The sequence below is a fragment of the Trematomus bernacchii genome, unplaced genomic scaffold (genome assembly GCF_902827165.1).
Source record: "Trematomus bernacchii unplaced genomic scaffold, fTreBer1.1, whole genome shotgun sequence".
NCBI lineage: Eukaryota > Metazoa > Chordata > Actinopteri > Perciformes > Nototheniidae > Trematomus > Trematomus bernacchii.
This window is the reverse complement of record NW_022987689.1, coordinates 1136493-1393163: the sequence shown is the minus strand read 5'-3', so window position 1 is coordinate 1393163 and position 256671 is coordinate 1136493. Positions and strand designations below refer to the sequence as shown.

Below are 256671 nucleotides of genomic sequence, written 5' to 3'. Positions count from 1 at the left end.
ACAATGCACTGTTCGATTGGTCTACTCTAGAGGGTTGGAGGATGGAGGTAGATTACTATCATGGGAAATAAAGGGGGGATATTATTTTCTAAAAAGAAAAACAGGAATCCGTTATACTGTATCGCCATATGTGCAGATGGATTAAAAAATGTTTTCAAAGTGAAACACTTTTTTCTTTTTTGCAAAACAGTTTTCTTAAATAATGACATCTAAAAGAAACCTGTTTTTCATCTTTGTGATGCAAAACAGGTTAGTTACTTCCTTTTCTGCTGTAACTGAATCAGCTAGACCATATACCAACATACTGTTTAAACCACAGCAAAAATAAATTAAATAAAACATCACAGAATAACAGTTTTAACTCTGCACAGTTCTGTAATTCCTCACTACAAAATACAACACAGTAGAATCAGATACAAAAAAAAAGGTAAACTGTTGCAATAACCTGTTGCTAGATTTGGTGATTCTCTATTCAGCAGCTAAAGTCAAACCCCCGATCCTCCTCTTTGCACAGTCAGAGCACAGGTGCAGGTGTTGAGGTGTGACAACAGAGATCAGGGGAAACACGTGCAATGAAAGCTGTTAAAATAATATCTTATAACACCTGTAACTTCTGCCGTAGCCAATTCACATATCTGGACTCTGAGATAATCCCTTTGCTGAAAAATGATGCCTGAGGGCTGAACATCTCCTTAGACGAGTTGTCATTGTGCTTCAAGAAGATATATGAGGCAGAAATATTGCTCAGAAATCAACTGGATTGTGTCCAGATTAAAAAATATCTCCAATAGCAGCTGACCTATCTTTTATGAATAACGATTATAACTGGAATTAAAACAAAAAACTTTATTGGGTTGACATTGTCATAATATATATTTATAACGTACCGTGAGCCGAATGTACAGTACAGATCCTAGGGGTAGTGCTAAATCCACCTTTCCATGCTCCACAGGCAAACACAGCGGTAATATCCATTTGAATGGCTCTCCTCCTTCACGGTTTCTCCTTTTCGGCTTCATATCTCACTACCCACTGACAGTTGTGATGTGCGGACACAGGACTAGAAATAGGACAGTAGGGGGTGTATTTATTAGTCCCCCAAAGCACACACACAAACACACAAACAACTTCTTATGTCCTCAATTGTATAAAAGCTTTGACAACGTTTTTTCCGCACGTGTGCACTCATTCTCTCTCTCTCTCTTTCATTTTAAATCCCTTGTTTATTTGTTTCAAATGTGCTCCCAGAACACCTATCCCCACCTGGGGGGCGCGGCACAGCTACAGTAGGATTCAACATAGCTCCTTTATAACAGGACATTTTATTTTTGACATTTCTGGGCAATGTATACAAACTACTCTATTACCTGAGAGGCATTATCCAAGTAGCTGAGTTAGTCATGCCTAAATCAATGTACATTTATGGCTGATCCGGCAAAAAGTGGCTTGTCTGCAGTTTGTGAAAGGAAATGGGATGCCAAGGAGCTAACAGGCTTCCCAGTAGGAAGTGGGTAAGGATCTCAGTAGGGGCCGACTCCCCTCTGAGACAAGGCCTTGCAAGGATAAAAACGCTCAGTGAGGGGCTTGGGAACGCTGATCTTGTGTGTGTTGTGTGTGTGTGTGTGTGTGTTTGTGTGTGTGTGTGTGTGTGTGTGTGTGTGTGTGTGTGTGGTGTGTGTGTGTGTGTGTGTGTGTGTGTGTGTGTGTGTGTGTGTGTGTGTGACAGAGACAGAGGGAATGTGTGTGGAGGCATAAGGGAGAATTTGGCCTTGTTTTGGGCCTTCACAATCTTAAATGCAACATTATTCAAAGAAGTTGTTGAGTTTGTGTACAGTATATGGTGTGGCGTTTCAATAATCATAATAATCATGATAATAGAAGCACATTATTAAATGGCCCACAGGCAACCAATAGACTGCTGTGTGAATCATACAAAGGAGCTGGTTTGGGCTAAGCAGGGCTGGAACTCAGATGGACAGGCATGGGATGCCTCCCTCTGCGTCTCATGTCCTGGATTATAGGTCGGGCAAAATCCCAAAGGAGGTGTGAAGCAGGAAACAAACCAAACATTATTACAACGACCAGCATCGTTGCCATGAGAGGACCCATGCTGGCCTCATCCATTGGCAACAAGTGCCACTGGGCACCCTACCCCACGCCTCGCACAGTAGGGGGCGCTACAGAGAGAGACCGGCTGGGGCAAAAGGATAAATGTGCAGCAGTGTCGGCTGCCAATCACCTTTGTATGGTGATTGTACGCAGCCTGAAAAGGTCGTTAAGGGGATTTACATAACATTTTGCACTCCGCCCTGGGTAAATGCGGAAATATTCGATTGCATATTGAGTCATTGCCGCATAAAAATGGTTCTCATGTATTTTGACAGCACAGTTAATGGAAACAAAAGCAGTAATGCGATCCAGATTAATGGCAATGAAGAGTGTAAATGCAAATCAGACCATACATTTGGGTAACACCCTTTGAAGATGGTGGTAAACCATGGCTTGATTTAATCGAAATGTTGCTTGTGCTACTGCATTTGTGATGTAATACAAATATTAATGACCCCTGTTCTAGTATATGGGGAAGCCATAAGTATCAATGGGAGAAGTCCAGGGACATCCGTGACAGATGGTTGAGACAAGCTCTTCAAGGACGCACTTCCTCAGAAAGGACATGTGGGCCTCTAGTGTGGGAGTGGACTGCATTAAGAATGGGAATCGCTGGCTTGCAGGAAACGGGTGTACTGGCAAGGTGTAAGGGTACACGTTGAACACAACGTTCATGCCAGGGAGCTGGATTTCCTTCTAAAGGATGACTTGGTTAGACGTGAGGTTACCATGGTCCATGTCTTTGAAGGGTCTCAGCACCCTTTTAGTGACCTGCATTTAAGGTCACCACCATCTATGAAGTCAAAGGACATTTTGACTGGTGTAATGTTTGAGTCTACTTCTGCTCTTTGAAACTTGCTTCAAGCATCCACATGGTCTATGACGAGCCATTGCAAGATGAAACAACATTGAGGATAAAAGTATTTCTTTGAAAGAGTTTTTTGTTTCCCTCAGTGGGTTGGTTTGAAGTTGATTCATGTTTGCTATGTATACAGGTTTTTAAGGGTTGTCCCACCCCTGCTCCCTGTTTTAAATCCAGCTATATCCCATTGGAGGAGGCATCAAAGATTTAAGTGTGAACCTGTTGCACCCTGGGGTAGATAATTGTTTGGAATGTACAGCATGTTGAAGCAGGGCCTTAAGGACAAACCAGCACCAACCAAAACCTGTGGCATCAAAACCAGGTAGTGTCCAGATCTGGCACATAGGATTCTTCACTTATCATGTTAATGCCAAATGATTTGTAACACGGTCTCATCTTATTATTCAAAATTCAAGCATCCGTGACATTGACAGGTTGATTGTAAGTGGCCCTTTGGGCCCTTTAGAGGGGCCTCATGGTGACAGGCCTTACATGCTCCCAAGGTGGTCCAAGTATGGTGTTTTTTATTGCTACTGACAACTGATCTCTTTTGGTTATGTCAGCCCCTCAATGATAATCCTAAAGTGATTGAGTAATGAATTTAGATGCATTTTGAACATTGCATACACGTGTGCGTGCCAAGGGCCAAAAAACACAATGATCATTTCAACATCTTATAATTACGCATTATTTTGGTGAAGTTGGGTTTACTCTAACAATATTAAGGTTGATATATACTATCATTTTGTTGGTGATTGTTTTGATAGGGAGAGCTTATTTGTGTCCGGTGTGTGTCTGTGTTTGCGTGAGTATATGTGTGTGTGTGTGTGTGTGTGTGTGTGTGTGTGTGTGTGTGTGTGTGTGTGTGTGTGTGTGTGTGTGTGTGTGTGTGTGTGTGTGTGTGTGTGTGTGTGTGTGTGTGTGTGTGTGTGTGTGTGTGTGTGTGTGTGTGTGTGTGTGTGTGTGTGTGTGTGTGTGTGTTGCTCGACGGCGCACCTGTCTGCCTTGAGGCTGGAAAGGCTGCAGCCTCTCATTTCTGGCTGGAACTCGTGCGGTAATGCATTAGAGGGCTTGTCATTGTACTTTATTGAAGGCCTCTGACAAGCTATTTGACACCCGTGACAGGGTCAGAGGTGTCAACCTGCTCAGACTGACAGGGAGATGGACACATGAGGGCACAGGCGAATTAGGTTGCTACCCGAGTCAATTGCAGGTTGTACCCCTAGGGCACTTTGCTGCTCAGCCTGATAAAGCGAGGATGTGGTCACGTTTGATGCCTTGACAAAAAAAAAGGAGGAATGTGAATCTATTTCATCACATTAACCATACTTAACTTATCTTTGCATATGACATTTTCTTTCTTTTAGATATTTGGCCTATAATATCTTTGTATTTTGTTCCTTTTAAAGTTATAACAAACTTCTTGAGGGCTATTACAAATTGTTGTGGGTGATGAAAACCGGAAAAACCTACAAGGTGAATGGATTTTTCCAATTACATTTACAAATGGTGGGAAACAACCTGGAAATGTTTACACATCCGAAAAAAGGGATAACAGGCACATTGTGTTACAATAATTACAAATATTGTGCTCAGCTGCATGTAAACATGTTTAGATCTATGGGCTTGTACTGGGCCACAAAACGGCAAACAATTTAGCTGAAACTGCAAAGGATGGAAATAATGGCACAATGAATTCTAAAGTCTCAAATCCTTGTTAAGACCCTCCATCTTTCAAACTAAACTGGATCACACCAAGAATCTCCTATCCCTTTATCCTGTTTAGATCCTCTAATCCCTCGGCCATTTTCCATTCTTCCTATTTTTCTCATTTCAAATGGCAACTGTTTGGTTGTCCGGCATTGGAACGTTGAGAATTTGTCCTCTGAGTGAAAGGAAAGAAAATATATTGAAGAAAGGAAGAACAGCTTGACGGAGCCGAGAATGCTACGGATCTCTTTAAGTCCCATAATGAGATGTTTTCTCTGCTCCGAGCTTGTATTGACATGGAGACTAATGATTTCCACAAAGTAATACATTGAGAGAGTAATGCGCAGGGGTGGGAAAGACAACACAAAGTGATATAAGTCGTAGAGTAGCCAAGATGCTCAGTGCCTCTCTTTGTATGGGATGTGAAGAGCCTAAAATTACTTCACTTCTCTGGAGCAGACACACGCAGAAGCAGTTTTGTAGAGATTCATCTACCTTCATGACGAATGTGGAACGTATGACTTATAAAGAAAACACATCCATCTTGATCACTATACAAACTACATAAAATACCGAATCACCGGTATATTCAATCAAGGTCTGGATAAGATGAAACGATGACAGGACTTATATGAAACTTTCCTGCATGCCGAGACCTTCCAATTAGGTACTAATGCTATCTATATTAACCCTTCGCCCCTTCCCTGACTTAGCTTTATTGAGGGAAGGGCAAGGGGGTTGGGGTTGCCTCAATAAAAACAGCACTAAAAAGCAATTACAGTGTTGTGAAGAATGGGACTTGTCAGTAATTTGCTGTCTAAAACCGAGGAGATTGCAGGTCTGGGGCCGATTGGAATTCTGAGCCTGGAGTGCAGTGTGGGAAAAGCAGTGGGAAGGCAAGCACCACCCTTTGTGAGGTAATTACTGGAACTACCAGAGGCCAGCGCCAGTCCCTGCTAATGATAACCCCGCTCCTCTACCCTGCTAGTCACCTTGTAATTGATACACCCAATCTCACTCACTCAGTACATGTCCACATAATGCAGATCAATTTAGACATGCATGCATCTCTTTTATTCCCTTTTCATTTTGGCTTTTCTTTTCAATCAAGGAATTTTTTTCAATCAGCAACAATAGAACTTAAAAAACAATTACAAATAAGAAAATAGAATCAAGCCTGTGAATCGGTAATGTTTGATTAAAGCATTGACCATTGATCAGTATAACGTAAACCAAATTCTTTCTTTGCATTAGTTGTTTGCAAGTGGAGACATTGCATGAAAAGATGCATAGAACCCGAAAACTGAAGGATGTTCGTGGGTATTTTCTGTTTTTGTGCGTCGCTACATTTACATAGAGGTTACTTGAAGTGTTCATTGAAACAATACAAGTGTTTCACAAGTTAAATGTTTTCCATCTCTGCTAAGCTTTTCTGAAATAAACTTATTAAAACACTGAAATATAAATTACTTTGTTTTTTATGAATCTTTCACATATAGTCAACAGTTAACAACTGGTATTACATTTCAGGAACAGTTTCCCTATTCCCACATGCTTTGCGTTCAGGAACTTCTTTGACCTTGCCTTCTCATTGCCAGATCAGACGGGGCAAGACACAGCCCAGCAAGGCAGGTGGTGGTGCAAAACGTATGGATGCCAACCACAACAAAATCACACAGAAGACGAAGAAGTGTAAGAAGACTTTTACTCTGCAAAGAAAAAAACATGCTTTTTACTATTTATCTGGAGAGCTTTATGTGGCTTCAAGACATACTTTTCAAAGCCTCAGTTAAAAGGATATGTTTATTATTAAGTTGTACATTTGTATTTGTGTAAAAGACACACATAATAACTCAATGACAACTCCAACAATTAGGAATTACTTTTCATGGCAGTCCTTTAAATGTAAAATCTTAGACCACAACAAATGATGACTGCAGATGCTTCTGGAAATGCAAACATGCTCTTCCTACCTGCTGAACCGCTCTGAGCTACAGAGAGGTGAAAAGGTGACTAATGAGTGATCATGTCAGCCTCCTCCTCCCTACCACAACCCAGGCCTGCATTGATCTGCAGGATGGATGACCCCTTGTCAACCTCCAGGCTCTGCAGCCCACCACCACTAGCAGGCCACATCTTACAGCATCATACCTGAACACAGAGGGCTCCCTAACTCTTCCTAAAACGGAAGTCAGGCCAGTCAGTGGAGTAATCGAATGCACAAGCATGCATGTGCATTCAACACACACCTGCACACCGTATAGAGCCTTAAGTACGTCCCCCATATCATCCCCCTGGTTTTTTCCCCCCTAGTTTGACTAATGTTCTCTTCTAAGTACAGAGGTGGCAAAAAGTCCTTTGTTGGCTTCAACAATACAAACATGCACTTCAAACAGGGATAAGGCTGCTTTACAGGTGCCACATCTCTTCAGATGATGGTTGTCCTCTATAGAAATCTTACAGATCACCCATCATCCTCATTCATGGTAGGTGACACACTTCACACGTTCCCCTCCCTGGCTGTAAAAGAGAACATGTAATGCCATGACTGCTGCAGATGTTAAGATGTTTCCATCCGAGAACGGTTTGTGTCGACACAGTTATCTGTAGAACATTATTTTGTCTGACTGTAGTGTGTCTAATGTTACAAAAGAGGCAAGAAAAAGTGATTAGTATTGTGTGATAAACAACACATTCGTGGATCTTAAGTTAGAATTTAATGGAAGTGTTGGATAAAGGTGCGAGTGTTGCCAGGATCTATTTATTTAGAAAATAGAAGTGAGAAATATCACTTGCAGGCCATATGAAAACAGAACAAATGAGGCAAATTAAAGTGATTTACCGCGGGGTTAGTTTGCATTAGTATAATTTGAGTCAAATACAGTAATAACATGGGACAGTTTTTCAAATGAAAGCTGGCAATATGCTCTAATTTTTCTACGCAATATTTGTTTCTACAAATATTTTACTTTTAATAATCTTACGATCTGGCAGGTCTGATGTGTTAAATGTCTGAAATACATGTACTGAATCCATGGGAATGATCTAATTTCAGACAGAAAACGCATGGACATCAAAAGACAGGCTTCAAAGTCAGTAACATAATGAAATGCCCACACACTTCTCTGTAGTGCAGCTTTAGCTCATCACCTTTGCTGTGTTTGACCTAGAAACAAGAAGAGCTTTGAGAACGACATTCTTTAAAGCTGCAGTCAGCATTACAGCAGCTCTCTGATATATCAACTTTTAAACAACTCTGCTTTCGTCATGATAAAACCTCAATTCAAACATAATAGCTATCAATCCTAGTCTGCATGTTTGTTATAAGTCATTTTCATCTTCACAACATCAAAAGACCTCGGGAAGAGTGAAAGCTGGCTGAAGTGTTACTTCTGTGGGAGTATTTGAATCATGTCATCTGAGTGTGGGCCTTTGCACCACCCCACTGTATGTCGCTCTGCCCCACAACAACAACTCTGCATTATTTAAATGCATGCGGTGGTCTCCTGTGAATGTCAGGGCGAACCTCAGGACATAAAATAAAAAGAAGGACACTGATTGCAATTAGTTTCATTGTCTCCCATTTATATGGTTATTGGGTGGTGCCTCTCGTCGCGTCAAAGTTCTCACAGTCAGGATGCCATCTCTCTCACTGCAGCCACCTTAGCTTCTTCTGGCAAGTATCTGCTAACAAGGTTCATCTCACTTGGGTGACAAAGCTACTAGGTGGGTCTGGTCTGAAGGGAAGGGCCCATTTCCTTCAGCCAAAAGACACCGTTGCTGCAGGGCCGGAGTTTCTGTCCATCCTGTGATCTGTTTCATGTTTTGTACTTGTTTTCTCCCATTCAGATGGTGTGAAAAGTGTCAAAGGTCGAGGTGTGGAATGAGCTTCTGACAGCCTCCCAGTCACTAAACCAAACCTGAACCTGGCTGGCTCCCAGGGCTTTATACACCACAGAGTCTTCAACAAGTCTTTATTCATTTCCCATCATGTGGCAGGATTTAAATGCCATTCCATTTTTTTTATGAATGTCTGGAAAAATAAGTATTCCAAAGTAATGAGTTTCAGTCGTTGGACAAACTGTGAAAGACGGCTTAAAATATAGAATGATGTGGGGGTGGGCAGACTAATGAATCCACATGAATGAAAACGGAAGGGCATCACTTTTTGTGGTGCTTCCACTCTGGAGGGGGTGTGTATCAATCTTTCTTTGAGATAATGGGGTTAGATAGCAGTGAGACCTGGCCTCTGGTGGTGACATTGTTGCACGGCTCAAAGACTATCAGGGGTCCAGCGGCTGAGCTGGAGCACCGGTGGGCTCTATTCACACCCAACCCTTAATCTATCTTGAGATCAGGTCTTTCTCTTCTGCAAAGCTCCATCTATTTCTTAACTCTCATCGCATTTTTCTTCTCTGGTATTATTGTTTCTCCAAAAAGCACAGTTGGCTTCTGCAGTCTCTCAGGAATCACATTATAAGCCCAGCTTTATTTTATTCTTCTTCCGTCAAATGTGGATCCACAGCCCATGTTTGGGCATTATGGCCTAAATCTATTAGTCTTCACAACTGACAACTTGTCCATATTCTGAGTGCGTGACTGTGATTAGATTTCACATTCATTCAGCCATCAGCATTATCCGTGGCCGTCTGCAGACACAGTCTTGCAGGCGAGTAAGGTATTAAACATGGGAACTTCATGGCTGTGTCTTCTGTGCTCGCTATAGGCTGACCTACATAAATGCCATGAAAAGAGTTCAAAGCTTGTTGACCTGTCAGTATAGTGGTCTGATTGCTTCTGTTTATCTTGCCAAACATATTTTATTTTGATGATATTTTTGTTTTGTTTTTAGGATTGCCACCCGTTTGAGTCAGCTGAATCTGGATTCACCACTACATACTGTATCCCTAAAATTAGCATACTTTGAACCAGTAAAATGTAAAATACAGTATTCTGTTGTCTGAACTATAGATGCAATAAAAGCTGATTCTTAATCTCTCACAATTGAGATCTGCAACGCATTTATGAACTTGTTGAGTGCATACGAAGTCAAAAGACATTGCATGACTTCTAGCACTGTTGCCATTATTATTTACCATTAATTCAGTGAGGGTACTCCTAAACAATTAATTTTAGAAGTTTCAAACACAGACTTCAACCTTTTACTATTACTTTGCACCCTTCAGAAGTTGAGTTTGTAACAGAAATCCTAAAAGCAGCGAACACTGTGTCATTACGCTTGTTTTAATTGTCAAAGGCATCTAGTGACTGAATAATGTTACCTACTTATTTAACATTGACCTGTTGTCTTAAGGTTCATGTTATTTGTTTATGCACACATGTTATATGTATGATACTGGCCCCAGTGTTCAGGAGCCTTCTTTCAGGTCCCAGAGTTCAGTGATCCATCAGTGGCACATGTGTTTATTTTTTGGCACTCATGATTCGCTGAAATCCACATCATAATTGATCACACGTGCACTTCATTCATAGATAATAGAACAAGTTTGGTTGTTTATGTTGCTTTATTTTGGTGTTACAGAGTTAACTTTAGAAATCTACTACAGGCAGTAAGACAAACGCCTGTGTGCAGTCAGTGAAAAAACAGAGATGAGGTAAAAAGGCTACAGCGTTACAAGTCACAACACTGTTTAAAAAAAATGTATTTTGCAAATATATACTTTTACTTACTAATATGTACATAGCATAAAATAAATAATTATAAAAAAACATCAAATTTTAGAAATCCATAAAAACACAAAAAACTAGTTTGTACAAAACTTTGGATTTTAAGAAAAAATAAGCAAATTGTCCACACAAGCAATCAATCACAAATTAAGTTGACAGTAATAGAACCACTATAACAGGTCTTGTACTAATAATGGCTGCTGTGTACTTTATTAAGATGACTTAAAATGTGAAACTGATTATGGCTGCTCATGTATATTTTCAGTCCAGATGAAGAGTCATGGTGGGCAATGAAACTATACATGCCTGAGACGTAGCATTACATTGGCTGTAAACAATAACTTATCAGTAACTTTACACATTTATAGTTGAAGTTATCAGTGAAATGGCAGGCGGCGCTTTCATAAACATTCTGTTACTTGTCTCATCTTTCAGTCGTTTTTCACTTTCCAAATAAATAAATACTTTGTTGTATTTCTTTTCAAATGAAGGGAGGGCAACATAAATCATCTTTGCTCTGATGTTTAGCATGACTACAAAACCATATGCAACTAAAATAACATAAACTCTATTTTGGTCTATTTGGTTAAAATGGGAATTACTGTATGCAACAATTAGTCAGAACTTCACATTTTTTTCTCCAAACTACATATGATAGGTTTCTTTCACAGAAAGAATCAAATACATGCAAGAATACACAATGAACACAAAAAGACAATAACATACTGTATGTAAGGACATCAACACACACACATACACAATCACATACACACAAAATATTATCATTTTTTAGCAGCATTAAAATAAGGGAAGAATTGATCGTTTCAGTGATGCTGCTTGTTGTTTAAGTTGGAGAACCATAAGCCAATGCTGAGAATCATCTCATGCACAAGTTTTGGTGATCATTTTACCACGACTGCAAACTAAACTGCATTATACAGAGCTCTTATGATGCAGCCTATTTGGGGAGTTCAGAATTGACCTCTATTCCATCAAATACCAAATAAAAGAATGTTATATATGTGTAAACAAAAATATAGTGGGAGTATCCCTTTTATAAATAACAGCTTTCCCCACATCCAGTCCCATGAGACATTGCTAATACTGATAAAAACAAGGAGAACATGCTTCATATTTTTCAACAAGTGCTGACCTTTCAGATTTATTTACAGCCGTCTGACTACCGCAGACGCACAGGGTTTCACTTTCTTGTCTTTGGTCACAACTGTTGGTGTTTTTCAAAGCATTGTTACTCTTAAGAAAAAGCTTCCAGTGTTTTTAGGTGTTTCCGGAAATGTGTATATTCTTGTTTTGAAATTGTTCAGTTGATAAGGCTCATATTGTCATTGAAAGCAAATATTAACTGGTTAGCTTAACTAATTTGAGCATATGTAAACACATTGCAGCATAATAACTACATTCACTCAGGTGCAAGTGCATTCTTACCCAAACATCAGTAACATATTAACACTATTAAAAAAATCTCACTCACACAACGACAATGTTAGTTTTCAGATATACACATACATATAAAGTTGAGGAGGAGAATGCATGCTATTGAGTGTCATGTAAGTTGTCAACATGTTGGAAAAAACAACTTATGAATAAACATAAGAACATGTGACACTTTCATTGTTTGCCCCATTGACTTGAAAGTATTGGCAGTGCTGTACTATTCTTAACAAATTAACTACTTGGAATACAGGAAAGAAAATAAAATCACCAATATGGTGTTTGTCAATCAGCCCACAGTTCTCCTTTCCTACATCAGTACATCAGAAGTCTTTCGTCATCGCTAGAGATATCAATATTGTTGTCATCATCGCCATCATATCAGTTCACATGAATGGCGCTTTATGATGTCAACATCTAATCAACACTTTCAGTTGATCAAGGCAGGGACTGGCTCTTTTCAGCACAAAGCACAAGGCCGCCTGCCACTGGAGTCCATGGACAGGTCGCACAGCTTTACAGTCTCTTATGTCTTGTAGATAAGTTGCTGTATTTGTGAATCGGCCTACTGAAGTCTTTCAATTTTGGTGAGAAAAGACAGGAATCACATGTCCTTATTTGCAGGTGTGCACGTCGTAGACTCTCACACACTCCTGACAGCTGACGTAGCAGCACCAGTGGAAAATACAGTGACACTTCTCCTTTCTCTTTTCAGTCCTTGTGTTATGACCTCTGCCGCAGCACAGCAGGTCACACCCATCTATGCCATGGGACGTCAGGTTGCAGATGCGATCACGGGTGCCGAAGGAGCCGGTCTCAGGATTGGGGTCACAGAAATTGGGTGAGATTTCATAGTAAACCAGGTCGCGCTCTGTTGGGGGTTTGAAGTAGTTGTATTTTGGTCTCAGGGTCTCAACCCATCCACGGGACTCCTTATGTTTCTCCACCACCATCTCTGATGCGCTGTCATACTTATCCTTCATGTAGTCGCCAATAACTCTGAAGTCAGGCTGAGACCACCAGCACGTCTTGACCTCGCAGCTTCCTGACAGCCCATGGCACTTACACTTGAGAAACATGTTGTCGTTGAGGGACTAAGGATAAACAAAATGAGGTGTCAGTCAAATATCTGAAAGAAGAAAAAAATGCTACACACAATCAGCAAAAAGAGCATTTTAGGAAACTCACCATTCTCCCTGCCTCATTGTTATGGCGGTTCATGGCTGAGCGTGCATCAGGGCGATTCTCCCTCGCATCAGCAAACTCCCTGGACACCATGCTCCCAAAGTCCACATCCTCGCTGCATCCACCCCACTTCCATCCCTCACCAGGGGGGCCCTTGTGGCGTGTGTCACATCCGCAGATTGTGGCTGAACCATCAGCGCAGGCACGGGTCACTGCAAATGCCACTCCCGCCGAGGCAATGGCATGAACAAATGCTGACTCTCGAGTAGCTGAAAAGAGAAGTTCAAACATCTGTAAGTGAAAAGTTAACATCTTGCAAACGGATGTCACATACTGTAACTTGCCAATGATTGTTTTCAGGATTTAATTCAATTCAATTCAACTATCAATTTATAGAGAAGTTGTCCTGTAATTGCTAGAGAATGGTCACAACATGTTGATTTCTGCTTGTGTTTGGTCTTGTGTGATTCCATGAGAAAAATGTTTCAACGCAGGCCAACAAGACAATTCAAACGAACTAGACATGCTGCGATTTCCATTAATATCGTTGCCTTTAGGTAGTATCTACCGAGATAAACTGAGATTGTGGTCAGTCAGCCCAGACATCAATCACCCTGTCTCTGAATAAGGCTAGCATGGCCTCTATGCCTCAGTTTGAAATAGCTAACTGATGACTCAGAGGGATCAGGATCTTCCAGAGAGATGAGAGGAAGAGTCGGGGCTGACAGGCCTATAATTAAGAGACTCAATTAAGCTTTTGAGAGGTTAAGAAACTGCCTCACACTGTGGGGACAAATCATAGACACAACATGGAGATGGCAATGTAGTGTCCATATATGCGATATATCAAACAACATTTCCCAGAGCAAGGAGACATTGTTCGCTCCCAGCTTTAACATAATTCATTATGACAAGGATTTTGCCCTGGATATGTGTACTTGTATGGTCTTGCACTATCTCAAGAAAAAATACCTAGAAACATGATAAAGAATATAGTAACACCAGGTGTGAATACGAAATGTACAATCAGAAATTAAAGAAATGTAGAGAAAGGTTTAAGGATCAATAGTGAAATCTGGGGTTGTGTATCTGCATATGTGATTGTGTGTGTGACAAATACATAAATAGGCAGTACATGGTTCTGTCTAAAGAACAAAAACGACAGAGGGAAAGAACGAAAAGGAGTATAAAGCTAAATGTAGTAGGAGCTCCTCCCTTACAGCAGGTTCCAACCAGTTTGAGGACTAAAGGGCATTAGGAACAATGATGCAAGAGAAAGGTCTACTGGCATCCTCCACCACCCACTAGATACTGCTATTGTAAACCCACAAGGTAACTTATGTTCACAATACATTCAAACCTGCATCCACCACAGATCATTTCACTTGAATATTGAATTATTTTCTATTGGAATCAAGGGGGGCTCCGGGCTGAAATATTTCGACAGTGATTCATAACACATGAATCACAAAACAAACAAAGTATGAGTTGTTCATTTTGGGGCTTCAAGTTAGTGGTGTCTGAGGTTATTACATTCATTTTAAATGTCAAGGATAGGAAAAAGCCTCTTCCAAGCATACAGAACTACATCAGTTTAATTAGACTCTTATCTGTTACACAACAATGTATCATCATCATCATCATAGAAATAGAAATACATTTTCTGGAGTCACAAAATGTCAGTATTGATGAAAGGTGTGAAGAAATGTGGACCCAAAAGGAAACTCCTTTGGATTTGTAACCTTATGGATGACTGGCAATAATTCTGTGGAGCGTAAGGGGGTCGAGGAGTTCAATTGGGAGAGGAAAAGAGGATTATCTTGGGATAAATTGAGCAAAGGAGAATAATGGGGACAAATGTAATATGTCCTAGTGTCTCTGTAGGTCTTTAAGGTCGTAAACTTTCTTTTGACCCTCCCAAACCCTTCAATAAGTCCTTGATTTCCATAAAAAAAGACTGGTGATGATGTAACATGTCTAATCCCCTCAAACTTCATCGAAGTATATTTCTCTGCCAAGCAATGACGATACTGTCCATGCAAACCTATATTTTGAAGTTGCTGAAATCTATTGTTTAAAATATAACATATTATTAAAATATTTGTGCTAATAGATAACAAAGATCCAATGGTTTATAAAAAAGGGTATTACTCCACACACCTCAAAACCAAAGTGTGAACCTTGTTCCATTTAGTTTTTTGTTGGAAAAAGCCAACAAAAGTTTAAGAAACAATTACATTTTTCATACAGTATGTTTTTGTCAATCTACTACTTCTGTATGAAGCGTGGTGTTTCACATAACCTTTACAGCGGTTATCAACACCTGTAACAGCACTTACTTGACCTGGAAACAACAGCTCTTACGGTACATTAGTTTCCCGTCTTTACTTGATTTTACGACCAATTTATGGTATTTCAGGACACTCTTACTCCAACAATGCTCCTCCACCAAACTTTGCCAGACCCTGGCAGGCCAAGTGGTCCCTACAACCTGCTGGGGGGTTGAATCCCCTATTGTGCTGCCACTGTCACGCTGTGTTAGTCCCACAATGGCCCCAGATATTTTATATGAAATTTGCCCTGGCCGGTGATTAGTGGGGACCAAGTTAAGTCATAGCAACAGAGAACTATGCATTGGCTGGACCCCGCTTGTCGGCAGACGGGGAAATCCCTATTCAAATGGTTTAATAAAACAATCTAAAGGGCGTGTGAATGGGGAAAAGCACTTTTTCTCCTGCTTAATCTCATGGTTGCGAAGATATTGTGCTCAGAGCAGTGCCCAGCAGGGAGTGGGGCTAAGGTCCCCCCATCAACTCCATTTACCACACCCCTTCTTTCTTTCTTGCCCAGAGTTAATGATATACTGGTGTGCTAGTTTCCCTCCCCCAGAATGGAGAGACATACGTCTCATGAGAAGCATAGACCTCTTAGCTCATCCTAAATAGTTACACTTTCTCATCCTCAGGTCATAGGTCATAACCCACATCCCCTGACCTTTTCCTAGTTAGTTTAGTGGGGACTTAATAATTTAGGGTAATTTATCAGGTGAATTTCCTGGTGACTGCAGACAAGGCAGAGGTAACTAAGGAATTAGGTTCAGTCAGAGCTACAAAAGTATGAAACCTAGCAATCCATTCCACATGCTTTGTATATTATGTAATAGGAGTTTCCTGTAAACCTCATTTACATTTAATGGTTTCAAGTAGAATTGTGATGCTGCATGTCTATTCCTGTGTGGGTGGTAACACCTGTAAAATAGTGGCTGTCCACTTTTTGTAGCAAAGTTGCCTTCACTAATTCTATGACTCATAAACTGGAGCATGATTATACCCATATAGTAGGTAGGTGTTCTGTAAAGAATGCAGAAGCAGCTCTGGGATCGGCTCCACGGACTAAGAACACCTGCACAGCTTTCTATTACCTTTCATCACAGGCAGATTCCAGCAGTGCGTGTTTTGACACTTTAGTTAATGTAAATTAATGAGTGCTGACGCAGACATAGCCTGGAGCTAGGGCTCGTGATTCGGGGTGTGGAGTGAGAGAGAAACATAGAGAGAGGATCAGGCTATGTGGAAGGGAGAGAGAACATCCACATAGGAGAAGTATGTGTCCATTTTCAAGGCAGGAAAAACGTGCATGAATTTTGGTAAGAGTGTGCGTGACAGTGTGCTTTTAGATCGATGAGTGTTTGTGTGTTTTCAAGCCAATGTCTGATCACATTTGGCATTCACCCTTACGCATTTTTATTTTGAAGGAAGTTGTGTAAGTGATCCAAGCAGACACTAAAACATTTTTCAATTCTATTATTTTAAACTAGTCTCAACTCAATTTACAGAATGGCCTTCCGTAATAGTCCATGTTTTTATTCTTTAAGTACTTATCCAGTGCCTAATCCACCTCTGTAAAACAAACTTCTCATGTCCTCTGTGAAGATGAGGAGGGCATGGGCAGTGATGGGCTAACTGATAGGAACTAAGCCCCTGAAGCCAATAAAGGCGCCTACTCCTCCTTTCAGCTTTGGACCCTAAAAAGGCAGGAGGAAACCGACACACAACAGTCTGAATCGCAGACAAACAGACACCAGTGAGGACAATGGCCCTGTTGCACAGACAAACACCAGCATCAATCAAATCCAATGAAATGGAAGCCCTCTCCTACTATGCCCTATCAAAGGCCTGTGAGCCCCTGAGTCACTCTCATTGGCCTCTGACAAAGGCACTTAATCCAGCCACTTTGACCTCTCACATTATTAAGGGCCTCAGTGACCTTAATCCAATCAAAATGATTTACTAAAGCCCAGTAGCTGCCTCCTCTTTCCGCTCAGTACCCCTGCAATTTAGGCCTTGGAGGGGCGGCAACGGGAGCGATGTGGTGGCATTTTGCACCACAATAGGGCTCGGATTGAGAACCCCTATCGTTAGCCACCTACTTGAGCTCAAGCCTCTTCTATCAACTGGCTCAGGAGTTTATTAAAAGCAATTGCCCTAAGTAACCTCCAACCCCCTGTGTTTGCATCAATCTTCTGTAAACTAGGTGACAGGTTAAGATCTTCGACCCACAACCCTTATGTTTGACGCTCATTCTCAATTTTGGAGCCTGTAACTAATTTTAGACTTAGGCAGAGGAGACAAAAAACAAAAAGGAAAGACAAAAACCTAAATACCTTAGTAACAAATGTGTCTGCTGCACTCACATGAGGAATTAAATTAATACCTTTTGGAAATGCCCTCATTTACTTTCTTACAGAGAGTTGACTACAAGATTGATACATTCACTTGTGTCTGTTAAATACGAAGCTAAAGACAGCAGACATTTAGCTTAGCACAAAGACTGGAAACAGGGGGAAACCGCTAGGCAGGCTCTGTCGAAAGGTAACATAATATGCCTCCCAGCACAGTGGGAATTTCTGCTGCCTGAGCCCATAAGTAGACCAGACTTGACATACACTTAAAAGTCCTAATACATAATCACAGAATCTAATGGGGAAAATGTATTTTGAAAAACTCCGGTTCACAGTCTTGTGTAAGTCACTTCAGAGCAGCAGAACAATCACAGGGGATTCCCTCCTAAAGAAAACTCTAACAAGACAGAACTCACTCTTCTAATTGTGTACATTATTTCAGGCATACAGGCTGCTCAGAACTTGTTCAGTCCAAGCTCTATTTAAACAAGGATTTGAACGAGCATAATGAATGATGCACACAGGGAGTGCAGCTTTTGTAATGCAAATACAAGACGGAGAGAATATAGATTTGTTAATGGAAAAGTTCATCAACATATATAGAGATATATTAGGTGGCTTTCTATTTTTCAGTTCTAGTCTTCTAGCAGCTTTGAAGAACTAACTTGTAAGAAAGTACCATAAACATAATTTGGGGACAGTAGGGTCAGAGAGCTTCACCAAAGAGGTTTGGTAGGTATACACATGCCTTAACTAATAGCATTACCCTTCTCCACTATTACTTAAGTATTTACATATAAATAGGTCTTGCATGATTTAACTATTGGCCTATTAATTTGTTTGTTTAGGAAAGACATATGTTGCTCTCGTATTTTCATATGTTCTTGTGGTTATTGAGATTCTTTCTCAATTAAAAACTATTTATCGGCAAGTGGCACTTTTGCAAATGCTGCAGAAGACTGATTTTGTCTAATCTTTCAATCCTGGTATCGGAAAACCTGAATTTGGTTGATTACTTTAACGATTGTTAGTCATATGAGATATGAGTCAAGTAAACCACAGTTGATTGTTCCAAATTAAAATACCAGGGAATCGTTTGGGGGAGTTAAAACCTGTATATTGGCAGCCTGAATGATGTACACTGACAGGTTATTTGCATGCAAAAGAAAACAGCATCTTATGCTAATGTAAAAGAGAGCAAGCTGCAATGCACATGTCTTTGATGTGTTACATTACCTTTATCTAAAACTGGCCCAAAAATGGCCAGATTGTCATTGACTGTGGTGCAGTTCCAGCGTCGGCCTCTGAACTGGTGCTGGCACTCCTGGATTCCAATCTTCACCCCCTCGGCCACACTGGGCATGATTTCCACGTAGTTTCGGCAGAAGCGCAGCTGCTTGGGCACCAGACCCGGGATACTGCCACAGAGGATGGGTTGAGTGCCCAGTGAAGAGTACTGGTGGCCCACTGCTAGTGACCTACAATGAGAGGGGAAATCACATTGTTATGATTGCATTGTCTCTGTCTATCTTTATCCATTGATTTAACAGAACCCAAGAGGAAGACTAATTTCCCTCTCCAGGTGCAGTGTAATTGAGCGTCTGAGTTTGATTGTGTTTGTTTGCTGTATCAGATGCTACCATTAGGCGTCCATCCTTTATCCCTTCAACTACCCTCTCTGCAGACACCTGGCCTTTGTGTGAATTGAAATTGCAGCCCTGCTGCCACAGAAGCAAGCAGTGTTTCTGTCTAAGATGAAAGTCCACAATGCATCTAGAGGTCTTCATAGACCTTAAGCTGACAACTTGGGAAACTACACCTTGTTATTAACTGTCCGCACACTTAACAGGCCTTCGGCTTAGGGTAATAAGAGTGCAAACCCTACATTGAAACTTCAGAGAGTGTATTAAGTGTAACATAGAACCCAACCCCCCTCTTCCTTTGAGGAAGGTATTCTGGGATACAACAAGTGCAAACTTGGTTCACTGATTACATCTCTCCGTCTCGTTCCCTTTAGTGCTTTCTCTCTGTCTTTCTGTCTTTATTTTCTGTGTCCTCTCAATTAGGACTTTTAGTGACTAGTAATCATAGAAATGGGATATCCATTGTATCATTGAATAGTATGTAATATAGCTCAATTTTACAAAACATTTTGCTGTTCTGTGCTTGTACATGACCATCTGTTGGCTTTTCCACATCACAGAAAGCTTTATTGGCTCAAATTAAAGGTGAGTAATTGGTTTGACTTGCAAGCAAAGCCTTTTTAAAAGGAAACATTTAAATGTCAAGACATTATTGTAATTAAGACGAACAAAGACATTTTCTTTAAATGCATGACCCGCTGACCGGAGAGCTTGAGGTTCTTTTTAAATAAAATGTCAGTAAAATCAATATCCTGACAACTTGATTATTTAATAGCAGAGTGCCTATTATCCTTGGCAAGGGTAGCAACAAAGTAGCTTGTTGGCAATCGAGACAAGTCTACATTTCATCGCAACTGTCTATTAAGCAGTGAACACTGGCAGCAGTATGCTGATCCTCCCTGAGTGATATGGGCTTGATAATAGTTACTGTAGCTGTTGCACAAAGGCAGAGCCAGAGCAGGTGTGCAGTCTCTTGCCGCTCAGTTAGCTCGCTCTCCGTTGACCCGTTCACTGTTGTTCAAGGACTAATCGCTGATCACAACAAGATTACTGAAACTCCTGACACTGGCCTAAGGCTGCTTTCTTTAAAGGCTCACAGCCCAAGAAAAGATCTCCTCAGCCAACTGACCCCTGGCTGACCACTTCGGACGGCAGAACAACAGGATGACCTTGAAGACCTCCAATATATAGGGAAATGTAAAAGCTGAATGAATTTCATTTTCAATATAGCACGTTAATGCTTTCTGTGGTTAAGGTGTTTGTAAACCATTTGCTGAGAGTTAACCAGTTATTTCTCCCGGGCAAATATCAGAGTTGCCTGTCACACTGGTTTTCACAGAATATTTTGTCTAATTTCTACAGGCTAGACCGCTCTAGTTAATCATAAAAGAGCGGTTTAGTAAGCAAGAAAAGGAAAATGGGTCCATAGGAAGTCTGCAGTTTGTCTGCAACATACATCAGTAAACAAGCACTGGCCTCTCTTTGGCCCTCTCTTCAGTCCATACACCCTGAAGCGCATAATTTCCCAGCAGAAACCTGAGTCTACATCCCAAACTGGTACAGACTTTGGTTTGCCTAACACGCACAAATTCATCAGAGGATCATCCTTGTGAGATGTTTACTGTGACTCAAGGCAGGTGAAACAAGCGCTGCAGGCCAGCATTTTTTACAAGTAGTACTCCTACTGTCAGTCTGGTATTGAACCTCCTCTGCTTCCTTTTCCTCTATGGGGAAACATGTGACGCCCCTGAGGTTTAGATGCCATTTCCATCAACTCCATCATTAACAAAGGCTTTTGCACAAGTGAATGAGCTCCAGTGAATGCATTTCATCAGCAGAACATAGTGCAGAATAAAGGTCATGTGGGAGTTTCCTTTTGACCAGAGTCTGTAATGAGCCTTATTACTCATCAAGACTACACCTGTGAGGGTCTTTTTACATGATTTCTGCTAGGTCATCTACCTGTGTCACACAAACCCTCATGAGTCAATGGGCTTTGATTGCTCTACTCACGCAAGTCTGTCTCAGCGGGGCTGAGTAATCCATGCCACCTCTTCCTGTGTTAGGAAATGGCCTAAGAGAGGAGGCAGGGCATGTTCAACCGGGGGTGATTTATGTTTTTTTCAAAGGAGCTGTTGCAAAATGGTGAATACCAGCCCTGACAAATACTTCCACTTAAATGCTGGTTTTGGCATATATTGAGTGCTTTGATACACTTTTGTTCTAATTCATGAGAAAATCATTCTTCAAAGCAGCTGCCCTCCAAAGAATCAAACTGTTGGCATAAGTGGTCAAAAAAGAGGTTTATGATATCAAATAAACACTTTAGTTAAAATTGTTTTAAATAAATACTTAAGAAAAGCATACATCATATTCAATTTGTGTTATAGTATGACTTTCCCCCTCTCATCTAAGTGTATCCAGCGCAGGTTTAATGCATATTTCAGCAAGCCCAAGCAGGGTACCTTAGAATTACCACTTTACTCGTGGGCCCTGGGGCCTTGGAGCCGACTTTGACATCAAGAGAATATGTTTGGGAAAAGGAATGTGCGGCAAGCTTTCACCTCCAGGTATTTATCTTCTAAGGTGGGGTGGACTAGGGAAGGGGGCGGCGGGGTGGCGGGTGCAGCCAGGCTATGTCATGGCAGGTCGAGTAGAGACAGACATGAACCTGTCTTAGTACAAATCTAGATCTCCAGAGAATACTGTGGCACAGAGGTTGAGTCTGATGCAGCTCCGATGGCCACTTGAAGCAAAGTTTAGCATAGTCTGTCAGCAAAACATCACAGGTTGCTTTCCACACAAGGGAAAGCTCTTAGGTAGCTGACACGCCGTTTGGAAACGGAGAGACAATGAAGCTGTATTGAGCGCAATCCAAAGGGAACCACATTATTTGACTTGGGATGAGTTGCTATGTAACAAAAAACACATCAGTAGCCTCACAAGAAAAAAACAACAACTTTAGTATTACGTCAAGAATGTTCAACTCAAAGTGACTTCATGTGCTACTTCTGCTGTCAAAGATTGTTTGTACTGGTAGGAGTGATACAGCAAACGTACTCCTGTTGGGTTTATTTGCCGCTCTTTTGCTCCTGTAGTTACAGTCTTCAATAAAAGACCTGACCCACCCTCCAATATCAAATCATCAACATGTAAGTGAGTTCTTGACTTGCTGCAGTTTTGCAATGACAGAATGGAAACCTGCCGTCCATTGTGTCATTCAAAACTGGCTCCGCAAAAACAAAAAAGCTCTTTTGGAGATGAAATATAAAGTCCCTCTTTTCTCTGTTAAGCAGTGTGCACAAGTGTGTCAATCAGCAGGCCTAAAACATGGCAACGCACACACTGGCATCAACAGAAAAAAATTGCAAAAGATGCTTAACAGGTGATAAAACACAAAAAATAATATAGACAGCAAGCTGGAGGAGAACACAGTGTAACTGGATGCACTCACTTTTAAAACCAGGACTTTGGACTGGTTTGGGTTGGATTTTTTCCACCCACTGTTTTATCAGGATTTCCTTCCAGCTGTGCATGTAATTAGTTTCTCATCAGTATTACCACCAGGAGCCCCATTAAGGGAAGTAATACGGTACACCCAACATCGCAGAAAAGCAGACTATTTAAAGATAGAAAAAAATCAATAATAATATCTTTGAGTTTAGCTCAAGTAAGACATTTGTTATTAACGTGTAAAAGCTGATGAACCTTGTATAAGACCAAAAAAAGACAACTGAACTAAATAGTATAGTTTTTTTCTTAAATAAGGAATAGTTAGGCTGCTGCAACATTTATATTGCTCCAGTGCATTTTCTGCAGCAACTCTGTTCTTCTGTGTGATTAAAAACTGAAATAAAATGAAAGGACATCAGATGCTGATTTCTGAGGACATTTGGAACATAAGGAAACTGATGGGAAAATAATTAGTGATAGAGTGATAGCCCATACCCACAATGTCCATTACAGCAAAAGCTGCAATCACACTTAAAACTGTTGAATTTGTTTCTTTGACCTTTAGTTAAAAGTGCAAAAGGTGTCCTAAGTCTGATAAGAAAACATACAGTATTGTATTTCAAATGCTATGCTGGTTATCCTCATTAAATTACTTTAAATATTATAAATCACTCAAAGAATACTCCATATAACAGTGTGTTGGGTAACATTTCATATTTGTTCTGCCACTTTGACCCCATACACAGACGAGTGGACACGCACGCGCACACACACGCACACACACACACACACACACACACACACACACACACACACACACACACACACACACACACACACACACACACACACACACACACACACAAACACACACACTTGCATGCACACAAACTTTGCACCTGCTGCAATATGAATTAAAAAATTGATCTAAGTCAAATTGCATCGTTAATGTTGAAAATGTCATAGTGCATAGCATTAAAAAGTAAACATTGAATTAAGGAAGAAACTTGTTCTTTCGTAAGTTGTTTTGGTTTCTACAGGTCTGTTCTCTGCTATTGTGTTCAAATAAAATCACGTTTTTCGCTCTTTTATTGCACTTTTTATCTTTAGCACCTTAACGCTTTTGTTAAACGTCTCTAAACTTTACTATTGGTGCACATAAATGTTCCGCTGCTGTCAGAAACGAAATAAAAACCATAACCACACTGACACAAAAGCGGATCATCAAATTATTATCAACATTTTAAAATAACATGTCACCATTCGTTCGTTCAGGGATATAATGAATACAAAACTTACCACCAGATGGGATAACTTGCCATGACATGCGTAAGCCCACAGAGCAACAGGAAACATCCAAGGTATATCATCCTTAAAGTTTCTCTAAAACTTCTCCAGCAGAAAGCCTACATGCGCGCTCCTACGCGAACTGCGATTTTACCTGAAGATTGGACAAAAATGAAAAACGAATCTGCACTGGTGGATTTTTATTTCTCTCCTCCAAAAAACAGTGAGGGAGAATCTATCTTTCGCGACTACTCGTGGCAGAACTCGGGAGCCAAATATTAAAAGTTAAAAGCTGCTTGCGTTTTTAGGACCCAATCAGCAGGTATTGCCAAAGGGGAAATTCTGATGATATGTTCCCTCTGTTGCCTTGTCAGGCAGTTTGAACTCAGACAACAGAATGAGCTAATTTTAAGATGTGTTTTAGTGCTCATTGAGAATTGGTCGCATTAGCATGCAGTGTGTGTGATATATAATGTTGTTTAAAGGAGAGAGGGAGGGTCTGAGGGGTTTTAAATAGACATCGGAACCCCTGTGGATTGCGTAGCTATAACAACCTGTCCGGATTTCACTCCCTGGCTTGAAGCTTCTAAAATGCAGAAATAAATATGTGTGAATTGCTTGAGACCATTATTAAGGTCTGCAGTCCTTTATTTGTGCCTGCTTGCCATGAGTGTAACATTTGAAGTTGAGGATTTTTTCCTAAGGACTGAATACACACTGAATTCACTCAAACTAAACTACAGTGCTAAATAGATTTCCCACAAGAAATCCTTAATGGTTTTGCCATCTATTGCATTTATTTATTGTGTGAAATAAAAAGTATTTCGCTCTCTGCCACTACATTGTATGATCTATAAATTACACTGTAGAACTGTAGACTGTAAAATGGTAAAACAGTGTTCTTAAAGTGGCATATTTTGAGCATGAATGTAACGAATTTTCCTCACATGTTAAAACTTCCTGCACTGTTATAAATGATGTTATCAGATAGAAAAGTTTAAAGATAACTGTGCGATTAGCTGCCAGACTGTTTATTCCAACGAAATATTTGATAAAATTAGCTCACCACTGATTTCAAAAGGGAGACTGTCTGTTTCCCATTCTCAAAGTCAAGTGGCTGTTGATAGCTGATCTAATAGGAGGTGTCTCCATTTATAGGCACTGATGCTTTCTTGGAGATAAAAAAGCTGTCCTAGTTGAGCAACATCAGTGACTAATGGGCTGTGTTGAGGGAACAAATCAGTTGTTTCTCTTTCATGAAATATCTTCAATGTTATTTCACTTTTGTTAAGTCAACACGTGTTGTTGTTGTTGTTTAGTTTACCATATACTCATAATATTAATAACAATATTATTAGAGATTATTTAATTATGTAAAGTTGTGGCAAATCTGTTTCTTTGCAGGACTTGTGTTGGCTTGGAGGGACATATTATTTACCCAAAATGGTTGCATTTTACCAACAGCATCATAAGAATTTAATTTGTGCAGTTAATTTAAATGCGTTTACTAATTAAGATGCAGTGTTTTTTTTAAATCTTTTTTATATTCTTACCATTGACGACAGTCAGCAGAACCATTTGCATCGATTCGTTTAGTAATAACAGTCAGCTTGCTTAATCAGCCCCATGGTGGACTGTGTATTTGTATAATTTATGTGGCCAATTTCCTCTTGCTAATATTAAATCAGGAACGAAATACATATTACATTTTGAAATGCATGTAATATATTTCTTTATTTTGCTCGGATTCAACTTTGGGGTAGGCTTTTGAGTTTACCTGACCAGTTCGAGCTGGAAATAGATGTTAATAAAACATGTATTCAGTCAAACCTGTAATTGTTCTCTAATATTCAAAGTGTCCACATGCTAAACTTTGATGACTCGCATGGAGGAGGCAACACGTGATACGCTTAACCCTAAAGATGTTAGCTCCATCTGGTGGCAACTATTGTGCACTGCAACAGTGGCAAAGGCAACATACTTTCAGACTGACTTTCACAGCCAAATGGTAGAAAGTAACACTTGAAAACATGTATTCAAGTTTTGTACTTAGATGCTACTTTGAATTGTTTGTTCTTTAGTTGAGTATTTCAATTTGTTGCTACTTTTTATTTCAACTTCAGTAAATATCATAGGGCACATTTTACTTTAATGCATACCTTAAGTGACAAGTTACTTTGTATATTTTATGTAAAACCTATGATGACTTTAAAATATATGATGAATTGTTGCAGATAATCTAAATTACTACAAATTAGGCTTCCCAGATCAGTCACAATATCATAAGGCTGCTAAAGGTGTATGCATTATTAATTATAAAACTCTTAAAGGATAGTAGTTTTGCTTTTTATACTCTAAGTAGTAGTTGATACCACTTTAACTTAAGTGCAATTTAAAATCCAAGACTTTACTTACAATGTATATTAATATTGTAGGATTGCAAAAATGTAACACTTCTGTCACCAGAACTTACATCCACTACGATATCATCATGAATGTCTTTTAATGAATATGACTTTGGTAAGGATATTTTTCACCATAACAGAAATCAACTGTCCAGTGATTCAAATGAGTTTCAATTAAGTTATTGTTATAGTAAAGTTAATTGCAATAACAGATTAGTCTTACATCAACTGCTAATTTTACTACACCGGAAAATGCTTGTGTTTTATCTCTTTTTATTTTACCTACTAATAATCGTTATCATCATCAACTAAATATTTGTTTCTTTAATGTTGTTTTTTTCAGATGTTGTCATGAAATGGCTGAACTTCCTTATGCAAAGTTAATAACTGTGGAGCTGCTCAGAGGAGCCCGAGGGTTTGGGCAGCTGTTTGGGAGAAATCTGGAAGTTATAGTGCAGCTATGAACTTTTCCATTTTTTTCCTCCCAGTAGCTGTCAGCACTGGCAAAGAGGCCAAGGCAGCGAGGGTGTTAAATGCATGTGAAAAATGTGATGCCTGTTCAGCTTATGGCTACTGACTGTAGATCATGAAGGTCAACAAGAGATTTAATAAGTGCTAACACGTGTGTAAAGCATGTTCAACTTCTAAATACCATAAAAATCATTCAAGTCATACTTTTATATAAAGTGGTGACAAAGTGAATATGTTTTTCCAAAATCTGGTTTATGTTGGTTTTATCTCCATCAACACTTTTCACACCACGCTGTCTCTGCAGTCCATCCATTCAGTTCTCCCCACCGAGTAAACAGGAGGACATCATGGCACCTCTGTGTGCCCATGGTGACCTCACTGTAAAAATGATGTAATCTAGCAAAAGGCCTGTTAGCAAGGATTCATGTCCGACATGTGAGTCTTGTCATTGCTCTGCTTCACAGTCAGGCTGCCTCTCTTTGACAGAACACAGCTTCACTAACATCATGCATTACACAAATATTGATCTAATCACATTTTCATTACTTCACTTGCTTTCCATGAATATTTTCCTTAATATGCAATGAAGCTGTTAATGCTCATTGGTGCATTCAAGGGTTGTAATAGGATGCAACATACTGAACATAACAACTTAAGATCTTTGTTGTGTACAAAAGAGATGGCACCACTAGATGTCAGCATTGTAATGGAATTATTATTGTCCCTCTGAACTTTATAATGGAAAAAAAATGTATACATATTCACAACTCTTAAAGGCAAAAGCAAGTCTATTTATATGGCTCCTGTCAAGTTAAAATCCAATACAAATTAAATACATAATAATAGAATAAAAAAAATACAAACACAATCATCTCATATTAAGGCAGACTTTTGAGGTTCTGTTCTCGAATATATGGGACCTGCAGAAAAGTCAGTTTTACAGTTGTTGATGCTTTGTAGTTAAAGCAAAGATGAAAAAAACAGGTGAGTGAATATGTCTCAGAATGTACTATCCAATCCAATCTACTTTGTTGTTTGGTTAATGCAGTTTTAATTCTGTAGATCTTAAAAAACTGAGATGTTCAGAAGAGAAATATGACAAAAAGCAGACTACCAGGTCTCTGTTTGAGTTACAACCCTTCCAACGGAAAAGGGAGGAGAGCTGGGCCTCAATAAGTTGTGACACACCCCACGAGCTCACACCTGGAAACAACTTATCACTTTCCCTCGTAATCCTCCGTTAGTCTCCAGACATGGGAACAAAGCAAAGGGTCTGCCTCTGCTTCGACTTTATCTGCAGGATGGGCATTACCACAGGCGTTGACGTCCTCTCCCTTGCTCGCACCTCTTGGTAATACAGGGTGTAAAAAGGTTTCTGATAAGACAAATCATGGGACACAACTTCTAAATCTGAATGTAAACGGTCTTTGTTGTCACTGAGGTCGGATTAGTAGCTTTTGGGCACACCTACATACGTCATTTTGCCCTATATGTTTCTTTAACAGTCACTACTTCTCATCCCAATTGAGATTTTAGACGGACATGTTGGATAACACTCTTCTTCACCATTAAAAAAACAAGATAATTCATACTTATAGATATAGAGAGCTACACTCACATAGTTTGGATTTAACAAATGTTCAAAGTGCTTTGCAAAAAAAAGATTAATGATGATCAAAATTAGCTTAATTTCGATACCAAGTGCAGATTCTTCAGCGTTTAATTGAAATAAACAGAACCAAAAAAAAAAAATGAAATTTTAATGTATTTGACATACAGATGCACTATGTAGAAAGATAATGATAAAGGTCCGAGCACTGATCCTTGTGGTACTCCATGAGTGTAGTTGGGGATTTAAAGTTCTTATAGGTCAGGTTTGGTTTATATCCTTTAATTTAAAGTAGTCACAAACAATATCTGAGGCCAAGAGAAGCACATAGATGCACCTAAAGGCCTAAAATATGTCAACACATGTAGCCTGTTAAGTCTCATTTTGTCTGTAACTGAAGTCTTCAACTGTTGTGGGAGCCTTCGGTCAAAAGGTTTTTCCTCAGAGGGGACTAGAATAGTTGTGTTAGAGCTGAGGTCACAAATCAAGCAAGAGGGATGAAGCTTTCATAGGCCAGAAAACAAGAAGAGACAGCGCAGCTTTCATTACAGGAACAGCCCTGTATGTCACATCGGGATGCAGTGTTTTCTATCAACTGTTGAAAGAGAGAAAGAGTGAGAGTGTAAGGCCTTGAATCTCCACCTTTTTTCAGTCTCTTCTTCTCTGCTCTTTCTCCACAATGACACTTTCCTCAGGGTCAGCCGAGGTCGCAATCAGCTGAGAGGGAGGCTGTACAGAATGCAGCTGCTCTGCTGGACTCTGTCTTGTTTCATTAATGCTAAGTAAAGCAGATCATACCGTTCCATCAACACCACCTGCTGGTCAAGAGCACGACCCATTCACTGTACGTCTACCATATCGTCTGTCTTCGCACAGCCACCTGTACTTTCCTGGCTCCAACTCTTAACATGTCACTACTTTTACTGTTGAGACTGCGTTGTGTCATTGTAGATGCTTTCTCCAGCGAGTCGAGGTAAACCTGGATGAATGGTCTTGCTTGTTCAAGAGCAAATAGAAAAATTGCGATTCTGTAAACATCATTCAAGCAAAGTGTTTCACAGGTTGCTGGGAAACCAAAGAGTGGATTTTATCATGCGGCTTTGGCAATAAAAACCCAGCAGACTGTGGTTTGATATTAAAGGCAGATATTAATTTCATTGTTTGCAAGGGAGGAAATGTGATGCTTGAATGATCATAGCTTTAACTGCCAACAGGATGAAAATGGTAATAAAATAAACCAAAGATGTTTTTGGACAGACCATTTTCTTTAATGGCATGTCACACCAAACTAAAGGTAAGTGATTGATTTTGGAAGATCATCTTTAATACAACCAACCATTTCACCTTGTATTAAAGGTATTTCATAGTCCCTCCCACGGTAACACAACAGCAGCAGCAGCTTAGATGTGCCTACTTAAACACTTTCAAGAATGGACAAGCCGCCACATGCTCACATACAATTTGGCTCAAGTGTGTCATAACACGTCACTAGAAAATGTGCATGGACCATAGGTTACATGCCACAAATGAAGCACCAGGCTTACGTTTCACTAGGTGTTTTTTTGATAGCAAGGTGCTTCTTCTACGAAATCCAGCTTCTGTTTTGGACCTGCACAGAAGGTGAATCCTAGAGTTAGTTATTCAGTAATCTTAGTCGTTGAGGACACCTTTTAATGTTTTTTTTCCTAGTAATTTAATTTAATTTTTTGGTTGAGAATTGTGATTTGCTCCTGACTCTCAATACATGTGTTCATTAGCAATATCTGATCTGTTTTCTCTTAGGGATGCGATCAAACCAACACAGGAGGATGACAGCTCATTCACCAAGTTTTCAAAAAACAACAGCAACCTCTCCAGACCCTGAGGACGGACTTTTCCTGAATCCTGAGAACGGCTGCACATGGTGCGCCCGACGCCTGAAACAGCAGAGTGGCGCAGACGCACCGTCAGCCTCCAAACCTAAGCCACAAATTATGTCTGGTACATGGAAAAGATCATGTGGCCCTGCAGCGGAGTAGGGGTGGTGAGAACAAGGAGTTTGGTGGTAACTGGGTTGGGATTGGACGGATACGATTTACATTCCTCTCCAGGGATGTGATATCAAGACAAGGTCAGACCAAGGCTAATACATAAGACTCTGAGGAGAGGGAGGGGAATCTTTGCACTTTAATACAAATTATTTCTACAAAATACCATCTGCCTTGCATTATAATCTTTACCTACATCTTTCTGGATTTTTCTAAATCCTTTTAATATGGTCATGCAACATATGCCCTGCTGTGTGTTATAAGCATATTTACTGTAGGCTACATTGAAATGTTTTGAATGCATTTAAGGAGTTTTTCTTTTCTGAGATATTTGAAAGGAAATACCTCAAACTCCATCAACGTCCCAGCACATTCCATCTAATTTGAATAGCCGATGCAGAAACTAACCTCAATTCCCGGAGGAACCTCATTGTAATTGCAAAAGAAATGTAACACTGCAGGCTAACACTGAAATCTGAACTGAGTATTCTAGTCACACTTAGAGCTGAAACCAAGTTGACTTCTTCTACACCGTTACTTAAGGGTGACTTTCTCATGGACATCTGATACGACTATTTTCAGAAGGATCTGTAATATAGGCTATTATCTAAAATGCATTTTGCACATTTATATATGCATGTTAACTTGGAGATAGATTATGAGAGACAGGAAAAATGGTAGAGCAGGGTAACGGACTATATCTACCAGCGGGAGGAAAATATCCCGGCAGCCTAAAGAGATTAGTGTCCATTACCAAACAAATGTATGCTACCACCTACAACACTTATGACAGTCCTCAGTTCAACCCTCATAGGAGCCCAAGTTCTTTTTTTTTAAACACACGCTTTTGTCCTCATTGCCATGTTCCCTCGACACCAGAATGAAACAAGCTCTGTTTTCTCGGTTGCCGGGTCTGAGAAGAGGGGGTGAGTGTGTTTTAAGAAGGGTGTGGGAATCAATTATCCCACTCAAGAGACATGCAGGACCAGTGGGTATTGCTTAGGATTAGTGTCCATTCTTGTCATGTACTGACAAACCCTCCCGCTGATCTCCTTAAAACCAGGTGTTATTAAGAAGCACAGTCCTTACTGGGGGCCTATAGGCTTTTGAATTACTGCCCTTTAGGAATGACTGACAAGCTTATAATGTAAAAAAAAGTGCATTCCTGAGCTTTCATGTGCTCACCTGTGTGAATTGTGTGAATGATATTGAGCATGAGTTTAAAGTTAAATCATGCATCCAAATAGCAAAGACTTATAGCCTACAGCCTAACCATGTTATATAAGTACATATCTCGCAGCACCTTTAGAAATCAGCAGCTGGCTAGCTTAGCTTAGCATAAAGACTGGAAATAGGGTGAAACATTAAGTGTGGCTCTGTCCAACGGCAGAAATATTTGCTTTACTATAGTTACAAAAAAACTGTGACTCAAGACTTCAAAGTGGCAGTGCACACCGCCCATGAAAAAGTCCCATGTACAACCCCCAGACTAAATCCTAAATTAGAATTTTACATGTTGGATTTGTATGGATTAAAACAATTAGAAATTATGTGTCGATAAGTGATAAACGTTAGGGCTTGTAGGTGGATTTTGTTACAATTTGACAGAGCTAGCTGTTTTCAACACTTTCCAATCTCTTTGCTAAGCTAAGTGGCTGCTGTCTGAAGGTTTATACTCAATGGCGAATTTCGCATAATGTAGATTTTTTGCTTTAAAATCAACATTGCAGGTAGTCCGCATTTCCTGTTAACTCATACTCAGATAATAACACACCACGCAAAAACTGAATAATTGGTGATCTGTTCACGGTTCAGCGATCACAAGAGATCCAGTATCATGTGAAGAACGCAACTGTAAATGATCAAGCTTGCTCACTTTAATCTCTATTTTGAAGTGCCATTTTGTTTACCCACACAGTAAGTAGAAACTTGGCTCTGGGAAGCCACTTGGCCCATCTGTGGCTGTGTGTTTGCGATAAACGGGCAGTATATGGTTTGAGATTGGGAATGAATAGACTTCATCCTGAATCCTGGCAGCAGTGCTCCCCAGGTGTAGCTGTGAAAACCTGGACCCTTCCCAAGTTCAGATACCTCTCTCTCTATTTACGTGCCAAAAATCAAGGTGTGTGCGGACACAAAAGATGTCAGGTGATAGCTGAGCCACTGATAGGTGTTTATACAGGAGTTAAGTGTGGTTGTCCCTGACTAAAGATATTCTCAGCTGGCAAACAGTCAGTAGATATTATTCACAAATCAAGAGGTCAACTTAGTCAACACATCTGTAATACCGCTCCTCGCTTATTATGGCTGTCGTGCTTAAGAATAAACCTGTAACCTGCTGTCACTTTAAGTAAAATGTTACTGTGAATAACTGACATTCAACCACCTATGTCTATGTTTTGCAAACATACTCAATTGCATTTTACAACTATGCAACTTTTTTGACTGAGTAAAATGTTTGCATGTTAGAGAATATTTTCTGTGACAATAACTTCATGTTTTGGTAATCTCCAAATCTTATGCAATCAAATGCGTAGGAAGAGTAAATACTTTCAAGAGCAGACCTGCCAAAGGGTTCAGATTACTTTGCCTGAGTGATTGATTGTTTGCTAATTGATTTATGGTGCTCAATATGATATTTTTCAAAGTGATTAAAGGTTACTTCAACGGTTGCGAAATGGCCTACAGTTATAGTTGCGGATAAATTAGCTTTCTTCACCGTGAACTGCAGATGAACTCATGGTTTAGGAGAAGTGATCACTGTGCCTTCCAAAAGGCAAGACCAGACTGATATTTAACTTCAACAGACAATCTTTAACCAAAAATCGACTAAACATGGAGCCTTTTCTGCAATATACAATGCTTTTTTGACAGACAAAATCAACACAGGCATGATGATTTATAGGGCATATTTTACAATCATATGTGAAAATCTGTAAAGTAACTCCAGTTTTCAGAAACATGTAGTGGAACCAAAAGTACAATATTTGTCTCAGAAAGTTTGCAAATTCAAGAATAAAGTATAATGTTGAAATAGCTCACTCAGTATACTACTAAATATCTCATAACTCACATTTGAAACTAAATTCTCGACCTTGGGAACAACAGTTAACAATTTCGAAATAAGGTCCACATGTGTTAAACTTGTTCCAGTGTCTGATCTGTAGCTTAAGTACAATAATGGAGTAAATATAGTAAACTTAGTTACTTTACATTGCTGCACAAAATAAACTATTTAAAAAAAGTCCAGCTACAACATCTTATTTAGTGTTGGACTTCATACACTTCCATATGGGGCTGTTATCCTGCATCTGCTGGATTATACAAATTCAAGGTTTGCTATACTGGAAATAAACTGTCACTGATTGATGGTAAACAAGTATTTGATCATATACAGGCCAGCTCATACTGACCTCAGTCTGCACAAACACTGACGATATGGTGTTTAAAACGCCCACTGTAGTGCCAATCATAAATGAAGGCAACTGGGAAGATTTATCTCTCTGAAACCTGAGAGTGAATTGTGAATCAGCTCAACTCTGTATGTATTGCCATATTACTCTCTCTCTCCCCCTCTCTCTCTTTCCTCTGCTGATGGGAGGAGCGCAGCGCAGCTCCTCTCTGTATAAGAAGTGTTGAACGTTCAAGAAGGGATTTTACACAGCTACTCAGGAGAAACGAAATGATCTGCCCTGGAGCCGCAGCAAAATGCTGGATGGACACCTACTCCTGGGATGGTTATCGTTCACAGTCATAGTGTATCTTCTCAACTTGCCTGGACCAACCGCAGCTTATTTTGGGTAAGGACTAACAGACACTATAGTATGTCCATGATGCTGCTTTCATTGATTTGATTGGTTCCTAAAAGCAGGTAACAACTTTATATCTTTAACTTTAAACCCCGCTGAAACAGTTCATTGAGGTTTCTTGAGAGATTCTGCAACTAAAAACATGCCTAACCAACTTTGATTTGTTTTAAAAGTTGTTTTGATTGCATTAATATCAGCGGGTCAGCGAGGTGTCATTTGGCCGCGGTTGCGCAGCCCTCAGCGGCCTCGCAGCTGGTGGCTCCAGCAGGTTGTCAGCACATGATTTGGCCGCACTGGAGCTGCTGACAATTACATTTTTGTGTGACAAGCAGGGTCAGAGAGTATCTTAGAAAGCCCATTAACACAGCATCTATAACAGGTAGCTATACGCAGCCTCGGCGTAATGTTGGCCGAGGAGAGCTCACCCCATTCTCTCCGTGACAATTGAGCCAGCGCCCAGTGTAATGTAACCCCTGGCGCGTTGAATGGCAGGTAGTGGTCGAGTGATTATTTTTGCTGAAACACTTGTAAAATCATATCCTTAGTCGACTCTGAAAACAACCGCGGAGTGAAAGGTGAGTGTATATGCCTCAGACTCCACAGCTGGTAACAATAAAGCAATCTGACTGAACTGGTGGCCGAAACGTCTGCTCAGCTTGCACAGAAAAATTCCCCCATCCAGCATAAACATCACCCAATTCTGGCAGGCTTTTTTCTCTCTTCTGCTGCCTCCATCAGCTTTAAAACGCACTTGGAACACGTGTTAGGAAATGAAACCAACAAATTAAGGGTTTCATAAATCATGTCATATTCACAATAATGTTTAATTTAGGAAGAACACAGGGGTGTATATTTCAAAGTAAGTCATTCTCAGGAAACGCCTTGAATTTTAGGTGTAGCCCACTATGACCTCCACTTCAGAGTGCCTACTAATGCACTGAACTCCTGTTTGCCTGCTCCCATGAACTTGCACTTTTAGTTTTCTTTTTACTGTTTTAGTTAAATATGACCATTACCCTGCAGGGAAGCAAAGGTCGTTCAAATGAGGTCAGGATGTTGTCAGGTGTGAGAGCAGCCATGTTTCACCTGTCTTCATCCCACAATCCCCCAAAAGACACCAAATCTTTAAAAACTGACAGAACAAAATGTACTAAGGTGGCAGGTCAAACTAAAAACCCAGGCAAGATCTTGGTGCTTTTCCGTAGTATCTACAAATATCCGTGTTGATGGGTGTTGTTACTGCTACCCTTGGATGAAAACAGTGCAGACGTGCTCAGAGACAAATTGCTGGGACTGTGCAGTGATGACAATCGAAGCCTTTCCAGCAGAGTCAAATTTATGATAGGTATGGGTGTTGTGCTGGATCCAGGAGTGTTAGTTGATCTGGGAAATGTTGTGAATCTGCAAGAGAGCACAGGAAGTGTACCCTAAGGGCCCGTTAGACTTGTGTGTTAGACCTGTTGACCTTAACTCCTACGGGCTGTATAGGCTTTCCTGATTTCGGGTAAGACTCTGTAAAGTTAAAAAAATATGAAAAGAACAACAATGTTGGGAATTCTTGTTTTTTCTTCTAGATACCTGTCTGAATTAACCAGATTGTTGTGGTTGTGACACAGTTTCTAGCGCGTCTGAGTAAATGTTGTTCTCTTGGGTGTTGCACTGAGGTCTTGGCACATATCTGGGTGATGTAAACATGCTGTACAGCACCTGTAATAGCTCGTATGGTGGAAATATCACAGCCCTTCTCAGTAAAACGTCATCATCTGTAATGCTAACGCACATACCAAGTACTTTCTCTGTCTCTGTCTTCGGTTTCCGCTCCAAAGTTGCATTAGAAGGACAAATGTAACCCTCCTCTCTGTTTCTGTCTCCCTCCCTGTAGCAGTGTCACCCTTGGCAGGCAGTGTGTATTAAGGTCGACGTGCCAAATTGGCACTTACATCCGCCTTAATGGTCCTAATGGTAATGCATATTTACTTATTCAGTTAGCACTTGTTTTCAATTCTCTCTGTCAGTCTGTTCTCTTGCTGTGGCCTGTGTAGTGCAGCGAGACATGTGGTATTACGATACTCCAGATTTATTATTCCACGGCTCGCTGAGGAGGGAATATGAATGAGTGTCAGTGAATGATTTAGCCCTGCAGCTGAGGAACATGAAACATACTGAAAGAGCCTGCACAGGTGACACAGATACAAAATGTGACTGCCCACTGGCCAATTTCCCAGAAACCCGACACCAGTGACACTCCGGCAAAGTCCTGCTCGACTTTGGGACACACAAACACAAACCTGTTCAAATAAATATTCCATGAGCGTGAGGCATCCTAGGGCCTCTTGAGTACTGATTTACTCAAAATAGAGGGTCAATGTTGCATACCCAATTTCCAGAGTGCGGTGGAGCGTAAGTGTAACATAAACACAATCTCTCCTGCCCATAGTCTGCGCAGTCGAGGGTGGGGTGGGATTCCTGGCGTAGTCAAGCACCCGCTTAAATTGTCATCCTTTGCCACAAGAATGTGAGCACTCATTTTCTTTCCCTCAGCCTGTTGTGGCAGGTGCTGGTTCTGCTAAATCCGTTATCATTAGAGTTTGAATCAGAGATCCTGGCTTAACTTTCGTTACTTGACTTAATAGGTTACAGCACCTTGATGAGATATTGTGTAATCTGTCAGAGAAGGAAGTCATTTGTTTTCTCAGTTGACCCTTCTGGGCTCAAAGGGCTCTCTGAGACAACTGTGTTGGTTTACATTTGAGTTTTGGTAAAGGCATGTCATTCTGTGGTCTTGTAAACTGTGCTGAATGCGAGTCCTAACACTTAGTCAAGAGTTTGTTTTTATTTAGTTCATGTGCGACATATACAGGAAGGTTGCCCACAGTCATGCAACTGCCTCTCTGATTTACCAATATAAGAGGCACCGCAACCACCGGAAGAAGCAAATATAGTGTTGCTCCTACTTGCTGTTTAATAACTGTAATATTCTTAAACCCTCCTATCATCAGTTTGTTCCTGAAAGAGAGCTGATGCTCTTTCAGATGGTCTTATTGTTTTCAGCGCTCCATTAAGTCAGGCAGTATGCCAAAAACAACATGGTAACAAATGGGATGTGTGTACATTTACTGAGGAGTGATTTTGCAGTTTGCAGCTGTACAAGGTTTTTTATCACAGTGCTGAATTAATTCCTGATGTGTATCAAACAGAAGTGCGTTTTAAAGTTTAAAGGAGCCATATTTCTTCAAGTTGTTTGAAGTTGTTTTTTAAGGGACTCCATGTAAACATTTCATTCGGTTCCCTCCTCTCTCTCCCCTCCTGTCTTCTGGTTGCCTGCCTCATGTGCGTGCCGGCATCACTACAGTGGTTTGTGGGGAGCTGCTGGGTGATTACCACTCATTAGGAGCAGCAGAGTTAGTGTGGGCTCAGACTGGCGATGCCTGGCAGACAGTGGTGGCGGGCGTCTCATTACCAGGCCTTAAGGACTGATTAGCCCTGACGTGCAGCAAGGGCGGGGAGCCCCGTTGATAGAGGGATTTCCCAACTTCATAGGATATCCTGTGGCTACAGCCACACCTCAAAGGGTATCACTTTACTGTGAGCCAAGAAGATAGGATTCTCTCAGCTCTAGCGCTGTGACCATGTAGCGTGGTGAGATCACGCAAACCTGGAGGCTTAGATAACAGACCGCATGGCCTCTGAAAAGAGAGAGCTTTGTTTTCTTTATATTTTTGTTTGATACATCTGGATTTGAGCTAAGCCATGCTTTGCTTTCAGTGTTCTGCTCTATAACATCCCTCTTGAGAGGCCTGCTATGCCTGTGGATGCCACATGGTGGTGCAGCACCTTCTGAGAGTGCAGGATGGGCCTTAATCAGCACTTTGTAACCTTTTTGTGTAACAGTAGGAGAGTGGGAAATTAAATAAGAAAACATCAAATGTAAAGGCAGCCAAGTCTGTGTAAAAATAATTCAGGAAGAGAAAAAGTTGATGTACGCTTAGATGTGGTCAACCTGCATGACATGTGCAAAGTGTGTTTGAAATTCAGCTTAAGAAGCAGAAATTCCCCTCTCTATATTACTTCTTCTCCTAACTAATGCACAGCCTTACTGTTGATTCCAAAAATTGCAGTGGTACACATCTTGTTATGGAGGTTTCAGTGGGGCCTGTAGTGGGTTGTTATGGGGCTCATATTGTATAATACCATGGTTCTTCTGAATATTTTGAATATTTCTTGGTTTGGTAAGGCTTTTAAATTGTGCTTGGCTTGCTCACATCCTAAAAACAACAGTTTTGGTGTCATCAGCATGCATGAGAAAACCACAGCCGAGATATTTTTGATTTTAAAGGGCTTTCCCACCAGGCAGCTGCGCACGTCATTGGTGGATAGTCAGAAGATATGGTAGGGAAACTCCTGTTGAAGTGTTGTTGGTAACGCATGATGATTTTTACAGATGGAGCTGTAGACATGGGCAATTTGCAAAACAGGAAAACTAATATAGACTCAAGATACTTTTAGTGGTCAGGCATTGATGGGATGATGCTAGTTAGCGTAACCGCTATGTCCTGTGTTTTCCATCCTTGACCACAGGCGTTTTCTCTGCTTGGTTTGTGGGGATAGGAGAGACATGGCGCTTCACATGTGCCAAGATTAGTAGATTGACAACCCTTACTTAAGGCTTTAGCCTTATAAAATATCCGTGCATTTTTCTATGTCAACTTTCACAGTTTCAAACTTTCTACAGCCAACATTGAATCTTTGTTTTTAATCTCACATTCCAGTTTTCAAAGATTCATAATTTCATAAAGGATGAAAGGAAGTTGACCATACCTGTTCAAAACCGCATGTTTAGAATTTTACTGCACTTTTATCAGGACGTTCATCTTACATAAACACAATGATATAGAAGCCTGACCTGACGTGCACTCAGATACTCAGGTACTGCATTCAATGTTTGCCAAATGGGTGTAATTGAATAGACTAAGGTTTGTCCCAAAAGGCATATTTATTCATACAGCCTGAGAACTAGTTTGAGAATGGACGTAGTCAGATGAACACTGACTGTAATGTGCAGTACTTTTGCTACACGGTGAAAATGGCCCCATTTGCATGAAATGGTTGCTGCAGCTTAACTCATCAGTCAGTTGTAAAGATTAAAACTCTTTCACTCCAGGCGATAAATGAGCTGTGTGTACATGCACAGAAACGCATGCTACTGGGGAATATTTGTAAGATGAGTCAAATTAACATCAATTTCCGTCTTTGGCTTGCAAATTACTGTCAGTGTTTGAGCTTGAATAATTCAGATTCAAAACAATGACATGTTGCACTTTTGTTTTGCATTTGGGTTCTGTAGGTCTTGTAGGAAACAACTAATCTTTCAGTAGTAAGAGTAAATAACCGCTAATGAACTCAGCCACTGTATTTACTGAGGCATAAGTGATTCAAAACACCAAGTGTTTTGTTTTGGATTTTGCGGTTTGACTTTGCACGCTCGGTTTATTCAAGGAGTGCCTTTAGCCCAGTGCATAAGGAATTAACAAACCTGATATTTCCATTGAACACTTTCAATTGTCTGCTTAACAGTTCGTAGTCAAACTAACAGTCTCTCGCCAAATTACCATAGTCTGGGTCTTGTGTCTGCATGTGCGAACCGGTGAGAGCTAAGTACAGTATGTGTGCCTGAACGTGTTTGGTGCGTCGGTGCGCTGGTACAGGGCTGCTCTGTGCCATGGTGTAGGCTAGAACAGGGGAGTCATGCGGACACTGCTGCACGCCCAATCTGTGCCAGTCACACAGTGACTATAACTGAGCTGCTGACCTTAGAAGCCTTGAGTTCTCACATAGCAGTTAAACCTCTTACCATGCCCCACACTCCCATTCCCAAACCCAAGTCCCGTAGTCCTACTGCTCAGCTACCAGCGCTCGCATTAACAGCTGCGGATTAAAAATTAGGCTCAACAGTAACTTTTCCCCTTTTTTATGAATTGAAATAAAAATATTTTAGAGTGGTGCAACTTTTTGGGAGGAAAAGCTAACTGAGAATACATTGACTTAAAAGAAAATAAGCCCAATGCATCGTCATTCACATTTAAAATATCAAGAGAGTTGAGCAGGAACTCTACCCAATCAGTCAATTAGTGGGAGTAGTCTGACACAACTTATGTGGGTTGTAAATGACCAGAAGGGACAGCAGATGATATAACATTTGGTCATATCCTGTGAAGTCATTCAAGATAGTGGACTTTCCCCCCTCACACTGTGAATAGCTGTGCTTCTAGATGTTGCATCCCCACTACGCAGAAAGGCTCATTACTCAACTAATAATGACTTACTAAGTCCCAGGCCAGTACCACTTTGTTTTCAAAGTCGTTTTGTCATGTTACTGTACTGTGTCAGCCACAGCTTGTTAGGAGTAGTCACAACACCCAGTGCTTTCAACCAGTGACTAATCTTATCTTAGCCTCATACATAACCATTTACTCTTTCCCCTATTTCTGTTTTTAAAGACTTGGGCAACTAACGGTGTCACTTTAGCTGTTGGGGAGAAATTATATGAGTCCTGTGCAGGATTTTGTGTCTTATAAACGTCTTGGAGGTGGACAATAGCCTGGAAACTTCATGTACCGGAGAGTCATTTGACACTGATTCATGGTTTCTTCAATTATTCAAGTTTAAGCTGTGGAGCACATTGTCAGCTATAGTTAGAGTGGGCCAGAGGGAAAACACCACACACACTCACATTCCTACAACCTCTGGCATAGCCTGCGCTGTGATACACCAGATGGGACTTGGGCAGGGTGGTCTGAAGTTCATCCAACATTTCTGAGAAAAGCAGACACTTTTTTCTACCAAAAAAGAGCATTTTAAACACTGTGAAGGCAGGAGTAAATTGTAAAAGAGAAAAAAGGAGATCTGCACTGGCGGGTTTAATTTCCTACAAAAACAAAATGTTTGATTTTTAAAGATATGTACAGAGTAATCTCAGGTGAGCACGGTAGTTTGTCTTCATGACAGCTGAACTGTTCCAGGACACATGTTCATGTCTGTCATTGTCTTGTGCAGGTTACGTCCCAGACAGCGGTGGTTTTGTCTACAGGAGGCTTTGTTTTGAGCCAACAGCTGGACAGAATGATTGGCATTCGTTTAGAGTAATTGACCAGTGGGAAAAGGGAAAGTTTGGAGACGAGGGAAAAAGAAGGAGAAGGAGGAGGGGGGTAAGTTGTGATCTAGGAGACACCAGACCACACAACCTGCAAGTTCAGGCTGATGGAGAAGCTGTGGCTTTTGTGCTTTTCTGCCTGGGCGCGTTCAGCCACGACTGACTCCTGTGGGTGTTGACTTAAGGTAGTAAGTGCCTATATGCAAGTGCACATGCATGCATGCACACACATGTCTATATTGTAACTATATACACAAATGAAGCCAGCAACTGTAGAGTGAAGATAATAAACAGACACTGGTTGACAATCGCCAAAAACTCTTTTCTGTTTTCTTATTTCAAAATCTGAAAAATAGCAATCTGCCAGAAAAATGTTTGCTTTGGTAACTTGGCGTATTATTTTCAAAATGTTTGCTCTACACAGTATGTCAGTGATCGTACACTTGTAAAGTTAGTGCTGTGTGGATTGCTTTATCCTCCTGAGATTAATCTATACCACATGGACTGAGCTGCCTTTTATATTGTTTATGTTTGTGTGAGTAAATGGATAACAGCAGCGCACAAAGTCATGTGTGTTTGTACCCTGTACACATAGCAGACCAGCATTTAGGCCTTAACAAGCAAACGTAAGAGATAGTATGTTATAGGTACTATTACACCATCTTAACATACATAACATACATACATAACTTACATACCAAACCAGAGAAGAACGAGCAGATTTACTAGCTGGGGGTCACTGCAGGCCTGTAATGTAAAGCCGGAGAGGTAGTGCTGATGGCGAACTTTAGCGCTAGTCAATGATTTCCTCGAGGGATCGACTCTGAGGCTCCACGGTGTGAAACGAGCTGTTTTCCCTCAACCCACTGCATTGGAAAATGTATATAAAGTAAATGTCACGGGCAATGGGAGGTGCTGAAAGGGAGAGAGAAAGGAATAAACAAACGCCGGTGTTACTAAGTGAAAGACAGTGGAGGAGGCGCTACGTGAGAGTGGGTCAGTGTTGTCTGTGAGGAGTGTGTAGAGGCAAGTGTGTAAATGGGAAAAGGCAAAGCTGAGCAAACATCAGCAAGAATCCGACCTCACATAGGATAATAATGACTTTTATATGTTGGTGTTGTATTCCACGTGTAATTGGTGTTGCTGTGCCAACACCTTAAACAACACGTCAAACAAAAACACCTACAGAAAATGGTCCATGATGTGAAAACACAGAGTTACATGATTTTACTTTTTAATTCAGTGTGGCAGTGATAGCATGTAAGTCACTTATGGCTATGTTTGTGTTGCTTCTATTATTGCACGCTTCTTAAAAGGGTTTATAAGATGCAACCAATCCCTGCCTTAGATCTTGGTAGTAGATAATTTTTTATATATTAATTATCAGACAAATTTAGCATTGCCAGGCCGGGATAAATTACGTTTTCTATTTGGTATTTTATATTTTGAGCAATAACGCTCTGATTGTGCCTATATAAATCTTTTGAAATGGGTCAAATGTTTGGACAGAACCACCTTATTTAAGACGTTGCCAGGAGCTCCTTTACTGTTTTTCTGACATTTAATAACCCACAATGAGTCAATTCATGGAAATCTATAGTAAATAATTGATTAACCCTTATTGTAGCCATTTGTAACAATAAATTATCCATAATTAGAAAGCGGTACCCTATATTTAAAAGAGAGTTGTTAAAGATGACGTTTGTCTTTCCACTTTTTCTCTTAAAAGTACTCATCGTGATGGGAAAACTCACAAATTAATGTCGTAATCAAGGAAAATGTAGGCTTGTCTGGTGGAGTACGGAAATAATAAATCTCTAAAGTCTCTCATGACACAAATTATTTCCTTTTGACCGAAGATTTCAAGTTCAGATTTGTAATGATTTGAGATTCAGCCCCTGTGCTGTTTTCCAATTGTCTTTTCCTCTCAGTGAGTTGAATGAGTTCATTTTTCAGCAAACAGCAGAGAAGATATTTCATTTTTTTCTGCAGATCACCATATTGGAATGTGTGGCCTTTTGTGTGACAGCAGGGGACATGGAAAATATGATCTTTAATTTCCATTAATGTTGAATTCAAGAGGAATGATTGACGTGAACTCTGCTATTAATCTTCTGAACATCAAAACATGGCATCCAGAATAAGATATTATATAGACAGAAACAATGAAATCAGTGTACATCTGTGATACTATTTGATTGCACAAAAGCGAGTCATGGCCAGTAGTTTATTCTCTGGAGATACATATGTAGTGTTTCTCCGCTCTCAAATCTCTTCCCTCCATGCTTTGCCTCCAGGCTGTCTTTGCAACTAGCTAGAAATATGCAAGCCGCAAACACGGTAGCACTGAGATCGGTGTCATGTCTTCTTTGGCCTCCCTCCAGCTCCTCTCAGACCATCTTCTTGTCTTTAACAGGCGGACGTCACACAGAGAGTTAAGGCCTGTCACTCTAATGGTCTCTTGTTTTGGCAGGCGTTTGTGCTTTTGGAAGATCTGACGCTGATATGAGTTACTATGCATGCCTTACCAAGGAATGTGCACATCATGCTGGTGGTATTGAGTAAATAGGAACACCATTTGTTGGTTGGATCTATTTGCTAAGTTTAATACACGTGTCAATTGTTTTTTTCAAGTTGCAGACGTGTAATAGCACACTGGCTCCTGGTGTGAATTTACAATATTTCTAGAAATTCACATGGTTTTTAATTTCCCACTGGTGTTTGAAATGAACTTGGGCAGGTACTCCACGTGGCGCCATCATTCAATCCCTGACTGCTTGCTTGCCATAGAACGTGCTTGTTGTGGAACGGTTGTCAGTCATATGTAACATACCGGGTCAGCTGGAACTGTTTCTTTTGGCCCTTTGAATATGTTTTCTTGGCATTGTTGGCAACGTGGATTTTAACAAAGCATCAGACACATAAGAGGAAAATGATATTCACAGCGAGACAATTTCGTGCATTGGGTACGCTACGCTCTGTACGCCTCAAACCATACATTTTTTTAACTCTCTAAGTGTGTTGGGAGAGCAATCTCTGTCAAGACGCAGCTTGCCAGGTTTCCATTTGAAAATTCATAGCTGTCAGACAAGTAAAGGAAAGGCAAACACACTTTGTAAAAAGGAAACCATTTGACCCAATCTGAAAGCAAATCCTGATCCTTCTTGATTTGACTGCTTGGATTTTTAACCAGGCCGTGAGTGTATCTTAAAGACAATATCATATAACATATGTGAACTATTAAGTCCATTTGTATTGTCTCGAGGGGAAACATTTCAGTCAGTTGTTGGAGTTATTAAAACGTTCTCTTGTTGAAGATCTCCTGTGACCTTCTGCTAGAGGCTGAAGTGAATATGAGTGGTGTCAGAATCCTCTCAGAAAAACAATAATGAAGTCAAAAATGTAAGTAATGTAGATCACTTATCAACAGTTCTGCTCCATTAACTAAACTGGTGTGGACATCCAGCAGGTGCTCTGCACAAACACATTTTCTTTCACAATGGTTGCTCAATCCAACCATGAGGCAGATTTCCTGTTTACTGTTGCTTTTTATTTGGTTGTTTCACCCTTTTTACATGCACAAAAGGATTTAAACAATTTATTTTATTGGCTTTATCATTTCTTTCATCTGTGAAATGTATCTGTAGAGACACTTGTAAAATTGGGTGCTTCGATTATTATTTTTCTTTTTAAAAAGATAAAAATGGAACACTTTATTATACAGCAAAAGGAAAAAGTAGAAGTCCTTCATGTTGTATTAGTTCAGCATTAGATAATGTGTCCATCCATACACAAAAGTGTCCTTTTAGTGTCTGTCTGCAAAGGCACATTGGCTAGATGTCGTGTGCTTTTGTGAGTTCTGTAAATCCATTTATTCTTCAGTTTCACTTTAAGGGTGTTAAGGAGGCCAGAAATTCCACATAATGAACAACTACGGTGCCAATCCTGTCAGATGGTGTGACCAAAATGGTCACAGGCTGACAGTCATGTCCCCTGTGTGTGTTTATGAAAGTAATGCTCTGCTCTCCCCATCACAACCTCAGAACGTTGGTCGTCGGTTTTGCCAGCTATGTGGCAGTTCTCGCTTTGTGTGTTTTATATACGCTTCCCTTAAATAAACTGACGAAAGGAGTCTAGCAAGTCTACCACATGTTCTCCATACCGTGTTTAGAACTGAATCTCCTGCTTGTTATATTTCAAATGGATCGCAGCTTTAAGGTCCTGAATACTGCGCTTTTGTTATGGGGCTTCTATAATGAGAGTGTAAATCCTGCTGTGTGATCATGTTTAAATCTATACAACACTGCTGTGAGTGACATCCCCCCCCCTTAGGACACGATATAAATATTAAACCAAGTATTCGCTGGCTACTGTTTCACATGCTTGTGGTATGACTGTCACGTTCACCGCGTGCCATTGTTTAGAACATGTCCCCACATAAACTGAATGCTTTCTTACGTATAAAATGTATAATCTCAATCCTAAATTCTCAACACATTAGGTAGTGAGCTGCTAGTCTTTGACTTCATTACTGTGTGAGGTCTAAAACGGGGACAAAACAGTGTCAGGAACTTCTTATGAAAAGTAAGAACTCATCCACCTCTTTGGAGAATTTGCTCTATCCACAGACACGCCTGTGCTGGAGGTTGATCTCAATCTCGAGCAAATGCTGATTTCCCCTGAACATTAACCACTGAACAGCGGAAATCATTTGAACATTAACCAAACTTCTGAGTATTATATGCCCCAGCTGTTTATGTAGTAAATCTTTGCAACTCTTATTGTTTATCCAGGAAGGTCAGCATCCTTTTATCAAGATGAATCCACCCCCTCTCTGTGCAGTGTTAACTGAGTGCCTCTGTGATCTTTCCCTCCAGGTTGACAGGTAATGAACCGTTTTCTAACCTGCCACTGAACTCTCTACCAGAGGAGAACGTGGGCAGGGCCCACTACAAGCTGTGCGACCGGCTCAAACTGGAGAAGAAGCAGCGCAGGATGTGCAGACGAGACCCGGGCGTGGCAGAGACCCTGAGAGAGGCCATCACCATGAGCGCCCAAGAATGCCATTATCAATTTCGCTTTGAGAGGTGGAACTGCCCCTTAGAGGGACGCCACCGAGCCAACATACTGAAGAGAGGTATATATGCCCTTTCCTTCTCTTTTTGAACTTGTAAAACAAACTTTGTCTCTCACAAATATTGCACAACTAGAAAAACAACTGAAGTGTCTTTGTATTTTACACTCCTGTGCTTAAAATGTAAAAACAGAAGTTGCACTAGAATCTTTTCTTTTTTTCCTGCCTCTCATTTGTTAATGTGCAATGTGTCTTTTCCAGGATTTAAAGAGACAGCCTTCTTGTACGCCATCTCCTCGGCCGGACTAACCCATGCGATGGCTAAAGCTTGCAGCGCAGGACGCATGGAGCGCTGCACGTGTGACGAGGCCCCGGACCTGGAGAACCGCAAGGCTTGGCAATGGGGAGGCTGCGGAGACAACATAAAATATGCAAACAAGTTTGTTAGGGACTTCCTGGGCAAACGCTCCAATAAGGACCTGCGCGCACGTGTGGACATGCACAACACAAATGTGGGCATTAAGGTAAGCTGGTGATTTAGCAGTGGTATAATGTCTTATGTGGCTCTGGAGGAGGCTTACTTAAAAAGAGAAAATGATTTAAGTGACATCTCTTTAAGAGACAGTTTTTGTATCATCAATGAGTAAAATGTCTAAGTTTTATCTGAAAGTGGTCACTCATTGAACTCATGAAAGGTCCCAATATATCTTAGCTTCTGCTTCATTGATTTTGACTGTTCTTCCTATCTTTTGTGATTCCCAAAACTGTGTTTAAGGGAGTTAACATTCAAAGGAAACAATACAAAATTACACAATACGTTTTTTAACAGATGTTCACCAACAGTACTCCTTTTTTGCCTTTTATTAAAGTCATAATCTGAAATGTAATATACCATACCCATGAGGCAAACCAGGACACAAGGAAAACAGTTTGAATGGGATCAGAGTTTATTTGGAGTCACAGATAGTATTCAAACAAACTCACACAAATCAGTTTAATGGTGGGAAAACTGTGATAATGTAATACAGAAAAATCAGTCAAGTTAAATGTATCTCCTAGAAACTTGGAAAAAAGATAAACTGATTAGACTAATTGCCATTTTAATATTGGTGAATACTCAAAGTGCTAGTTGGTCAATATTTGGTTTCCCTCCTAGATTACAGAGTGTAAGTGACTCACATTTGTGCTTTGGCAAAATTCTTAAATTGTTGGTGATAAGCAAATATGCAAATATTTTCATCTTGGAAGTGTTTTTAATAGTAAAATAAAAAAGTCGTGAATGGTTTTAGTTTGTCATGCCAAAGCAAACTTAAGGTCTGGAATCTGTTGCTTTTTCTCATATTGTAGCCATTTTCATTTTGGTTTCAAAATGAGTTATAGCAGAGGCACACTTCCCAAATGTTAGCAGATACAAAACTCTCCTCAAAGCCAAAGCAGGCTCTTCCTTTTCTGCTCGGCACTCCAAAATCCCTCTCTGAGGAGATTTCATTTGTGATAAAAGATTTACAACGTTGTTTTTGCTCCTTTTTTTCGTGGTGATTTGCACATGTAGTGAGGTACACCACAGTCGTTCGGGATGAATTCCCAAACGGAGGACGGAGCTGGAATGTGCTAGCCTCTGCATCCCCCCCGACATTAAAAAGCTGACCTATCAAATTTTTCTTGACCTGCTGGTGTGATGAATATGCGCTTCCTGTTCCCAATCTCTTTCACAGTCTGAGAAAAAGAACTGTAGATGCTATCCAAACTGCTAAGACAATGTGTTATTGTCATTGATTTTCGCACACACACTGCTTTTACTCTGTGGTTGATGCTGAAGGGAACTTTGGCTGACCACAAAGAGGTCAAGTTGTGTTAAAGTAACGTGCTTGTGGTCACTTTTGCTCGAAATGCCCATGTTTCACTTGCAATTATGTACAATTTTATATTGAGAGGACTTTTTCTACTATTATTTTTATTTTTAACTGACCCTAGTTTATTATATAATTACAACACTAGAAGATTTGGTTTATCAACTCTTTTCCATGGCTGTCCGAATTGGTTCTCTACTTGAGAGTGTTTCTCATAAAATCCTCCCATCACTTATCCTGATTACTATTATTGACTTGGATCAAAATGTCAGTTATGTTAACAAAAATCCAGCTTCCCACAAGGTATTATTCTTTGGCTCTTTGATATGGAGGCTAAGACAAAGTGTAACATTGTTCTCCTTTTGAATTATAATAATAATTGTTCACATGCAATATGTGAAGCCTTTGCTTTCCCGTCTGAACATGATATCAAACAGAGCAGTGAATGTAATATTGATAGTAATCATTTTCCATGGTGTCTTGACATTACCCCCAAACCACGGCAGTCTAATTGTCAGCATCTTTGGGTAATTTGGCTCTTTTAAATTCTGCTTACCAAACAAAGGCTCATTAAATGACATAGCATGCTTTAATGTTTCATGCCCGTTAACAATATTTCATTGTTTCTGAACCAGATAACCAAGGGAAACATCACTTGCAAATGCCACGGTGTCTCCGGCTCCTGCACCGTCCGGACCTGCTGGAGGCAGCTGCTGCCCTTCCACGAGATTGGCGCGAACCTGAAGCTGCTCTACGAGAACACCAGTAAGGTCGGCAGCTCCACCAATGAGGCCACAGGGGAGGGAGAGATAGCCACAGGCCGGAGACAGCAACAGCAGCAGCAGCAGCAGCAGCAGCAGCAGCAGCAGCAGCAGCAGCAGCAGCAGCAGCAGCAGGAGCAGCCGCAGCAGCAACAACAGCCGCCGCCTCCACCTCCACCTCCACCTCTGCCTGGCCCGAACGATCAGATCCCTCGCACGATGACCTTGCTCCACATCGAGGACTCGCCCAGTTTTTGTAGACCCAGCAAGTACTCATCGGGCACAGCGGCCCGTACGTGCTACAAAGACAATAACTGCGACGCTATCTGCTGCGGTCGAGGCCATAACACTGAAAGTAAGGAGGTGACTCGGCCTTGCCAGTGCCAGGTGCGCTGGTGCTGCTATGTCGAATGCAAGCAGTGCACGCAGAGAGAAGAGGTCTATACCTGCAAAGGGTAAACCCGTGACCTGTCAGCCCCTATGATCAGCAAGTGAAGATGGTGGTGTTGAAAAGGAGTGGCTGATTTGTTCTCAAACAAGGTTTTGCTCACACTGTCGGAACAATGTCCTGCTAACAAAAAAGGAGCAAGCCGATGGAGAAGCAATTAGCACTTTGAGGGATTTCTGTGGGTTTGGTTACAGAGGTCCTTTAGCCCCATGTCGGGGCTTTGCAGATCAAAATTACCTTCTCAGACAACTGGGTCAACATCTCAAGCTTTTTTTTTTATATCACGGCTTGCCTTGAAGAGAAAAGCTTTTTATTTCCTAAAATCCAATTGCATCTTTTCACAAGAAAACAGAGATTAGCATCCAGTAAATGAGGATCCAACACAAGGACAGTAACCCCAACAGACTGGTTTCTGGGGTTTTGCCCAAAGATGAAATGTGTGTGTGTGTCTGTTTGTCAATCTTTACATGTGTGTGTTTGTACGTGAGCATGTGATAGATGTTGAGGTGGGAGGGGGGTTCGAATGACGACTTTTATGGCAATAGAAACCATATTCAGAGACTGCTAAAAAAAAAAAAAAGACAGGGTGTAAGATTTACTCTACACGCACATATTTACACTCACACACATTGTGTGTTTGCATATGTATGTACATAAATGCAGTTATATTGTAATGATATTATACAAGCCACTTATCTAACTATGTTAAAACAAACCACTAACCACACAAATGTTATGTTGTTTGTGTGTTCTCGCTCGTTCTTCTTCTTGATTCATGTTGACAAGGCCCTTTGGAAAGCAGCACACTTTGTCCTTCGCTGTGGATAATTTATAGATCCTTTTGGACTACTTCTTCACAGGAGAAAAAATAATTTTTGTCGTAATATAATATGAAGATGTCAGTAAATGCATTAACAGAAAATAACTAAACTAGTCAGTTTAGGCTATTCTCGGCCTTGAGCGAACCAATGTTCAGGGAATAACTTAGACCACTAAAACTATTGTGATAAAATAGGAAAGAATTATTCCAAAAACATATAATTTCCAAGTTGGAGATGACAGTGGCCTTATTATATTATTATAGCCAATGCAACAGGGGACCAGCAAACGGTCCGCGTGTGACTCACATCAGAAATTGTTGAGCTGTGCGGAGCTTAAATCCATTTGTTTTATTTAACGTTTTATTCTTTGAAGTTGTAAAGAAAACTGCGGAAAACTGGAGGATTGTAGCCCCCTACCATGTCACAACCTTCTGTCCTCTTGCCGTGATTTGATTGAGCCATATTCAACACGTAGATCTGCAGCACGTCCAGTGGGAGCTGCATCGGTCTAAACAATGAGGGGCAACTGAGACATAAATCTAACTTGACGTCTCTGCAGGGTTGCTCAAGTGAAGATAAATAAGTCTCATTGTTTATATAAATATATTTTCTATATGACTTATATTTGTGTAATGTTCAGCCAATTAATGCCTAAATGCAAACATTGGGGTTTTGCAAATCAGCAATCTTTTCTCTGAAGTGAGTAAAGTTCTTAATAAATACAACTTGATATGTTTTTTTATATTGTTGCTTGGCACAAAGTGACACGGTTGACACAATGCAGCATACTGAACCCTGCCATGCAACTACAGTGACAATTTAGGTCAATAGTTTGACAATTGGGAAATACTCCTATTTACTTTCTTGCTGAGAGTTAGTGATTGATACTGGTCTCATGCTTAAGGACACAGCTAGCTGGTTAGCTTAATTCAGCATTACATCTGGAAGCACAATACATAACATTGTAATCAGTGAACTTTAGAAATGCTGTTTGGTAGATTTTGTTACCTGCACACAGAGCCAGGCTAGCTTTTTCTCCCTGTTGTCAGTCTTTAAGCTAAAATTAGCTAACTGGCTGCTGGTGGTAGTTTCATATTGGCTTGACATATGTGACAGTAGTATTGATCTTCTCATCTAACTCTCAGCTAAAATGCAGAATAGCTTATTTTCCAAAATGTCAAAACTATTGCTTTACCATACTATCAAAGGTTTAATTACATGAGAAATGTTTCTGAACACACAAACAATGCAGACAATAACATTTCATTGTATTCTCAGCACTTCTGAGAACATTACGTTATATACTATAAGATATGCCTTGGTGTGAATTAACTACTGAGTGAGGGACCCAGCTTTGTATTATAGCGCCATTTACGCACTGAAGCCCCAAAGCCCTTTAAAGTATTTTAAGATCTGTATTTATGGATACAGCGCAGTGCAGATTTTTTTCTCTTTTCTTTAAATTGTAAATAGTAACGGTTTCTTCTCCTGTGGTATAATGACAAAAGTGAGGCACATGTTCAACTCTCACAAGCAACTGAAACTGAAATTGGTAGCATTAAGAAACGTTAGGGTGAGACTTTTGTGGAAAAACACACAGCTGCTCTAACAAGACGATTACAGATTGTAATCAACGATGCAGCACCACGACAAACACTTACAAGTAGCTTTTACCTTTAAGAGATGGTTAAGTCTTTAAAAATGATTACCAGAATTTTTAAGAAATTAAAGCACAGTCCTTGACATGCTTTATGAAGAAAGCCTTGCATGGAATATTTGTTCGGAGGAGATGAATTCCAAGCATTTTGATATGAGGAGGCATGCCAAATAAAGACTGGTCAAAACATATACATAGAACTTTGCACGCTACATGGAAACCATAATAGCTATGCTGAGACCTGAAGCACAAATGCCTGCTTCCCACAGCATTCGGTGTGTGCGTTGTCCACACTCCTTCGCCTAAACACACTGAGGTTCTCCACTATCGAGCGGATTCAAAACAGGCATGACAGGAATACCAAATGCACACTGAGTGCATTTTTGTTTGTTTATAGATTGTACATAGGCCCAAAACATTTCGCCCAAAAAAAAGGAGCATGATGCAGCAGCCAGTTGGGCAGTCATCCATATTCTCAAATCCAAAACTCTGCACTGTTGAGTCGTCAATGGATCATGTACAAAATTCTGTTTTGTAGAAAAAAAAAAAAAGATAAATTATTTTTAAATATATTATGAGCATGTGTTTAGTGTAAATAACGTCAAAGTCTAAATTGATTTTATATCTTGTATTTTTTACTCTGTTTTTCCTTTGGGTGTTTGTTCCTAATTTTGGGGTTGAGGCTTTGAGAAGCAGTGTATACTTTGAACATATTGCATTTCATATCTCATCATTCGCTGTTATCTAAGCACTAACAAATCCTAACAAACTTAGAAATAAACTCACTTTAGCCGTCTTTTATTCATGTGCACGATCATGACACAGTTTTGAGAGTATTCAAACACAATCACAGTCATCAACAATATCTTTTTTATAGGATTAAATCTGTTTGTATAATCAACTATTTTTGTGAAAGTACTTTGTAATGTCGGCCATCACCATACAATGCATTATAAACTCATGATTGTATCGTCGTGGACTAGTTCCTACAACCTTTGGATCACTTTGCATCTACACGTACTCTTTGTTAGGATTTGTACTGTGCTTGTAAAACACATCAACCATGTATTGCTCTTTGTGATGATACTACACCAGCAAAGCTTCATCCATGTTCACTTATTCATGTCTTATGGGAACCCTAAATTATTTTTCCTCTACCTCATGTGTATAGCTTGTAGGTATAAACAGATCACAAATGACTGGTAAGAATGTATTTAAGTTATTTAACATCTTTGTATAACAAAGGCGAAAAAAATCTGAAATAATAAATGAATTTTTAAATTATTTCATGTGTGGTTTCATTCATTTGTAGTGCTTTGGAGGCATTTCGTTTTCAGCCTGTCCTCCTACAAAAAACGACCAAATAGGTCGATTGTTCAGCAGCTTATTACGACCCATAGTCACGTTTTAAAGTGTAGCACCTCTAGTGGTCGTGTAAGAAACAACATGCTTTTTGATTAGATTTCTAGCGAGAAGTGTATATTGTACTTTTAGAATATACGTCCAGTGGATGTGTAGGATCTATAGTTTGATAGATATTACGAAGATGATTTGAGGTTTCGCCAGGAGAACGAACATGTACTACGTCTTTACGCAGCGTTCCATGTAAAGTTGGCGTCAACCCTCACGGGGTGAAAACAGTATTTCCGGTCTAGAAGTTTTCATAATAAAACCGGAAATATTCCCCTCACTGTCAAATGATTACACAGTGATATCTGCATTACTCATCCACTAAAAAACATCAGTTTATCCTTGTTAATTACACAATATTGATTGGTTTAAATTGTGTGCAATGCTTTTGTGTTTTTAACCTTCCATTCGGAGAAACAAATAGTTTTTTCGGAGTTTAGACACTACAGAGTTTCCGAAGACACTACACTACCCAGAATCCTCAGCTATCGTTTGGGACTACAACATCCGCTTTCCTTTACAAACCCTGTGATTAGGGTTTATTGTGTTTCGCAACATGTTCTATGGCACGTCTCTACTGGGAATTGTAGTTTTAAAAGACGTTTTCGTATTTCCCATAATTAGAAGTTGCCAGTGTTAAACTGTGTACAGGGGATACGAAACACATTGGTGTTATCAAATTTAAAACCATAATTAATAAATGGGTGAAAATTGCTTGTGTCCATAATGGGCAGCATTAATATACCCACATGACAGCTAAGGTCATAAGAGTTTTATTTAACAGCTGGTCTTCTGTCTGTGACCCCTCCTGTTGTTAATTGATAAGCCTGAAACATGCACTTGTCAAGGTTCAGAGGCAAATTTTGCAAATATGGCACATAGCCATCGATCATCTTAAGATAAGATAAGATTATATACTTTATTGATCCCAAGTTGGGAAATGTTTTTGTTACAGCAGCATGTACTACTTTGTTCTACTCCACTACAATTCAGAGGTTAACCTGGTATTTTTACTCCACTAAATGTATTTTAGTTACTTTGCAGATTCTGATTAATGATATGAAATATATACAACCCTTAAATCATATTATACACCACATTTCTGCAAACATAGACGGTATGCTGACAACAACTCACAGACTTTACTAAACAGATTTACATTATTACACTAGAAGATAACTGAAGGTCCACTTTCTGACTCATTATGGAGTTTTAGATTGTATCACAGGCTTAAGTTTGATAAGTTGTCATTCAAAATCCCCTATTCTTTCAATTGATATTGACCTTAAAGTGATGAAGTCGAAAGCTCCTGGAAAAGCAAGTTAGTTAAACTTGAGTTGAGGTTGTTTTGTCCAAAGCTTCAATTAAATTGAACAAATTAAAACACTTTGTGTACTTGATATTATTCATACATATTCTACAGGCAAAAACAGGCACAAAACCATAAAAGAAACACGGCCATTTAGGGGTTTTCCCCTTTGCTACAGCAGCAATTATGATGGGAAATGACCAGAAAGCCTCCTGTTTAAATCCGTGAACTGGCTGGGAAAAGATCTGCGGCTCATTTTTTGATAGTGACTGCAGCAAAAAACGCCTGCCTTCTATGTAATCAGACGTCATTGTTGAGGTTAAGTGTTTATGGGAACCTGATCCAGACGTTCTTGGATTTTCACAGTTTCATGCAGGATCAACCTAACTTTGCTATTACTTTTTATATTGATTTAGTGTAAACTGATTATCAAGGCCCCTGTCATATTACACTGCACAGTACCATGGCAGTGATGTTTTAGTTCAACGTCAAAGTAACTATGAAACTCATTAGTGCAACATTTCTGTTTTGGTTTTGCAGCGTAGGGACGTACGTATGTGCCGGAGAATTACCCTGCTGAACTGATATTATTTCAACAGGCTCTATTCCCTCAACAGATGACTGGAGATTTCAGGGAGTTTTCTCTCTCAACAATGTTGCAAATGTCTTGCGGCCTCATCATACAAACTCTGAAGCTCGACTAATCCAGGAAAAAGGGGCTTTGTGATCCGGTGCTGTGAATAGGAACTTCAAATCCTGTTGAGAAAACAACACACAATTATGGTGTATATCTGTTCTAATACCTAAAACATCAGTGGAAAAGCCCTCGATATCCCTTACGCGTGTACCTAAATAGCAGTGCAGGAGAAGCACCCTCTTGGTGTTAGCTATTCCTCCCATGGGTCCTAGCTGCTTTGCTCTGAGAACCTGAGAGGCTTTAATGTACCCCGCTGCTGGACCCCTCCTAACTTCCTGCCCTGTACCAGGCTCTAATATGAGCTGTAACTTTGTGGTGCGCTGTAATCCGACAACGTTTTGACAGCTGTTACCATGAAGGAAGTGGGTGCAACAAAAGCACATACTGAAAGAAAATCAAGCAAACTTTGCCCCTCGACCCTACTCCTGACTACCTCCCATTCCCACTCTCATCATCTGGTCTGCTCGGACATGCTCAGGGCTGCAAAGCAAGAGTGAATAGTGAGATAATTCTTGGACTGCTGAAAAAGGCAGATGATTTGTTGTTCCAGCATCACCCCGCTGCACAGGATGTAAGTGTGCTGCTTTAGGGAGTATGTTGGTCAAGTTGTGATAGATATGGAAAGGTTCATCAAAACCCTGTAACAATAATAGTTCAACATTTCAGCCTGCTTTCTTGCCCAGAGTTAGTTGAAAGATCCATACCACTTCCATGTCACTACAGTTAATATGAAGCTACCAACAACTTAGCACAAAGACCAGAAAGCCTGGCAACTTTAATTTGACGTAAGACATGAGGAAGTAACTGCGTGGGGCAAATAAATACTCTGGCACTACCTCACCCAAGAGAGCTGTTTATTGTTGTGCCCAAATTTGACTGACTAACTAATGCTTGTTGTGCCAGCAACTGTATACTTTATAGTGTATTTTATTACATTCAATTATTTCATGAAGAAGATAGTTTCCTTTTTTTCCCTTAAAGAGTTTCATGGTGTCACAATAACATTAATGAGAATCCAAGCATTAAATCCTCAAAGACAAACTCACTGGCTAACACATGTGTGCTGAGCACTATGAAAACACCTTAGCTCATGCTGCAAGTCTGTGGAAATCACAGATTTATGATTTTTTTCAGCATGTTGGGAAAAAGCTAGTTCCTCTCTGGAAAGTGTGATATGGGTCTGAAGGGTATGTACCTTCCTCGCCTCCTTCCTGTGCCCTGCCCAATAGCTTACCCTGTTTATAACTGTTTTTGATTGTTGTTAAGTACCTGTCAAAGCTCCTGCTTGTCCCTCTCCTTGGAAAAACATGTGAGCTCAGAATCTCTCAGTACAGGAGTGAATTAAGAAAATGCAGTGCATTGGGGAAAAATACTTAGTGTACCAAACACTTATATCTGGTGGTGAAAATCTGCTGTTAAAACAAGGATGACTTTGTTTAAATCAGCATGCTCACAGTCAGTCAAGTTGAGTGATAAACTTGATGGTGATTAACCAGAGACACATTTAATTGATGTACTTCTTGAGTATCAGCAATAAGAACTTAATAATGACTTCAGTTATTATAGGACAGGCTGCTCAAATGATTTAACACCAGGAAGAGCATTCAAGTGTAATACATATCTAACATATGTCATGTGTTCAAATGCACTGGGAAAACTATCAGTGTTTTTGGACTGCCTTGTACTGGAGGTCCCTGCTCTTTTTCTTTACTCGACTAGGGAGACAGCCTTTGCAAATGTCCGAGGCCGCCCCATAAGATGCGATAGATAATGATGATAACTGGCTCAGGAGCTTTTCAACACTTACTCACAATCATAAAAATGTCAGCTTCACATGACAAAGCTCATTTCTCAAATAGCCCTCCTTCTGTTATAATATGCTGCTCCTCTACTCTTGTCCAAATGAAGAATTCAATACAGCTCATAAATTGTAAAAAAAACCTGAGTCGACATTTTACTTCTGGAAAAATAGAATAATAAACAAACAAATTATTCTATAAATAATAATGGAGCATGTGTTTCTTTCATTGGTAAAACATGCTTGGACAGGGGGAAAGCCCTAGGGACCCCATAGCTAGGGGGATGGGATAAACATAGATCTGCTCAGACGCCTGGGTTTTTTGGCACGCCTGCTGCACTTGCAATAGCACCAGGAGAGTTGGAGCACTTGCCAGGAGAGGTGCAGGGTTAGAAACATTTTATTCTTGAGGAAATTCCTCCTATTACTCCATTATTCATCAGAATCTCTGAGGATATGGATGCTCTAACTGCTCTAGCAGAGGCCATTCGGAAGAAAACAGTTCATCATGGTAGATATCCGAGACAAGAGAGTGTTTTGATGTATCACCAGTAGGATGTATGTGATGGACTTATACTCCTCAGTCCATCAATTTACTTGGACAGTAAGTACTTTGGAGATTGCTCAATGGATATTCAATACCATAACTACACAACATTAAATGTCATAGCAGCCATTCAGAATTGTGAAGGAGAAATGTTCTACAACCAGGCCACCACCTGTTTTGTCTATCAGGAATTTCATGAAATATTAACTACTGGGACAAACTGTGGGTTTTGTTTTCTCCCAAAATGTTGATGTTATATAAGAACACAAGGGAAAGTTGTCCAGCAGTGAATCGAGGAGGACCTGGAAGTTTCTATCAGCAGCTGCGCTGACCTACGACCAGTCATTTGTGTCTGCGTGTGGGGTGGCGATGCGGAAATTAGTTGTAGTTGTGGTAACTGTGTGTGTGTGTGTTGGTGGGAGGGGGGTTACAATGGGAGGCTGATGAAAGCGAGGGGGTTTACAGAGATGGGCTCTGAAGCTGCTGTCCAGCTCATGCTTCAATTGTGCAGTAAAGATTCCCCAGCTGTCCTACGGATTAGCCCGTGTGCTTATGTGATTAGGATACATGGCACCGTGGCTAGACCCGGCGCCTCTGACCCGGAGAATGTAGAATGAGTTGAGATGGGAGGAAAAGGATGGACGGGTGATGTTGCGGAGTCCACAAACACTGACCACCCAACATAAGACCTGGGTTTGTTGAGTGCATGAGAGGTAAAACAAGTCTGTTGCTAACTGTAGTAAATGAAGGCAGGTTAATGTTTTTGACATAATATTAGAATGTATACTCAAAAACAGGATTTAACTGCTACTAACATTAATCAATGCCTAAAGTTTAGCATCAAGTGTTGCCCAAAGATACCATTGCTGAACATTAGATGAAAGTGTTGAACATCATCAACATGACTTATTTGATACACAGGTTCTAAAAAAAGCATTCTTTGAATCCCATTCGACTTATATTAAATCATCAACTTGGAGTGGCATTATATATGCTCATTGTAAAAGACATGCCTAAACTGTAAAGGGCTCTTACATGTTAACATTTGCCAACTGAAAAGCATGAAAAAGCTTCCAAATATGGGAAACTTTGATGCTAACACAGGAAGAGGCAATACTTTTCCTCCTGCATCCTCTTACTAACATGTTGGTCTGGGAGAGCTCAGAATGACTGACATGTGGTATGACAAACAGTGTGACAACATGGTGTGTGTGAGCTGCCCTGCACAGCTGCACATTGCCCGCTTGACTGTACCAGACGCTATGGCACGGGTTCAACAGTAACGCTGACTTCATGGGTCACAACCAGCACTGCTAACTGGAGGCAGTGAAACCATGGCGGTTGCCCATAAATTAAGTAACAGTGTAATACAAATAGGCTAAAATTGTAAGGTATACAAAAAGGCAACTCATTCATTCCCTCAAAACTTCTACCGTTACAACACCAACGACAAATTTGGTGTGGGAATATGAGTTTAGGAGATAGTAATCCCGTCTACAAATGCAAGATAGTTTGCTTTAGCTGGATTCCCACCCCTGCTGTTTTTGTTACAAGCATTTGCCAACTAAATGGAATCCCAAAGGATAGTTGGGTTTCGTTTAACATAGAGGTACTTGAGGATCTGTCGCCACGATCTCAACAAGTGTGGCTGGCTGCTTCAATAGGAGCCACTCACAAGGACAGAAGAAAGAAAAGACCACATTGTCGGTGGGGGCGGGTCTCCATTTTGTGTGAATTTGGTCATTTGTTGGCCGAGGTCAGCTCCTGCAGATTAGTCTTGATGGTGGTGTGTGTGTGCATGTGTGGTGGGGTTGGGCTAAATTGTTAATCCATTGATTTACTTGGAGTTAACACGCTGGCCAGGGTCCAACAGAGACTTAAGTCACAATTGGAGTGGAGCAAATATATTGAGAGGAGATGGTGGGAAAGTTGAAATGCTGCTTTTCTTTGACAAAAGGGGAATTTGAAGAGGAAATTGAAGCAAGAGTCTGCGGTAGGTTGGTAGAAAAGTCCTTAACTACTGTCTACGCCATTGTTTGTGATTTGCTTTGGCTAATATTTTGAAATTGTAAAACATAAAAAAATACAGCGTACATTTTGACATAGAAAAGCAGGCCGCATTGGCAGAATATACACATTTCAAAATGAATAATTGAAAAGACAACATCACAATCAAGCCCAGAAATCTTAAATAAATGTTTCCCTTTGTAGCCTACTGACAGAACAGTATTTCCTTGGCAATGTAAACATGAGAAACATAGTAATCGTGCAACAGCACAGTGATGAATTATTTCATTTTAAAGATAATGGAACAAGGGGTGCATTGTCAGACATGTTGACCTATAGACATATTCAGAGATTCTTGGAACATGTTAAAACAGGACAGTGAAAGCGTAACCGTCCTGGACAAAGAAACATTCCTTGTGTCAGTGATACTTGTGTTTTTTCACGTCCATGTTTTCAATTATGTTAGCAGGCTTGTTGAGAGAGACAAGCAAGATTACCATGGAAAAAAAACACTCATCATGCTCGACAGCTATTTACGGAGCTGCTGTAGACTCGCAGGAATGGTCCTCCACCTTGACTTATTGAATTATGGAGAAGCTGTCGACAGGTTGAGCAACTGTCTCCTTCTCTCTGTGTTTCCTTACATTCACTTTACTCAACACGGAGCTGCAGCTGTCAGTGTCTGCTCCATTCCTTGACTGCATCCAGGCAGGGTGGATGAGTGCACCTTGCAGGCTCATATCACGGTGACCTCAGGTTGTTTGTTACTTCTCAAAAAGCCAATCAAATTTTAGCATAGTAATCTTAGGAATTAGGTCTGGATTGGAAGAAAATGTGTCTATTGATTTACATCCAATGCCATCATTCAATGCAAGAAGTAGAGGGGTCCATTTGTTGGGAACCATAGGAAGTTTAGTGCGTTGTGCATGCTAACCCTAACCCTAACCCTAACCCTAACCCTAACCGTAGCCCTAAGCTCAACATTTTAGAATTGATTATTAGTATGTCACTCAAAACATGCAACTCACTCTGAAAAATGTGCCCCATCAAAAAAGGCCCTCCAGAACATTCTGGAGCTCAACGCGAAATCTTTTGACTAACTGGTAGGAAGTAAGTGAGGGAAAAGTATGTGTATACTGCAAGGCTGTTTAGGTAAATGGGAGGCAGGTGAGTTTAGTGGCGGGGAAGTCAAGGGCTGGGAATGTCGAGAAAGAAGATACTGCAAATAAGGAAGATATGGCTAGATCTGAAATGACAAAGAGAGTGATTTTTATAGATTAGATTCAACATTGGTGGGATTCTAAAACTTGGCATTTTAGCATGTTTTTTTTATCCCAATAGTCTTTGGTTTTAGGGGTTGCTTCCTTGTGAATTAGTTCATCCATATATCCATTAAATCTATCAAAAGATACAACAGAATTTCTTGGGAGTGGAAGAAATAATTTACTGTCTGTAGTCGGCCAGTTTTGTAAACTTCTCTTACATTGTGCTGATGCTGCAATCCATTACTGAACCACCTGCTGGTCCAGCCAAAGAATACAAATAATTATAAAACAGGTGTGTTTTCTGTAAAATGACCTTTGACATTCGTGTTAAATACACTAGTATTAGTAATGTGTTGACTCCTGTGAGAGTGCACAGCTGTCTTTGCTGAGCTTTCCTTTTTTGAACAGTTTGTTGTTCCAGGTTTGTTGTTCTACATGTCTTGAACTGTATTCCTGCCGAACCTACAGGGCTTTAAAGTAAAGCTGAAAAGAAAACCTGAATATAATTTTATTGGAAAAGCATGTTAGGTCAGTGTTTTTGAAAGACCCTTTTTTCATATTAAAGTACCTTTTATAACTGAGTATTACGTTCCAGTTGACTAACCAAAACGTTTGGGTGGTTAATATGTGGTATATGTGCAAAAGCAGAATGCATGCTGAGTTTAGTGGTATTTAGAAATTGGAGGTTATTAAAAAGTGAGCCCGCAGTTGCAGTTATGATTACTTCTAACTCATAGTGAGCTCTGAGCTGTGACTACAGGGAATTATGACGTCACTGTGGCTGGGGAAGAGGGTGGCTTGTGAGGACCAAGCCCATGGATCACATCCAGAAGCACTGTAACCTTCCAGTGAGGCAGCATAGGAGGTGTTCAATTTCTTCCAAGTTGACAATGCCTCTGCCAAAAAGGCAAATTCATGTGAAGCGGGTCTGCCACCTTCCTGGCTTTCCCTGCCTTGCCCAAAACCACACGCTCAGTGACAGGTTTCATTTGGTTATAAGTGAAGTAACGCATGGCGGCCTCTGCAGAGAACACCGAGGAGAGCGGAGGGAAAGGTGTGACAATCAGATGCTGTCTTGTTAACTGGGAATATCCGGCAGCGGAGGCCATTACAGATTAATGTGCAGCAGGTGTTGGGTGTCTAGACTAGCAGAGAGAAGTACACTCGCTGAGTAATTGAAAGTGCAGGTGCATCTTGGGCCGCTGCCAGCATGTGGGGCTGCTGTAATGTTTTAGCGGCATGACATCTCACTTTTAGGGCTCGAGGTATTACATAAAATGCCTCCAAGCTCTGATGAAAAACACGGTGCCTAAGGAATGCCAGATTTGCTTGTAAAACATCTCTCAGCTATTATGGGCTTTTGTTTCTCTTGCATTGACGGCTATTAATGTAATTTCATAAGTACGGTTTTTGGCTTGTTGAAGTAATGTAAAAGGACTTGGCAAGAAGTCTGGAATAAAACCTTGACTTTGTCCACTTAATCATAAAAACCTGGTGGGTTCGGCTTCCTATGTTGACATAGAACAGTCTTAGCCAAGAAATACAATCAAATGTTCTTGAAAAAGTTAGTCGTGGTGGATAACACAGACAGGATAATATCACCCGATATTGAGTGATATTGGGATAATGGTTTAAAGTTACTGTCTCATACAGTACTAATGGTGGCTGTATTGTTCGTGTAGCCTGGATAGGGTAGGGATAATTTATTCTAATATACTCAGGATTGCTTACTAAAAAAACAACAATTTGTAATGACAAATGATATATCTCTTTGCATTAGTCTCACTAAAGACCACACTCATTGATTCAAGTATTTGCTGCTGAAACAACAATCTAAAAGATAATAATAAGATTGATCTACTCAGTGTAAAGGGGATTCTTATATAACTGCAAGAAAAAACATTTCTCAAATCTGTTTTTTATAATAGATATTACAAAAGGGGAAAATGAAATGTGCAATTTGCATGCATTGCAACTGCTAAATAGATCAATAAGTGAGCAATATCTGATCTGATCTCTGTTAAATGTGCTGTTGCTGCAACTGTGACGGCGGTTTTATTCCCTGACCTGTATGGCTGCTCCTGGCTCGAGGCCCTCGCTGGCTATCAGTCTCCAGGGCTAAGAGGATAATGTGTTAGCTGATATCTTAGCTCAGTGTGGTGCTGAAATGGGAAAAGGGGGAGTTTGGAGGAGGTAATGATGGACCACTTTGGTTTCTCCTGAGAAATAGGAATAGGCTAGACTAAGACCTGCATATGGGCAGAAGCAAACACAAGGGTTTCCAGAACACTGACATTTTTAAGATTGTTTCTCTGCAAGTTTGCTTTTCAGATGCAACAGAGCATTTCCATTGGTTTGTTTTTTTCTGCTATCATATAAAGACATACAAAATACTCTAAAAAATATGTTTGAAATCTGTTGGAAATCTTTTCTTAGGGTTCAGATAGAAAATGTGAGAAGGAAGCCATATTGGCCGTGTTTTTATGGCCAAGATGAGACTTCAGCACACTGCCTGTGCGAGGTGAAACGAGTGTGGATGCGGTGCCAGGCAAGGGTCCTCTTTCTCTCCTCACACTGAGCCTCTCCAGTCATGGATCACAGAGCTGGAGAAGCAGCTAATAGCTCTCTCTAGCTGGGCCTGTGCTAAATACTCCCTCCACTAAAATTATTCCTCTGGGAATCAATGGGCCCATTCTTTTGTGAGCTGTAGTTTGCTTGATGGTCCCAACCTCAATGTGAAACATTAGACAGCAATGGGGAAAACATAAAACATAATACTTGTGTGACCAGCTTGTCATTGGGTCTTCGGTGGCTGTGTTAAGAATTTTGCCCAAGATAGTAGATTCAGTGAGGGAGAGGCTAGTGAGGGCAACAGGCTTTCCACACATCGAATCGCAGGCACTGGTACACAGAAAAAGGAGCTATTTGGCTGGATTTGACTGTAAATATCTTTGTTGCCTTTTTCGCAGAAATATTAACATATTTAATCCAACGTTATGTTTTAGCCAGCCTAGGGATGGTAATGTTGCTCGGTCAGCTCGTCGGTCCCCAACTTTGGCACAGACTGAGTTATCTCAACAACAATTGGATGGATTGCCATGACATTTGGTACAACCATTTAGGATTCTGAGAGGTTGAATCCTTATTAGTTTGGTAATCCCTTGACCTTTCTTCTAACATCAACAGCAGGTTAACATTTTCACTTATCCTGTGAAATATCTCAATATTTTCTCGAGGAATAACCTAACCCTAACCCTAACCCTGACCCTAACAATACATTCTAAAAAAAGTACAGATATTCTTGCCCCAATCAGAATTAGTTTTGTATCCCCTAATTTTCTGTATAGCATCAGTATCGTTATATGGCTGTAAAGTCTTGGTCTTGTGAAATATCTGAAATAGGGTTTTTTTACTTACAAATGATCCAGTAATTGATATGAAACACACCCATTGCAGTTAAATGTATAAGCAAATCATATTTCCTTTTTTGGGAGTGTGGTCAGAGCCAGCACCTTGAGATCAGGGATCAAAGATCAACCACAGTCTTTTAGTCTGCATCCCCTTTTTGGATTGAGCTCCACAAAAATGTCTGACATCTGAAATGGAACAAAGCATTTAGTGGGAAAACAAACATCTCTATTTCAGCTCTTTATAATGTCCATCATGTTTTCACTTGAAGTCCTTTTTAATCTTCCAGTAATTGTTTCTTTCAGTCAAAAGGCAGGAATCACTATCCTTCACCCAGAAAGTTTGGCCTAGCCCTTGACCACAACATCTCCGCTGTCTCGCCACAATGACCTGGTATTGGTTTCTTGTTCACCCATAACTCTCAACTGCCAGGATTTCTAGGCTCCCCAAATTAATTATCACAGATCTGCTCAGACCTTTCCAGCTGATGACGGGAGCCTTCTTTGTACTCAAAGCCTCAAAAAACACCAGATCAAATTCTAAGAAGCTGTCATCAGCGTCTAGGTAAAAAGCCAAAGATCATCCATGGATTGCATATTCAACATAAAGAAATGCATAGTGACGTAACAGCAAAATCAGGAATTTATATTATCTCAAGAGAATGCAAAACTCGCGCAGAGTGGCACAGTACAAATTAAGCAGATTTAGACTCAAGTGTTCACGGCAGACCAGCAGAGTAAAGTACCCAAATCAGCTTAATGTGGCTAAGCCTAAATATTTATAAAATCAGTTGTAATGGGCTTCTCCCCTGGCACTACCATCCTTTCCAGTGTCACTGTGGATATAAGCTAGAAAGTTGTGACTTTTGAGGTCAAATGTGAGCTTGAATTGATCAGATTCTATCCATATCATTTAGACAAAAAACTGTATTCAAAGACTGTTGCTGCAGACAAGTTGTCCACAAACACTGGGCATGGAAACCTTTACAATTGTTATTTATTGTTTTTGGTCATACTAAGTGTCTAAACGTAGTCTGGGTCTACCTCACGTTCATAATGTTCCTCGGCCTGTGCCAGACCTCTGCCCAGCTTGTCTATTTGGTTACTATTACTGAGCCTTTGTTTGTACTTCAATGGAAGCTGATATGAGTTGTAAGAAGAGCCTGTTGCTACAAGAGTCTCTGCAAAGGTCAAACATGGTGGTTTTTTTTTTTTAGGATTCCTTTGGGATGCAGAGTGAATAACTTAAAGGCTTTTTACCTATAGGCAATAATGAGAAACAGCACCCCTGCCAGTTGGTCAATTATGGCGCATTTCCACTGCAGCGCGTAGCATGGTTTAAGCGTGCCGTGCCAAACTCGGCCCGTTTTTATTTGCTTTTCCACTAGCGGTAGTTCCGGCTCAGGGCTACTTTTTCACCTTTTTTCTGGCCCTCCAAAATCGAGGTTCTTACCGGGCCAACAACCGGGCTGAATATGCTAAACTAGTGACGTAAACACTCGACTGCTGAATGGTCAGAGAGAATCGCTGGCAAGGGGGCTATAACTACAACAAAATGAACATATTTGACCGTGATTTAATTGTAATACACGTTTCAAAATGATGCCGAAGTAACAACATACTGATACCGGTTAGTAAAAACCATGAATTAATGCTTTGACAATTCTGCAGACAGACGGCAGGCGAAAAATCTTTTAAAATGCGTGTTTTCTGAATGGAGATTGGCTAAGCTAACGCAGTATATGCTCCGACCGTCCACACTCACAACAACGGCCTATACAGACTTAAATAAACCAGCGACTGTATTCGCCATGACACAGACAGTCTGTGGTTTGTACTTGTTTAACTTTTGTTTAGTTTCTGAACAGATATGAGGAGCTGTGAGCTCTGAGTGCTAACAGCTAACGGCTGATGTTGGTTTTGTGGTTCGCATTGAAGATGACGTCACGGCTCCGCCTACACTGCGTTACTATAGTTACTGCCCCAGCTACTAAACTGTAATGGAAACGCAGCATAAAGTGAGCCTGGCCTACCAAGGCCTAACTATACCGTACTAAGCCGTGCGAGGCCCTGCAGTGGAAATGCGCCATTAGAGACAAACATGTCTTTATGGACCTGCCAGATTGGGAAGTGTAAACATTTCATAACAATGGCTAAAATGGAGGAGGAGAAAGAAAGAAGATTATGGAAAACAGGGTTGATCTTTATCAAATACTTTTCATAGTCATGTTCCAATTGCAAACAGGTATTGGTACAATTGGGCTTTTAAGTCTAACTCCAATTATATTTTTTAGCAGTTATTTGATCAAAATTGTACTGGGTTTTCTTTCCGTTGCTGAGTCATTTATTCATTCAATATGTACCTTTTCAAGACCATATGGGTGCAAACTTTTCTTTATTTTTGATCTTATGGAAGGTGTTGGTTGTGCAATTGAGAAAAAAAATACTGTACTGTATGTTCCACGTTAACCACTGAACGAAGAAGGGTTTTGTGGTACCATAGAGCTGGACCTTTGTCAATTGGTCCATTATATTCTGCAGGTGTGGCTTCATGTATCAAGAGTACACTGACCCCGATATTGGCCTCATACCTCAAGAAAATCATCAAAAGGAGACCTTATCTCAGCGGTGTACTGTAGGATGGCAAAGAGCCAAGATCCCATGCCTTTTCCTTACTTTCCTCCTGTTAGATAAGTGTGTGTTGCATGGGACATAACTTATGTGTCAGTCACGACAGGACTGAGAGTGACGAGAAGTACATGAGGAATGTTAAGTGCAGCACATCAGACACATCAAAGAATGCAGCGAGCCCCAGGGAGCCTGTTAAATTAATGATCCAGATTGACTTCTGCACAAAACAAATAAAGAAGAGAATAGGCTCCTGTAGGCTGGAGGTCGCAGTTCAAGTTCTTGTGTGTTTTACAATCTGCTGAACCATAATGTTTCACCTATTTAAAAACGTGCATGCTTTACATCCTGGATGTGGCGTCAGCTTGGAAAGAAACTGGGCACCTGCTAAGTAAACGGAAACTGCTTGAGTTCATATTAGTTTAGCAAGAAGACAATTAAAAGACATGCTGCAAATCCATTTACAACTAATCTTAACTTTTTTTGCTTTTCTTATAACCCTTATTGTGGAATCAGATGTTCATAAAAAATGCTGCAATTAGAAGACACAAAAAGCTTGTTTTAGACTTTTCAGTCGCTGTGTTTGAACTTCATTTCATTTGACAAATATTCAAGTGTAGCTCCTCTCATTGTAAGTGTAACTTACACATGTCCATTTCCCTGAGAGGGAGAACTAATTTCTCTTACTGAATAGCTTTGTTGAGTCGAGGAACAAATGTTGAGACTGAAGCACTCAGAATCTGGAAAACATCCAAATCCAACCAGCTGGCCAGATGCTTCTGTGGTGCCTGAGCGCCGCTCATGTCCATGGTGACAATCCCTGCCCACCAAGCTAGAGAGAAAAGCCAGAAAAGCTACATCCTGGGGGAGCTGTAGCGCCAGTGGCGCCTGCATGAGTGTGATATAAATCCTGGCTGCTTTGAAAATAATTAGCGCAGGGATCAAGGCTACCAGGGCAGTCTCCCCGGCCTGGCGCTGAAGAGGAGACAGGTGCCACCAGCGGCCTAAGCCAGTGGAGCTGCACCCTTGTAGTACAGAGCAGGCCCAGGCTCGGAGAAAGAATGCCAACCTCGATTAAACAAAAGAAAGAGCCCCACAGGCAGCCCTTTTTCCTTTTTTGTGCTCCTGCAGCACGTATTTCAGGCCGGTGGGAAGCTGCTGGGTGTGGGATTTGTATGGGTCTTGGAAGAGAAAGCTGCCAGAGAATTAGGTTTGAGGGGTGGGATGTTTGTGTCCACCCCTGTGACCTGAGCATTGAACTGACCCCCTGGTATGATGAAAGCTATGTTTTTATTAGGCCAATATCTACAGACAGCAGTGGAGTCCAATGCAAATAGATGATGAGGATATTGGAGGGATGGAAGACTTTCCAAATAACAAAGCAAAATCCTGACTACAGGGCTCAAATGGAGATTAGTCAGATAGGTCACCAGGAAACACAAAGAACACACCACTAAAGGCTTTAGTACGCTGAAACCAGTGTGAGGGGCTGTCCACTGCCTGCAGCAATAGCCCAGGTCGTAAAATAAGTTTGATTTATCAGATAAATACTTCTGTCCCTTTTCTGCATAAAACTAAGTACATCACCATTATGTCTACGAGGAAAGACTGTCCATTATTTCTATTTATGATATTCATCTTATCAAGATTAAAAAGAGACCTAAGAGACAGGGGTTTGGAGCGGGATCAGGAAGACGGTGTGATTCACAGAGGCTTAAATCACAGTCTTTTCAGCCTGGTTTTAAGTGTGGGATTTACAGAACAAGTAAGTCACAGTTCAGAAATTTTTTTTTTTTTCTAGCTAGGTCAATACATTTTTTGATGAACTATTTAATTTCAAGCAGACTAACCCCTTAATTCTCTTTATGCTTAACTGGTCAAAGCAATAATATTTTATATTGTGTTCAAATTCATGGAAATGTTTGATGAATGCAAAAGAAGATTAAATAAATACTGTCTGTGAGTGAACGGCACACTTTAAATGCATGGTAAAGACTGAGTTGGATTCAGAAGTCTTGTTGCTTTATTCACAAAAAATATAACTTTATTGTGACATTTCTGATTAATCAATTTATTTAGGAGATCCTTTTATTCAAGTTTTCCTACGAGGGAGATGTTTTGAAGGAGTCAGCCCCTATAAGTTAAAGTGACCACAACTTTTAAATGAGGTTCCAACTTGAAACAGCAATTCCTGCTTACCAATGTCTGCTTACCCTCATGGAAATTCCTATTTTCCACACAGCTCTGCCTACTCTCTGTATGAGTAGGCAGAGAGACTGTCAGTCATTGTCCAGACAAGTGACACAGGACCATCATTTTCCATTTTCAAGAAGCATGGGGAACCCTGGCCGTGTTCCCCTGGAGGGCAGGAAGGAAAGACAGGATGAAGGGGAGCTCCCTGAACAGAGAGGGGCTCCCAGATTGGAACCGGGGATCCCCTTGCTGGTCTGACTCGTGGTGTTCAGTGTTGGAGAACCAGAGAGTTGAGACGTTCCCATGTCACATTTGCTATTGTCTTTTGCACTTGGGTCAGGGATTTTCTTTCCGTCCCATGTTGGCGACGATACTGCTGCTGCCAGAGGTACTGCGGTTAGGAGTTAGACAGCTGTCCTTTAACTGGAGAAGCCAGGTTCAAGTCCTGCTTGGCAAACATCCACCCGGCTGCAGAGTCCTTGAGGAAGACACTCAATCCTCTCTGTGTTGCTGACTCTGCACATTGCCCTCCCCGTGAAGAGGGGCAAGAGTAATAAAGACTCATGGATTTGTGTGTGATTCGTCGATTTCTTGGGACACCTGGACACTAAATAGCTTTTCGAGTGGTAAAAAGTTACTGAAGCAGCCTACAAAAAGCTTTCATTTAGTGGTACTTTAGGTGCTCTAGTACATTTCAGAGTAAAATGTAGCACTTTTTACTTATCTGATATCTGTAGTTGCTCGTTAAATTATTGATTCCTTTATAAAAATGTTTGATTTGTTGTATATTAAACTAGCAACAATATATATACCAGTTTATATTAGCAAACTAACTTGACTACATTAGCAACAATATTATATTTATTTTTAAAGGTTGATGCTTCAATAAAGTAATCCATTCATATATGATAAAGTGACACTTTGAAAGGGGTAGTTTTGAATTATACGTTTTACTATGGATTAATACACTTTAATATTTCTGTCCTTTTACTTATTATTTTGAATGCAGGACTTCTATCACTAATGCATTTTCAGAAAACACAATAAATGAATGACAATATCTGTTCTAATAGCCTTATACAATGTTATTGGGCGGCTGTGGCTCAGTGGATAGAGTGCTGGACTTCAAATCAGGGGATAGCAAGTTCAAGTCCCACTGCAGTCAGCATGTCGTTGTGTCCCTGGGCAAGACACTTCACCTCAAATTGCTCCTGTGGGGATTGTCCACAGTACTGAATGTATGTAAGTCGCTTTGGATAAAAGCGTCTAACAAATGACATGTAATGTAATGTAATATTGTGTAGGCTGTATAACTTTTAAGTGGTAGAAAGTTTTATCCGTCAGATAACTTGCATGTGTAACACGACACTGGATCGCTTTATTTAGCCGGGGAGGTGACATCAGTCACAGGGATGTGAAAGGTATTTCAGCCCTTCATGCCTCCATACTTCTGGTGTCATCAGGGTTGACTTTTAGCTTGCTGCAGGTAACTTGACATGTCAGAGTTATTGTGTCCAGTGATGAGAATGAACAATTGGACTGGTGACGTTTACTTCAAGCTCCACATTTCTTTACCTCATGCCACAATATTTAACCAATGACTCCATAGTTTAACCATAAGGTCAGTTCCTATTATAACCCAGAGAAAAAAACTCTCAGGCTCAGTTGCTAAGTGTCAAGCAAAATGATGACTGCGTCAGTTTATGCCAAGAAAGTGTCTTGGCCAGATCGTCTCAATAACAGAATAGCAGCACCTGGCATATCATTGTTACATGCATGTGCCAAACACACTTTTCTCTCATTAGCTGTTGAGGGATGGTTGTACATTTTGTTTATTGAAATAGTGAGTTAGGATTTATTATTTCCTCTGACAGAGGAAATGTGGACACTTATTAACACCTCATACTCAGGACATTTGTACAACAACCAAAAGAAGCCGGAAAAAGCAATAAAGAGGGGAACCTAGAGAAGAATGGGGAAAGTAAGTGTCCCAGTTTTGAAGGAAGTTTAATCTGGAAACAACACCCTGCATTTGTGAAAGGCTTTACCGAAGGTCATGATGCAGACTTGATGAGGTGACAAAGTGCTCAGGTACTTCTCATGCACAGCAGAACCACTGAGGATCGGTTTCTTCCACAAGGGTCAGCCATAGCAAACTTTCTTCGCCCGGACAGAGCCAAGGCACAGAGATGACTGAGGAAGACAGATGTGCTTGTAAAAAAAAAGGATACTTTTTGATTTATTTTAAATGAATGCCAATATCCACATTTTGTTCAGTGTCTGCTGCACTAGACTGAAGATCAGTCATGGGAAAATCTGAGTTTTATACAAATAATTAGCACTGAGGATAAAATCGGATACATTTTAAGCAGACATCCATTTCCAGTAAAAAAATTAAAATAAAACTCCAGTGATTGTTTGCCCAATTGGTCCGTGACCACAATTTGTCAGGACAAATCTTATGACTGAGATACTTCCTTTCAAAATAGTGTTTAAGGAACCACTGAAATATGAAAATCAGCCCTTATTTTCAAATTAAAGGGCAAGCTAGTTTACAGTCCACATTACAGAGATTCTTGATCAATTTGTAGCTTTCAAGTTATTTTATATCCTTGCAACCACAAATGTTTAATTTCTTTCGGTTGTTTAAAGTGCCCCAGGCTTAGCATAATGATTGAACATTGTATGTACTGGAAGTGTTCCACAGTTTTATATTGTGGGATGTCGGCAGTAGCAGCCTTTCACTGGTTTCCCTCAGTGAATTTAAGAGTAGGAAAGAGGATGGCCGTTAACTGTTGTGTATGTACTGACATCAGCCACTGACCGAGGCTGTCAAACAGACATCAAAACATGCACTTAGGCAAACTGCACACTCCCTTTTCCCACATCCCATCCCAGAGCCCTTCATGTTGTCCACACAATGGAAATCCAAACACACAAGAAAGATTTTTCCATGCAAATGTGAAATCCATACAGGAAAAAGAAAAATATGCAGTCGGAGATTCACCATGCGCCCAAAGAAAACAACACTTTGTAAAGTGCTTGCGCCGCCAGCCCGACAACCTCCTGCCTTTCAATTATGCTGCCAGCAATATATCAACTTAACAAATACCGAAGGATGTGACCTCTTGATCTGAGCTGAACCCAACTTTACCTCAAAATCTTGGTCAGTCTGGGTTTGACGGACAAAACTGTAATCCCTCAAAGAACAGAGTTAGGTCATCACAGCAGTTTAGTATAGCTACAATCAAATGAATAAATGATAAACAACTTTGACAACATCTCTTTTTTAAATTGTACCTCGAAAAATTCTGACGCACTCTTGGCTTTAGTGAATGAGATCTCGGGAAGGCCATCTGTAATTATATTCAATCACAGGGTGGGTCAGTGTTTGGATTAGCTCTACTTGTATCAGTATGTAGATAATATGGACTTGTGTGGCATCTAATTCTCTCCTATAAATCAGCAAAACCTAAACGATCACATAGTATTTAACATATGACAGATGACTGCTTAAGTTAGATGCAGTCAGATATTTGTAATCGCATGTGGCCAACATTATTTCCATTTGTTCTCGCTGTTTTTCTTTTAACATTTTATATAAACACATGGCAGTAGATAACATCGGCAGTCCCAGTGGACAGGGGACAGGCTGTGGGAAAGTATATAAAAGGGTACTGAAATTATGATCACTCTTCAGATGGGACTAATTGTCGCTGTCTGAACACCTCCCAGTCGTCTGAAACATGCTGATGATCTACACTGCAGTCCCTCAGCTCCAGAAGTTAGAATGCCGCTTGGCTTTGGAAAAGAACAAACCTGATTTGAGATAAACAAATATCTGTTAACATGCAACTCAAAAACATTACAAAAAATTTACTTAAAAAGGAACGTAATTTGAAGGCTTATGCAACTGTGCACAGGATTTTGCATGGAATTTTTTTGCATTAAGATGCACCAATAAATACTTGTGTCATACAAGGTTTCTTATTAAGTAGACTGGTAAATTCACAGAACTGATTTAGGCCTTAAAAATCTGATGATTACTTCTGCCAGATGGGCAATAGCATCAGAACAAAATAAATATATCAATGTTGTTGTTAGGTTTATTCAAACAACATTTGTTCCAAACAATATATTGCACTCTGTGATGCACAAGGCTATATACTTAAAAAACAAAAAAGGGCCTACAAATAATAAGGGAGCACATAACATTAATGAGAATACACATAATGTAATGACAAAACTCTGGCTTATAATTAATGACATTTGAATTCACATCAACCAAAACTTTAATGTTTAATTTCCCCCCTACTTTAGGTACAATTTGTGTAATAGTGAGTAGTATTGTCTGAATAAAGTATTATTACTTGTTTGTAGATCAAAGAAACTGCATCCAGATCCTGTAGAAGATGTAGTTTCCAGTCCAGTCATACATATATATATATTGTAGCTGTCTGTTTGTGGAGGTAACAATTTCCTACCTTGAACTAACCAACATTCAAGGTGTAAAAGGTGTTTTAATCTAAACGACTAACCTACTCAGGTGCGTCTCACAAATTGGAATGCTGATGAAAATGTTGTAACAGTATCATGGAAATACATCAAATTGTAGAAGTAAAGCTAGGTCGATACTTAAAACTTTAGGACCTGTTTAGTCTGTATAACATTTATTGGCAATAAATCCAATAATTGCCTAGATTTGTCTGTCAGGATAAAAGTGGTGGAGAGACCAACAGAACATGCATGCAGTAATCTCGGCTAAAGAGACAGATGTTTGTGCTGATGTAGCGTCCACAGATGTATCACCGCTGACACTGTTACAGTATTTGTGCACTTTCCAGTTTTTAGTCAACTGTTTTGTATTTAATTACTGTCTAATGGTTTACAGTTGCTGTTAGTCACTTTAAACTGAAGCAAAGTGAAAAAAACTAAAATGCAATAATGATAATTAAGATATTAGTGTTGGCATGTGGCCCCACTTCCTCCCTCAGAGAGTGCAGTGTAAGGCAACGAGTGCAATCCTCTTAGGAAAGATATACTTGTCATCACATTTTAAGACACTGCATTTTTAAAGCCTGACCCTTTCAAGTTCAAAGAAGTGTTCAGAGGTCCCTCCTGTAAATTTGATTGGCACTGCCATAAAATTAAAAGGGCCTATTGGCAGGGACACCTTTGACAAATTGTAAACCAGCTGAGTTCCCCTCTTCAAACCTAACATGTAACACTTGTGAATGAGTCACGAAACTACACTATGGATCTGCCAAACACATTTACGTGCTCAGCCAGCGTGCCAAATGCAACACATGGATCCACAAGAGCGCAAGTAAGGCCTGCACATCCACATATAACCCTGAACTCCTTGATTTTGTTTTAAAAGATTAGAAAAAAACTATTATCAAATGAATTACAGGAAAAACTATGGCTTCTTTTTATCTATGAAAACTGTGAGAACAGCCATATAAACAGCCTTACTTCCAGCCGATCTTGTATAAAATGAAAATAAGATGTGCTCGTTTTGGCACTTCTAACCTTTTTCTGTCAACCGAACACTCAGTCAGCAATTATATTTTTGAATAACTGAAGTGCAGGGTAATAAATGTGATGACTTATCCTTTTCCATTCAGTTAAAGCTGCTCTTACTGTACTTACAGGGTAAGTACTGTATTTATATAACATACATGTCCCAGGACATATAGTGGATGTGAAATGGTCCAAATCATCCGGTGGAGAAAACAAGCCACTTTCTCTCCCAAAAAACTGGAGAGATTTAAGAACGTGGCCTCAGACTTGGCACAAATATGGAGGACAGTCACGAAGCTGAATGTGGGCAATAAACAACAAGTCACGCAAATGTACACTTGACATGCAACACAGTTGGTGATTCACTTAAGCGTCTGGCTGAAATTGTATTCCCCTTGGCCTCAGTTACATATGGCATCATTTCTTGTTACAGCAGAGTACAGACAAAGCTGAATACAGGTTATCAATATAATACTCACAAATTACACCATGCAGGGAGAATCCAAGTAAACCACTCACACTGCCAACTTCATTTGAGACAATGGAAAGCTTTCTGTCTCCCCTCCCTTTTGAGCAGTCAGTACACTGCTCCCTCCTTACGTCAGCACCGCTCCCCTATTAAAACAATATACGGAAGATTTTGCGCAGAGGCCTTTAATGACTAAAGGAATTAATAACGAGCCACAGCCATGTCTCAAAGTGTTTTGTGGACTTCCCACACTATGACAGTCCAGCAGGTCTCCATGACCACCAGCGTTGTCGGGACACAAACGTTAACATCAGGACCTACATGTTTGCTCTTAATTGGATGCCTTTCATCAAACAATTAGAAGCTCGCCTCTGCCAACCATTTTGGGAAGAAATGGTCCCAGCGGAGATAACACAATTACACACAGCAAAAAAATATCAGAGATGCTGTAGGCAACATAGATATGAAGGCCAAGAGCCAACTAAGTTTCAAATCACCCTTTTCCTAAACACATTAGGGTCTCTTGCTGGTGCTTGAGTCATTTTTTCTTAGATTATAATTACATTAGTACATAGATGCCTTTCTGTAGCGAAGATTTTCTCTTTTCCATTATCACTTTCTTCCGAGATTCTTTGACCTTTTTTGTTTTAGCAGTTTTAACTAAAATAAGCAAATGAAAGATTAAACTTTATAATTAACATGAAGTAGGCTTTTCCTCCCTTATTTTTAGATAATTGTTGTGCAAACAATAAGTTGATAAATTGACATAAGAAATCTTTCAGTTGATGGAAGAAGTATACAAAAATATGTAAACAGCATTTATCAAAAAAACATGCAACAATACGTCACTCTATTGATGTTCTTCACAATTCTGTGCCATGAACTGAGTTGTCTTATCATGAATATATGTCGATCTACAAAAAATACATCCCATAGATCTCAATACTCTGACCACACAGGTGTTTTCACTAAGGGTTGATTGGACCACTTTGCAGGACTGAGTGGGCGTATTCAGACTTTGAACGACCTCACCATGACTCTCCCGTTAGCTCTACCTGTTAGAGGAGAAAGTCGCCATTCCAGCATTAGGATTCTCCGCCCAACCTCAATCTGATCAGAGGTCTGACATTTTTCTTTTATTAAAAAGACAAATAGACAGAGAGCTGTGACGCTGTTTACACACAAAAAAAAAAGTTGGTAAACCTTTCAAGTAAAGGCATCAGTGGTCTGATTAGAACATTTTAACTGAAAACACCTGTGTAAGTGTGCAGGGTCTATAAAGGGCAATGGCGCTGGTTTTGATAGTTTACCTCATATCTTTGGACCTTTACTTTTATAGAATAGGGTGTGTGTAGGAACATAATTAAAGGTCTAAGAGGGATAAATAAAATGAACTTTAAAGAAGAACAAGAACAAGAACAAGAAGAGTTGTGTGATGACTTGAGTTTGTTTTTTCTTTGGATTAATTTAGGAAACTATATCATCAATTGTTTTAACCGAGAGAAGAATGGACCAGCCAAACTGCTAATATCCCCACCAGACTTGCAAGAAGACTTCAGAATTCACTCAGTCGCCAGAAGCTGTTCCCCCTATGCTATGGGAATAAACCCACTCTTGAAAGAGAGGCCATAACGTTCTCATGTCAGACTTTCAGAGACAGGAACACAGGATTCGGCTAATTCCCTGCAAAATCATTAACTATCTATCATATTATTTCAGAAGTTGTTATAAAGAAGAATGAAATGAATAGAAACTAATGGTTGCGATATGAAATGTATGTTTTTGATAGTAAACTGGCTTAAGAATGAACATCTTTTATCAATGTATGTTTCATGTTTTAGTAGTTTTGAATGGTTTTGAATACACTAGAGTCCTATAACATCTTTGGGTTAAAGGTGAGTTAATCTACAGCAGAGCGATGTGGGTTATAGTAAAATCTTCTTACACTACATTATACATTGTAGTGTATTAGCTTTTGAAATATTCTGGTTGCATTCCAGCATGGCTTGAAAGATTCATGTCGTGTTTACGATGGAGTTAGCAGGCTTCTGGCCCCTGGGTTCAAAGAACCTTCCTGAAACAAAGGAAGATGGAGAATGACCTGACCCGGCCCTGCAGTGTGAAATCACTCCCAGGTCACATGTGTTTTTGTTCATCCTCTTCACCTTGAGGTTTTAGAAGATGGAGCAGATAGCACGCAATGGTGCAAAAGACCTACTTAAGGCCACCTCGCCGGTCCAGATGCAGTCTTTCATCTTTTTTTAGAAGCACTGTTGCGGTAACGATGATTTCTACACTGACAGAAAGCCTGTGTATGATCACAGCATGCTGTTGCTCGGGGACAGAACAGGCATGCGGTTTATTATTCTGAATCTGGAGAATATTTCATGGAAATATTCTCTGCTAGTCATGGGGTTAAAACCTTTCACGCTATTATTGACAACTTCTCAACACAAGCCAAGTAACCCTCCAGCTCGAGTCCGCCTGTCTTTTCACAGTTAGGCCCATGTGTGCTTATTACAAAATAATAATTGTACGATTTATCATATTGGTGGAATGGTGAAATACTCTGGATATATAAAGCTGATAGGGTCAGTAGTTGAAAGTAGACAGTGCAACTCCCCATCGAGATCAAATGAGTGCCATTATGTTCTGAATCTACTCGAGTTTTGCGTGATAAGAGAAGCGCAGTGAGGCTCTCCAGACCAGCTCTGCTGTCCCTGCACAGATAAATGGCTTCCTCTTTTGAAAGGTCCCCTCCTCATTTGGATAAGCAGCATAATCAGCAAAACACTTGATAAACTATTCCTTCATTAATGTTTAAAGTAAGGGCATTTTTGTTTGCACCCCAAGTCAATTTGGACATAGTCCATGTTCTGTTGAATCTTTGAAGAGTGGAAGCTACATTGTACACAAACGAATGGGTTTAGAAAGATGTCAGTCCATCCAATTATTTTGACCTGACATAAACAACATAAAACAGGGATAGTGTAAGTATTAGAATTGTACAAATCTTGCTTCAAACAAGTGTTTTGCGTCAGAAATAGAAAGAAACATTACAGCTGCAGATTCTCATTTTTTAAATAAGACAAGCTTTTTGGGGTTTCATTTACATAGCTTTCAAGTCTACAGACCAAAACAGCAAGTACAAATTCAAAGTGAAGACAAAACTAAATAATGTCTATCAAAAGCAGATGGCAGAGGAATGTCTTAATTAAATACTAAAAAAGACTACCAAATATAGAGACCTCTGCACTTCACATTGATTACATTTACATGAGATATTTTTAGCAATTTATAAATTCCTGAAAAGGACTCGTATTGCTCTCATTTAATTTGTACATGTGTCTTTTGTTTGGATGTGGTCATTCAACAAAAGCAATGCCCTGAAGCTTATTCTTTTCACTTATTTTTCCCGGAACATTTAACAACAGAAAAACAACAACATTTTAAATATTTAATTTAGTAAAATGTTTCCATTGCTCCAATGTCAGCTGATGTCAAATTAAAAGCACCTAACCTGAGATCCCCTGCTGTTTTCAATTAAACCCTATTATCCAATCAAGCTGAAATACAATACAACAACGGCTATACTTAAATATCAAATCAAATCAAATCAAGTTTTATTTATATAGCACATTTAAAAGCCAATTTTGGTCGAGCCAAAGTGCTGTACATGTAATAAAAACACATTACTACAATCACAATAAAAGACAATAATTTACAACAGAAATACAAAAAACAAAAACACAGGGAATAGTCAGGAGTCGTGCTCCGCTCTGACTAGAAGGCCAGAGAGAAGAAGTGTGTCTTTAGTGAGGATTTCAAAACCCCTAGGGTCTGGGCCGACCTCACATGGAGGGGCAGACTGTTCCAGAGCCTGGGGCCAGCTGCTGCGAAGGCTCGGTGACCTCGGGTTTTGAACCTGGTCTTGGGCACTATCAGCAGCAGCTGGTCAGCAGACCTTAAAGCTCTGGCTGGGGTGTAGCGATGGAGGAGTTCGGCTATATAGGCCGGAGCCAGCCCATTTAGGGCTTTGAAAACAAATAAAAGGAGTTTAAAATCAATTCGGAACCGAATTGGAAGCCAGTGCAATGAGGCCAGAATTGGGGTGATGTGGTCACGCTTTTTGTGGCCAGTCAGAAGACGTGCAGCTGCGTTTTGGACTAGCTGCAGGCGTTTAATTGAGGCCTGGTCCATACCCACATACAGAGCGTTGCAATAGTCCAGTCTTGAGATAACAAAGGCATTAATAACCCTTTCTAGGTCTTTAAAAGATAAATACGACTTGGTTTTGGCCAATAGTCTTATTTTAAAAAAGCAGGATTTGACTACGGTGCTGACCTGCTTGTCAAATTTAAAAGTGCTAGTGAAGGTCACTCCAAGGCTCATGACAGAGGGGAGGATGTTTTCATTGAGAGAGCCCAGAATATCAACCGGAGAGGCTGGAAGTTGGGGTCCAAACAAGATGACCTCAGTCTTGCTCTCGTTGAGGTTAAGGACATTTTGGCTCAGCCAGGATTTTATCTCTATCAAGCAGTCCATCAACTGCTGTAGTGAGTGTTTGACATTTGCTTTGAGAGGCAGATAGATCTGTACATCGTCGGCGTAGCAGTGGAAGGGAATATTGTGTTTAGTGAGAATTGAACCTAGGGGCAGTATGTACAGTAAAAAGAGGATGGGGCCCAGGATAGAGCCTTGGGGAACCCCACAGGTAAGAGGGGCTTTGGCAGAGGAGAAGGCACCTAGCTGCACTGAGAAGCTACGGTCTGTCAGGTAGGACCTGAAACCATGCAAGGGCAGAGCCTGTGATGCCTGCGGACTGTTCAAGCCGTGACAACAGGATGCTATGGTCCACAGTGTCAAAGGCAGCTGTCAGGTCTAACAGCACCAGGACAAATATGTGCTGACCCATTTGAGTTATATTTCTAAAGAAGAAATGATTTTATCCAGTTATAAACACTCTTCTTTATTCTTTAATCTAACACTTTACATTGAAAAAAAAACGTATTCCTGAACAGTTATATGTTATATGTATTTCCATTACCGTTCACTCTTTTAACTGGAGTTCATCACACATTTGTATATATATTTATATTTTGTCATATTAAATAACTTCTGTTTTGAGGACATGTGAGTGCACAGGCCAAAGCAAGTAAACAAATTGTTCATGAACGATTGAATGAGGTCAGTAGTATTTATTATGTGACTGTTTGTTTCTGTTTTTATGTCACTTGTTCTTCCCTCATTCAGGAAGTGAGCCTGCAGAGTGGTGGTGGGTCGTTAGTGAGATGAGGCTCACCTGTGCTGCTGTGCTGGTGACATTATGAAAGCTTTTTTCGAACTCATGAGTCAGATTTAAGAAGGTGGACTGCATTGAAATACTCAAACTATTAACTTAAACACAACAGGACCTACATAATTTCACTTGGCTCTATAAAGAGTTATTATAAGGCCACTTTCATGTCTGATAAAAGCTTGTTGAAATTGAATGCTATATATTTCCTCTCACACATATATTATTGTCTTGGGTAACCTACCCTTAACAATGTCTGATTGACACACACAAGTAATCAAACTCAGATGATTCATTTGTAAAGCTTTTTCCTTAAACAATGTTGTGCATTTGCTCCCCTTTACGTCTCCAGACGGTGAAATGGGCTTGACACTTTAAAATGCAACAGGCTCGAATACATTTTCAACGGGTTTGTGTTCCATTTCTGTCAGCCAAGTCAGCATCGTCATTTATTTTTGTAAGGCAGCATTGTAAGTAGGGCTGCAGAAAAAGTGCAAATTAATTTGAACATGTTCTAATGTGTGATTAGTACATCATGGTTATAATTTCCTATTGGCCTCCAATTCATCCCTTATTTGCATGAGTTTTCTCCTGGTGCCCCAGTTTTCTACAAATCACAAAGAAATGCACATCAGATGATCTGCATAATTTAAATATAAAAATAATGAAACTCAGTCTGTATATCCTGATGGGAATAATATAAATAATATTTCATAATTATCCAGCTTTTTGTAAGTTAAGTTGGTAGGGTGACAGGTATAGTATATATATATACTAGTATAGACATTACAAGAGTGTACTGTAGTGATTTTGAATTAATTTTGGATTTTGGAGTTAAGATGGTTCCAGTGAAAATGCAAATGAGGAAAGCATACTTCTTTCCTTTCTTCTTCATTTGCTTTTAATCTGGACTGACGTTGTTGCACATCATATGAACCAGTCATAACACAGTTTTGGAAAAGGGCGTAGACTTAACAGTAACAGATTACATTTATGGACACAAAGGTCTAAAACTGAGCCCACCCCTGACTTTCAAAACTAAATGAAACATGAGTGCAGAGAAAGGTTCACAGAGAAGATGTGGGTCATGAACGAATGAATGCCAGGTCGTCCAGTTTGTGTGAACCGCAAAACATGAACTTTTTCCATGCATTTAGCATCACTCATTAGGGGGAAGACTTGCCATCATACCTTTGTGTCGGACTTTCCCTTTCACTTGTCTTGGTACATAAATGGCGCCATAAATCAGCTCGGCATTGCACTGGCAACTTGCAAGCCATGTGAACTCTAAAATGTAACAAAAACGCCAGAAATAACCAAAGGTGTCTCCAAATTCAAGAAAAACAAGCATCTCACTCATATCTACTTTATTTCCCGACTATTTCACAATACATTTGGCTGTCAACGGATTGCACAATAGTTGGCTTCAGAGAAAATCATTAAAGAATCCGAAACAACAAGCCAGATGACATTGGCTTTGTTTTGCTAAAAAACTGCAAGGGCTGTTGACTTTCCCATGCACGACAAGAGCATGACTGAAAAGATGAAATTTACTAAGACTGAGGATATGGAAAAAACCACAAGAAAGCGTTGTTCTTCTAATTCAAATTGTCTAGTTCCTGTCAGGCTACAGTGACATTCTCTTCACCATTTCACAGTTCAGCCGTTGTTACATGTCCTGTGACTTGATGAACATGGAGTATATCGTGTCATTACATATGCTGGTAGTGATTATTTAGGTATTGTCTTCTATAATTAGCCCCTCTCATGGATTCATTGGTGTGTCTCTTGAGTCTCTTGTCTCGTCACGCAGCTCCTGCATATTTTCTCAGCTGGCGAGCCGAGTGTCCCCGGTCACTGTCACGTCCTCAGACTGTGGTCTCTGCATCGTTAGACAGGAAGATAAATGCGAGTGCTATGTGCAGCATCATTATTAATGAAAAGTGACATCATCGCGTGGTCTCCTTAACAACAATCAGGCCTCTCTCTCTGCAACATTCAATGCAACCCAGATGTCCGTTTGATTAAAGGCTTAAAGGAGATTGGAGAGGGTGAGAGGCGGGGAGGCACAGCATAGGTCAACCCCTGAATTCTAAAACTAAAAGTTTTATACATTTCCCTTAAAATAAAAACACATGGATGGATACCCCACCCCCACAACCCGCCTCTTCTCTGATGGTTGTCACCTGGTTTCAAGCAGCAGCACTTGATAATCTGCATGAAGAATTCCTGCCTAATTGGACCTGATACTTAATGTGAGACATTACATATTTCCTACTCCTAATAGTTGTGGGAAATTCACACACTGACGTTTTCACATTGCTGGGAGCTCATTGGGAAGTGAAAGCAGGGATACTGGGATACTTTTAATGTTTTTACATCGTAGTGACGGGGCTCTTGCCTCTATAAGGATGGCAATGTTGGTTTGTCCTCTACTTTTTTGTAGATTGAATATCCCATCAATTTAAGGATGGATTGCCTACCATTGTTGTACACATATTTATGTCCCTCAGGGGATGAAACATACTTCCATTTTTAATTATTTTCCATGTCCCATCTGGAGGTCAACATTTTTAATTATCCAGTGAAATATCTCAATCTACTCGATGGATTAGTATAATACTTTTTGATCTCTGCCCTGACTTTTCCTGCGCCAGTATGAAGTTGACATTTGTGGTTGTGTGTAAAAAGTCTCAACAGGTTCTCATAATTGGTATTGATTATTTCCTTTACACTAATCTTGATATACAATAAAAGCAGAATTCAGCAACTATTATATCATAAAAAATGCACAGTCAGATGAAAATTGCAACATAGGTCAGAAGTCAAATCCAATTGTGTACTGTCTCAAACTGCACTGCAATGAGAGGAGAAATGGAACATGATTTCGATCTACCTAATTTCCTCTCAAAATAACATTTCAGCAGGTTGTCCGAATCATAAGATGAAGAGGCCTTGAAAGCCTCACAGTGACAGATGCAGTCATTTGGCAGCAACACCAGGGACTCGCCTCTCCGGCAAAAAATGATTTAGGTAAACTCGAGAAAACAAAAACATAAAAACACACCTGTCACAGGCCAGGATGAATTAAGTCTACCTCGTTTTTTCCCTTCTCTCCCCAACCAGCATTTGACCTGTGCTGCGCAGGCGGTTTGGACTCACTGCAACCTGAACTGCCACATAAAATGACTCACCTGACGCTGACTGGGCGTGACCGTCCTCCGCTCACATTTTCCCCCACCAATTTTTACGAGAGCAAAGCCGAAGTTGAAACCAAAGCACAAACCCACCCAGAGCTTCTTGGCCCACTTGTTTTCTTTAGCATATATGTTGCTGATGCAGGATGGATAGAGGGATGAAAAATGAGAATCAGTGCGTCACTTTATTTGCTTTCTTCCACACATGATGTTTATCATGTTACTATGGTGGCTCTGAGGGTTCTGTGACATGCTGTTTTCCATATGGGAGTCATTGGAAATCCCAAATATCACTAAGAAATGTATTTCTGTTTGGGTTTGACTGTATAGGTAGGTACCAAACAAACATGCTTTTTCTCTTGAAAACACTTTTCTGTGGGCCAAGTGTTATACAGGGGAAACCATCACTCACTGTCTGTGCCTGTCAGGACTGCAATGATGATATCTGTTGGTGTAAGCTTGACAGATGCCACACATGAAGTCGTGACGGTGGAGGGCCGCGAGACACCTTGAGCAAGTTACACGGAGAAAGGTGGTGCAGCAGGAGGTAAAAGATGACCTCAAGTGAAAACACTGAACAGGCTAAGAGGGTGTGTGAGGCCTGTCCTTCAACGTGTTTGTGTTTGTTTTACCAATTAATTGTGTGCTTAGTTCTCTGCATGCAGTCGGACTTACTCAAGGGAAACATTTTAAAATGTTCCCCTTATGTTGGGAATTCCCCTTGTAATGAAATGTATATAATGTCATGGTCTAGAATATGTAATATCTTTCTAAAGATTTCAACATCAATAAGTTATTCTCATTGAACAAATCGTTTATGAACTCATCGTTTGTTCTCTATGTTTATTTGTTGTTACAGTTACAATTACAGTTATGCATTTATTTTAATATAAAAAAGGTTGTTTAGGTGCAGGAGAGTAGATTCAGAAAGGAAGAAAAGCAGAGTGCATCGGTTCTGCCATGTTTTGTTTTTTTCAAATATGGTAAAAGTATCCTTGTTGTCTTGATGAAGACCATATAACCCTAACCTTAACCCTAACCCTAACCCAATTCCTATGCATTTTAACATATCCTTAAAACCGGATTCAAACTTCATAGAAAAAATGCATCATGCGGTATTTTCAATCAGTTTACAGCGAGAAGTGAAAAGTTGTCCCTTGTAGCCCTGCATCCCTCATGGAGGTTGTAATGTTAAGGTGTTGTTAAAACTGTTAATGTTGACTCAACTTTATGGTCATTTTGGAGGCTTAAGTTTAAGGTGATGTCACATTAAACTGCAATGTACTCACTGTAGCTCCTATTATCTTTTACAATCATATCAATGTGGATAATGCTAAACAGTTCAACAGCAACACAGTAATAATTTGTGTGTTTTTAGTTAAATATATGATAACGTTCTGGCAACCAGAAATGTCATCAGCAACAAGTTATTTTAAAATACACCAACTCACATATCATTACGAAAAAGAGTCTGTTTTATGTGAAAGATATCTTACCAAAACCCTCCAAATGGGGTAAAACACAAATATTTAAAAGCGAAGAAGATTGCAAATTTGGCATGATAAATATTTGAACTGCTGCGGTGATTTTGAAAGGACAGCATCATTAAAAGCAGCTAAACACAATAAATACCTTTATCTCTGTGTAGACATCTTAAATATATCTTATCAGGGGAGACTTCGGCTTTCTAAACACAGCCAAATCTCTCTTTCCTCTGCGACCGAAGAGACACGCAAAGCAGCCCTCTGGTCTCAGGATGTCTTTCCCCTGTTTGAAGTTTATCTAACTACCATATGTATTTGTTTTTCCCAGCAGAGTAAATGATGATTCTCTCTCTCCACTTATCATCCGCCCCCCCCACCAGAGCGCATGTTATTTATTATGAAATGACACCTCACTGTCCGGAGAGCCTACTGGAGTGGGCATGATTCATGGAGGCAGACTATGAGACACAGGAAGACCATTTAAAATCCTATCAACATCATGTCACAGTTGGTGGACAACGAGTAGGAAACTGGATAGCCAGCAAAAAAAGTTTTATGTGCAAGTTTGTTTTACTAATGGGGAGTCCAGATAGAGATAATCCAACTGTGATCCCAAATTTAAAATGATTGCCTTTCACATAAATAATCTGATAGTTACTATTAATGTGAAAGTGGTATCAATAGGATTTATTCACTAATACGTGTTTCCTACATTTGTTTTGATTATTTGTAATGTCAAATAAATGACATGCTCTTGAACTGCATAATTGTTATACCTGGGTTCTTATAATGAATAGTCCCCATGCAAAATTAAAAGTGTGCGCCCATGTGAACACAATTAAGGTCTTAACATATAATAGCACAGTAGAATATATAAAATAGTACATGTTTAAGATGCTCAGGATGCTATTTCAGTGTTAAAGTATATAAGTTTGAAAGATTAGACTTTTTGAAAGACTTTCCTAAAGAAAAAAATTATGATTTAAAGCAGCTTGAAGAAAGTGTAAAGCCACATGTGTGTGTGTGTGTGTGTGTGTGTGTGTGTGTGTGTGTGTGTGTGTGTGTGTGTGTGTGTGTGTGTGTGTGTGTGTGTGTGTGTGTGTGTGTGTGTGTGTGTGTGTGTGTGTGTGTGTGTGTGTGTGTGTGTGTGTGTGTGTGTGTGTGAAGAAAGACATTCCAAATTTGACTTTACTAAAAGACTGAAACTTATGAATGGCCTTGGCAAACACACAGAAAATATCCTGACAGTTGCAGATGCTTGAGCTCAAATGGCATCAGTCTGAGCTAAAAAACATTCAGCATGCAATGTTTATGAAACTAAATCCTTAAGAGCCCAGAAATTTCAGCTCAGTGATAAATTTCCTTTTTGGATTGTTTCAATCTTCAAATGCACTTAGATACACATTCTGGCTGCTTTGAAGACTGAAGGTGGACATATGGCTTTCCCTTTCCTCCCTTCAATTTACTGATACATACCAGGTGTTATACTTTTCATGTTCTCAAGATAAAGGTTTCTTTCCTGGAAGAAAATAATGAAAAAAACGCACATATTGCCCGCTATAGGGAAAGCATATTTTTTTCTTAAAATATATTGTGCTATCCTGTGGCAGAAATTCCTTCTCTCATTCATTCATTTCTTTTTCTTAGAGACAAAGGGATTGTTGCATCCCATGTGGCCCTCAGATGTTTCTGTTATTCCCATTGTGCTAAGACAATTTATTGTAGTAGAGTTTCATGACACAAAGGGAAGGCAAGAGGAATTCATTTTTCTCCCAAGGCAAGCTGCGAAGGCCAATAGAGCAGTATACACAATAAAACAAAAATGGACACAAGAAATAATTTGATGCATAGATAATGAAGAAATTATATGAAGGAATACGTTTATTTTTACTGCCTGTCAGGTGGTGATTAAGAGTGTCTCCTTTCAAACTAAGGGGTGGTCAATATCATGCACTTCACAGAAAAATGCACGGGAAATGTGGTGTGAAGTTCTGGTGTTGGCTGATGTGAATTCATCACAGTGATACAATCATAGCTGTCTTACTATTTTAGTATGAATGAAAAAAAACGTAATTTCTCACTTGATTTCATGTCCCTGTATATTGGAGGGGGATTTACAAGGAGCTGCATGACTTCTTCAAGTGAGGTTATAGTCATGGTTACCAGTTTATAAAGTTTACAGGACAGTTACATTAACTGGGTAAAAACCATAGGTAAAAACCAACCCAGTATGCTTCACACCCATATTCAGCAATAACAATGGCCATGCGTCATCAGACACAGATGAATTCATAGGTGGAATGGAAAAATATATTTTACTGAACCCAAATGATCCAGTACCAGATGTTAAAATATATACCAGCAGCATACACACTTTCTGTCAGCCCATATTAGTGCGTAAATCCTAAAAAGAATGCGTCCTAAAGCTGCAGCGAGGAGAATTAATAACCCTGCACGATAACATAAGGGACTGTAAGAACAAACCCAATGGATGTCAACACTCCTGTGAAGTCTGTGTCACTCTTTTTCAAAATCACATTTAAAGTTTTAATCAGATTATGCTTGTACAATACAGGCTTACCCAATGTGTGGTCTCTTGCCCTAAACCCCCACTCAAATCCTATTATTACCCATTTTAATTACAGGATAATACCTGTGGGATATTGTATCATTATTGTTGCTAATATTATTAATATACAACTGATTGACACTTGCATCACATGCTGTGTTTTTGAGATGCCATTTCACTCACGAGAGGACAAAAATGCAGACAGAGATTTGCTACTGTTAATACAGTAGATGTGTTTTTAAATGCGAATTACGGGCTGCCATTAAGTCCTTCACATTCCACACAAGCTTTGCCAGTCAAATGTCAGCAGACAGAGTTGATTATATTAGAAAATCTATTCCTTATAATTGCATGTCATGTGATTAAGTCTGTTCTGTCTGATTCTGTTACTAACAGTAATGTTATGTCAAGTGCAGTGCGGTGCGCTGATCTGTAAGACGAGCCACTGTAAATGTTTCCCGGTTAAGTCTTAATAGGCTTGACTGCTGTTATTTTATCTGCTGTGTTCATAGTGTAATATCAAACTGTTTCTAATTAGAGGGAATGCAGGGAGAGGCTGGGAGGTCTCAGGAAACCGAGCCACCGTAGGTGTGAAAGATGAGGACAGATGTTGTGTTGTCTCTGATGGTGAGGTCACTTTGATGGCTTTGACCTCATAAGTGCGAGTCAGCAGGACTCTCGCAGCCAACAGGTCGTAAATATATGCCTGGGATCGTGAGGCAGACATTACCAACATAGTGGTGCATGACCTAATGATCTGGCAAGCTAAGGACGTCGTAGTGTTTTGTTTTGGTGTGCCCCTACTACCATTCATTCAGCAAAATAATGAAAAAAAAAAAGATGACTCTTCTGGCGTGAAAATAGTAGAGCTAATACTGACCAAAGATGGTTATAAGTTGTTCTAATAAAATGTAAAGAATACAATATTACAATAGTACAATACAATAGTGAATGTTAATTGAAGAAAAGTTTGAAGAATATTTACATTTGCATGTTTTATTTAATGCTTATCACAGGTGTCATGTCAATAAGATGTCCTTGACCTAACACTTGCACAACAGCAGTGGAATTACAAATTGGCAAATTGAGCACTTAAGACTCATTATAAAAATGAGTGTTGGTCTGACCGTGACCCCTTAGTCTGTGCTCGATAAATTACAGAGAGTCATGAAGCAAGAGAGAGAGACACACTGCCAACTACTGGCAGGAATGCATATTAACAATATGGTCAACATTACACCCCACATCCATCACCTAGCCCTGTAGGATTTCGGGGGTCTGCTTTATGTGAGCTTTGTTCTCTTCCGAGCGTGTTTGGGGACTTCAAGTCTGATGACGTCCACAACGGCTCTCAAGCTCTTCCCTGTTGTTTTGCAAAAAAAAATGACTGTATCAGTGGTACGTCCCCAAACAGGTCAGGCAATTCCAGTTGCGAAGCCCGCATGGAGGATTTATTAGAACCAGATGGGCTGTGCTCCCTTACAAGCTCGGCCGAGTCAAAAAACACTGGGCTGGCTTCTCCCAGGCCTGCTCTGGGGGAACGGAGAGCGGCTGGTCCACCCATTTCCTTTCCTTGCCCTTCCCAGGCATGTCAGAGAGGAGCCAAGCCAAAAAAAAAATCAGACCTGCAGTGGCTTTTGGACAGGCTAGGACTCGAACAGTGTGGTAATTACCGATGGCAAGAGGGAAGGTGTGCGGTAGAGAGGAGGGGGGCTGCCAGGCGAAATCATCCCATGCCAAAGGCTTTAAAAGAGCCACAAAGGAACTAAAAGAAAAATAAACAAACAGATTGCTAAAAAACTTTTTAGTTTTTGACATTACCTTGACACTGACTTGTGAGGTATCTAATTGGGGTTCTTAATAATCTTTAATGGTGACGTGAGACACGAGACCCATTAGTTCACTGCCAGGAATGAAGAAGACACTCCACAATCAGCATCAATGTATCTGTGAGTCCTATCTCCAACACAAGTCTCTCTAGACATCTCCCACCCAGCCTTAAAGTCCTTCAATTATTGCCAACAGCAATTTACACTTGTCCTTACGACTCGTTTACTTCTGTCCAGCCACCTGTTTTTCATTGGCTAGACACACTTCTGGTATCCCTCCACATGTCTTAACTGAGGCAGCCGCTCTGCTCAAATGGCTTAAACCTGGCTGGCAAACATATACTCAAAGTGGTTTTTAAAAGGCCATATCTTGGTCTGTGCAGGAATCAAAATAAATGACACATATCTGCATGTACAGTAGAACATGTACTCTGACCTGTTACAATTCATGTAGGCATAGTATGTTACTTTAAAGTGTAATAAAAACTGTGGACTTGACACGTCGGCTCAAGAAAGACAGTCAGAAAAACAAGACTTGGACTTGATTCTTTCTTTCTAGTGTCAGTTTGAGAACAATTCTTGTTTTCGTGACTGTCTGAAATAAAGTTTCTTCCCTCAATTATAGCTTGTATTATATAACTTTTAATTAATAGCATTTATTTTTCATGTCTAAAATCATGATGTGGTGTTCTGGATTCTACAGTATGTGTGCTTGAATCTGTGTCGAAAGACATTATCCCACATCGGACAAGAGCACATTCACTCTTTGAAGTCTTCCAGCTGTAAGCGCTGTAGTTTGTGTGTGTACATTAAATGTTAGATTTAATGGAGCTGGACTTGGTTGTTCAGTTTGGTTTAATGGAGCTGGACTCAGCTATGGGACATCAAGGCTCAGTTCTCCCATTCTCCCACATGTTTCTTTTGACATGTCTACATGAATCACAAACAATATGAGGTGTTGCAAAAGATGAATCTGCAGAATGATTCATTCTCTCCACTTTTGGGTGCAAAGCATTGCCAAACTTTATTTTCTCATTAAAGGCCTTGCCTATGATCCTTCACAGGGACCAGAAACGATTCTAAGATATTTCCAAACAGGTGGAGAAACTTATGAGCATGGGTGGATTTCCTGAGAAGAAGCATAAAATAAAGCAGAAAACTGGAAAAGTAGCACAGCCCTATTAGGAGGATCTGGCGTTTTCTCCTGTTTGTAGTAAAGCACTGGAATAATATAACGTTTCACAATTTTGCTTTGGGTGGCCTTGCATATCCCCCCCAAGAAAGTATAAACAGCCGCTGTTCAGGGAATGCCCAAACATATTTTATTGCTTGAGGAGAAGTTTTTACTTGCAGCTGCCATATTTTGCCATGACAAGTACATATCTCAGAAGGATCATGTAGGAGAAATATTGGCTAGATGTACAGTTGATTTACTCCATGAGTTGCTCAACATGAGAGGGGCTTTTGTTGCTAGACACAGATTGAGGAAACAGGTAAGTATCAAGGCCAAACCCAGAAAAACAACCTGGTATCGAGCTACTGTTTCATGATGTCAAGGACAGAGGCATGTCTTCAGTTCAGTAGTTTGTGACCGACAGTTTGAGACATCAGGGACAGGATGGATAATAAAATGACTGAAAACCTTGAAAGAAGAAAATCTATCATTATTTATTTGTCAGGGGTTTTATTCAAGCACCAGATTGCCAGAGATTCGTATTTCCAGTAAGGCAAGTCGGTTCTATAAGACACCGATGAGATGAGAATAGTAGGATTTACATTACATTGCAATGCCCCGGAAGAGCCAGCAGAATAAAATGCAGTAAAATGTAGCAGTTAGTAAATGATTTGCCTGTTAAATGCCACTCACTTGGAAGAACATCAGTCAACTAGTGATGGGGTCAAGTCAATAAATTATGAAAATGTGGCATTCATGGGTTACACAAATATTTAGATGTGGCATTTAAAAGTAATTTTTTTTTTAAGGTAATTAAAGTCTTTGTCTCTTTATTAACATTGCATGTGTTTCAAGCTTTTTTGATCACTCACTGATGTCAGGGTTCAGTTCTTATAATTTGGAATACGTTTGAATCAGTTTGTACATTCTGCAGGTAAAGTACAAAGCACAAACATAATAGCAAATTAAATGAAACACAATCATGATAACTGATGGCTAAGTAATGAATGGATTACTGTGTATAAATACTTACAAACTGGGCACACTTTTAATGGCATTTCATTGTAGCATGATGTGTGGGTAGGAGGAATATACAGTAGGTCATGCATGGTGCAAAATGAGTGAAACCATTTTTATTTGGTGTGCTGTAGCTACTGCCAACTTTGCAAAAGACACCAAAAAAACTGTTGAATGCAAGAGCGTCTCCCTCTCTCCTGCAGGCCGGCTCGAGCACTCCTGTCAAAGCAACGGCGAGCTTCTTGATGTGGTCTGTCATTTCCTCTAAGCTGGCCTCACTACAGCATGGGGGTTCGAGGAGTGTGGGAAAAACCAGTGTGAAAGGGAATAGAGGAAGTGTGTATTTATCTCTGTTGGTGGGGCATGATTCCAACTTTGATCTGTCTGCAGACCAGCTCCTTGCGGGCAGCAGAAGCCATAAGGTCACTGCCTCTGCCAAAAAGACTCAAGTGTGATGCTTGGGAAGCACCTGTAGATAAAAGGCAAAACTGCTCATACATCCAGTAAAGTAGCAGCAGGTGCAGTCATGTAGTTTGTCGACCTTTGTTACACTTTAAATGATTGACAGGTCACCCCAAATCATAGATGATATCATGTTGTTCAAGTGTCATGACAACGTCCATACTTAATTCAAATAAAGAATAATTTATTATTGATTGCTCAACAGAAATCAAAGGAATTAAACAGACTTCATGACGACAGACTCTGTTCAATGCTAATGAATCGTGAAGTGTGTTTCATGGAGGAGATTTACAGTAAAGGGTATGATATCATGGGGTTTGGTCTCCTTTGTAGCTATCCATCTTCAATCCATCTCCAAATCTTAGTCACTGAGCAAACAATACTTTATTTGCTCTTCTCATTCAGCCAGGAGTGGCTGATTAAAAGATCAATTTTCCATTTTCTGGAAAATGTTATATTTAATTCAAGCACATGCTGCATGTCAACACCTCCCCCGGTGTACAGAATTAGATAATACAGTTGTATTCACATGACAATATGTCTTCAATTTGTAAGCAACCCGCACTTAGCTCTGCATTTAAACTGGTTTTCCAACCGGCTGTCCCTCGCCAGGAAGTGTATTTCCCAGTGTTCAATTGCATCTGATGTTTGGTAATCTTCTCCTCGTGCATGTATATCTATACTCAGGATTTCCATCTGCTTGGACATCCAGACCCTCATCACGTCTGTCTGTGTGCAAATGGGGGAAGTCGGTCAGTGAGAGTGCAAGTGGCACATGGTGAACGGTGGCCTGATTAGCTGCTCCTGTGTCTATCTGGTGCTGACAGTTCACACAGGCCTTTTTTTCCACTGCCCCTGGGCGTATCAACACACTGTTTCCCTTCTCAGAGGGCTCTATCTCCAAGCCTCAAGGCTAAAAATGTGAAGGCACACTGTATACAAAGCTCAAAACATAGATGTTAAAAGTACATGCTTAAAAAAGTGAATTGGTTGATGAAAGTTAGTCAAAATCTTGTCATGATCTCTTTTCATGTAAATGTTGCATTGTCATATTATGATATCCCAGTAAAAATAAAAACATTAAGGACTTGATCCTTTATAGCCCTAAAAATCCCTGTTCTTTGAAATAACTCATGAGTATGTCAGTCGAGTAATAGTGTTAATGTCTGGTTTTATCACACTGGTGTTAACCTTTTTGTTTGTCCAAACAAAAGCAATTTTGTCTGAGCTTATCAGGTGAAAAATCAAAGGAGTGTTTTTAAATCTGGCAGAGCTGATGTTAATGAGTCCCTTCTAGTTATTAATTATTATTCGCATATTGTTTTTCTGATATTCACAAAATTTGCTACGCACATTACTCAAATAGTTGCGAACATATTTCCAATTGGCTTTCATTGTGCTAATCTATCTGTAAGTCGGCTATTAGGCTTATTGTTCAATGTTCTTGTGTTTTTAGCCATCTTTTACAAACTCTTCCTACAGTGAGGTCATAGACTCAAGGAGAACACAATATTTTTGGGGGATTTTCATGTGTTTACTAAATATTGTAGGCTATGTTTGAAAGGCCACAACTCTCTCACCGTTAGTTTGATTGACTGGACATTTTTGATTTGGCTCACATATCCAGCTGAATATGCTCTGCAAATAAAGGTTCAGGCCAGGCAAGGCCCCGCCCATCTGGAAGTCAGCCATTTTGAATAATGTGCGATAATGCACGTTTCCTGTATTTTCAATGAACCTTTACTAACTCCTCCTAGAACGTACTTTGATTCAATTCAAATTTTTGATGTAATAACCCCTCGTCAATAGCTAAAAACGATGAGGTCATAGGTAAGACACACACCATTTATGACAAATGTCATGTGCGTACTGAAGATTATCTGTTGTGTTTTTGAAGGCCATACCTCTCTCAACATAAGTCCGACTTGAAATTTGTCACACATATCTAGCGGAATATGCTCTACAGAAAATGCTCTACAAAAAAACCCAAATGTAACACAAGGCTCGGCCCAGCTGGAAGTTCTATGTTTGGAAGGGATAACTGCATGTCAAATGTGATGCAATATTAGGAGCATACTGCATTTTTTGCGCCATCTGTCATTATCTACGAAATTCGCAAGAATGTCAATTGTATAATGTGGATGCATGTATGTCCTTATGCACACAAAGGAGAACCAACATGTACAAATCATGGCTCCATATACTATAGCTCCAGTTGTGGTGAAAACTCACTTTAAGAAGACAGACGCATTGAAGAGTTGATGGGCCCCGTGGGCACAGATGGCTTAAAAGGCCCCTCATTCCACATGGACCCCTTTCTTTGATGTGACATCTTTAAAGTTAAGATTTACATTTTCAGAAGGATTTGATTAAATGACTTTGACTCTCCAGCAATAAATGTTAATGTCATGTCATACAGATGTTCTTTCTTTGGGCCTCCCTGACCTCCTGGGCTCCTGAACCTGTGTCCAGTCAGGCAATTGACACGTTTGATGGGATCCTTTCCTACGTTCAAACAGAGTTCCCATCCTGAGGTAAACTGACACCTTGGCACTGTTTCCACTGCTCGTCATACAAGAGTAGAAAACGGTTATGTGCAGCCATCAAGTCAATTAAAGGTATACTCATTGACTCATCTTTGGCAAAGCTGGCTGACGTGTTTACTGTGGTTATTCAAGGTCAGAAACACACAGACAGTTGTTAAGCATCCGGTTTCTTTATCCGAGTGTCTCTCAACAAGCTCACCCCATGCCTTCACCCCTGACCAAATTCTCAGTTTTTACCCCAGCCACCCATTAGAGCACTCATCTGCTTCATTATCTTTATTAATGATGTAACTTCCTTCTCTGTCACATCAGAGGCTTTCACTTATGGTTCTGGTGATACTGCAGGTCATTAGGGCAGCTCAAAGTGTGGGATCCCATCTGGACTGTCTCACACAAATGTCGGGCCACATGGGCTGCCGAGGGACCAGAAAACGTTCAACAGTTGTCTCAGGCAGGTCCCTGTGTTCTGGAGTAGGGCTTTAAGAGAGACAGAAAGTCTGTCGGTTGTAATTCTCCATACAGGTGGCTCACTGAGTGCGCAGGAAAAAGTAGTCATATTATTTGGAAAAGCCTTGAAGAGGAAAATTAATGGATATTAAGAGTGGATGTGGGGGACAAAGGCAGGCGTAAAGAATTTATTACAATGAAATTAGCTTTTCATCCCAGCGAAAGGAAGAATTCACAAAGCATGATAACATGTTATGTGTCCTTCCAGCTTTGAGTCATTTAGACATATCAAATGGCAAATCATTTAAAAGGAAAAAGAAAAAACCCAGTTGTTACTGATTAGCATAAATAAATGAGAAGTAAATGTTAGCATTAGGAGCCTTAACAGTGATGAAGGGCTGCAACATTTCCATTTGCAGTCACGCACAATAATGTCATCGCTTAAAGGGAATTCAACCCCCTTGTAGATTAACTATCCCAGAAAGCTTTGCAGAGCAGGTTCAAGCACCTGACGTCACGTGCTGGGGTGGGAGTAGGGTCTTTACTATAGAGTGGCATGGGTGTGGTGCTTTGAGCTTGGAGACTATTAAACTGTCACCACTCTATTTCTGAGGTGGGACTACAGACGGATTTCTACGGTCCCCTGTAGCACTGGTAATGATGAGATTTGAGGTCTGACAGCCACTTTGCTGTGTGCGCAATCAAAACTCAAGATTGCATTTGCAGCTACTGTTGAGCTGCAGCGAGCATGAGCATGTGGAGATGTTGTGTGCACACATTGTACACATGTATTCTCGTGTGCTGGATGAGGTCAATAAGGGCGAATGTATGGCACATGTAGTCATGTAACAGACCTGCAAAGGTTAACCAGACCACACTTTTTCTGAGTGACTGATTGTAAATCTACAACTCTTTAATAAAGTAGAATTATAGCCCTTCACGAAAAACAATTAAAAACGATTAAAGATAATTGCCAGGTATGTCTGCACCATAACATAGGCATGTCTGTTACACAGTGTGCTGAACGGTAACTATAGCAACAAATGTTTTTGTGTTAATCACTGTCAACTTACAGTTTACAGCTGACTTAATTCAAGGGTTTCGCTGCAAAGTGCAGTTTTGCTCTTATTACCATCTTATTTTAAAAGCGGGTTGTTGTAGACTAACCTTTAATGTTGTCTCATGGAAGGAAATATCAGTTTAATTTGAAAATGAATTACCATGCTATGCTTTTATGAGAAAAACTTCAAGGTGGGTGGGGATCAAAGATAGTTGAGTCAACTATGAACAAATGATGTAGCTGTATTGGGAATGCATCACCCCTCAGGCAGTACAGAGTGCAGGATGACGTTCTTAATAATTCGTTACGGGAAGTCAATTTGGATGCCGACATTATAAAACACTCCTGATCTCTAAACACGTAGCATTTACCCGTTGCCTGTTTGGCTTTGTTGCAGCCGTGCTACTGCATAGCAATAGAACAGGAAGATACAGTAGCACCACCTTGTGTTGTGGCACAGTCAAAGGTTAAAAGGTCTCCAGAATACCCCCTCTTTATATAACTTTATATTATAATATTTATATCTTTATATAACTTGTTTAATCTTAAGCTTAACTTGCAACAGGAAAAATACATTTCAGAATAGTCACTAGACTGAGTGACCAACATCATATCATTAACGATTAACGAGAAATGGCGATTTCTGCTCTTGAGAATCGCCAATGACGAAGCTGGGCGGTGCGAGGGCATCCCCTTGGCCTTTATGTCTTACGCACAGAGAAGAGGAGAATGGCTTGTGTTGGCTATTCCTCTGGCCAAACGCAGCCAGACACTGAGTTGTTCTGGCATAATTAGAACCTGCTGCAGATGTCTGAAGTATTACCTCACTGCAAAGAACACGGCTTCCCCAGCTAACAGGCCCAGCTGGCTGGATCTGGATTCTGTTCCACTACTGATCAATGGGGAGCTCCCTGTACTTACAGCCACCAGTGGTGCTGTATATTGACCGAATCGAATAGGAGGGGAGGCCCCCAGGGTAAGATTTGCTCTTCCATCAAGCTCTTTGCTGAGTGGGAGCCAGGTTTCCCTGTATGAAACTGGCTGTTGCCACTCTGAGCGCCTTACACCGATCATCCAGAATAAATGATTTCCTCAACATGGATATTAACATTATTCACTTTGAGGATAGGACTCTTCTCTTTTTCCTCTATACTATCAGTCTTGCAAAACACAGAACTAAATTAGCACTCTTTACCAGGCAAATGCTGGTAAAACACGCAAGTGGCTAGTAGATTTGCATCATTCATCAGCCAAAAGAACAATGGAAATGTTTTTAGTGGCTCGTAAAATGTATAACAATCCAGCATTTTAATTTTGCCCCATATTTTAAAATGAAACCGAAACCAGAGGAGGCCATGCTCCGTAGTATAAGAAATATAATCTGTATTTTTTCCAATGACATTCAGTAAGTACTCAGAATTTGTTAATAAAGAAATTATTACGGCACTTATATCATATACGGCCTTGTGCTGTCATTGCACAGGCACTAAAATGTCTATGCGTACTTCCCCAGTGGCAAAGTATAAGCAGAGTCTCAAAGTATAAGCATGTGAGGGACAGCCCGGGGATCAAGGCCGTCTCCAAGGTCTCCTAACTGCCTGAATCTAAACTTAAGGTCATTCCTCTGCTGCTAGAACCAATTACCCACGCACGCAGCTCTGCAGAGTCTCAGCCAGACGCTTTGGCTGAATTGTTCCAGGACATCCTCCTGTGGGTTTTCATTGGAAATATGTGCTGCCATCGACTGACATTTTTTCATAAACGAACCAATACACAGAGGACGCGGGGGATTGATTTTTTAAAAAGCCAGTTGCAGTTAGTCTGGTAAATATACATTTGCCATGTGGCGAGAATGATTTGCTCTTTTTTTTCTCATTTTGATTACGAAAGTGGCATTCAGTGATATACCACGTCTAAAACACATCTTAATATTTGTTGTATCTCATAGGACATGTGTAATTACTTCCTAAAGTGTTCTCAGGGATGTGAAAGCTTTTAGTATCCGAGACATAGTGTCATTGACATCCGGCACATATTTGGAGACGCTGTTTGGCGGGTGAGTCATGTCATGACTCGTCTGAATGTGTGTTCCATAACCTCTGGTCCCGGCAGAGAGTCTCATTACAAGGAAAATGGTGGTGATTGTTTTTTTGTGACGGGATGAGTAATCTAGATATGTCAAAGCACAGAAGAACAACGTGTCGGAAAGACACAGTGGAAGTAATATTAATGACCAGACATAACCAAAAAGACTGCTGTGATAGTGGTGACGTTGACCCAGCTCAGCTAACAAAGGTGTGTTACTGATTTTTTTAAAAGCATGGTCAACCCTTTTGCATATTATCTGAATTACAATGTCATGTTCCCTCATGACATGTTTTAAAATAACTTAATAAGGAAGAGACATCTGTAGTTTATAAAGTGGTAAAGAACATTGATCACCCCAAACAACACTCACATGCATCTGTTTCCAAACGTTTCGGTAAGTGTACTCTTTTGCTTCACTTATGAGGGCGTCCTCATCAGTATTTAAAAGCAAAAATGTTTTTAAAAATCTACTGCATACTTCTTGCCAAGCACCAAAGGGAAGACATGCAACGTTTTCGACTATAAAACTAGCAGCGACTACTTTTTTAAGGATCATGGAAATAAATTAGGACATTTTTTATCAGCTTTCTAGCAGTTTTATTCTTTGTCTTGCACAAGAGAAATCCTTTGTTGTTTTATCTGGTGTACGTTTTCAAAGAAATAAGTGACCATCAATTATAATAAAAAGTGACAATACATATTTTATTGACAGTATTTATATTTAAAGCCAAATTCACAGCAGCACAGAAAAAGTTAATTCCATCCTTTTTATATTTAAAAAATGAACATGCTCTGTTCCTATTCAAAGCCCCTAGACAGAGCGTGTCCGTTTTGATTTATGGATAGGAAATAGTTGCGTTCTCTTTGCGGGTGGGCCTGTAAAACCCATGTCCCTCCTCACTCTGGTGTGGCGACCTTGTGTAATCTGCAGCGTAAGCCCGAATCACAAGAGGTCACCATGTCCAATAGTTAGTTGCAAGTCTTAAATTACAATTTGGTCACTGTAGAGAAATAGTCCCAGATGTAGCGTCAGTTGAAACGGAGAGAAGATACTTGATCATTCCAACAACTCTACAGGGGCAAGGTTGTTTTCTGTAAGCTTAAGAGCACAGAAATGAGTGAATCCCTCGATCATTGACAAGGAAAGAGAAGTGGGCTCTGATAAAACAGGGACGTCTATTCGAAGAGTAAATCTTATGCATAGCAGTTACTTTCAATGATGTGCAAGACACTTGTAATGAGGGAGTTATGTGTGAACTGACACATGAGGGTAATAATAAAACCAGACATGGTGTCGTAGTTGAACACTCATTTACTGCTTCTCTGGTTCTCGGTTACTTTTCAATGGACTGTAAAAATGCAGGATGTGTCCCATGAACTCACGTAATCGATGGTGGTTATAACCTCTCTAAAGACCACAAGGAGAATGCATCAAGAACAGGTGTGCACATATAAAATCCATAACAAAATCACGGCATATGACTTTGCAAAGTGAAGAGATTAAATAACTTTATTTGACACCTGGAATAAAACGGTAATAATACTGCACACTGGGCATATAAAACTAAAACAATCTTCCAAGAGGGTTAATAGGGGTCTATAGCCATGAAGAGAAATATTATCGTGAAGCAGTCCAAAACAGTTCAGATATCGTGCGAGTCTACAACAAAGTAAATCATTTTCCTGATGGTAGTCAGATCCAATTTACCGCTTACGCAAAACTGTGACATCTATGTTGGCCTGCTCGTTGGGGAGACATGATGTAATTGCGAATTAAGTGGTTGGTTTTGGTATCGCCTGGCGTGATGTTTTCATGTCGTCATAGAGTGATGTGTTTCTGTGCACCGAGGACTGTAGACCCGATGGCCTTAGCTGCTTCATAACTCTGTAACTGATCTAACAAACATAACATTTACTTTGCCTCCTCTCTCAGACGTCCGTCATATCTCTCAGGAAAACAAATTGCGAGCATCCAACTAATTATTTGATGCTCTAATACATTGTGAAATGTTATGGGGAGTGAGCAAATTATTGACCCAACAAAACTCTTTAACTCATGAATGAAAGCACAGGACATGAAGTACAGTATGTATTATGTAATGTGATGTAATAGTAATTATTTTGTACTAATTATGATAATCCAATTGTTTTGATCTGCAACTTTATAAAAAAATCGTAATTAATTTCATGCGAGCTCCATTTTTGTAGCTCATTAGTAACTAGATATTTTTATATATTATAAAGCTATGCAAGTAAATAGTTTAACATTTTAACTTTTAAAGACATTTAATAGCACAAATACTAATTCTACAATCTTTAAATTGTGTTAAAGTCAGTGGATTGAAAATAAGACAGATAATAACAAACTTTAACATGATGATGCGTTTTATCAGGATTTAGTCTATAGTCTATTTTCTGTCAAAATAGAGGTTACTAGGTTGAGTACAGATTGCATTTTTAATATAATACTACCCTGGACAGATTACGTAACAGTTCAAACATGCACACTTGTTGAATGCTCAAACTTAACATGATTATACAATTGGCTTGCTTTGAAACCGAGGAACCCGACTGCATAATGAATGTACTTGACATAATGTAAGTTCACAACCAGATGTACACTTTAAACAGATGTGGGTAATAAAAGAGCTGCTTAAATGCCTTTATTGATATAGATAATGATGGTGCATTAAATTGTGTTTTGTGACTCTCCTTTAAATAATGCAGTTGCATTGAGAAAGTAATATAGTCATATCAGATCGGCCATAAGTCACTTAGCAGCCTGTGCACCACATGAACTACATGTCAGCCAGCTGCTTTATTAAAAGGGAAACTCTCATCATATGTGTTCCGGTTTGCAGATGTAAGCAATATTTAATGATTTACCCTTCTAATTTGGAGATTAAAGTGCACCACTAATGACAGAACACCGCAGTAACTTATAGATCTCCCTCGAGTCTTGAAAACCGCAGAGTAGGAGAGGAGGGCGGGCTAGTGACGCACTTTGTCATATATATAGACACGGTGATTCCACCTCTCTCTCACCAGAATGGAAGGAATGTCTTGATAAATCCCGTCCCACATATACATACACACATGCAGGAACGTAGCACCAACATAATAACCTGAAAATAATGTGAAGCCAATCTGCTTTTAATTAAGGTCCTAATACAGAATACAGTTATTACGTGAAAGGGTGAAGCAAACAACACAAGGTCAGGGATGATATTTACTCTTTAGGATGCAAGCATAACACATCTTAAGCATTGCAGAGATTGGGGATTGACAATAGTATGGTTCCCCCTCTACCATATTGCCAACAACAAATACAGAAAAAGAGCCAAGACACCAGCTCAATAGGCATATTGGAAGCAGTAAATAGAGCTGTGATTGTCATCATTTTTAACAGATTTGGAAAGGACTGTGAGGATCCACAGCTCTTGCTTAAGCTTGAAGTAGGCAGACAGCTCCTATGCAGAATAGTGGATGAACAGTGAGTTTCCAAAAGCTATAGCATTGGAGAAGGAATGTACTGCAAACACGAAAAAAGGGATCTTAAAGCCGGCTCTGTTAGCCGGCATCCTTATTGTAAAGGGTGTGTTGGCTATACTGTTAGTAAGAGTGAGTCGTATATCATATGATTGTAGAAGTGCAAATGACATGGACTTCGCTGAATTAGTGTTGTGACATAACACAGGAAATATCTAGCGGGTTGACGTATGCTGCAAAAACAATGATGTAAAGTATGTAAGCACTCAATTCTGACATGGGATGGTCAAATCCTGTACATGGCATAACTATTAACTACTCAATCTGAAGTATCTGGTATCAAAGTTTTGTAATGCTTGTTTTTTTTGATGCCATTATCTCTGTAGAACTAAATGGTTTATAAATGCTCACGATGAGTGACAAATTATACTGCACCATGACGTTCAAAGCTTGAAAAACTCACAACCACTGTGTGACTGTATTCTTCCAGACAATATTACATATCAGATCCAGTCTGGGATTGTTTTTGGGATAAAGTCGGGCTCCTTCTCACAACACAAATATTCAATGTTTCTGACTCTGAAAACATTGGTCTACCACAGGTGCAAGTTTTCCATACCAATTAGCAAGTGCTCCACCCACAAATTTTCCATCAAAATAAACTGGAGCACATAAAAAATGCACATTAAAATGGGAGTGATTGTCTTTGATATTCAATGCTTTAATTGAAACCAGGCAACAGAATCACTGAGCCCTGTTTTGACGGCTCCATGGTTTCCATCAGTAAAAGGGGATTCCTGAGTGATATACTGACGAACACTAGATTTCCTTTTAGAGGAAAACCAAACAGAGTTAACACGTCATTGTTTTGCATCAGCTTCATGGTCAATCGGCGTTACAGTTTTTTCTGTACCTGTAATGGACACTGGGTCAAAGGTTCACACTCCTTCTGTCTGCCACTCACACATTTTACACATAAGTTCAGTAACCATCTCACATATGGCAGGGCTGGGTAAACATCTGGTAATCTTTGTTTCAGCTTCTCAATAGCTCACCAGGCTATGGTCTCTCTGTGTGTACTCAATCTTCTCCAATTACATAGTTGCTGGCGGCTCCCCTGAGGTTACGTGGACAAACCGTTTGGGATTGCGGAAGAAGTTTCCACAAAATAGGTGTTGTCCAAAAATTCCTTGCAGTTATGGAAATAAACCCACAAAAAGAGAAAGCGATATAGAGACTCAGAAAAGTAGAGAGCAGGAGCTTATGGCATAACATTGGGTTGGTTTTTTTCTTTTGTTTTTAACTTTTTATCTCCAATATCTGTGATGAAGGGAAAGAATTTCGGAGGCAAAATCTTTCAACAGACGGTCAAGTAAAAACAGACAAAAATGTGAAGGCATGTTTGTTTTAGTGGTGTCAAAGAAGAGAATAAATGCATAAACTGCTTGACTGACAGCAATAAAGTACATTTTATTTTAAATTGAAACCATTCATAGACCAAAGATGGTTACCATTATTCTTTCCTTTTGTGGTTGTACTGACTTTAAAAGTCAGCCCATGGTATTAGGCTGGCGGCTTCCTTTTGGGAAGTTCTTTAAAGAGCACATCACAATAAATCCAACCTGATCGTGACGGTCCACACCCTCATTACAGGCACAATCTTTGCGAACTTTGTCAAACATGCTCTTTGCCCTGTGTTGATGCAAAGATAAAACCAATGTGTCTATTCATTCATTTGCATTGCTCAACTGGTGCATATGGACAATTATTTCACAGTTCCTACTGTCAAGGTTGTTCTTACCATGCTGGCATGGAGCCAGACGGGGCTGCTGGGCCAGGTTCTTTTTCCCAAGTTCCACCCAGACGCTGCGTGCGCCGTCATCCTGCTGAAATGTAAACCCCAGATTCAGCTGTGTTTGTTATGGTTGCGCCGGCCCTCAGCGAACACACAACGCTGTCACAACGTAGCTATAACAGCGGGGCAATATTTCAACAACAATCTATTTGGTCAGCTGCAATTACATCACTAGGTGGTCAAACACATTCGTTTGCTGGAATGATAATTAGGATTATTTCACGGGCACTCTTAGCAAGGGTCCTAGACGCTGCTCTTGCTTCCCAACACACCTTGAAATGTAATACAGAAGTTTAAGTCAAGTGCTTTAAAGTATGTTTTCACAGAGTCTGAACTTGACCCCACTGGACTGTGTTCACAGGAGCACCATCATTACTGTTTTTGCTGGGGATGCTCTATTTAACAGCAGGGCCTGCTATACACCGTCTCCTCTTTTAATCATCCAGCTTCAGTATAAACAATAGTTTAGGCTGAACACTAGCGCTGCCCTTGAGATCACTGGCCTGCTGCACTAATGGCTATTTACTTTCAAGGGACAATAAGTAACCAAGAAAGTCTATTTTTATCCTGAAATGACCCTAAAGTCAACCCTGCTGTGAAGGGGGGACACATCCTTAACTTTAATCAAGCCGCCGGCCCTGCAGGCTGAACGCTGGTGCAACAACCTTTGCGTGATACTCTTTAAAACAATTATTGTTCTCTTGTTAGCTCATGTGACCCTAAGTCACTGTAAAAAAGGAGATTCCAAGAAGATTTAATGTTAAAATATCTGTCTGCCTGAAACTAGCTGGGGGTCTGTGCAGTGTGGCATGGGGTGTGTAATTTATTGTAGGAGCTAAGTGTTTCCATTTGCAGTAAGAGCCACTGAAAACAGACTTGCTGAAGGTTTCTGGGGGGCCTGCTTGTAAAAGTACTGATGCAGTGTGAGCTGGCTCGTAGCCTGACAACCTGTTTGGGGAGCTGTATGGATGGGGTTTTAATGAATACATAATCCAGTCATTACAAAAAAGAGTCTTCACACTTGCAGATCTTGCAACTCTGGACCTTTGTGTTTTCTTATTAACTCTTATTACTCCTGAATCCTATGGAAAGGTAGAAATAAAGGAACAAATGGGGATTTTGTGTGTTCATGTGTACATATACATAGAGACATTTACATTTACATTTGTACTTCATACCCAATAGACGCCACATTACCAAATCAGACCCCAAACCATGATACTGTCCAACGTGCTCAGGTCATAATGCACTGAATTCTTGTAATGCGCTTAAAATCACCAGCAACAACTCACTGCTGCCCTCTACTGAATCTACAAGCTCACAATAACAAAACGTTTCTAAATATTATTTTGTATTAAATATATTTCATCCCCTCATGGCAAGTTTAACAAGTTTATCCTGTGTTTTGGTAATGTTAACATTTGTTTTTCTGTGGAACTGCTCCTCACACTTGCTCACCTGACCTAAAGAAATAACACTTAACACAAGTAAGTAATACAGTGGGTTTGTTTGCTGAAAAGCCAAGCACTTCAGTAAGGTTCAGGTATGTTGTAACGTGGGAAATCACCTGAAGTTGATTTGAGACCGATACTACTATACAAACTACAGTCAAGTTTGGTTTGGCTGACTAGCTGTTCAAATCTGTCGCAAATAAATGAGAACAAATTGTGAAACAACGGCCAGAAAACCAAAGTGCGCTTCAAAGACCAAGGAAAACATAACAATAAGTGCAAGAGCACATGATATCATCATGCAGCTCAGCATCTGGGAAAGTACCATATGAACTGCCATACGGAGCACATGTATGGTTTGTCTAAACCAAAGAAAGTTCCGAATCCAAACAATGTATGTGCAAGGAATGTATATTCACAAAAAAAAGTTCCCATGTTGATCCACAGGCTGATGTCACATTTTTGTTGCAAACTACATATATTCATCCCCTGGTTGGAATCAAGCACCTTACTTCCAGCAAGTATTTTTCCCAGTTTTAACATTAACCAACAGGCCTTATTTCCTGAAACCAGAAACTCCCTCAGCAAAAGGAAACCCAGCAACACCTGCAGTCGTGGGAGGCCGGCCAGGACGGGAGTCAAATAGAACACTAGAAGTGAAATTCCTCTAATATTTGGTTAATATATTCTAGGTCTGCTCAACATCAACGATTACTCATAAACATGTACGTGTAATTCATTGTGAATATGATGCATTGCCAATTACACATCTTAATGAGAGCATAACACTTTAAATAATTTATTTAGTTTTAACAACTTTTAAGTGTAACGTGTTTCAATTTTATAAATATGTCACGACGAGACATTGAAAAACATAGCCATTTGGATGACGATTCAGCCCATTTGTATTGCAATCACATGTCTCCATATTTTGTAGCTCAGTGTAACCCACATGTGCCCTCGAAGCCAACAAACTCGGGCTGCTTTTTCCCAGAAGAGAGTTGATTGATTGGCCATCGATAGAGACTTGCTCGTTGAATGAGAACGCTCGCCACAGAACTATCGAGTAAACAGACTTGGAAGTCAAGGCCAGCAAAATCCCTTGTGTCTCCATACCATCCGTTAGGAAGGCAAAGCCGGATCTCATGTATCTGTGGTCAGACAAGACCGCCACCACTTCCTCGTATTGCAAGGCTGCTTCAAAACCACGCCAGTGTGTGCTCTATTTCCCTAACCTTTTTTAAAGTGTTGGAATTCACATAACCATGTGGTGTGCTTCTGGAGTTTGGGACTTCCAGAATCTCACTGTTTATCACTCAAAAAGACAAAAATAAACAATCCATGCTGAAAACATTTTCAACCGTGCTGGAAGAGATTTTCATAATGTCATAACTAGGCATCCCTTTATTGTTTTCATGTGTTGTGCTTTCAGGCTCACATCTTTCATGGTGGGCTGTGTTTAATAGAAGTGATAAGTTCATGCTAACTGGGACCAGACTGTTGAGTGAGGCTGTCGGTCTTCTTTCAAACTGCTTTGTGTAAGGCGTCTTCTTGATTCATAATTGAGAGCTCAGCCACTATCCAAAACAAATCTGGTCCACTGTTGACATAAAGTCATTCCCCCCTTGTTAAAGGCAGTCCAACAGGGGTGACCGTCTGATGCCAACAGTCTTGGTGCCAACAGGATGTTATAATAGTAGTAAAAAGTTAGCCACTTCCACACAACAGCATGCACAGCGGCTGAAACATTCATTAACATCCGCTTCTAGTTTTGCGAGTGTTTTGATACTCTCTGTTGCAATTTGTCACATGGTAGCCAACTTTGAGGGAGGTTGCCTGTTGACTTTTTATTATGGATTGCATTCAAGAGGTTTATTTCAATTATGTTTGTTGTACCAAAAAAAACTGAACCCAAATCTCCATCAAATACAAAGATTATGCTGTTAAATTATGCCCTTTTTCTGGCTTTAATAGTCATTTTGTGCCATGCTCGAGTGTTCTGTTGAATTCACTCAATTGTTATTGCAAACTTACTTTTAAATATAATTCCATGACACTCAAACTGGTTTAAAAGGGGATACAACTTACATAAACATTTGAAGTGGTACCAAGATGTGGCTTACAATGTATTCAGTGCCTTGATGTTCACATTTTAATGTTAAAATAGTTTGAGTTTGGATTGTTTCAAAGTTTTTATTTCCGAGGCCACTGTGATCTTTGGAACCTTGAATAAAGCAGAAATGTTTTTAAAACGTTCTGGACATAAATACAATCCGGTATAAGCTCATGGCTTGATGTTTGATCTGATAAGCATTGTCAGCTGTGAGACCAACACAGCCTTTACAAATCATGTCCAATCACTTGAGTTTACCACAGGTGAAGCTAATCGAGGTTTGGAGACATCTCAGAGATGATCAGGATAATTAAAAGGTACCTGAGCCATATTTCAAGTTACATAGCATAGGGTCTCAATACTTTTGTCAAGGAGAATTTCATGTTTTGGTTATTTCATTTTTTTTAAATAACATTTGCAATAAATGATTAACTCCTGATTCATTACGGGGTATTGAGTGCATTTCAACTTAAGGCTGCAACATTGGAAAACATTAAACATGGAAGGGGTGTGAATACTTTGAATGAACAGTTTACAGTGATTATGATTGTATGGTTGATGAAAGTATTCTTTCCAACACAGCTGGCAGCAGTTATTAAAGTGTGGGTTACACAGCATCATTTAAAATGATATTCTTGTCGAACAAAGATTGTAATGAATTGTTGGATTTTGTTCATAATTATGGAAAGTTCATAGGGTTTTATAGGCGTAAACCAATTGTGTTTTTTACCCTGTACCGTTCAGTCTTAACGTTTCCCAGTTCAGAAACAATCCAGTGCTATTTAACAAGACATTATTATATCAAAGAGCAGTTGAGCAACTCTTCTAACTAAACAAACTTCAAACTTTAATGCATTGTTCAAATAAACAAACAAAAAAACAGTTTTACTTTTGATAGTTGGAGACTTACTTTTATTTCAGATCATGCTATGACAGGCCTACAATTGTGATACTTTTCAGATGAATTAAATAATTAAATAATTCCAATATCTAAAATGCAAGTGTTGCTTCATTTATTCCATTTGTTTGCTTTAAACAGATGCAGGTGTACTTTTCCCTTTATATTTATAGCTGATCGTTTATTTCTATCCAATGTCAGGATAAGTTTAGTATCATCAGCAAAAGAAGCTTATTTACAGCTCCGAAATGATTATTTTAAAAATAATTTAAAGTATAACTTTCAGCTAATTACAAGTTGACAGTAATAATAGAACACAATAAAATCACAATACATGCATCTGTCATTTACAGATTATACAGAATTAAATTGTCAATTGTTCACAAGATATACAGTAGATTGTGAGCTAAATATGGAGTATTTAGTTTACGTTATTTAAAAACAAATCATGGACGTTTTTTCCGTTCTGGTTTCAAGATTCCCAGAACAAGTTGCACGTTTACAGTCTTCGGCTATATCTTGGGACCCTTTCTCTCGATGCAATACAACGCAGCAATATTAAGACATGCAACATAAAGCAGCACAGAGACAATGTCTGGAGAAGACAAGTGACACAGATACAGCAGGACAATAATGTGAAAGCAAAGGTTATAAAAAGAAAGAATGGCACTCCATCATCAGTAACAAGGATATTACTGTGATGCAACAGGAAAGCTTTAACCGTCATTCTATTGCTTACACGTTATTTAGTGGGGAATATGTCCGCCCAACTTAAATAAAACAAATGTGTTTGTTCAAAGATAAAAATAAGGCTTGTTATATTTCGCTTTCCGAAGGCATTAGATGCAAGCTATTTACCAATATACAACTCAGGTTCCAAAACCAATAGGTTAAATAGGCAGAGCCAAATCATCAGCATCACCTAACATAGTGCTGGATGGGAAATTGGGTGCCGCTTTTACTTTAGGCAATTGTTTTACAAATGGCGACTCCACAAAGTAATGACAAATGAAATGCTTAGTAAGCTGAAAAACTCATAATCTAAAAGGCAAATATCAGGGATTTTGGTAAATGTGTTTAGTGTCAAGTTCCTGTACGTTCCGTAAACTCTGTACGCTTAAATCCGTGTGATTATGTAATAATATGCAACAAAAATGCTGTCAAGTATCTTGAGTATGCATGTCCCAACTGCTGTATGCTGCTGGTCCAACGTTGTACCAACCTCATGAAGACGATTAGGAAGCTTGCTGTGCATCCCTAAGGGGGGCATGGGGACGCTGTCACAGCTACAGCAGTTTTTTCATGCGGCAGGTGTGCTTCTCTACGTTCATGGTGGCTCGGTCAGTGGAGCTGGTCAGGTCGTTCAGAACATCATCCTGCCGCTCCAGCTCTGTCTCTGCCTCCAGGGCAAGGTTCTTCAGCTGCATCAGCATCTACACACACACACAGTCATGTTTTCATCACTTTAGAGGACTTTGTCTTACAATCCTTTCCAGGAGACTTACCCTATCCCTAACATGCTGACTAGTCTAATCATAACCTGTACCCCCTAAATTCAACTTAAACTTTAACCAATTCCCTATAGTCCAAGGATTTATGTTATGAGGACTTTTTTTGCATGGGCGAGTCCCCACATTGTGAGTGTAAAATGAATGGTGTCCCACAACATGAGTAACACAAACACACACACACACAGAACATTGGGGAGGGTGAAATAGATTGTGTATAGATTCAGATTGTGTTAGTGAGTTAGAGAATGAGTGTGTTTGTGAAACAGAGATGGGGTAGATAAGAGGGAATTTTTCATTTAATTCAGAGTTTATTTCGGATCACTTTCGCTACAAAGACAACAGTCTGCTGTTAAATGTCTGCAGGTGAGAAGTCAACCCCAAACCGATACTCATGTTGCAGATATAATATGTTATATTATGCAGAATGAAAAGCTTACGAACATATTCAAATATCTTGGTGGCTAATCTCCTGGGATCATTTATAAACAATACTGTTTGTTTTTCTGCACTCTGTGATTTTAAGGAATATGCGACTTCATCTCCATGGCCCAAAAACTGTGTATGTTATAGTTGATGGAATAACTTAAATACAAGGTGATGTGCCAAGCACAACCTTATAAACACTACTCCCAACCCCACCACCATAGTTTCTAAACTAATATTATGTTATACACATGCTCTCACACACCCACCGACATTAAGTCAGTTTTCACTGGCCGGTACACGCGGTCATTGCAACTGAGCACAGTAACAAGTCCAGACAGCTGTTTGAAAAACAGATAGTATGTCAATACACAAAGAGGAGCAAATGTATTCGCTCACCCAGGTCTGTGACTTTACTATTTCAACTGGGGGAACATGACTAAATCACGACTTGCATTTAACATTCACAGGACTTTTTGTGTCATACATAAACACAGAAAATGAATATTTTTAGCTACTGCTTATACAATGGTGAGAGGATTTAAGTCATGTAGAAAGCCCTAAAATTAAACATTTAGGCTAGAACTGAAAAAGCACATGAGCTTTAATGCTAGTCTTGTGGATGAGCGGGGTAATTTAAGGACTTTGAATTGATAGAAAATACAGTACACGAAATCTACGAATGAGTTTGTGCTGATATTAAAGAAGGAATTTCCAACCTCAAACAATAATACTGGTACAAAATGATCGGACAAAGGGGAATATTTGCTAAAGCACTTAGTGCAGGAAATTCAACTCAGTGACCCTCCGAACAAGTTGCACCACTGTAGATTTTAATCTCAACATGAATTACAATAAGAGTAGGGTGTGTACAGAAGCATAGCATTAACTTCAAATTTGCAGCCTTTGAAGTCTGAACCATTATCAGCTCTAGACAATGTGCCATTTATGAACACAATAAGCCAACCTGTATAAATGGCCTATTGCTGTCACTGCTATTATACATTTGTTTGAACAATGATTATATAGACAAAGACAACAGTGAAACAGTGTACATTGTTATTGTGAACACAAATTGATTAAATAACAGGTATAAAGTTGTCGTGGTACTGATTCCCCAGATATTATCCGATCTGAAAGAACCCTGAGAACTAGTTCCTAACCAAATCTTGGAGACCCGTACTTACAAGTATCTTCAAAATGATAACTTTCCTCCTTTAAAAGGTTCTATGGTATGGCCTTCAGAGCATTAATATAGCATAAACATCTATTTGCTATGTAAGATATAGGGGAGTAACCTTGTCCTAAACACAGAATGAAGTCACACTCTTTCTTCTTTCTTTTGCACAATTAGAACCAAAATCTGCAATGCTGCAGGTAGCCTAGTAGAAATGTGTTTTTTGTTATTCACTTTAGCTAGGTTTCAGAGTTGCTCAAAATCCATGTCAATGAGAAAAGTTTAGAGAGCAAAGAAGTCTCAAAAGAACCAAGAGTTTCTGGCAACAAATATCAGCAGAAATTAGATGTGAATTACAACAAGGAAGGATTCAAATGTCCTGGGTGTGTGATTCCCTACATCTCTGAAGCCCTATGGAGAGGGTGTTGTCCCCCCTTAGGAGCCAGTTGTTGCTTTCCTTGAAACTTTTGAGAGGCTTGATTTGAGATATTCAATAATTTAACATGTTTTAATCAGTGTGGGCAATTTGATACAATTTAAGATGGGAAAAAATGACTAATTCGAGGTATATTTAGCAAACATGTATATTTGATGCATTTAAAATAACATACAAATCAGCAAATATACAATTAGAGCCTCAGTGTCATGTCACAAAGTCCAAATTAATTCAAACCTCTCAATGCTGCTTGCAGTTTTTATCTAAGCATAATTTAACAAAAGTAGATTACTAAAATGTTTTACAGTATATATCTATTTAGGATATGGAATAGTGTGTCACACACAAAACAAATATCTGAATCATAGCTCTGAATATGCGTCACTGTTTACATTTTGCCACCACAGACCATGTCGCTAACATTTCTCAGCGTTGAGAGGTTCTGAATGGAAAGACGTTGTAAAGTCTGACCAAAAACTGAACAGGTTTCTTTCCAACTCTTAAAACTAGGATGGACTTTGGTTTGTGGTCTCACTAAATAACATTTTAATCATACAGGATGAAAACTTAAAATCATTATAGTGAATTGTAGGTTGGAATCAAAATAAATGTCACTAAAACCATAGGGTTGTTTACTAAAATACATATAAATACAAACATGAAAAATGCGACCTTGGTGCATGCACGATATATTAACACTGGTCTCACCTGTTTCAGTTCCTGGGCCTCAGACTGACTGACAGATGGCTGGAGGATGTGCACCTGCAGCTGGGACAGCGCTCCTGCTGGGACCTCTAGTGGGAGCTCCGTGTCTTGGCACCTCTGTAGCAGACCTGACTCCATGGGTGGAGAATGTGAATAAGTGCAGAGTGCATATGTAGTTTATGAGAAAACCAGACAGTAAACTCAAAGTAACTGTGGCAATCAGGACAAAGTGACTCATCAAAACACATTTCTGTCAAGGAAAGACACCAATAACCGTGTCCAAAAGTCATGTGCATGAAATGTTTTTACATTTGGCTAGAAATGGAAACATAGAGCTTTACTGCCACTTAGTGGTCAATTTCATGCTAGATGTGGAAACAGTGGAAAATTATTTATTTATATAAAATATGCCTTACCTTCATTCCAGGTTTGCCCCTCTGTGTCACACGGAGATGAAACTGGAGTTGCTCTGAAAGCAGTGTATTCACTAGTGAACTCCACTTTTTTTCTGTATTGAATCTCTAACACAGACATTGCCTCCGGCATCTTGGCAGACAGGAACCTGTAGCATATATCCGGCTTCCCAATGAACCGCTGTCTTACAGTGATCTCATACGGACTGTGCACTCTAACTTCGTCAATGTCATTTCTTTCAAAGCGGTGAATGAGTTGGCAGTTTGTGTCTAGCACCTCCAGTGAGGACACCAGCACCAACAAGCATCCAGGTTTTAAGTCCGAGTCCCCTCCTTTGGTCACTATAGCTGGGATGCTTGCGATTACCTTATTTCTACCAGAGCCTTTACCAGCTGCTGAACGGGCCGCAGCTCTTGCAGCGTCCTCCGCCTTAGCTTCCTGCTGAGTTTTCCAGGGGAGTTTACCAAAAGGCCACCAGGGGGGAGATTCCAGCTCTGACAAAAGTCTGCAAAAGAGTAAAAAGGGAAATGACAATTCATGGGATTATGACTTGCTTTAGTATTACATTAGGCTTGTTTTGCATTGCAACTACTTAGTGATAGCAGTCCACACTACACAAATTAAACATGAACAAGACTTCCAAATAGAAAAGTGCATAATATCATTGAGTCAAGAATTTATTGAGATAATTACTTATCAGCCACGCCCAGATCTGAGTCAATCTTCTCCAGTCCCTGCATTGCATTGTCAAACTGCTCTCCTTGGTGGCTGAGGACTTTGCCGGTGTCCTCCAATCTTTTCTGGGCCCCCGCCACCAGGCTGATCAGCTCACTGCCTTTAGAGGGTTTGCATTCGGCCCCCCGTGGCTCTGAGCCAGGGGACAGGAGGCGTTCCCTCCAAAAATGCTCTAACACGTTATAAACCACCACCCTGTTAGGCTTAAGGGAACCAAACCAGTGTTTCACATTGCCCTCTTCAAGCACTGTGAGAGTGCTGAAGATGAAACTGGATGACTCCATCTTGATATCCATGATCCTGGAAAGGCGAAAGCTGGTAAGACTCTCCTTACTCTGGTTAGAGACAAAGCGCACCATGGTCCTGGTGAGGGACAGGGTGCCAATTTCCCACCGCTTCTCAGTGTTGATGTAATAGGAGCCAGGCCAGCTGTGGATAGGAGCATCCCGGCTCATTTTGGAAGGAGTTACACTGATTCACCTAGAATGACAAATATGCATATGCACTATACTTACGCAGAGATATGGGAAAAGTACTAATATCTTATACCCAAGTAAATGATGAAGAACCAGAGTGTAGGAATACTCTGTTACAAGTAAAAGTCCAGCAATCAAAATGGTACTCAGTACAAAAGTATTGGCTTCAAAATATACTTACAGTAACAAAAGTACTCATTATGCAGATCGGCCATTTACAGAATAATAATATATATCATATGTTTTGATTATACATATTGATGCATCAAAGTGTGCAGGTAGTTTTAAATACTTTGTATTCTGCAGGGTAGCTTGTAAATTTGTGAAAAAGTCTTAATTAAGTGTTGATTATATTTCACATCATTAACCCGAATCTACAAAGTAACTAAAGATATCACATACATATAGTGGAGTAAAAGTACACGATTTACCTTTGAATTGTAGTGGAGTAGAAGCAAAAGGTAGCAGAAAAAATACAATTACCTCAAAATTGTACTTAAGAACAGTACTTAACCACTAAGTTACTTTACACCACTGCTAATGCACACATCTTTGCTGTAAATTACATTATGAAGACATTGTTTTTAGTTATGTCTTCAATTGTCTTGCTAGTAAACACACACACACGTACCTCAGGGTGTAATAATAAGGAATCCAAGAAGCAGATGAGCTGAGGCGTTTACCCTGACATCTTCATAAGAAACGGCCTTTACGATTGCGTCATTAAAACGTTATAAACCCTCTTAGCATTTATCACTTCCTCGTGGACCATTATATCCGTCTCACAAGACATTAATCGACAACATTACCTTGTTGTCCTGAGCAGTGTTACCCTACACTCCTCTCTGTAAAGCTGTTTATTACGGAAGTGACGTCACTCAGAGGCACGGCTGTATTTACTGTCCGACTTGAATATTCTGCTGTCAAAAGGCTATCGCGACAAGGTTTTGTAAAACATAATTATTTTTAACTAAGACGGCGGTTTCTGAATAAGCTAAAATAGCATACAGCTTAATCTTTAAAATAAATAGAAACAAATTCAATAAAAATAAGCGCTATATTCTGTGTGTATTTCGGGAACCTTACGTTGCTATTTTCGGGATGGGGTCATATTCAGCGACATGTTTTCAAATAATTGTAGCATTATGTTTTTTTCTAGCATGATATAGCCCAAGATTGACAGTAGAATTGAAAAAGCGTACGTTATGTAACAGTGAATGTAAAACAAATCGACCGGTTAGCTTTTCCTTACCGTCGTTTGCTGTCCAAACGCTGACCGCTTAGCTAACAGGCTAGCACAGTTCTTGTTTACCATTATGGACAGGGACGCGTACCGTAACTGCTGCAGCCTGGTAAAAATACCAAGACCGTCTTATGAACAGTTCTGGTCTTCACATTTTGTAGACTACATCGACAAGGATCTGAGCTATTCTAAGTTTTTTAAGCAGTACTTGCTTCCCAATCACCCATGCATGTTTTCAAGAAGGTTTACAGAGGACTGGAAGTGTAGAAAACAATGGGTGTCGGAGGAAGGGAAGCCGAATTTCCAGAAACTGCTGCAAGAGTTTGGTATGTATCCCTATTACTTTTGATATTAACAAACTACTATGTATCATGATGCAGCTGCTGCATTGGAAGCTGTCATGCAGTGTTATTTAATAATGTGTTTGTTGCTTGTTTCAGATGAGACTCCTGTTCCTGTTGCAAACTGCAATGCAAAGGAGTACAATGCAAACCCTAAACAAGTAATGCCTTTCAAAGAATTTATACACTACTGGAAGGAATACATCAAGAATGGCCACTCCTCACCTAAAGGATGTCTCTATCTGAAAGACTGGCACATGGCAAGGTATGAATTGATACAGATAACAAAAATATTTGTAAAGCACATTTTTCTAAATACTTTACTGTATGAAACTATTATTGTGGTTCTACAGGGACTATCCAGAGCATAATGTTTACAGCACACCAGTCTTCTTCTCTTCTGACTGGCTGAATGAATACTGGGATACACTTGAAGTGGATGACTACCGATTTGTCTACATGGGACCTAAAGGCTCTTGGTAAGAAAAATGTAATATAATGTTGGTAAAACCAAGATTATGTCACGTTGGTCTCAATATATTTAAAGGTCCCATGTCATGGCCATTTCTACTGATCATAATTCCATTGTTGAGGTATACTAGAATAGATTTATATTGTGCAATTTTCCAAACTCACATTGGTTTCTCATACAGCATCTCTGTATAGTATGTGTATTCACTCTCTGTCCTAAACGGCTTGTTGGAGCTCCTACGAGAATTCTCCAACGAGGCGTTCTAGGGCAGCATAGACAGGTCTTTTCTGTGTTAGAGTTTTACTCGCTACAGGGTGTACTTTGAGGGTTTGTGACTTTGCAGACCGTTTACATGCATAAAAACCTTCATAACACACAAGGGGACGGATAATAACCGGAAAAGCATGACATGGGACCTTTAATGTTGTTATAGTTTTGAGGCAACACATGTGGGACGTCTTATCAATCATATTGACTTTCTTGTCCCCAGGACTCCGTTCCACGCCGATGTGTTTCGCTCCTACAGCTGGTCTGCAAACATCTGTGGCAGGAAGAAATGGCTCCTGTATCCTCCCGGTCAGGAGGAGTTTTTAAGGGACACTCACGGCAACCTCCCTTACGATGTAACATCAGCTGAGCTTCGAGACAGAAACCTTTTTCCCCGCTCTGAGGAAGCTTGTCAACCTCTTGAAATTATACAGGAGGCAGGTGAAATCATTTTTGTGCCCAGTGGGTGGCACCATCAAGTTTATAATCTGGTAAGAAGTATAAAATCACCAAATGCAAAAATGACTCAATAATAAAATACATCTATTTACCAAACTTCTACTTACACAAATGCTCTCTCTTAAATGACTGTATTACAGGAGGACACCATCTCTATAAATCATAACTGGTTGAATGGCTGTAACGTAGACATCATGTGGCAGTTCCTTCAGAGTGAGCTATCGTCCGTTCAAAAAGAGATCGATGAGTGGAGAAACACGATGGACTCGTGGCATCAGCACTGCCAGGTACTTCAGAGACTTTTCAGCTCCCATGCTCTCTTGAAACATGCTGCTGCCATGAATGTTAGCAATCTTATATTTAAAGTCATTATTGTTTCTTACTTTTTAGGTCATTATGAAGGCCTGCTCTGGCATTAATTATGCAGAATTTGCCTCGTTCCTGAAAATCCTTGCTGAACACCGGATGTCTGTCCTGAATGCCTGTTCTTCTGGGAATTCCTCCGATTACCCTCGGCATCTCTCAGAGACCCTCACCACACTTGGACCTTACCATGCTGCCTTTGACCTCCAAAGAGTGGCTCACATAATTGAATGCCTTCTCTGCAATGAAGATTTTAAGCGGCTCGATCATTCAACTTTGACTTTGCAGCCAGAAACCATGTTACAGCAAATTCGGGACACCATACAATCCACAAGGGGGCAGCATCTCCTTTATCAGGAATAAGATGTGCAGTGGTGTCTCAACAATGTTATCGCCTGGAAATGGCTTGAATGAAAAGTGCCAATATGTTCAGTGGAAATAAGTTAATAAAGGTCTTTCTTCATCTTTAGTTTGAGATGAGTTTTACAAGTTGAATGTTTTCTTTTGCACTGACAGATACAAAAGATAAAATAAAAAATACACAAAGGTAATTGAGTTTGTATTGATTTTCTTTCCATATTTATTCAACAACCACCAATACCAATCGACTGTTGGTACATCCTGTTGTATAGTGCTGCAATAGATTTGATAAATAGCATAATTCTGTCGTGAATAATACTTTACATTTTTGTCACTCTAAAACTAGATTTGATATAACAAACAAAACAAAATCACTCAAAAATATGGATTGGTGCCACACAGCTGTTAAGCAATGACAGTGTAACATACTGTACTTCAGGGTTGAGTCTATGAGAAGTCTGTCAGATTCAATGTGCGTCACATTTTAGGGAACTATAAAACGTCCTTCTCTTCAGTTGTTCTTCACGTCTTTAGGCCACCAGGCTGGCACAGAGGCCTCAACTGCCACTGTGGTGTCATCAGAAGATTTGAGTGTCAACGCTTCTTTGGCATGAGCCATGCGGATTAAGCTCAGACCCAACTCATCAACCCCCGCTCGGTGCTTCCCAGCTGGCTTGCCCGACTGTGTTTGCAGCGCTGCTCCGTCCTCGAGGTCTGGGAGAGGAGCTGACAAGCGTACTGGCATCAGGCGTTTACGGATCACCCCTGTGTGATGAGTTCTGGCTGTGAGCTCCTGGCCAATGTAACAGCCCTTGCTAAAACTGATACCCTGCATGTAGATGAGATTTGATTCTAGTGGCAGTGCCACCCCAGGGGGAAGGTCCTTCACTCCCTCAGGAAGTCCTAGACAACAATGACAGCAGAGGAAGTAAACAAAGTGTCAAGAGAACATGTGCATACACACTCTTAATCCTCGCTTAACTTTTAAATATGATCTGCAAGTATTCTACCCGACCTTACCTATTGCATAGCGATGTCTTTGATAGTCCACCGTGTCACCTTTCTCACATGATGCAATGATATCCAAGGGGTTATCTTGACTGTCCAACACCAATCTCCAGCCCATTTCCTGAGTGCGAGGATCAGCCTCCCATACAAGAGCTTTGTCTGGGGAGGAGAGCTCAGGTTTACCGGCCTCTTGACCTGCTTTCTTTTGCTTTGAGAGCACCGCCCATACAGACAGCTCTGGACAGGGGTTTATATTGACCTTTCTGCGGAGCTTGTACATCTTCAGATGTCTCAAGATGGAGTCCTTAATTGTGCTGTCACACTCCAAGAAAACGCCTGGCCCTGCATCAGCTTCTTTCAGACTGAAAAGGAAATACAGCAAATTAAGTGCCACACACAATAAAAATACATCATAAAAACTACTATCGGTTAATACAAAACATACTATTGTGATACATTGATACTTAATCTGACTGGACAAATAGAGATAAGGATTTTTATTTTTCCTGGAGAGGCTTTTGAATAGCACAAAAAGATGTGTAGCATAGCTCGATTAGAGGTCCAGCTTGCTAGGCAAAGTTACTAAGAACTCAAGTATCACTGGTTACTAAATCCACTGCCAACTAAAATATGTACAGGTCCTTAAAAAGTAACAACCTCTGTGTATTGCCATCTTTCCATCAAGAAGAGACTACACTGAGTAATATAGGTTCGCTATGTCTTTTTGTAACATCACAGAAGCTTACAAAGATATTTCTTTGTTACAATGGAATATCTCAAAAGGTGATTAGCTCCTAATCATCACAGTTTGATCAGCTTCCCTGCAAACAATGGAAGAGAGACAATCCATATGTGCTAGTTAAAGGGGACCTATCATGCAAAATGCACTTTTGTACGTCTTTTATACATGAATATGTGTCCCCGGTGTTCCAGGGAACTCACCAAGTGTCAGAAAACACAACCCTCTCTATTTTCCTCCATACCCAAATCTCTAAAAAAGGGGCTGCAACGGATCTGATAAAAACTGATCCAGATTTGAACACTGTCTTGACGTCAGGACAGTGGCGCTACGGCTATTGGGCCAACTCCACCAATCAGGAGGAGACAGCCACGGCCATTGCCGTTCGAAAGCGCTGGAGACGCTGTAGTACATATGCCAGGCCTGTAGATGGTGCTGTTCTCACAGAATCAGCCCTGGCAAAAACAGAGCTAACATTTTTCAAATTGAGCGAAATGAGGCATGGCTAAAATGCATGATCTGTTTGGTATTTTGAAAAAAAAAAAAGTATAAATATGCCTTATATAGGTATGGTCCTACACTATATTATTCAAATATAGCATGATAGGTCCACTTTAAGTTTAAAATAGCTGCTATAAGAAACCAAATTCACATTTTTAAAGTGTAATGGCATTGCAACTTATAAGAACGTATCACCATCAGAGTGCTAAATATATTTTGAACTTAGTCCAAATCAGCTGCAACAATATTGTTAGCTAATGTTTAAAGACCCAAATCTTCTACATTTGAGTTGCGTTCATGCTGTCTGCCTGGAGCTAGAAGTTATGAGGTTATGTTTGCACAGTACATTTTGGTGGATATTTATTACCATTGTTTTCTTACAGCTATTTATATTTCATTTTAGGGCTTCTTCTGTTTTAAACAAATATTGTTTTTAAAGTTAAGCTGCTTAAGATGCTGAATCTGATGTGACCCCAGTGACTCCAAATTAACGCAGCAATGTAGTTAAACACTGGTAGCACACACGTCTTTTATAGGATTGTAGTCCTTTTTCTATCTTATATATATATATATGTTATTGATCATTAAGCAACCTTTTTTTTTTTAAAGTAAAAAAACATTTGTCACATGGTCAAACGACTTTTCAATAAAGAAACTGCTGAATGTCTATAACAGTATTAATGTAAAATAGAAAAAGTATTAAAGACCAATAAAAATAGAGGTCCTACTTGTAAGTGCTGCATTTATTTGGCATCACTGGGTAACATAGAAACTTTAAAATAAATCTATAATATTCAATAAAAAAAACCTGCTTTTTCTATATTAACATATAATAAAAGATGGACTAAAATCCAATAAAAAGAGGTGTGTGATACTTAAAAATAAATAAATGCTGGATTTAAAGGTGGGGTAGGTAAGTTTGAGAAACCGGCTCGAGCTACACTTTTTGTTATATTCCATGGAATGCTCTCAACATCCCGATAGCAATGAATATCTTAAGTGCTTTGACAACAAATCCATAAAAAAAATGTCATCTGTGGAAGCCGTAGTACTGTAAAAAGTACGACCAATCATTTTAGCCGGCCCGGCTAAAATAACTGGATGGCCTATCTGCCTGTCAGCCTTCCATCTGTGCACAAACTTATCTCGTGCCCTCATTGGTCATGTGCGCGTTCGTGTGTGTTGGAGGAGGGGCTCTATAAGGAAGTGGCAGATTTTTTCCGGCTGTGTATTTTCAAATTCTAGCGATCTCGAGCCGGTTTCTCAAACTTACCTACCCTACCTTTAATAAAATCCATTCCAGACCGCTATGGACATGAAACTAGGTAATCAAAAGAAGTTGTAGCACAAAGGTATTAAAAATAGCATTAGTTGTGTGTCTTTCAAATGTCTGTCACATATCAAACCTAAAACTAGGTACAACACACAGCTGCACCTCTTCTACTATTTTGACTGATCTAAATTGTGGACTGTTTGTTAATCTCATTCAAAATGACTTGGACTCATTTATGGGAAGCTCAAACACTGTGTGTTAATATTACTTTTTGAGCCAGGTTGTATAAACAACACTGGGTTTAAAAACCCTGAGGTTTGTTGGGCCAGTATCTACGCCTGCAACTGCACTCCCAAGATAAGTAGCCGCTCCCTCCTGTGTCCACTGAACACATGCACATGTAGTTTAAATAGTATTACAAAAGTACTGCACCTGTACAACATGATGTCAAAAAGTGTTCTCCCTTGTACATTTAGCACATGTGAGTACATGGCTGTGAGTCCAGGCTCCTCCAGCAGACTCATGTCATTGGTTATAATTCCCTGAAGAAACGGACTCGTGTCTTGTCCCTGGATTTTCAGTAAGGTCCTTTGAGGAAGGTGATAGCACACACACTGTCCTGCAACATTTCTCTCCACAGTGTCCTGGCTGTACCCTCTGACACGGACACCCCCTGGAGCCGAAACACTGGAGAAAAACGTGAAGTACAAGTGCCGACCGGTGTATTTTCTGGCGGACGTGAACGCTCCCCTGGCGAAACACAGAACCCCCATGGTGTGTAATGTCACAGGAGTGTGTTCACTGTTTAATGTATGGGAGACACTGCCTTTGTTGACTGTGGTCGACGGCTACATAACACAGGACATCGCAGTTGACTCCAGTAGCCGGGGCTCCATTTTGAATTCCCACAATGCATTGCTCGATAATAACACAAGTGTTTTTTTTTCCCCCAGTTACACTATTTGTATGTCTGGAGCATACATATTGTATAAATAAAACTGAATATTTAACAATTATTATAATAACATGAACTTGATTTATTTTGCAGATAAAATAAGTACAGTGACAATTATATTTAGGCAGATGCCCTTTGCACTATATTGAAGTTGAACAATGCTATTCGCACCCGTGACTATAGTGAACAATGCTATTTGCTCCCGAGTAACAAAAGTGAACAATGCTATTGGCACCCGGTGATAGTGAACAATGCTGACAAGACAATCATTTTTTTTTTTTTAATGTTGCATAATTGAAATAAGCAAACAAAACTAAAGGAATATGCAAAGGAGAGAACATTGAGCGAATAAAATGAACAATAATATCGATGTACATTTGTTACAAATAAATAATTATGTTTTCAATCAACAGCATTTTGAACTCTCTTTTCTGACAAGTGTCTGACCAATGGCTATCCAAATCTCAAAGTATTTAATATAATATTTTACAAATATCATAAAATAAAGAAAATAAACAGTTCTTGATAGCCTACTTATTAGTTCACGTTTGTCAAGGTTCAACAGAGATACAGTAAATTGTTTGTAAGTCTGATGGATTTGGTACATGTTGTCATCTTGTAATAAAAAAAAGACAAGATTTTAGTATTTCAGTATTCTTCTTTTCAGACTACAAAACAGATTTTTCCATCCAACATATTTCTAAATCGCAAACATATGTCTCCATTCTCTTCTCTCTTGGCTCTGATCCAGTTTAACATACTGCAATATGAGAGTCTTTCTTAAACCAAATGTGTTACTGTTTTCCCTTCCTGATTAACTTTTTTTGCTAAAGGATATTGAATGTTTCCTGATAGAGGACTCCCATAACTGTATCAATGTAACAATCAGGAGAACGTTTTAGCTTTTGATAACTTTTGTAACCTGATGTAATACACTTCTATTTTATTATCATTATTATATTCATAAACATTAACCAGGATGATAAGAGCACTGTCTATATCAAGGTTACATATTACACACGTGCAATGTCTGCCATATCAGTTATATTATCATTATTAGTTTCAGTTTCAGCTTATTATAATTACACAATGTGCAGTACAAGCATGCAGTTTAACCTTGCTCCCACCAAAGTGTTGTATACATTCACTGCTCATTAAAACTCCTTAACAGATGTTATCAGATGATAATTAAAGAATTGAGCACACACACTTCTGTAGTTACTGAACAAAAACCTATGATAAACCAATGTTAAGTATTGTACTGCACTAAATACTTTTAAATACAGAATCATTTGTTAATATGGAAATTAAAGTAATATTGATTGGTTATGGGGTTTGGAACCTCTCTAATGTATGTTAGGTTTCTTTGTCATGTTTCTGAGTACCACATCTGGTGCTACTTATCCAAAAAATGTATGGGTCCAAGAATTTTTTTTTTTTTTTCTACAGCCGATTTTTTCACATTTACAGTACAACCTAAGCCTTGATTTGATTTTCTGACTCTGGAAAATAGGTGCTTTTCCATTTTTATAGAATTTTCCCACATTGAAGATAATAAAATGCTGTGTGTTTTTGTAGGTTATAAACATTTTATCGCCCTCCTGCACCAATGCTTTACTTTATTTTACCGGTAAGTACAGTTTACTGCTACACATATTTCCAAACTCTTCTTGGAATAGATAGGCCTACTTAAGACAACTTTTATTTGGTCAGCAACAGATAAGTTAAACATGTCTTATCTGGAGCATGAAATAAGATATAATACATTTGTATAAATAAGTCATTTACAATTTGACAAAGATTTTTGTTTAGATTTTGATTGGATCTGTTGCTTAGCTATAACAAACTTACTTTTACAAACACTCAATTGCTGTGATGAAGCAAAAAGGCACATCAGAGGTTTCACATAAGTTTATTTCGTCATGAATAAAATACCAGAACAGTCTTTAAAAGTTTGAGGCACTTTGAAGTGTGACTACAGTGAAGGCAGGATTAAATATTACTCATAAACCAATTTTAGAAACAAACATCATCTATGACAGGAAAACTGAAATGGTCATTTTAAAGACCAAGCATGCCGAAACATTAGATAAAATGTAGAGGTAATTTCCTAGCTAAGGGTGGGATTTCCCAGTTGCAAAGCATGCATCTGCTTCAAATTGCAGAAAATCAATATTTAGTTTAACAAATAATTAGATTTTCTATTAACTTACCTTTTCCCCTTTTAAACGGCAAGGCTTTGAAGAATACAGAATATATAAAGGCTTTGCACGCAATGACTGAAAATCATCACAACTTAACAGATGTCTACCAAAAGAGCATACAGTGACAGAGCCCGGTTTCATTATCTTTATCAAAATATTTCACATTATCTGCTTCCAGCAATGCTCATCCATACTACATCCAAAAATATTTCTCTAAATATTAAACATGCATCTTTCCAAAGTAATCATCATTCTTCGGAAATGAGTCATTGTACATTTGTACAGTGCTTTTCACTGCATTTTTCAATTAAGTTAGAGGGTACAATCACACACTTACAAAGTTAGAGTTCTCTTGAAGAATCCAGTTCAGCGGCAGTCAAGGGTAGACCAGATAAATAGCCCCAAGCAGTCAGTTTATACTTTGAAATGTTAGCTGGAATTAAATATATTTAGCTGAGTACGCACATGTTATCTCCAAAAGCTATGGCAAGCACAAAATGACAGGCTACAGTAAAAAGGAAGTTTTGTGATAATGGTTTTTATAGTTTCTATATGTATATGTACTTCTGAATTTTTAAAATGTGTGTATTATACTCTGTTCTCCTGTAGTGATCGTCTAAGTTGCATCTCTCTCGCACAAAGACACACACACACACACACACACACACACACACACACACACACACACACACACACACACACACACCACACACACACACACACACACACACACACACACACACACACACACACACACACACACACACACACAAACACACACACACATCCTGCAGCGGTGTCACAGTGAAGTCCTTGAGTCCGAAAAGTTTTAACTGTTAATTTATTAAATTAAACGTATGGCTATATCCAGACAGAGGTCTTTCCATTTTTAACAATAGTTGCAGCCTTCTCTGTGGCTAACTTTGGCCTTGCTCCTTGTTTCTCCTGGACTGTATTGACTCGATTTTGCTCTGCCATAGTGCCCCCAGATACAGGACTACTGGTCCTGGAGGTCTGCTGGATGGTTTTAGTTTGATATGTTTGAAAGGCCATGTCAAGCTGCTCCTGTGCAACACGTAGGTGCCGGTGTAGGCTTGCTAAATCAGAAGGGATGTTCTCATCTGGGCTGGTGCACTGCTGCTCCTGGGCCACATTGGCCATGTTCTGCTTGTGGGTGATGAGGCTGTTGGGGATCCTGGTAGGTTTGTCTGTCTTCATCACAAGGTTATACCCCGGAGGGGAGGCTGGGATGTTTCGAGAAAACGGGTAGCCATAGGACATCCGTCGGCCCCGGTTCCTCTTAATGCGAAGGGTGTCCCGAAAAGTGCCGATTCCTAAGTGAAGCATCTCACACACATTTAGCACTAGACAAAGACAGCTTACCACATACATGATGAGAAGGAAGATAGTTTTCTCTGTGGGCCTGGAGATAAAACAGTCCACTCTGTGTGGACAGGGGACCCTGTTGCATACATATGAAGGACTAACTCGAAAACCATAAAGGAGATACTGTCCTGCAAGAAAAGCAATTTCAAAAATAGCTCGCGACATGAGCTGAAGAACGTAGATTCTCATCAGGCCTTCTTGCATAATTCTTCGGCGGCCATCATGTTTTGGTGGCTGCGCTGGTTCAGGCTTGGCCTCCTGCACCTCCAGTGAATCTTCAAAGATCATGTGCTCAGCATCGTCGTCTTCATCCCCCTCTAAGACATCGTCCAGATGATGGCTTTCTCTCCATCTGGAGTGAGGAGTAAGCTTTTTTCTGAGCCTGTGAAGCTTCTTGCGATCCGCTTCTGAAATCCGGGCTATCTTGTGGATGGCGTAACCCACGTACATGATAGAAGGAGTGGAGATCATGATGATCTGGAAGACCCAGAAGCGGACATGCGAGAGAGGGGCAAAGGCATCATAGCAGACGTTGTCACAACCTGGCTGCTTGGTGTTGCAGGTAAACTTTGTCTGCTCGTCCGAGTAGATGGACTCTCCTCCGACCGCTGTGAGCACAATGCGGAATATGATGAGCACAGTCAGCCACACTTTCCCCACAAAGGTGGAGTGGTGGTGGATCTCTTCCAGGAGACGAGTGAGAAAGCTCCAGCTCATGTTGCTCTCACAAGCTTTTCAACTAGAATCTGTAAAGGGAGAATGAAGAATTAATTAGGATCCGTGTAGATTGAAGAATTTATATTCAGTAGGTTATGAGTTAAAGAAGGAATTGTCATTTTGAAATAGGAATTACAGAGATTGTCACCTTGTAGTGTTATGTTGTAATTATATTCTTCTCACATTTGTATTCTGTATATCAAATGCCTCTGCTGTTTCTGTCCAACTAAAGCAATTTCGAACTAGTGCTGAAATTAACAATTATTTTCATTACCTATGTATCTGTACATTCTTATCTTGCCTATAAAAAGTCCTAAATCCAAAATGCAACTGCTACTTTCATACTTTCAATGTCTTTTTTTCTCACACAACTCCAAAACTCAAAATCTTAAAGTTTACTATCACACAGTATAAAACCTGAAAATATTCACATTTGAGATACGTTTCTGCTTTTTGTCAAACATTAACTGTATTCAATTGCACAGTAAGACTTGATGTAGAGGAGACATTTATTTTCAATTGCTTGCACAGCCAAACACAAGACAATAGCTTGTATTGATTCATGTCGGGAAGCAGGGTGATGTCATTCAGTCACCCTATCTAACACAAATCATGCAGTATTTTTTATAAAATCACCATCTTAAATAAATAAATAAACAATTAAAGAAACAAATATGAAATGGGTTTTAAATGAGCAAAAGAATAGCAGGGGAAAGATTAAAAAAAGAAAGAGAAAAACATTTCGTCCGCCGTGCACACACCAAGCAGCAACAACAACCCTTTGGAGCTTGGACCGTTTTGAACGCAGAATACTAAAAGAGGCTGAAAAACACATAATGGAAATGACAGAGCTCTGAAAAGCGCATTCTGGTAGAAGAGCTCACCCTCAGAAACATACTGTATTCAACGTTTCAACACGATGACATGACATGAGACCTCACAGTGTCAACTCTCTGACTCTGTGAGGTGAATAAGGCTACGCTGAGGAGACAACGTATCGCTTCTGTCCGCTCATTCATGGGGCAGAGCGAGCTGCAGAGTTCAAGTTGATCTCATGACTGTGGCACTGTTTTCCCTGGCTTGGGATGTGGCATCTCGCCTGCCATCTGACTAAACAGGAGAGGTTTGTTGCTCTGCCACGAGGCCTTCCCTCAAGATCAGGCACTGCTGACGCTGGGGAAGGGTACAGCCGCATGGAGGCAGATGGCACCTATGGTGTGCGACTCATGTCTGCCCCAGGATGGCATGACAAGAGCTACACTGAGGAGTTTTACGTTCCAACAGATCTGTTGTGTGTCATAGCATCAACATCATACCCTATCATTGGGAATCTTGAGATATCTGCCTGCTTTTCATGTGTTTTGCAAAGTGTCAACTTTCAGATCTTCTTATGTTGATGATTTGCTACCAGTCTGTCTTACATTTTCAGTTTTTAACAAAGTCTTTCCTGAGAAGGGATCTGTAATCTTAGTGGGACTTGTGAGTTAATTAAAAAAGGATAAGATTTTAGTGAAGAAAAAGCAGCATCATGTTTGGGTAATGATTTTTTGCTTAACGCGTCTCGGTTGAGACTGTAGAAAGCTGTAGAAAGTTTTATTTATATCCTTATAGGGAAAAATATAGTTTTAGGGTGGATATGTTTCACTAATGCAAGCTATCTCATTGTACAATACAAGCTACAGTGGTAGTTGTATTTACAGAAAATATACATATTTAATGAACACCTTGACTTATGATATTTAAATTCACCAATAGGGAAACACTTATAAAAAACAATATGTAATAAGGTTGAATAAATTAGACTTAAGTCTTAATTGTAAGAACGGGTATTTCATAATCAATGAAGATGCAGGCCCGCTTATTAAAAAGGCATATTATTGCGTTGTTTGTAACTGTAAATAGCTTTGTCCTTATAGCAGAATATAAATAAAGGACTGTTGCAGTGTCAATAAATTATCTTTCAGCAGAATACATTTCAGACACAGGACCTCCCAAACAGTCCTCAATTTTACTGTCACAAAATGTGCATTTTCCATTATATGACTAAACAAAAACTATAATACCATTTCATAAGGAGACAGTCAATAACTGAAACAACCCACCTGGAAAAGTTGCAAATGCATTTCCCATCCTCAAGGTCTCCTTTGCCCTCTCTAGATGTCCCCTGCACAGTCTGATCCCTGGGATATCGCTTCCATCCTAATGTCCTGACCTTTTCCGTTATTGATAACTTCCAGAATGTCAAAAACAAAACAAAAAAAGGGTGAACTTTTCAGACTAGACTTTCTAATTATTCCGTTTTCCCACTCTGTGAAGAAGTGAGGTCTCGCCGCTGTGAATGCCTCACATTCTGGCTTGTGTCTGGTTTCTATTACACCAGCCTTCTGCCCAAGAAGGAAGTATAAAAAACAGAGAGACAGAAAAAAATCCTCCTCTGGCAAGTGACCCTTATCCAAGGGTTCAGACTTGAGGATATCGTACTGCAGATTGAAATGAACACCCAGCTGAGGGAGCGTGTTAATCGCAACACAGTCAACCTACCCCCCAATGCTCATGTGCAACATTTATAATACAGATGATGAAGGTCTCTATCTCTCTCTCTCTCTTTGGTTTCTCTACTCTGTCTCTCTCTGTCTCTCCCTTTCTCTCTTAATCTATCTGTCTTAGCTTCCTGTAGGTTAATGTCTACATGCTTTGCTTATACAGCAACAGCAGTATCTACTTGTGAGGTGAAGGGTGATGTATAAGAGTCATGGCACACTTCTCACACATTTGTAAAAATGCAAAAGGTAATTTAAAGCTTCCGTCTGTCTCTCTAGAGCTTTCTCTTGTCTTAATCATGAACACACAATCAAATGCATATGAACCACAGTAAATGTAGATGACCACAGTCTATATTATTTGTCAATTACATAACAGTTTAAAGTGTGTGTCAGTTATGGAAGAACAACTTTGGGGAGAAAAAGACACAGAGTTTGGGGACAGAAGTGTCACCGAGACATAAGCCACCTTGCCTCAGTGCAGATCCGTTAGAATGTAACCAGTAGGTACACTCAGTCATATCAAGTGTCATAATATTTAGATCCTCCGTCCAGGCAGATGGCCAGATAACAGAGCAGTGGACAGGTCGCTCTTAGCACTCCTGCTACACGTCTTTTCCGACTTCATGTTTATACCTTCAAGGTATCTCTCTCTCTATCTCTCTCTGTCTCCCTTTTCTCTCTCACTCAGACACACACACGCACATACTTCCTTACATTAAAAAAAATAACACGGCAAAGTGCAGATGAGGAGGTGATTCATTCAAGATTAAAAACGGAAAGGAATTTCTCCATCTCTTTATTGTGTGTGCCAGACTTACCCGTCACATTTGGGAAGGGATCTAAAGTCAGCTACTCTTAATAGAGGACAGATAAACGTGTGTGTGTCTGGCTTGCGTTAATTAAATGTGTCTGGTCATTGTCACAGCGACAACATTATTATAATGTTACTTTCACAAGGCCCTCAATAACCCTAAATTATGACCTGTGTACAGCTATAAAGCCAAGAATAACGTTCAACAATACCTGAAGGCCACCATCAGGCAGATCAAACTTTCAACTCTATTTCTTAAATGATGATGAAAAATGGCTGTGCTTTAATATATTTTTTGGATATTAGACTGTCTTTAGGTAGATAGCAAAGAAATCTGCAGTGAGAAACAAGCACGTCAGAAGCCTTTAGATGCATTTAGATCCTGTTAGTGTTTGAGTAATTTGTGGTCGAAAGAAAGCTCTGAGAGCCAGCCATCTGGGCCTGCAGGACCCGTCCTCCTGAGGCCAGCCTTCAGGGCTCCCCTTTCCGTCTGACTGAGGAGATGTGGCATGGCGAGCACCCCTGGTGCAGCACTGAAGAAAAGAAGACAGGGAATGCTGCTGGAATGACTAGAGCATTTGGGGTTTGGACATGTGCTATCCCTAAGGGACAGATAAGCACGTGTTTGTAAGTTACAGTGCATTTCTTTCCATCCAAAATCTTTCCTTCATCAAAACAGCACAGATGGTCCAGTGGAGACGGTTGTTGAGTGAACATTCGACTTAAAGTTGTTTCTCCAACATTTGGTAGAACTTGTGGGGATTTAAAATGTACACTCACTAGGTGCCAATATGCTCTACTCTAATTTATACAGGTTATATTTGCACATGTAATACTACCAAGGTACTGCAATTTATCCTAGTCTTTACATTTTTGTGTAAGAACATCGTTTATCATTTTTAATATTGGCAAATACAATAAGTAATTTTGCCAAAAAGGGAATAATCAAGCAAAAAGATTGATCTTCCAACTATTATTTGGTCTTTGAAACTGCATTTAAACGCTTGAAATGCTCACAGTTACTTTAAGCAAAGGCAAAAGTGCACAAACGATGCAGTCAAACCAATGACTGTCTAGTTTTAAATGTGTTGTCACTGTGTCCTCTGTGTACAATTCAGGCTGTTCTAGCTTTGGGAAACTCTAGGTCATGCTGATAAATATTGATTGGATTGCCCAAAGCAATGAAAATATAACAGTATTACCCTGTAAGACATTGTTTGACATTGCTCTTGTCACAAGGACTGGCATCATGTGAGCCAAATATGAATGTTTAATATTCATTAGGGTTATGGTTATATTTAGCATTAAATGTAATATCGAGCAGATTTTGTGTCAGTTGTGGTAGCATCTGGAAGACACACACAACTTTAAAATAATCTAACATGACAGCTGACAATTAAAGACAAACAAAATTGAAGAAAACTAATCAGCAAAATATTGTAGTGCACTTGCTGTATACAATCTTTAAGAATCAATGCCATTTTTAAAACGTACTTTTATCACAGACATATTTTAACAGACAACATGTTTGTTTTTTTATTCCCAGACTGTTTCACCTTTAGGAGGTCACTGCGAGCTGTGAGGGTTTGCAGCGTAGCCGAGTGTTGAAGTGATGCAACGAGTGAACATCTCAACAACTCTCCTTGGCCGCCACCAATGTCATCACAAGAGTTTTATCCACATGTATTTACTGAACAAAGTTGATGCGAGCAGACTGGGGGCTGTGGAGGTCTGTGTTTATGTAACAGATCAAGCTCCACCATGTGACTTCCATGTCCCCCCCTCAGAGAAAAGAGTGACACAAGACACCAGAGCAAAAACATGCAACTTTGTGCTTGGACTCCTTCTCTCTCCCATCTCTCCTACTACTATCATTAAACTGCTCTTACCAGGCTGTAGGGGGCTATCCCATGGGCAGCCTGACAGTGGTGGCAGTCCCATCTCATTTGTTCATTTTTCTCCCAGTTTCTCAGCCAAGCCTATCCTACCCCCAGGGTTAGTGCGTCCCGTGCCAGTTTTACTAAGGCTGTACTCCACTGAAGCGACTGAGATGAAAAGCCTTGAGGTGGATGCCAACAACTTCTCTCAGCCAGGGCAATGCGTCTCCCACATGAACACAGCAACCAACTTGTATTGAAAATTAGCCTCGCCACTACGGTAAAGCGAGGGAGTGTGTGTAAGGGGATTAAGTGTTAGGTTAGCTGTCTTTTCCTACAAATATTTTACATATCATCTTCATCCCATACTCTGAATTTATGTAACAGGAGAAAATTAGGACGTATAGCAATATGTTAACAGTCTTAATACAATTAAATGTCTATTATCTGGTTCCAGTTTACTGCCCTACAACAATCTATCTATTCTGGTAGTAAAAAAAACCTGTTTTACACATCAGTGACGTTGCTTAACAATTATCAGCTTGACCTGTAAACTTAACATCAAGAGCTCAAAATGAGTGTCTCATTTATGTTTATAACATAAGTAGGAAAGAGTAGAACGCTAACTTTTTTCTAATGGTCAGAGTGAGAGCTTTATTTTTCACAGAAATGTTTTAAACACTCGAAAAGTGTGCAACTAAAAGACATGATTAATTGTTGGCTTCGCCCCATTTCTGTACATTAAGACCCATACTGTACCCATGAATGTACACATGGGCTACATCATTGGGACCATGTTTGGTTATATTACTGGCAAAGTTATATGAAAATATAGTTCAGTGGAAAGCCAATATCTGATTTAGATAGCTAGAAGATAATTATGATATGTATTTATGATGAGTCACAATAGATTACAATTGAACACTACTATACATACGATAATCAAGACGTGGTAATACATGTACAAGATGTAGATACTGTATTTATTGCTTGTTTTATTCTCCGTCATCATTTTTACACTCACTTGCTGATCAAGTTTTCCATCAGGGCAGAACAATTCCAACACACAACTACCCATCCAAATAATAATAATAAAAAAACAAGGCTGTGCTTGCAGTGCTGGAGGGCCTTAATCTTTGACATTATCTTGTCTAAACTGGCTATGTCATGGGCTGATCTGGGGCAAGCCCAAAGGAGCAGCAGACCTAGTCAGGGTCATTTGGACTACCAGAGATAAGTTTACTGTAACTCCTTCATTCAAGACGTCTTAGTGCCGTTAACCTTCTCCAACTCAGTGTATTCCTGTGGCAACACTGCAGGATTACACTGATAACAGCAATATACCATTATGGGACACAGTTATTAAGCCAATGATAAGACAAGACAATCTGCAGAGCAAAAGGCACGGGCTATATCAAATTCTGCTAAATATTAACCTTCAAGGACAATGGTTATGATTTGTGCAAGGATGGTTTTGCATTTAATAAAAAGAAAAATAACACCTTGAATAACCTTTGCTTTGAAATCTTGATTCTGTACGTAGATTTTACAAATGTTCTCTACTTCAGTCAGTGGGCATTTATATCCACCAGATGGCATTCATGTATTTAATTAATAACAGATTCCTGGAAAACCTTTAAACATGTTTGGCTCATCCTGACTCCCTGATAACCAATCATATGTGAAGACGGTTTTTTGACCCAGGCATGAGGATAACAACCTTGTCATTCGGAGAAATGACTAAGTTGACAATAGGTGAAAAGCAAATCCACGTCAGGTTGTCATAACTACCAAAACCACCTCTGAATCACTTACTTTGAGGGGGATTGTATCATTTACAGGCATTCAATAAATACCACTAAGATAGTAGAAGATAATAAAAGAGTGTCAACGAGTTTATATGAAGGCTGCATCACAACAGGAAGGGTTGTACAGTGAGAATAGAAGAATAGGGAGGGATGAAACCCTCTTTAATGGTCACACATGCAGAGCACACAGCACACACAGTGAAATTTGGCCTCTGCTTTTAACCCATCCTAGTACAAGGAGTCTAGTACTAGGAGCAGTGGGCAGCTATTGTACAGCGCCCGGGGAGCAATGGGAGTGGGGGGGAAGGGGGGTGTGGCCCATTGTTTTAGGCTTTTGTGAATGGTTTCCTGTTTATAGCTCTAAACTCTGTATCACAGAAATAGATTATTTGTCTTTCTGTTGGTTAAGAACATTCACAATATGTTTTTGTTTAGTTTGCTTTTTAGGTAGAAGCGGTACCATTACAATTTACCGGACAAAAATAAATGAATTATGTTAGTGTTTAATGGTTTTCAATAACCATTGTGGAGGAAACTTCTGTGTAGTAATGCATGGAGTCACCGACTCAGGAAGGAGACACGGTGAGAGTTGGAGCTTTGATGTCAAACACTGATGGGTTTATTCAGAGTATTCGGCCGGAGGATTCACATCACAAATCAAAGGGTCAGAGGTTCTGACTTCACGGTAGAGTTGCCACGTCAATTCTGAAGAGCCTCTCTCTATGTTAGACCTTTTAACTGGTTCACAGAGAATCAACATCTCTGAAGGAGTAGACTAAACAGCTGGGAACACTGAGCCACCTGCGTCCGACACTCATGGCCTCAAAGATTTCACATCTTAGAGTCCATAAACACCGATAAGGAAGTGCCTCAGTGTTCTCACAACAATTACCATTCGTGCCAGACAAGTTGACCGGTCACAAACTGGTGACAACAACACATATGGCACCAAGGCCTTTCCTTAAAGGAGATAACAGACGTCAGAGTAGATCATAAAACGTCACAGAGCAAAAGGTTAGATATCTAGAAGAATTATTCCTTAACAACCATGTATCAATATGAGATTTATTTGCTCATATCATTTGTCAATGTCTACTTTTGTAGTTGAATAACAGACAAGAGTCAGGTAGAAGTCAAAGGATAAAATACAAAACACCAACACCACGTGAGACATTAACACTGTGTGATACTGTATCATTTGAATGCAATGGCATTCAAAATAAACCCCTTGGTGTGCTGTTAATCCCCACATTGAGTCTCTTTCACCTCCCTCTATTAAAATTGTGAATTCAAATGCTTAGATCATGTTTTGGCAAGTGTAACAAGCAAAATCTCCTTTTTTCTACAATCTGAAGTTGCATATTTCTTCATTGAACTAAAATACTATGTAATGTAAAGTTACATCCTTTGTCTAGGCATATACTGTATAGCCAAAGACAACATACACAAGAAGCAATTCACAGCACAGAGTAAAATAAAAACAATAGAGCTGTACCTACCTTTCCATGCAGATAAAGCAGGATCTGATTCTATAGTTTCTGTAGGCTCATCCTGGCTGGCATCCAGAGGCATCGTATCACTGCTCGGGCTCAGAGGCAGGATGAGAGACAATGGGTCATTTTTCTTCAAAACCCCTCTCCACCAAGTACAGGCAGAACACTCAGGAGGCCAGCTTCCTGCCAAAGGCCCTATTGTTATCCGGCCCACCCGCCTCCATTTCCATAACCACTGTCTGTTTATTTATTTAACTCAAGGGTGACTCCTACAAACCCCATTCATATTCCTAGATATTACCAGTGAGGTAGCTATGGACCCCCAAAACCTTGCTTTTCTATATTAAGCTTTGTGTGGGTGTGCATGCAAAATAACTACCAAGATTATCACCAGCGATGCTCATTGTTTCCAAGGGTTAACTAACCCCCCCCCTCCAGGGGATGAATGAAGTATCTGCTCTGGTGAAATCCAGCCTGATTAGGTATGTAAAGTTAACACATCGTACATGTTGTTTTAAAAAGTTAACCAAAAAGTTCAAGTTTGGAGCTTTTGCTCATAAATAACCAACTTTAGGATACTGGATTTCAGATAGAAAGATTTGAAATCACGTTTGGAACTCTTCAGAAGTGCTGAGATACTGAATTTAAACCTCAACCTTTAAACATATAATGAAGATAAGCAAGGCATCTACCAATATATCTTATCAGCATGAAACCTATATAGCTTCTGATCATTAGACAAGTTAGATGAAAAGTCTGCCTGTAGGTAAACAATTAAATACAATCAAAGTGATAATTAATGTGTGTTGAAATGTTTTAGGCATTGTGGTAGGTTCTGACGGACAGTATCCTTATGTAATGTAGTCAGATCAAAGTGGTCGAAATTATTGGATTTTCATCCCAGCTGTGCATTGAAACAATCAAATCAGCCCAGATACATCTGTGAAAATCCCTAAAAGAATCCAAACAAAGTGGTGCCGCATGTGTCCAAAATGTTGAAGGATAGTTTAGTTAGCAAGTAGCTCACTTAAGAGCTAAAGTTGTTACAAGGAATCTATGCCTTGGCTTGCAGTGTTGATGTTACAATTAACTATTTTGTCAGGAGACATGACCAGCTAACAGTTTGTTATATAAGTAATATGATGGCTGGCTAATGCTATATAACGTTGTCTGATGCTAAAAATAGCTATATGTTTGGTTGCCAGGTGATATATGTATCTTTGACCTCACTGCAATTTTGATTCTTTCATATACTTTGACTGAAAATAAAACAAATATATCATAAAGTATGCAAAACTGGCTCATTCAGCTGACAAACACAAATATCAACTCTTAAGCCAACATATTGCTAAACTAATGTTAGCATCAGCCAACCTTAACTAATGCTGTCAGGTAATATTATAAGTTTGGCAATTATTATAGTTTTACAAAATATGGTATTTCCGGCAGGCTTATCAAACAGTTCTCTGTTCCTGAGCCCTTGTGTTGTCAGTTCCTTTAAATGACAAAGAGACATGTGGAAAGCATTAGTACCAGATGTGTGCATGTTTGTTTCTGTGTGGGCATTCCACATCAAAGCAGCTGTTTAACAAAGTTGGAATGTAGGGTGATAATCATCTTTCTCCAGAATGTCAGTTTTGGGCCCTTTTTAAATTGAATTTAGTTGTGAAAACAACTTTCGCATGTAATTCTCTCGTCCCGTAGAAAAACAAAACTGCAAACCTCTCCTTATGGTACAAAAGCAATATGTAAGTGAAAGTAAATGTGAAATTGAAAATGTGGCCTAAGCAATTCGTCTTCCTCCAAACATTTAATTATTCCGGTTATACATGCCATGTTTTCTCATATCCTATAAATAAAAAGGAAACCTAATACTACTACTCCTACTACTCCTCCTCCTAATACTACAACTACTACTATAGTATACTACCACTACTACTACTACTACTACTAGCAGCAGGGGCTCTCAACTTCAGACCCCAAACTCCTCCTTCCTCCTTTCATATCTTCACTAGCACACCTGAGTTCCATAAGGATAAAGAAGGATAAAGATTTCTAACATAGGCATTGTACCTATTTGCTAACTGCAGAGATTTGGTCCTTTGGCTTGGCTTGCATGCATTGATTTAATATTCCCTTGAAACAGCAAATAATTTAGAAACCGGTGTAAGGGTCATGTAAATAGAAGGGAAGATTGGGCAATGGAGAGGCTATCTGGACCCTTTCTCTTTGCCGTAAACAAGAAAGATACAAAATAACAATTCTAAACAAAATACTCTATTAGTGATGATATTTTAATTATTTTAAGACCATTTCAAAAACCATAGTGTGGCACTGTGGGTTCATCAAATAAGCGATCTTTGTAAAACATTTAGTGTTCATTTTGAAGTTTATTATTATTATAGTAAATACAATGTTATTATTTGTTAGTTGTAAAAGTTATGTTGTAATTTTCTCCCAACTCATAGTGGAACAAGTATTTTAATCATTGTTTTGTATTACAACAGCAAGATATCATATTTTGGATTGCAGCACAGCAATTACAGAAATATATCTAATCCCAGTCTTATTACTGAATGGCATACAATTATATTCTATACAGTTTGGAACATTGTATTATTTCTGTGGTTCAACAATCAACACAATAATCCACATCCTCCACCACCAACTTGGAAAAATAGTATAATTGTATTAAGAATATTGGTAAACTCCTTCAGTTTTCAATTAGGAAGATAAATGTACAGTAAGATATGAAACCTGAATTGCAGAAAGTAGTAGGCATATAATTAGATTTCCAGGTGACACATATGAACTATAACAAGAGTTCAAATTGGTCAAAATTCAGATTTTGTAAATACATGTGTTTTTGTGTATCAATATATTTCTACGCCAGTCACATTAATCATCAATGTGACTTTTTGTTATTTGGGTGAATTACATAATTACGTAATTTGAGGTCGGAACTTCCCAGAATAAAACCCAACCTTGACCTTCTATTGCAACAAACAGAATGACGTTCCAATCGAGTTCATGACCTACATATACAACAGCAGCTGGATAACACCGGCTATTTCTTCTTCTTTTTTCTCACCCCTGTACAGACCTCTAATAAAATTCAAAATTGGTACAGTATGAAAAATAACCCTTAATACTAGAATCACAATTTTCCTACGTAATTTTCAAAGTACTTACAGTGATGTCTAAAATCAGGTAACATTTAATCAGAAAGATGTTAACCATTGCTTCGTTTAATATCTGAGTCTGTATCGAAACTGAACATCTCTGTCGGGTTGCATTGATCCAAAGCCCCATCGCCTGAAGTCGATTCCAGGTATCTTCTCATCGGGTTTCTTCAGCTCAAACTCAAAATAAACCAACATGAGGAAAACAAACTGCTTCAGCTCATTGGTAGCAAAAAAACGCCCAGGACACATGGAGACCCCTGCACCCCAGGGCATGTTGTAGTACTTCACCTTCTTTCCTGCTTTGTAGAAATCAGTTTTCTTGGTCCCGTCTGGATTGAGAAAGCGGTCATATTTGAATGCATGTGGGTCAGGGTGGATCTCTGGGTCAATGTGAACGGCACTGTAAGGAAAGGCTGCCATTTTGTCCCCCTTTCGTAGGAAGTATTCACGCCCATCAGCCATCTTGAGGGTCATATCCTGAAGCACTGCTCTGGTGAGGACAGGTGCAGCAGTGAGTCGGAGGGTCTCTTCTACAGCACTGTCCAGGACTGGTGTTTTCATCAGCATTTCACGGGTCAGGTTTACTAAAGGCCCACCACGTTGGACTTCTTGCCCAAATTCCTTCAGAAGTGTATCTACTTCTTCCTTCACTGCTGCCATGGCTTCTGGGTGTTTCATGAGGAAAAGGAGCAGCCAGAATGCAGAAGGCCCTGTGTTGCCCTGAGAGGCCCAAAGAAGCACAAACATGTATCTGCTTCTCATTGTCTCCTCTGAACCAATCTCCTCTGTGGCCTGCTGGATGTCCCACAACCAACGACTCACATTGTCCCTTGACTTTATCTTCTGCACTGATACACTGTCCAAGAAAAATCCCATTAGCCTCTCGACTTCCAACCTTTGCCTTGGCAGCAGGATCCCGTAGGCCAGGTTGGGAAAGAGTTGGTCATATTTACGAAACTCGCTAAATAAGGCTTGTGAATCAACTCGGTCTTTCTCTTTGGCTTTCCTCTCATTTCCCTCTGTGTTGTGTGGCTCATTGCCAAATAGAGATAAGTAGCCGGCCCTGAAGACAATATTATAGCTGTAATTAAACAACCCCTCGTCTATCCAGGTTCCTTCGTCTGCAGATGTGCCTATGCTGTGCAACATTAGGTTCTGCAAATTACTCATCATGGCTTGTGTCATTACTGCCAGACCATCCCCCTTGAGGTGCTTGTTGCTGGCCATATGGAGAATTTGGTGTCCGCCCTCTGCAGCTTTGTAACCAAACACTCTGTATACCAATTGAACAGCAAACTTACTGAAGTCCAGTTTTTCTCTGCTCTCCTTAACAAACGACCCAAACGAAAGAGGGTCCTGAAGGAATGTAATATAACACCCTCCCAGCTGTACTGTGAACACATCGCCATGCTTTTGCTTCATCCTCTCCAGGAACTTCAATGTGTTCCTGCGAAACTCTAAGACATGACCCAGCCAAGGCATGAGCCCCTTATCCAAAGGGGGTTCTCCTGGTCTCCGTTGTCGAAAAACCCCGAGAAGGTACAGCCCTCCCAGCAGAGCAGCAAGAAAGGCAAGAAGAATCGGCAGCAGCAGCCCCATGACTGATTTCTCTGAAAGACAAACAGAGAGTGAAAGGTAAGGTTAACATCGTTCATGATATACTAACTTTTGCTCCTCCCTTTTCCACAAACTGCAATCTCAATGCTTTTCCTTTTAAGCAGGAAACAATTAACTGGTCAAAAAAACAGCCAAGCACATGGTCTGAATGAAACATAAATAAATCATTGGTATGTTACAAATATGGCTTTGAATATCCTGTAATGTGTTTGATGAAACACTATATTTAGCTACACAAAAAAGTACTCACAAGAAAATAATAATTACACTTTTTGTTAGCACATGTAACAAAAACATTCCTATTAACAATTATATTTTTTTCTGTCTTGTTTTTGGCAAAGAGAAAGGGTCCAGATAGGCTCTCCATTGCCCAACTTGCCCCTCTATCTTTTAATACCATTTTGTAACCACAAGGTGGCACTATGGGTACAGCAGCATATGTAAAGAAATCACAGTGACTGTGAAGTGATTATCATCCCACACAAATTCATCTCTTTAGGTACTTCTAACTTTATCTTTAAAAAGTAAACTTATCTTTAAATACAGTGCTGAGCTCCTTTAAGAGAAATATATATATTCTCATACTCAATGGCAGAAAATTATATTTTCATGCAGTTTAGGACATTGCATTTTCACTGTGATTAAAAAATAATAAATCACTCCATAGGCGCGTTCACACCAAGTACTTTTCTAAGTTCATTCAATCAAGGAACATTTAATTTGTTTCTAGTGTTTTGGTGAATTAAAGGCTCAACTGGAGGTGGGGGGAAAAAATCTAAAAACGTAATGATTAAGAGTAACTGCAAAAAACGAAAATGGAATAAATAAAATAATAATATAATAGATAATACAATCATAAAAACTCACTTATAAAGATATTTAATATGAAAAATGTATCCGGCATTGATCCGGACCAGTGACCTTGTATAAAGTTCACAACTGGACCGTTAATAAAAAAGTTTGAGTACCCCTGCTTTATACCTTAAACAGACGTTATTAGAGCAGTAAAACCACCAGGGGAAGTGTTAGGAGATGTGTGAAGGGATTTTCTTTTCTTTGAACATGCTCTAGACCAGGGGTGTCAAACTCAAGGCCCGGGGGCCAAATCCGGCACATGACTTTATTTGCATGTGGCCCCACAAGAGCTTGCAAAGAATATTATATGTTAATTATACGGTTAAATTATGATTTACAGCACGTTGCCAATAAACTACATGTCCCACAATGCATCTCAAATTTGACTTTGTTCTCAGAATTTGACTTTTTTTCTTCAAAATATGACTTTTTTCTTAGAATTTGCCCTTTTCTCAGAATTTGACTTTTCTTTCAAAATTCACTTCTTTTTTTTAAATGTCACTTCTTCTTTTTTTAAATGTCCCTTCTTTTTTTCAAAATGTCACTTCTGTTTTTTAAAATGTCACTTCTTTTTTCAATGTCACTTCTTTTTTCCAGAATTTGGCTTTTCTTTTAAAATCATTTTGTGACATTCTGACTGAAGAGACTTAGTAATTATGAAGTTATTACCCTATCTGATAATAATCCAATGCAGAGGCAATAATGTAATATAATACATTATTTTATATATATATTTATATATGTATTTTTGTATAGTCTTACAGTTACAACCGGCCCTTTGAGAGCAGCCATAATGCTGATGTGGCCCGCGATGAAATTGAGTTTGACACCCCTGCTCTAGACTGAGGTTAGGACCTCATTGGCATACGGACACAGAAATACATAAATAAATAAAATCTGTGTTCTGTTTTATTCTTAACTTATATATTTTTATTTATGTCCATTTTTATTTCGACATGTATTTATTTATTCCTGTATTTACTTCCACATTTATTTATTTTTGTATTTTTTTATTCCTGTTTTCTTTTTTTTGTACATGTTCTGTCCTCCATACCTTTGAGCTCGTTATGTGCATAAAGGTACAAATCACATCACAGCAAAACCTTCAGTTGCAGATCATTGTTTTAAAAACACATATGTGGTCCAGAGGTCTATGCATTGGCTTTTCCTGCAGGTGCTGGAGGTTCATCACCTGGGGGAGGGACATATTTTGTCTTCTGCTATGCTGATGTCAAATCTGGAAAAATGTATCTTTCTCAAACAAAGTCACGCCCATGCGATACTTTTTATGGTATGGACAATAAGTTGTTTCTTTATTTATGCATTTATGACAGTTTTTTGAGTGGGTATGGTGCAGCTACAATGATAGGTTAGCCTTTTAAATATAAAAGTATTTCATTTTTTTTAAGTGTTTTGCCTGTCATCTTGGTGACTGACAAAAGATACATTCAGGCTTGTTCCTATTGACTGATGCAGCTTGCTTTAGACAGTTCTTTGAATTTAAGTTCTATTTCCTTGTCTGGGTACAAGGCAAAGTGAAAAGCTAGCGTAAACATATTAATTGGTAATTTACAATATTACTTCCCCAGATCAGCTAAGACATATGTGTTGGATCCATAGACTGTATATATAAAGGTTGGATCAGTAAGAAGTAGGCTACACTGAGATATGGCACTACATTTCACTAAACAACAGGGTTCTCAGAAGGTTGTCTGGAAGATATTGGTTGTTTGCAGCACTCCTACGTTATCTGTCTACTTTAATCTACAGTACACATCAAGGCTTGGTTCATGATCAGTGGGACCCGATAGTCCATAATTGTATAAAGGAAATACTCCAGGCTCATTAGGGCTTCAAAGCTGTTCTGAATGTCCTTTTCAAGAAAGGACACACTGCAGACGCTCTGCAGAAACGTTTCAAGTTTCTTCCGGGAAGATACTAAATATTTATTCTGCAGCTCTATAAAAAAGGAAATACCGTTTTTTCAATAAATAGTTCCTAGTATATAACTTGGCCGGCAACATTTGATAATTTCAAGAAAAAAATCAGAGGATTGTCGATTTGCATAAGTTAAAGGTCCCCTATTATACTGTTTTTCATTACTTTATTATAGGTCTCAGATATATACCTAACATGTCTCTGAAGTGTTTGGCCTCGAAATACCAAACAGATCATGCATTGTAGCATCCCATAAACTCCTCTGTTTCAGCCCTGTTTAAAAAGTGCTGATTCTGTCTTTTACTTAGATGAAAATAAGGAGCCACTCCCCACGCCCCTCTGCAAGATATTTGGTTAAAACAAACACAATGGTACTCTAGGAAGAGATTCAGGTGATAAGGTGTGGGGTGTGACCTTGGTTGGTTATTGGCTAATGGTTACACAAGCCAACAAATCGTTATGACATTATAAAGTGGCCAAAATCTGATCAGCTCATTTTTCAGTCAGGTTTTTATATAAATGGATCAGGACAAAAAGTGAGCAAATATTTTGTTATGTATAAAAGACAGGAAAAAGTGGATTTTGCATAATAGGTGACCTTTAAAGTAATTGTGAAGTGTCTCATAAAACAAAAAATGTGGAACATAAATATTATTATTATTAGTAGCCTAATGTCATCTCTATTGTTATGTCCTAAATCGCATCCAGGATCCAGCACGTTTCAGAAACGTGCACGGTGCTGCCATTAGAACTAGAACAATTTGAACATTCTGTTACATCATCCCAAAGATCCACACCAAAACAAGAGTATTCAACCCCATCTACCTCCACCTTCGTTTAAACAACAGTAAGGCAGGGACGAACGTAAGAAGAGATTTTACAGAGGCGCAAACAAACGTCAGGCCAGAGAGTGTGTGGGTGTGATATTTAACATTGAAAAGTGTTAACGTATAATATTTCCAGCTAGAAGTACAGCTGCGAAACAAACTACACGCCGATCGGACCAGAAGTAGTACCCAACATTTGTTTCACTATCTTGGATTTTCTGAGTGTGTTGTACAAGTGATGCTGCGTTCGGTACACATCAGATTCACTACCACCATCAGTCTCTGTAGCCTGAGCATAATCAGATGCGTATGATAATACTAATAGCGAACATATGCTATGCAGCCAGAGGGGATATCATATTGTATTAAGTTTAACTTTGACTTAAATAATGCCTGGACCTACACACATTTTATACGGAACTTAATTTAAGGGATTTTCTATGTTTTACCATTTTGTCTTGTGATGTGAACGTTACACACGCGTGTCACCGCTGACGTTAGACCTACGTAGTACGGTAGTTACATCACGTTGCCGGCTTGCCACTTCCTCCACACTACGTGCGATCTGAAGCTCTGAAGACTGCTAAACATTTGAGGGACAATTTGTTTTCAGGCGATTCATTTGACGACACACCCCGTTAACAGGTAAGACATTGTTTTGCCAACTGTGTCGTAGGCTAATAGATGTTTTCTCTGGTGTTAAAACAGTAACGTAAGTCCTCCATTGTGTAAGTCCTCTATCTGGATTGTTTTAGTGTATTCTCTCCGGTGTTTATTTTATGTTGCCTATGCTCAACATGTAAAACAGTATTACTTAGCATAACATACTCGTTTATACATAGCCTATCTTACAATATGCAGAGAATAATAATAATAATAATAATAATAATAATAATAATAATAGCAAGAAAGGTCGTTTATTGACTCTCTGCCCTTCATGTTTAACCTTTAGCAGTTCATGTGAAATGGACATTAGATCTATCTGAACATTGAGTCAAAAACAAACTTGGGTTACTAATATGTAGGCTACATCATGAAGCTTACCCCAGACTCTAATAAAGGTTTACAGCGCAGTTTATATGAATCTAACAATGGATGGATTGGATCCTGTACTGAATTAGCTGGATTGCTAAAACCTCTAAGTCAAATTTGTATATCATTTTCCTTTTTTCTTCTCCTACTTAGTCAAGATGTCTGATTATGAAGAGAATGAATCCAAGTTCATGCGAAAGGCAAAGGAGAATCCATTTGTTCCAGTGGGTAAGTACATACTGTGCCCTAATGATTATCACGAACAAAGTAAAATTAATCTAACTTGTTTGAAAGTATTCTTTTAAATGAACTTTCTGGTGTTTTTGATAAGTGTTACTCAAGGCAGTATCGAAAGAGATGACACACTGAGAGTCCATTTCCTGTATCTGTGCAGATTTATGTAGTGCCCCTCCTCTTTAGGAAACTAGTGGCAGGTCTGATGGTGTGTCGCACTCATACAGTCTTTAAAGGTGGGGTAGGTAATTTTGGAGAAACCAGCTCGAAATCGCTAGAATTTGAAAATACACAGCCGGAAAAAATCTGCCACTTCCTTACAGAGCCCCTCCTCCAACACACACGAACGCGCACATTACCAATGAGGGCACGAGATAAGTTTGTGCACAGATGGAAGGCTGACAGGCAGGTAGGCCATCCAGTTATTTTAGCCGGGCCGGCTAAAATGATTGGTCGTGCTTACAGTACTACGGCTTCCACAGATGACATTTTTTTATGGATTTTTTGTCAAAGCACTTAAGATATTCATTGCTATCGGGATGTTAAGAGCATTCCATGGAATATAACAAAAAGTGTATCTCGAGCCGGTTTCTCAAACTTACCTACCCCACCTTTAACTATTATGCAAAATGAACTTTTTAATGTCTTTTATACATCCGCCCACGGCCCAACCTATCGTCCCCTTTCAGAAACATTGTTGTACCAGAAACAATGCGCAATGTGTTTTGCAAGTAATATGGTCTGTATTTACATTAGCAAGCATCGCTAACACTCAGAGCTAACGCTGTACTAGAGAGAATATGTGTCGGCACTTTCGTAACAGGTTATAGGTATGAGGCATGCTACAATGGGTGATCTGTTTGGTATTTTGAGCAAAGCACCTCAGAGACATGTTTTGTATAGATATGGCCCTATAATATATTATTCAAATATAGCATAATAGGTGAGCTTTAATTCAGAAAACCTTTGTTTGGAAAATGCCATGCCACTCTGAACACTATGCCCCTACTTGTGTAGTGTGTTCGACAACACACCAGAGTTCTCAGTGTACAGTAGTATTGGAATGATGACCAATTATTTTGCCCCAGAGGTCATCAATGTCTTAATTGAATCCATTTTTCACAAGCAACATCCCTTCCACCCATGCTTACACATAAATGGCATTTTTAAGTGGCCAAATAATAAAAATAATACAACTCTGAAGACCAATTTGTGCGGTTAGGTTTTGTCATCAACACAATTTTGCCAGATCTGGAAACACAGAGCCTTTAAATTGGTGAAACTGTCCAAATGTTAAGCTAACATCCAATGCCATTTGAAAAAGCATTTTCTAAAAATGTTTGTTCGCTGTGTAATTTTCTAATTATAGCTATACATCAGACTGCGTCTACTTAATAGACAATAAATATATGCCATGTTATAACATGCCGGATGCTTTAATGCGTTATGTTTAGTTATAGACTATTTCTGATTTGAGCTGCGCGAAACATCGGGTTTCTTATTTGGTTCAAACATTCCATAGGCACAAGCAAAGTTAGCATCTTGGGCATCAGCCAAATGCTAAAAAAAGGGTTGCCAAATATAGTATTAAATCTAAGTGAAGGAAACACTGCTCAACTTAACTCCGCTTCATTGATCATGCATTGATTGCTTGTAACATGAGTTTATTAAGTAATTTACAAACAGGAAGCTAGCTAGTTTATGAGCCAGATCAGCCCAGGGATACTGGAAAATAGCCAAAGTTATCCACTCAAAACGGTGCTTTCTACGTTAGCTACACACTGTTGGCGCTATAGGATCTGTGTAGATGCAAGACATAGGCAGCTTACCCAACCGTTACATCATTTGGATTTTTCCAGCAAAAAGGGCTGGCTTCGTTTTTACCGAGAAAGTCTAGGAAGGTCTCAATTTGTAGGTTCATGCTATGATCCATTCACAGTTTCACAACACATGGAAATTATTCACATTATGTTATTTCACATGGTACCTTTTTGAGTCTCCCCCATTTTTAATACTGCACTTTAATTGTTGTTGAAGTTTGTTTGAGTTATCAAATTAAATTGATCTTTCTCTTTTCTACTTGCAGGAATGGCTGGATTCTTTGCCATTGTGGCTTGGAGACTGATGAAAATGAAAAATCGTGGCGATACAAAAATGTCAGTTCACCTGATTCACATGCGTGTAGGTGCCCAAGGCTTTGTGGTTGGTGCCATAACCATTGGTATGTATCTTGTTTATCATGATGTATTTGATTTTAGTAGATTTTATTTTTAATTACAAGTGGTTTGGATTAAAACTGTATCCTTAAAAGAAATATAGGTCTGGATTCTGGCTGGTTACATTATGACCAATTTTACTTTTCAATGATACAAGTAGATTGTAAAGGTTAATGTGTAACTTATCCCTGTTGTTTCTTTGTTTTTAGGGGTTCTGTATTCAATGTACAAAGATTACATTGTGAAACCCAGAGAAGAACAGAAAGCCTTGAAAGACAAGTGAACATGGACTCTAAGATGGACATTTTATATCCCTTAATATTACCTCATGTTAAGGTGTGTTGAAAGTTTATTTGTACAGATGTGTGATATATTTTGTATGCACACATCCCCTTTAGCAGCTCACCTCTACTGTAAATTGGTCTGTCCAATTGAGTACCTCTAATGCTTATCCTCTAATGCCTCCGTTTCACTGACTCAACTCACTTTTGGTTCCTTTACTCAATTTCAAATTGTACCCCTGAAAGAATCGCCTCATTGTAGGTTGGATACTCCGCTGATCGGCATAGCAGAATTGTGTGAATCTGCTGTCAGATCATCATCAACATGAGATTTTCGGGATCTTTTCTTTTTCACCCAAATAGAGGAACGTCTGCACTTTGTAAAATGTCTTAGTGTACGACTTTGTATAAAGGTTCAGCCAATTGTTTTAGGGGTTTGAGTGAATGAAATAAAAGCGGTATTTATTGATGTTATCTTGGCTATTTAAAATAAGGCAGGTTTGAGCAAACTAACTAGTGTTCTGGAGCGTTTTAACTCCACCTATTATTTACAGCTCTTCCAGAAGAAGTGTGTTTTAAATATCAAAAACTACTAAGTTGGACTAGGCTAAGACTATATTTAAAACAACCACCAATAGGAAATCAGACATTTCTCTTCTTTTTTTCTTTGTCTTACACCAGCGATTTATTTTTATGTAATTACGCAAGTATTTTTGTCAAATGGAAACTGATTGCACCTTGGTCCACTTTATTTTTATTTTTTTAACGGACATCCGAATGCTTAGGGAGTTTTGCCAACATCTGGTCTCAAACAAGGCCTGTGTTTAGACATTATGTAAACAACAAGGTCACAAAAGGTTTGCGACTCACCCATAGGGACTCACCACAGTATCAGATAGTCACACACATTTATAAACTAATCACACAGAAATTAAAGAAGGAACAAAACAGGAAACAAAACCACAAATATCCTTTGTATAAATAAAATGTGTGTTTTTATTTCATATTTTTTACACAAAATGATTGCAAAGGCCATGTCTTCTTCTTCACATTTCTGTCATAATCTTGTGATACACTGTGGTCCAATGTTTCAGAAGATTGACAAGTCTTCATGGGACATATGAGACTAGGTTACTTGGGTACATCTTCACACAATTAATGATCATTATATACTGTAGCCTACATTGGGATATGCTTAAATAGATGCCTTGTTAAGTTATTCACCAAGTTAAGTTTTGAATGTTGTGTGAAAATACGGAAATATTTCTTTTCTGGAAATACAAATAAAAGTCTTGTAATTCTAAAATGTCTTTGTGTATGTTTTGAAAACTCTCCATATACGCTTTTTTTCACATATATTTGGAATGTTTAAACATATTCATAACAAATGTTTCTTTTTAAATGTAGCCTACAGTTCATGACAAAAAAAATTATTGTGTCTAGGTCATTCTTTCTTGTTTGATACTCCCTGTAAATGGGAAATGTTTAGTCATTGTTTTATTGTGCAACAGTTGGTGTCTAACAATTCCCATCACATATTTGAACATTCGCCATACCTCAAATAAAACGGCCAGGAACTTCATTCCTGGACTGATATCTATCAAGCTTTAAAATACTTTCCCACCCTCAGATCAACAGGAAATGAAATGCGTCATTTCATGTTGGCAAGAGGCTCTTAAATGCTGTGTCATTGTGACTTTGCACTTGTGAGTGTGCTGATGCCAACTGATATTTATCATGTTACACTATATCATTTATTTACAGTTTTTTTTTATCAAAATAATTCCAATTGAGGATTCCATTGCCATTTCTATGTATAAGGTCAAAAAACACCGGGGGCCAATATCTTATGACCACACAATACATGTGCGTATGTGTGTTTGCATAATAGAGACTGGAAAACACCCTTCACTGTGTAATGTATGTCGCCCTCCAATGGTCTTTTAGGATATTGCTTGGTAATAATATTAACATGGGAGAAAAATACTTTTATGCTATGTTCCCAGAGCTACATTATTGCTCTCGCGAGATCTTGTCCTAACTCTCGAGAGTGCCGTTGCTATGGACGCAGTAGCGTCGCAATCAGCGAGGAAGGGTTTTTCACATTCGGTTCAAAAGGTTGCAAAACAGAATATAATGTGTTTAAAAGGACGGTACTTGGACACATACACCACGGGTGAGTTATTTTTCTTAGCTTTTTCAAATTTAACTGAAGCCTACTTAGTAAGAAGTTTGAAGACTCGAATTTGTCATGACATCTGTGTATTCACAGGTAGGCTACTCATATTATCGTCAACATCAACAGAAGCTTGCTAATTGCTCGTTACGAAATCTAGCATACAGTAGTGTTTATTTTTGCTTAAAGTTGTCAGTTTCGGTCTGTTAAGGCTCATGCATTTTCAAATAAAGGTCAGTGGTCATCAATAACAACAGTCATGGACTTTGCACAACAAGAAGGAGGTCTTATATGTCATTATCTCTTGGAGCTATAAAGATATGATGGTCTCATGTTTGCTGTAATTCTCACAATAATTACCTTTTCAGCATTTATTTAAAGAAGTTCTTGGATTTGGTCAATGGTAAAATATAGGCAATGAAACTACCAATTGACAAGTTCGTAAAATGTAGGCCTATTTATTATTTGATTGAGTTAAAACAAACACATGCCAAATCTATTAACTTCAAATCCAGAGGAATATAAAAAAAACCATGATATAACTTTAACCAAATGCCCCCACAACTTTTAACTATTTTCCACCTTTATAAGTTGAATTATTTTTTCTTATGCTATAAATCATAGATCATGGAGCATGAGGATGAAATGAACGACTTACGGCTTCAGTTCCAAGCGCTACAAAAGCAGCAGGAGAAAAGAAAACTGGATAGGACAAAGGAGAAAGAACCAGATAAGCTTAATGTCATTGAAACCCAGGAGGATTTGGATCTATCTAAGCAAGGTATTCAGGCAGAGAATGTCGAGCACAGGTGAGTCCTGGCTAAAATATAGTTTTGTATGGTACATTTGTATTTGTTATGTAACTTTATTAATTGCACACAACATATAAATAAGCATACATTCTAATCAACTATTTATTGTTGAAGAATCATGTTTTTATACTTGCATTGAACCACTGTTATCTATTTAGTGTCTATTTGTCTTAATGACCTCCCTATAGACTGCTGCAGAAAGACAAACAACCTTTGCTAGACCAGCTGAGGGAGTTAAAGGATGAAAATGGTCGGCTCTTCAAACTACTGAGTGAGAAAGATTTTGAAATTAAACACCTGAACAAGAAAAGAGAAGAAGAGCGACTGGTATTAGCAGGTAAAACACCAACGCTTTGCACCACAGTAATATAAAGAATGATGGCTACATCAGAGCTTCCTTGTGACTTATCCTCTCCTCCATTTAGGCACGTCGGGCCTGGCAGGGGATATCGCAGCCACCAAGATTGTTGAGCTGTCCAAGAAGAATCGAGAGCTTAATGTTGAAATTGAGCGAGAAAAAATTAAATCTAAGCAAAACAGCAACAGAGTCAAAGAGCTTGAGAAGGAGGTAGCTGAGTTTTGATTTGATTGTGACATTTTATTTGATTTGCGGATTGATGTCACACAAATCCTTACACCTTGTTTTAAATTCAATAATTGCTCAAACAAAGATATGTTTTTAAAATTATATTTGTGAAATATATTTTTACCAAGGGAATAAACAATATATACGTTTCACATTATGCTTCTCTCTATAGCTGCAGGCGGCGTTGGTGTTCTCTCCACCTGGGCAAAAGATTATTACAAAGTCACAGCATAAAACGTCTGAAGACTGTGAGGTAAGAATAAATGTGAAAATTCCCATAACTTTTTTATTTTAATGATGGCAACTTATTCTGAATCTCGTGTCATCTGTTCACAAAAGCAGGAACATCCAGTGGTGAAATCTCTTCAGGAAAAACTAGCTGCTGCCCAGCTGAAAGCAACTGAGTATCGCAACCAGGTTCAATCTGCCAAACAGGAGCTGAAAGTAGCTCAGAAGGTAGAATGATGTTATACCTGTAGCTACTCTAATTGAAATAATTAATCAGCATTGACTTCCATATCTAAAATATGAACTGTACTGTAGGTTTTAACTAGTGAGATTGGAGAGGAGGTCAACTTTCAGCAATTACTGAACAGCCCTGGGAGCTTTAGAGGTCGATCACAGCAAATAATGGCTCTTCAGACAAGGGTAAGCTGAAACTCATAATAATCCACCTCGAAGTTAAGTCATTAAGCTAGTCACAGAGTTAAAAATACATTGTATAGTCACTATAAAAAAGCAAAAATATAAATCAAACAACCAAACTCAACATGAACATAACTGGGTGTTGTGCAACAGGTTCGGGACCTGGAGCAGCAGCTGAACCGGTCAACTCAGCAGAGACAGCCAAGCATCCTGAGTTTGGAGGAAGAGCTTTTTGACAAGAAAGTCCTCCAGAAAACCCTTCCTCAAGAGAGGAACCTCAGCTACATCCGCACCATCGAAAAGGAAAAGAGGGAGGCATATGAGGTGTGTATCATTAATTGTAAATGCATTTGAATATGAGTATTTGTTGATGAGACCCTGCTCTTCTTCCAGAGGATCTCAGCGGACTATGAGGCCATCCTGAAGGACCATGAGGATGTGAAAAAAAAGTTGGAAGCCTCTAAAGCCAGGAACAAATCTCTGTCTACCGAAATAAAATCTCTGAAGGTCCAGATCTCCACCCTCCTGGAAAAGGAGACACATGATAATGAGCTAGTGGATGCCCTGCTGGTAAGGCTATGAGACAAGAGAATAATATCTATGTTAGGAAACTTTATATTATTTCTACACACATTTCAGGTTGTAGCTCTGTTAGGGAGAAGGTACATAACATGATTTATTTGGGGTTTAGCAGCAAATGCTCCATTAAAGGCATCTAATAGTTAACATATCTAATGGTTTATTAAGTACACAGTTCAGATCGTGTTACACAGGCACAAACAATCAATCAATAAATCAAACTTTATTTATACAGCCCAAAATCCCACATTCAACATTCGTCTCGGGGGACTTTAAAGTTTGTTCAGAATATGAATATGAACAACCTTTGTCCTTAGACCCTCATACTGTATAGGACATACTGTCACAGACTACAGAAAGAAGGATCTTTTGTGATACGCCTAGCCTGTAAATTGCTCTTAACAATAACCGCCTCTTCTATTTCTGGTAGAAACAGCAGTCTCAGATGCAGGAGGTGCTGAGACAGCTCGGCCAACAGCAAATTGTCCAGAGCCAGGAGACCCCGTCGAGACAACAGCTGAGCAGCGAGCCTTTTCAGCACAACGCTGTCATCCACAGGCTGAGGCAGACCGTGGCTGAGAGAGAGGCCAGAATCAAAGAACTGGAGGACCAAATACAGCAGCTGTCTGTCAACGTAAAAACACTCAAATGCAAAACTATGGGAATGAAAGACAAACTCAACGATAATGTATTTCAATTCTAAGTAAATGGAACAAAAATGTAATATATGTCCCTTCAAAACGTTGCAATACTTTTTTAAAAATGCATTCATGATATACAATCAATGTTTGCAGCAAGAGAGCGATGAGAGGCAGTCCAAGACAACACTTTGCAGTACAGGATCTCCGCCTGAAGAGGGAGACATTGACAAAAGAATAACATTTTCAGGGTACGTACAGTAATGAAACTTGTGCTTAATTATCATTGGATATGCATACATAAAATATTATTTGAATGGAATTAGTCAGATCTTTTAATTTAATCTTAAAGTATTATTTTCTGCTAACTGTTACAGTAAGACTTGGTTTTTAAGACATCTTTTACAACAAGTCACTCAGACTGTTTTGATTTTGTTTGATGCCTGTTTTTCAGAGAGTAATTTATTTTTATATTTTTGCAGTTCTGTTTCTAAATTTGGTCATAAACTGGTGTTGCCTGCTGTGGGAAGCAGTATAGAATTCAAGTAAGTGGACACACTGCTACCCTATTTATAATTTGCTACACAATGTGTTGGACTGAGCAAGTTGTTTTTCAGTGTTGTTTTCAGGGGCCCAAGTTCTTCAAAATGTCCACAATATTCAGCTGATGTGAGCGCACTAATGAGTCAGTGTAATGACTATAAAAACCCCTGTGCTCAGAAGGAGAGACTCCATGAGACACGAGGCGCTGAGACTTTGTTTGTTTGCGGGTCTGTTAAATTATTCACATGAGAAACACTGAACCTCTGAGATTATATTTTGATGTGGCTTGTTTTTGGGCATCATAGACATCAAAGTTATGCCTCTGATTCACCACCCAAACATTATTTTAATTTGTGGTTCTTAATACAAGCTCTTTTCAGAGCCATGGATTCTTGATATGGTTTTCTTAGCACTGCAGGTTGTTATGTATTGCTGACTACTTCTCTATTAAATGATTATTTAATGAGTTAGTAAATCTATCAATGAATCTATGTCCATCTAAAGTCTCATTAGTGCATCTCTAAGGTCACCATCGATGAGGGAATGTAATCATTTTAAATACATTTTTAATCAGAGACCTTGCTTAAATATTCCAGAGAACAAGAGACGAACCAGGAGGAGCGCCGCAAGATCCTCGAAAAGCAGGTGGAGTCGACACAAATCGATCCAAAGTAAGGACTGGGCAGTCAGCAAGGGAAAAACTGGTATGCAAAGGTCAGTTACAGTGTGATGTGACAATTTCAAATAGATTTGACATTTTTCCTCTTCTTTTCAAATTCCCTGACTATGTTATAAGTATTATACCATGTCTATCTTGTTTCTTGCTATCAGAGCTCTGCCCCTCAGAAGCACTTTTCCCCAGAATCAGTGGGGCAGCAGTCGCCGAGCAACAGGAACTGGTAGATGGTCGGAAACATTGGTTGTCATTTGTCAACATCTTATTTTTAAAAGAAGCAAGATTTTTGTTTTTCCAACTCAAGATTTACACAAGAGGACAGAAATAATGATGCCTGGCAAAGGACATATTGTTTATGGACAGTGCTCATTTCAAGCCCTCATGTTTGGGCAGCACAGAGATGTCCATGTTGCTTTTGTTTGTTGTCTCCTGGTTGGACATTTAGCTGGAGGAAACGCAGGCGCTGAGGGCATCGCTAAAGAGCACTCTCCACCATGACCGGCAGCTCTGCAATGACGCGATGAAACAAGCCAAGCATGTTTTCCTGCAGGCTCTGTGACAGCCCAGACTAGACACTAACCAGGGGAACTGGCCGGTCCCTGCTCAGCCTCACTTCCAGCTGAGCCCTACCTTCTCCTGTCACATGTGACACACAGCAGTCTGCAGGAAACAGGCTCTCCTCCTCTGCCACAAAAAACATCACACGGATCGAGGTCTTTTTCTCCATATGAAACCTTTCAAGACGGTTGCTGTTGGTTCCTTTGTGCTTTTGGCAATTTGAGTAGCTCGAGCAGCAGAGCTTTCAAATGTAACCGTGGTGTGACAAGTGTTCCTACTGAGTACAGACATTTTTGATTCAGATTTTCTCTGCTTGCAGTTTTATAAATGTCACATTTCATTGAAACTCTGCATGTGTTTTCCTCTGCGGGTAACCTGAAGTGCATTACATGTATAGAAAGCAACAGTCTGTTTTGTAAGCTATCCGGAATGTCCAATTTAATCAATGGAAGGCAAACCCAATCTTTACCAAATGTTTTGAATATATTGTTTACATTCATGGCTATGACTTTCCTAGAGTTATGAGTTTTTTTTGGCCCCAGATGGTTGTTCATAAATGTGTGACAGGCCAAGACAAACAGTAAACACCCCAGTTAAGTTCCCATACATTTCAATATTACGTTTTAAATATTCCTGCTAATCATTTCTGACTTAAAACCAGATGTGTGGGAATAGTGGTTGAAAATGAATGAGGGCTCAAGCTACACAAACTCCCACTCTAGTCCTCCGTACAGTCCCCAGAGCGTGTCACACGTATGTACAGAATGCACGCCTCGCTCCTCAACCCAAAGGTTGCTTGGACGTGCACAGCCTGGTGGGACTGCGCTCCACATTCATACTAACATCCGAGTTATTTTCTTCCGATGTAGCCAAAAGGATTTCAGCAGAAACCCCCCTTCCACCTTTCCTCTCCCTCCACATCACGCTTAATTTAAAACCATGGCTGAGTTAGTGTGCTGCTTCAAATACCGCACTATTTCTTCCAGGACCCTGTGGGAGATTGGCAGGTCCCCATTGGACTGAGCGAGAAAAGTGCCACAAGACAAAAATATCAGAGTTTGAATGTGATGAAGAAAGCCTTTATGCTCAGAGTAACAAAAAACTGCTTGTGTTAAATACCTCCTGGATAGAAGGAGAGGCACGCTTTAATGTAGTAGAGGGAGATGTCATTGTAGGAACAGATGAGATACCATTAGCTTCATGACTGCATGCCTTGCAGGATTGCCTAATACATATACTGTTTTCGAAATGTGCGTGAGAAAAGGTGTTGGTGAAAATACGTGTCATGGTCCCTTCCTGCATTCAATTCAAGAGAAAATGTTGAACTTAACACATTTTTGTTTAGGCGTGCTTTAAATTGTCTGCAGACAATCTTGGCCATGACTCTCTTGTAAAATAGATTTTTAACTTAAATAATCTAATAATATACAACCTCATAAATCAGTTTTGTAGAGCATGTCCAATATTTTCTCAAACATTTAATACAAAGCTTATATTTGGTCATAGGTGATAGAGAGATATTACAGGCTATTGGATCTGAATTCAAGCTCATTGCCGTTCAATATTAATTTCACTGTTTAATTTCAGTCACAAATTAATGTCACAGATAATGTGACTACTCTGGTTGATTTAATTTTTTTAATAGTGTCATCACTTTCAAATAAATTACACTTCCCCAAACAATTTTAATATCGTTTTATGTAGCTGTATTACGCAGAAAGGTGTAGATTTATTCCAAAATGCCCAATAACCCACCAAACCAAACACAAACTTATGTAAACACAGCATACGTAAACAGCCTCACCTATTTGTCATTCCAGCTTTGAATGACTCCTTTCTCCATCCTTCTCCTCAGAGGTATTCCCTCGTTCTGGACCAATGCTTCCTGCAGACCATTGACTGCATCCAGAAACTAAAGTAAATAGTGGAGCCGTGAACGCAGAGGTTAAAGTTAGCCATCAGTATATGAGGGTTCTGTGAACTTTACTCAGGCCAGCAAACGGTTTGTGCCTCTATGAGTCCATTCATCTCCTAGTGCCTCTCATTTACATGTAATGGAAAGAAAATAAACAGCGGTGTCCTAATGTGCTCATTTACAGTAAGTAGAAATAAAGTAATGGGCTGTTATCTTTACTAAGCCAGTGGTGAAACACTGATAAGCTCAACAAGTGAAATGTTGATCATAGTGTAAAGCAGGAGTGGACTTCTACAATAAAGTATGATGGCGTTTTACTACAATCACCCACAAATGTGTATTTGAAACTTAGTAAGCAATGTTGGCTTTTAAAAAAATCAAGTTTATATCATGTCAATACAGCATGCTCTTTGTTAGTCTTTTGATTATCTCAGCAGGATGGCATCACTAGATGGCAGTGTGGTTGGTCATATACTGCACATCAACCTTTTGTGATGGGTTGTTCTGACAGTCAGTGACTTGTTGACTTGTCCAGCAATAACACTATCTGTAGCCAAAAATGCCACTTAAACAATCGCTTTGTACTCTGTTGTACACAGCAATGATGTGCTATTAATACTGTACATTTTAACTGTCATTAGAATTACCTAGTTGTGATTAAATCAATAGATATTAACATGAAAATGATCTCACTGCTTCTGAAAGCTATGTTTTGAATTAAAGAGTTGATAATTATGATATCAAATAAAGATAAAGGTGTAAAGATAAACACAGCGGTGACATTACTGTAGAATATCTTGCTACAATTAATCAAACTGACACTTAACACAAACTGACTATGAAATGTTGACAGCATAGAAAACTGGTATACATTTTACTGTAGCTCCTCAAACTCTGACAATAGCATTCTTTCTGCTGCTTGCAGCTTTCCTCCCTCCAAATTGCTGTACTAACCCAGCTGTCACACTTGACTCTGAAATTAAATTGCTTCCTATGTTCTGTCAAATGTTCCGTCTCGGAAATAATCAATTTCTCCAGGAAACACTCAGCCTCAAGTCGGATGACTGTCTTGAAAAAAGGAAAAAGCAGTTTTGTTTTAATTCAGCATCTAGAAATCTTCAACATTATGTTTGAGCAATTTGAAATGCCTCAAAAAACGGCTCTTGTCAGATGAAAGACAGGCAGTATATATTTGTAGCCAAACTCTTCCATAGCCGGATGTTTGGGTCATTGGCTGTCACATGTGTGTCCATCATCACTAGTGTGGATATCCTTAATAATAAATCACAACACTGTCACTTTATCAGCCCCACTGTCATCTCACCATGCTATTTGTCTCCAAATCCTACTGTGTAGTTTCCTATTTTGTTTTATTATTATATTATATAAACACCTTGTATTTTTCTGCATATAAATCTCTATTTATTCCTGTCCGTTTTCTGCAACAACCAAATGTCCCCAGTGGGGATCAATAAGGGTATCTCAATGTTTAAGCCACTCTGAGGGCAAGTCCCTTGAAGAACACATTTGTTTAACAAGTCCCTTTACACATGCTGACACAATGGCTTTGACATTTTGCTCTTGAATACGATCACTGCCAGTGGGATTTTCTGCCTGAGGGAGATGTGTGCATCAGTAGCCTGTTATCAGCCGTGCTCATGCATGAGCACGGCTGATAACAGGCTACTGATCTATTAAGTTTTACCTTTATCTGAGAGTTCACAGTGAAGAGAGAGATAGAAATAATTGGGAGAAACAAAAGGGGATGACATGCCAGCTGAGCCACCTCAAACCCCCAGGAGGCTGGCAGAGAAATATGTTTGTTGTGTATGCTTTATGAATATGAAAGCTTTGTCTAGACACAATCACACCCGATGATTAATGCTTAATGGGTCTCATTATGTCTGCAAAGCCTAATAAACTGGCTCTATATTTAGTGCGCTATGTAAAGGTGAAAGCAGAGAAAAAATGAAGATGCTCAGATATTTCAAGCTTTCAAGAAAATCCCTAATGAGTTACATTATTAAAGCAGAGTGCTACTCAATTAAAAAATGTAGAGATGGTGTGCTTATTTACGTCAGCTGCTCCATTCTGAATACGCTGTTATCTGTTCCTGCATCTATCTTATATAACTGATTTGTTATTCTGTAAAAACATAGAAGGTGGGACATACTTGTATAACATAACACAAATGTACAGGCCAGCTCTACCACCCTAATGTTCCTCTACGGAGTCTACACGGATAACAGGTGTTAATGGCTCCAAGCATCTCTCTTCTATCGCACAGAATACAGCTCAACATTTGGCCATAGGACGGAAATGTCAAGCACTCACAGTTAGTCCCAATGGAGGAGGCCTTTTGACTCCCTGTATTACATTTCAGTGTTTGATACATGAAGATGCAACACATCCTTCTTAACCCATTCTTCACCAACACATCCAGATACTAAGAATACAAGGAGATCTCAATCTGTTTAGTTTATTTAGTTGCATGTATCTAACTTCATGTGATAGAAGCAAGAGTGCATATTGAAAAATATTAACTTGAGTTGTGTTGGACTGTATTTGCTTGTCTTTTCTGGGTTTCTTTATCAACATTTATTTTATGTCAAATTGGTGAATGTATTTCCTTGTTTTAGAGCAGTTTTTTTAATAAAATATATATATATATTTATATATATTTCTTGTGTTTTATCTGTTGGGTGTATTTTCATAATTTGTATTATGTTGAGCTCTTTAGCCAGTGTACATTTCCCACACAATTCTTAATACAGCATTGGTGATGATGATAAAATAATTTATTCTCAATTCTCAATCATTTTCATTTAAATGATTAAGTAGCCGTAATACAGATAGACATGTAATTTCAAAAAGGGGTGAATTGGATGCTTAATGTATTTAAACCTCCATTGAAGACAAATAAAATGCCAGGACAGAAAACTATTTGAGCACCTCTCTTATTATTGTATTGTTAACTTTGACAAACCAGGCTACAAAAAACAAATCTATTCTCAAATAATGTAATGACAAGAAATTCAAAACCCAAAGTTTTATTCAAGCAACACAGCAGGCTCTTTTATATTCCATAGTCCTGTTATGGTGATTGCATCCAACACCTCCGACAAGAGCCAATCACTGGGAGCTGTTTCCGACTGAGGCTGAGGATAAGGGTTCTCATTATCACCAAAACCCTTAGGACCGGCTGCATTTCCCATTAATCATAACAGGGAAGTCAGATTAAAGTGTGCTACATATGGTCAAGTGATTTCTCCTGGATCAATTCACACAATGTATAGTGCCCAAGTTTTGTGATTAATGTGAGCCAAATTGTCTAATATGTGTAGACAAGATCAATTTGTCACTGTTAATTAAAGATTTACCCAGGACCAAGTAAAGTTGTCTAGATGGTGCTATTATGAAAAAAGTAAATGTAATACTATACGCCTTTTAGACCTGTACTGAGGATGATGCTTGATGCATGCCTCAACGGGGTGCTTCAGGCAGTTGAATGCAGTTACTTTACTGAAATCATTATGTAATCTGCAGGCATGTATCAAGTCTGGCCATCATAGTATGGGTTTGAAAATTGGATTTTAAATTCACATTAGAAGTTGAGATGAGGTTGGTGCCAAAGTACCTCCTGGCAATATGATCTGTTCAAATGGACAGGTTGTACTTTTAAAGAACATGATATTAATGTTGGTCCAAACTCAGCATCGTAAGCATTTGTGTCCAGCTGCAGCAAAATGCTGTTTTCAGGGAAAATACTATCTGCCCTGCAAGGTTGGCATAAAGCTGATGAATATAGCATTTATCAAAGGACAGATATTCTACTCAGGCTTTGGTGGTTACCCATAAATAGAGCTAAACCATCACCCTGTGACGGTATCACTGTCAAGACGCCATTTTGAGCCATTTTTGATGGCACTTCCGATTGTTTTTCATATTCATTTTGACCTTAACTACACATCTGTATTGTTTAGTGACTGTATCTTACATCATTGTGACGTAATTGCGGTAAAACTGTACACAGACACACTCGTAAGGTGAAAAGAAGAGAACTTCTTGCGGCTTGTAAAGAAATAGGAACATTTACCCAGAAACAAGCAACTTGTGCATAAACATTTTATATGTAAATGTGAAAAGCTTAAATTGCAATTTTGTTTTACTGGAATAACACTATATATACTATATACCACTTTAATGTATTTCAATTTGTTTTGGGGCCTTTCAGAGAGATCATAATATTGTCATTCTATCTTGTGCACTGCTGTGTCATGGTGTACTGGTTAATAGACAAATAATTTATAAGCAAAACACGGAATCAGCTAATAGAAAATGATGTATTTTAAACCACATACAGCTTGTACGAACAATTTAGAGCCACCCCTATTATCTGGACAACCTGTAACATTAAAGATACATCAACATAATAAACAGATCTGCAATTTGTTACAGACTTTCTTATTCTTTATGATCTTTAAGTAGCCTACAACTTTGGCTTTAAATTGGAAACTTGTTGAGGAATCTTATATTAAATTCTAATTTGTTTCCATCTCTGGAAACATCATACGTTAACGTCACCCGGCCACCTACTACACAAACACATATGACCATTTTGACCTGTTTGCTCTTTCCTAGTCATATTGGAAACACTTGTTCCACGGCACCTTGGCTTGACATATTCTGCCACAGAGAAGGGGGGAGGCTGTGAGCATTTTCACACTCCAGTTTCTAAGGTAATAAAAATGATGACGCTCACAGCCATTTGCTTCAGTGTCCTGCGCAGGCCAGCCTCATGGCTAACTGCACTGCCCAGCGCCCATCCCCCCACACTGTGCACACTGCCTGTCCCCGGCAGGATGAGCTGACTGTAAACCACACCAGGGCTATTGATTAATTAATGTACCACAACTGCAGGCTTGGCTCCCTGCATAGTAGTGGAGCAGTTTTCAGCTGCCTGCAGTGGCGTGTGCTAGTGTGTGTCTGGTGTTCCTGCAGTGTTGAGGGGAGGAAAGGCAAAACATAAGAGGAGCAGAGCAGCAGACAACTGTGGATGGGAGGAAGGCGTCAGCATAGTCACCATTAATCACCAAAGGGCCATTGTGGTCCTGTCCTCTCCACGGCGCCAGCGCAGGCAGGCAGACAGAAATAAAGAAGAAGAGAGGCAGAGGGACAGAGGGGGCAGGGTGGCTGCAGGGAGGAAGAGGGGGAGAGAATGGTTGGGGATCAGCCTGTATGTCCATCTCAGCCCCTGCTGCGGGGCGCTCTGCTGCTGTCTCAGTGTCTGTCCTCCGTCTTCTCCCAGGTCCCGGACCCTGAGGTAAGAGCCTGATACTGCACCGTGTCCTCCACAGGTCCCCCTCTGAGGATGGACTATCCTGAGGGGTTTCTGTGATGGGTGCAGGTGTTTGCCATTTAAAAGGTTGATTTATGTCATTTCTACTTGTTGTTTGGTTGCCTGATGAAAAGAGAGGGAACATTTGTAGAAACCTGATACATTATATAGTCTTACATATAGCCGAGACACGTGTTTTTTATGGGTCCAAACAAGAGGATAACATGACGAGTTGTGCTACCACAAGTTGTTTTTGTAGAGAAGGGGGTTACATTGTAAAGAATTTGACTACTACAATGATTTGACTACAAACAAACCATGAAATTATTCTGTCTCTGAAAAATAGACAATGTGGCTACTCGCCCATGTAGAAACAGGACTCAAAATATAAAATACTATATTATTATTACTGACAAAAGAGTCTAATATATAAGATTTTATTAAAGTAAACCAGAATCTGTTGCTGTATAATGAAACAAACTATAGACACTTCAGGAAATATAATCTAAATGTGGTAAGCATGGCACACGATTGCAAATATCCAGTGTAAAGTAATCTTATTGTGAGTCAATGTTTTGTAATTGGTCTTTTTATAATACACGTGTCATAACTAAACTTCAAACCCAATGCTGGTTTTTCTATTTTTAGATATTAATCCTCCATTCTATTATACTAATCTTCCTCGATAAGGATCTTCTTAAAAAACAAAGCAACATCTCTATAGAGGAAGAATATAATATGTAATGATCCAACCAACCAACTATCCAACACAATTGTGTTATACACTTGGGTATAAAATGGTAAACAAAGGTCATTTGAGGTCAATAATCTTCTGAATTTGTGTTGTTTATTCCACCAGAAGACTTGAGGCTTATAACTGCTAATCCCGTCCACTAAGATGGCCCAGAGGAAAGGATTTAGCATTATATAATCGTTCTTGACGCAAAAATAGTTATTATTCAAGAGAAGCTCCAAATATCCCCATCAAGGCTAATCCTCCTGTGGGAGTTGGACAAACACGAGTGTAAAGTCATTCAGATCATTTTTTCATGCAGTTTCTTTGTTCAAGTTCACAGTCCTTCTTGTGTCCTCCTCAGCAGACACACAGAGGCCCTGAATACACACTGTGCTGTCACATGTTGTCTAGCTGAAGCCTATCAGGTCTGACAAACATCAACAACTGGTTCTTGCTTGGAGTCTCACATGGCACCAAGGAAAATGCACATGGAAATGTTGGAAACGAAGCTCTTTGTAAAATCTGCTGATATTTGGTGAAGTTGTCCTCAATGCGTCAAGACAATACTTCCGTGTGATTGCAATGTTTTCTCTACGTAATTTTGAAACATAGTGGTCAACATTTACATGCAAATGGTTTCTTGCTATACTGTATGTATATACTATGTAGGCATACAGTATATGTTAAATTAAACACACATAGATAGTGTTTTTATTTTTACTGTATTTCTACCAAAGAAAAATAGTTCCTTTTCATTTCTTATCCTCTTGCAGAGCCTCGGTCCCTAAGTGTTTGCTCCATCACTGTGACAGGCTATTCTCAGATTTTTTCTCTCCAATTTCAGCACATAATGGTGTTATCAGTAAAGGCAGCAATTTTAATAAGTGTTATCTGATACATTGCTTATAGGTACGTTTATGGACTAAAGTGTAGAGTTTCCAACGCAACCTTGTATCATCCAATCAAGGGATCGATATACAGGACAGGGAGAACTCCTCACAATGATTATATCAGCGAACAAATTGTCTGCTGGCTCCAACAAAAAAAACAGTGATCCAAGCCATCAATCTAACATACACACACAAACACACACACACTCTCACAGCTCTTATATTATTATTCCCCAATTCCCCAAGCTCTGGTGGGAGAGGGTGTGAAATTCAAAAATAAGCAGACTGAACTTTGTTCAGCTGAGTGACATCAAAGACCACTGGGAAAGTTGAGAGGAAATGCAAGAAAAGTCTGGAAATCAGCCTATTCATGCTGCATGGTTTATAATGTGGGTGGTTTATAATGTGGGTGTTGTAGTTGGCGTGTGGCTGAATAGATGCTGAAGATCGTTTCACCTTTTTGTTGCTAATGTTTTGAAAATAAAGTTAGAAATAAAATAAATGTGATGACTATGTCAACCATGTAGTATCAAATCATGGAATTGTCCCTCACAGAAATAGGCCAACAAAGGTTTATGTGTCAGGGGCAGATGAAGAAACTCAAAAAATCCGTGTCTCTTTTTCCACAGCTTTTGCCCACAGATCCTCCGAAGAAGCCGGACCCCACCACCTCAGAGTCTGTTGTTTTCTGGGGGCTGCGGTTATGGCAGGTCATTGCCATCTTTTCCGTGTTTGTTTTAGCAATAAGTTAGTATACCTCTTGAAATATTTTTTTAAACCTCCACAAACTATTCTTCAAGTAGACTGAAAACTTGGGAAATAACTGCAGGCCAAAGATGTCGATGCATGCAATTATCTGCCTCCGTGTGATTATCAAGCACAATCTGATAAGTAATGATACAGATATTTTTCAGGAAAGGCAGGGGGTTTCCAGCAGTGAGTTTCAGAATCAGAATCAGAATCACAATCAGAATACCTTTATTAGTCCCACAGAGGGGAAATTTGCATCGTGAGTCACACTAGCAGCAACTAAGGAAAGAGAACATACTTGCACTGTTATGCAATGTGCAATTATGTAGGCATACGTTATATGTTAGACACTTTCCTATAAATTACATTATTCTAGTGAGATCAAGCCATGCAGGTAGCTTTGATTTGATTTGCCAGGTATTTGACATCTCTGAATTGAATAGATCGCAAAGGACTAACATTAGCATTTTTATCAGGTCTGCAGACGTGTAAAGCTTTGTGAATCTTTAGTTTATCACGTTCACATGCGCACAATGGTAATGTTGAATATCTTTTGCACAACACAACATTTGTTTTGCGGGTGTGAATGAGACAAATAAAATAATTGACCTGCTAATGGTGCTTACTCAAACTTTAATTATCAGCCATTGAAATGAACCAAAGATTGATACCAAATTGCAAGGCAATCTACCCAACAGTTGTTGAGATATTTCCCTATAAAACACAATTGTGAAAGTCATGATCATTTTCAGATGTATGTACAGTAAGTGACAAAAAAAACACCTAAACCTATCATCATAGATAGGATGTTGAAATTGTTAAGACTCTCCTAATGAACTCATTTTGTCCCCCCCCCCCTCTTTCTCTCTCTTTTTCAGTCATCACTCTGTGTTGTATATTCAAATGTCGAATTCCAAGAACCAAAAAGGAAATAGAAGCAAGAAATGTGCAAAGACAGGCCGCCAAGAAATACGCTAACACATTAGAGACAGTGCCACCTCTTAATGAGCTGACTGAGATCCCAGGATGTAAGTACCTTTCTATAATATATTTCCAATATAAATGGGTCATATTAACAAGCCACGATACACAAGCTATTTCCTGAAATGGTTCTAACTGTTTTTTTTATCGTGCCATGGTTTGAAGCTGCTTATTGAAACTTTAAATGCATGTGGCACCAAATAAAATAAGTAGAATAAGAAAATGAAGTAAGATAAATAAGACTGTATCATACATTGTTGCCCTGTAACAATAATAAACCACATTATACATAATGCCCCCTTAAGCCAGTATGATTGCTTTGCACAAAAGCACACTGGAAAACAGGATTAACAATTATTTGTTTGTTAAGCTCTGGATCTTGGTTTCTATTTATGGGAAGGGACGTGTTTTTATGAACACTGTTTATCTTTTAACCCAAAGGTCTTGCAAGTGCTTTGACAAAAAATCCATAAAAAAATGTCACCTGTGGAAGCCGTAATACTGTAAAAAGCACGACCAATCATTTTTTGCCGGTCCGGCTAAAATAACTGGATGGCCTACCTGCCTGTCAGCCTTCCATCTGTGCACAAACTTATCTCGTGCCCTCATTGGTCATGTGCGCATTCGTGTGTGTTGGAGGAGGGGCTCTGTAAGGAAGTGGCAGATTTTTTCCGGTTGTGTATTTTCAAATTCTAGCGCACTCGAGTTGTTTTCTCTAAAATTACCTACCCCACCTTTAAGGCTTCCTGGATAGCTTTTCTATCTATAAAAAACATCTGTTAACATCTTCCCTAGGACAGCTTTAATTTCTTTTCACTTTTTCACTGTGTGTTCTTCTCACCTCACAACTTGCTGCACTTGTTTCAATTCTTTGTGCTGTGTTACATTAAAATTCCTCTCCTCTTCTCTCTTCTCTCTTCTTCTTTTCTCTTTTCTTCTCTTCTCTTCTTCCAGCTGCCCCAGATGCATCTGCAGTTCAGACAGTCTCTGAGCAGGTCCAAACTCCAAGTGCCACCAGCAGCCAGCTCTCAGTAGTTAGGGTCAGCGAGGAGCAACCCGGCTCTCTCACCTTGCCAGAGACAGGATGAATGTTTCCCTCTTCTTCTTTTTCCCTTATCTTCCTGCAGACTTTTCTCTTGGCTAAGTGACTTTAAAGTAAATGGTGCATACACTGGAAAGTAGCCACTCTAAAAGTCCTCTTCATGCAACACACATCCATCTGGTCTTCCTAAATGCTATTTTCCGTATCTTGCAAGAGAAATTCAGGCAAACAAGTAACTCATTCAACCACATCACTTTAGAAATCTATAGCCAGAAAATAGAGTTTGAACTTTGCAAATGTTGCTTTGTGGTGGAGTAGTGCAGCAGTAACTCCCTATGTGCAAAATAACTTTAACTTTGACTAACAGAGATTGTCATGCTTTTGCAAATGAGGTTAATTAAAAGCAGCCAGACATTTGCAGTTTATACTTTTGTATTTTTTTTGTTTTTCTATTTTAAAAGATGTGTTTCCTATAGATTACACGCTGCTTCATTCATATTTGAGTGGAAATGTTCAGAGCATATAACTTTGAGTATGGAAAATTGCTATTACTGTAAGCTGTGAAAATGGTAATGCATGCAGCATGATGTCTGGGCTCTGTGTTTGTATTTCTGTCTTCCAACCTGCCTGGTTGCTCTCCTTTGGTTTAGCTTTGAATAAAGCAAATCATTCACACTACATCCAGCTGTGTTAATTAAATATGATCATTGGTGTCAGCGACATCGGCCTCATCTGTATTTTAATGTTCTGGTCTTTACTTCTCCTTTCTCTTTTTCTCTCTCTCCCTATTTCTCAGGAATGTTATGTGTTGCCTTGTTTATATATCTCAGACATCTTAGCTGCTTAGCTGTGTTTTTCTCAGGTTAAGACATGTGACGAATATAGGACTGACATCTGTCTGTTCCTCGGGTTGATATGTTACGCATTCATGTGCAACAATACATTCAATGGTTCTTGAGTCGTTAATGGTGGAAGGGAAAGCATTGAGCTGTCAATAAGTTTTTCTTGCATGATAACTGTGTCAAACAAGATCTGCCTTAGAGGGTGGGGGGTGCACATGCTAAACCTACTGTGGTGAGAGCGTTCATATATCTGCAATCCCTAGTGTAGTCTGGGGAGATGATATAATACGCATTGGATTAAATCCTTTTTTGTAACTCTATAACTAATTAAACTAATCAACCGTGTGCCTCTGGGAGAGGGGAGGCCTTTATTATTAATAAAGAATAAGGATGAACATATTTGCTATCTGTTCTCGACCACGAACTCCAAACTAACCGCATTGTAATGCTGCCTCTGCATTAACTAAGGATGAGGGAAATATAAATCGAATGCAAAGATGCAAACTGCCGAATCCCCAAGTGATTATGTCATGCTTAAAGTACACAGGAAAAAAATATGCAATAATATCTGACAAACCAGTTGAGCACATAAAAAGAAAAAAAGAAATATAAAATGAAATTCATAATCAGAAGTCTTTTTCTTTTTTTCTTCTTTTTAAAAGAGGGCTTGATTATGCAAAGCAGAGCACACTTAGGAAATCCAGAGCAATCAGAACGAAAAAAACAAAATAAAGCAGATAATTCAATGTGACAAATTAGGTTTTAAAAAAATGCCCACTCTTATCTATGGGATGTGTGCATGAATACATTTTTCCACACAAAACAGTAGTTAGTAGTATTACCAATGCTGTTTCAATCACATTAGTATGCATAAAAAAGTGACAGGTCACACCTTCTAAGTCCCGCCCCCTAATTATGCTAATGAGTCCCATTTGATATGCTAATGAGCCCCTTTGTTCGAGGTGTTATCGCGTACAGGTGTTACATCCTCCCAGGTAGCCCCCACCCCTCTCAGCCCACCCCCCTCCCCCTCACATACAGGTGTCACATCCGCCCTGTCGCCCCCACCCCTCTCAGCCCCCACCCCTCTCAGCCCCCACCTCTCTCAGCCCCCACCCCTCTCAGCCCCCACCCCTCTCAGCCCCCACCCCTCTCAACCCACCCCCCTCCTCCTCCCCCCTCCTGTCCGGTCAGCAGGTCCGTTACAGTTTAAATCTTACGGACAAAATTAGAAAAGTGCCGGTCAAAGGTCTTCTATGTTATTTATTGAGCTTTTGAAACAAATTGATATGATTCGATATTAAACCAACTAATTATAGTAGACAATTAACTATTCAAACGTGTACATTAATTTACAATAACACGGGAATAATAAACGGAGCGCTCTCCCCCTCTCCTGACATACGCCAGTATCATGCAGCTCGCGGATCCGATAATGAGTGACCCGACAGTAAAACTAAACATATCTATAAATAGTTTAGGTAGTTTGAGAGGTAATTAAAATAGCTACGTGTGATATCTGAAGAGTGTGTTTTGTTCCGCTCACCGCATGCAGAGATGCATGTCGGCTCGTCAGCAGCACCGGGTCTCTCCTGTCAGATTAGACTTTACTAGCGTTTATACCCATATCGATCAGATCTAGCTAGTTCTAGCTAATGATATGACTACCTGCTTATTAAAAGACACCTAAACAATAAGCGTCACTATGCAACGGGGTGAGGCCACAAAGTATAGTACAGCATTATGCATTTTGTTTACATGCCCACCGGACCCCCGAGGCATTACCAACAGATCAACGCGCAATCAACCCATACAGGACATCTCTTGCTACACATTATGTGTAGACATTATAATTGACTATTCTTGTCTGTCACATACTCTTTTGTCTGTCACACACTATTCTTGTATGTCACATAAGTGGTGCAACTGATGCGGTATTGCGCTAAAGGGGATATCATTCTGACCGGAGAGATTTAGATTTGCCGGTCTTCAGCATATTTTACCGGCCACAGTCCGGTAATTACCGGCTAACGGGAACTCGGGGGTGGAGACAATGAGGCTTGATTTGGATCTGATCTGGAAAAACTCTGGTAAGTGCTTTTATCATTATAATATCATGTCATTATTTAATGTTGTTTTGTGTGTGTGTGTGTGTGTACAACGAAGTCTCTTTGGGAGGAAAATTATAATTTAAAGATCTTAATATCCCCTTATTGTTTAATTACTTCACACAACTATTAAAGAATCCCTATATGAAGTTACATGAGGCTACATTTACTGGGGTGCTTCCCTAGATGATGTAAATATCATGTGTGAAATCGGGGGTGACCCCCGTCCCAGATAGAATCATCTCTCTGTCACGTCCCCCCTTCAGCAGTTCTGGGGCGACCCCCAACACCGCTGCAGTCTGAGAGCCAGGCATATGCTGTGATGTCAGAAGATCGAGGTGGGGGGTGGAGTGAGCTAGGTAAAAAAAAGAAATCCAGTGCAAACTAGATAAAAAACCACTCACCAAGTCACCTAAACTTTCAAAAACGAAAATGGCAAAGAGACGCATCGATATGGGTTTAATCAGCGAGACGCCTGTGACAACTTACCGCCATCCGTCGGGAGCGCCAGTCAAGAAACGGGTGCAGTATCTGTGCCGGGTTCAGACCCTCCGTATGAGGCTCTTCATGAAAAATGGAGTCTGGATGTGTGAGACTGTCTCCCCTCACAGCGCTAAATATACAGACATTCAGCGCAATAAGTCCCACCCCAATTAGCAAATCATCCAAAACTAAGGATCCCCACTAAGACGAACAGATTTTTCTTTAAGACTGTGACTCTTAAAGGCACTTTGGGATTTTAGTAAAACAATCCAGTTTTCTGGAAATAACTTAAATGATTTTCGTTTTTTCTCCTACAAAGATACTTATAGTTACACTTTAATGGATGCAAAACTTTATAACTTGGTAAAATATTCATTCATTTGTAATGAATTGAGTTTTCTTCAAGAATCAAACTCTAAATGGAGAGTTTGTGATTTTAACACTGTTTCGATGAGACAATGCAGGTTTTGATAACTTGACATGACTAACATTACTTTTTTAAATATATGTTTTTAGATGCTTTACTTTTGATTTCTTTCATGTTATTTTAACACAACATTACTTTTTCATATTTTTCAACATACTGTGATATTTTGTTTTTTCTCTCCATTATATTTTTGAATATACAGTGATTTTTATCAAAATACAACATGCAACTATTACATTATACAATATTACGACTTTTTGCGATATTTTCAACACAATATACTTTTTTTGTAGGGCTTCAGGATATTTGGCATGTCATGCATAAAACCGGTGTCATCTTTCCTGAAACTGACGTGCTGTCCGTTTTACAAACAAGTTATCTTTCTGCTTCTTCACCCTCTGAATTTTCCTCCCCCGTCCCTCTTACTTCAGCCATCACAACAGCAATCAAGTCAGATCTGTGAAATTAAACACCTCTTCCCAAAGCGTGACTTCCCTATTGAGGGAGGGGGACAGTAGGGCCTAACCCTATTGGCCAAATATACTAACATGCAGAACATATGGTATGTTTGAAAAAAGACTAACCATCTATCCAGTTCAAGCTGTCTTTAAGATGTGATATTACGCTCTGACTTTTTCCCGTAAAATCGTGACAAACTATTACTTATTAAATTTGACCTCATTCGTGATCATAATAATCTTATAGATCATCTACCGCTAACCGACTGCTGCGAATGTGTTGAACAAATACCAAAAACAATGGCAGAGCTTTGCTTCAATATAATGAGAGAAAAAGCACGATACTATGGAATTCCCCAAATTGGCGACAGTGCCAGAACATGTATTAAAAGACTGTTGGAGGATCTCTATTCTAGTATCGGTTGTCATTACAGCGAAGGATATGCCAAAACGTGTGACGACATAGACAAAGCTTTTGAAGACAATTATATGGTACCCCGTCCTTACAGCTAAACAAATCCTATGCCAGGTATTCAACAGACCACAAGAAGCACAAGAAGCCCCAGAAAGGATTACATTCAGAGCTAATAATGGTGAAACCGAAGAAGAAGCAAAGCAGATTATAATCGTTGCGGGTGAAAGGATAGAGAATTTGCAAGTGATGTTAATGCACTTATCTGATATAAAAAATGCATTCATTTACTTCCAAGAGACCCCTAAACATCTACTTGGGCAATGTGAATTGAACGATAAACCGATCACTGTAAATGAAACGCGGAGAGAGGCAGCAGTGCAAATCTAACACATCTAACACACTGACACACTGAAACACTGAAACACTGACACACAAAAACACAGAAACACAGAAACACAAAAACACTGAAACACTGAAACACAAAAACACTGAAACACTGAAACATAAAACACTGAAAACACTGAAACACTGCAACACAAAAACACTGAAACACAGAAACACAAAAACACTGAAACACTGAAACACTGAAACACAAAACACTGAAAACACTGAAACACAAACACACTGAAACACAAAACACTGAAAACACTGAAACACATAAACACTGAAACACTGACACACAAAAACACAAAACACTGAAACACTGAAATACTGAAACACTGACACACTGAAATACTGACACACAAAACACTGACACCCTGAAACACTGACACACAGAACACTATTAAACAGCCCTGCTATATACTATGACCATTCTTTACTTATTTATAATATGGTTCAAATGGAGTAATTTGAGTTGTCTGATGCACTTGACACAATTTTACTTTTTTAAATACTGATGTGTTTATTCAAAACCATTTCAACACACAATGTCATGACTTTTTCAAGATCTTTTTGTCAAACTATACTATGACTTGACTAATGTTACAGAATGTTTCGGAAAATGAAGATTCCAGTACCACTTTAAATGTTTCGTTTATAATCGTTTCCCAATGACCCCGGAATAGTACTGCCAGAATGAACGATATCCAAAATGTCTTCTAGTTTACAAACTTCAGCCATTCTGTTTACACAGGGATCACTACTCATTCTGTTTTCAATCGTCATCAACAACACACTTATTAAACAGGTATTGACTGCATTCTGATAAATATATACAGATTGTTTTCCATAGTAGTTACCCCTTTTTTATTTTACTTTAAAGAAAAGTCAAAGTATCGGGAAAAAAAAAAATAAAAATCCCTGGCTTCAATCAACCGCTGGTTATTAGTCTTCTTCTTCTCCATCCAGCTCGGCATGGATCTTTTCAAGTCTCTCCTTGAGGCGTCTGCAGTTTTTGAGATTGTGCAGAAAAGCCTCCGAAGCGCCTTGGATCCTCCATTCAGCCGTGTAAATGTTTTTATCATTAAGACTCTGGTCAATCACAGTAATGAAGTCGGCGAGCCAAAGTCTTTTCATTAACGCGTTGTAATTGTTTCTGAAGAAATATTCTGGAATGTCATTCAGACAATCGTGTTGCCTCTGGCTGGGGTGACTGACTCGGCATCCATTGCAGATTTCTTCTCTGTACCGATGCAGCACCCTCTCCAGAATATCAACCAACTCCGATTTCACTATGTTCAGAAACAGAGACGTCTTGGCCCCAGGAGTAACATCAGCAGCAGTAGTACTGCAAGATTTGGGTGTCCACAATGGTGGTGACGATAGTAGTCCAGGAGTTTGTTCCTGGCTGCAACTCGCGGGGGGAGACTTGGTTTTTCTCAGATCCCTAGCTAGTTTTCAACGGTCGTCTTAGTGGGGTCCTTCATTTTAGATGATTTGCTGAGTGGGGGTGGACTTATTGCGTTGATTGGGGGGGAGTCATCTATAGAATTGAGAGTTTTTAGAAAAGTTATTTAAGCTTTGTAGCTTTTTCATCTATCATTTCCAACCAAGCAGCAAGAGGTCAAATTTAAGCATAAGTAATAGTTTGTCACGATTTTACGGAAAAAGTCAAAGTATAGTTTGTCAGAAAATATATATATATATATAGAAAAGTCATGTATGTTGAAAAACAAAAACAAAAAAGAAACTCAATTCATTACAAATTAATGAATATTTTAGCAAGTTATAAAGTTTTGCATCCACTAAAGTGTTACTATAAGTATCTTTGTAGGAGAAAAAACAAAAATAATTTAAGTTACTTCCATAAAACTGGATTGTCTTACTAAAATCCCAGAGTGCCTTTAAGAGTCACAGTCTTAAAGAAAATCTGTTCAGAAAAAGTACTTAACTTTCTACCAGTTGTAAAGTTGTCATACATAAAACTGTATCAAAAAAGTAAGTGAAAGACAACGGGGGAAAAAATAAAAGTGTTAAAATCACCAACTTCCCTTTTAGAGTCACAGTCTTTAAGAAAATACATTTTGTTACAAAATAATTGACATTCTACCAGTTGCCAAATGTTCCTACATAAAAGTGTATCAACAAAAGTATCTTGGTAGCTGAAAATAACTAGAATATCAGAGAAAACCTACATTATTTAACTGTACAAGTGTTTTTAAAAATAAAAACGGGGTATTAAAGAAACCCCCATTCCCTTACAAAGTACTTCATATTATACCCCTTTGTTAAGGGTTGCATACATAAAAGTGTATCTAAAAAGTATCTTGGTAACACATGAAAAGAGAAAAAAAGTCAAAATCTGCCTTGTGTCAGTAAATAAGTGTTAAAAATCACAAACTTGCCTTTTAGAGAAACAGTCTTTACGAAAAGATCTAATCAGACAATGTACTTCATTTTCTAGTTTTAAGGTTTTGCATACCTCAAAGTGTGTCTAAAAGTATCTTGGCAAGAGAAAAAAGCAATAATCTGCCTTGTGTCAGTGAATAAGTGTTAAAATCACAAACTTATAGATAAGCTAGAGGCTATTTTAGATTTGTCAATTAGAGTTAAAGGGTTAAATAACATTTTCAAACTGCTGTTCATAGTTACTGGATACATAACGAACCTCATCATTATCTCGATTTTCTACTTCCATTTTTTATTTAACAGTGAAACGTCTTATTTTAGTACAGTCTAGTCAGAGGAGTTAATACTATTACTATATATGAAAGCAAAAATAAAACACATTTTCATTTGTTATGGTTGTTTAATTGAAAAACACACCATTCGCCACATCTTCAGAAAGACATATTACATTTGACCAAGTTAATGTCGTAGTGCATACAAGGTAATAGACTTAACGATTTGCACTGCTGCCTCTCTCCGCGTTTCATTTACAGTGATCGGTTTATCGTTCAATTCACATTGCCCAAGTAGATGTTTAGGGGTCTCTTGGAAGTAAATGAATGCATTTTTTATATCAGATAAGTGCATTAACATCACTTGCAAATTCTCTATCCTTTCACCCGCAACGATTATAATCTGCTTTGCTTCTTCTTCGGTTTCACCATTATTAGCTCTGAATGTAATCCTTTCTGGGGCTTCTTGTGCTTCTTGTGGTCTGTTGAATACCTGGCATAGGATTTGTTTAGCTGTAAGGACGGGGTACCATATAATTGTCTTCAAAAGCTTTGTCTATGTCGTCACACGTTTTGGCATATCCTTCGCTGTAATGACAACCGATACTAGAATAGAGATCCTCCAACAGTCTTTTAATACATGTTCTGGCACTGTCGCCAATTTGGGGAATTCCATAGTATCGTGCTTTTTCTCTCATTATATTGAAGCAAAGCTCTGCCATTGTTTTTGGTATTTGTTCAACACATTCGCAGCAGTCGGTTAGCGGTAGATGATCTATAAGATTATTATGATCACGAATGAGGTCAAATTTAATAAGTAATAGTTTGTCACGATTTTACGGGAAAAAGTCAGAGCGCAATGTCACATCTTAAAGACAGCTTGAACTGGATAGATGGTTAGTCTTTTTTCAAACATACCATATGTTCTGCATGTTAGTATATTTGGCCAATAGGGTTAGGCCCTACTGTCCCCCTCCCTCAATAGGGAAGTCACGCTTTGGGAAGAGGTGTTTAATTTCACAGATCTGACTTGATTGCTGTTGTGATGGCTGAAGTAAGAGGGATGGGGGAGGAAAATTCAGAGGGTGAAGAAGCAGAAAGATAACTTGTTTGTAAAACGGACAGCACGTCAGTTTCAGGAAAGATGACACCGGTTTTATGCATGACATGCCAAATATCCTGAAGCCCTACAAAAAAAGTATATTGAGTTGAAAATATCGCAAAAAGTCGTAATATTGTATAATGTAATAGTTGCATGTTGTATTTTGATAAAAATCACTGTATATTCAAAAATATAATGGAGAGAAAAAACAAAATATCACAGTATGTTGAAAAATATGAAAAAGTAATGTTGTGTTAAAATAACATGAAAGAAATCAAAAGTAAAGCATCTAAAAACATATATTTAAAAAAGTAATGTTAGTCATGTCAAGTTATCAAAACCTGCATTGTCTCATCGAAACAGTGTTAAAATCACAAACTCTCCATTTAGAGTTTGATTCTTGAAGAAAACTCAATTCATTACAAATGAATGAATATTTTACCAAGTTATAAAGTTTTGCATCCTTTAAAGTGTAACTATAAGTATCTTTGTAGGAGAAAAAACGAAAATCATTTAAGTTATTTCCAGAAAACTGGATTGTTTTACTAAAATCCCAAAGTGCCTTTAAGAGTCACAGTCTTAAAGAAAATCTGTTCGTCTTAGTGGGGGTCCTTAGTTTTGGATGATTTGCTAATTGGGGTGGGACTTATTGCGTTGAATGTCTGTATATTCAAAAATATAATGGAAAAAAGGAGAGAAAAAACAAAATATCACAGTATGTTGAAAAATATTAAAAAAGTAATGTTAGTCATGTCAAGTTATCAAAACTGCATTGTCTCATCGAAACAGTGTTAAAATCACAAACTCTCCATTTAGAGTTTGATTCTTGAAGAAAACTCAATTCATTACAAATGAATGAATATTTTACCAAGTTATAAAGTTTTGCATCCATTAAAGTGTAACTATAAGTATCTTTGTAGGAGAAAAAACGAAAATCATTTAAGTTATTTCCAGAAAACTGGATTGTTTTACTAAAATCCCAAAGTGCCTTTAAGAGTCACAGTCTTAAAGAAAAATCTGTTCGTCTTAGTGGGGGTCCTTAGTTTTGGATGATTTGCTAATTGGGGTGGGACTTATTGCGCTGAATGTCTGTATATTCAGCGCTGTGAGGGGAGACAGTCTCACACATCCAGACTCCATTTTTCATGAAGAGCCTCATACGGAGGGTCTGAACCCGGCACAGATACTGCACCCGTTTCTTGACTGGCGCTCCCGACGGATGGCGGTAAGTTGTCACAGGCATCTCGCTGATTAAACCCATATCGATGCGTCTCTTTGCCATTTTCGTTTTTGAAAGTTTAGGTGACTTGGTGAGTGGTTTTTTTATCTAGTTTGCACTGGATTTCTTTTTTTTACCTAGCTCACTCCACCCCCCACCTCGATCTTCTGACATCACAGCATATGCCTGGCTCTCAGACTGCAGCGGTGTTGGGGGTCGCCCCAGAACTGCTGAAGGGGGGACGTGACAGAGAGATGATTCTATCTGGGACGGGGGTCACCCCCGATTTCACACATGATATTTACATCATCTAGGGAAGCACCCCAGTAAATGTAGCCTCATGTAACTTCATATAGGGATTCTTTAATAGTTGTGTGAAGTAATTAAACAATAAGGGGGTATTAAGATCTTTAAATTATAATTTTCCTCTCAAAGAGACTTCGTTGTACACACACACACACACACAAAACAACATTAAATAATGACATGATATTATAATGATAAAAGCACTTACCAGAGTTTTTCCAGATCAGATCCAAATCAAGCCTCATTGTCTCCACCCCCGAGTTCCCGTTAGCCGGTAATTACCGGACTGTGGCCGGTAAAATATGCTGAAGACCGGCAAATCTAAATCTCTCCGGTCAGAATGATATCCCCTTTAGCGCAATACCGCATCAGTTGCACCACTTATGTGACATACAAGAATAGTGTGTGACAGACAAAAGAGTATGTGACAGACAAGAATAGTCAATTATAATGTCAATTATAATGTCTACAATGGTGTCTTTACAGGCCTCACTAAAAAATCTATTAGAAAGCTGCAGCTAATTCAGAACGCCACTGCTCGAGTCCTCACTAACACTAAGAAAGTGGATCACATCACTCCTGTTCTGAAGTCTTTACACTGGCTTCCTGTGTGTCAAAGAATAGATTTCAAAATATTGTTGCTGGTTTATAAAGCTTTGAATGGTTTAGGCCCAAAATACATGTCTGACCTACTGCTAAATTATGAACCATCCAGAACCCTCAGGTCTTCAGGGACTGGTCAACTTTCTGTCCCCAGAGTCAGAACTAAACATGGTAAAGCAGCATTCAGTTATTATGCTCCGAATATCTGGAACAAACTCCCAGAAACCTGCAGGTCCGCTGCAACTCTTACTACTTTTAAATCCAGGCTGAAGACTTTTCTTTTTGCCGCTGCTTTTAATTGAACTATTCACATCTTAAACTGCACTGTAACTTTTAACTTTTATCCATGTATTTTTTCTTTTAATGTTTATTTTATTATCTTTCCTTTTTAATGACTGATTTTAAAGGCCATTTTTAAAATGTCTTCCATTTTTGTAAAGCACTTTGAATTACCTTGTGTTGAAAGGTGCTATATAAATAAACTTGCCTTGCCTTGCCTTGCCTTGCCTACACATAATGTGTAGCAAGAGATGTCCTGTATGGGTTGATTGCGCGTTGATCTGTTGGTAATGCCTCGGGGGTCCGGTGGGCATGTAAACAAAATGCATAATGCTGTACTATACTTTGTGGCCTCACCCCGTTGCATAGTGACGCTTATTGTTTAGGTGTCTTTTAATAAGCAGGTAGTCATATCATTAGCTAGAACTAGCTAGATCTGATCGATATGGGTATAAACGCTAGTAAAGTCTAATCTGACAGGAGAGACCCGGTGCTGCTGACGAGCCGACATGCATCTCTGCATGCGGTGAGCGGAACAAAACACACTCTTCAGATATCACACGTAGCTATTTTAATTACCTCTCAAACTACCTAAACTATTTATAGATATGTTTAGTTTTACTGTCGGGTCACTCATTATCGCATCCGCGAGCTGCATGATACTGGCGTATGTCAGGAGAGGGGGAGAGCGCTCCGTTTATTATTCCCGTGTTATTGTAAATTACTGTACACGTTTGAATAGTTAATTGTCTACTATAATTAGTTGGTTTAATATCGAATCATATCAATTTGTTTCAAAAGCTCAATAAATAACATAGAAGACCTTTGACCGGCACTTTTCTAATTTTGTCCGTAAGATTTAAACTGTAACGGACCTGCTGACCGGACAGGAGGGGGGAGGAGGAGGGGGGTGGGTTGAGAGGGGTGGGGGCTGAGAGGGGTGGGGGCTGAGAGGGGTGGGGGCTGAGAGAGGTGGGGGCTGAGAGGGGTGGGGGCTGAGAGGGGTGGGGGCGACAGGGCGGATGTGACACCTGTATGTGATAACACCTCGAACAAAGGGGCTCATTAGCATATCAAAGGGGGCTCATTAGCATAATTAGGGGGCGGGACTTAGAAGGTGTGACCTGTCACTTTTCTATGCATACTAATGTGATTGAAACAGCATTGGTAATACTACTGTAGTTAAATCTGATTAAGGGTTTGCAGAAAAAACATCCTTTGTTTTTGCACCATTCAGATATGTGACTTTTCCCATTAACAATTTCTCTGATCTTCATTTTCCACATTCTTACCTGGCTGTCAAGAGCATCTGGAACAAAGTACGAGAAATGAAAGCTACCTAATTTAACGGCCAATATGTGTTGCAGCCCAGGGTATATAGAGAAGGAAGCCACACAGGATTATTCTCTGTCTAACAGCCCTCTTCTCCTCAAAAGCATTACATACTAAGGAGAAAAAGCCAGAGCTGTGAATCAATCCCTCCTTTTTACTACCTTCGCTTATCTGCCACCAACTCCCACCAGACCTGCTGGTTCACAGTACAAATTGCATGATTTCAAGTTGGCTGAAAATGAAGAAGTTCTTATTATCGCCGAACAGTTTCAGCTGTTGTTTTTAACAACTCAAACACCTTTCTGAAACATCTGTCTGCTATAGCTCTGAATGGACAGAAGGTCGTTTAAGGTTCATCGCACACCAACTGATGAGTGACGGACTTGTGAAAAGGAATTTGGTCCAGTTACAAGTCCTGCTTTGTTCCTCAGGAGGATTTGTTATATCAGTAAGACAGCTTGTTGCTAGCAGAAACATCCCTTCTGTTTACATTTACAATTTTGTCAGTAAGACTGAGCCGGGATTTCCTTGAAATGTCACAATGTCACAATGCCCTGTGCCCCCAAGTTTTATAAAAAATTCTACCAGCAGTATCTGAGCTGAACTTTAAACATGTAAAGGTGCTGTGAGGGTCAAGGCCTTTTGTAGAGGGCAATGTTAACCTTTATTTATTCCTCTACTACACACAGTATGGAAACTCATGGCACCAGCACTCAAAGTTTGACCGAAATTAGAACAATGTGGATGTCAAACAATGTCAAGTTCTGACATTTAATTACAGCTCTTCATTTTCCCATCACCAACCCACTCTTTAACCCGTTGCATCATCCCTCCAAGTTGTGTCTAAATCTGACTGGTAGGCTATATAAAGAAACAGGGCAACAAAAAAGAGCTCATGAGCGGAGGAGAAATGCCAGAGGATAAGATTGGTACACAAAGACATCTATTCACAAACATTCTGATGGTTGGTTGATTATTCTAAGACAACTAGATTAACCCAACACAGGGAAACACAGGACCAAAATAATTTCAGGTTTACTCTGACCCCTCTGGCAAAGTTTGACATTTGGTGTGTGTTTGTCGTTTGGTTTCTTGGCCTGCGTTTGTGTATCCAGTGTCTCTGCAGCATTTGTAAAGCACCTAAGAAATGTTTGCTTTGCTCTTGGAAAAAAGAGTCCAAGAATCTCTGTTTGGCCTCGACTGGAGCCGGTCCTTTGAGCAATTTTCAGAGTTTTTAAACAATTGTTGCTGAAGTATAAAATCACACCGATGTTTCTTTCAATATAAAATGTAATTAGTTCATTCCTGCCTAAGGCTGTTTCATATATTTTAGGGGGTTGGTCGGACCCTGTTAGCTCTGTCAGCTTTATTTGAGAGGTGCATCTTTCATGTGGAAAGGTGGTCTGTCGAAAGTGATTCCTGAAAGAGAATGCTGTGGGTATTTTGGCTATAATGTTAACGAAAAATGAATTAGGAGTGAAAACCTTAGAATTCTTGTCAATGACTTGATTTATTAATTTGAATATTTTTACAAACAAATGAGACATGGCAAAATGTATCAAAAGAAGAAGCTACAGGCTCTGCATTTTAAGCCAAACAGCCTTTGAACATGTACTATCTCCACATGCAGACATTCTGTTTGAAAAATATCTTTGCATGTATGAATGTAGGCGTTTGGGTGTATTTGCACAAAGAATATGCAGTGTCAGTCATGGAAAATGTCCATCTATAGTTTATGTTAACTTTATTATTATTAAAATATATTATATACATTTGGAAAATATGCCTAATTGCCTTCTTTATAAGGATGATGTAAACTTCAAAACAAGTCTTTTATCCGTCTGTTAAAAATGTAACTGCAACCAAGTTTCGCTTGGCAAAAAGTCTAGGAAAAGGGGGAGACACTAAGAGCTCACTAAAATGTTTTTGCTCATTTATTTAAAGAGTACAAAAGGTGAGGTAAAGTTATGTGATGAACTATTGTTCTTCAGGAGCAGTAACCCTAGTCTTGTCGTTACTGTTTCTTCTGTTTATTATACTCTTCATGTCCTTTTAACCAGAATTTTGTACAAAAATAAACAAGATATATCTTAATAAGCTTTAGGGATGTTTTAGGCAGATTTTGTAACATTTGGACAGAGCTCGGTTGACTGTTCTCTATAGTCTTTATGCTAAGCTAACATACTACTAGCGGTAGCTTCAAACAGACATTAGTGTGGTAAGTTAACCATCGTCTCATCAAACGTTCAACAAGCAACATATTGCTGAAAAGGTCAAACTATTCTTTAAGGTCTGGAACTGGTATTCTGTTCTGTTGTTGCTTGTCTGGTCTTCAACCTTCCAAAATGTTCCCACACCACGCCGCTCCTCCGCTCCCTTCACTGGCTTCCAGAATCCACTTCAAGACACTGGTACTTGCGTACCATGCTGCGAATGGATCTGGCCCTTCCTACATCCAGGACATGGTTAAACCATACACCCCAGCACGTGCACTCCGCTCGGCATCAGCCAAACGGCTCACTGCACCCTCACTGCGAGGGGGACCCAAGTTCCCATCAGCAAAAACACGTCGGTTTGCTATCCATGGCTTCAAAATGGTGGAATGATTCCCCATTGAAATCAGGACAGCAAAAAGCTTACACATCTTCCAGCGCAGACTGAAAACTCATCTCTTTCGACTCCACTTCGAGCAATACAATTAGGCCTACTAACAAAGCACTTATACTAACAAAGGACTGGCTTATCTAAAGCCAGTTGAGTAGCACTGGAAATGTTTTGACTCTATGAAACCTGATGTACTTCTATGATTCTGTTTTCTTCAAGTTTGTATCTTCTTGGTCGAATGCACTTATTGTAAGTCGCTTTGGATAAAAGCGTCAGCTAAATGTAATGTAAAATGTAATGTTGTAAATATTAAATACAATCTTATCTTATAACCAAGATATTCATCCATTCCTCACTAGCTCTGTTAGCGATGATACGTCCTCTCATAAATAATAACAAAAAAAACGTTCTCTGTAACTCACACAAAACAGACAGTAAACTTTAGTCTAATTCCTCACTGAGAAATTACGTCAAACAATCAAATTTAAAAAATAAATAGACCATGCTTATTAGTACAGATAGAAACAGATGTGACTTCATTAAATGCATCCTAATTAGCTCCACATTCTGTTGGATTAAAATCTGCCTCCCACTTAGCGTTACAGGCAGGACCCAGATGATACCTTAATGATTTTCTTTTGTTTTCCACAGCTGCGAAAGTAGAAGAAAAAGAGGAGGTGACAACCGTTTCCGGCAAAGTGGATGCGGATAAAGGAGATAAAAAGACCAAGGAGGGAAAGAAGGATGGCAAGGCTGCTAAAGGGGGGAAAGATGAAAAGGATCCGTCAACAAAGAAGGGTGAAAAAGGTGAAAAGGGAGAATCCAAGAAAGAAGCTGGTGATGGGAAAGGAAAGAAATCTGGAGAGAAGGGAGACAAAGGAGACAAAGGAGAAAAGGGAGGCAAAGGAGGAAAAGCAGGAGAAAAAGGAGGAAAAGCAGGGGCTAAAGGTGGAGCCAAAAAAGCTCAGAAGTGATCTCTGCCTTCACAGGACAGAAACGATTATTTCATATTTTTCACTTCACGCATTTTGCACACTTTTTTTTCTAAGACGACATTTGTATATTATATTTGAAATAAACAAAAATCTTATATATAAGAACATGCCTTGTTTGTCTACTTCAGAATAATGAAAGTTGCAGGAATCTCTGTACAGTACAATTACAGATGTATTATTTTATTCACAATTCACTGATGAACAATATAGAACAGAAAAACAAAATTTTACACTGATATATACAACGTGCCCAAATCACTACAGAGTGATGAAAAGGCGAAAATGCAAAACACTGCCCACATACTATATTTAAAGCATGAAGACCAATGTTGACTGCACTGAGTACATTTCGGCACGAGATAAATAAAAAAACAACCACACAATTTATATACTTCCTTGAGAGGTATCTTATAACAATGAAATACAACATTAGCTCTGTGATGATTGGCCTTATTGTACACTTGATTCCAAAACACAATCATTTTACATGATACAATCAGAACAAATTACTTTATTATAGAGTGTTAAAGTGCTCAAATATAATTATCCACATTTTTTTAAAGATTTATTTTTCCAATACCATCCACCTTTTCTATAAAAAACACGGTCTTACACAAAAGTTAGATAACGTTTACTTGTACGTACGTGGAAAGTCTGATTGAAATTGAACAATCGCCTTAATAAAATATTTTACAGCTGTATGGAAAAATTCAGAAAAGGTTTCCAGAATTGTCAGTTGTCAGCTAAAAGAAGTTAGTTAAATATGAAGGTCTCACTCCAGCCTTTCACTGCAGCCTCCTGCAATAATGACCAATCCCCATGGAAATGTTTAAGATCTAAAATCCGCTTCTTAGAATTCCACTGCTTATTATTGGTTCTTGTATATTCTTCTATATTGAGGTTACTGATATGTAGTTTCATTTTTTAAGTAATATAAAAAGCAGGGCTATTTAGCTTCAAGCTATCATTATTCAGGAATGTGTAAATAGTGCATTTGTGAGGGATTATTTTCAGCTGCCGATTGTTACTCATTTGTATGACTCATGTATGATGCAGAGGAATAGTTATATTAGACTTTCTGTGTGTCAGTTCTCTATTTGTTTTGGTATCTTTATGGGATTTGTTGAAATAAGGAAACAAAGGTGATAACCAGCCTTTTAAAAGTATTTTTTTTTAAAAGGGCGGTGGGAAAAGTTTGTAAAGATATCCGATTCATTTATTAAATACAAATTACTTTAATTTATATATATTTTTTGGATGCATTGCAACTCTGATGGATAGACTAGTATAGGCAGTAAGAGCTGGCCATGCTTTAACATTTTAAACCAGCCTCAAAGCACACCTCTTAATGGATCTAGCATCAGGTGGAACACAACTGAGAACACGATTCAGTCAGTGTGAAGTCATCAAAACAACAAATAAGCAGGAGGGACAGGAGAGCTTGAAGGTCATGACTATAGGATGTAAAAAAAATGCGAGAAAAAATGCGAGAAAAAATACTGCGTACAATATTAGCTTTGGTCACATAAAGTAAGTGATGTGAGGTAAAACTCTCACAACTCCATCAGACAGATAACCAAACAGTGATATATGACACTTGAGACGCAATTCCAAGTAGAGCAACACAACTGCATTAAATATGAATGATTGTGTAGTATTGTCTACGGAGTGTTTCTAATTGTTTTCTCATTTGTCTTAATGCTATTTACATTAGAATATTTTGAACGAAAACTCAATCTTTGTGGGGGCTATATTTCTGTATTTCTATCTACCTACCAGTAGCAAATCCTTTTTATGACAGAGGGTGGTTTTAAGACGTTTTGGTCAGTGTAAACAAGATGGATAATGAACAAACAAAGAAACACTTTAAAATAACCTTTCTCTGTCAGCGTTTCAGTCCTTTTCTCTTTGGTTTAACAGATAATGTTTTCTTAACCAGCATTTCATGCAGATTAAGTGCGATAAATTACAAATTATGGAGTTTAAAATGTCTTGCAGAATGCTTACTTTGTTTGAATGCCATTCGTCACCTGTAAATATATTCGTTTTGTTTAGAAATATATACATTATCTAATATTGCAAACATTCCGTAAACAAACATGATAAAAAAAACATTAAAACATATAGCTTTATAACAATACACATGAACACTATTAGCTCACAATTAGAATGCATTTCTGATCTTTGTAAACATTGTGACTTGTATATACTGTACACATCAAAAAGCAGCATACCACTGGACCATCTGTACAAATAACTGTGTGTTATTCATTTCTGGGTTTTCCTTCATTTCCACCAAAAATGTCACTCTTGGAATTCTTGTGGAATTTGAGATTTTCTTGGAATCCTCATTTAATTAACATTCCTCTGAAATATAGGACTGCTTCCTGCACCCTGTGTTTTTAAAGGGGGTCCTGTCTTTTGAAAACTGTGTGGGAACATATGATACCTTTTAATTACGTTTTTACCTCAACTAACTCTGTATCTGAGGCTAAGGAAAGAGACTGTCTTCAAAGAGATATTCTCACTGTGTGTGGCATCATGTTGTACGTTTGTGTGACGGAGGGGTAACCTTGTAGAAACTTTGAATATGAAACATTCATTTGAACTCGTCAAAATCTGTTGTACGTAGAGAGGTGAATACTGGGTTTTTCTAAACAACTGAAATCATAGAACATGTTAAATATATATTTAACAGCTTTATATAACACACCAACACCCCTGGAGAAATGCTGACCATGATAATACACCACTTTAAAAGTATAAAAATAGCTGAGCAACAAAAGAGGGCTTCAATTACCTGAGTACCTTCCCTTTTACACTGAAGTGGATTCATGTCTACGCACAACTAATGAGATACCATGCCATAAAGCGAGAAAAAATGCCTCAAAAAATAGTAGCATTAACATTTTTTAGCTCACCCTACACCTACTTAGTCTGATCACACTGATGTAATCATGCATGAATGTTTCACTAAGTACACTCAAAATCCACCTGGTTTTACACCGGTGGTTAAGGCTTTTCACTGTATTTAACCCCAGTTTGATGTATGCACAAAAAAATGAAACAGAAAACAAAAGAAAACTACAGTCATGGCAGTGAGAACGAAACAACAGTCTGTTTTCATCCTTCTACACATTCAATGTGGCAGGTGGTTGGCGACAGAGTTGAGTGTTTTTCCATCATCTCTCAAATGAAGGTGTCCCAGCACATAAAAGTGATACACCCTTATGCCTCGAACCTCATCTGTCGGGAACGTCCTGGCTTGATTCAAAGCAGAAAAAACTGTCAGTGTTGATGCACGCAGTTGTCCCCTTCAGACCCCCTGAGACTGATTTCATTTATTTTCTTCCAGTTTTCATCCCTACCAAAAGTGGCCTGGAGGTCACATGACTGTCTCCCTCTCCTCCTCCACCACAGGTGAGGGTTTCTCGTTCTCGCAGGGCCGAGTATGAGCCGAATGCTCCTCGTCAGGAATGTGAAGCTCCTGTCCTGACGAGGGTAAAGAGTTCTCAGAGACAGAGCCGTTCTTCACGTACCCAGGCAGGTTCCTGTGCCCGTTAACAGGCACCGGCCCCAGCCTGGTGGTGAGGTGAAGGGCCAGCGGTCCTCTGGCAGTGACGTTGGTAACACTGGTGTGTGACACCATCGGACCATAGCTGTACGTGTTGCTGCCGCTCCGAGCTTTCCTTTTGAAGTCCAGGGCCAGAGTCCTCCTGCTCCACGACTTTTTGATCTCAGCTTGCACCTGAGATCAGAAAGAAGTTACTCAGTCATGTAGGAGCTTAAAAATCATGCAGGAGCTCGTTGTGTAAGATGCCAAACTGAGTTCTTACCTCCCCATTGCAAAAGCAGTATATAATTGCTACTAGGAATCCCTGGAAAAGAGAAGAGAATGATTTCATGAATATACAGACTAGCCGTGTTTAACAACATGACATTTGAGCTGTATAATTTGATATTTTGCATGGTATTTCTAATCATAAGCCAAGCCATCCGTCTCTTCCTCTTTATCTAAATTGAGATCTAACCATAACCAAACATCTTAAAAGTAAGCAGTTATCTGACAGGGTTTGGTCATCTTTTAATGATAACGATGCATTAACCATTACCAAACATGATCAGATCACATTTGTTCAACTTGAAAGGATACATTCATATTTATTGGGACCCTTAGAGCTAAATTAACATTTTCTGAAATTTCAGAAACTTTACTTGGAAGGAGTTGAACAGCATCTCATAGTGCATCTGTATCAGCCAGGGAACTCCAGACACCTCTGTATACGGCATGGCATGGAATATGATGTAGTGGACACCGAAGAGAGGCATCAACACCATCGTGGACTTCAACAGTTTTCTGTAACAGTAAGAAAACAGACAAACTTAACAAAATACTACATAGTGTGCCAAACCATCTGCAGATTAAAGAGCTAAAACCTTAACAGAAAACAACAATTCTGAGTAGTTTAAAAGAAGGCTGATGCAAAAAGAATTCTGTTTGCAGCTCAAGTGTGCAAGACATAACCTTGAATATTGTGAAAGGCCTTTTCCACATTTAGCAACCATTTGAAGCCAAAATCAATTAAATGCAAGGAGTTCTGACTGACTAGTCGATAACAAATTCAACCTTACATTGGTTCAATTGTGAATAGGGCCTGATGCAGTAAGAGTAAATACATTCATGGTTTTATTACGCTGACAGTGATCCATACATCTGATGAATGAAGAGGAGCAGCCAGTCTATATATCTTGTCTCAGTACCTGTACTGTTGCCTGGTGTCACACCTGCCAGCATTTGTTTCTCGTAGTTTAGTTGCCAAGACTCTGATGATGTTCAGAAATAACATAAAATTGACCTGAAGAGAAAATAGGAACATAATGATATCAGTTAGTGTAGTTATAAACATAATGAGATGTTATCCAACAACTGTTATGCCACAGGTGCAGTTTACCACTGTTATTTACTGCTCAGCAGGCGAGAGGTGCAAGCAGTGAGCATGTACTTACCACTATAGCTGCCAGGATTGGCACTTGGTATATCCATTTCAAATTGCCTGCACTTAAGTCCCAACACCTGCAGTAGATAAACAACGTAAGGATCAGCAAAAGATGAGTAAGGATCTCGCTGCTAGCTGTGATGATCCAGGATCCCTCAGGTCCCCAGCGGTGTCTTTGATTATCACTGCCATCATTTCATAAAATCATAGGATTAAGACGGAGATTTACACACCATATTTGCTCTATCTTCCCCCATCTCTCAAATTGATTCGATATAAGTATCATATAAAACCACTGAGAAATGAACTTGATTAATTTCCTTCCTACTAAATTGATTCATAACCCCTGGGCTTCACATCAAGCCCCCTTATGTTTCAAAGGCTTTCGTACTTCTGAAAATGCTTTTTAGTATTCCTTTGAAATAGAAAACCTAAGGCTTCAGTTGGTATAAAATATTGTTAATTTTCCCTAAAGCTACCAAGTAGGGCACTGCCCTGTTTTTGAACCACATGATTTTCCTGTCCTTTTGAGGCAAATATCACAGAACTGGGTAAACATGTTGACAGTGGGTCAGTATTACCAGTGTGGTCCGCTGTAAATAGGTTTGATTTTCAGCCAAATGCTTATTACATCCCAAATAATTTACTACAGCTTTGGTTACTATCATGCTTAGTTTGTTTTCCTGCCCAAAATGCGTGGCAGGGAGCTGCTCTCCTGCTGAATGATAAGTGAAATATGTGCTGGACATCAGCCGGATACCAGCTTAGCCGTAAGCTCTCAGCTCCATGGTCCTTCATGTTTGACTGTGGTCCAGGACCAATGTGGAGACTACAGATAGTCAGTAAGAGGGGGGTCCACGGCCCTCAAAGTTGGTTTAAGGCAGTATTCTCTGAAGGTATTCTCTCCACTTTAATTCTTCACAGCTTTTAAACCTGTCCTCAAGCTTTACTACACAAGTATATGGTGTACTCGGTAATCAGAATCTGTGAAGAATGCGATATTTTTAGACTTGTTATCTTGAACCTTAGATATGCTGTTGTTACAGCCTTATGTGGATATGCAAATCTGTTGAAGGAGAATTTCCGCAGATCCCACATCTGATCAGCGAAGTAAAACTACTGAGGCGAAATGTAATTCTCTCTTTATTTAAATTTACCAAGAAAATATGTATTTATGTTTTTACAGATCACTTACTCTGTGTCTGCAAACGTGGCTCTCATAGTTGCCCAAACTGTCACAACCATAGCTGGTACTCCTGAGAAATACAATTAAACCAATTAAAGATGTTGTGATAAAATAGCCATTACTATAATATATATATATATATATATATATATATATATATAAAATAATCTCATAAATCTTTAAGATATCCATTATTTGTCAGTATTGGTAGAACCCGGGTAGCACAGCATCCACATTGTATGCGCTGTGCTTAAGTCACTTATACGCACAGTGTGTACAATGCAGGAACTGTAAAGCCCATATTCAGCCAGTGTGTTTACAGGCATGAGTCATTCTCTACTGTCCTGAGCTATATATATATATATATATATATATATAAAATGCAATATCAGGGATATGACAGCAGATTTCTCTCTCTCTCTCTTTTTTTAACATGATTAAATCAGACCATAACAACCTTACAAAATACTTAACATATTTAATGTTTTAATTAGCATTGGCAAGTCCACTAATCATATTGCAATCACATGCATGCGTATGTAAATGAAACATAACTCACCCCATCCAATCAGAGTAAATCCCCATAGATATTTTCTGTCTGAGAAGAAGGTCATAAAGATGAGGCTGTGGAGGTAAAGACCCTCCACAAGGATCCAGTAGTAATTGGTCGCCAGAAAGTACAAGAACAAGGTCACAACCACCTTGCAGCCGATCTATACACAAACAACAGAAAAGGAAAACGGATTTAATCAATACCCACACCGACAAAAAGTCCCACTTTTTGAACACTTTCCAGAAAACTGTAAGAGTCCATCAAAACAGACAGCTGCAGCTGACTGAATGCATGCTTTCGGAGACCCGCATTAGACCAAGAAAGACCATGAAAGTGGATCACATCTTTCCAGTTTTCAGATCCTTTAATTGGCTACCCGTGTGTCTAAGACTTGGTTTTAAAACACTTGAGAAAGAAAGAGGAAAAGTAAGCAAAACATCAGATTGATGGCGATAACTGAAGATGATCTACGGGACATTCCTGGGAGGCTGAAATGAGGTCAACAAACGAGTTTGTGAAGCTTCTTGTGTTGATGTATTCATTCATGTGTATCACCCCATACTTCAGCACTCAACACCTCCATCTTGGCTGGCTTCAACCTCCTCCCTGCTCAGATACGACATTGTATTAGCTAGAAACTATGGAGACATCACTTTGATGACATTGCTACAGATGAGATGCAGTTGGTGTTTGATGTCAGACAACATGATGCCATCTATAATCAGTATAGAAGGAAGACGTTTCTTTCTGAGAGCGAAGAGTCTATAATTATACTGATTTGCACGAAGAATTTACATAATTTAGATAGTGTTAGTGCTTGTGTTATTCACACCCTGTTATTTGTCTCTGACACAGTGTCTTGATTCATTATCTACACTTGTTGAAGCCCAAGCTTTATTCTAATGTTATTCTTTAAAAGTGCAATCACAAGTTAAATTGAAAAAAACATGTTTTTATAGATAAGTATATTTAAACTTCGCCTTTCATTTACAGCATTTTCTTGCTGATCATATTTGGTGGAACAAACAGGGTCTAGTCAAGTCAATTTGATCAATTCAGCTCTCTATCCTCCATCCCTCTGTAGTTAGCCCCTCAATGTGGGTTTATAAATATAAATAATGAATAAAACCTATTATGTTCTTGTTGCATTGACAGGAAGTCCCAGAAGCCTTTATTCATTTAGTCAGTCATCGATTCGGCTCCACTTAAAGTCAACCTCCACACTGTGGTCTAGCTTTGGTTGTTCATCAATGTGTATTCTAAAAAGCATTTCTGGGCTACAGCAGGGATTTAGCCATGGGGACTTTGGATATTTTAGTTTTCTACAAACATAATTTGTTCCTATTTCTTCAATACAACTGATTTTAAAAGCTTGAGTATAAGGTTCTTGTTACGGACTAAAAAGAATGCAGATGTTTAGGAGTCAGACAGTTTGATGATGAATGTTGATGAATATGTCAAAATCAGCAAATGAAATGTGCAAATGAAAGGTAAATTGAAACCTTTTAGCACTAAAACTATAGATCAACAGAGATATTTTTAATCGTATTAGTGTTGAACAATGGCCAATTTCTATTTTCATTATGCGGTTCTTTGCTACATACTTGATTCCTTAGATAGAGAGGAAGTTCCGAACCAAAACAAATATGTACTTGAAGATCAAATATGTATTAAGTGCCTTAACAATTAAACATTCCTCCTAAATAATAATGTAAAAGTGTTTCCAATTATAATAAAAATGCCTCTTTAATAAAAAACTCTAGCCAAAATAAAACTCTAGCCATTATTTAAGGCAAGAATAAACTCTTGCACAAATACAATCTGCACTGATGCACCTATAGGAGAAGAGCGATATCAATATTCCCTCCAAGTTTGCATATGCAGTAAAACACAATTTAGAGCCAGGAGGTGCCCACTAAATAAATGGCACAAATTGTTTGTTTGCGTTTTTAAGCATGCATGAAAAGTGCCCAGTCTTCACCCATTTTTGAAACCTGACTCTGAAAGGGAAAGCCAAGTACTGGCCTAGTAAAAGCTTGGCATGGTGACAAACCGTGCCGTTTATTTGCTCCAGCACTGGAAAGGCAGGTGAGACTTGCAAATTACAACTTCCTTTTTGGAAGCAAAATGTTAACGCCCAACTACACGATAAGTTAAATGATCTGTTCATGAAACACAATGAAACAAGGACTTCTGTTATGACTTTCATAAAAAACAGATAATCCTTCATTGGCCTAATGGCACACTGTACCTATATTAATACTGTATGTCACATTGAAAAAGTACCATTATGTGTCTTGTCGCTTGCTGTGGCATACACGTGATTTTCAGTGAGTGGTTTTCCCTCAATTTTTTCTCCGTTAAGGTCAGAGTGTGCTGTGCTGGTGTACTTACAAACTGTGTTTTGTTGGCTGGCGGAGCCTCAGTGATGGACTTGAGGTCTTCCACGGTGACTCTTTCCATGCTCTCTACGGCTGATCCAGAGTAGAGCACAACATCTTTCACAAAAATACTGATAGCTCTTAGCATGTAGGACACAAATAGGTGCATGTGGATGTAGTTCCTGGTGCAGTGCAATCGTCTAGGGAGAAAACAAACAAGAGCGGCAAGGTCAAAAGAGAGACCTTTGGACAATTGTGTGTGTGTGTGTGCGTGCGTGCGTGCGTGCGTGCGTGCGTGCGTGTGTGTGTGTGTGTGTGTGTGTGGGTGGGCTGGCACAACTTCATGTAATTGTGTGTAAGTACTTTCACACACACACACTGCAACAATACTCATCCTAATTAGAGCCAGCTGAGTTCCACGCTGACTATAACACATTCTTGAGATTTAGGGGCTTGAGACGCACAAATATTGAATTGCTCCGCTCAAAGGGAGCTGTAAAAACAAAATTGCAAGCATGTGTTGAGAAAAGCATGCAAATTTGCTTCCAGACAATCACGAGTTTATCTGTCAAAAGTTCATCCAAAACATCCTGTCTGAGCATTTACTGTGGAGCGGGCCTTTGGGGGGATGCTCCAGCATTTGAATATGCTATAAAAATACAATAAAAACTAATAATACAACTGAATGTTCATAACGTTTGAATTCATTCTAAAAGCCAACGTGAACAATACTGCTTATAGGAGAAAAAAAATCTATTCGTTATTAGCTATTTTTCTTCTAAAGCCTCATTAATGAGCTGAATATTTGGCAAGCTATCCTTAGAGAGATATTGATTTAAGGGGCAAACTAATCTAGCGCACATTTCCCTAGTGAAAAATTCTGAACACAACTGCTAATGTCAAATATCCCTTTTTTCTCCCTGGAAAACATTTACGAGCTCTCCTGTCTAAAAGCTGAGATGTTGAAGGGGAGACATGGCTGGAGTGCTCCGGAGCACAGAGCCAGAATGTCAGAAGGGCCCATGGGATAACTTATTAAACTAATTTGGCCCATAGATTTCCTGGTGCCAGTTGGGAGCGTTCCTAAAGCCGTCTGACTGCCTGCCTGTATGGTAAATCACGCTGGTGGGAACATTGGTAAACAGCGCCTTCACATCGATTCCTGATACTCCCCATGCTTAACATATAAGCAAATAAGGACAAATGTGCCCTGCATTAATTAGCTGGGGGAAAAAAACAACTGTTGCCTCAAAAATTAAATGAATTCAACCTTGTTTTAGGGTTTTTCTTTAATGATCAAATATATATTTAACATTCCTACAGTAGGAGAAGCAAAGCTGTTCAAATGCAATAGCTTAGAATTTCCCTCTCAATTATTCACATTTTTAAGCACTTCCCAATTTTCTTTATTTGTGGGAGTAGAGGGAAAGGATAAAGGCAAAAGGCTTGAGACCTGTAATCTTTGCAAGCATATCGGATGAACAGAATCAATATCAAAGCTTTGGTTGTTGTTCATTGAGTCTTGAAATCAGCATGAAAATAACAAAGAACTTAAATGTCACAGACATGCGCTCCTGCAAGCCTGAAGGCAGATTCTTCCTCAAAGGTGGATATATCATAGTCTGTTAAAACTCAAAGTAAAGACCAAAGGTAATGTTTGATTCAGTTTGCATGCTTTGTGTTTTTGCCGTGACACACTCCATCGCATGCTTATAAAGGCGGTGGCATATCGCATGATTTCATGACAAAGCCATTCAGCCATTAATCCATTAAGCCATCACACAATTAAAATGCTTTCTGTTTCCTATGTTTGCGACGTATAACATGGTAAGACATTTTCATTGTGCCATCATGCTGGTAAACCTTTACACTCTGTTTCGATCCCTGCTGCAATGGCTCTACACTTATTTGTTCCTAAATCCCTCTCTTGTGAGCCTCTGGGGTTGAAAGGATTAATTGGAAAATGTTCACTGCATCGACTCACCGAAAATATCCCAAGATGACGACAGCAACCATGAGTGATCCCAGAGAGATGGAGTACCCGACTGTGTAGATGAGATACAGACGATGAAAGACCTCCTGTTGAAAGAGCATTGTTTGTTACAATATCAACAGGCTTCAAAATGGATAACAATAATGAGACAGGACTACAGCACATCCTTCCTTAGTGCATTCATTGTAGTGCCTATTCAAATTAAATACCTGCAGTTTGTGTCAAAGAACTCGAAAACAAACTAGAAAATGTATGAATAGTAACAATTGCCTTAGTAAATAGGACATGTCGACAATAGAAAGTAAATAGATCAAAACAAATCTTGTGTACGCTTGTACTTAATTACGATTTATTGTTTGCTCATCTGCTAACGAAATGTTCAATATGCCGCAGTTACCGCAATGTAATGTCATTTAATGCTGCTTTCATGAAAAAAAAATTCCAACGGTTGGAAAATAACATGCATACTCAAAGGGGTTTTATTCCGTTTTACGGAAGCAGAAACATTGAATAACTAGTTAACATATTTGTTTGTTGAATGTTTTTAGTTATACTTGATTTAAGCCACTGCAGCATCAGTTTATTCTAAGTGCTTCGTAACATTACTATCAGGTACATTATTATTGACTACCTTACTTAAGTTATTTTATTAGAAAGAGCATGTGTTTACAACATTCGCCCTATATTGGAATATCTTCCCTTTGAATATGCCATTGCCACCTGGTGACAGAAATGTCTCAAACACTCAGACATTTCTGATGGAAAACAGCATTTGACATGGGTGGCGGGGCTGAGAAAGGCTGGGTGGGGCGGTTTCATCTTCAGTCGTGAGCTGGCAGCCAGAAGAGAGCCACTAACCAGTCCTTCTGTGCGTCAACATGCTGAGAAGGGGGTTAAGAGCCCCGTGTGACGTAACCAGATACTGCACTGCTGTTATCATTTAGCATCAGGGTCCTGTGCCAGAAAAACGAAGTTGTGTCTAAGTTGTGGTGGTGGTCTGCGGCATGGCAGTTGAGCTGTGTGGGGCTTTCATTTGTGCATATGTATTTGTCATTAACTGCTGCAACCGCTCCCTCGGGATCCCATCAACATAAACATGTGAAGTCATAGAGAAACTGAAGGGCGCCATGATGAGGTTGTGCCCACATCCTCGACACCACATTCACACAGCCGAGAGGAAAATGTATGTGGAACATACAGCTGATGATTTTACCAACCCATGGCACAAATGTGTAAAAAAAGTAATTCAACGTTTCTAAAAATGAGTAACTGAGTCCTCCTTTTCTCTTTGTCCCCTATTAGCCAAGTGCAAAACATTTTGTAACCACTAGCAACACTGCAGAGCCACTAAACACCAACCTCTAATTTGGTAATAATACACCTAATTCATTAAAAGGCTATTGAAGGCTTTATATTCAAGACTGTACAAAAAATGTTTTGAGACCATAAAGAAAATACAATAAAAACTCCTTTAAAAGCCATGTCAGCATCATTAGGTACTGTGCACAATGCATTTTTTACTGATACACATTTGTCCATATATAACCAATAAGAGCTGAGTTAGTTCTATTTTGACCATTTATAGCCTTACAGCAGTTTTCCACCCTACTTACAATACCCAGTAGTCCTATTCACTGCCAGTGTTATGTACTGACATCCAACCTTTACACAGTGATAGAGAAAGAAACAAAGCTGCGGTCAGGGTCACCTTTGTCAGTCACATGGAGGACGGAGGAGCAGGAGGTTGCCTTGCCTGCTTTACAAAAAATGTCTCTACAAGCGCTGTGGTGTGATGGTGATGTCAGTGCTCTTGGTATTTATGATCCCAGGTTTGACTCTCGCATGCAGACTCCGTTGGATTTTATGTTACCGATAGTTTAGCCTAATTATAAGGTTTAGGAACGCTGTGTTAGTGGTTTAATATAAACAAGACACAATAGTGATGTCATGATTAGAAATTGTAAAAGTGGTATGATGGTTGTTATCTGGGATAATGGTAAGACACAGTGATATGGCCTTCAATATTCTGTGTTATTTGTATCCCCATTGATGCTAATATATGATGTTATGTAAGTGTATTTAAAGTTGTTGCAAATGTTTGCTTGTGTGAAATGTACAACTATTGTATTGCATACTGATATTACACAACAACTACTGTGTAATAGTACTGTGTGCATATACATCTGTGACAACAATAAATATAGAGTGAGGGTTTCAACTACTACTGATGTAGGCTATTCTCCTAAACTGTTGGTACTTATACCTAGGAAAAGTAATGCACTATAACTTGTATATGACGCAAGTAATCAGTTAACATACATTCCATTAAATTGTGAGACAGGATTGGTAATGTATGATAAAACAGTTGTGCGTCAGTCCTACTGCTAGGTAGGTGAGGGTTGATGGATCCAAAATCATAATATTTTCCCCTATAGGAGAACACTGTTTGTGTCCCGTGTGAAACAAGAAATCACTGTTGATTTATTTGTTACATCTGTACTTAATGAAGACAACTTGCATATTTATTTGAACCCAAAGCACCATATTTTCGGTATCCTATCTAAGTGGTTTGTTGCCTTGTTTTGCTGGACATTCAAAAATAACAACATAACTCTTGTTGTATAAGGATACATTGACTGATGAGGCAGGCATGGAACAATGATCATCCCCATGTCAGCTTTGCTCTTCAATCATCATCAATCATAACAACAGCAAACGACAATAAAAAAATACAATTAAATCACAAAACTAGCCTGGGACTTTTCAAGCAAGTAGCCGAAAACACAAAACACACACAGTTTCTGTTGTGCTTCTTCTGTAGCTATTTTTGATTGTTTATGTATAATGATAATGCAATGACAAAAGTGTACCTCCATGTTCAACCCAATGTTTCAATGTGACAATGTTTTTTCAAAGTGAGGTTCATAAAAAAAAGGGGTAACAGACCTAGTTTGGTAGCAGAGTGCTGATCTGAACCCCATCAAACACCTTGAGGACACCTGGGACGAGGTTAGGCACCCAGCTGTGAGACGGGTCTTATCACCAATCACTGGAACCTGGCTGCAGAGATTTGCTCCCATTCAGCCTGGTTTCAAAATGTGGGTGTAATGTTTAGCTGTGCGCATACTTATGATAATTCAGGGCATAACTAATTTACAAGATTTGAGTTCATTCATGAAAAACAACAAACACAACTGAGATAACTGGTAGCCTCAAATGGCTACTGTGGGACACTTCTTTTTTAAAGTTTGATTACTTCAATACCAGGAAAGCAGCATGACTCTAGTACATGGAGTCATTTTGGTTTTCATCTATTTTATCCCTGTGTAGGCTGCCGTGAAGTTGTCTATGAGGTTTAGTCATTATTGGTGACTTCTTAGACTTCTTTGAAATTGAATGCTTTTTGAGAAGTTTTGCAATTAGCAATTAAGTCAGTGTAGCAATCCCTTTAGTTTATACTGACATTTAGCTGATTGAAGTCTCATATTATCAAAAAGCAACCACATTGGCATACTGTCATTATCTTCCCGTCATTATCTCTACATTTCACTCAATAAGACTCAATTTCATTTGCACTGTACATTACTTAGCAGGCATGCTGACAATGTGCTACACATTTAAAAGGGGTTGTAATTGCAGGGTAAAACGGTGCAACAAATGCCTAGAAGGCTGAAATATATAAAGCATTACAATTAACTTGATGCATTATTCTGGAGGAAGACACTGTAACTGTGACCATGAGCATGGAAATGGCGATGAGACGGACCTTACCCTTTCATGGCTAGGGTTGTAATGGAGGAGGAATTTTGAACATTCGTTATAATTGGCCCACGTCTTGTTGGCTGTGGCCAGTTCCCACGTTCCGTTGTTGTCACACCGACGGTATGCCAGTCCTAGACACCAAACAGAAAAGGCTATTTTTAATTACAGATTTTGCCACTTGTTTTTCAACACAAGCAATTACTCATCCAGCTTAATTGGACCTGAATAATTGTTGAACTTGAGAAAGAGGTTAGGAAGCCAAGTTATGATTACAGTACGTTAGCATCATCCGGGGCCTGGTGCTCTTTGAGCAGCTGGAAAAAAGCATTACGGTTTCAGCTGTGTCCAGGGCTAGCGCTCACCTTTATGGTTGAAGTCATGGATATACTCCGGACAGGTGGTTGATACAAGCTTTCCCGGAGGCCCTCCAGGCCAACAAACAATGCCGTCCCATTCTGGTGAGCAGTAACTTTCTGTGGAGACAAAAGCATTACTGACTTTTAAATCTAGAACCACAGAGGGTTGTTCTCCCTCTGCTCCAGCATTACATGTCTGTAGGCATTTACAAGAGAAGAAGTGCAGCATGTTGCCAAGGGTCATGTTGTCCTTTGAAAAGTAGGCCAGGTATGAACTTTACACAGTATGTAAATCAGCACTGTTAAACAGTCTTGTAATGTGTGGTGAGTCTTTGTTGTGTTTAAAGAAAGCCTTGGTTATGGGGAAAACAAACACCCAATCATTTCTCATACAATTCAGATTAGCAAAAATTCTAATTTCCCACATGCAGATAACAAGTTGTCCATTGAATCTGGTTTGTTGATTAAGGCTTGTTTGTGAGTTGCAGCATATTTAATGAATGTTTTTGTCTTGATAGCATCATATTGTTTTTTTGCTGTATGGTATTCATTTCAGATTGGATCTAATTAAAAAAATATTTCCTTCCATACTGCATTGTAGTACTCTGAGTATCTTATTATGGCGAAATACTAATGAGTGGTGGTTGTATGCTTCCGTCAACAAGTCATGATGCAGTTTACATCAACTTCTTTCCAAAATGTCATCACTATTTTATTAGACATGTGTAAAACTATCATAATAAGCATATGAATTTTTTTGTTTTTTGTTGCCAAAACCCTGTTTCGTTAGATCGCAGTGATCTTGGCTTTTGACCACCTTAACCCAATAAAATCATCCCTGACTCCAAGCTGACATTTATTTGTCACCATCCACAAACATATAATCGCCGGTTACAAAGGCATAATAAAAGCTATGTTGAATGTTCTTGATATAGAAATATAAAAATATTGGAAAGTTTCCCTTCTGTCTCATTAGTTTGGTATTGACAAGCACCAATGAGGCATGCTAGTGAACATATTTGATTTTAATATAGATTTTCTTCTCTTCAAGTTATATTCAAAATATGAATATTTGCCGATCTCGTGGCTGACCAAGAGTCCAAAACTTTAATATAATCCATTATTTATTATTTACGAGACGCTGGAAACAAGGGGTTTGCCATTTTGCCTGGTTTACTAACTGTAACATTCAATTAGTTTTTGTTGCCAATTATTTTATTAATCAACTTACTAATGGATCATTTTTTAATCTTTCAATTTAATTATCACGGCTCCCTGGAGGTCGAGGTGTAATTTTTTTTCATATCTCGACTGTCACTATTTAATAAAGATATTCTATTTTGGCAGTATTAATAATAATCAAAAATCGAAAATGATCATATATCTTGTGGAATACCTCATCCCTCTCCTCGTTTTGGTCCTTAATGAACAGACATTATGAGTCAAAACATCTAAAAAAAAGTAAAAAAAACATCCATAACCATTTCACATAGTTGTGCTTTTAAATACAGGATTGGCTGATCAGATGAAAGATTCAATTAAAGATTCACATTTGTGAATGAGGAATATGTGAAAAGTTGTGCAGGAAGCTTCAAGATTGTTTACTCTGTGCTTTTCCTGAAGATCACCAAATCTCTTTCATCAATTTTCATGAAGAATGTACAACATGAGACTTTGTAATAACATATGTCTACTTAGTTCAGACAAAGAGTTGCATGTTCAAAGGGAGGAAAAATGCCATTTCCGACCGTAGAGGCCCCTAATTGTCCGCTAAACCGTGGACCTCAGCACTTGATAGTGGGAGCAAAGTCCCTTTCCACACAGATTCCTGGCAAAAGCCTCCCTGATGGCTTGGCATCCATATTGTATTATTGAAAACATCTGCCCAACTTTGACCACTAATAAGTAGTTAAGGATAAAACTAAAACTATCCTCTCTCTGCAGTAGATCCATTATTTTCTCATTCCTATAATCAAACTATAAAAAAAAGAAACATCTGAAGCCATGACGACATGCTTTTTATTTGCCTGTCACTTGGAGCGCAAAATTAAAGAGCTGACTGATTCCTACAGATCTCTGGTGGTTGAAAAACAGAGTTTAGTTTTGAAAATCACGCAGACCACACATCCTGGGAGTAAAAGTAAAATTGCTTTTCATTTTTTGCCATAGGTTTCATTACCATAGGACCACCTACTAACAGGCTCAAATTAAACACAGAACACACGCACATATATAATTTCCCGTTCATTTCTTGACCACGATTTAAATATAAACCTGACTACGGAGGGACTTTGGTAATAGTGATGTCACTGGGGTTTTAATACGGTTTTCTTTCCCCCAGACTCATTGGTTTCTAACCGGCAGATGTCAAAACACATATTGCATTTTCTCATGATACATACATGCAACCTTTTATAATGATCGCTGATGTTATTCTACACGCAAACCACAAGCTTGAAGGCTGAGCTATTTTCACACTGCAAGGTCTGGGGCATTGCACCCACATCCCTCCACTGTCCTCTCCAAGTAAACCTCAGTGTTTCCCTCAATGAAAACCTTGTCTTTGCCACGCAATGGAGATTTTGTGTGTTTAAAGCAAAATTGAGAAACAAAAACAAATAGATAAAATGCTGAAATCGAACCAAAACTATGGTTTTAGCCTCCCACATGATCATTTGTTTTCTCTGGACCTAGACTTGCACAATCAATTAATTACAGAGCAAAACCTACATTTCAGACCAAGCGTTTCTACAACAGTCCTCACTCCACATCTCCTATAATAGAACACCACATGTTTATACAGTGCCAGAAGAAAAACAAACAGATGGGGGTGGTCATGCTGGACACAGGCAAGACAAATACTGAAGTAAAGCAAAAACGTCCCAAAAAATGCAATTTAGCTGCTATTCTCCGAGCTACCTCATCCCAAAGATGGTCACACCAAAATACAAGCGGAAAGAAAATGTTTGGAAAATCACAAGAGGGAATTCTGGCAAAGTCCTAATGACCACTTCAAGGAAAACACTTACATGGGTCACCAGAAAGCACAATAAATGCTTTCCTTGAACTGAATCTTAAATCTCGCAGCCTCCTAAATTATACATTACTCAGATTTAAAATTATTTCCACATAAAATAGTTACAAACAAAAAACCAAATGAGACTCTTAAGTTAAATTCAAGGTGAAATGATGTCAAAGCAAGCCAAGTTCAGTAAAAAAGAAAATCAATTCAAGCATGTTAACAAGCACATATTGCTTATCAAGGCATACAACAACCACATCAGGGACTCTTTTTTTCTTAAGGTATGTTTATTTTAATTGATTGAACAATGTGCAATTTTCCGAAAGAGGTCAAAAAACAGCCCCCACATACAGGATGAGTCATATCCAGAGTGTTTGCCCGCAGCATCAGGTATGCAGATCAGCTACTGTGTGATGTGCTAATGTACCCTGAAACTTCACCTCAAGCACTTCACAGATAGCAGAAGGACCTTTCTGATTCAGTGTTAATATCACAGTATGTACAGACACATTGCCACAAAAGGATGTCAAGTTTATATAGGGCTGATATTCGCTTGTATTTATATTATTGATTAATAATCTTTTTTTTTTTTACTGATTTATCAACGATAATTTAATATGTAAAAGGTCAAATAAGTTGTGTAGGTGTTGCTTCGGGACTGATACAACTTATTATTTTTTTGTAATAATTAAAAACTGAGCACATACTGTAGGCCTACTCACTTTGAGAAGCTGTTCATACCATTTAGCATTAAACCCTATTAAAAACGTGTTTTATAAATTATTTTAAAAGTTTTGAAATTAATAAATGTATTAACTTATTGTCCAAGATACACTGCAAAAAATAAAGGGCAATTACATCTCAATTAACAATTAAAGGACTATATTGTAATGTTAGCAAAAATACTCCCTTTCGTTTTAACAGTGAAGATTGGTCAGTGTAGTAAATATGAAACTTCCACTAGCAGTAAGCTAGCCGAGCTTAGCATGCATTCTTAACAACCTTTAGCAAGGAAGATTCTGCTACTGGGCAAGAAATATCCAGCACATAAAACCCTGTTGTTTGCACAATTCAGATTCAAACAACTTGATATTGTAACCTGTGATGCCCCTGTGGGATCGTCAGTGGAGAGGGTGTGGCTGTGCTGTCTGTGCTGCGTTGGCTGCACTGATTGCAGTGATTCAGGGCACCTGGGTCGGGTGCTCTGCAGCTACTTAAAGCCTCTCTGCTCCTCTCTGCTTTCTGTTACAGGCACCCGGTTCGGTTGAGTATGTCATTAGTTATTTCTATGAGGGGCCGTACAGGCCGTAATTCATACTGGTCCTCTCACGCACATACATTCTCCTTTTACATACATATATTTTCACTCTTACACACATATATTCTCCTTTTACATACATACATTTTCACTCTTACACACGTACATTCTCCTTTTAGTGGCGAGCCGTCAGGGCCCTCTAGGCCCTCTGTGAGGGCCTAAGATATTCCAAAAAATAATATTTAAAAACATTAAAAAAATATATATTTTTTTAAAATATATATTTTTTTAATATTATTTTTGTTATATTTTTCATTAGTTTTACCGAAAAAAAACTTGATTTAATAAAATAACATTTCCAAAGAAATAAATCCTTCGAATCTGCCTGTTCAGTCTCTGTTTGAATGTCAGTTACTATAGCGGGCCTCTCTGCGATTCACAGAGGGCCCGCTATAGTAACTGAACGAGAGAGTAATGTCAAATGACAGTACAATTGACCAATCATATCTTCCCTCTAAATGGGTGGGTTTTATTATCGCGGACTTTATGACGAGTTCCGCCCGCTGTGAAACTTTTCTTGTTTCCATAGCAACAACAACTTCCTGTCAACAGCGTGAACTCGCCTTCAAAATAAAAGCATGCCAAATTACACTTAAGACATACAACTGCAATGAAAGTAACAAACACAATGCAATATCATTTTCAATGTCAAAGAACACAAATTGGGTTCACAGGTGTTGTTTTGTGTGGTAGAGGGTCGCTGTCATTGATGCGTTTTGCACCCTGGGCCGTTGTTTTGACGTAATAACGTAATAACGTCTTTTTTTCGAAGGAAGGGGTGGGGGTCAGAGGGCCTAGGTATAAAGCTCACGGCTCGCCACTGCCTTTTACATACATATATTTTCACTCTTACACACATATATTCTCCTTTTACATACATACATTTTCACTCTTACACACGTACATTCTCCTTTTACATACATATATTTTCACTCTTACATACATACATTCTCCTTTTACATACATACATTTTCACTCTTACATACATACATTCTCCTTTTACATACATACATTTTCACTCTTACATACATACATTCTCCTTTTACATACATACATTTTCACTCTTACACACATATATATTTACACTCACACATTCATACATTCTGCTCTCATATTATCATATTTCAATGCACACATTCATACATTGTCACTCACACATTTATACGTTTTTCACTCACACATTTTTACATTTTGTTCTCATATTCATATATTTTAATGCTCATATTTATACATTTTGCTCTCATGCACATTCATTCAATGTTTACATTTAATATTATAAATAATATATGCATGTATGAAGACAATATATGTATGCAAGAGAAGAATACATGTATGTGTGAGAGAAAGTATAGTGGAAACGGAAGGAGTATGGTTGAAACGGAAGGCAGGTCATTATCGCGCTGTGATTGGCTCAGAAGGTCGAGCGGGGCGGGCTCATGTTCAGAACTTCTGATTCAAATCAACATGATGGAGGGAGATTAATCCGTGTATCTACGGACCATTTGTTTTTCTTTATTAAACAAGTAAACGGAAGAGTGTCTGTGAGGCGTTTTTGCTTTTTGTTTTTTACCTTACTAAATGGTCTAATGGTCATTGTAGCGAGGGGGGAGGGGGAGGGGGGGGGGGGGGGGGGGGCCGCGAAACTCGCGGAAGTGATTTCAAAACAAAAGCACTCGTTTGCTTGGAACGTTGATAATATTATAAACGAGGGGAAACAGGGTGAATTTAGCGATCACAACGAAAACGGCCAAGACACACATTGAGCCCAGAAAATGAATGTTATTAAGGGCTGTAAATATAATAAGTCTATGTCTAAAATGGACAACATTGTTAGGAGATTTAAACTATACAGCGATTCTGCACTGCGGTCACTCAGCCGTCTCTCCACGTTGTTTTTTCAAATCAGCTGCTCTTCATTTTTTTTTTACAAATATTTTTTACCACAAGTTCTTAATAAAACTGACACTGTTGGACTCGGTATTAGTTTGCCTGCTACTAACAATACATTGAAGTACTTTTACTGTGTATTTTTTTAGAAATACCCTGTCAAAGTCCCCTCCTAAGAACAAAAGCAAGCCACTTCTGCTAAGTTTGATGAGGGAATTATTTTTTGTTGTCATTAGTTCTTCGTGAGATTGATCCTGTTGGACTCAGTACTAGTGAAACCCCCACAAGTACTATGAAGTACTTTTACTGTGTAGTTACTTTATAAACTCTGAATCTTGTGGTGCTTGAAGAAATACAGACTGGTTAAGCCGGCCAGGTTATATATATGCCCTTTTTTGCAATATTTATTAAAATGTCACTAGTTATTTAAACAAACCACTATCTGAGGATAATACAAGCAACCATAAAACGCCCTTTATCTCGAGAGCCATTGAAGCCCATGAAGAATTTATCCTTCCACAAATCTTTTCATCTGCTGTATTAATAAAGTTGCCACGTGTTTTCAAATTCAAGTTAAGGCACTATCTGTGCAGAACATGAACCTTTTAACTGCCAGACCAAGAAAAAAGCTATGGAACAATTATTTGTTTGCATTTTTTTATCAAATGGGCCACAACTAACCACAAACACATTTCTTTTTTTTTGACTGACCACACAGTTTTGTTTTTTTGAGCCAGACTACCAACTGGTCGAGCTGGCCTTCTATGGTAAAAGTGCATTTTCAACAATCATCATACAGTACAGTATTTGTATGCATCAAACTCAAATAAAATTAGCAATATATAGATATATTCATAAAAGAAAATAAATTATAATTGTAAAAAAAGGAAAAAAGTAATGTTAAGTGTTTTTCATAATAAAAAAAAGACTTGCTCATCTAGATGCTGAATTGGCCTAACAAGAAACCACTGGCCTAACAGCAAATGTCTATATCCTGTGTTGGCCTAACTTGCTCATCTGTGTGCAACTTCGGGCTGAATGCCATGCATGAAAGCTGCTTTATGAATTATTATCACTCTTTCACTCTGAGAATCATAAGGCAGTACTAGATGTAGTAATATTACCACAAATCTAGCCATTTATTTACCATATTTTATTGAAAAACATCTCTGAAACTCTGAAAAAGTCATATTGCTAGTTTACCATAAAAGGCCAATTCGACCGGTTGGTTGAGCATATTTTCAAAAAAATAATTACACCCTTGTTAAAACTTTTTTTGTGCATCAAGTTATCTATTATGTTCACTCAGTGCTCTGACACTAAAATATGTCAAAAATGACATGGTTACCTTACAAAAGTTGACCAAAAAGAGTGATTTCGTCAGCAGTGATTTTTAGCATGCCAACTTTCTCAGTTGAAGCCATAGACTGTATATATAAATACAAGTTGAAGCTAGCTGAAGGGCTTTCTATTCGAACCACAGTGACATCTAGAAGTTGTTTTGTGCATAACATGTCAACCAAATTGTAGAGCTGGCTGAATCAGATGGAGTAAAACTTTTTTTATAAGATATCAAGACACAAAAAGAGCTCTACCAAATGGTGGCGCTGGCTGTTAAAGGGTTACAAATATTCTTAATTTGCAGTATTTTATTTTAAAAGTGTTCAGAAAGACTGCATCAATGATATGCTATATATATAGATATATATATATATATAATATGAATATTTGTATTAACTTCAACCAAAGTCAATTTAAATAGTGGGCAAAAATGGGTTAATTGCCATGGATGTGGTGTTTGATATAGTTTACGTTCAATTTCAACTATTTTAGGCAGAAAAACGTCTATTGACTACACGCTTTTTAATAATTTACTATTTAGAAAGGTTTTTGTGAGAAATCATTTCAAAAGTAAACTTTTTTTTCCTTTTGTATTTAAATTTGAAATGTTTGCACCAAACATTATTAATTTATACATTTTTATCAATTGTTTAAAATTATGAATCCATTTATTTTATTGTATTTCCTTGAGGCTGGGGAAGATATCCAGCATGTAGTTCAACATGCAAATGTTCTAATCAGGGTTCATACACTTTTTCACCAATGCTTCTCCATGACTTCTCCATGACCTATACCTAATTTTCCATGACCAAAAACATTACTCTGTCTCAGCGGTACCACTGAAAATGGTTTATTTGAACATGGAACAGGAAAATAGGGTCTGAAACATGTTGTCACTTTCTAAAACAAATCCAATAGTAGGCTTACTAGCTTCTACAGGCTAAAGCAACTAAAATCTCTCACCAGCAAAATACCTCGTCAGTTAAATGCCATTTTACGTTTCATTACTATATGATACAGTAATTATTATCATTATAGTATTACTATTTTGGCGATTAGATAAAATATAAATTATATTTGATGCAATTTTAGTCACATTTCCATGACTTTTCCAAAACTTTGGGGAAAATATTGTTTTCCATAACTTTTCCAGGGCCTGGAATTAGCATTTTGAATTTCCATGACTTTTCCAGGTTTTTAATGACCATAAGAACCCTGTCTAATACAAGTAAGTATAAGTATAATGGAAAAGTAAATAAAAAAAGTTTCATAGGAGGATGTGGAATTATTTTCTCTCACCGTACACAATCAAACAATCTATAATTTAGCTCTGGCCTTCACTCACAAAAAAACATTTAGTTGAATTGGACACATTTTTCGAAGCTCTGACATGCAATGACTGGGACTGGTGGAAGAATCTGCGAGGAATTAACTAGGAGCAGAGAAATAATCATATTTTAAAAGACAGCAGCCAACAAGAGTCACAAGGGTGTGTCACTTTGCTGAAGGATAGACCAGCTGTCCAGGCCAGACTCTAAAGACTTTGCATGGTGTAAAATGCTGCTGCTGCAGTACTAGTGCTGATATCATGTCTACCATCCTCTTAAAATACTCTGTCCAACAATATAAGTCTCATGAAGAAAGGTGTTTTAACGCTTATTCAAAAATAGTAGAGAAACATGCATTCTAGTACTCAGGAGGGGACTTTGACAGAGGATTACTAAAAAAAGAGTAGGCCTACTTCATTTTATTGTTGGTAGCAGTCAAAATAATACCGAGTCCAACAGTGTCAGTTTTATTAAGAACTTGCGGTACAAAATATTTGTAAAAAAAAAATGAAGAGCAGCATTTACATTACAGTCCTTAATAACATTCATTTTCTGGGCTCAATGTGTGTCTTGGCCGTTTTCGTTGTGGCTAAATTCACCTTGTTTCCCCTTGTTTATAATATTATCAACGTTCCAAGCAAACGAGTGCTTTTGTTTTGAAATCACTTCCGCGAGTTTCGCGGCCCCCCCTCCCCCTCCCCCTCCCCCCTCGCTACAATGACCATTAGACCATTTAGTAAGGTAAAAAACAAAAAGCAAAAACGCCTCGCAGACACTCTTCCGTTTACTTGTTTAATAAAGAAAAACAAATGGTCCGTAGATACACGGATTAATCTCCCTCCATCATGTTGATTTGAATCAGAAGTTCTGAACATGAGCCCGCCCCGCTCGACCTTCTGAGCCAATCACAGCGCGATAATGACCTGCCTTCCGTTTCAACCATAGTCCTTCCGTTTCCACTATACTTTCTCTCACACATACATGTATTCTTCTCTTGCATACATATATTGTCTTCATACATACATACATTCTTCTCTTGCATACATATATTGTCTTCATACATGCATATATTATTTATAATATTAAATGTAAACATTGAATGAATGTGCATGAGAGCAAAATGTATAAATATGAGCATTAAAATATATGAATATGAGAACAAAATGTAAAAATGTGTGAGTGAAAAACGTATAAATGTGTGAGTGACAATGTATGAATATGTGCATTGAAATATGATAATATGAGAGCAGAATGTGTGAGTGTAAATATATACGTGTGTGAGAGTGAAAATGTATGTATGTAAAAGGAGAATGTATGTATGTAAGAGTGAAAATGTATGTATGTAAAAGGAGAATGTATGTATGTAAGAGTGAAAATGTATGTATGTAAAAGGAGAATATATGTGTGTAAGAGTGAAAATGTATGTATGTAAAAGGAGAATATATGTGTGTAAGAGTGAAAATATATGTATGTAAAAGGAGAATGTATGTGCGTGAGAGGACCAGTATGAATTACGGCCTGTACGGCCCCTCATATATTTCAGTTGTTTTACTTTGTGCACCTCAACACCCTCACCCATACATTTTCATGCAATCCTCACCATGCAGTTACATTACTGATACCACTGACGTTCACAGCTCATGTTCTTCTTGTGTTACACTTGATTAATTTGGCTAACTTGATTCACTTGCTTTAAATAAACATATTTTGTTAACCGTTGTCATGGTGTGTCTCCTTTGTTGTGGCCTTTTGACCCAGGTCATAACAAATGGGGGCTCGTCCGACGGGTTAGTTGGTTAAAAGTTTGTGTCGTGCAGCTAATTAGTTGATGTGGTCCAGCTGTGTGCTGGCTTGGCACTGCTATATGGGGGACACATCATGTCTTTTGTGTTTCAGGAAGCTTTAGTGTTTGACATGGCATCAGGTTTTGTGTGCCAATCAGAAGGTAAGATGTTGCTGTTTGTTACGCTTTTGTAAAGAGATTTCCCCGCTAGGCTTAAGTGGCGTTTCCCCTTGGGTTGCGTCTGTTTGTTTTTTTCATAGTGTTGTGGCGACGTGGTTAGTGTCAGCTGTTTTCGGACAGCTGTCTCGGGGGCACGTCCGCGTGATTTTGTGGTGTTGCCTGCGTGCAGGTCGCTCCATAACTCTGCCGGGTTCCAGTGCGTAATTACCCGCCGCAAGCCACATGAAGACTAGGTGAGATTAGTAAGATTTTGGTTAGGCAGTGAGGGGGAAATTCTCTGTTGGGTTTGTCTTTTGCCCATAGGTGTTGGCAGGTTAATACTTTGCTTTCTGATTAGGGATAGGTAATATATTATGGCTTCTTTGTCGGCGTTTGTGGATGCGCCCTCAGTGTCTTTCTTAGAAGATTGCCAGAAGGCGCAGTTGGTCGAAATAGCAGAGCATTATAAAATTGCTGTTGTAGGGAGCAAGCGGAAACATGAGATTAAGGCTGTCATCGTGTCATCTTTGTTTGAGCAGGGGGTGTTGCAGAAGAGTGAGTCTGGTGCGGCAGGGGTCGTGCCGGTAGTGGTTCAGACAGCTGGTTTGACGTTCGAGCAGCAAAAGGAGCTTTTGGCCATGCAGTTTGATCAGGAGAGGTTGCGGATGGAGCAGGAGAGGTTGCGGATGGAGCAGGAGAGGTTGGAGTTGGAGTTGAGGTTGGAGCAGGAGAGGTTGGAGTTGAGGGGTCAGCAGCAGGAGGTAGAGAAGCGTTTAGAGATGGAGAAGGTGCTGGAGGTGGAAAAGATGAAATGTGAGGTGGAACATGCTAGATTACGGCTGATTGGAGAGGGCAAGCTTTCTCCGGTGGAGAATGGTTCTGATAGGTCGGCATCAGGTAGTGGCGATATTATTTCTTACTTGCGGTTAGTGCCAAAGTTTAATGAGCGTGACCCTGACATTTTTTTTACTCTATTTGAACGCATAGCAGAGGCAAGAAACTAGTCAGGTTCGGACAGAGTGCTGTTACTTCAGTGTGTACTCACTGGGCGAGCACAGGAGGCCTATTCAGCTGTTTGTGGCGAAAATGCTTTGGACTATGCTAGAGTAAAATCAGCAGTGTTAAAATCATACGAACTGGTTCCTGAAGCGTATCGTCAAAAGTTCAGAAGTTGGGTCAAGGGGGATAAGCAGACACATGTGGAGTTTACCCGTGAGTTGACTTCTCATTTTCAGCGGTGGTGCGCGGCAGCAAAGGTTGTCAGTTTTGACGGTCTTTGTGAACTGATTATATTGGAACAGTTTAAAGATGTTATCCCTCAGCGTGTGGCCACTTATGTAAATGAGCAGAAACCTTCCACCGCGCTTAGAGCTGCCGAATTAGCGGATGACTTTGTGTTGACGCATAAGGGTAGCTTTATAGAGAAGTGTTCTAGGGGTGATGGGAGACGTGGAGAGGATGGTGGCTATGCCCGTGGTGGAGCAAAGGTTTCACCAGGCCTCTCCCGTAGATTGGCAGGTACGGGGCGACCCGAGGGGGCCAAAGTGGGCCAATGTCATTATTGCAGAGAAGAGGGTCATTGGAAGGAGCAGTGTCCGTTGCTGGAACCTGAGGGGAAGCCTCGTTTTTCATCACATGCTCCAGCCATGTGTTCTGCCGTTTTGGATAAGAAACCGTTGGGTGTAGGTTCGGGCATGGTGCCTGACACAAATCTAAGTACCAAGGGACTCCAAAATGTCCAGTTTCCCAGGCCTGTTGCCCTTGCAGCTTCTGCCCACAAGGTTGCTAGGGATGATGCTATAGCTGCGGTTAAACTCCATACTACCCCGCAACCAGTTGTTGCTGCGGTTTCTAACTTCAGGCCAGCCCTGCAAGAGGTGAAGCCTCGCCCCTCCCAGTTGGCAGATGAAATTGATCCAGGGTATGCCCCTTTCATACGTGAGGGTTATGTGTCTTTGCAAGGAAGTGACAAGAAATTCCTTGTTAAGATACTGAGAGACACAGGTGCTTTGAATTCTTACATAAGTGAGGGTGTTCTTCCATTTTCCTCGGAAACTGACACTGGAAGTTGTGTATTGTCTAGGGCAGGGGTATTCAACTAAAATTCAACGAGGTCCAGTTAGAGAAAATCTCCCCATGCAAAGGTCCGGAACATCAAAATATCTAACTTGCTTTATGAATTAGTGTGATATATATGTAACTATAAATTAGTTATTTCAGTTGTTTTAATTTGTGCGTTAACACCCTCACCCATACATCTTCATGCAATCCTCACCATGCAGTTACATTACTGATACCACTGACGTTCACACCTCATGTTCTTCTTGTGTTACACTTGATTCATTTGGCTAACTTGATTCACTTGCTTTAAATAAACATATTGTTAACCGTTGACATGGTGCGTCTCCTCTTTGTTGTGGCCTTTTGAGCCAGGTCATAACATAACCTTTAAAGCACGGTTAGCTGTTCCCAGTCTTTATGCAAAGCTAGGCTAACCAGCTGTTAGCTTTAGCTTGACATTGACACGAAAGTGGTATCAGTCTTTTCACATCTTACTCTCTACAATAAATCATATTATCGCATTATCATGTGCCAATCATATCTAAATCTCATCAAGACTATTATTGGGTTTGAACTCAATTCACAAATAATATGTGAATAAAAAGACAGATGCAAATGTGCTTGGAGGTTGCTGGTGGAGTGTGACACGAGGCATGCTAGCCACTTCGACATGTCAGGATGGATTAGGCATGATCATGGTGGTCAGATGTGCAGCACGCCTCTTATCTGAGAGACCTAATGACTGACTGCTGTGCCCTGCATTAGCATCTACTGCCATCCTGTTGAATACGCTTTGAGAAAAAGCACAGTGTTATATAAGCCTTTGACGTCTTTCACAAGCTTCTGGTCGGCGCCTTCATTTCTCAATAGTAGCAATTGTGTTATATGTCTTCAACAACTGAAAATGGACTTTTATCAAAACCATGAAAAGTTGGGACAATACCACACGGGGAAATGGACTGTGACTAGTGGGAATGGTCAACAAAGGCTTTTGTGTTCTCAGCCTTGAAGAAAACATTTTTAATGATGTGTTTCATTCACAAGGGGGTAGCGTTTTGAGGGTCAGATTATTTAATGTGACCACAATGCACTATTAAAGAGAATATAATATGATTGGTTTGGCTGTGGAACCCACAATCCCTCTCCGAACAATCAGCAGGGAAATGACAGTAACCACAATGGGATAAAGTAGATGTTGGGGTCTGCTGGAAAATACTGCCCTTAAGAAACCATAAATACACAAATACACTCGAGCAGGATCTGCTTCGCCTTTCAATCCTCAGGAAAGCCACAGGGAGGACAAAGGAAAGAGGAAAGCATTTTAAAAATCAACTTACATTACACATTGAACTGCTTGAACACTGCTCCGACAAAAAAAAAATGTAAAAGGCGAAACAGCCTCCTATCTTTTTTTTTTATTAAGCATGAAGGTCGTTCTGGAAGAGTGCACATCATCAATCACATTCAGAACAAATCACCAATCACTTTCAATCAAGACAACAAGGCAGTCTTCACTCGCACACTCTCACACTTTGATTTATGTTTCTGTGGCTGGCTTCACTGTTGACTCTCACAGTTCCTGCTACACTTTATATTTTGTGTCGATTTATTTCTACCTCCATCAATCCAGAATTGTTCCAGGTCCTCCTCCTACATCTTATCGGCACCCTTTTCATTGGGTGTTATATTTCATGCACTTTAACCCCACGGGGGATTAATGGCACTCCCCATTAAAACTCCTGTCCCAACTGGAATTCATTGCGTTACCCCCTCAATAACTGAGCCTATTCTGACAAATGAAACCATTTTGCGCTGTTAAATGGCATCGACATTCTTTGAACTCTGAGAAATGATTTGCAGGGAGTGGAAAATCAAACAATTGGATAGCCAATCAAGGCTAATGAAGTGGGACCCTGCCATCACGGGAGGCCGTCAAAATCTCTCCTATCCTACATGATTAGCTTTCTATAGTGTTGCTCAGCAATACATTCTGGTCAATATACTCAAACCATGATGGGCAGGCCAGTGGATTTTTATCTGTTATCAATACAAAAATCAAACAGCAATACTGTAACCCCCCTTTCTTAAATCTAGTATTGCATGACAAAATCACTATGTGGTTAAAGGAGGAAAAACGATGGACACAATTGAGTGATTGAGTGATTAAAGTCAAAGTCAAAGTCAGCTTTATTGTCAAAAATTCTACATGTGTTATACATCCAGAAATATCAAAATATCGTTTCCCGCAGTCCTACAGTGTGACATGTATACATAAAACAAAACAAAAAGGGCCTATAAACAGGGTATACATTATACAAAGATGCCCTCGCAGCAAAAAGTGCTCTGCGGCAAAAATAAATCCTGCAATAGGATTAAGAATTGTGATATTTCCTTTTTGCTTTCTTATCTTGAACCATGCTGTGTGGCTGCAGTCAGTCCACTGTTTTGATGCAGACGGTAATATCCAAACAATAATGTCATATTGTCTGTCATGACACTTGTTACAGACGTTCATGGGCCCTTGCTGATGAATACTTCTGACTTTTGTGGTCCTTTTACTTCTATTATATATTTTGTTCAGTTTAATTCACTAAACTAAGCTTTATTATCCACGGAGGGCAATTCTGGTGCAGCAGGCACATGAGTGAAACATATTGCACAATGTTAACATGCTAAACTTCAATGTTGAACATTGTGACCCTGCATAATAACCATGTTATCATTGTCATTGTTACCACTTTACATAAGCATATTGTTTCTCTACTCACCAGGAGCCTTCTGCGTTGACTTGTTGTTCTCCTCACACTTCTGTTTGGCTCTGAACAAAAGGCCTATCTGCTCGTCTCTCGTAAGCACATCATCTGCGTAAGCCTGGAAAATTAGAAAATGACATTGAGTTAATAAAGGGAACATTTGAGTTTAAATGGCAGTGAGGTGCAAGACTCATGTAAACCCTGAGGTCTACCATGGAACAACATCATTAAGCAATATTGCAATTTTTGACACATCCAAAGAGGCTTTGACATTAAGACTCAACAACTGGGGATGCCTGATGGATCTGAAACAATGGATCTTTTCTCTTATAGAATATAAGCAAGTAGGACAATGTGATTGAATCAACAGGGAAACTTTGTTACCAAATTGAAAGTGCTCATTATGATCAGTTGGCCATCGGCTCAAATTGTGCTACCTCATTTGGCAATAGATATTCACTTAAAGGTGGGGTAGGTAATTTTGGAGAAACCAGCTCGAGTGCGCTAGAATTTGAAAATACACAGCCGGAAGAAATCTGCTACTTCCTTACAGAGCCCCTCCTCCAACACACACGAACGCGCACATGACCAATGAGGGCACGAGATTAGTTTGTGCACAGATGAAAGGCTGACAGGCAGGTAGACCATCCAGTTATTTTAGCCGGGCCGGCTAAAATGATTGGTCGTGCTTTTTACAGTACTACGGCTTCCACAGATGACATTTTTTTATGGATTTGTTGTCAAAGCACTTAAGATATTCATTGCTATCGGGATGTTAAGAGCATTCCATGGAATATAACAAAAAGTGTATCTCGAGCCGGTTTCTCAAACTTACCTACCCCACCTTTAACAGACAACATATTTGAGATTGTTACTTTTTATTCGACTTCTCTTAACCTTACTGACTGTAACTCAATGCTAGATTGACAACTTTTGATATCTCCAGACATGATTTTCTCTTCACAGCTGCTTCAAAACCCTCCAGCCACGGATTTCCTCATCTTTGGTCACAGTGCTGCAGGCAACACGCTCTGAATCTGGTTTCATTCTGTGAAATATTCTTGAAAATGTACACTGCTGACATTTTCTTTTTTTGGAATATGAGGGAAAGCAACAGGGTAGCCTGGATGAAAGACAGCCTGGTCTATCTAGAAGGTCAGATTAAATTGTATTTAACGTAACAATCCACCCATCAGTGTTAAAGCACTACATTTATTCCTGACATGAAGCAAAAAAGGACGTTTTTTTCCCCCCCTTATATAAACAGTTTCCATTTCACTTGTTGTTTATACTTCCCAGTTTGTATTCCTGTGGTTGTAACAACTGTGTGGTCATTAATCGAACTCGACAAATGTATAACACGAACAAACACACTATTATTTTCCTAAAATGTTCTCACACCCTATACGTCTCAGCTTTTGAACATTGTGTTAGAGTGTCGTGGAACCTCAGGTGTGGTTTTTCCAGTCATGAAAATATTTTCCATACTAATATGTCACATCGCCTGGCTCTCTGTTTGTCTGAGGATCACTCTTGGGCATGACGAATGTGATTGTATTGAAAACGAACACATTCATTATTTTAGTGTGACAAGAAAAGAGGAAATAAAAACATAGAAATTCAAGCCTAGTTCTGAAACTAAAGCATGGATCAGCGCACAAATCAAAAATCAAAAACTCCTAGTCTTATTTTTTTGGTTCAGTGATGCAGAGCAAACAGTAAATGAAAGACAGACGTTTGCTCACAGCAAACCTGGCTGCTGCTATGTAGAAATCTAATTCTGCTCACAGGTTTTACAACGAGACAGGAATATATGTTGACAAGAAGCAATTTAGTCCCAACATCCGAAGAAAAAAAAAAGAGACAGACAGAGTGAAGTGGTTACGTCCATACACAGATACAAATAACTTTACTTAATATGTTCTTAGAATATAATTATCATATTCAGGCTTTCTGTAACTATAATTTGGTGCGGATGATTTGTCCATTTCTCCTTTGTTAATTTGAATCTGTCCAACATGATTATTTCGTTAGATATGCGCATATGAGATGTTTCTATCTGTGTTTGGTCAATTTAACAGCACATCATTGTCAGTACAGACATTAACTGTGTGCTCCTTCTCTCAATACAAAATGTGCTTTTATCTAAATTCTCTAAAATATAAAAAATGAAGTACTCAATTGCTATAGAAATACCCTTGTTGGAGCTATTTCATAACATATTATGTTTTTTAGGATTATTATTACAGTGTAGCGTTTGATTTGAAGCTGGTCAAGTTGGAAAAGTACATTTGCATTTAAAGTACAGAACTTGATTTAATACTGGTAATATTTAGTTAAGTTAACGCATAATTGTTGTTGCACTGCTGAAATGCTCATACAGTTATTGTAGTGATGTACTTTACACCAAGCAGGATGTATAGTTATATAGTACAAATGACCTGAACACCATCTCTTTTGCAGCAAAGCAAAGTTTTTTCAGACTTGTTAAGACCTCTAGAGCCTGTTCAAAGTCTAGAGTAAGCTAGAGAAAAAGTAATTTGGGAACAAAGACGTGTATACATTGTCTCTGATGCAAGCGCGTCATTTCGTAAGCTTAAAATGATACTGTAAATACCAAGCTGTCGTGGATTTGCTGCACACAAAACCATAATACCTCAATCCATCAATATTTTCACTACTCTCAGTCCTGAAATAAGGATGTCCAGTCTGAAGGCTGAATAAGGTTACAGAATGAAGACGTTTATGGCTTTGCACAGTAAACAACCACAGATGGAACAACATTTGACCGCAGGCGAAAAAGGATAGATACTACCTGTTTACTGTACTAACTAAGCCAATATAGAATATTCCACTGAACGCTGCTGAGGCGGTCACACTATTTTCATCTGAATAACCGGCTGGTGTTACTTAAGGTGAAAAGCTGAACCAACAGGAAACCAGAAACAGTAAATCTGGATGGTAACTGCTCTGAAAGGACAAGTGTCATTATCGTCAAAGCATATAAAGAACAGTATGAGTAGTTTGGCAGTTTTGTAATTGTGCATTTTCACAGCTTGAATTTAAAATACCAAGCTCTTATTATATAGTATGTTATAGATCAGTAATTTATATTATATGTTGAATTTTTTCACTTCAGTCAAACACTTCAAAGTGAAGTGATATGTTTATTAAACTTCACATACAATTTCCTTTTTGTACACCAGTCTTTTGCCTTCACAAACCTGTCTAGTAAAGCTGCCGTTCCAACACATTACCAACACATTTCTTAACCTTTCCAGGTCAGTTTGAAGTTGAACCCCTGTAAAACATTAAACTAAAATGAGGCGGGGAGTTTTGCGGTTTATTTTTTCTAACCCTTAAAAAAGAGGGACATTTATGTCTTTATCTGCAGACGCCATCTCACACAGACATAGTAGAGTATCATTTACCATTTTAAGAAGAGAATCCTGTAATAAGTGTGCCCCCTGATTATTTCTGAAAACTAGTCCTCCTCTCCTGGCGAGACTCCAAACCTCCAAAGTAAACATTTACAGGGAGAAACATTGACATTCTTATTTACTGCATTTCACTCAAAACACAGTCATCTTTTTGTCAAATACTTTTTGCATGTGTGCCAAAATGAAAATGTGAAAAATACACGCCATGTGTGTGTTTTCATCACCGGTCGCTAGAATACAAACGCCACTTGAATAAACCACACGTTTCTATTTGTCTTCGCAAACTGCGGCTTGATGACTTAGACTGCAACGCGCTGCAAGGATATAAGACCAATATTGAGAGAACTGTTTTTAGGCTTGTGTGCAAGACAGTGTTGAACCACTATGGCTAAATACTGACACTACAGTATATAGCATGTGATTGAAGGAACATTTACAGTTCTAATTCCAGCATTTGGTTTCTATATTATTTTAGTAACTTACAGTTTTATTTACTTAAAAAGGTTCAGCTTGACTGGTCCCATATATATATTCAGTGTTCATTTGTAGATTTGTGATTATTTATAAGTAAAAAATACATTTATTTTAATGTAAAGATTGAGTCACGTGGATAGACGGCGTGCATACATGGAGTGGAGACACTGGGTTTCCGGTACATTACCAACAGTCTTGATTGTGGACAGCCTTGCGCTTTTTCTTTTTTCAAGAAAGTTGTGGTTGACCAAAGTCATTTCCTGAAATGCCTACAGTGAATAAGAGAGCGAAATGCTGGAACTCGTAAGGTTCGTAAAAATTGAGAGTTTAAATGATCGGTAAAAGCTCCACTGAGTTTAAAGGCGTGTAATTATTTATCAGCCATGGATTGCGAGTCAAACACACCCTAAAGATCATATTAGTAGTATCGCAGACCTACTCTTAATACAAAAAAACTACACTACTGAACAAAACTCTAAGTCTAAAAACAAAAACTCATATCAAACCAGATTTTTTTTAAATCATGACAGCAAAGTCTTGTGTGATCAAAAGTCTGAAGCTTGAAATGGTTGAGACCTTCGGACTGACCGCCGTCCATTTAGAAGATTCAAAAGAAAATGTCTCATTATCGTGGTGGTGTGGATCGTTAAAACCACTCACAGCATATTTCCACGTCTGAACACAGAAACAATGCAGCATCTTGATAATGAAATGCCTGCTTGCTGGCAAATATACTTGCAATAGCTGAATAATTTAAACGATAAAGATACATTAATGAATCTAAGGCCTCTTTTAACTACAACATGAATATTAAAAAATATAATTGTAATGCAACTGACTGATTACTAAAAATGGTGGATTACATTTTTTTTGTATTTTTGATGATCATGACTGTTATTGAAGGCTCCATGAAGCATACATAGTAGTTAGCTATAATGTATGAGAAAAACATGCACGTCATATGTCACAATCAAGGGAATATCCTTGAGACTCTCAATTAAAAACATCAAGATTAGTAAATTATGACAAACATAAAACCATAAACTGAATGATTGCTTTACTCCCAAGCCACTGTGGCCTAATGGTGCCACAGTGAGAACAGTTGTAGGACAAGGAAAATATTACATTTGTCTCTTTGTATTGGAACCATGGGAATAGGAGATAAGTTAATTTGTAAACTGAAAGGGCAGATTGATGGTGGCACTAGAGGACCACGAAAAGCCGAAAAGCTGGCTCTCTCAGTCAGCCACTGGCAGAGAGCCAAGACAACAGTCTGGGTTTTAGACAGCTTCTTCATCTTCATCTCCAGCATTACAAAATAGATGTTTTGGAACCAACAGCAGAAATTGCCTTGAGGTGTGATACAACAGAAAAATCACTGAACACTAATAAAGATAAATTGATGTTCAATTTGTCTCAATACCAACAATGGAGCTTAATCTTTAAGTCTATCGACTGACTGCGCCCTAAATCAATCATACATAACACATCACCACTGCAGGGGAACAGTCAGTGCATTTTTCAAATGTAATTTCATAAAGTCACATAAGTACTGCAGCTGGATGGATAATGGCAGATTTATTTGCAAATGTGATCTTATTTTTACATCATTCTTAAATGTTCTCCCTATTGATGGATGTGTTTACCGACATATGTTATGTGAGATTTGCCGTCTCTGGGAATGTGTATGAGTTTCCTTTTTTCAGGGTCAATTTCAACATATTTATAAAACACCAAAGTGGCATTAACTTTTCAAACTGTGTTTTGATTGTCAACAAAAAACCTCTGATTGCAACTTATTTTTATCTGGAAACACAAACTTATACATTTTCCTTACCGACTCCAACCCCCCCCAATAATGTCTCCCTCTGTGAGCTGATTCCTGAGTGAGGATGAGATTTTTAGGTAAATGTGCATATAAAGTGAGACTTTCCTTTCCAGATCACACTTCATCACATAGATGATAAATAATATACAGATAATATTTACTCTGGTCACTGTAAAGCGCCTCTATTATGGATATACAGTCCAATGTTTGTTTAATGTACTTGTTTTGGTCATTTGCCATTCTTTGCACCATTGGCTAACATTCACTTCCTTGTTGTTGGCATGTATTCAAAATTTGATCTCCAGGGCTGTTGGACTTTCCTGTATGTTTTTCTCCACAAAATAGGGGGGTCTACGAAAATTATATCTCTGCTGAATCTTGTTTTTAATGGCCAGCGCACTATCTGGAAAAAACATGAATATGTTACTTTTGACATATTGCACCGCATGAATGTTTTAGCGGATGAGGTTCCTGGATATTATAAACTCTATGAGTCAGTGCCACTCCTCTTCAACTGTGCAATTTGCATTTGATGATAAAAACCACGAACCACAAGACTGGTTGTCCTTTGGAAATGCTTGCAGACCACATTCTGACTTGAAGCAGCATTTAGTTCCTAATTATACCCTGCTCTGGTCATAAGCCTGAAGAACAGCACTCTTGTCCTTGATGGAAACATTGTGTGTGCTCGAAAAGGCAGCATACAGCTGAGATAGCTCTGATAGGGTGGTTCTCCAACATACAAAAAGGACATTTTTTGCATTACATAAGGGATTAAGTACACATGAGCAATAAAGCAATGCAAATATAGCATTTCAATTTTCATTAAAATCTTAAAGACTACTGCTTATGCAACCATCAAATGCACCGGACAACTCATAATATCTTAATGGATTTTTCAAATTGTCAACTAATAATACTTGTGGCAGACTGCAAGCAGGACAAAGGGTTATAATATATGTAAATGCAGTCATCTTTTTTTATATAGATTATAACGATCATAGGTTAAAAATATATTTCCTAATGGAATTATAATCCTTAGAGCTTTTTTTTCTCATATATAACAGACGGTGTTCTCTACACACGCTGTAGTATTAATGGCAAATTATACCAAATCAGTCACTGCTTGGCAACCTCAGGAATAATCCTCTAAATCACAGCCGCTAAAGATAAAACATGAGAGGATGTCATGTTGGCATGAAAACAGCATAATTTATTCATGGTAAACATTGACTCAAACAACAAAAAACACATTCAATATGAATTATTTACAAAATATTTGGAAATTGCCTTTACCTACAGTTCTTGTGAAAATGAAAATAGGTGAGTTCACAAAAAGTAGGTCTACTCTATGTGATATTTATAAGGATTGACAGCAGGTACTTTCTAATGGACTCATCTATTTTTAAATGACACTTTCACCAAAATACACTCTGATAAAAGAAAACACTGCATGAGCCATAAAACGACTGCAAGTCTCTCAGTGGTCTTTTTCTTTTTTACACAAAAGGTTTCATAAATGAATGATGACAGTGAGGCCAGGTGGACTTAAAGGTTCAGGTGGTGTATCCAATGCGTCAAAAAAAAATTCAGTTCATTCCCATTAGCGTCTTTGTGGCAGCCACACATTTGTCTTTGCCTTCAAGTAGCAGCAATTAATTTGCATAACCTTGTTCCAGTTTTGGAGCCCACAACCTCACTGTCATCATTATAATGAATTGCTCAAAGCCAATCTTTCAATTCATATACCATTTTGTTTAACAAGACAAAGCCAAAGTGTCATTACAGAGAAGTACTTTAACAAGTCCAAATGGATGTGAGTATCGGCCACCATCAGTATTCTCGGCACGCAGATCAAACTGCTGCTCGCTCTCGCTGCTCATGAAAACCCAATAGAGACTAAAACAGAAACAACATAATCAATGATGATATTTCCGAACAATATAATCTAGTGCAGGGGGTCATGGATGCCGTCTGTTTGCATCATCATACACTCCAAGTAATGCTCTATTTACTAAAAGTGGTGCTGGAGTTTTGACCTCCTTTTCCCTTCTCCATGCAGCTTTGAAGAAGTTATGCCAGAAACCCAGACTCTGCGTCTACTGTTTGTCTGTTTTTCAGCAGGATTACAAAACATCTATTGGCCTGATTTACATAAAGCCTGTTGAAGGATGTAGCATGGGCCAACAAAGACCTTTCGTTATGCCTTATCTTTTATGTTTTAGTTTAGTGATTCGAAGATGCTCCCTTGGGCTTGTGTGTTTTTTCACAATTTTGACATAGATTCATCAGTAATGAAAATAATTGTAAGTTGCAGCCCTATAACTACCACAGCCGGTCATTCTGGATGATCTTGTGCTTTTAAGTCACAGCTCAGCGAGACATAATGATCAAAGTAAAGTCAACGAACCAGAAAGCTATGTGGAACTGCCTGTCCAAGAGTCAGCACAAATACGCGGAAAATTGGTGCGCAGTGGGGGCCTGTGTGCCAGTTTGACCGGTATAGGAGTGAACACAATAAAGCACACTTTGAAGCCAGAAGCAAATGCTTGTCCTTGTGACCTTAAGAACCTGATGAAAATAATTTCCGTAGCAAGTATGTTGTGGGCCATTACTAGCAAGAGCCGAGCACAACAGAGCAATCAGTGCTGCAGACGTTTATCATTTGAGTGAAGAAGGATCTGAGTACAAAAAAGGTGACACATGTAGAGGCAATCAGCCCCTTATCACTGTCAACCAAAGGGGCACCATGCAGCCTGCTGCTCGCTAACAACTAGGGCAAGGACAATGGTTTCCCCTAATTGTTGCAGCCTCCCCAATAAAGCCTCTAAATTGTAGACGAATTAGGCCCCTTTTAAGCACCCCAAGGTGTCCCTCATTTCCCACTAATATTCAACCCTTTTGATTTGCTTATTGAAGTGGCTTCTGAGAGTGAACCTTTGCACTTGGTCACCTTGATTGAGGTGCTTTGTAGAGGACTACTTAAACTCATCAAGCAAGGTCAGTCATCTCTCTAATTATTTATTTAACAGAACATAAAATGAATAACACTCCAGTTTAATAACTGACAACCTTATTATTATTATTATTAGTTTATGTATGTATTCATTTTTTAGAACAAAACCATAATGTTGATCAATTCAGTTTAACATATTAATTGTTATCATAGGGTTCATTTTTGTGCTGAACAATAGAAAACCATTATATAACATGACTGTAACAACTATACTATGACCTTCAAAGTGATATTTACTATTTGCGTTGTAGCCTCTTTCCTTAAAGCACTGCTGAGGGCTTAATTTAAATAACACGCAACATCATTTCCAGTGTGACTTCAAGGGGAAAGCCTTCACAAGACATACAGTAAGTCCATTTGAAACACAAGATATTAAGGAAGATTATATAAAAATCACATTGTAGTGTGTTTTCCATAGGGTGTTTGTTATCATTGTATTTGATGCTTGCTCTATGAAAAGATGTTCTTGCACAAATCTGATTACATAAAGCCACTAAATGATGTGCTGAGCCATTAATGGATTAACTCCAAAGATACATCACTGCGTTTAAGGATTTAATACATATCAGAGACACAAATGTTGATGCATCCATTTGAGGATGCTCAGACTGTCTAGTGCACGGAGGGAAATGTAAGCACACATGGACAACACTGTTCACGGTGTGCTCCAACTGAGAAGCCTGCAAGCGGCCTGTCAGCGTGAGCTTTCCACTTTCCACTTACTACAGGGTCACTGGTGCTGAGGTCTTTGAACCATGCTTTTATTTGACTGAAAATGGCTTGAACTGGGTAAAAGGCAGAGTCTGTAGCGAAAGGCAAATAGTTTGCACGGATGAGAAAAGCGCAAGTCGATATCACACATTCAGCTTACTGTTAACACAGCCGTTACTCAGTCAAAGAGAATTAGCTCTGCACATCATACACAAAAGATGAGCACTAACACAAAATCATTGTTGCTTTCACTCTAACCAAGTATATTTAAATCTAAGTAATATACTCTTAATTCATGGGTTAACACTGTGGTGAACTGAAGTGGACCAGATTATTAGCACATAGAAAGAGCATAAAGCACACGATTTCTGAGTATTTTCTCATTTGCATAATTGTTAGCAAGCAATCATTTTCAAATGTTCCCAGGGGAACCAAAAAAGTGCCTCGGCACACAAACTGAAACCAGACGACTGTACCTTGCAGACAGAAATTAGCTTCCTTGGCCCATTATCAAAATTCTTCAAGACATAATTTCAGCAGAATCAAAAATATCCTCTTTTCCATTTGCTACATCTTCTTCCTTATCAAAACCTGGTGCCTTCATTACCCACAATGCAAGTTCAGTGGGTGATGATTTGATTTGGGATTAAGTTGTGTTATGCTAGTAGCGGCTAATGTAGCTTTGAGTTGATAACCTGCAGCCAATATGAGGAGTGGGCTACCGAGTTCTGTTAATCATATGCAAATTCTCTCTAGCTCCACACCACCACATTTGTTTTTGTTTTAAAATTGTGTTTAAAATAGTTGGCTGCCCCAACCATACAGTATTTGACTCAAGTGTCATCAATTCAGCCAATTAACCAGAGTTTGTGCAGCCCCTCTTGAACCACAAAATGCTTTTAGATTTTTTTCTCGCATATGTAGTAGTGCTCTCCAAGACCTGTAACATACTAAGCACTTTTGGTTACCTTTAAGTAGTCATTTTGGACATGGGATAATTAACACAAAACTTGGACATTTTTTAAACTGATGTACTGTAGCAGCCTCCTTTATTACAGTACAGGCTGAATCTATAATTAATCGGCTTTTACAATTCTTTACTGTAGCCTTTATGATACATTGTACATACATTATAAAATCGTTGATAAAAAATAAATATGAACTTATGCAACACAGAAGTATTGTTCTTTCAATAACTGCATTGCCACATCACATCAACAATACACCTTATTGCAGAGTTGAAGCCAGAAATAAGCATGAGAGTGACCTTTTAAGTTTTCATGTACATAAAAAATAATAAAATACGTCAAGGTTACCACACAATACATAACACGTCAAGGTTACCACACAATACATAAAGCTGCAAATCCACTCCTTACATTTCAAACAATGCCTCGAACATAATGCCTCTAAAGAACCGAGTACATAACACCATGCACTGTGTGAATGATAACATAGATACATTACATTTAATCAACCAACATTGCATAGTTTAATAGTTAATTAACCTTTTCACTAATCCACTCATTCATTAATTTCTTACTAGCCACTGGATATATAGGGCTAAAGGGAAAGACACGGGGGCATTTTGGACCATGAGCAATATCTCTAATGATGCAGGAAGAACTTGTGCAAAAGGTATGCAATATCCCTCGAAGTTAATTATCTATCTGACCTTTGATACATTAATGTTAATTAACATTATACTCACTAATGTCAGTCAAAAATATGAATTTAATTCCTGTAGATCAGGGGTGTCCAAACTACAGCCCGGGGGCCAAATGCGGCCCGCGGGCAATTTTGAAACGGCCCTCAGCGAATTCAAAAAGTATAATGAAATATGGCCCACAAATGAAACTTGTGCTTCTCTTATATTGTACTTCTCAAATATATATGCAAACATTACACAGTAGTATTCATGAATTAATAAGCCAAATGTCTCAAATACATTCAGTCAATTCAACTATTTCTAACAAATCTAAGTTGATAAGAAAAAAGCCTAATGACTTATTTACATAACAAGCTTGAAATATACCCTTCCTGTTTCCCTTTATTATAAGCAATCTGAGGCTCCTTTTTCTAAGGGATGAGCTGCCAACAAAATATAAGAAACCCTCTGGAGATTTGTGATGTAGGCTGTTTTTTTTCATAAAGCATATTCAAGTAACAAGCATAATTTACCTACATTTGATTGATTTTGCTGACTTACAACTTAAAGGGGACCTATCATGCAAAATGCACCTTTTGATGTCTTTTATACATAAATATGTGTCACCGGTGTGTCGGGGAACTCACGCAGCGTCAGAAAATAAAACCCTCTCTCTTTTCCTCCGTACCCAAATCTCTAAAAACGGGGGTACAACGGAGCTGATCCAGATTTGCGTCCGATATGACGTAATGTCGGAAATGTGGACCCACGGCACGATCAGAAAGTTGCCATCAGAAACAATGCCCGACTGTTTTGGACGTAATATGGTCGGTGTTTACATTAGCATCGCTAACACTCAGAGCTAACCTGTACTGGAGAGCATGTGTTTGAAGAAGCAGGAAGTAAAAAGGAACTCACCTTGTGGTATAACCGGCAAGAGAGAAAGCCTTTGAGCTCCATACTGTTTCAGAAATAATCCTTGATAATCCATGATATGGCATTTCATCACGGCAGTATTTAGTTTAGACAGTAGCTGCCGGGTCCCTCATGAGCTCAGCCCCCTCCTTTTTCTTTTTTTATCAATCTTTTTTTTAAAGCTTTATACCCAAAATCAGCATTTTTGAAACAGGAAGTGAAATAGAGGGATATGAGGCATGGCTAGAATGGGTGATCTGTTTGGTATTTTGAGCAAAACACTTCATAGACATGTTTTTAATATATTTCTATATATCTGAGACCTATGCTATTGCCTAAAAATAGCATGATAGGTGCACTTTAACTTACTGTATGAGGCAATATACCTCACCTCTAGTGAGGGGCCCAGCCCTTCGTATATTTTTATGTATCTGGCCCTCGGTGGAAAAAGGTTTGGACACCCCTGCTGTAGATCATTACAAGTTTATTTATACAGAATACTTGAACCTCTTTAAGATCTGCAAAAACGTAACTTTGCTTCCACATTCAGGGTTTGCTCTCATTGGCTCACGCGTTAAATGCCAAGCAGCTCGACTTCCCCTGTACAGTGTGAGGATTTCTTACTTATTGCTGGAAAATATGGAGCTGTGAACTACATACTTACAAACCCATAAGCCCCAGAGTTTTGCAATGAAACTAATAAAGGTCCTTTTAAGAAATGCGGCCTCCTCTCAGCCATATGCCATGTGCCAGGGGAGTATTCCTGGCCCAGATTTGAGCTGCTTTCAAATCACGTAAACAACTGGATCAGATGTATGAAATCTTGCACTTAAAATGTTTTTGTTTTTACAGGATAAAAGGATTGGTTAACATTGGAGTTTGATTTGATATTTTTTGTGGCTGTTTTGCCGTATATTCAATAAGAAAATACCATTCCTGCCCCTGATAATGTAAGTAATTGAATTGTGTACAAACTCAATTGGTGTTGCATTTAGGAGGGTAGAACGAGTCTGGCTGCTTCTGTAAACTTGAAACTCAATCCCTTCACCAACAGCGGGGGTTGGGCTGAGCAGAAACGTAGGTCAACGGCAAAGGCATCTACATTTCTGAGAATTTTCACATGTCAACTCAACTGAGGTTCTCGGAGATTCCAAGCATATTGCCCGCAAGGAAGTCTGCACCACAATATTGATACAGCAGGTAAGTGATGAGGAAGAACCACATAAGAAGAAAACTTATCAAAGCACTGGCAATCAATCACCAGCCTCCACCTTTTAGAATTGTTGAGATACAATATACTGCTATTCCAGCCAATTTCTTATTGCAATGCTTGAGTCAAAACAATCTTGATATTGGACGTTATAAAATGTAGATTACCTTATCAAAGCCAGACAGAAGAGAGGCAGTCTATAACTCTGACATATTTGACAAATAGCCAGGTGTTCAACTTGAACGAGATAGCCGTATCCCACTGGGGAATTCAGCCTAAACTTGGGAATTGTCCATCGGCAGGTAAAAACTAATTTAATTCATGGCATGTCCAAAATAAGGGAAAGAAAATGTGTGTGTGAACTATTATGTCAGATGTTGTTTGATAAAACATATTTGGCCTCATTAATTTGCTTCCTCTGTTTCACTGATCTTTGTCAAAGTGCTTTTGAAGATGCGTCACTCACAGGATTATTGAGTACTAGGAAGCTGATTTAAATGCATCATTAAGTCGTCAAGGTTACAAGATATGAAAAGGCATAGAAGAAAGGAAAAAATATGTTGTTGCCAACAACCAAAACTTATAGCGTACACAGTCAAACTATTTATGAATGCTGAAGTTCATAGAGCAGAGACACATCATTAAGGAATCTGTTAGAAGTGAAACTTTTTCAGTGAAGTGTCGAAGTGGCATTGAGTTACACATACTCTTCCATCTTTCAAGGGGAAAGCTAAGGGGGGAAAAAGCAGAGGTCACGGTAAGTCAAGAAAACAAGCCCTTTCCTGAGTCAAACACAGCCATGGTATAACCTTACCATGCTGGTGAAACTGAAGACTCCCCTATTAACACACACGTTATGAGTCTGACTCACAGGCCCACTAAAAACTGAGCTATGTGTCAGTCAATACACAAAAATAAGATACCTGTGCCACAGGATGTATGACTTTCTATTTAAAAAGTTCAAGTAATTAGATTATTCTGCAATTATATCAGGAATCCTCTCAGCTACTGTAAAGCTCTGCAGTGAAAAACACAGCATAATGACATGTGTGTGAAAAGTATTTTCCCAATACAAGTTGCCTCTGTGAGCTCAATCCCAGACTAATCCCAGGGAAAATTCAGACAAACATGTTAACTGACCAGTGACGACAGAAGTGACTCACAATCTACTGCATGTACAGCAGCTGATACAGAGTTTACACCTCCATGCTGCTTAAATCCACATAACGCGCTGTAAAACTAAATTGCAAAACAGGATGTCTCAATTCTGCCAACCACATAATCTCATTTGGAGGGAGAAATTACATTTGAACCAAGGTGGTAGGCTACCATCTGTGCACTAAAATAGCCTCTCTTACACCCTTCAGCGTTTGAAACTCCTGCTGATTTCAATGTATCCACAGCAATTACATGATACTCTCAAAGCAGACGGAGTAAACTTTCTGGTGTGTTTTCGATTATGTGACATTTCACTCGAGCCGTGAGTGCAAGTGTCTGCAGACCGTCGCCGCAGAGCTGCAAGCTGTTGTCCCCTTTCATACCTGCTAATTCACATCAAGCTTGTGGAGATGATCAATATATGTCAATACGGAGAAAAAGCTTTTAATATACTGTAGACAAACGACAGACCCAAGACCAGTGGGATAAATCATTTCATCACAATGAGTTCTTTTAGAGAGCTTAAACATATGCAGCAGCGAACATGAAGAATTGTAAAAACTGTCAGCTTTTTCAAAAGGGCTATAATTTGAAATGTTTGCATGATGTGAAACTGTGTGTTATTTCTTTCAAGCCACTTGTTAAGAACCAATCATAAAATTGTACAATCAGTGGACTGCCACCACCTGATATAACAGTGTGTTATATTGTTTTCTACATTTCTACACAATGTGAAAAGGGCATAAACGATGGCAGCCCGCCGGACAGACGGACACAATACCGGTACAACCAGACATCAACTTTTTTTATTTCGTCTTTAGACAGAGAAATCTCTTTCAGACATTTTGAATTGAGGCCAGACAATGAGGTACACATAACAAACACGATTAAAATTCTCCATATAACCAGAACCTGCACATGGGAAACACAGTGGGAGTTCCCTGATGGATGGAAATCATAACTCTATGCCTTATCAAAGCTATAATGAAAATGTTTCATCCTTTTCCCACTTGAAGGATTAGTATCAAAGAATTATCAGCCTACAAACCAATATGTCAAAGCTACCTTGGGGCAAGATCTAAGCTCACTGCCAGTTTGTTTGTGAAGTATAATAATATACACAAACCAGGTCTGTCAAAAAACTGTACAAAAGACTACAAATAAACCAATAACAGTAATGGAAAGTAAGATTTAAGAGGTGCTGCAATTATTTATGTTTATATTATTTGTTTAATAGTACGGTTATTGTTAATTCCAGAGTATCACAACACCTCTAATATGATATATCCAAACACCCAAGGAAGCATAGAGTCACAAAATCGAATTGATAATTATCATTTTTACTTGATTCCCCCCTGGTCAAAGATATGACCTTTGAAAATATAGCAGTCATTGCTCATAATGCATTCATTCCAGAGTGGATGACTGCATTTCGAAAAGGTCTCTTATTTGCGCATAATTGTAGATTATCAATGAATATTCTGTCTGCTTGTTTATTTTTTTCGTGGTGTGGATTTCGTGGATTCCCATGACCAGGTGGCATGTCCTGCATTGGCCTGGTTTGTAGCTTCCCGCCAGGGGAAGAGCTCACATTTGCTCAAGCTAATCAACAATTAGCAATCCGCTCCACAGATCTTCTGCTGCTAAAGTTGAACTAACTTGATAAAGTCATAAATAGACTGTGTTCATTGTCTTTGTTAGAAGTGGGGCTGGGCTCTGATTGGTAAATTAACAGGACATTTAGTACAAAAGTGACCAATCTCATCAAGGTAAAAGCCTTTGTGATGTTCAATAATCCCATTGGAGATAGGTCCAGCCAAACGTAAAAGCACACCACTAATGGATTTCTTCAAAAGAAGCCTCAACTGTAAAATGTGTTCATAGGGCGTAAAATCCTTGCAATAGCACAACAATTTATATTTGTATGAAATGTTGGTGAGTTTATTTAATTAATAAAGCATGTCTTAATGGGGTCTGATAAGACAATAATAACGCAGCATTATTAAAGCACTTATTTTACAATTTCAAAATGAAAGCAAAAAAATTATAATTTGCATCTCATATCCCCCATTAAGTCAAATGCATTTTTAAAAAATCTATTTTTTCTCTTCTGTATTTGAGATTTAAAATATTTATTTTATGATGGAAAATGTTGCGCATTATGTTAACATAGGGAGACAATGAAAAAGAATAATTAATTAAAAAAAATCACTCATCCTTTCAGTGTAGGGTCAACTGAATTATCTTTCATTAGGAAAGTCCATGGTGATTAACTGCATGATCCTGCAGAGAACGAGTGATTAAAAGTGAATACATTTAAGGAGATGCTTCATTTCATGCTTCTTCAGGCACACATGCAAACTCCCAAAAGTGGGAAAGAAATTATAATAATTCCTCCAAGAGATCAGTTAAAAAGCCCTGCAAAAATAAATTGTAATATAGGAGCACGTTTCACAAATGCACCAACATGAATTAGTGGGAAGTAATCTGCTGGCCCTAATTACCACAGACAGATTGAGACGAGATTATCCCGCACTCTAATCTGTGTTATGAAATTCCATAGAGGGTTATTTGGCTAAAGCTACTCAGAAGCGTTATTCTGGGGGGGCTCTATGTGCTTTTTAGGGCCAATGAAATGTTAAGGCTTTTGAATGATACTTTGAAGAGGAAATATATATTTTTTAAAGATATATTTGCCTGTTATGCCACATCCTCTACTTTTTCATCAATTTTGATGAAACTGTAAACTTCTATTGTAATGTTGTTCGATGTTAAGGTCCAACGCAACATAGATACTTAATCAAGACATTCCCGCCACGTTGAGGAACTAAGCCACTGTTTCTGGGCTAATGTCGCTAATGTCGTTAACAGATATTTTCCACATGGAGTCAAACTGGTAAAAACTGCCTTGTGCACTACAAGACATGACAGCATTTACAGTGCTGACATAATGCTTGGCTATGGTAGACAGATACAACTGTAGTCCTTCCACTCAGGAATCAGACACGTGAAAGTCATCACAGGGCAAAACACAGTCATGAGGGAGAAATTAAACGCTCACTAAGGATCCTAAAGCAGTGCTTCCGCTTAAAACATGTAATAACTGAGTACGTGAGGCAGTCAGTCACGCTGAACAAAGGCTCTGTGACTCGGAGCTTTGTCTGGGAGCTGTCACTGCAACAGGCCTGCTGAGATGAAAAACACAGATGTATGGACCCAACTAATTCATGGTGTTGTGCTGGTGAAAATTGGCATTAATGACAGGATATATTATTTATAGTACATGCTGAGCTTCTGGAAAATGACACAGCCATTTAGTTTGACAACTGTATGTCTCAATTTAAAATGTATACTTTATTTTAACCGAGATACACACTTTCCACGCACAGCTTAAGCTTTCAGGGAAATCTACAGTTTGGTCACAGTTTGAAGAGAAAATTACTTTTTTTTGCAGAGAGGAAGACTGAGCAAACACCAGTGTAAAAACGGGTAAACACCATGGACAGACACAGCCTTTTAACGACTAAATGTTGAATCAGCTATAAATACACAGCAATGTTATAATTGTTTTCCTCTGCCATCTAAACCAATGAGCCTAGAGGTCCACTGCGGTACAGTGATGGACCACATCACTGGGAAAATGCACTGTACCTCAGAGCCTGGGCGAACTGCCTGTTGAATGCACAACAGCCACCGCCAAAACACACACAGAACCAACTTGGTGTGCTGTCAGTGTGTGTGTGTGAATGTGTGTGTGTGTGTGTGTGTGTGTGTGTGTGTGTGTGTGTGTGTGTGTGTGTGTGTGTGTGTGTGTGTGTGTGTGTGTGTGTGTGTGTGTGTGTGTGTGTGTGTGTGTGTGTGTGTGTGTGTGTGGCAGGCCCTCTGGATACAGCTATTTCAATATTTGAAAGCGCAATTATAAATCACAATGTTGGGCAGGTAAATAATTACAGCTGTGAATCAGAGAGGTGAACATGTTCAGGAGCTGCTGCATTTATGAATTAAATGCAACTGCAAAATTGCTTTGGTTCAGTCAGGTGAGAGCTTAAATCAATTTGTAGTTAACACAAAGCCATGCTTATTACATAAACTAGGTTACCAGGCGCTGATTTCCACAAACACTGTGTTGTTGTAACAGTGGGGAGATGGATTTAATGGAAGTGTGATCACTAATTGCAGCAGCTTGTGTTAGGAGCCCTGTTAACCCCTACAGCCCATGTCAATATGTCAATAAGTGTGTCAATAAACAAAACTCCAACACTCTAATAATAACATGGATTTACTACAACAACTCCAGATTAGTATGACAGCAATTTGCTACAACGCTTTGCTTTTCTGTCCATCTATTATTGTACACCTTGCAAAAGCATGCTACCTTTTATTTGCAAGAGATGCAGATTCCATTCAAATCAAAGTCAATTTTGTAAATACATTCAGGTTTTTTTCTTATTAAAAATTAATGTGGCATTATATTTTCTTCAGCATCTCTTTTATGAGATGCTGCTCTCAGTGACGTGTGCACAGATGAGGCACCGCTAGAACAGTTATTTTGATAACACAGTCAAATTAAATGTTGCATGGTTGTATAATAAAACAATATAAAATGACTTACCAGGCATAAAGTGCTGAGAAGTGAGATGAGAAGGAAGTCCAGGTTGTGGAGCAGAGAGGATCCCATCGCTGACCTGAGGCAGCTCTACCTCCAAGAGTCCTCGCGGGGTTCAATCACAGGATGATGATGCTCGGATGAAATTTGTTATTATGTCTAACTCTCTTCAAAGTGGAGCGAGTTGTATTTCTTCACTCCATCTGGCCTCTCAATGCTTAGGACGGCTTGTGAAATCATAACTCTGTAATCGCCTCGCTCTGCCCTCGATTTAATTTCCTTTAATCTACTATGCTCAGGCTCAGCCCGTTCTCTTTATTTCTCTGCATCTGTCTTTTTTTCCCTCTTCTGAAATTACATCCACATGTCAGAACTATTTATGTCGCTCTCGCTCTGCGGTGGGAAGTTCAAATGATTCTTTGTAGGGAAGAAACCAACGCTGTATTTTTAGGTCTTTTAAATTTCCTCCCAGACTAACTTAAACACTTCAGTATGGAGCTGTGCGGTTTATGGCTTATTCCAGTCCACTCTTCCAAGTGTTAGATCAGTGTTGGGCACAAACAAGCCCGAAATGTATCACTCCATCACCAGTCGCTGTGGGATTTTACTATTTGATTCTCTCTGACTCATGTCCCCATCAACGCAGTCACAGAGCCTTCTATCGAGCAGAGTCTCAGACAGGGTTTACATTTACCAATACAAACAAATCCTGTCACAGAGCAGAGCGTGAAATGACTAACTTTTCATAGATCTGTTGGCTTGATTTGCGTAAATCGACTCTAGTAACGCACTGTCGCGCTTCACTTTTCTTATTTCTGACTCAAGAAAACCCAACATGGAAATGTGTCATTTCATGTTAACAAGAAACCACGTTTAACTAACACAATTTAGCGTGGCAGTGACACGGGAACTGAATGTATGAAAGTCACACACGGGCACAGTTTACGAATGTTACAAAAAAAAAAAACTCAGAGAAAGACAGAAACGCCAACTTGGCTTCAAGAAGCTCTACTTACTACACCGAGAAAAGCCAAATTCTCCCTGACGGATTGACAGTTCGTACACGCCTGAGTGTTTCTGAAACACAAAAGTTGAAGTTTCTCGTGTTGGGAAGCGTCTCCAGATGTGGCAGGAGGCAGGTCGTGTTCAGTAGTGAGTATGTGGATGGAAAGGGGAGGGGGGCGGAGAGGAGGCAGGTAGGGTGGAGCGTAAAGGCTTCTGATTGGTGCGCACTCTCTTACGTTGGAATAAACCACGACTCCGAAATGACATATTTTCTCACCCCTCAAACAAACTCTACATTCAACAGATCGCAGGGCCTTTGCCAAACCACTTTTTCCCCCTGCAGTCTCTCAAAACTTGCATCTAGTAGGATTGGATTACCGAGACATAATGCAGGAGACGTCCGTTTTTATCACTGGCTCTATACGGTTCTTTAAGTAATTTTTGAGCATCTAGTTAACACATTTCTGAAGTTTGGAAATTAAACAGTGGACGGTTTGACATGTGTAGTGTTTTTGCACAGTTTCAGGGAAGTACAAACATTTAATAAAAACAAATTCATATAATTGTGTTGATCCCGAACAGTTGTATTTAACTCTTATTTATTCACATTGGCGTTAATTCATTCTCAAACAGACCCTACTGCTGTATGTGTAATAATAAGCAACCAATATGGGCGTGAACATCTGTGTAAATCAGATATAATTCAGTAACAGGGGACAATCTAAGGCACAACCAGCACTTTGACTTTTTGCTGATAATGTTTTGGTAATTAACTTGGGTAGGAATAAGAATTTAGGACATGAATTATGGAATTTATTTATAGTGCAGCATTAGAAAGTACTGTCAACACTAATCACATTTAAAATGCAGGAGGAAATCCATCCCCCTTAAACATGGTGTCTGTTTAAATTCATGTTTACAAGCACTTTCCTAAAATTACATTAAGTTGTGAATTACAATGTTGTCGATAATACAATGTTGAAGCTGTTTAGTGAGCTGTTAAAGACAGCCACAAAACAGGAAATTAATGTTTAGATTAGATTATCTGTCTTTCTCCAGTCGGAAATGGTTTGTCCTTTTTTAGTGTTGTTGGAGGTGACGTTCAAAATGCACCCTTTCTGATTCCAAAGGCTTTTTCTACCTGCTGCTTCGTGGCCAGGGTTTGGTTTCATATCCTCTTCAGACCAACTCAAGTGTGAAAATTCACAGTGTGAGTTTTCCAACGACTTTTTGGAAAACAAAATTGCCTTTTCTCAAACGAGAACACAGAAACTTGCTGTTAATTTATCATGCAGATATTGACAATAACAGACTTGTATAGTATTATGCAAAACCAGTGCTTATTCTATCTCTATTAAACTGCAAAAGCTGAGGGAACAATATGTTGTTATGAATGTGTGGTGTCAACAGTGAACCAGCACTTAACTGTGACAAAATGAGTGAAATTTTCCATCTATTAAACCATGCAGGGCCACAGCTATGATAGCAGAATAATGCGGTAATTCAGTAATCACCTCACAGGCTCTGCGGTTTGCTACACATCATAACAAGCAGCAAACTATGAAACAATTAAAAAATAGCTGCGAAAGCACTGACACACAGAGATGCACTGCTGCTGTGGACTGAGATTACACATGCATTATCAAACGTAGAAAATAATGTTTCAGCAGCAAAGTTATTCTCTGCCATATGTTACTGCTAAATATAGAGCATAGGTTTGACGCAAAGCAACTGTTAAGTGCAATTTATCCGGATGTGATGTTCCCATGTTGTTGACAATGTCATCATATGACATGACACCAAATCAAATGTTAACTTGCTCTGTGGCCTGTCTGCCGGATGTGCACTTAAATATAAAAAACTAGACCTATTTAGCATTTTCAAGCAGTAAATGAACATAAAATAAATATATACACATAAATACATATCTATAGAGAGAGAGAAGTGTTGGTCAATTTATTTTGCACTTTAAATATATCAGTACTGTAGGAAATACACCCAAATAGAGGCTGGTGTCTGAACAGATAATGAACGACAAACGGGTAAAACACTGTTTTTCAAACCTCAATACGGCTTGTAACTTAAATGGACTTAAAGTTAAGTGTTATCCTTATGTGCAAACAATAGAGTGCTGCAGGAGTGATTCCTAAAACCTCGAAAATAGTTAGTATTTACAAGCCCCGGTGAAAAAAGAATTGTGGTTAGCACAAAAGGGATTTTTGAAGATTCTCTCTTGTTATTTAATGGCCAAAGCCTGTGTCCAAAAAACAGAGGTTGATAACAATTGAGTAGATGACACTACTAAACATCTTACCGACAAACTTGAATCCGCCTCTAGCTTGGCGTTGGTGATGTGCATCCAACTGTGAGGTCGTTCGCTCATAGCCTAACGTTGGCCTTTTTTCCCTTGCAATCGCATTTAGCTGAAGTTTTGCCAAATTCCTTAATTTCTGCAATAATCCAAAATCCAATTGAAAGATCCCATTGCCTTTTGTTTTTGATGCCAACATTCGGACAGGCCTACGAACATACTTCATCCCTCCACTCTATATAGCTAGACAAAAGCAACAAAAAATCTCGACAAAAGTTGATAGAGATTGTTGAATAATACCAATGTGAGGGAGAAGACCCGTGTCACATCGAGATGGGCTGCAAAAATGTGTCGAAAGCAAACTATTATTCTTAGGACACCTGTCATGTTATTTACAACTGATCGCCCTGCTGCACACACAGCCCCTCTCCAAAGGTATATGTCGTGCTGTTGCGACAGCACTTGTCGATGCAGCTCAGCAGTAGTTCTTAGTTGACCTTTGACATTAGATTTCTTGTCAAAATTGAACCGTTTGGGGGCTCACGTTAGCTAAACTGGTAGACCAGGCATCCCAGTAAGTCTTAGTCCTAACCACAGTGGCCTTGACATTTCAGCAAAACATAAAGACACATTGAGTGGGAGAAATGCGGGGTCCACAGCACCCGAATGTGTCCTTGGTGTCCAATCTACTGCTTAGTTGCTTTGCCTATAGTCAGTCAGAAATAGAACCAAAAATGTAACCATTCGCTAGCGTTTTTAATTTTTTACCTCTACTCATGTGACATGTTAAGTACCTGCTTCACAAACTTGTCCATGATCATGTGTTACAAGTTCAGTGGTGAGAATATAAATACATTAATTTGTTTCCACTTCCCTCTCTTCCCTTTGTTGCTTTATCTCTGTGCATTAATCTTCCAGAAGCCATGTTTTTGTCAAATGTAATCAATCTTAATAAGCCGAGGCTCTACCCAACAGGAAAAGGTTATTCCTGGGTTCAAAGACAATGAATAATATGCTGTGAATATACATCTGCTTATGCATCAAGCAGAAAGATTAAACCCTAGTGCATTTCCATGGGAAACTGAAAATACTGCAGCAGAAGTTTAACATACTGTGGCAGAAGTATGCCTAATCTCTTCTTCATTTGCAATCTGTCAGCGTAACTCTTTTGTTTTTATGTAGAAGCTTTACCTTTGAAATATCTTTGGTTATTTTTTGACCACTCTCTGCAGCCACCACCATCATATGTATCATCATATCTCGTCCATCTGGAAGGATTAACATTCTCTGTACCTTCTGTGCTTTGCAAATGTCACCAATTGCAGGCAACAAAACAGATGAGAGCTTATTAACATGAGAACAATTCTAAACATCTCTGGGGTTGTAAGAGGTGTTTGTTCAATGAGTCATTTGCGACAGCCAAGTATATGAAATGATGGTGTAATTTTCCTAGAAGGAGCTTGGCAAGCTGTCATCAAAGCATGAGTCCCACTCAAAAGTAAGTCAATTTGTAGATTCATCTTTTCATTCATTAAGATCAGTTTAATGATGGGAGTCAGATGCCAATGCGGTCTCAGGGAAGTGAGAAAAGTGTAATCACGAAGGAAGTTCGACACAGGTTTGTACGCCTTAGAGATTGCGAAAAAATTCTCAAACATTACAGTTCAGTGACATCAAATCTGTATTTTCTTTACTGTATAGATTTCTTCCCGTTTTGTTACTTGGCCTATGGTCTTCCTCTGATGTTTATTGCACAAAATCAGATAAGCTATTGACATATTACTTTTATTTTTGCTTGACAAATTCCTTTGCAAAAAAGCAAGGAATATAATATACCCTAACCATCTACAAGAATGTAGGAATAGGGACATTGAAACCCTATATCTTTGTGACGCATTTCCCAAAAGCTGTGTTAAAACCCACATATAAATTTAAAGCACATGTATGTTTTGGCCACATGATGGTTTTCATCTGTGATCTTTTTTTTGCACTTCACTGGTTTTAAGAACCACGTATGAATATTTCTATTTATACTTCCAGTTGGATTTTTCTTCCATACAAACATTTATTTAACTTTTCCACCCACATTTTACCTTTCCACATAGCCTTGACAAATGCACATTCAATTTGTATGTGAGAGCTTTGCTCTATATGCCAGTGTTGTTTCCAAGACAATACATGTAAACGTCAAATACAATACAACCAATTTCCTTTATTTGTCTCAAAACTATTTCAATCTCGAAGCTATTTCCAGTTGGATTAGGATCAGCTCATCTTCTCTGAAGCAACTCTTATTGTCTTGACAGCTCACACACTCAGTTCTCCCATAGGTATACCACGAAAATAGAGAAGACGAAGCAATCTGGTGAAAGAAACTCTGTCTCTGACATCCCGAACATGGGTTAGCCATTCAGACTGCTGAAATGGTCATCTTTATCTTTACAAACGTCCTTCTTTCACGTTCATGTCTAAAGCCATTGAGGCAACTTTGATCAAATGTATGGCCTAGAAAGATAAGGGAACATGAGGTTACTATTAACTTTGACTCACCTCTACACCCAACAAAAGAATCGCCTCACCTCACAGCTGTCACATTATATTGACCCTGGATTGACACAGATATCAATAGAGGGTGTATTTCCATTAGGAGCTTGAAAGGCAGACCTTTTGTCACCTGGTGAAGTATGCATTTAGTTAGAGGTGCATTTTGTTATCCTCAACCCTATAAAATACAAACAAACCTCAACCTTGTAAAATAAAAACAAGTGTTCTTTCAAAAATTGTCCAGCTTAAATTGAAACAGCTTCATTTTGTTCTGAAATGTATAATTATAAATCAAACACAAATACCGTAATTCCAAACACATGCAGTTGCATAACACACATGTCAAGTACAAATTTTTTTTTTAATGTTTTAATGTCAGCAATGTTAACAAAATTCCAAAGAAACCAAAGTGTTTTGCAATAAGATATTGGTGGTGGCAAAAAAATGCACTGTACCCAATACAAAAACAGCAGGGGGAGAGTGTAATAATGTCAATGTCAAGCATGTGGGAAAAAAGGTCTCACTGAACGCTTTAAGAAGAAGTCCTTAAATTACTAAGAAAAGTCTCAGAACAGCTTGGTAATGTGGATTGTGTTAGCAACTATTGTTAACAAGATCACACATTAACTTTCAATAACAGAATGCTGTTTAAATTGTGTGTTCTCATTTAATCTGATGCTTAACAAAGTCCCTCGTGAAAAATGTATAATAAAGAACAATATGCTAGATTTAACTAGCTGTGTCTATGCATATTTGTACAATACATGAATGGGGTAACCAAATGAAAATAACAACAATGTGTGCATAATCAAGTTAGGTTAGGTTAGCAATAAAAAGAAATTGGATAGGGTGCAGAGGATTCAATTTCTTCAGATTGTTGTGAATCATTTTATATAAAAACACTGAAACTGTCAGCCAGTGATAGCCAATGCATACAAACATGTCTGATGTGAAAAATGATTTCACATTTTAATGATTATATGTCAATCTTTTCATGAATGACAGTTTATATTACCTGACTCCTTATACAGAACATATTGAATTTGACATTTCACGTTTGAGAAACATCTCATGTTGTCATTAACATGCATCGCCACAACAATCTTTTCTTTTCACAGCCCAGTACAACTAATGAAATCAGCGCAGGCTGGTAGACAAATATGATGGACAGAGTCGGTCATTCAACTGATCAATAAGAAACAGCAGCAGTGGGGTTGAGGCCCAGTTAGAAAAGCTGCGATAAGAGATTTGTTTGTAACTTTGACGCCGTCTCTGCACTGTGCACAGATCGCGACACACAATGCAATTTGAGATAAACGAGCACATGTCACAGTCACTTGGCGGTTAGCACAGTTGCCTGGCAGCAAGGACAGTGTGGTGTGTGGTGGTCACCATGTGCCGGAGAGGGGCTGCTGACTCACATTCAGTGTATTAGTTTTTAACACATACAGTAAACAAATATCTTTGTTCTTTTCACTAAATCATGACTAAGATAGATAAACAGTAGGGGCTAGATACTGGTGTAACACAGCTGCAGGCACAAAGGGGATTTCATCAAATGAGCGAAGTAATGTGAAGATGTTATTATACAAAGTTATCTTGGAAAATGTCAGAATGATTCAGGGATGCAACATATCTCAATGTCCAATACGACATATTTGTTTCTAAGTGTAAAGTAATGTCAATGAAGGTAAAATATAATTGATGATAAAAGTGAAGAAAATAACAATCTATCAAATTGCTTTAAAATGTTTGTTTTCAGTGAAAGCTATAGTTTTCTGGTCAATGTGGCCAAAGGGGGGCGCTGTGGCACAGCTGCTGGGACTAAAGTCTGACATCCCCCTCCTTAATTTAAAAAAAAAAAAATACATAAGAAAGAATCATACTTGTTGTGTTCCTTGTTATCTTTTAGAATGATGCAGGAATTGTCCACTTGCAAACACTGAAAAAAACCGTTTGATGTTGTAGGTGTTTGATTGTAAAAGAATGGAACCAAGAATAGTTCAAAAATCAGTAAATTGGCTCTGACACACACACACACGCACACACACACACACACACACACACACACACACACGCACGCACACACACACACACACACACACACACACACACACACACACACACACACAAACACAAACACACACACATCATAAATGTTGTTTTCTAAGGTGGATATAAAAAAAGTTTCAACGGAAATCAAGCTGTGACTCCCAAGAAAACAGTGTTTATATTATCTTTACTAAATAAGAATTTCTGCCAAACAACATGGCAGCAGAGTCTATTTTGGAGGGAAGCCGGTACAGGCTGGCACTGAACTCTAAACTGGATACCACATCGGGTCCTTGCTGGACAGGGGACAGATGAATTACATGGTCGCACACTTCACTGATGCCTTGTGGAGTTGATAAAGAATACGTCACATCTACCCGGAATCCAGCTGGCGTATTAACCACCTTATTAGTTTTAGCATTGGCATGAACGCACATATCCTGAGTGCTGGTAAATGATCACAGTGGATGTCACCACAGCTCCACACAGAGGAATACAGAGCCAGTTATTTTCTGTCAGTCAATGGGAATTATAAAACATACACCTGTGGAGTAATGACTCCTCACATAACACCTTATTGGGAGGAGAAACATTTAAACCAACCACATAAAAATGACACTTGCTGAGAAACAAATCTCATTTGCCTTCACAATAGAACTACATCTATTTTGTTATAAGGAGATTTATATGAAAGGTATTTGATCCAAATAAACCAATAAATAAATAATGGAGCTATATAATACAAAATCTCGTTTATTACTGTGGCTATTAGGTTAGTCAAGCATGACTAACATAACAGCCACAAATAGTGTTACAATCTTCCGTGTTTGCAGATAACATAGCGTAAAGGTGTTTAATAATTACTCCAGCTAGGTTTCAGTATGTTCAATCAGTAAAGTTAAGACAGCAAAGAAATCCTGTGAGAGGAAATGCACCAAATTTGTCTAATTTCTTAATTATGAGCCAGTCCCCACACCCTGCAGGAGAGGTGATCCGAATAACCCTCCAACTAACTCAGGGGAATTGTAATATATAGCTAAAACGAAATTGGAAAAAGGAAAGGAAATAGAGGTCAACAGATGACATCCGCAACACTGACTCTCTCCCCATTTTCAAATCACGTCTCAAAACACATCTCTTCACACTTGCATATCCACCCTGATCATTACCCATCACACATCCTCTGTTTTATTTATTTGATTGATTTATATACTGCATTGTCTTGTTTATGTTTCTTATGCTGGTGTTATGTATTGTGTATCTTGTTTTTTATGTGTTTGTACGGCGACCTTGAGAGCCTTGAAAGGCGCCTATATAAAATAAATGAATTATTATTATTATTATTATAATTCATACAAAACCTCCAATTATGGATCCATGACAACATGCAGTTAAAAACAAACAAAAACCTTTATATGTAGTGTAGCTATTGGCTGAGAGATTTACATTTCTTCCATCTACCAGGAAGGGGGCACTACTTTCAATCTCAGAGTGTTTCTCCTTTTCATCGTTCTCCTTCTGAAAATAGGGTTCTCTGTATCTTGCCTAACTGGATTTCACACCTGGGACCCATAAACAGCACATACTGCAGGGTGAAATATATCGCCTCAGAATCGAACTACATGGCAGTGATACTTTGGATACTTGAGTAATGATTTTATTTTGTGACACGTCTAAATTGCACTCCCAATTATATAACAGCCCCACACCGCAAAGGCTACAGCTGCATCCAAGGTCATCTGATGGTTCCAAGTAACAATCGGTATTGTACACAAATTGGAGACTTTCCAGGGTACATACCAGGCAGATTAACATACTAACTCCAAAATAGCAAATTGGGCAGGTCTTGGATGTTTCAAAAACTTGACTGTGTGGTTGGTCATGTCTTGAATTGTTGCCGCAGGCTGTCAATGGCAATCACCTGGTAGGATCTAAAGGGGGGTTGGAGCTGAGCTATGTGGGGCTGGATCTGTTTATAATCGCACTGACACACACAGTTTCCGTCTGTGTCTCTATGTAGGTTAGCTCCAGCCAGACACTGACCACTTCAGTCATGTGCTGTTTGAGAATAATGAGGAACCAACCGCAGTCATGACTATTATTTCTCCAGTACGCACTAATCTGGTAAATATTTTATGCTCCGATGTGCCTTCTCTTCCACGGCCGACCAGGCCACAGGGAGCGGGAGCAAGAGAGGCAGCCTGATTATTTCTCTATTTTAAATTATCTTAGAGTGCCTTCTGATGCATTAATGAATAATTGCAAATCTACAATGATATCAATTCAATTCAAAACCTTTATTTATCCAGGTGAAATCCCATTGAGATCATTGATCTCTTTTTCAAGGGAGACCTGCAGCAGTAGGTTCCACATGAAGACATAAAAACATAAACAACAGAACAACAAAAGGACATCATACAGCAAACTAAAATATATATAGCATACTAAATAGCCTCTCCGAGTGTAACAATCTCGACACCATTGATGCACATATTGCTCCTGACAGGTCATGCTAATTCACCAACTTGTTCCTAAGCCATAAGGCTTTATTTAGGCTGGCGTAGTTGAATAGATCATCCCATAGAATTGTAATTTAATTCTCCAGTTAGCTTTTAAAGATGTGGGTCGATTTTGTCTAAATCATGAATACAACTATATAATCACTACCACAGTGATATTATTCTGTGCAGGCCCCCAATTAGTGTTGTTGTTTTCCCAACCTGCTGTATCATAGCTCATTCAAAGCTCATATTGACTTTTAAGTATTTGCTTTTATTTAGGAACAAGGACTATAAAAACTCCTCCTCTAAAAATGCTGGCATTGAAAGTAAAAAGGCAAATGGATAAGGGGGATGTATGTTGTGCGGCATAGCACAATCAACAAATGCTGCTGAAGGCCATGCTTTTACTTCACAGACTAAATTCGATTTGACAATACTCACCATTTCCCACTGTTGCTTTGATTGGTTGCCTCTTTTGTCACATGAGGGATGGATGGAAGCCCAGAGCAGATGAAAAGGTTGTGCAAAGACAAAGGGATGTATTGAAGTCTGTGTAATTATAACGTTTTCAATACATAGAGGCGGAAATCATTCATTTGGCACCTTGATACAAGAAAGAAATAGTTTTCTCTTTTTTTGGATTATATATTCAATGCAGATGCGCATTCAGATACCCACACATAAATCAAAACATTTATTTTTCAATCCATACTGTTTACTGCACCCACCTCACAAATAGAGAACAGCAGTGGAAAAATTGGGGAAATATTTGTAACTTACGTAGACAATATTTTGATGAGTGATCGGTTTTAATTAATAGCTCTCATAATTATGGTAATTGGGGTATAATTTATGACTTCAGATGCTTTCATGAAATTGTAACGAGCTTTACAACGGTTCACTGAAGAAATTGAATTCAGATATTACTTCAAGTCATGTGATAATTTATTAGTATTTGATCCTTCAACTTGGCCTCAGGAAATGCAAGGACTTCACAGTTTTGGCAACAAGTTTTGGAGAAAGCAAATCGGAGGCTTAAAAAGAGACAGGGAGGTGCATCTTCATCATCTTCATCATCTAGCATGGCAAGAAGTGTGGTCTTTGGCTGCTGCACTCTACATTGATTTGCAAATCAATTGAATGTTTGCTTGGGTTGGTTACACTCACATGAGCTTTATTTGAAAACAATGTGAACACCAGAAACACCACACTGGCTGCCACTCTGTGTACAAAGCTCTTGTCCATTCAAGTGTGAATGGCAGCTTCAGCAAGTGGCACTTAGTGTCATCCTAGATTTCTTTCTAGGTACTTTCCTCACTGTGTTGTTGATGCCCAGCCTTTAGAGAGGCATGTTCACATATAACAACGCTCGAAAGCCAGGGATCAGACAGTGACAGCGTTCTATGAATCCTATTTAAGCCGGCAGATTTGTATTTATTGCTCTGCAAATCCCTATGATCAGACCAGATCAATTATAATCATAAACGTGTCTCTTGGCACAGCATGGGCACAGCGAATACTGCTCTGTCATTGGTTGCGATATTTAATAATAATCAAGGATAATTGCTTGGAACTGTAGCTCCCACTTCCCATCAGACAGCATTACTGCTCTGTCATTTCAACATCTTCACCCCCTCTTGTCCAGTAATCATCTTTGTCTTCACTACTCACTAATAACCACCACACCTCACTGAACACGGTCAACTGTCCAGGATCGCAGAGGTCACACCAAGGTCTCACTAATGTTGATGGAAATAGCCTGATTATCAGAAGCTCCCAGGCGTAGGAGCTTTCATATCCTGATGATGTACACGCACAATGGCAACCTTTGTCTTAAATAGAAGCACAAAGCCACATCCTTTTATAGTCAACCCTGTATTGTTGGCAGTGTGGTTGGGCGTTGTGGGAGGGGCGGGGGGGGGGGGGGGGGGGGGGGGGGGGGTTGTGGAGGACATGACACCTGTGGAAAGTGGATAAAGGGACATCACCTCTAATGGGCCACATCTAACCGCAGTACCCCTCTGCTGTGTCTTTCCTCCACTTTGAATTCTTGCGATGGCCCCGAAGAAGAAAGACGAGCCGAAACCTGCAGCAGCACCAGCAGCCCCCAAACCCCCAGAGCCAGAGCGCCCTAAGACCCCGGTGTTTGACCCTGCAACAGTCACGGTAAAACAAGAGAAAAACAGCACTGCAGAGCAATTGTAGATCTGCTTTTAGACAGATTGGAGTGTTTTGGTCTTTAATTAACCAATAATTACTCACACTTAAAATTAAACTTAACCAGTAAATACTTACTATGAGATGTTACTAATAATGAGATTTCACAGCAATGGTCTGTTTGAAAGCTAAGCTGGTGTGTAAAGAGCATCAGAGACCCCGTGTGACTTAAATTCGGCAGTGCAAGTGAAACAGGAGTGTACAGCCACATGAAAGGTTATATTCACAATTTGTATAACAATTATAGTTATTTCAGCGCTTCATTAAACTTCAAACATGCATTGTAAATTGTGTAAAGCTGTGACTTCTTGTCGGGGGGATTCAGAAACAAACTGATACCAGACATCATGGAAAGACCTTCTGCTGACTGGGCCCCTTCTCAATGGATACATGTTTTCCTGTTTGAGGGGAGTCTCTTTGTTATAATGGAGCTTGGTTAAAGCCACAAAATATGATTTCATTATGTTTGAGAATAGCAGACCACCCGCACCATTTCTCTGAGGGCAAGTGGTTGGAAAATCTGGAAAGGAAGAAAAATATAGATAATTGCATCCATCGTCATCCCTCTCTGACCGAGCTTAGATAAGTGTTTGGATAATATTTTTACTAGGAGCTGGGGTTTTTATAAATCCAGACATCAGATAGAAACTATGGGCACTATTTGATGAGAGGCCAACATATACAGTATAAATAGTCATCATTTGTCATGGGTATTAAGAACAATAATATATTTTAAGACCTATTATTCAATTTCCATGTTAGAAGTTGGTTTGACATCTCTTTCTCTGCTATAGTGCACATGTTAAACAAACAACGATTATTTTACAATTGCTTTGTCCTTTCATTCTGATACTACTGTACATCTCTTTGATATCCACTTTTTAAAAGTGTGTGTTGGTCTTGAAGAGTCCCTGGAAATAATGAATATAGAGTGATGATAAAGTTGTAAACAAGGTTATTTTGAACGTTTTGAACCTCATGTTTCTCACGAAAAGTGGTTGATGAATTATGCTTAAAGTGAGTGCATCCAAACGTCACAGGACATTATCATAAACTTTAAATGTATTGACCTAAATGTCATTCTAGCTCTATGAAGCTTTGTTAAAATGTCACCTCCGGATGGTGTTAACAGTATCAAACATTCATCGCCACATATTGCGACTAAAAATAAACTCCAACGAGGCAGACAGTAGCAGACGGACTGTAACAAGGAGGCATCCGACTGAAGGTCACCGATAAACAACACACTATGATCAGAATGTAACTTGATCTGTTGGATAAGCGCTGTAACGACAAAGGTCAGGCCAGAGGTCACATTTTATAGTTTTTTCTGTGTTTCTTTTATGAATGTATTCTGCTGTACATTTCACTGACTTGCCTTGTGAACTGCGATAATCACGCATGACCTGCAGCATCTAACCGCCTGGTTTGCTTTGTCTCCTTTCAGCTGGAATTCACCCCAGAGCAAATTGAGGGTAAGATTGACGTTGTTGTTGTTGTAGTTGTTGTTTGTGTTGCATGGAGTGTCAGCTATTTATAGATGGATTGAGTGGTTTGTGTGATCGTGCCCTCTATTAGTGTGTGAGAAATGCAAGGCAACAGCTGATGATACAACAGATCAGGGATATTATTTTAAAGTAAATATTTCCAACAAAGTAGATCCCTTTTAAAAAAGATTAAGGCACTTTTCGAGTGGTACCCATTAGGGATGGATTCTTTCTGGCTGCTTCTTCTTCTAGAAAAGGGCTTTTACCTCATCGATGTCATTACACATGATTACTTTGAAGCATATTGAAGGCCTTATTTCTAGATTCTGCATGCATTCTTGGATCACAATGAACTGAATAGTAATCAGAAGGAATCACCTGTTTTTCTTTGTGATTTTAGACTTCAAATATTCATTCCAGCTGTTTGACACAACAGCAACCAACGAGATGAAAATCACTTACGCCCAGTGTGGTGATCTGATTAGGGCTTTGGGCCAGAATCCTACCAACACAGAGATCATGAATGTCCTAGGAAAGCCAAAGGTTGAAGGTGGGTCAATGTCTACGTGCACCAGGGGCGGTTCAAGGGGGGGGGTTGGGCAACAGGGGGCAGTGCCCCCGTAACACTGACCAGGGACCCCCCTGTGGCCCCCCTCCAAAAAAAGCAAATACTATTTATGTTTTTTAATTAAATTGTCACTTAAAGTTACTAAAACAAATACTTTACATGAAAAAAATGACTGAAACAAAGGACTGTAACTTAAACTTAACGTAACTGTACTAAAACTAATACCTTTACAAAAACAAATACCAATTACCGTATTTTATGTTTATTTTACAGAATTACTTTATGCTGTCTTTGTCTTTTTAACCTGCTTGTATTGTGCCCATCTCATGAAATAACTGGCCCCAGCCTGGACCCCCAGTAAAGTTGGTCTAGAACCGCCACTGATGTGCACAGTTCTGGTTCAAATGCAGATCTGTGGAAAACGGAGAAAGGTTACAATTAAGTTCAACATCGGTCAGAACTGCAGCCTGCGCAGATTTAATTTCCTTTGGTAAAACCACTTTTTCACACACAGACATGCATACCAAGATGCTTGACTTTGACCAGTTTCTGCCCATGCACCAACACATCTGCAAGGCCAAGGACTGTGGTACATATGAGGACTTTGTGGAGGGTCTGAGGGTGTTTGACAAAGAGGGGAATGGCACAGTCATGGGAGCTGAGCTGAGACATGTTCTGGCAACATTGGGTGAGCTAAACAGTTTTCATAATTATTTTTTAAAAGCGATCCTTATTAAGATGCATGCTGCGCTAACCGTCCTACTGTTTTCTTTCTAATGCTCCACAGGGGAGAAGATGAGGGAAGATGAGGTGGATCAACTGATGCAAAACCAGGAGGATGCTAACGGATGCATCAATTATGAAGCTTTTGTGAAATACATTATGGCCTCCTAAAAAGGGTACAAGCGTATTAAACTTCATTGCCATTCTGGTAATGCATCACTCATTATCAAATCAAAAGGAATTGTAATTAGTTCGCTTGTCCTTCAACAGGAAATCCCTGAATCCTTAGCCGCAATATCTTTATGTTTCTGTAAATCCCATCGTGTATATTTTTAATTTCCATGCATCTCTGATGAATTTACAACTCATTATATTTCACCTTGTTTATCTACGATGGCTTATGTAGATTCAGTGCACACTTTGCACCCTACCCCTGTTATTGTTGAAGATCATAGTGAATAAATACATTCAATTTGACTGTGTTCTCTTTGTCAAAACAACCCAGTGTATAAGATTGCCGTTTGAGCTAGGTGTAGCTAATAAACTGTACCTACAGTAGGCACATATTTAATAGTTTATTAAGTATTTTTACTAAAAGCAAACATGTGAAGTATGAAAGCCTGAGACAAAAGATGAATTCCTTATTAAATCAGTGTCTGAAGTTCAACAACCTAAACAAAATGGCAGAATCTAAAATACTTGTTCATCAATAAGCCCAAAGAAATACAAAATTCAAATAATATACTGTAAATAAATAAATTAAATAAATATTGGGAGGGATGAAACCCTCTTTAATGGTCACACATGCAGAGCACACAGCACACACAGTGACATTTGTTCTCTGCAAAATAGATGTTTACATAAGACAGATACAGAAATTGTTGCTTGTTCGAAATGTGTAGTAGTAGTCTCCTTATTCAGGCAGCAGGGGGAACTGTTGTTCAAATAATCCCTGCTTTATTCTAAGTACACATGAGGAAAAACAACATGCTCTTCATTTGCTGAATGAATGAGTCACCCACAAAGTTTGGTTGTATATTTGTCATATGTCCTTGATGCTTCAACCTTTTTGGATGGGCCAATGAGATCATACAAAACCTCTCAAGGTCACAAGCCATCCATCCAGCTGGTGCCACAAAACTCAATGTTATTTAAATTCAAATTTCTATTTGATCCAAACCATGACCGGTTTAATCACATTGATGATGAATCCACGTCTTTCAACTCTTCACATAAAACGTATAATAAGCCTAATTATCAAAACTGATAGATGCCTTTTCATTTAAAAATGTCAAACCACACGTTCACTTATTTTAGGTTGATAAAAAAAAACTCTCTTTCCTTCTCTCCTTCTTTGAAACACACATTTGCAATTAAAGAAAATGAACACAACATTTTCACAGGACTGAATATGATTAATGTTATGCTGCTCCACTGCTGCTTGAAAATGTTGGAGTTCAGAGTAGTTGGGTATCTCATGCACATCCTGCATCATGCAAGATCAGTTTATTTGAACAGGGTTGGAAAATGACATTTCCATTGTTTCTGAAAATGTTCAAACATTTAAAAAAAAAACAATCTGCAGTCACAGTACGACAAAAACCTCCATCTCTTCAGCAGCTGCACATTTGGCAAATCATTTATTCACTATCTCTCACAGTTTATCATGAGTTTTCCGATTTTCATTACATTTTTAAGTATTAACTTGAACATTTGTGGTTTTTAAAGTGACTTTACTTTACTTTACTTTAATATGTTCAATAACTCTCTGGCTGCCACCAACTAAACTGTGAGAGTTTACTGTGACAGTTCATTCTGAAAGTGTTTGACTGGAGGCCGAGGATCGTAATCCTCTTAGTTCGCCTGTTGTATTTATCCATAAGGAGCTTTAAGTAAAAACTATGTTAACACTTTAAAATAAAGTGAAATATTTAAACCAACATTTTTTAAAGCATACATGTACATTTATATATCCCCAGGAAGTGCCATATTTGGTATCTTTGAAAATTGGGGGTGTACATTATAATTAAAAGTGGAACATTGTTTGTCTGCACAGCATGAGTTGTAATGAGTAGCCCACGGGCATTTGAGGAGAAAGAATTTGGAAACAAATCCAACTAAACTATTTTAATTTGAACATTAACATGACCTTCACGTTCGACACAAATAGCTTCTGCAAGCACTTCTCCCTCTGTGGTCGGCTGACCTTCATCACACCGCATCGTATTGTCAGTCAGCTCAGCTCTCCTGAGCATCAGGCTATATATTTAGCAATTATTTGTGCACAGTACATTTGAAATTAGACCTCAAGGATCGCAACAGTTAATGGTTGCTTGAGTCTTTCAACTCAATTGCATAGCCTTAGTAATTCAGTAAACTGACTGCATCATTTATTTAATGTGAGGAATGCTATTCATGTGAACTTCGAGTGCATCGACCTTGGCTCCAAAAGGCTTCTCCTGTGTCGCAGATATAATGCTGCAATAAAATGTTATCTTTTGACAATCTTGATTATAGTGATGCATTACATTGATTTTTACGTTTTACTTTGCACTTTTATGAGCCAAAGGTTTGAACTAAAGTTTATTATACTATTCTTAATCTTCTTCCTTCGGGCTTCAGTGTCACTGAAGAAAAACACTTAATCTCTTTTGTGCATTTTATTTACATAATAGAAACCTAACTTGATATTACTCTCAAGAAAATGATATCAATTATATGAGAGCTCATCCTATTTTGTATTTTTAAAGTGTATTGTGAGTATTTAGGAGATGCATCAACATGCATCCTTTTGCTTTGTCACTTGAAATGTATCACCGGTACCTCCCATTCCTCTTTATCATCTTTGCAATCATTCAACACCTTGATTGGAGTCCATCTGTGGTAAATTCAAATTCATGGTTTGGAAAGGCACACACATGGCTATAAGGTTTAATAGCTGACAGTTATATCACACCAACAATTCAGATAGAAGGTCAGACGACCTGCTGAACTGACACAGCTTTGTGTTGAGATCTGTGAAAGGTTACCACAAACTTTTCTGCTGGATTGACGGTTCACAGGAGCCCATTGGCCTCCATATATTTTAAATGGAAAAGGTTGGAAACAATCAGGAATCTTCTTGAAGCTGGCCGACCTCCAAACTGAGCCATCAGGAGCGGTCCAGAGGTCCTGTGGAGATGCAACATACACTGGTCGGATGAAACCAGGATTGAACTGTTTGCCATCAACTGTAAGCATCATGATCTGAAGGTATTTTTCAAAAGCAGGGACTGAGGTGATTCCTTCAATACATGCATGGTCCTGAGGTCAGAGAGGCTGTATTGCTGCTTAAGGAGTTTCAACTAAATACTCAGTTAAGCATCTTAACACTCAGGTAAATGTGATGTAACAATTGAACTCTTGAATTCTGTTTTCACTTTTTCATTATCAGATATAGGTAGATTGTTGAGGGAAACACATCATTAAAACAATTTAAGCACAAGACTGCCACATAACAAAATGTGAAAAAGAGGAGGGGTCTCCATACTTTCTGAATGCAATGTATATCCTGAGAAGCTGCTGCAGACAACATTATGTATGCAAGCTAATTTGTTCTAATAACAGATAAACCCACTTAGGATCTGCATTATGGAAATGATAATCCTTTTTTAAAAGCGTTATTGCCTTAAGTGATTGGAAACATTGTCTAATTAACATTTCATTGTTTTTATGCTATAATTGATTCATAGTGTTGAGGGTAACCCTTCCTGATAGCATTATAAATCAAGCATTAGAAGGCTGGAGTGCTGGCCTCGGGCAGAGAGGCAAGCCATTTATTTTTAGCTGAGGTAATGACTGGTGAAATGCAGTTTAGTATCCACACAAAGAAGGCTGGGGGCAAACAATCCTCAGTGCAGTGCTGATGTGCTGCTTGCCTCTGGCGCTGGTACACTTCAGAACATCATATCCACTGTCCGCCTTTCATGCAGTTATCAACCATCAGAGCATGAATTGTCACAACAAGCCTTTATTAGGCTGCATCAGAGTCACGGCTAATTTTTTTGGGGGACGTATAACTCATGGAGTCCTGACAGGCAGCAGTTTCTGCTCCACTTCACTCCACCCCAGCCTGAAATATATAAAACTGTAAATACATTAATGTTACGTAATCCCGCAGGTGCTCTCTGAGGACTCTTCAATCACTGAAAACTATATCTTCAAGTAACACATGTGCCAGTGAAGCTGCATTTGTCTATCTTTAGAATAATTATATGATAAAGTCATTCAAAGACTGCTGCATTTGTTTATTACACTGCTCGACGATAGAGGGATTGATAGCAAATGAACCAACTAAACAGATCCCATTAGTGCAATCTGCAGCCAATGCCAGATTGCAGAATGTAACTGAATCGACATAATGCATCATATTCTGTCAACTCAGATCGTTGTTGTTTACGAGCTCCCTTGGAAATAACAAAAACAACAAAAAAAAGAAGAGTATCATTTTAATTTAAATCAACATTTTTTCCTTTTACATGTGGATGTACAAATGTATATCAGTAGCACGATGATACATCATTTACAGAGCTTCCTTTTCCTTTGTTTGTAAGGCAACATAGGTGGTTCAACACATACCATTAAATCAGTCGAATGTATTCATGTACAGTTATAAGTTAACAAATCTGACATCACACTGCATTGATTACATTTCATCATGTACAATAAATGGTGTCAAAATAAAGTCAACACGATTTGGTTTACAAAGTGCAATGGCAACAATAGAAACATGTAGATAATAAAAATGCAGGATGCTGGTAAACATGGTTAATCTCTTTGGCGAGTTGGAATAATTGATGTGTTTTCTTTAGTACTCTATTAAAATATTAGACTATGTATTTGTTTTGCTTACATAATATCATGAAAGGGTTTGCCGTGTTACAGCTGAATGATACTGGAAACAGGACTACAGAAATAGTTACAATAAAATATTTACATTAAATGATTAACAATTGATATCAGTCCAGTTGAGCAGCATAACAACAACAACAACAACAACAAATTCTGCTGTAATGTATACAAAAATACAAAAAATTAAATATGAAATGTACATTTGACTACAATGTTATGTTTGATGCAATACCTCCAAACGCTTAACATCAACAGTAAATCCAGTGCATTTTATCCCGAAAGTATCACATAATTACATAAATATGAATAAACCAATAAATAAATATTAACCTGAAATAAAATAAAACAATGAATTGTAATATTAGATAAGAGTTAGATAAGAAGAAACCATTTTCGGAGTGGTTTGTCATTTAACTCTTAGCTTTACAGTGAATAAGTGTATCACCAAACCTATCAAAATAACTCTTTAAACATTCTTACTGTACCAGCTGACAGAAATACTTCTACTGCATGTAAAGCAGGTCATATAGGGGACACACAAAGGAGCATCTGCATTTAAACGTAAGCTAGCAGCATCATTCTTTGATTGTTCATAAACCTTCGTATTTCTGGAGTTTGACTTTGCAGATAGATGAGTGTTCCCATTATTGTGAGCAGCCTGAGCAGATGTAGGAGTTAGCATCACAGGCAAGTGTTTGGTGCTCATTTCATCAAGCTCTGAAACCAGCAGCTTAGTAGTGACACTGATTACTAGAAAGCCACAAGGATTTCATAAAGCCAAAAGAATGTAATCTGCTCCCTCTGTGCCTGCATGACGAATCCAAGCATGTCACACATACACATTACATAAATGACCATCCAATCAATCCAAATCCATCAGCCTCAAACACGCATGGTGGTGACTCATTTCATTGCTAATTATGTTCACACCTTCCTGCTCTGAGGAGAAACAATAGAGGGTGAAAGAAAATAGCTGGAAAAGAGAAGAAGCTGAACACAATGTTTACAACAATACAAGACAAACACATCAACACTGTATGCAAGATCAGACTTTAAGGAGAGGACTAGGGCTGTGCAATTAATCGTATTTTAATCGCAATTACGATTTTGGCCTGCCACAATTACGAAAACAACATAATCGGAAAAAACAATTATTTTGTTTTGCTTGCTGGTGACAGTGCACTGCAACATATTTGATCTAATTAATTTTGGTCTAATTTATTTGTATTTATCATATTTATATATGTTTAGTAGCTTGTGGAAGTGCGCTCCAAAATATTTGTTGATCTTGTTTATTGGTATTTATTATTTTGATATTATTTATTTAAATGTAAATATAAATGTATCTTATTTTTGTATTGGTTTTTCAGTTGAATTATACGTTCAGGGTAATCAACAGTTAAAAAGATACTTTTCAAATTATTATTTGTATTTGTTTTAAAGTTCAATATATAGATTTTTTCAAAGTCAATGAATAATCGTATTTAATAATCGTGATATCAATTATTGACCCAAATAATCGTGATTATGATTTTTGCCATAATCGCACAGCCCTAGAGAGGACTTCATTTGAATGGCTTGTTTGTATAAAATGATCATCCCGCATTGATCAAAAAGAGAGAGCAGTGCCTATTTTGAATGAAATGCCTTCCTTTCATAGTTTTAGAAACATTGTTCATCTATTCTTCCCCCAAGCCTCAAAAGGAGCAGTTAACTCAAGGAGCATATTGATATTCATCTCTCTAAAGAAGACTTGCAATAATGTTTGAGCGATGCACCTCTCCGACTTGGTAACAATGGAGCAGATGCCAACAAGTGCATGAGCTGCTGAAGTATCCTGCTGCAAATCCTCTAAGATGATCTTGCTCCTCTCACAACCACTAAGCAGTGAGATGACAGTGAAAACAATCTACAATAAGACTTGCTGTGATGTGACAGTTACATGAAGCCATTGTTTAAATACTTTCCAGAAAGGCTTTAACCCTGTACCTGTAACATGTACAATTTGTTAGTGGAGATACATCTCCATGTACTATTGAAGTATACTTTTAGATTAATTGATGTTACCATTCAAGAGACATTGACTGGCTCTTCAGTCAAACTGCGACCTTGTCGGAGGAAAAAGTCTGTTCTGTAAATCACATCAATGTTTGTACTCGACACAAAGATCAATGATATGTGTCAATTTGCGAACTTCTGTATATAATGTATGTATGTGCTATTTTAGGTGCATAAGCATACCAATGAAAAGCAAAGTAGTGGTTTACTCATAACGTTCAAAAATAAACGCTGGACACTCGTAATGAAAGTAGCAGTCGCAATTGCGGTTGCTTTGGTCAAGACGGTACTATACAAATAAAATATATACATGTGTTTTTTTTTCTATATTTAATACATGTAACACTATACTACAGTTGAAAAGTAGCCACCATGATTGTATTGGGTTAACTAACAGAGGCGATAGTCGCTCCCAGTGAGAGCACAGCAGCCGTGTTCAGTTTGAGACAACGCTACTGTACATGGATGAAATTCACAAACTGCGCAAATGTTCACATTGCACGACATGGCAGTGTACTGAGGAGAGTATTTGAATTGAGACACAGCATGAGTTGGTTCCCTTAGATGTTGTTGTGGAGATGATGTGCTGGTCACACAGCGGTGGTCTGTTTGATGCTGTGGAAGCTGATCCGGGTCGGAGACGTGGGGATGGACATGGCTCGTGCCACTCGCACTCGGAGGGCATGGTTGTCCTGCCAACGGTGCCATCGCTTCCTTACAGCAGAACGTACCTGAAATGTTGAGGATGAACATAATGTATTTTAAAATGATTATGAATAAGCTGTCGCGTATATTCATTAAATAATTATTATAACATGACACCTTGAACAAGTGGTCTTAATAAGCAATACAACTGTTTATTGAATATGGAGTTAAAACCAGGAGAAAGATGCTGTTAGCTTAGCATAGAGACCATCCACAGTTAAAAAAAACACATTACATCTCATTTGTTTAACCTGTACAAAATGTGTAAAGAAACAAGCTGTGACAGAGCTAGGCTAACTCCTTTCCCGTGTTTCAAGCTAACCGTTGCTCACCGTAACTGTTTAACGAAATAAATATGAACGTTTTATCAGTGTCAGTGTCAGGGGCGTCGCCTGGACCTGAAAACATTCGGGGCTTAGCCCACAGTGGCGGCGGCACTACAGTGGCATTTTTTACTGCAACACTCCCCACACGCACACACAGTACACCCGCGACTGTTACAATGAAGGCTCGATAATCAGCTCACGGCATATAGGCAGGGGTAAAGTGGTATTTTTTATGAGTGGGGGGCTCACCTCCTCTAGGGGGGTCCGGGGGGATGCTCCCCCGGGAAGATTTTTTTTTAAATATTGAAGTTAAATGCATCAATCTGGTGCACTTTGAGAGCAAAATGAAGAGATCTATGGATACCTCTCTCAACATATGAAGCAGAACTGTAAACAGATGTACTTTTTCTTTATGGATATTTTACTAATCACTCCCCTTTTAAACTCTATTCTTGTTTTACTGCCATATAGTATTTCATAACTGTTTTTTCCTTTATTCTCTTATTTTTTTTATAACTATAATGATCATATGAAGGTGTGCCGCGGAAATAATCTTTTGAATAATTTGTGACCAAACCGTTTGAGACCCACTGAGATAACGTAGACTAAAGTTATGTATCTAAACACTCAGAGAGTCCTTTAGCTCACCTGAGTCTCTCAGTCTGAGAGGAGAGGACTCTCCTCCAGCTTCTTGTGGAACAAACAGCTCCTTATGTCCGTTAGTGCAGCTAGCTAACCAGAGGCTAACAACACGGTCCATGCTGGCACAGTCCCTCTCTCCCTCTCTCCCTCTCTCCCCCTCTCTCTCTCTCTATCACACTAAATGCGCTATTGCCACACACACACAGAGCCGAGCTTGAATGACACAAGCACACATTTATTTCCATGCAACTCTCTGATTGGTCTGGTGTCATGCCTCTGTTGCATTCACTGAACACGGGAAATTACAGTGCTGCCCTCCTCTCTTGTGTCATGATGAGGTTCACGTACGTAAAGCACGGTTAATGTATTATATTATTGAGGGAGAATTGTCCGG

At 39.1% G+C, this 256671-nt stretch overlaps 13 protein-coding genes across 18 annotated transcripts in view; 6 read left to right on the top strand and 7 right to left on the bottom strand.

The window, feature by feature from the left end:
- Window positions 1-12435: 12435 nt before the first annotated feature.
- Window positions 12436-24260, bottom strand: wnt3a (wingless-type MMTV integration site family, member 3A). The gene is made up of 4 exons (XM_034138036.1): window positions 24083-24260; window positions 18924-19165; window positions 13010-13275; window positions 12436-12915 (listed from the first exon to the last, which is right to left on the bottom strand). Exons 1-4 carry the CDS (start codon window positions 24151-24153, stop codon window positions 12436-12438), a joined length of 1059 nt encoding a protein of 352 aa, XP_033993927.1. The 5' UTR covers window positions 24154-24260.
- A 9985-nt stretch (window positions 24261-34245) lies between these two features.
- wnt9a (wingless-type MMTV integration site family, member 9A) lies at window positions 34246-53436 on the top strand. The gene is made up of 4 exons (XM_034138208.1): window positions 34246-34382; window positions 46419-46678; window positions 46877-47139; window positions 49101-53436. The coding sequence occupies exons 1-4, from the start codon at window positions 34291-34293 to the stop codon at window positions 49683-49685; spliced, it is 1200 nt and encodes a 399-aa protein (XP_033994099.1). The 5' UTR covers window positions 34246-34290; the 3' UTR covers window positions 49686-53436.
- A 54929-nt stretch (window positions 53437-108365) lies between these two features.
- snap47 (synaptosome associated protein 47) lies at window positions 108366-115108 on the bottom strand. Its single transcript, XM_034137855.1, has 5 exons — window positions 114889-115108; window positions 113740-114261; window positions 113049-113551; window positions 112636-112760; window positions 108366-109813 (listed from the first exon to the last, which is right to left on the bottom strand). Exons 2-5 carry the CDS (start codon window positions 114234-114236, stop codon window positions 109667-109669), a joined length of 1272 nt encoding a protein of 423 aa, XP_033993746.1. The 5' UTR covers window positions 114237-114261; window positions 114889-115108; the 3' UTR covers window positions 108366-109666.
- A 63-nt stretch (window positions 115109-115171) lies between these two features.
- jmjd4 (jumonji domain containing 4) lies at window positions 115172-117957 on the top strand. Its single transcript, XM_034137854.1, has 6 exons — window positions 115172-115826; window positions 115941-116106; window positions 116195-116320; window positions 116804-117071; window positions 117180-117326; window positions 117430-117957. The coding sequence occupies exons 1-6, from the start codon at window positions 115574-115576 to the stop codon at window positions 117763-117765; spliced, it is 1296 nt and encodes a 431-aa protein (XP_033993745.1). The 5' UTR covers window positions 115172-115573; the 3' UTR covers window positions 117766-117957.
- On the bottom strand, window positions 117954-122056 carry iba57 (iron-sulfur cluster assembly factor IBA57). Its single transcript, XM_034137856.1, has 3 exons — window positions 121716-122056; window positions 118783-119132; window positions 117954-118665 (listed from the first exon to the last, which is right to left on the bottom strand). The coding sequence occupies exons 1-3, from the start codon at window positions 122054-122056 to the stop codon at window positions 118274-118276; spliced, it is 1083 nt and encodes a 360-aa protein (XP_033993747.1). The 3' UTR covers window positions 117954-118273.
- A 2079-nt stretch (window positions 122057-124135) lies between these two features.
- Window positions 124136-135166, bottom strand: cx47.1 (connexin 47.1). 2 transcript variants are annotated; one of them, XM_034137184.1, is made up of 2 exons: window positions 135084-135166; window positions 124136-126574 (listed from the first exon to the last, which is right to left on the bottom strand). In XM_034137184.1, exon 2 carries the CDS (start codon window positions 126543-126545, stop codon window positions 125304-125306), a length of 1242 nt encoding a protein of 413 aa, XP_033993075.1. In that variant the 5' UTR covers window positions 126546-126574; window positions 135084-135166; the 3' UTR covers window positions 124136-125303. The 2 variants fall into 2 exon arrangements, with proteins under 2 accessions (XP_033993075.1, XP_033993076.1); XM_034137185.1 differs by lacking the exon at window positions 135084-135166 and adding an exon at window positions 128648-128763.
- Window positions 135167-137447: 2281 nt separating this feature from the next.
- LOC117488443 (7-alpha-hydroxycholest-4-en-3-one 12-alpha-hydroxylase-like) lies at window positions 137448-139886 on the bottom strand. The gene has a single exon (XM_034137333.1). It carries the CDS (start codon window positions 139859-139861, stop codon window positions 138326-138328), a length of 1536 nt encoding a protein of 511 aa, XP_033993224.1. The 5' UTR covers window positions 139862-139886; the 3' UTR covers window positions 137448-138325.
- ccdc13 (coiled-coil domain containing 13) lies at window positions 139812-159023 on the top strand. Of its 5 annotated transcripts, none has more exons than XM_034137329.1 (14): window positions 139812-139897; window positions 150063-150247; window positions 150439-150587; window positions 150676-150818; window positions 151009-151089; window positions 151176-151292; window positions 151380-151484; window positions 151635-151805; window positions 151875-152051; window positions 152491-152694; window positions 152855-152949; window positions 153181-153243; window positions 153838-153955; window positions 154073-159023. In XM_034137329.1, exons 2-13 carry the CDS (start codon window positions 150066-150068, stop codon window positions 153914-153916), a joined length of 1566 nt encoding a protein of 521 aa, XP_033993220.1. In that variant the 5' UTR covers window positions 139812-139897; window positions 150063-150065; the 3' UTR covers window positions 153917-153955; window positions 154073-159023. The 5 variants fall into 5 exon arrangements, with proteins under 5 accessions (XP_033993220.1, XP_033993222.1, XP_033993223.1 ...); XM_034137331.1 differs by lacking the exon at window positions 139812-139897 and adding an exon at window positions 149333-149438 and having other exon boundaries at window positions 151179-151292; XM_034137332.1 differs by lacking the exon at window positions 139812-139897 and adding an exon at window positions 149333-149438 and having other exon boundaries at window positions 152497-152694.
- Window positions 143993-148568, top strand: higd1a (HIG1 hypoxia inducible domain family, member 1A). Its single transcript, XM_034137335.1, has 4 exons — window positions 143993-144144; window positions 144685-144759; window positions 146852-146986; window positions 147191-148568. Exons 2-4 carry the CDS (start codon window positions 144690-144692, stop codon window positions 147262-147264), a joined length of 279 nt encoding a protein of 92 aa, XP_033993226.1. The 5' UTR covers window positions 143993-144144; window positions 144685-144689; the 3' UTR covers window positions 147265-148568.
- Window positions 159024-161608: 2585 nt separating the features above from the next.
- Window positions 161609-182341, top strand: tmie (transmembrane inner ear). The gene is made up of 4 exons (XM_034137547.1): window positions 161609-161713; window positions 163984-164101; window positions 164983-165132; window positions 182019-182341. The coding sequence occupies exons 1-4, from the start codon at window positions 161609-161611 to the stop codon at window positions 182339-182341; spliced, it is 696 nt and encodes a 231-aa protein (XP_033993438.1).
- Window positions 182342-185691: 3350 nt separating this feature from the next.
- Window positions 185692-232320, bottom strand: pth1r (parathyroid hormone 1 receptor). The gene is made up of 13 exons (XM_034137545.1): window positions 232255-232320; window positions 213258-213360; window positions 197597-197707; window positions 197244-197365; window positions 193464-193558; window positions 191493-191679; window positions 189105-189258; window positions 188555-188615; window positions 187370-187436; window positions 187124-187218; window positions 186578-186719; window positions 186199-186240; window positions 185692-186110 (listed from the first exon to the last, which is right to left on the bottom strand). Exons 1-13 carry the CDS (start codon window positions 232318-232320, stop codon window positions 185748-185750), a joined length of 1608 nt encoding a protein of 535 aa, XP_033993436.1. The 3' UTR covers window positions 185692-185747.
- A 12367-nt stretch (window positions 232321-244687) lies between these two features.
- On the top strand, window positions 244688-248133 carry myl13 (myosin, light chain 13). The gene is made up of 5 exons (XM_034137899.1): window positions 244688-244827; window positions 246326-246353; window positions 246766-246915; window positions 247448-247621; window positions 247721-248133. The coding sequence occupies exons 1-5, from the start codon at window positions 244717-244719 to the stop codon at window positions 247825-247827; spliced, it is 570 nt and encodes a 189-aa protein (XP_033993790.1). The 5' UTR covers window positions 244688-244716; the 3' UTR covers window positions 247828-248133.
- A 6634-nt stretch (window positions 248134-254767) lies between these two features.
- Window positions 254768-256671, bottom strand: part of LOC117488851 (corticotropin-releasing factor receptor 2) — a 31180-nt gene continuing 29276 nt past the window's right edge. The window contains exon 12 of the mRNA XM_034137993.1: window positions 254768-255335. Coding sequence (XP_033993884.1) covers window positions 255195-255335 — 141 coding nt within the window. The 3' untranslated portion in view covers window positions 254768-255194. The remainder of the gene's footprint in view (window positions 255336-256671) is intronic.

Coding starts and splice junctions, on each gene's coding strand:
- wnt3a (XM_034138036.1), bottom strand. CDS start 24,153: ATGATATACCTTGGATGTTTCCTGTTGCTCTGTGGGCTTACGCATGTC. Junction 19,166..24,082: donor GCAAGTTATCCCATCTGGTG/GTAAGTTTTGTA, acceptor CTCTCATTGTAG/GTCACTAGCAGTGGGCCACC. Junction 12,916..13,009: donor ACAATGAGGCAGGGAGAATG/GTGAGTTTCCTA, acceptor GTTTATCCTTAG/TCCCTCAACGACAACATGTT.
- wnt9a (XM_034138208.1), top strand. CDS start 34,291: ATGCTGGATGGACACCTACTCCTGGGATGGTTATCGTTCACAGTCATA. Junction 34,383..46,418: donor CCAACCGCAGCTTATTTTGG/GTAAGGACTAAC, acceptor CTTTCCCTCCAG/GTTGACAGGTAATGAACCGT. Junction 47,140..49,100: donor ACACAAATGTGGGCATTAAG/GTAAGCTGGTGA, acceptor TTTCTGAACCAG/ATAACCAAGGGAAACATCAC.
- snap47 (XM_034137855.1), bottom strand. CDS start 114,236: ATGAGCCGGGATGCTCCTATCCACAGCTGGCCTGGCTCCTATTACATC. Junction 113,552..113,739: donor GATCTGGGCGTGGCTGATAA/GTAATTATCTCA, acceptor ACTCTTTTGCAG/ACTTTTGTCAGAGCTGGAAT. Junction 112,761..113,048: donor GGGGCAAACCTGGAATGAAG/GTAAGGCATATT, acceptor CCATGGAGTCAG/GTCTGCTACAGAGGTGCCAA.
- jmjd4 (XM_034137854.1), top strand. CDS start 115,574: ATGGACAGGGACGCGTACCGTAACTGCTGCAGCCTGGTAAAAATACCA. Junction 115,827..115,940: donor GAAACTGCTGCAAGAGTTTG/GTATGTATCCCT, acceptor TGCTTGTTTCAG/ATGAGACTCCTGTTCCTGTT. Junction 116,321..116,803: donor ATGGGACCTAAAGGCTCTTG/GTAAGAAAAATG, acceptor TCTTGTCCCCAG/GACTCCGTTCCACGCCGATG.
- iba57 (XM_034137856.1), bottom strand. CDS start 122,056: ATGGGGGTTCTGTGTTTCGCCAGGGGAGCGTTCACGTCCGCCAGAAAA. Junction 119,133..121,715: donor TTTGACATCATGTTGTACAG/GTGCAGTACTTT, acceptor TTTCCTTTTCAG/TCTGAAAGAAGCTGATGCAG. Junction 118,666..118,782: donor AAGACATCGCTATGCAATAG/GTAAGGTCGGGT, acceptor ATTGTTGTCTAG/GACTTCCTGAGGGAGTGAAG.
- cx47.1 (XM_034137184.1), bottom strand. CDS start 126,545: ATGAGCTGGAGCTTTCTCACTCGTCTCCTGGAAGAGATCCACCACCAC.
- LOC117488443 (XM_034137333.1), bottom strand. CDS start 139,861: ATGGGGCTGCTGCTGCCGATTCTTCTTGCCTTTCTTGCTGCTCTGCTG.
- higd1a (XM_034137335.1), top strand. CDS start 144,690: ATGTCTGATTATGAAGAGAATGAATCCAAGTTCATGCGAAAGGCAAAG. Junction 144,760..146,851: donor GAATCCATTTGTTCCAGTGG/GTAAGTACATAC, acceptor TTCTACTTGCAG/GAATGGCTGGATTCTTTGCC. Junction 146,987..147,190: donor GGTTGGTGCCATAACCATTG/GTATGTATCTTG, acceptor CTTTGTTTTTAG/GGGTTCTGTATTCAATGTAC.
- ccdc13 (XM_034137329.1), top strand. CDS start 150,066: ATGGAGCATGAGGATGAAATGAACGACTTACGGCTTCAGTTCCAAGCG. Junction 150,588..150,675: donor AGAGCGACTGGTATTAGCAG/GTAAAACACCAA, acceptor TCCTCCATTTAG/GCACGTCGGGCCTGGCAGGG. Junction 151,806..151,874: donor AAAAGAGGGAGGCATATGAG/GTGTGTATCATT, acceptor CTCTTCTTCCAG/AGGATCTCAGCGGACTATGA.
- tmie (XM_034137547.1), top strand. CDS start 161,609: ATGGTTGGGGATCAGCCTGTATGTCCATCTCAGCCCCTGCTGCGGGGC. Junction 161,714..163,983: donor CCCAGGTCCCGGACCCTGAG/GTAAGAGCCTGA, acceptor CTTTTTCCACAG/CTTTTGCCCACAGATCCTCC. Junction 165,133..182,018: donor GCTGACTGAGATCCCAGGAT/GTAAGTACCTTT, acceptor TGTTTTCCACAG/CTGCGAAAGTAGAAGAAAAA.
- pth1r (XM_034137545.1), bottom strand. CDS start 232,320: ATGGGATCCTCTCTGCTCCACAACCTGGACTTCCTTCTCATCTCACTT. Junction 191,680..193,463: donor GTCATCTTGGGATATTTTCG/GTGAGTCGATGC, acceptor TTTTCTCCCTAG/ACGATTGCACTGCACCAGGA. Junction 186,241..186,577: donor TGCTGTTCAACTCCTTCCAA/GTAAAGTTTCTG, acceptor TCTCTTTTCCAG/GGATTCCTAGTAGCAATTAT.
- myl13 (XM_034137899.1), top strand. CDS start 244,717: ATGGCCCCGAAGAAGAAAGACGAGCCGAAACCTGCAGCAGCACCAGCA. Junction 246,354..246,765: donor CACCCCAGAGCAAATTGAGG/GTAAGATTGACG, acceptor TTGTGATTTTAG/ACTTCAAATATTCATTCCAG. Junction 247,622..247,720: donor ACATGTTCTGGCAACATTGG/GTGAGCTAAACA, acceptor AATGCTCCACAG/GGGAGAAGATGAGGGAAGAT.